This window comes from Atractosteus spatula, chromosome 17, assembly GCF_055471065.1.
Source record: "Atractosteus spatula isolate fAtrSpa1 chromosome 17, fAtrSpa1.hap1, whole genome shotgun sequence".
Lineage (NCBI taxonomy): Eukaryota > Metazoa > Chordata > Actinopteri > Semionotiformes > Lepisosteidae > Atractosteus > Atractosteus spatula.
This window is the reverse complement of record NC_142722.1, coordinates 19063836-19267500: the sequence shown is the minus strand read 5'-3', so window position 1 is coordinate 19267500 and position 203665 is coordinate 19063836. Positions and strand designations below refer to the sequence as shown.

The 203665-nt window shown below is 50.6% G+C and overlaps 16 protein-coding genes across 29 annotated transcripts; 6 read left to right on the top strand and 10 right to left on the bottom strand.

The window, feature by feature from the left end:
• The first annotated feature begins 38621 nt into the window (after positions 1-38621).
• LOC148819330 (dynein light chain 1, cytoplasmic) lies at positions 38622-43258 on the top strand. The gene is made up of 3 exons (XM_088935744.1): positions 38622-38700; positions 39928-40065; positions 42871-43258. Exons 2-3 carry the CDS (start codon positions 39934-39936, stop codon positions 43006-43008), a joined length of 270 nt encoding a protein of 89 aa, XP_088791870.1. The 5' UTR covers positions 38622-38700; positions 39928-39933; the 3' UTR covers positions 43009-43258.
• Positions 43259-44480: 1222 nt separating this feature from the next.
• Positions 44481-48981, bottom strand: coq5 (coenzyme Q5, methyltransferase). The gene is made up of 7 exons (XM_088935919.1): positions 48765-48981; positions 48102-48251; positions 47483-47707; positions 46789-46895; positions 46245-46333; positions 45837-45948; positions 44481-44923 (listed from the first exon to the last, which is right to left on the bottom strand). Exons 1-7 carry the CDS (start codon positions 48973-48975, stop codon positions 44822-44824), a joined length of 996 nt encoding a protein of 331 aa, XP_088792045.1. The 5' UTR covers positions 48976-48981; the 3' UTR covers positions 44481-44821.
• A 567-nt stretch (positions 48982-49548) lies between these two features.
• Positions 49549-56249, bottom strand: tfip11 (tuftelin interacting protein 11). The gene is made up of 14 exons (XM_088935747.1): positions 56086-56249; positions 55518-55757; positions 54947-55103; positions 54503-54659; positions 54245-54372; positions 53675-53830; positions 53217-53408; positions 52754-53065; positions 52132-52238; positions 51861-52029; positions 51431-51674; positions 51011-51153; positions 50349-50514; positions 49549-50020 (listed from the first exon to the last, which is right to left on the bottom strand). The coding sequence occupies exons 2-14, from the start codon at positions 55721-55723 to the stop codon at positions 49671-49673; spliced, it is 2487 nt and encodes an 828-aa protein (XP_088791873.1). The 5' UTR covers positions 55724-55757; positions 56086-56249; the 3' UTR covers positions 49549-49670.
• A 274-nt stretch (positions 56250-56523) lies between these two features.
• srrd (SRR1 domain containing) lies at positions 56524-62360 on the top strand. 3 transcript variants are annotated; one of them, XM_088935794.1, is made up of 8 exons: positions 56524-56619; positions 57031-57203; positions 57478-57518; positions 58226-58449; positions 59298-59396; positions 60074-60225; positions 60688-60733; positions 61294-62360. In XM_088935794.1, the coding sequence occupies exons 2-8, from the start codon at positions 57052-57054 to the stop codon at positions 61591-61593; spliced, it is 1014 nt and encodes a 337-aa protein (XP_088791920.1). In that variant the 5' UTR covers positions 56524-56619; positions 57031-57051; the 3' UTR covers positions 61594-62360. The 3 variants fall into 3 exon arrangements, with proteins under 3 accessions (XP_088791920.1, XP_088791922.1, XP_088791921.1); XM_088935796.1 differs by lacking the exon at positions 61294-62360 and adding an exon at positions 61149-61263 and having other exon boundaries at positions 60688-60916; XM_088935795.1 differs by lacking the exon at positions 59298-59396 and having other exon boundaries at positions 61294-62141.
• LOC148819326 (clustered mitochondria protein homolog) lies at positions 61761-74982 on the bottom strand. The gene is made up of 24 exons (XM_088935793.1): positions 74825-74982; positions 73506-73636; positions 72425-72596; positions 71827-71964; positions 71574-71740; positions 71098-71252; positions 70794-70916; positions 70330-70465; positions 70030-70122; positions 69209-69936; positions 69042-69100; positions 68847-68951; positions 68544-68644; positions 67985-68137; positions 67701-67763; positions 67346-67581; positions 66887-66971; positions 66467-66760; positions 65978-66184; positions 65448-65557; positions 64914-65007; positions 64624-64749; positions 62974-63047; positions 61761-62895 (listed from the first exon to the last, which is right to left on the bottom strand). The coding sequence occupies exons 1-24, from the start codon at positions 74856-74858 to the stop codon at positions 62508-62510; spliced, it is 3972 nt and encodes a 1323-aa protein (XP_088791919.1). The 5' UTR covers positions 74859-74982; the 3' UTR covers positions 61761-62507.
• A 1062-nt stretch (positions 74983-76044) lies between these two features.
• On the bottom strand, positions 76045-84468 carry tpst2 (tyrosylprotein sulfotransferase 2). 2 transcript variants are annotated; one of them, XM_088935833.1, is made up of 7 exons: positions 84294-84468; positions 78497-79078; positions 77920-78237; positions 77619-77817; positions 77022-77072; positions 76868-76915; positions 76045-76787 (listed from the first exon to the last, which is right to left on the bottom strand). In XM_088935833.1, exons 2-6 carry the CDS (start codon positions 79003-79005, stop codon positions 76883-76885), a joined length of 1110 nt encoding a protein of 369 aa, XP_088791959.1. In that variant the 5' UTR covers positions 79006-79078; positions 84294-84468; the 3' UTR covers positions 76045-76787; positions 76868-76882. The 2 variants fall into 2 exon arrangements, with proteins under 2 accessions (XP_088791959.1, XP_088791960.1); XM_088935834.1 differs by having other exon boundaries at positions 76045-76783.
• A 1636-nt stretch (positions 84469-86104) lies between these two features.
• Positions 86105-87730, bottom strand: crybb1 (crystallin, beta B1). Its single transcript, XM_088935775.1, has 5 exons — positions 87608-87730; positions 87370-87488; positions 86873-87005; positions 86544-86686; positions 86105-86282 (listed from the first exon to the last, which is right to left on the bottom strand). The coding sequence occupies exons 1-5, from the start codon at positions 87728-87730 to the stop codon at positions 86105-86107; spliced, it is 696 nt and encodes a 231-aa protein (XP_088791901.1).
• Positions 87731-91464: 3734 nt separating this feature from the next.
• cryba4 (crystallin, beta A4) lies at positions 91465-94086 on the top strand. The gene is made up of 6 exons (XM_088935828.1): positions 91465-91578; positions 92329-92372; positions 92555-92673; positions 92907-93048; positions 93137-93279; positions 93939-94086. The coding sequence occupies exons 2-6, from the start codon at positions 92334-92336 to the stop codon at positions 94084-94086; spliced, it is 591 nt and encodes a 196-aa protein (XP_088791954.1). The 5' UTR covers positions 91465-91578; positions 92329-92333.
• Positions 94087-94834: 748 nt separating this feature from the next.
• Positions 94835-98995, top strand: asgrl1 (asialoglycoprotein receptor like 1). 5 transcript variants are annotated; one of them, XM_088935823.1, is made up of 8 exons: positions 94835-94992; positions 96080-96166; positions 96251-96328; positions 96434-96532; positions 96811-96837; positions 97007-97146; positions 98153-98274; positions 98624-98995. In XM_088935823.1, the coding sequence occupies exons 2-8, from the start codon at positions 96082-96084 to the stop codon at positions 98775-98777; spliced, it is 705 nt and encodes a 234-aa protein (XP_088791949.1). In that variant the 5' UTR covers positions 94835-94992; positions 96080-96081; the 3' UTR covers positions 98778-98995. The 5 variants fall into 5 exon arrangements, with proteins under 5 accessions (XP_088791949.1, XP_088791948.1, XP_088791946.1 ...); XM_088935822.1 differs by having other exon boundaries at positions 96808-96837; XM_088935820.1 differs by having other exon boundaries at positions 96712-96837.
• A 101-nt stretch (positions 98996-99096) lies between these two features.
• Positions 99097-101244, bottom strand: pla2g1b (phospholipase A2, group IB (pancreas)). The gene is made up of 4 exons (XM_088935825.1): positions 101205-101244; positions 100667-100817; positions 100016-100149; positions 99097-99296 (listed from the first exon to the last, which is right to left on the bottom strand). Exons 1-4 carry the CDS (start codon positions 101242-101244, stop codon positions 99178-99180), a joined length of 444 nt encoding a protein of 147 aa, XP_088791951.1. The 3' UTR covers positions 99097-99177.
• Positions 101245-103839: 2595 nt separating this feature from the next.
• Positions 103840-108624, bottom strand: LOC148819320 (phospholipase A2, minor isoenzyme-like). The gene is made up of 3 exons (XM_088935896.1): positions 108570-108624; positions 106359-106515; positions 103840-105815 (listed from the first exon to the last, which is right to left on the bottom strand). The coding sequence occupies exons 1-3, from the start codon at positions 108601-108603 to the stop codon at positions 105554-105556; spliced, it is 453 nt and encodes a 150-aa protein (XP_088792022.1). The 5' UTR covers positions 108604-108624; the 3' UTR covers positions 103840-105553.
• Positions 108625-109719: 1095 nt separating this feature from the next.
• Positions 109720-133622, bottom strand: msi1b (musashi RNA binding protein 1b). Of its 4 annotated transcripts, none has more exons than XM_088935260.1 (15): positions 133451-133618; positions 133030-133070; positions 132271-132352; positions 131822-131906; positions 122866-122907; positions 122264-122356; positions 117014-117062; positions 116291-116373; positions 115683-115800; positions 114252-114332; positions 113287-113343; positions 112673-112741; positions 112281-112432; positions 111655-111701; positions 109720-111456 (listed from the first exon to the last, which is right to left on the bottom strand). In XM_088935260.1, the coding sequence occupies exons 1-14, from the start codon at positions 133507-133509 to the stop codon at positions 111660-111662; spliced, it is 1053 nt and encodes a 350-aa protein (XP_088791386.1). In that variant the 5' UTR covers positions 133510-133618; the 3' UTR covers positions 109720-111456; positions 111655-111659. The 4 variants fall into 4 exon arrangements, with proteins under 4 accessions (XP_088791386.1, XP_088791387.1, XP_088791388.1 ...); XM_088935261.1 differs by having other exon boundaries at positions 112679-112741; XM_088935262.1 differs by lacking the exon at positions 113287-113343 and having other exon boundaries at positions 133451-133622.
• A 17349-nt stretch (positions 133623-150971) lies between these two features.
• On the top strand, positions 150972-153237 carry cox6a1 (cytochrome c oxidase subunit 6A1). The gene is made up of 3 exons (XM_088935259.1): positions 150972-151115; positions 152695-152837; positions 152963-153237. The coding sequence occupies exons 1-3, from the start codon at positions 151016-151018 to the stop codon at positions 153050-153052; spliced, it is 333 nt and encodes a 110-aa protein (XP_088791385.1). The 5' UTR covers positions 150972-151015; the 3' UTR covers positions 153053-153237.
• A 622-nt stretch (positions 153238-153859) lies between these two features.
• On the top strand, positions 153860-164216 carry hps4 (HPS4 biogenesis of lysosomal organelles complex 3 subunit 2). 4 transcript variants are annotated; one of them, XM_088935299.1, is made up of 14 exons: positions 153886-154215; positions 154386-154452; positions 158281-158507; positions 158698-158788; positions 158876-159019; positions 159148-159447; positions 159525-159641; positions 159773-159867; positions 160525-160597; positions 160682-160800; positions 160915-161368; positions 161797-161923; positions 162002-162101; positions 163388-164216. In XM_088935299.1, exons 3-14 carry the CDS (start codon positions 158476-158478, stop codon positions 163557-163559), a joined length of 1824 nt encoding a protein of 607 aa, XP_088791425.1. In that variant the 5' UTR covers positions 153886-154215; positions 154386-154452; positions 158281-158475; the 3' UTR covers positions 163560-164216. The 4 variants fall into 4 exon arrangements, with proteins under 4 accessions (XP_088791427.1, XP_088791424.1, XP_088791425.1 ...); XM_088935301.1 differs by lacking the exon at positions 154386-154452 and having other exon boundaries at positions 153860-154215; positions 159340-159447; XM_088935298.1 differs by lacking the exon at positions 154386-154452 and having other exon boundaries at positions 153860-154215.
• Positions 164217-165585: 1369 nt separating this feature from the next.
• On the bottom strand, positions 165586-170479 carry asphd2 (aspartate beta-hydroxylase domain containing 2). The gene is made up of 4 exons (XM_088936083.1): positions 170277-170479; positions 168617-169604; positions 167948-168061; positions 165586-167846 (listed from the first exon to the last, which is right to left on the bottom strand). The coding sequence occupies exons 2-4, from the start codon at positions 169449-169451 to the stop codon at positions 167737-167739; spliced, it is 1059 nt and encodes a 352-aa protein (XP_088792209.1). The 5' UTR covers positions 169452-169604; positions 170277-170479; the 3' UTR covers positions 165586-167736.
• Positions 170480-172519: 2040 nt separating this feature from the next.
• Positions 172520-202833, bottom strand: sez6l (seizure related 6 homolog (mouse)-like). The gene is made up of 17 exons (XM_088935498.1): positions 202547-202833; positions 183994-184527; positions 182020-182156; positions 181468-181663; positions 181194-181379; positions 180898-181069; positions 178680-178846; positions 178324-178518; positions 178010-178148; positions 176765-176961; positions 176246-176440; positions 175121-175312; positions 174581-174775; positions 174406-174441; positions 174165-174279; positions 173685-173790; positions 172520-173523 (listed from the first exon to the last, which is right to left on the bottom strand). The coding sequence occupies exons 1-17, from the start codon at positions 202752-202754 to the stop codon at positions 173494-173496; spliced, it is 3000 nt and encodes a 999-aa protein (XP_088791624.1). The 5' UTR covers positions 202755-202833; the 3' UTR covers positions 172520-173493.
• Between the last annotated feature and the right edge of the window lie 832 nt (positions 202834-203665).

The following is a 203665-nucleotide window of genomic DNA, read 5'->3' as shown; positions in this document are numbered from 1 at the left end:
AACCCTAACCCTAACCCTAACCCTAACCCTAACCCTAACCCTAACCCTAACCCTAACCCTAACCCTAACCCTAACCCTAACCCTAACCCTAACCCTAACCCTAACCCTAACCCTAACCCTAACCCTAACCCTAACCCTAACCCTAACCCTAACCCTAACCCTAACCCTAACCCTAACCCTAACCCTAACCCTAACCCTAACCCTAACCCTAACCCTAACCCTAACCCTAACCCTAACCCTAACCCTAACCCTAACCCTAACCCTAACCCTAACCCTAACCCTAACCCTAACCCTAACCCTAACCCTAACCCTAACCCTAACCCTAACCCTAACCCTAACCCTAACCCTAACCCTAACCCTAACCCTAACCCTAACCCTAACCCTAACCCTAACCCTAACCCTAACCCTAACCCTAACCCTAACCCTAACCCTAACCCTAACCCTAACCCTAACCCTAACCCTAACCCTAACCCTAACCCTAACCCTAACCCTAACCCTAACCCTAACCCTAACCCTAACCCTAACCCTAACCCTAACCCTAACCCTAACCCTAACCCTAACCCTAACCCTAACCCTAACCCTAACCCTAACCCTAACCCTAACCCTAACCCTAACCCTAACCCTAACCCTAACCCTAACCCTAACCCTAACCCTAACCCTAACCCTAACCCTAACCCTAACCCTAACCCTAACCCTAACCCTAACCCTAACCCTAACCCTAACCCTAACCCTAACCCTAACCCTAACCCTAACCCTAACCCTAACCCTAACCCTAACCCTAACCCTAACCCTAACCCTAACCCTAACCCTAACCCTAACCCTAACCCTAACCCTAACCCTAACCCTAACCCTAACCCTAACCCTAACCCTAACCCTAACCCTAACCCTAACCCTAACCCTAACCCTAACCCTAACCCTAACCCTAACCCTAACCCTAACCCTAACCCTAACCCTAACCCTAACCCTAACCCTAACCCTAACCCTAACCCTAACCCTAACCCTAACCCTAACCCTAACCCTAACCCTAACCCTAACCCTAACCCTAACCCTAACCCTAACCCTAACCCTAACCCTAACCCTAACCCTAACCCTAACCCTAACCCTAACCCTAACCCTAACCCTAACCCTAACCCTAACCCTAACCCTAACCCTAACCCTAACCCTAACCCTAACCCTAACCCTAACCCTAACCCTAACCCTAACCCTAACCCTAACCCTAACCCTAACCCTAACCCTAACCCTAACCCTAACCCTAACCCTAACCCTAACCCTAACCCTAACCCTAACCCTAACCCTAACCCTAACCCTAACCCTAACCCTAACCCTAACCCTAACCCTAACCCTAACCCTAACCCTAACCCTAACCCTAACCCTAACCCTAACCCTAACCCTAACCCTAACCCTAACCCTAACCCTAACCCTAACCCTAACCCTAACCCTAACCCTAACCCTAACCCTAACCCTAACCCTAACCCTAACCCTAACCCTAACCCTAACCCTAACCCTAACCCTAACCCTAACCCTAACCCTAACCCTAACCCTAACCCTAACCCTAACCCTAACCCTAACCCTAACCCTAACCCTAACCCTAACCCTAACCCTAACCCTAACCCTAACCCTAACCCTAACCCTAACCCTAACCCTAACCCTAACCCTAACCCTAACCCTAACCCTAACCCTAACCCTAACCCTAACCCTAACCCTAACCCTAACCCTAACCCTAACCCTAACCCTAACCCTAACCCTAACCCTAACCCTAACCCTAACCCTAACCCTAACCCTAACCCTAACCCTAACCCTAACCCTAACCCTAACCCTAACCCTAACCCTAACCCTAACCCTAACCCTAACCCTAACCCTAACCCTAACCCTAACCCTAACCCTAACCCTAACCCTAACCCTAACCCTAACCCTAACCCTAACCCTAACCCTAACCCTAACCCTAACCCTAACCCTAACCCTAACCCTAACCCTAACCCTAACCCTAACCCTAACCCTAACCCTAACCCTAACCCTAACCCTAACCCTAACCCTAACCCTAACCCTAACCCTAACCCTAACCCTAACCCTAACCCTAACCCTAACCCTAACCCTAACCCTAACCCTAACCCTAACCCTAACCCTAACCCTAACCCTAACCCTAACCCTAACCCTAACCCTAACCCTAACCCTAACCCTAACCCTAACCCTAACCCTAACCCTAACCCTAACCCTAACCCTAACCCTAACCCTAACCCTAACCCTAACCCTAACCCTAACCCTAACCCTAACCCTAACCCTAACCCTAACCCTAACCCTAACCCTAACCCTAACCCTAACCCTAACCCTAACCCTAACCCTAACCCTAACCCTAACCCTAACCCTAACCCTAACCCTAACCCTAACCCTAACCCTAACCCTAACCCTAACCCTAACCCTAACCCTAACCCTAACCCTAACCCTAACCCTAACCCTAACCCTAACCCTAACCCTAACCCTAACCCTAACCCTAACCCTAACCCTAACCCTAACCCTAACCCTAACCCTAACCCTAACCCTAACCCTAACCCTAACCCTAACCCTAACCCTAACCCTAACCCTAACCCTAACCCTAACCCTAACCCTAACCCTAACCCTAACCCTAACCCTAACCCTAACCCTAACCCTAACCCTAACCCTAACCCTAACCCTAACCCTAACCCTAACCCTAACCCTAACCCTAACCCTAACCCTAACCCTAACCCTAACCCTAACCCTAACCCTAACCCTAACCCTAACCCTAACCCTAACCCTAACCCTAACCCTAACCCTAACCCTAACCCTAACCCTAACCCTAACCCTAACCCTAACCCTAACCCTAACCCTAACCCTAACCCTAACCCTAACCCTAACCCTAACCCTAACCCTAACCCTAACCCTAACCCTAACCCTAACCCTAACCCTAACCCTAACCCTAACCCTAACCCTAACCCTAACCCTAACCCTAACCCTAACCCTAACCCTAACCCTAACCCTAACCCTAACCCTAACCCTAACCCTAACCCTAACCCTAACCCTAACCCTAACCCTAACCCTAACCCTAACCCTAACCCTAACCCTAACCCTAACCCTAACCCTAACCCTAACCCTAACCCTAACCCTAACCCTAACCCTAACCCTAACCCTAACCCTAACTTAACTTAACTTAACTTAACTTAACTTAACTTAACTTAACTTAACTTAACTTAACTTAACTTAACTTAACTTAACTTAACTTAACTTAACTTAACTTAACTTAACTTAACTTAACTTAACTTAACTTAACTTAACTTAACTTAACTTAACTTAACTTAACTTAACTTAACTTAACTTAACTTAACTTAACTTAACTTAACTTAACTTAACTTAACTTAACTTAACTTAACTTAACTTAACTTAACTTAACTTAACCCTAGGGTGCAGAGAAAGCAAAGCTACAATAACATCCTCTGATCACTGCAGGTAAAGGCTGAAACCCAAACCACCACAAATGTGTACTTAGCACCTGCCTTCTCAACTCAGGAAGGTATTGATCATACCTGTTTACAAAACATTTTGAAGTTAAAAGTATGAATTACATTACAATTCATTTTGCAAACAACTCAAATCACTGAAAATACAGTTCAAATAACATTATACAAAAATATTCCAAAGCTTTCCAATCATTAATATACCCTAACAGAGCACACCCAAAACTTTATTGTGCTCAAATTACAATACTAAACACAAATATTTGCAACATAAAAATCAATGGAAATTAAACCACTTCAAACACATTGCATTACAAATCACATTTTGCAATTCAGATTTTTCACACTAGCTTATTTAAAAAAATCACACAAGACAAAGTCTCACATCACTAAATTACAGTACAGCTTAAAACATTGACATTGTATAGCAAACATACCCATATTTTTTCTCTCATCAATACAAATCCTCAAAGAGCACTCCCAGAAACTTTATTGTGCTCAAATTACAACACTACATCATGAAGATTGGCACATAACATTCAGTGAGCATTAAACTATTTCAAGTACATTGCACTACAAACATTAAAAACACTTTACAATTACAGAGATTGTACTTAACAGAAAACAATTTACAAACCATTTTCCCCCATCATAAAGTTCTTTACAATCCAAGAAAACACCACATTGCATGCTACAATGATCCCACATTCACTTACTCAGAACAATGCACAGAACATGGTGGTATGGCTCTAGGGTTAGAAGCAAACTTAACCCATAACAAGCTAACAACAGCAAGCTAGAACTACTGAGCTAAAAGCTATCCCTAACCCCACACAAATAAATAGGTACTTACCACCTGCCTCTTCAAGCTATGAAAGGGTGTTAAACATTACAATTTACATCATTTCAACAAAACCTAAACAATCAAACACTTCTTTAAAAAAAAAGAACTTGCCTTCTAGCTCATTTGGAAAAAACAAAGACACAAAGGATGATTTCTCAAATCACTAAAAATACAGTACAGCTTAAAACAATGACATTGTATTACAAACACCCACATTTTTTTTCTGTCATCAATATAAATCCTCAAAGAGCACACCCAGAAACTTTATTGTGCTCAAATTACAATACTACATCATGAAGTTTGGCAACATAACATCCAGTGAGCATTAAACTATTTCAAGTACATTGCATTACAAACATTAAAAACACAGTTTACAGTTAGGGAGATTGTCCTTAACAAGACAAAACAATTTACAAACCATTTTTCCCCATCATAATCAAGTTCTTTACAATCCACAAAAACACCACATTACATGCTACAATAATCCCACATTCACTTACTCAAAACAATTCACAGAACATATTTACTTAACATACCACAACTATTTACTTCTTTTAAAAGTCCATTACTACTTCAAACAGACTCCTCAACTCCATCCAGACACATGACTTGGTTGTAGAAAAAGTCTAAAGTTGAAACACTGGCAGAGGAAAAAGGTCCACTCAAAAGCTGCTCCTGATGAGGCCTCTTCAAGATGCACACCATTTTCACCTTGTGTTCCAATTATGGTCAGGAAATAAAAATACAAAAAAATTATCAAAAAACTATCAATAAAAAATTAAAAAAATTATGATCATTATCATCATCAATTACATTCATCATCATCCAGGAAGCTCAGTGCAGCCAACCTGAAGCAGCTCCTCCCTCTCAAACTGATCATGTTCACGCTATCCTTTCAAGTTGCCCATGTAGAGCCATGTTCATCCTTAAGTTTGCTGCCTCATGGGTAACACAAAGTTCACATTGGCACCCAGATTCTTTCAGTCACCATTCCAAAAGCCACAATGTCAAATTCGGCTCTCATTCAGTATTCCAGTCACTTAAAAAGGATTAGACCTACAGAAAAAAAAACATACCAACAACATACTTTACCTCCAGTACAATATTCACAATTCAACAAGCTTTAAATGCCAGACATAACACCAAATATTTGACCAAATTAGTCCCTAACCCTTTAACTCCTCATTCTTCTCCTGTCTGAAAGAAAAACCCATCATGTAATTATTCCAAATGTCAACTTGCCATCAAAAATTACTTTAGATATACAACAAAAATCAGTTACACACCCCAAACATACATCTCAATTTCTCCAACTCAAATCTTCCCAGAACACTGACCCTGATCTAAAAATACTACCTTCTTGTCAACTCCTAAAATGTGTATTCTCTTACCTGCCATCTTTGTGAAAGCACTCATCCAGGATTGTATTGTCTTATTTCTTTGAATGCTTACAAAAAGCAAGGAAAATTAACAAATTCAGGTCCTGAGAGATTTAAATCCTCATCTACCAGCCTTTCGAAAGCCATTTACAAAGGTCATCTTATTGAAGATAACCCATGGGTGAAAACATTTCACTTTAAAGAAAAAACCTTACATGCAAAAAAATTCCAGATTTCAGTAGACATGTTTCTTCAGAGTCTTTCAAAGAAAGTCTAGTTTCAACTGAATATGCTACCTTTCCACCTAACACGTACCAAAAATCTTCCCAAACTCACATTAAATATTCTAAACACCTTCAAATTATTTTTCAAATTACAACCCAAAGCCAACAAACACATCAAAACCACCCACCTTCCACAGCAGCCTTCAGGACATCACAGCTGCAAGCCAAGAGCTCCTACCCTTACAGGAGCCGGAAACAGAATGACTACCAGCCCCCAGGCTGTGTCTTTAAAGCCCTCATGGTTAACTCAGAGGTGTGGCTAATTCAGCAAGAACCTATCCCAACATCTCCTTGAAATGGTCAATTTGCAAAGCCCTATTGTTTATAATGCAACACACACCTGTTTCCAATGACTAAACAAGTATTAGCCATCCCATCTACAGATCCAGCCATTCAGAATGCACAGGTGATAATGCTGGGGGTTACTTAGAGGATCAGGATCTGCTGGGTACCACAAGTTTTTACAAATACTCAGTTGTGGGACTACACTACTTTGTGGAACATTTGGACAGTCTTTAGAAGAAAGTTAAGTTTCAACTGAATATGCCACCTTTCCACCTAACACACCAAAAATCTTCTCAAACTCACAGTGAACAAATATTCTAAACACCTTCAACCTTCAAACTTTTTCAAATTACTACCCAAACACATCAAAACCACTCACCTTTCTCAGCAGTCTTCGGGCCACCATAGCTGCAAGCCAAGAGCTCCTACCCTTACAGGAGCCAGAAACAGAATGACTACTGGTCCCAATGCTGTGTCTTTAAACCCCTCATGATTAACTCAGAGGTGTGGCTAATTAACCAAGAACCTATCCCAACATCTCCTTGAAATGGTCTATTAGCAAAGCCATATTGTTTATAATGCGACACACCAGTTTCCAATGACTAAACAAATATTAGCCAGCCCATCTACAGATCCAGCCATTCAGAATGCATGGGTGACAATGCAAGTGTACTTAAGAGGTTCAGGATCTGCTGGGTACCAAAACTTTTTAAAAATACTCAGTTGTGGGACTCCACTACTTTGTGGAACATTTGGACAGTCACCAGAAAATGCCTGATTTTGAATCCCATTCAAAGGGGAATGTTCAATCTTTTTTCAGTAATAGAAATCAAATTGTATACTGTGTATGACAGCATGTTAAATATTAAAGTACTTAAAAAGTAGGTAGATTTAATTAAAACAAGATTGCTCAGTCGGAAATATAAAAAGGTTTAATATTATACTGTAAATTAAAAACAGAAGCATAACGTAATATATTAACAATGTACACACAGTAGATGGTAGTGGTAGCTAAATAATAAAATATATACAGCAGTATTCCACCTTCTTCATACATATTTTTATGCATCAAAATCTTTAACTTGGTGACTTACAGTGGATTATGGAAAAGTTTAAACATGTTGCTTCTAACATTATAAAGTTTATATACTGTACTTCATAAAAAGTCATAATGTTTTATCATTTTCTAAGAATGTATAGTGAAAACACAACTTCCTGTTATTATAAAAAAGTGGTACTGAATTAATACAACTTGATAATAATATTAATATGGAACTGTGATGTTTTGGAAACAATTTGACATTTAATTATTAACACTGTCCCTATCGAGGTAATGGAAAATAGATAAGATCACTGCATTGGCCATATATGATTTTTTGATATTAGGAATTTGTCTTTTCACAGACCCCAACTTGCTCTCCATGAGACACACAGACAGGGAGAGAAGCTGGGGGTCAGAGTACAGGGTCGGGCATTTTTACGGTGTCCCCAGAGCAGTTGGGGTTAAGGGCCTCACTCAGGAGCCCGATGTTATAGGATTCCTCTGCCAGCCACAGATCCTCAGCCGCAGAGCTACTGCACTGCCCCAAGGAAAAGGGGATTTCCTGGCCCATATGGGGATCGAACCCACAACCTTGCTGGTATCAGCACCACATGCTTACCAATTGAGCTAACCAGCTCCCGATAAAATGTTCATGGACTGTAATGTAGCATGCTCTACCCTTTTTCATGCATTAAGATTTTTTACTATCTAAACCCATTTTTAATATGCTTGTGGTTTGAATGCTGTGTATCTTTTTTTTTGCAAAGTTATATAAAAATGTTAATATAGTGTACCTACTATTCACTTTTTTTTTATGAGGCTGTTTATTAGAAAAAAAAACTTGTGTCCTAAGCAGGAACTGAACCCAGATCTCCCAGAGAGGAACCCACCCCCCAAACCCACTACACCAACAGAGCACTTGCAACCATCACTGCAACAGACAGGTCAAAATGTACCAAAAGGAATCTAGCGTGAATGAATCACAGAAAAAATAAAAAAAATTACAAAGAAAGTGGACTACGGTAATACTATCAGTTATATAAATATATCATATTTTGATCTATTAATATCATTACTAATTTATTTTACCACATGATTCCATATTATATTACCTACTAGGCACATTCTAAAAAGTACACTTTTTTACTGGAATAAAAACAGCAAGAATTCATAGAAAATATATATACTTATATACTAAAATAGTATTATAAACTACAAATATAGTCAGAAAGAGCACATCAAAACTTTTCCAAAATAACCACAGTAAGTGACATAGTTAAAGACTTTGATGCATAAAATGTTTGTAAACTGGAAAATTGTTGTATACTGTTTATTTAAGCTAACACTATCAGCCATGTACATTAAATATAATGTTTATATTCCTATATTAATATCTTTTATGATAATATGATCTTGAAGGACATTATGCTCCTGTTATTTTTATGCTTAGCTACCAAAATTTCCCTTTAGTTGTAAAATTCCATATTAATATTTAAACATGCACTTTGAATGCTTACTTCTGTATAAATCTCTTAATCACCAAACACAGAGAAGCTCAAAAGTGAAAACAGGAAGAATCAATAAATAGCATCCCACTCATAAGATTCAATCAGTTGCACTTTAACCCAAAAAATGAGAAATTTAGAATCCATCTTCAAATGAATAGACCTGTTATATTGAGTTTGAATATGTTGATTTAATCTTGTTTTCAGCCATCCACTATAGCTGTCAGTTATGAAGGTTTCACCCCTCACTGGACTTGGTACATTCTGAGGGGGAGGAGCCAGCCCAGCTCAGAGGATAAAAGAGCAGACTCCCTGTGCCTCTGTTTTCATTCAAGAGTCCAGGAGCTGAGGAGAGTGGTGAGTACTGTTTCTTTACTGGTTTTAGGACAAATCTTTCATTTGCTGGTTAGTCCCATGCTTTTTCTTACAAACTTTATTTTAGAGAAGGAGTGCTTAGATTAAATTCACTTGGCTGCTACTACAAAACTTTTGTTGAGAAAAGTACTTTCTCAACTTGGCTTGATATTTAATAACCCAAACTACTACCTTTTTTGTAATAGCCTACTCAGACTTGTTAAAGTTTCTACTGACTTTATAATTTGTGGAAACTTCCAAACAGCTCCATATTAATTAAGAGGACCTATTTCATTATCTTGCCAGCAGCCATATCACCCTGCAGCTCCCAGATTGTATCTCACTAAAGCTAAGCAGATGTGAGCCTGGTCAATACCTGAATTGGACACCTCCTGGGAAAAACTAAGGTTGCTGCTGGAAGAACTGTTATTTGGGCTTGCAGGGGGTGCTCACCTTTCAGTCTATGTGGGTTCTAATGCCCCAGTATAGTGATGGGGACACTACACTGTAAAAAGGCACTGTCCTTCAGATGAAAAGTAAAACTGAGATCCTGTGGTCATAAAAAAAACAGGGCATTTCTCAAAAAGAGTAGGGGTATTACCCTGGTGTCCTGGTCTATTTTCCCATTGGCCCTTACTGATCGTGGACTCCTAATAACCCCCATCTCTGAGCTGGCTTCATCACTCTGTTCTCTTCCACAGTGAGAGCTGGTGTGTGGGGAGAGTTCTGACAGACTATGGCTGTTTGCATCATGCAGGTGAGGCTGCACATTGGTGGTGATGGAGGGGATCCCCATTGCCTGTAAAGCACTTTGAGTGGAGTGTCCAGGAAAGCACTAAGTGTAAGCAATTATTATTATTATGTAATTCACTTTAAAAGGTTATAAGAAAAACAAGATAGATACTTGAAAAACTGGAATTGAACTAATGAAATGGACTAAACTATAATTTTAAAGGTCCTTAAATTCTGTGCTGGACTGAACCAATACACACTTTAACCTCTGGGATTGGAGAAGAAGACCCCTAAGCCCTAATAGTTTGAATAAACTGAACAGTTTAGGTACCATACCAAAAACAGAAGAGTAATAAATCAACAAAACCCTGATAACTACAATAACTACTAATCTCCTATGGCACATATGAGTATCACACAACTAGAGTGACTTTTAAAATCTTTCAGAACATAGTATGTCACCGTTTCCTTCAATTGAATTACTTCTAAAAACAGTTGAACTTTAAGCTGGGTCAGGATCTGACCTTCTCATTTCCTCTCACCCCCTTCAAAATAAGATTCACATACCTATTGTTTGTTAATCTGGAGGACTTTGGAGGCAAGAATGGGAGACATGTCACAACTGCCATGATGGTCTGGAAAACACTACATGGCAAATCCTTGAGCTGAACACCCTGGGTTCTTTTAAAAATGATGAATAAAAGGCTGCTGTGAAACAGCTAGCAGCCCAACAGTTTGACATGATAATTACTCATGTTAAACCAGACTATTTTTATGTACCCTATGAATGATATGACATTGCTAAAGTCAATGTGCACAATTTGACTTCTCTCCAGGACATCATTGTGGTTTCCAAGGACTCGTCCACCCAGTGCTCATAAAAATAAACACTCCATAGACATGGTACTTGTGTCACCAGTTTATTTTTCTACACATTACATTTTATTTATAAAAACTAGTTCAGAACCAGTTTTGGAGTGCTCATATAATTTTCTCTCCAGTTGGTTGTGGGTTTCCTCCAAGTAATGAGGTTTTCTGCCACAGTCCAGGTGCATGGAGGTGGGTTAATTGCATTTTGGCATGATGAGACCTGAGGAATGGACTGGCATCCCACCCAGTCTTCATCACTGCAGTGAGCTGTATGGTTAAACCATTGTAAATGGATTTATACCTCCTAGCTGGCAGTTATCACTCATTTAAACCAGACCTCACTACCCAAACAATCTAATTACAGTCTAAAACTGTATAACACTTACATTTTCTAGACCATTAACCTCATTTGAATTTAACCCATTGTACTGCCAGCATGGCTATCAGTTGTCTCTACCCCAAACTGCAACCTCTACACAGCTCCATACAATTCTGATAACTCCCTTTTTTCCATAAATAAACTATTATATTCCTGCTGTTGGTCTACTCTGTAATCTTAAACTGCTGCAGCTATAACAATTTCACATTAATTACATAAATATTTCACAAACAAGGCGTTACAAAAATAGCACTTTCCTTTGCAATGCAGTCTCAATCCATACAGTATGAAATGGCTTCATCTGTAGCAGTACTTGTACTAACTCAGTCCCACACTTTTGTACCCCTTTAAAAGACATCAACTGTTACATTAAGAGAAATTTATTAATGCCAGCAGCCCAATTCACTGCAAATACAATAAACCTGGTATACTACACGACATATTTAAGTAAACTGCTTTTCAGACATTTTCACTCGAAATGGAATGGAAAACTGAAAGTATACAGCAATTACTCTTAAGTGAAAGTGTATAGTGGGAGGCACCACCAGTAAAAGTCAACACCCCAGCTGAGGAGACTGAAGCACCAGTGTGAGGTTAGCTGGGAACAAAAACAATACAAAAAGTGAAAAAATAAAGCAAGCGACTGCCATGTTACCTCCAAGCTGGACTTAACCTACCTAATGGGGTCCAGTTTGGGGGAAAAACTGCTAGCACAGCAGTGACCAGACTGGACATTTGCTATTCAGTGGGGTCCAGTCTGTGCATAAAAAGATGCATGAGTTTGCCTGCCGCTATGAAAGGACATAAAGGGACAGGCAAAACAGAAGATAAAAACCTAAGACAGGTGCAATCCCCAGCAGGACTGATGGTGTAAAAACACCATCATACAGGGGTGGCTCTGCTCCTCTCAGAGAGTGTCCAGTGTGCCTTTATAGGACCCGCCCAGCTGGGGCTCATGAGCTGAAAGCCAAGACGGCTGAGACTACAAAGGCAAGGGGTCACCCTTCTACCAGGGCTCCACCTCCACACTGGGCACACCCCTGCATAATGCCACACCAGCATATAAACAAATCAGGAATAAATGTGCATTTTCATTTCTACACTTTTTCACTATGCACAAACCACCCAGTGGCAAATTTAAAAAACTTTCATAAACCCAAAACGGCATTTCAATTCTGTGTTTTACACCATCAATGTCTAAAATATATACCTTAAAGCTCACCTACTTTCTCCACAAACACCACAGGTTTTCATAATACAGGAATGTATACAAATGCTTAGATCACTAAAAATAAAATTATAACTGCTTATAAACATCCTCTACGCTGACCAATGTACCCAAATAAATGTAAAATAAATGTACCCAAAGAGTGTGACCTAAACCCCCAGTAGTAAAAATTGATTGTAAAACCAAAGAAACAATTTAGGGAGCAAGATGTCTAAATAAAAATGTAGGGAAAAGCAGGTCCAGTGCCAGTATATACTCAATATAGCACCTTGTACAACTACAATCAGCATACAAGAAACTCAGTACATTTAGCCATTTTTAATCATCCCACACCAACAAAACAAATATAGATTTTCAATACATGAGGACATTTTCTGGCAAAGAATTTACAAAGCCGCATAACTACATATCCCTTCTCACAAAACGGAGCAACCCCCATCTTTCTCCTACCTCCTTCTGTAGGAAATCCCCTCCCATGACAAAGGGCTTTCTGTGCAGGTACAAAAAGAGCAACACTCAGCTAAACCAATCCCTCTTTTCCAAGTGAGTTGATGGCATCATTTTCCTTTTATTCATTTCTACCTTATGTGCTCAATTCAGTTTTACTCTACAGCCAATGCAAGATTTACATACATGTGTGCACCCATGCAAATAAATCATTGCATGACCTTTGAGTCTCTCAAACTCTGCTTCTCAAATGGCCTAGAATGTGCAAAACAGCTACAAAGTTACCAACTGCCAACTCTTTCTCCGTTCCTGCACCAGAAGTCACTTTGTCTCCTCCCTGCCAGGGGGCTCAGGTGCTGAAGTTACAAGCCATGGTCCTAACAGCCATTGCAAGGCTGGTGTGCAGAGATTCACTTAGAGCTTCATGCAGCTCTTGTTGTACCATGAATAACACCTGAACCTCTTTCCTGCCCACAAGTAACCCACCAAAGACCTCCCTCCCTTTCTCTGCCTGTGTTGTTAAGAACTTCTAAAGCAGCTTTGATGGTCCTCTGATGAGTCCATTGGCTCCTGGAATTGGAACAGGCACATGATTCCTCAAGCAGATCTTCACAGACATAACCCATAAACTGGGCTCCAGTCCTGGTGTAGGTCCTCCCTCGGCAGCAAAGGACTGGTCATCCCCCAGACAGCAGAGATCCTCAAGAAAAAATAAGAAACTGGACTGAGCCCTCTGCACTAGTCAGAAATGGTCCAGCCAACATTCCCACTCCCAACACCAGATTTGACCTAAACCAACATAATGTTCAGTGCTACACCTTTTCAAGACAAACCAACAGAAAACCACCCTGAAGAGTGCATAAGCAAAAACCCACAGTGCAGGGCTCCTACCACAGGGGAGAACTTCAGTTCTAATATCTTGTTTAAAACACTATTTCAACATAACATCTCCTCCCCACTGAGAGCTGGTGTGTGGAGAGCATTCTGGCACACTATGGCTGCCGTCACATCATCCAGGTGGATGCTGCACATTGGTGGTGGTGGAGGGGAGTCCCCATTACCTGTAAAGCGCTTTGAGTGGAGTGTCCAGAAAAGTGCTATATAAGTGTAAGCAATTATTATTATAAGTACACAAGTTACAAATTACAGGTTCATCCTTCTCAAAACAGCTAGCTAACCAACTTATCCATTTCCTCAACCCCAACAAACCCTAACAAAATAATCCAAAATGTTCTTGCCTGCTTACCCAGGACATAGATCCACTTGCTTCTCTTCCAAGGCCTTATAAGCTTGAACACAGAGAAGAAATTAGAACTGTTAAAATTATAAAATCAAAGATTCTCAAATATTCAATTGTCTGTGAAATGAACTAAAGATAATGCAAGGCTTTCAGATTGTCCCACATTCCTCTGACAGCAGGGTCTTTCAAGTCCATTTTAAGTGTAAAAAATGATAAGTCAAAAGTAATATATTGAGTTTTTAGATGTACTACACTGTATGCTACAACTCCCATGCACACGCCAAAAGCTGCTTGCCCAATATACTCGATGTACCCCGTGTAACATGATATGCAGTCTACACAAATGTACCTGAATGTACCCAAATAAACCAACATATACCCGTAGTACCCAATTAAAACCCCATGTACTCAGTGTGCTCATTATGCTCAAAATGCCCCATCTCTCTTCCTGGATGGAAAGGGACACACCTGACCCACTCACCTGACTAGATCCTTTGATGTTCCAAGACAAAGTCAACAGTAACAAGCACCCCACTCCTCCAACAGATCTTCATGGAAAGGTCCCGAAGACCAGCACCATCTGTTCTCCAATCCTGGTGATAAAAGATCCTCCCTCTGGAGCAAAGGCCTGGTCAACCCTTCTGGCAGCAGAGAGCCTGAAAAGGAGAGAAATTTAGACCAAGTCCTCTGCACTTGTTAGAAACAGACAAGCCAGTATATCTACTTCCAACATGGACACAGTGCAGCATCTGTCCAACACAAACCAACTGTAAAACACCCTGCAGAGAGCAAAGAGAAAATCCCCAGTCCAGAGCTTGTGCCACAGGGGATGAGATCCATTGCAGTTCCTCCCCTGTGAGGAAATCAGTTCCTGTGCCAACACCCATCAAGAGAACCTGGCTGACATGCTGTCTCCTCAAAGACATAACCAGCAAGGAGTCTGCAGTGGAAGAGGCTGCTGGTGCGCCACGTCACTGTTGTACTGCAGTGTATCCAAAGTGATTTATTTACATGTGTGCACCCATGAAATAAATCAGATACAAAACGAATTCAGTCTTTGAGCCAGAATGACAGCCAGTCAAGTGCACGTCAGTGTGGGAGTGCTTCACCCAAGCAGGAAACAAAACCCAGAAGAAAGCCAAAAAAGAAAAAAAAACATTTAGCACATTAAAGCATGACCTTATCCATCTGAAGATGTCCAAGAGCTTAACACAGCCTTCTCCAAAAGCACCTTTTCATGATGGGAAAACAGTGAAACCCACCTCTGGTCCAGGGACCGTGTCAAAAGACACTACCTTTGTACCTGCTCCAAGATCCATGGGCATCCAGGAATTTCAAGAAGGACATCTTGCAGTATCTCTTCGCTTTCCACTCTTCAAAGTGAAAGACTTCAATTCTCACAGATGGACATCAACAGGTCACACAGCTGGTATCCTTTCAGCCAGCCAGTGAGCTTCCTCTGAACAGGATTCTCCATGCCTGTCACTCCACACTGTGCTTTCAGATGGCCAGGGACTGGGAAGCACCGATCATTGCACTAGTCTCATTAACAAACAATCAACACCACTACTGACCAGCCTCACAAAAAGAGTTTGAGTTGTACCTCCCCTCTACTTACCTTCAAACTCACCTTTACCTTGGCCAAGAAGTTGCACTGATTGGGTTAAGAGGAATAAGCAGATCAGCATTAAAGATGCAGGCTATGGTCCAAGAACTTCAGGCAGTGGGATAATTGGATTATCGACCACCAGTATTCCCACCTCAAGCAGAGGTTTGACAGTTGTGGCTGATGAGAACTTTGAGCAGGTGGATCACTGCCTTTCTCAGGACAGAACTAGCCTCCTTTACTCAGAGCTGGGCCATGGTGCAGAATGGCATCATGGACTCCTGCAGTGGATAGACACTCCTCCAAACTGTCCATCACAGAGCAGCCAAGGTCAGTCAATAGCTGAAAAATAGGCACAGCCTTCCGCTTCCTTATAGTTCCATTGACACAGCAGATTTCCAGGGAACCTCTGGATCCTGTTGCAATATTCTATTATGACATTTGTCACCAACTTTCTGGACTTCACATGCAGTGCAAAACAAAAGGGAATTAAGTTCAGATTCAAATTCAGTGCATCCATCTCAAAACATACAGATCAACTCAACCCCACCACAAATCCTGAGTGATCACTGATCCTAACCTTAAACACTGGCCTCTTACTGGCCCAAATAGACAAACAAACAATAACCCAAGTCCTTGCCCTGCTCACCCAGGACATAGATGCTCTTGCTTCTCTTCTTGACATCAGCTTGGAAGCTTCGTAAGGCAAGACATTAGAATTCTTCAACTTTGCTTCCCCCTCCCCACAAATACTCAGATCTTTAGGTCAATTTACAGAAGTTTAACATTCTCCACATTCCTAAAACCAAGGAAATATATGTTTCTTAATTCCATTTACAGTATTCCACGTGGACCTAGGGTACATACAAGCTCAATTAATGTACACCTAAGAACTACCAGTACTTCTACAAAAAAAGTAGTAACAGGTTTACAGTACAGTGAATTGACATTAGAATTTTGTAAAGTTGTATATCCCATCAAATAGTGATGGACATTCAGACTTTTTAAAAAAAAAAGTCAGCACACCTAAGGCTCCAGTAAGTTTACAGTCTGTTTTACATAAAGAACATTTCAAGTCCCCCCCCCCAAATTTGGGTTCCACAGCAGTACAAGACCAAAAACACCAACCATCTTCATTACTTAACAACTGCAGCCTTGACTGGAACACCGTGAGGGGGAAAGGTTTTAGAGCTTCAACATTTTAAACAATTGAAATACAAAAGCACAAACAGCACTAAAACCCTATTGCTGGGCCACTGTATATACTGTAGATTTAATCCTTCCAGCCACATCATGTTTTCTACCATCAGGGAGATTACAGCTTGTACATATACAAACTTTTGGTAAAACTAAGCTTCACATTCACTACTCAGCTCCTTCAAATGGGTTCTAAAAATTGAACCAAATAGAAATGGTTTACTTCCACAGTATCCTATACAGTCACAGTCCTACACAGAAGCCAAGGGCAAAGTATGTAGGACTAAACAAAGCCCAATTACACATCCAGAACAAGGAAGTCCTCCAGAAAAAGCACAAGTTTTCATACTGATCTCTCCCTTCTCACAAGGCACAGTACACAACCACTTCCAGTCAGCATTGCTTTTAGTGGAGAAAATTAGAAAAACACTGCCTCGCTGGGTAAAATCGGGAAGTCTGCCTTACACTAGACAGGTGCATAGTTTCCCCCATTTTACAATTTACTTAATTCACTTCTAAATTTCAGTCAATGTAAGATTTAGTTACATGTGTGCACCCATGAAATAAATCTTACATACTGCTGATTCTTTTCCAGTGGTACCATAAAACAATTTAGCCAATTTTTCCCCAGTGCTTGCACAACACTTTCAGTATTTGGCACTCATTCCCTGATTAACCAGTGCTTCTTCTGGGGGGAATACTGCCATTAAGGCTAGAAAACCTACAAAGAACTCCAGCAAATGCAGACTAAACAGTCTTTAGAAATCAGGGCCCCTCCTACCTGGAACAGTCAGCTTTGGCTCAACCAGCCAGGTGGCTCAGGCGCTCCTGGAAACAGTCATCACAACACTGGTGTAAAGACCGTCAGTCAGAACAGGAAGCTCTTCCTACCTTTGAAAGAGGCTCAAGTGATGTCAAGCCCAGTGCTGCCCCACACATGATCTCCCCTGGTCCCTTTTCCTGGTTGGTAGAGAACTTGCTCAACAACTGACTGGGTGCCCTGGCTGTTGTATTGGTTTAGAAACACTTAACTCCTCAAGCAGATCTTCACAGAAGAGAAAGCACCCAGTCTACAGTGTGCCACATCTGCACATTCCTGGCAAATAAAGGTCATCCCTCTGGGAGCAAAGGCCAAAAGCAGAGAACCTGAAGTGGAGAAAGATTTAGATTTGAGCCTCTGCACTTAGAAACAGTAAGAAATGATTTACTTCCAGCTCCAGTTTTGTACTAAACTGCAAAAATGTTCACAGTGCAGCACCTATCCAGGTCAAACCAACAGGAAAAAATCCTGCAGAGAGCAAAGAGAAAACCCCCACTCCATGGTTGTTGCCACAGGGGAGGGATCCAGTGCAGTTCCTCTCGTGAAGAAAGCAGTTCCTGTGCCAACACCCATCAAGAGGACCTGGCTGTCATGCTGTCTCCACAGAGCCTTAACCAGCAAGGAGTCTGCAGTGTGCCAATTCACTGTTGTACTGCAGTGTATCAAAAGTGATTTACTTACATGTGTGCACCCATGAAATAAATCAGATACAAAGCAGTAATTCACTTTTTCAGAGCCAGAATAACAGCCAGTCAAGTGCATGTCAGTGTAGAAGTGCAGCACCAAGAAGAGAGTCAGGAGAAAAAAAAAAACACAAAGGCCTACACTTCAAATTTAACACTCAAACATGATAGAAAATCACTAAAAGCTTGCAAAACCTAACACGACGCCTATTCTAAAGGGTAAAAAAAGCACTTAATAATGTACTGGTTATTAAAAGCCATGTATATGGAAAATTAATTAACCTACTCCAAGTAAAAAACGTGATACAAGAGTGAAATTCACCTCTTCTCCAGGGACAGTGTCCTTCTAGACATTGCCTTTGCAGCTGCTCCAAGAACCATGGGCATCCAGGAAATTCAAGGACTGCTTGCAGCACCTCTTCACTTTCAACTGTTGAAACCACAAGACTTCAATACTTACAGGTTGGCATCAACAGATCACACAGTCAGTATCCTTTTAGCCAGCCAGTGAACTTCCTCTGAACAATTCTCCAAGCCTGTCACTCCACACTGTGCTTTCAGATTGCCAGGGGCTGGGGAGCTCTGATCATTGCAATGTAGTTTAACTCACAACAATCAGCACTACTGCTGACCGGCCTTATAAAAAGAAGTAGTTCTGTGCACAGAAGCCCAAGGTTTCCACAAACTGTTCTGACGATCTCAGCAGGCACCTCCACCAGCATCCTCTCTCCAACGACTGTGCTCATTGTCACTATCTGCCTCTCAGAACAGCACCTGAAGGAGACAATGTTAGCAAAACAGTAATGACCACCCAACTCCCACAGAGAGGGGACCAGAACAAGTGCTGTGCAGACTGTTCCCAGCCTTAAAAGCCTCACACTGACCCTGACCTGTATCACCCCTCTACTTACCTTCAGCTCACCTTGTTCACTGAGGGAAGCCCAAGAACACAAGCAGCAGCACAGCTTTCTATAGTCCAGAAGAGACAGAAGCACCAGAATGTTGGACAGAGTAGGAGAGGGAGTAGGGTCTTCCCTGTCATCCTGGTGAAACTGCTCAGTCAGGATATAAAGCCTCTTTCTTGTTGCTGGTTTGAGCCCTAGAGAAAAAAATTACAGTATTTAGTAACAAGAGTTTCAGACACTAAAATCAGACCCCGCTGTCACAGCTGTGATCATTTGTTTCACAACGATTCAGAATCCTACAAGTAGAGGAAGAGACTCGTTTCTATAGATGTTGGAACATTTAAAATTGTCTCAACCAAAAGCAAATAGGAATTCACAATAACCTTAACTTCACCCTATGCTTTCAAGAACTTAAATTATTTTAACTTAAGTTATTTTAAAAAAATATGAAAACCTTTCCAAACGTCTCTTGATTAAAAAAATACATAGCAAAACCACTCACCTTGCACAGTAACACCAAAAACTAACAACCACCAGCCCAATAACACAAAGCCTCAAGAGCTCTTTCTCTTGCTATAGACAGAAACAAACAGAGACCAGCTTCCCAGGCTGCCTTGTTATAAGCCTCACGATGACCTCAGGGGAATAGCTAATTCACCAGGAGCCAATCCTAACATCTCCTCAAAGTGCAAGCACCAAACCCCCACCGCTTCTAATACAACACACACCTGCTTCCTATGACCAAACAAGTGTTAGCCAGCTAACCTATTGATCTCTCATCCCAAAGCCAAATTAAGTTCAAAATTACTAACAAGAACACTTATTAAATAGCAATCTGCTCCAATTATTCAATTAGTTGTAATTTCTTAGTGATTAAACCAACTTTTTAGCCCTTCATCATTACCCATAAATGGTGAAAAGTGACTTTGAAGTCAAACTTCAAATTATTCAGGATCTTTAAATTGTCCTTTACATAACTCCAAATTTTCAAAGTGTACGTATCCATACTGTATATCACATATATAAAGTCAACACAATAAAAAAAAGGCACTTCACTGATTACATGTTGTACAACCAAACATAACAGCAACCTTGACAGTAGCTCTGTTTTATTTGGTCAAAATAATCACAAATCACAAGAAAAAAATAAACTACACTCCTGAAAAAAATAAAAACTTAATGTTTTGTACTCTGAGGGAAAAGGTAGGGAAAAGACCCTGTGCGGAGTGTGAGAGAGAAAACTGAATTGCTAGGCGAACGTAATCGAAGTCATGAGGCTGGAGCGAGGTGGGAGATCAGAAGCGGTAGGTCAGAAACCCAAGGGGTCACAAGAACAAACGATGTCAGATAAATTGCTAACTAGATACGTAGCTCAGGCCGAGGAAACCTTAGTAGTGGTAGAGTAAAACCTAGAGCAGATAATACTTCCATGGGATCTAGACTGATACAGTAAAACCCGGAGCGGATCAGACTTCCACTGACTCCGGACTAGTAGAGTAAATCCTGGAACGGATCAGACTTCCATGGGATCCGAACTCATAGCTAGATTAAACCTGGAGCAGATCTGACCCGCATGGGATCTGGAATGATAGAGTAAATCCCGGGCCAGATCAGACTTCCATGGGATCCAGACTGGAAATATAAAACCCGGAGCGGATCAGACTTCTAAGGGATCCAGACTGCTAGGTTAAAACTTAAAGCAAAACCCGACCAGATTCGACTCGCATGGGATCGGGAATTGTAAAGTAAATCCCAGGACAGACCAGACTTCCATGTGATCCTGACTGCTAGAGTAAAACCAGGAGCGGATCAGACTTCCATGGGTCCGGATTGGTAGAGTAAATCCCGGAGTGGACCAGACTTCTAAGGGATCCGGACTGCTACAGTAAAACTCAAAGCGGATCAGATTTCCATGGGATCTGGACTGGAGGAGTAAAACCCGTATCGGATCATACTTCCATGGGATCCGGAATGTAAGAGTAAAACCCAGTGTGGCTCAGACTTCCAAGCACTCAGGTCTGGAAGAGTAAATCCTGGAACGGATCACACTTTGAAGGAATCTGAACTCGCAGCTACAGTAAAACCCAGAGCAGGTCAGATCCCCATCGGATCCAGAATGCAGGGGCGGATCAGACATCCATGGGATCCAGACTACTAGATTAAAACCCGGAGTGGATCAAACTTCCATGGGATCCAGAATGCTAGCGTAACACCCAGAGCGGATCAGACTTCTATGGAATCAGGACTACTAGATTAAAACCCAGAGCGGATCAGACTTCCATGGAATCAGGACTGGTAGAGTAAAACCCAGAGCAGATCAGATTTCATTGGGGTCCGGACTGGAGAGGATCAGACTTATCAGACCAGATCTGGATTACTAGAGTGAAACCTGGACCGGGTCTGACACCCATGGGATGGGGATTGGAAGAGTAAAACTCGGAGTGGATCAGACTTCCATAGGATCCGGACTAGTAGAGTAAATCCTAGAGCGGATCAGACTTCCATTGGATGCGGATAGGAAGAGTAAAACTCGGAGTGGATCAGATTTCCATAGGATCCGGACTAGTAGAGTAAATCCTAGAGCGGATCAGACTTCCATGGGATGTGGACTGGTAGAATAAAAGCTGGAGCAGATCAGACTTCAAAGGAATTCAGACCAGTAGATTAAAACTCGGAATGGATCAGACTTCAATGAAATCCGGACTGGTAGAGAAAAATGCGGAGCAGATCAGACTTCCACTGGATCCGGACTGGCAGAATAAAATTCGAAGTGGATCAGACCTCCATGGGATCCGGACTGGTAGAGTAAAACCTGGAGCAGATCATAACTCCATGGGATCCGGACTGCTAGAGCAAAACCCCGAGCGGATCAGAATTCCAAAAGATCTGGACTTGTAGAGTAAAATGTGGACTGGATCAGATTTCCATTGGATCCAGACTGGTAGAGTAAAGCCCGGAACGGATCAAACCTCCATGTGATCGGGAATGGTAGAGAAAAACCCAGAGTGGATCATACTTCCATGGGATCCAAGCTGGTAGAGTAAAACCTGGAGCAGATCCAACTTCCATGGGTTCAGGTGTGGTAGAGAAAAACCGGGATCGGATCAGAATTCCATGGGATCCAGACTGTTAGATGAAAACCCGAAGCAGATAAGATGCCCATGGGATCAGGTCTGGCAGAGTAAAACCCGGAGCAGATCAGACTTCCATGTGATCAGAAATGGGAGAGTAAAATCCGGAATCGATCAGACTTCCATGGGATCCGGATTGGAAGAGTAAAACCTGGAGCAGATCATAACTCCATGGGATCCGGACTGCTAGAGCAAAACCCCGAGCGGATTAGAATTCCAAAAGATCTGGACTTGTAGAGTAAAATGTGGACTGGATCAGATTTCCATGGGATCCAGACTGGTAGAGTAAAACTCGGCTCAGATCAGTCTTCCATGGGATTCTGTCTGCTAGAGTAAAACCCAGAGCGGATCAGACTTCCAAGGAATCAGGACTGATAGAGTAAAACACAGAGTGGATCAGACTTCCATGGGACCCAAACTGGAGGAGTAAAACCTGGACCGGATCAGACTTCCATGGGACCCAAACTGGAAGAATAAAACCCGGAGCGGATCAGACTTCTAAGGGATCCAGACTGCTAGGTTAAAACTTAAAGCAAAACCCGAGCAGATCCAACTCATATGGGATCGGGAATTGTAAATTCCCAGTAAATCCCAGGACAGACCAGACTTCCATGTGATCCAGACTGCTAGAGTAAAACCAGGAGCAGATCAGACTTCCATGGGTCCGGATTGGTAGAGTAAAACCCGGAGCGGACCAGACTTCTAAGGGATCCGGACTGCTAGAGTAAAACTCAAAACGGATCAGATTTCCATGGGATCTGGACTGGAGGAGCAAAACCCGTATCGGAGAGGATCCGACTCCCATGGGATCCGGAAGGGTAGAGTAAATATCGGAGCGGTTCAATCTTCCATGGGATCTAGACTGATAGAGTAAAACCCGGAGTGGATCAGACTTCCACTGACTCCGGACTAGTAGAGTAAATCCTGGAACGGTTCAGACTTCCATGGGATCCGAACTCCTAGCTAGATTAAACCCGGAGCAGATCTGACCCGCATGGGATCTGGAATGGTAGGGTAAATCCCGGGCCAGATCAGACTTCCATGGGATCCAGACTGGTAGACTAAAGCCCGGAAGGGAACCAACTTCCATGGGATCCGTACTGGAAGAGTAAAACCAGGAGTGGACCAGACTTCTAAGGGATCCGGACTGCTACAGTAAAACTCAAAGCGGATCAGATTTCCATGGGATCTGGACTGGAGGAGTAAAACCCGTATCGGATTATACTTCCATGGGATCCGGAATGTAAGAGTAAAACCCAGTGTGGATCAGACTTCCAAGCAATCAGGTCTGGAAGAGTAAATCCTGGAACGGATCACACTTCAAAGGAATCTGAACTCGCAGCTACAGTAAAACCCAGAGCAGGTCAGATCCCCATCGGATCCGGAATGCAGGGGCGGATCAGACATCCATGGGATCCAGACTACTAGATTAAAACCTGGAGAGGATCAGTCTTCCATAGGATCTGGACTGCTACTTTAAAACCCGGAGTGGATCAGACTTTCATGGGATCCGGAATGCTAGCGTAAAACCCAGAGCGGATCAGACTTCCAAGTAATCCGGACTTCTGGAGTTAAACCTGGAGCAGCTCAGACTTCCATGGAATCCAGACTGGTAGAGTAAAACCTGGAGCAGATCATAACTCCATGGGATCCGGACTGCTAGAGCAAAACCCCGAGAGGATCAGAATTCCAAAAGATCTGGACTTGTAGAGTAAAATGTGGACTGGATCAGATTTCCATGGGATCCAGACTGGTAGAGTAAAACTCGGCTCAGATCAGTCTTCCATGGGATTCTGTCTGCTAGAGTAAAACCCAGAGCGGATCAGACTTCCAAGGAATCAGGACTGATAGAGTAAAACACAGAGTGGATCAGACTTCCATGGGACCCAAACTGGAGGAGTAAAACCTGGACCGGATCAGACTTCCATGGGACCCAAACTGGAAGAATAAAACCCGGAGCGGATCAGACTTCTAAGGGATCCAGACTGCTAGGTTAAAACTTAAAGCAAAACCCGAGCAGATCCAACTCATATGGGATCGGGAATTGTAAATTCCCAGTAAATCCCAGGACAGACCAGACTTCCATGTGATCCAGACTGCTAGAGTAAAACCAGGAGCAGATCAGACTTCCATGGGTCCGGATTGGTAGAGTAAAACCCGGAGCGGACCAGACTTCTAAGGGATCCGGACTGCTAGAGTAAAACTCAAAACGGATCAGATTTCCATGGGATCTGGACTGGAGGAGCAAAACCCGTATCGGAGAGGATCCGACTCCCATGGGATCCGGAAGGGTAGAGTAAATATCGGAGCGGTTCAATCTTCCATGGGATCTAGACTGATAGAGTAAAACCTGGAGCGGATCAGACTTCCACTGACTCCGGACTAGTAGAGTAAATCCTGGAACGGTTCAGACTTCCATGGGATCCGAACTCCTAGCTAGATTAAACCCGGAGCAGATCTGACCCGCATGGGATCTGGAATGGTAGAGTAAATCCCGGGCCAGATCAGACTTCCATGGGATCCAGACTGGTAGACTAAAGCCCGGAAGGGAACCAACTTCCATGGGATCCGTACTGGAAGAGTAAAACCAGGAGTGGACCAGACTTCTAAGGGATCCGGACTGCTACAGTAAAACTCAAAGCGGATCAGATTTCCATGGGATCTGGACTGGAGGAGTAAAACCCGTATCGGATTATACTTCCATGGGATCCGGAATGTAAGAGTAAAACCCAGTGTGGATCAGACTTCCAAGCAATCAGGTCTGGAAGAGTAAATCCTGGAACGGATCACACTTCAAAGGAATCTGAACTCGCAGCTACAGTAAAACCCAGAGCAGGTCAGATCCCCATCGGATCCGGAATGCAGGGGCGGATCAGACGTCCATGGGATCCAGACTACTAGATTAAAACCTGGAGAGGATCAGTCTTCCATAGGATCTGGACTGCTACTTTAAAACCCGGAGTGGATCAGACTTTCATGGGATCCGGAATGCTAGCGTAAAACCCAGAGCGGATCAGACTTCCAAGTAATCCGGACTTCTGGAGTTAAACCTGGAGCAGCTCAGACTTCCATGGAATCCAGACTGGTAGAGTAAAACCTGGAGCAGATCATAACTCCATGGGATCCGGACTGCTAGAGCAAAACCCCGAGAGGATCAGAATTCCAAAAGATCTGGACTTGTAGAGTAAAATGTGGACTGGATCAGATTTCCATGGGATCCAGACTGGTAGAGTAAAACTCGGCTCAGATCAGTCTTCCATGGGATCCTGTCTGCTAGAGTAAAACCCAAAGCAGATCAGACTTCCATTGGATCCAGACTGGTAGAGTAAAGCCCGGAACGGATCAGACCTCCATGTGATCGGGAATGGTAGAGGAAAACCCCGAGTGGATCATACTTCCATGGGATCCAAGCTGGAAGAGTAAAACCTGGAGCAGATCCAACTTGCATGAGTTCAGGTCTGGTAGAGAAAAACCGGGATCGGATCAGGCTTCCATGGGATCCAGACTGTAAGATGAAAACCCGAAGCAGATAAGATATCCATGGGATCAGGTCTGGTAGAGTAAAACCCGGATCGGATCAGACTTCCATGTGAACGGAAATCATAGAGTAAAACACGGATCTGATCAGACTTCCATGGGATCCGGACTGCTTTAGTAAAACATGGTGCGGATCAGTCTTCCATGGGATCTAGACTGGACGAGTAAAACACAGACCGGATCAGACATCCAAGCAATCCGGACTGGGAGAGTAAAACCCTGAGAGGATCAGACTTCCATGGGATCCTGAAGGGTAGAGTAAATATCGGAGCGGTTCAATCTTCCATGGGATCTGGACTGGAAGAGAAAAACCTGGACCGGATCAGACTTCCATGGGATACGGACTAGAAGAATAAAACCCCGAGCGGATCAGACTTCTAAGGGATCCGGACTGCTACAGTAAAACTCAAAGCGGATCAGATTTCCATGGGATCTGGACTGGAGGAGTAAAACCCGTATCGGATCATACTTCCATGGGATCCGGAATGTAAGAGTAAAACCCAGTGTGGATCAGACTTCCAAGCACTCAGGTCTGGAAGAGTAAATCCTGGAACGGATCACACTTCAAAGGAATCTGAACTCGCAGCTACAGTAAAACCCAGAGCAGGTCAGATCCCCATCGGATCCGGAATGCAGGGGCGGATCAGACGTCCATGGGATCCAGACTACTAGATTAACACATGGAGAGGATCAGTCTTCCATAGGATTTGGACTGCTACTTTAAAACCTGGAGTGGATCAGACTTTCATGGGATCCGGAATGCTAGCGTAAAACCCAGAGTGGATCAGACTTCCAAGGAATCAGAACTGGAAGAGTAAAACACGGACGGGATCAGACTTCCCTGGGATCCAGAATGGTAGAGTAAAACCTGGAGCGGATCAGACTTCCATGGGATCCGGACTGGAAGAATAAAAGCTGGAGCGGATCGGACTTCAAAGGAATTCGGACCAGTAGATTAAAACTCAGAGTGGATCAGACTTCCACTGGATCCGGACTGGCAGAATAAAATCTGAAGTGGATCAGACTTCCATGGGATCCAGACTGGTAGAGTAAAACCTGGAGCAGATCATAACTCCATGGGATCCGGACTGCTAGAGCAAAACCCCGAGCGGATCAGAATTCCAAAAGATCTGGACTTGTAGAGTAAAATGTGGACTGGATCAGATTTCCATTGGATCCAGACTGGTAGAGTAAAGCCCGGAACGGATCAGACCTCCATGTGATCGGGAATGGTAGAGAAAAACCCAGAGTGGATCATACTTCCATGGGATCCAAGCTGGAAGAGTAAAACCTGGAGCAGATCCAACTTCCATGGTTTCAGGTGTGGTAGAGAAAAACCGGGATCGGATCAGACTTCCATGGGATCCGGATTGGAAGAATAAAACCCGGAGCGGATCAGACTTCTATGGGATCCAGACTGCTAGGTTAAAACTTAAAGCAAAACCCGAGCAGATCCGACTTCCATGGGATCCAAACTACTAGAGTAAAACCCAGAGCAGATCAGACTTCATTGGGGTCCAGACTGGTAGATAAAACCCGGAGAGGATCAGACTTATCAGACCAGATCTGGATTACTAGAGTGAAACCTGGACCGGGTCTGACACCCATGGGATCTGAACTGGAAGAGTAAAACCCGGTCCGGATCAGACCTCCATGCAATCCGGACTGGAAGAGTGAAACCCTGAAAGGATCAGACTTCCAATGGACCTGGATTGCTAGAGAAAAACCAGGAGCGAATCAGACTTCTATAGGATCCAGACTGGAAGAGTAAAACCCGGACCGAATCAGACTTTTATGGGATCCAGATTGGTAGCTTTAGACCCGGAGCGGATCAGACTTCCATGGGATGCGAATTGGAAGAGTAAAACTCGGAGTGGATCAGACTTCCATAGGATCCGGACCAGTAGTGTAAATCCTAGAGCGGATCAGACTTCCATGGGATGTGGACTGGTAGAATAAAAGCTGGAGCGGATCAGACTTCAAAGGAATTCGGACCAGTAGGTTAAAACTCGGAGTGGATCAGACTTCAATGAAATCTGGACTGGTAGAGTAAAATGTGGAGCAGATCAGCCTTCCACTGGATCTGGACTGGTAGAATAAAATCCAAACTGGATCAGACTTCCATGGGATCCGGACTGGTAGAGTAAAACCTGGAGCAGATCATAACTGCATGGGATCCGGACTGGTAGAGTAAAACCCAATGCAGATCAGACTTCCACTGGATCTGGACTGGTAGAATAAATTCTGAACTTGATCAGATTTCCATGGGATTCGGACTGGTAGAGTAAAATCTGGAGCAGATCGTAACTCCATGGGATCCGGACTGGTAGGGTAAAACCTGGAGCGGATCAGACTTCAATGGGATCCATATTTTTAGAGTAAAACCCGTAGCGGATCAGATTTCCATGGGATCCGGACAGGTAGTGTAAAACCCGAACTGGATCAGACTTCCATGGGATATGGATCTTTAGAGTAAAACCAGTAGCGGATCAGATTTCCATGGGATCTGGACTGGTAGAATAAATCCCGGAGCGTAACAGACTTCCATGGGATCCAGACAGGTAGAGTAAAACCCAGAGTGGATCAGACTTCCATGGAATCCAGACAGGTAGAGTAAAACCCAGAGCGAAGGATGTCTTTCTGCAATAGGATTTAAGAAACCTGTGAGAACGCAGGCGGAGTGATCAGTATGATCACTGCCATTAGAGGAGAAAAGGTTTTTACAGACTCAGGACAGACCTGCCCCGCCACTCTCCGCATCATCTCAGTTCCTGCGAGACCAAGAGATGGGCCGTGAGAGAGAGGTGGGAGCTCTGCAGATTTCACAACCCCCTGTACTCAAGGACCTGTGCATTTTGCATCCCTCACCAGCGAACCTCAAACTGTGCTTTTCTTTTGCACACCCACTTGCTAGCACAGAATAGTATCATATACAATTTGTTAATTCTGTACAATGACTATATGCTGTGAGTAGACTTTAGAGTTCATGAACAGAGAACTTCAGAGATCTAAATGCCTCTCAGAGTCTTTAGAGAGGACTTACACTGCACTGTTCACAGGTAAGGAACGAGAGCACGAGCAACCCTTTTCCTGGATCAGTAATTCACCATCCCCAGAACGCCAGCATTGCTGCTTTTACCCCAGGGTGGACTTACGTACTGGGCTCCAGTCAGAGCTATTCTCAGCTCTCAATGTCCTTTAAATCCTGCTACTGAGTGATTTGCTCTTTTATTATGAGGTGTGTTTATGTTTGAGTGTTGTGTGCAAGTTCACGAACAAGGAAAAAACATCCAACAGTGTACATATATTATCTACTTCCCACCTCTTCCCTTTTAAAAGGAAACTACTCTGTGCACAATTAGGGCACAACTCAGTTCCGAACAGTGTTGTTAGGAATCCCTGGTGGGAAGATACAAGGATCCTGTGCAGACGCAGGCATGGGTAATAGATGAGGCAGGCGAACAATCCAAAAACGAGAGGCAAGGTCGTGGTCAAAAGGCGAAAGGCAAATCGTAATCCAAGGAGATCTCCGGTAGCAAACAGTCCGACGCGAGAGGCGAGGTGCAAAGTCGAAAAGGCTGAAGGGGAGTCCAATATCCAGAAAACACGAGGTACGGGAAAAAACGCCAGGTAGAGCTCTCAAGGAGTAGACTCAATACCGAGCAGCGGGAAGCAGGTGAAGATGGTATAAGTAGCACTGCGCACCACATGGTGGAATGTGAGCAGGTGGTTTAACTCGTGCGGCAGCGTTTGTTAATAATCACCCACTGCTGGGACTGATTAGCTCGCTTACGAGTAGGTCTTGACAGCCTGGTGGTCGTGACAGTACCCCCCCCTTCACGGGCGGCTCCCGACGCCGCCCGCGGGGGTGGCAGGCGACGTTGGGGAGCCACAAGAGGTGAGCGGTAAAGGGGTTTCAGGAGGGAAACGTGGAAAGACGGGTGGATTTTAAGGGTGGGGGGAAGTGCAAGATGGAAGGTAACTGGGGTGATCCGGGAGAGTATCCTGAAGGGGCCGATATACCTAGACCCGAGCTTCTTGGAAGGCAGGTGTAGAGGTAGGTTCCTTGTTAATAGCCAAACAAACTGTCCTCTGCGAAAACGGGGGGCTGGTCTGCGGTGTCGGTTTGCGAATTTAGTCTGGCACTGGGTTGACTTGGTGAGAGCTGTCCTCGCCATTCTCCAGGTCCTCCGCAGCTTGGAAATATATTGACGCACCGACGGCACAGCCGTGTCCAGAGGGGTGACAGGAATGAGAGTGGGATCGGAAGAGGGTGAAGGAGACCGGTCTTCTTGGCACGCGGAGTCTTGATCCTGGCACAGACCGGGCAAGCTCGGATGTACTCTGCAGCATCTGATCGCATGGAAGGCCACCAGAAATCTCTGGTGAGTAGGTCCAGAGTGCGTCTGCACCCGGGATGGCCAGCAAACCGGGAGTCATGCCCCCATTGCAGGACAGCAGAACGCAAGTTGTCAGGTACAAAAAGCTTATCCGGGGGGCAGCACAAAGGAACTATAGCTCCTTTGAGGGCACGTCTGATCTGATCCTCAATAGAGCAGTGGATCGCCCCGAGGATTCTGTTAGATGAAATGATTGGTTCCAGTGTGTAGTCCAGATCCGGGGGATCGTGGAGCCGAGAGAGATCATCAGCCCTCCCATTCTTAGAGCCAGGCGTATAGGTGATAACAAAATTAAAGCGAGAAAAGAAAAGAGACCAACGGGCCTGACGGGAATTGAGGCATTTGGCCTGAATGTAGGCCAGGGTCTTATGGTCCGTGATAATGACAAAGGGGTGATGAGCCCCCTCCAACCAGTGTCTCCATTCCTCCTGGGCCAGCTTGATAGCGATTACCTCATAATTCATAATTAACCTCGGCAGGGGAGAGCTTCCTCGAAAAGAAGGCACAGGGATGTGGAATGTGCTTATCCCCGTGGCGCTGGGAGAGGACTGCCCCAACCCCATAGGCTGAGGCGTCAACCTCCACAATGAATGGCTGAGAGGGATCCAGGTGTCGTAGAAGTGGTGCCGAACTGAATAGTTGTTTTAAGCGTAAAAAAGCCTGGTTAGCCTCCGGGTTCCATTTACCCAAACCTGGTCGATTGCGGGTTAGTGCTGTGATAGGCGCCACGACGGAGCTAAAGTTCCGGATGAAACGTCTATAGAAATTGGCAAAACCTAGAAAACGTTGAATTTGCTTTAAGTTACGAGGGGCTGGCCAGTCATTGATGGCTGCCACCTTAGCAGAGTCAATCTCTACACCAAGGGGGGAAATGATGAAACCCAGAAAGTGAATTTTAGAGGCGTGAAAAACGCACTTCTCAAGCTTGGCTTAGAGTTTGTTGTTAATGAGTCTAGTCAGGACCTCCTGGACATGGTGAACATGATCCCTAGGGTTGGCAGAAAAGATGAGGATATCATCCAGGTAAACCAAAACAAAATTCCCAATAATGTCCCTAAAAATGTCATTCATGAATGACTGGAAGACCGCCGGGGCATTAAACAGACCAAAAGGCATCACCTGATATTCATAATGTCCATGGGTGGTCATAAAGGCCGTCTTCCACTCATCCCCTTCACGTATCCTGATTAGGTTGTAAGCCCCCCGTAGATCTAACTTCGAGAAGATGGAGGCTCCCCGTACGGACTCCAAAGCGGCTGGAATTAAAGGCAGGGGGTAACGATGTTTGACCGTAATGGAGTTCAGTCCTCTGTAATCAATACACGGCCGCAAGGAGCCGTCCTTCTTCCCAATAAAGAAAAAACCCGCACAGGCTGGAGAAGAGGAGGGACAAATGAATCCTGACTCCAGAGCCTCCTCAATATAATCTTGCAAAGCCTGATTCTCTGCCTGAGTGAGAGGGTAGATCCGTCCTTTGGGTGGAAGGGTTCCAGGGAGCAACTCTATAGCACAGTCACAGGTACGGTGAGGTGGAAGCGAAAGAGCCTTCTGCTTATCAAAGGCTTGTTTCAGATGCCTGTATTGGGGCGGGATGGTAGAGTGCTCCTCCATCGAGGTTACTGCAGCAGCAACCTTAACCGGCTGACGACAATAGTTGACATGACAGGAGTGGCTCCAGGCAATGAGCTCGTTCTTGTCCCAGGAGATGTGGGGATCGTGCTTCTTGACCCAGGGAAGACCCAGGATTACCGGGTAGGCAGGCGAGTCCAGGAGAAGGAGTGAAATTTCCTCAACATGAGTAGCACCAACTGTTAGAGAGAGAGGGACGGTCTGCCAGGTAATCCGTCCAGGTGCAATCGGGGATCCATCCAGAGCTTGAATACAGATCGGGGGCGAGACCGGCGCCAGGGGAATATCCCACTTCTTAGCAAAAGTGGCGTCTATAAAGTTCCCCACTGCCCCCGAGTCAACAAAAACCAAAAGGGGAAGGTGTAAGTCAGTCCAAGAAATTTCAGCTGGGAATAAAGGGCCAGACGAGGTTTGAGAAAAAACGGTACTACTGACTCTAACAGTAGGCTGCGGAAGGGTTCAAGAGGGATACGGGGGTCTCAAGGGACAAGCAGAGAGAAGGTGATCAGGTGCAGAGCAATAGAGACACAGTCCCTCCCGACGGCGCCTTTCCTTTTCCTCCGAGGAAAGGGGTGCATGATGCAGAGTGGGCACCGTGGGGGTGGTACCTTCAGGACGGCCAGGACTGCTTCCATCATGAGTCTCTGCTCTCCGCAGCCGAATGCAGGTGTCCAGTTCAACCACCTGAGCGATTGCTGATTTGAGAGAGCGGTTGTGAAGTGGCGAGAGCACCAGGTGGTCCTTTAGATCTTCAGAGAGACCCTTAGAAAAAAAGCAAATCAGGGCTTCAGGGTTCCAGTCAGACTCCGTGGCGAGGGCTTGGAATTCAGTCACATAATCATTCAGAGATCCATCACCCTGACGAAGCGAGGCGAGCCGGAGATGAGTCAGGTCCGGGTTGACTGGAGAAAAACGTGCCTGGAGCCGGTCAGCAAAAAGCTGGAAATCAGCAAACTGAAAATCTCCCCTAGCAAGCAACACAGCTGCCCAGTCCAGAGCCTTGCCAGTGAGCAAGGAAAGGGTGAAACCGATCTGCTCCCGGGGAGAAAAAAAATGCTCAGGAGGCAACTGGAAAGCCAAGGAGCATTGTGCAATAAAACCCCTACAGCCCGCGGTGTTGCCGTCATATCTTTCCGGGAGAACAAACGGTGAGGCTACGGGAGAGGTGGGCGGGGTTACAGGGATTGGAGCAGTGGTCTGTGCTGGAGGCGAAGGGACAGGGGAGGGCGGAAGGCTAGCGACGTGATTGGAGAGAATGTGGAGTGAAGATTGAAGCTGGGTGAGAGCTTGGGAATGGCGATTGAAAAGTGAGTGAAAGGCTTGTGCGTCCGCGGGATCCATCTTTTGGGCTCGGTATTCTGTTAGGAATCCCTGGTGGGAAGATACAAGGATCCTGTGCAGACGCAGGCATGGGTAATAGATGAGGCAGGCGAACAATCCAAAAACGAGAGGCAAGGTCGTGGTCAAAAGGCAAAAGGCAAATCGTAATCCAAGGAGATCTCCGGTAGCAAACAGTCCGACACGAGAGGCGAGGTGCAAAGTCGAAAAGGCTGAAGGGGAGTTCAATAACCAGAAAACACGAGGTACGGGAAAAAACGCCAGGTAGAGCTCTCAAGGAGTAGACTCAATACCGAGCAGCGGGAAGCAGGTGAAGATGGTATAAGTAGCACTGCGCACCGCATGGTGGAATGTGAGCAGGTGGTTTAACTCGTGCGGCGGCGTTTGTTAATAATCACCCACTGCTGGGACTGATTAGCTCGCTTACGAGTAGGTCTTGACAGCCTGGTGGTCGTGACAAGTGTGCAATACCACGGTTTGGTGCCTGCCAGACTATATACTGGGCTTACAGCCAACCACCCATTACATACACCGGTGTCTTCCCCGGGCCAGGGGAATACCAGAAACTCACATTCACTCCATCGTCTCGGGCGATCCTCACAGGGAGCAGAGACTTCCCAATCGGTCAGACAAGAGAGTCGAGACTTTTAATAAAAGGTGTCCTCACCTCTTTGTAGTGTGCACACTGACCATCTCTCCTGCCGATGGGGAAGCCCCACACTTTCTGGAGGACCCTGCTCGCAGCGCCGAAGTTGTTGTAACAGACAAATAAGTTCTGGATCCTGCGATGACGTTTAAACAACAGAGTTTATTGCATGCAAGGAAGCTTAACAAAACCTGATGACGAACTTCAGCAAACTCCTAAACTGCATCGATACGTAACCAATAAGCCAGAAAAACATGACCGCAAAACGAAAAACAAAGAAAAATAAAGAACATATCCCGACGTTACCAGTAATACAATACACCTGCGAGAGGCCAACCTTACCTGTCTGCCGCGCCTGGAAACAAACAGAGTTTCGCTCGCGGGGTTAGCTTTTAAAGCTAAGACCTGAAAAATTCCTGGTCTGAATGGTGGAAATCTCTGTCATTCGTTGTATCTTCAGGCATTCAGAGCCACTTCCGATGCTGTGATTCAGCCCTCTGCAAGTGCCGTGGTTTTTCCACACACGGGCGGTGACTGGATGGCAGCTACATCACTCTCACCCCAGAGAATCAATGAGAGGTTTGACCGCACCAACATGGCAGCCCCACAATGTCACAGAGAGGCAGAAGTCTGGAAGTGCTGTCTGTGGCCTGTGCATTTGCGGTTCACTTGCATTTCAGGACGCCAGTTGGAAGGTGTTTTTTGATCTCTCAGTGCCTCCTGAAGAAAAATAATCCCTAAGTCTTGTATCTCTACAGGCAGTGACCATAGAAATCACACGAGCACGCCAGGGTGAGCACAGAGTAAGAAGGAACCTCCCCTTTCTTAGTGCTACATGGGATCTTTTAGATGTAAAGAAGTTCCACCCAGCCTGAGGAACAATAAATTACCATAACTGCTCCTAATTCACAATTAAGCAATATATCTACTCTATCCTTTAGATCACTAATCTGTGCGTTTTAACAGAAAACAGATACATAGCGTACATTAAGTAGTTGTGGTGACAAACAATTTTCACACTTTCTTATAGAACGCCAGAGAATACACAAGACAGATGCATAGAGTTATATCAGTTAATCATTGTACACAGAGTGGAGCACATGAGAAAGGAAAGCAGTGACTTCCACAGAGTCAAGACAACTTGAGCAGCAGCCAACTCACTATTATCCTTCTTCCACATCCTGCCACCTGACCCAATCTGCATTCCTCTCAACTGTCTATAAGGCTGAATTTCTTATTGTTATATGTTATATGTATTATATGTTGTATAAACTGATGCACACAAGAAACCCTTCCATATATTTCTTTAAAAGTTGTTAAAAAGTTAAAAAGACATAAAATTACCATTACTGTCAATAAGATCTTCTATAAAAAATAATACCTTTTTGATTCATTAGATTCCATGCAAAGGGTCTCCCAGTTATTTGGATATTTGAGTTAAACCGAAGGATTTGTTGCTGTACATCAGTCAGAATTTCTGGGGATTTAAATTGAAACTCTGACCACCTTTGCATCGCCTCTTCTAGGAATCATAACATACTTAGTAACAGTTCTTTTCTTATCTTTTTTAAATGAACTGGCTGTAATTACAAAAAGGCAAATAACCCTTTTTTGAAAACTGTATGATAAGATCTTGGTAACGTACTAGAAAACCATAGTTTATTCAAATACAGTTTTGGACTCAAGTCAGCTTTAAGTACATTATTCAAGGCCCTTATGTTAAATCATTTTGGCCCCCCTTGATTGTACTCATTGTATAACTGAGTTCATTTTATCTTGTCTGGCTTATTGTTCCAGATCAAATTAAATATCTTTTGCTCCTGCAAGTTTAAAAAAAGGCCTTCAGGTGGAGATGGGAGACACCTTAAAAGATATGTAAACTGGGGAATTATTAGTGAATTAATTAAAATTTTTGTACCGTAAAGTGTTAATTTAAAACATTTCCATGGTTTTAATATTTTGTCAGTTTTACTTGATTTAAAATCAATTTAAATATTTAAAATTGTTTATTTCTTGCATATTTTCCGGAATAGAAATACCAAAAATGTCCACTGGACCATTTGACCATTTTATTGGCAGATTGCACTGTAGTGAGAATGACGATTTTGCTAAGGGACCAATTCGCAAAATAGTACATTTCTCATAATTTAGGTTTGAGACCTGACAAATCTGAGAAGCTGTTTAGGTCCACAGTTAAAGCTAATAGTGAGGACAACTTAGGTTTAAGAAGAAAATTTGTATTGTCAGCTTACATAGCTACTGTTAAGTTAAGACTGTTTATTCCAAGACCTGTTTGCTCATTAAGTGTAATTTTTATTGCCCAGCACCCAGAGGAAATCCACGTCAACACCGGGAGAATGAACAAGCTCCACAAAGACAGCCCCCCGGAAATCAAGCCCAGGACTCCAGCACTGCCAGGCAGCAATGCTCACCCCTGCACCGCTGTGACAAGCGTAATTCTGAAAATGTAAATCATTTAATCCAGAAGTCACACTAGCCTCCCTGGTTGTGAGTCCTCAATTTCATAGGATTGAAATGGGGATTGTTAACTTTCTATTAAGGTTTTGATTAAGGTTGCAGCTACTTTATATTGGGATTAACTCTAGAACAGTAGTAGTAGGGGATTTCTGTTGGTGTTAAACAAAGGGCAGAAATCAATATCTGGCTCACCCAAAATGTCCAAGATAAAAAATAAAATAGTGTAGCAACAAAAAGTGCTTAAGCACAGTGTCAGGTTTTCTTCAGACATCTTTTAAATGGTTCTTAATGTACTCTTAAAAAAGAGTAGTTTTTGCACAGCATTTATCAAAGTAACTTCCGAAAAAAGCAGTCGTGGCATAATGTGAGTATAACAGAAGAAGTGGACTTTTGGTTGCTTCCAGAATACTGCTTTAGTCCCATTGGCAGAACAGCAGGTCCACTGCTGTAACGTGGGTGGTCTGTGCAAAGGAATGTGATCTACAGGCACAATTTAGTCATTTTGCTTGCAAAAAGTGGTCTTAGCCAATTGTCTACACATACAAGTGCTGCACATGTCGAATCGTGTGGGCCAAACTTGAAAAAATATTTCTAGCAACCAAGATCAAATTTTATAGATAAAAAAAAATTTGTACAAGCAGTATTAATAAATGAACACAAGGTGTCAGTATATGATTAGGAATTAGTAGATTTCCATTAAACTCAGACTTTCAGTAATTTTTACAGCTATGACATGATAAATTAAAAATAAATGGTGTTTTGGACTTTTTTTGCAGACAGGAGCAAGGGATTGTGTTTGTTAGAACGAATCAAAGGAAGAAGTCAAGAGCCAGCTCACAGTTTTTAAATTCAAGCTAAATGTTAGCTTGCACTGAGTTAGGTCATGTGGCACTGACTCTAACTCTATTTCTGAACAGAGTTCCTGCCACAAACCTGAAAAACAGTAGGTGTCAGTGTCAAGAAACCGCTCTCTGCACCAAAGCTGATCATCACACTGTTTCCCAGTACACCCACTCACCACAACAACTCAGACAGGACAAGCTTTGAAGGGGATTGCAAGTTTTGTAAGAAGACAATTCTTCTCAACATAGTGATGAAAATCAAAGACACATATGAGTACTACTGCATGACCTGTTTTGAATTTATCTAGAAATTAGTGCTGTTGGAGTAGTCTTGCGACCATAAGAGTAGTTAAAGTGAAAGGTTGATGGTGTTTCTGCCAGTAGGGAGCAGAGGGGCGGGATGGGCGTCGGTGACCACAGTCACAAAGGAGGGCGCGCACTGCATCAGCATATCTGTTCAAGTGGCTTAGCACCAAAAACGATTAATCATGAGGACAAAAATGTAAAACAAGTTGTAATTTGTGAGTTGTGTAGCTGTGCTCCTAAAAGTATAATAAGGAACATCCAAACTAGAGCCACAGTAAGGGATGATTCTGGAGCCATGCCAGGGCAATAGAACCTGGTGAGACACCACCCCTCATCTGCGCAGAGGCACTTCTGCCTCAACAGGCTGTCTGCGGGAGGAGGCCTTTGCCCCAGCTGTCAGGGCAGAACTTGGGGTGTGAACCCTTTCCCCAGATTCGAGGAACTGGTGTCCTGCATGTTCTAAGTGCGAGATTACTGATATAAATGGTGTTGTCTCAAACAGAAATACATAGTGAAGTAATGACTATATAAAAAACGTATTGAAGACGTTTGAGTAGGGAGCTGGCTGCAAAGGAACGGGTAAAGATCCATTCCCTGGTAAAAGGTAAAGGAAGGAAAAGAAACACTACGTTTTGGCTCTCTACAACTGAAACGTAGTGTTTCTTTTCTTTAGCGTTTAGCAGGGAATGAACCATTATCTGTTCCAATAAAAAATGTATTGTTTTGATCACCAGTATTCTTAATACAGCATGATTCATCATTTATATATTTGTATGAGGGAATGTATGTATCTGGACAATCAGTACGGTTGCTGTATTTATACGTTAAAATTAAAATCTTTCTTCTGACCATTCTGAGTCTTGCGGTGGACAGGATGATGTGTCACCATGGAAACTCACGTGGCGTCTAACGCAGAGGATGCTGGTCTGAAATAAAATGCAGAGATAAAAACCTTTGGAAAGTAACCAATCACTTGCAAGGGCTGTGGCTGTGAGCCAATCGGAAGCTGGAGGGTGGGGTTCCCCGCGCACTGGGATTCGCAGCGCGCAGAGGCAGCGGGAGAGCAGAAAGGAGCTTCGCCGGAGACGGGCGGAACAGAGCGCCGAGCAGCAGCCAGAGACCCCGGGTGAGTGCGACCTGGCCGGTAGGACTGAGCTGTGGGCAGAGGGGAAGGGGCTGCTGTAAAGGCAGAACAAATGTATGTAGGAAACGTGAAGAGGGTCGCTTGAACCATCTCCTACACTTTAACTGTAGTGTTCAGAGAATCGATTCGGGAGAAAAACTCTTTTATTAGAGCGAAGTTCAAAAACTCTGATTAAATTGGAACAATTAATTCGGTAGTACTTGTTTCCTCTGAAGTACTGTTTCTGAGAAACTATTCTGTATAACATCTGAGATTTAGTAATGCGCGTAAACAATCCTTAAACTAAGTTTCACCCCGCCATTACTTAGCTCCGGACTTCAGGTAAGAAATCCTGCTTTAATTAGACGCTGCATGGCGAAGCAGTAAATGTGTTGGTTGGCGATAACCACAGAGAGCTGATGTCCTCCAGTGTTTGAAGGAGCTCCGGTTTCCAGAAAGTTCGGACGTCCAGGTCTTCTGGCTGTGCTTGTCGTCTTATTGACGTGTTGTAATAGAGGCCGTTGATTGCAATATAAAGAGCTTAACATTAGACTACGGTAAGAAGAGGTACAGTCTCAGCCATTTTAAGCCATAATAAAGCTGTGTGACGACTTCATTTAGTAACATTAACGAACATGGTGAGTTCCCATAGAGACCAGGCCAGCCTGTACACGCACATCTGGATACACTGTTCCCATAGAGACCAGGCCAGCCTGTACACGCACATCTGGATACACTGTTCCCATAGAGACCACGCCAGCCTGTACACGCACATCTGGATGCGCTGTTCCCGGGAGACCAGGCCAGCCTGTGTAGACAGCTTGCAGAGACACATGAGCTCAACCATACGTTTGAACTATATTAGAGTAGTCTAAAGAGCTAGGACTGTCATAATCTGTCATTCAAGCTAGTTTAATGCAAGGTAATCGCGTGCATGAGCATTCTGGTTAAATATCAGCCTGAGAGCTGCTTCACCCCCAGGCTAACAGCAGTTTGAATCCATTTCCATGGAGTCTCTGTCTCACCGACAGGTGAACACATACTACCTGTCCTGGTTCATATTTGCTATTAGATTACAACTGTTAGCCAACATACCTTTCATTTACTGACACTATATCCTAAAATAAGGCCTATTTCAACACAATAATCTTGAAAGGAGCATGATACTGTACTTCCGATCATGTGAGCTTTTGTGCTGCGAGAGTGAGAAATCTTTTCTTATTGCAACAGGGCACCATGTCTGACAGGAAGGCCGTCATTAAAAATGCTGACATGTCTGAGGAGATGCAGCAGGATGCAGTGGAATGTGCCACTCAGGCCCTGGAGAAGTACAACATTGAGAAAGACATTGCTGCCTACATCAAAAAGGTGTGTGAATAAGAATGCAAAGCTTTCAGATGGGAGGAGCCCTTCTGTCCATGTAACCTGTTCAGTTATTATCTAACTGATCAACTGTTTCTTGAAAGAGGCCAGGGATTGGGCTTCAAAGCATGGCTGGGAAAATTTTCACACCCCCACAACCCTATTGTTAAACGAAATGCCTCCAGTACTTGGTATTTAAATGCACTTCCAGGGTTTATACCTGGGCCTATCAGCTCAGTTTTTCGCGCTTCATTCTGAAGAAATCGCTGTATTGACTGTCAATGACATAATTTTGAATACTTGTATCGGAATCCCTGGTAGTCTTCTGTTCTTCTTCTTCGCATTTTCCCACTTATGTGGGGTCTGCTTGTTTGCACCGATTTTTCCACTTCGTACGGTCTGCGGCGTCTCGGCGGGTGACTTTTGCGAGGCGCGTGTCGTCTTTCAGCTGATCCAGCCAGCGCGTAAATGGTCATCCACGGGGCCGGCGGCCTTCCACATTCAATTCGAGGGCGGTCTTTGCCATTGATGTGTCATTGCTGCGGAGCACGTGTACATACCATCGCAGGCGCGGTTCCCTCATTTTCTCAGTGATTGGGGCGGCTCTGAGTGTTTTTCACACCCCTTCATTCATGACATGGTCTAGTCTTGTCAAGCCGAGGGTCCATCGCAGCATCTTCATTTCCATCGTATGGAGTGCCTGTTCATGTTTCTTTGTCGTTGGCCAGCATTCAGTTCCGTATAGGGCCACTGGTCTGACCACTGAGCAGTAGACTTTGGATTTTAGGCATAAAGGGATCTTCTTGTCGCATAGTACTCCAGTGACCTGCCGCCATTTCATCCAAGCGGCGCTGACTCGCGTCTTGGCGTCTTGGAGGGTGGTGCAGTCGGAGTTGACACATGAGCCTAGGTAGTTGAACTGTGTCACTTTGTTCAGTTGGACCCCACCAGCTGCGATTGTGCCATTGGTTTGATGACCGCATTCCAGGTACTCTGTCTTCTTGATGTTCAGTTTCATCCCGAATCGTTCAAGGCGCGTCTTCCACTCCTGTACTTGTTGTTCGAGGCCGTGTCGCGTTTCACTTGCTATCATAACATCGTCAGCATACAATATCGTCCATGGATGCCTCGTTTGGATATCTTTGGTATCTTTGATATCCCTGGTAGTCTTCTGTTAACTTCCCATTAATCCTGCTCTGGACTGATTCCAGAGCATCAGTGACTATAATTGTGTACTTACTAATACATTGTACAGTTAACATCCCTTGGTTTAAATGTTATTCTTTTAACTGTATATCCCTGCATTTTGTTTGTTTGTACCACATTGTTGGTAGGTGTCAATATAAACACTTGTCTTTCCTTAGAATGACAAAGACATGGTTGTCGGAATCTCATTTTCAGAAGAAGAAAGGTAGGAGCTACTCAGAGCTGCGTCCCAGGCTAATGCGTGGTGCTGTGGACGCTGCTGAAGACATACTGATTTAGTTTAAAACCTGCTTTGATTGTTACACTGGGGTTCTCCACGATACTTAGTGCAATCCTTGTGATCTTCCGTCATGTACTGGAAAAATAACTTGTTATTAAGTTGTTGAATGAGAAGTAAACGTTTTAGCCTTTCCACACTTCCTGCATTAATGTGCATGTCATGGTGATCTAAAAATAGTCTATAATTTTATTTAGTTTAATCAGTAACCACTGCCCTTTCATTTGTTGACTTTATGCATAAAATAGTACAAATGTTTTAATTTAATTAATTGATATAGTCACTTGCTTTGTTAAGCGCCTTGGGGCAACCTTGTTGTGAATGGTGCCATATAAAAATAAATTGAATTGAACTGAAATTTATCAAAGAAAAATTTGCAGTTGTAATAATTTTAGAAGAAAGAATGTGCCATGAAACAAACTGGTGAGTACAAAGTATAGCTGAACAGTGAAAAACGATGTACAATTTTCAGTACTTTAAACTTTACAGGTACAATAAAACTTAAACTTAAAACTCCTCCTTTCCCACAAATCCAATTATTTTCTGTTTTTATTTTTAAGTAAAATGTCTGGATTTTTTTTCACTTTGACATTATAGTGTACTTTGTGTTGATGAGTGGCAAATATACTCAGTTAAATCATGGTTCCATGCTGTAATCCTATAAAATGCGAAAAAGTCCAATGGGGGTGAAGACCTTTCATAGGCACTGTATTTGGTTTATCTTTTTTATCCAAAACAACTTTATCTGTACCTTGTATAACTTATGTAGCTTATATAACAAGGTATTTTACCATTACAATGTCTGTAAAATACCTTGCTCAAGGCTACAATAGCATTTCTCCACCTGGGTTTTGAACCTACCACCTTCCAGTTCCAAGTACAGAGCCCTAATCACTCTTCCACATCACTGCTATCATATAAGCTATTTATTTGCCTTATTGCCTCAGTTGATATTTCATGTGCTCGTAGTATGATACAGCAGCCATATTTCCTGGGATCATAAAGATTTTCTAGACAATTAAACTTTGACAGCCTGTGGATCACATTGACAACCCTCACATGCAGCCAGCAGTGACACTTCCCTAGTACTTTCATGCTGTGTTTTTCAAAAATCGCTTTCAAGCAATCATGTTCCTGATGTTCAAGCTTCTTAGTCTGGTGCAATTATATAAGCAGGCTGCGGTCACCTTACAGCTGGACACGATAAAACAGCCCCAGATTGTTGGGATGTTGTCTGTACATCTCCTCACGAAGTCAGTTTTAATTTTAACACTACTCCTTCCTTTTTAGACTTCATCCAGTCTCTATTTTTGCTTCTGTTTTTTCAGGAATTTGACAAAAAGTACAACCCTACTTGGCACTGTATCGTGGGAAGAAATTTTGGCAGTTACGTCACTCATGAGACCAAGCATTTTATCTACTTCTACTTGGGACAAGTGGCTATTCTTCTCTTCAAGTCTGGATAAGAAGACCAGCTCACATTCACACATGATTCCAAAGTCAATCAATTCCATTCATCAGACAACAGACTGATCTGTGGAGCTCAAGCTCTACAGGAATTCATTGTCCTTACTGCAAGTACCTGGAATTCCTGTGCTGCTTTACTTGTTTCTTTACTGGTAGAAATGTTCATGTATCAAATACTTGTATTTATTTTTGTTCATTTTCTATACAGCAAAGAAAACAGGCAACTCTAAATAAAAGTTTTTTTAGAAAGTCATGTCTGTATGTGCATTAGTGTTTACCGAGTACATCCAGGACAGCTCAGCTGGAACTGACACACTCACACCCTAGATATGTAGATATGTATGCCCTGACCAGTTCTGAGTATTTAGTGGTTCAGCCTGGTATTGTGAAACAAGTGGTTGTATTTGTGAATTAAATTACACTAAGTAATTGCTACTGAACAAACTCCAAAAAAATATATTTAATATACAAGTTCAGTTTAATCTTTTGCAGCTTGTTGTTAGAATGCTAGTATTCGTACATTCCCATCTGAGGTTTACTTCCCTTTCTCAACAACTGAAACCTCAGATACGTTATCTTGAAACCAAACCCTTGTCATGGATGCAGGCATCTGTAGTGGGAACAGAATGCACATCCAAAAAACAAGCCCTTTGTTATAAAGAGCTGGTTGACGTTTCCCTTTAGAAATGTCTGTCACTTCAACTGGGACTGGAAACCTGATGCTGCCTCATGAGAGATTTCATTGTGTGTAGTAGCTATAGTAACCTTTGGCAGCTACATTTAAACAGGTTTATAAAAGTAATTTTTTTAAACTTTATGCACATGAAATTGTAGTTATAAAGTTGCCTGCTAATTACCCTAGTGTGCTTAAAATACCAATTTATATATTCTGAATAGATCTTCTCTGACATTTCACAAATATTAGCAAAATCTATCCATTTTCTAATCACTTCATCCAGTACAGGGTCACGGAGGCTTTGGAACCTAGTGCAATCAAGCAACATCCTGAACAAGCAGCCGTCTACAACCTGGGCAGGACACTTAAGTTGAACCTATCTAGTTTTGAAATGTTATTCATTACTAACGTCCCCATTTAATAATGTTGGTTATTTCAAAGTGGCCATACGAGCAGGTGGACAGGTAGAGTGGTGGCACTGTGGCTAAGGATCTGTGCCCGTGGCTGGAAGGTTGCTGGTTCAAATCCCGCGGCTGGCAGAGGAATCCTACTCTGTTGGGCCCCTGAGCAAGGCCCTTAACCCCAGCTACCCCAGGGGTGCTGTATAAATGTTGACCCTGTGTTCTGACCCCAAGCTTCTTTCCCTGTCTGTATGCCTGTGTCTCATGGAGAGCAAGCTGGGGTATGCAAAAAGACAGATTCTTAATGCAAGAAATTGTATATGACCAATAAAGTGATCTCATCGTACTTATACAGTATTATACCACAATAGATGCATTAGCCCTTACAAAGAGAATCTTTCAGAAAACTTTATTAAAACGTGTTTACATTTTTTATACATTCATCAAATACACAGGAGTGTTAATATTAACATTGAACCCTACAAAGATACAGTGGGAAGACACAATCTGATTTAACATATAAATTAAGTATCACATCAAACTCAAAACAACATTTTATCAAACCCAAGTGTGAAAAAACAAGGTAGTTTTTAACTAGTTCACACCCTGGCCACAGTTTTGGTCAGTCTGTGCCAAGAGCCTGATTTCTGCTGAGGGCAGGAGAGTCAACTGTCTCTCACACTAATACTAGGTTGAGGCACTGTGGAAAGTTAAGACTCGCTTAGAGTCTCTACCTTATAGTTTGAACCCAGAGTGAATGGCTACCACTCCAGCCGTCAAGTTGTGAAACTGGACCTTGTAGAAGCCAGCATCTTCAATCAGGGCCTTGAATTCCTCCTGGAAAATGAAAGCCTGAGATCACCCACAGGCCAGCATCACAATGCACCAGAGAAAGACAAGTGTACACAAGAAGAGTCTACTGATGTACTGTATTTTTAAAACTTAACTGTATTGTATTGCATCCAATACAATATAGTTCTGTGGTTAACTGACACATCAATCAAATAAATCAATAAACTAAACAAATATTTTAATTGAGTGACAGGTCCATTAAAAGGATTTTTTGTTCCTTAGAACATTACATCTTGCAAGCATTTAGGTGGGAAGCTGAAAAGTAAAAAGCAAATTCAATTACACACTAAAAAATAGTGAAGAATGTCTGTGTAGCCTTCAGGCATGACAAGAGAAAAATGCAGGGGTAGGAAGGAGCCATCAGGTGTCACTGAAATACACCTGCAGCAGCTATATTACCCTGCAACTCACAAGTGCCAACTCATGAAGTGAGCCTGGTCAGTACCTGGATGGGAGACCCCTGGGAAAACTAAGGTTGCTGCTGGAAGAGGTGTTAGTGGGGCCATTAAAGAGTGCTCACCCTGCAGTCTCTGGGTCCTAATGTCCCACTATAATGATGGGGACACTATATTGCAAAAAAAAGCACCATCTTTCAGATGCAGCATAAAACTGCGGTCCTGACTCTGCGTGGTCATTAAAAATCCCAGGATGTTTCTTGAAGAGTAGTGGTGTTATCCTGAGTGTTCTGGCCACTTTTCCCCCTGGTCTTTATCAACCATGGCCTCCTCAAAATCACCATCTCCAATTTGCCTTCATGCTTCTTCACTCTGCTCCTCCCCACTGATAGCTCATGTGTGGCGAGTATACTGGCGCATCATCCAGGTGGGGCTGCACACTGGTGAAGGAGGTAGTGTTTCATTACTCGGACACGTATAACTTGAATAAAATGAAACTGCACCTGGTCTGGGAATCGTCGGATGCTCTCCACCAGGTACTGATATGACTTCCAGTCCCCGGCAATCACCTCTCCCAGCACTGGGATCAGCTGGAAGCTGTAGGCATCATAGAGTCTGCAGAGATTTGATCAGAGGGTTTGGACTGTTACTACAAAGCATGTAGCATAGGCACACCACGCAACATAAAATAATTAGAAAAAATTATACAGGTTTTTAGCACTAAAGCTAATTAACTTGTGTCTACACAATGACAGGAAGTGCAAAAAGCTGATCTTTCTGATGTTGCATAACCATTGGAATGAAACTGCACATACTTTGTAAACCACTGCTGTGCAATATCACTCATTCCTCTCATCACTGTCAGTTACCGTCACCTTTTTAATCTTTTTTATCTAATCCCACTCTCTCACCTGGACAGCAAAGGGTTGGAGACTCGACTGAACTCCAGACACAGGAAACGCCCCCCTGGCTTCAGGACCCGGTGTGCCTCTTGGAGCGCCTGCCAGAAAAGAACAACAGACATCAGGCACAGCAGAGGCTACTGTAGGACAACAGGAAAGTTGCAAATGATAGGAGGTCATTTGGGATCCTCACCACTCAAACAAAACATCCCAATAAAATACAGCACTTACAATCTCACTACACAATTATGAAACACACGACAAACAGAAAATTCCCTGCAGCTTGTCAGGTGCTGTTGACTGCTCTGGTTACACAACACATCACTATTAAAATACCATTAAATCACACAAGGTTTTATAAGCTTCCAGTTATGGCACAGCTGTTAGTTCAATTCCTTATTTTAAATGAGTGGACTATTACTGTAACTGTGATCACTTTTCCTTCCAGTTAGAAGCCTTACTTTAGTGCTCAGGTTAATCAGAGGGGTGGCCATCTACTAGAGAATGGCAGTGAAGTGGTACAGAGACAAATGCTCTTCCCTTGGGATTTCACCTGCTCGATGTGCGTGACGTTGCGAATCCCGAAAGCAATGGAGTAAATGTCAAAACTGTCATCGTCAAACGGCAGTTCCTCTGCATTGCCTACCACCCAGGACAGGCCTGCATACAGACAAAAGACTCGCTCAGCTCTGGTTCAGTTCCGTCTGGCCCAGTCTGGTCAGAAGCAAGAACCGACCCAAGCGCTCACTGTGCGCTGCTGTCGCCTCCTCATGTACACCAGGGATTTTCAACCATTTCTGACTGGTGAAAAGAAAAGAACCCCCCATTCAAATATAAAATCAAAATGAAGTCTACTATAAGTAAAGCCATTTTTGTAAAATGAATTATATGAAAAGAAGACTTACATATCAACAGACCACGTGTGCTGTACTATGAAACAGTTTTGATTATGCACACTACAGGAACAAATGGACAGTCAGTGAGGACCTTCAACAGCTACTGGACTCCATGTTCAAAATCTTCTCCTCTGCATAACAGAAACCAACTGCTTCACTGAGGAATCTGCCACTTTTGTTCTCCCTTGTTAAATATAAAACTTTAAGCAATGACCTTCAAATACAATATGTAATGCCTGTTCTTTCAGTGTAGTGCTTTGCGTTTCTAGAAAGGTGCTCTTAAATAAAATTCCATTATAATAATCTTTTGCCCAACGAGAGAGCACTGTGCCCATACAAGGAGAGCTTTACCTGTGTTGAACCCCAGATCAACTGCACGCTGTCTCCCCACTTTAAGCATCTGCTTATTGATGTCACACACTACTGCCAAAGCACCATCACCGGTCCCTAATCGGCCAGTCTGATAGCTAGCGGAGATTTGTTGCCAGGAGGGAGTTTGGTGAGAAGGAGCTGCACGCCAGGCTCGCCGCGCCTCTTGAGAGCGCACATACTCCAGGAACCGGAATGAGATGTCACCTGAAGAGAGGCCAAGTACAAGCAGGTCAAGACCCTGTGAGACTGACAGTGAGCAAGCTGACGTCTCAGTCCAGCCAATATGCGTGTACAATTGTCTACATCTACCTTTCTGTGTGTATACCTGTCTCTGTGCCTCCATGCCTGTGCCGTGAGCTTTTAGGGGGATTCTAATTAAGAGCTGTTCAGCTTCTCCATCAGAAAAGCTCTGGCCCTGCAGTTGCTCTCATACTGAGCAGGATCTCTCTTGCAACAACACATCATCAGCAGGTAAAACATACCAGCTCACCTTCCCACTTAGTGGGGAAACAATCCTGCAATTGAATTCCACTTCACGAGTGACCCCCCCATGATCCCTGGGCATCTGCCTGTGTCTCAGCACACCTGTGAGGCTCACCTGTGCCACCAGCAGTGTCCAGCAGCCGTGTCCTAGGACTGGGGTTCATCACATGAAGAAGGGCATCCTTCCAGAGCCGGTGAACCCCCAGGCTCATCGCATCATTCATCACATCATACTTCTGCGCCACACTTTCGAACACCTGGTACACTAGGAGATGGACAACGACAGCATTAACCAACCCCACAGATATCTTCCAAGTGCTAAATGCGGCTACATTATGAAGGACCTCTTTCAAATCCGTTTGTTTACCTGGACCCTGTAAAAACAACGACAGGCAGCGCTGGGATGATCAAAACGTATCACAGATTCTCCCTCCTCAGCTGAATGATACAGTCGGAGGCAGCCCGTTTTTGTGATAGTATGGAAATTGCAAAATAAATCCTAAGCCTAGGAATTAATTTTAGAACTCCATAAATATAAAGAAGAAGCACAGTACTTTAAAGGTTTAAAGCAACATCTAACTCAACTATTGAATATTCTGAAACCTAAGGTGGGTAGCTGCGTCAGGATGCGTAGGCTGCAAAGGAACAAATAATAGGTTTATTCCGTGCTGAAAAGAGAAGAAAGGAAACACAACGTTTCGGCTGTGGATCCCAAACGTTGTTTTCTTTCTTCTCTTTTCATTACGAAATAAACATATTACTTATTCTGAAACCTCACCTCTCTCAGCTTTCTCCTCCTCTGACACCGTCTCGAACCCAAAGTGTGTGCTTCTCTCTTCCGATCCGGAACTGTAGCGCCTCCAGGACACGGCGGACCAGGCTGATTCCCTTACATCCACTACAGGGATCCGACACTTGGACCCAGAAAAGAAAAAACGCCAAAAACCGCAGAAACCCCGAGAGCAACTGCTTCTGATGGAAGCGGCCATCTTACTATGTCCGCTAAACTTCCTTGTCACATGACAAGGGCCAGTTCTGGCTTCATAAAACTGCGACACGCCCACAATGCCATCTTCTGCAGTTTTTTCCCCCACTTCTCTCTCACGGCACGTATGGCCATTTTAATTTCAAATTGGATAGGAACGCACAAGTCACAGCAGCGCGTACAAATCGTATCTGTTTGATAGAGGGATGTCCGGATACTTTGCTTTTTACAAAAATTCCTTTCTGTAGCAGAGCTGATAAGATTGTAACACAAGCATTTACATTCTATATAAATGTTTCATTTTCTGTTTAAAACTGTTTTACAGAAATGTCCCATGCACTGCTCAAAGACAATACTTTCATATGGGGATTGTGTGCTCCCTATACTGCACAGGAGGCTCTCATCCAAAGGACTGCGGGAGTCTGGTGTCTGCTTCCCAGCCACCCCAGCAGCCACTAAAACACACTGGCCTTCTCTTGCTTTGGGCCTGATGATTCACTGATACTTGACTGGATGTGATCAAGGTGGTTCTCTGGACTCTGCACAGGTAAAGAGTTATGACTCGCAACACATTAGAGGTGAGAAAATATTACAATTTTATTTGAACAAAACTCTTACAGTGGTGCGTCCTTCTCCTCCCACCCCACCTGCCCGCTTGCCCCCGTGCTGGCTGATGCAGGAACGGGCCGTGGCCCCCCTTCACCTGGCCATGTCGATAAGGCTCTGCAGGGAGGTGGGCACCCAGGTCTTCTCCCCCTGCACGAACACCACGCCACGGTCGATGTAGATGACGATGCGCCCGAAAGTGTACAGCTGCTTGCCCTCGTGGCGCTTCCCCACCAGGGGCATGAAGACGATGTTGTGCTCCTCGGCTTTGGCCTGGATTAGATCCTTAAAGTTGGTTGGCACGGCCGCGGCCCCAATGCCCCTCTGCGCCACGCTCTCCGCCTCCCGGCGCTCCTGCAGCGCCTCGTACTGGAAGTCCTTGCGGCGCTCAGTGTGCGTCAGGTACGCGATGTTCTCCCTGGCCCCAGGTTGCTGGTACACACCTGGAGAGAGAGGGGCCGTGAGGTACAGAGATGAGCAGGAGCGGTTCGAGGACTATCCAGTTTGTACTCTCGAATGGAAGCTCATATAAGGATATTACACAACTTACAAACTGAAAACTTGAAGGAAAAAATAAACAATGAACTTCTATAAACAACACTTTTGCTAAAGGCAGTCTATACAAGAGAGCCACACGTTCTAAAATCTCTTATGTTAACCTTTCGAAGAGGCAGTTAATAAAACTACAGATCCTGCAGTCTATATCTGAAGAGGCTCCTATATGGATGTTCTGTCTCTACTGTTATAAAATTCTGGCAAGTCGACGCTTACCAATGCCAGAGGAAACTGCACGGTTCATGATGTCCAGCGCCTCGTTGAACTTCTCCTTGATGACTGGTTGTGCAAGAACAGCATCGGAGAAGACAGACTTCCAGCCCAGGTACCAGCGTGTGATCTCCTCGTAGTTCGGACTGTTACTGAGCCAGGAGCACAGCACCTGCCAACACAGACTCGGTCTACTGCTCTGTCTCTGCAAAGGCCCTGCGGAGCATCACAGACCGTCTACAGCCAAGCTACCGAACCCTCACTGGACACCCACCAAAAATATGAAAAATAAACCAACCATTCGTAATGTGCCATTATTTAGACTTTTACGCAGCAGGGAAACTATAAAAAGGCAATCAGGATTGTAAGATATACATTTAAAGGTACAGGATTTAAATGAAGGGATGTGGTGCTGAAATAATACAGTGCACTGGTAAAAACTCATTCAGAATATTGTGACAATCTTGGTCTCCACAATTCCTGCTCTAGAATCAGTCTAAAGAAGAGCATCCAGATATGCTTTCATGTTTGAGAAAGGACTGTCCTACACTAGCAGGCTGAAGAAACTGAATCTCTGTTGAGTCCACCCACTGAGTCAACCCAGTAATGATCTTCAGGAACAAGAGTGAGACACGAACCCAGGGCTGCAAGTGGAAACCCACACTGACCTGTAGCCACTTGGGGAAGAAGTGCTTGTCCAGCAGGCTGACCAGGCAGGACAGCGACAGCATTCCCTCCCAGTCCAGCACCCAGTACAGGGGGTCCATGAGCTGCTGGTGGGGGTTCACGACCAGTTCGCTGAGACAGAGTGCTGAGATAGCAGAGGGCAGGGGGCAGGGGGCAGGGTAAAAATGGAGAGGACGAGAATGGGGGAAAGAGAGGAGAATAAAGAGAGAGACACAAAAACCAATGCAAACTCCACGAGACAGATACCAGAGTGGAGCGGCGAGTGCGAGAGGGACAACTGGAGAGACAGAAAGCAGGAAGGGAAAAATGGTAAGAGAATCAAAACTAAAGCAATGAAGAGGGCAGGGAGGAGCTCTGGGGCAGGGACAGGCGGAATAAGAGAAGAGGGACGGGGGACTCACCCAGTTTGGGGACGATGTTCTTCACCATGAAGGCCTCCCAGGCGCCTGGCGTGAAGACGTCCTTCCAGGGCTGCAGGATGAGGCGGGCAGATCCGTCGCTGGGGTGCCAGCGCTGCAGGGCGCTCGCCAGCTTGCTGCGGATCGGGGGGTACAGAGGCTCCAAGCGCCCCTGCAGGAGGGGCAGCCAGGGGTGCAGCCAGGAGTGGATGGGTACCGTGTCTGTCAGAGGGTTCCAGCTCTCCACCTAGAGACAGAGCCCATGGTGGCAGCTGAGTTTCAAACCACTGTGCTTGTGCCAACGCAGCCAGTGTCAAAGACAGGCAGTGTCATCGGCCTCAAGGCAAAACGGCCGGTGTGTCAGTGTTAATGGACTGCTGCCAGCATCGGTACGTCAATGTATCACTGTGCTGGTGTCAGGGAGCTGCCTCACCTCCCTCTGCAGCTTGGGGAAGATGAGCGTCTCCAGGATGTTGTCCAGGATCCAGATGGGCAGTAGAGGTGCCCAGCTATCCAAAAAGTCCACCATGGGGCCGACGTTACGTGGCTGCCACTGTGACACAGCACTGCGCACCAGGGGCACCCACACCTCCCACAGCAACCTGCAGACACAGAATCCAGGATGTAGTACACACACACACTGACCAGAATCTCAATTATTGCACCCTATCCCCAAGACTGCTGCCCACCGCCAGAGTTCTCACCTGTGGTAGGGGTCCATGAGCTGGTTATCTGCTCGGCTGTGGGGCAGCTGTCCTGACTCCAACACTGCCCTCCAGCGGCCAACCTCCTCCAGCCCCCGTGTCCCATCCTACAGGGACAAAAAGGGTTAACAGCATGTGTGTGTGAAATAAGTCCATCAGAGCACAGCACTCGGGTGTGTCACTGTCAGAGGGCACAGTGCAGAGGTGTGTCACTGTCAGAGGGCACAGTGCAGAGGTGTGTCACTGTCAGAGGGTACAGAGCTCAGGTGTGTCAGTGTCAGAGGGCACAGAGCTCAGGTGTGTCAGAGGAAACAGAGCTCAGGTGCGTCACTGTCAGAGGGCACAGTGCATAGGTGTGTCAGTGTCAGAGGGCACAGAGCTCAGGTGTGTCAGGGCACAGAGCTCAGGTGTGTCAGTGTCAGAGGGCACAGAGCTCAGGTGTGTCAGAGGAAAGACAGCACAGGTGTGTCACTGTCAGAGGGCACAGCGCTCAGGTGTGTCACTGTCAGAGGGCACAGAGCTCAGCTGTGTCTGAGTCAGAGGGCACAGAGCTCAGCTGTGTCTGAGTCAGAGGGCACAGCGCTCAGGTGTGTCTGAGTCAGAGGGCACAGCACTGAGGTACCTTGAGGGGGTCCCAGCCACGTAATTCCTCCCTGAGCAGGGGATGGACCACAGCAGCAGCGAGGTCAGCGAGGCCGAGCATCTTGTACTCCTGATAGTAGTCGGCCTGCAGCTTCTCGAAGATCTGCGCACACTCCTCCAGCGTGAGCGGCCCATCCTGGCCCTGGCCCTCCTCGCTTTTCTCAACCAGCTCGAGCACGTGCTCCAGCCGCCCCAGGGCAACACGCTCCTGCTTCAGCGTCTCCTCCAGGGCGGCGCTCTCATGAGACAGAGACACCACCATGTCCCGCTCGTGCTGAAGCCTTCGTGCACTCTGAGAGAGAGTGAGAACTTCAACACAGCTGTCTGCTGCCTGTGCGCAGTCCTCCTCAGCCACTACCATTACACTGCATGGTACAGCAGGAGAAGAGCTGGGTAGTTGCAGTGAAAGGCATGAAGAAAGAGGGCGTTACAGACGGACTGACCTGTAGAATATCCTGCTCCGTGAGGTCAATCAGCAGCTGCAAGTTGTGCTCCAGCTCAGGAAGTGCGAAGCCAGGACTCCGCTGGTCCTTGGGGGCAGCGCCAAGGGACGGCTCCTCTGGAACACTGTGCTTCTGGCTCATCTGACTGTAGCTGTAATAGACCTTCTGCTCACGGCCTGTCATATCAATCACCTGCAACACAGCCCAGGGGACAGACTGATACACTTGCAAGACACCGCAGAAAACTGTAAAGAATCCTCTAATTTATTTTAGATAATTTGTCATAGACCTATGCTATAACTTACTTCAAAACTAGACTAGATAACTATGACTAGATAACTCAGCATAATGGTGATAATTCTAGAACACTAGCAAAGAATACTGCTGTTGTATCTGGTGTGATAAAACACGCAATCGAAACACTAGATTAAACGCAGTGTCTACGTCTCCCTGCACACCTTGACCTGGGCCAGCTCCGCAGGGGGCGCAGTCATGCTCTTGCCCACCGCCTGCCCCCGGGCCTTCAGCTCGTCCACCGTTCGGTACGAGTATTTGGGCTTCTTCTTCCCAGCCCCTGGGTCTCTACGCCACTGGCCCAGCTCCCGCTGGAAGTCCTGCGGGAAGAGAGGAGATTCTGAACGGGCAGCTGGGCTCCCTGCCTGGCCAGCGGGGGAGAAGTGAGAGGCAGCAGCTCTCGGGCGAATGTGAGACTGGAGTTTCACTCGTGACTCAGAAGGGCAGACAGCAATGGGAATTTATTCCATACCTCAGTTAAAGCAGCTGCACAATTGTAAAGATGCAAACCAGCAAGACACAACACATGCATGAATAAATGTGCTGTGGCTTTGTACATTTGTATGAATGTGTTTCAGCAGAACCAAAAGTGCAGCAAACTGCTTTAAAAAAGGACCCGAGTGCTGGCTGCCTTTTACCAGAAAGGAGTAAAAGCTTCACAGGGGTAATCACAAGGCACACAACCAGAGACTGTGGGGTGCATATTAACAGGCCAGATGCGGAGCCCCACTCACCTTTTCCTCCTCTTCCTCAGAATCCACAATGGGGAAGTCCTGCAGGGACTGCTGGGTCCTCTCTGTGCCATAAGCTCCCACTGCCCCCTTGCCCTTGCGCACCTTGGCTTCAATGGGGTTCACAATACCTGGGCACAGACAAAGCATCTGGCACTGAGGAGCAGCACTGGCAAAACAACTCAGTAATGACAGACAGCAATGGGCACACAGTCACACAGTCAGGACACTGAAACAAGCACACAGATCTCTCATCATTACCCTGTGCATTCTTGCCCAGCCCTTTGCCTGGCACGTAGCCCATCTTCTGCAGCAGTTTCTGCCCAATGCCACGGGTGTGTTTCTCCCAGGTGCCCAGGTCCTGCCCACCACGAGTGCCGCTGCCAAATGCCCTCTGGGAGCTCTTAAAGTTCCCCCCCTTGTGTGCAAACAGAGAGAAGGCAGACACACAGGGGAAACAGAACCACGTCAATGTGCTGTATTACCCCGGTGGCCACAGCCTGCTCTGTACGAATAGCTGTACCTGCAGCAGGTGCAAAGAATGAGTAAGGGAGAGAGAAAAGAAAACTCCAGCCGCCGGAGGACAAGCAGCTGAACTGAAGGCCATATTGTGAAGAGAGAACACTGCAGCAAGCCGTCAAGCAGGATTTACAGAAGAAACGGGAGGTTCTTTCCCCCCAACCCCTGACCTCAACCCTTTCTCACCGTCTGCAGCCTTTTGGGCGCTGACTCCCGGGGGGGCGCCTGGGGAGGGTCTGCCTCTGGTTCCGAGTCGTCAGACCCCTCCTGGGCTCTCTCCTCGGCCGCGCTCTTCCGGAGACCTGCGCTCACGAAGCTGACAGGTGCAGTGTAGTCCCTGGACCTGGACACAGAGCAAACCATGTAGGAAACTGCCCCAGATATAAAACATAATACCCACTTTAATAAGGGTGTGAGATTTTCCTGAAGCAATAATCCCCATCTCTGAACTGGCTTCATCACGCTGCTCTCCTCCCCACTGAGAGCTGCTGTGTGGTGAGCAGACTGGCGCAGCCTCCAGGCAGGGCTGCACACTGCTGGTGGTGGAGGGGGTCAAGAGCTTTGAGTGTAGTGTCCAGAAAAGGACTATATAAGAGTGAGAATTATTATTACTCTACAATACAGAGGATACTTAAGGTTTTATATTTTTTAGGATCTGAATGCACTACAGCCCCCGGGTTTGCACTAATTCACTAACTCCACTCTCTTACACTGACACCCAGATTCAAGCAAACTGGCAGACAGGGGCACGGCGCACCTCTTCCCACCAAAGCTGGGTCGCTCGTCATCGGAGTCGCGCTCGGCCCACACGCCGTATGTCGCCTCCTCCTTGGTCTGGCGGTGCCGGCGCCGGTCGGGATTGAACTCGTTCTCTAAGTCCCAGTCCGTCACCTCGAAGCGCTCGACCTCCACACCCTCCTCCTCCTCCTCGCCCCCCCTCCCGTACAGGTGGGACAGAGACATCGTCTGGGCGGCGCTGGGACTGGCACACCGCGGTCTGCAAGGGAAGGCAGGACCGTGAATGTATTTTTGCTGTTGATAGAAAGATGTCTTCACCGTGATAGGAGATCGTTAAAGGACAACCTGTCAGATATTCTGCGATTTAACAGGCACCGAGAATCCAGATCGGGCAAAAAAAATCGTGTAGTTTTTCAGGTTCTGCTCGGTCGGGTTCCGTTCTGTGGCCCAACGTCCAGCACCAGAGTACGGTCCCGACCAGAGGCGCCCAGCGCATCCGGCACGTCACAGCTCATTTTCAAAATAAATTAACCAGGCAGCAAGTGAGGCGTTTCCCGATTAGGAGACAGAAAACTGGACTCGTTTACCTCGATGGATGACGATTAAACACTCAGCAAAATCCAACCTGCTTCTCTGCCGAGTATTTTCGTGGGGGCAATTGCCGGGCTTTGCTCGAAAACTAAGTTTCGCCTTAACCCGAGAAGCGTAAACAGAGCGACTTCCCTCCACTTCCTGAGAGCGCACAGTCTACACCTGTCCCTTGGAAACGTAGACTAAAATTGTCTAGAAAAATAGTCGCCGAATCTGTGCATATACAAAATAATCAGAGTGGAATGTTTTAAATAAATAATGTGCATGGTGATATTTGCAAGCTTTGTGACTTCTTGTTTTCTTCTGTTCGAATGATCTGACTCCTACCGGACCCCTCACAGTCGGAACTTATGTCAGACGTCAGTAGTTTCCGCCAGGGTCCTTGTAAGGCCGTACGCGCAGTCAGAAGTGCGAGGTGGTGTGTGTTTGGGTAAGGGGTGGGATCAGTCCAGCTCTGTGTTGGGCCGGGAGGACCGGTTTCATCTGGCAGCTCTGAGGTTCTCTGGTAGCTGAGGGACGCTAAGCACAGAGTGAGCACTGGGGGGGTGGTGGCTGCATTTTACTACTGTTTTTGACACGTTGCATTTATTCTTTATAGAAGAGTGAAGAAGAGCGTACGGCTCTTCGTGAGTAAGGTTTGTTCTGTCCGGAGCGAGGAGGGACTCTTTGAGTCAGCGCTCCACACAGACGGTACCGGGGACTGTCCTGAGCTCACGGTTAGGATTATGTACATCTATACCGTCTCCGTTACGTTAATGCGCTGTGGAGGATCTTGACAATATTTTCAGAGTGGTGCAACAGGGAAAACGTGAAATTACGTCAATTAACGGAGCGCTTAAGTTGGACAAAAGCCAGCGCAGGTTCGACCCTAGTCTTCCCTCTCGGCAAGGTCACAGGGCCGTGATCGCAACCGGTGCTGACACTGTGTCCTGGTCTCCTAGGGTCCCAGCTTTCCCAGAGGGATGGCTGGCGGCAGCGGGGAATGGCGGGAGGTGCAGCGGAAGAAGGGGAGAAGCCGGCCCAGGCGGTGGGGAGGACAGGGACAGCAGGGTAACTGTGTCCTGGACGATGCACCGGACACTGGGAAGCTCCTAGAGAGGATCACCGCAGCCATGTGAGTCTCTCACCGCGCCGGGCTGTTCTAGGAGGTTCGGCTTAGGCCATCCGAGAGCGTTCCTGCATGTCGGACAGGCGCCTGCAGGAGAGGCTGAGCTGAGCGCCGTGTTGCCTGTGCTGACCCACATGACACGAGCACCTCCGATGTGGTAGCGTCGCCTTGTGCATCTTATAACACTGTACCCGACAGCAGTGATGCCAAAGTCCTCAGTAGACACAGCAGTACTTCCCATGTAAACATCAAAGGCTAAATCTTTCTCTGTGTATTTCAGGAAAGAGCTGAGGATTGAGGATTTCTGGCAGGTGTGGAGAGGTGAGCTAGTCTTCAGGAATGGACTCCCAGCCAGCTGTGTGCTGGATAATCCTCTTGTTGGCATGTACCCGTACAAAACAAACCAGAGGGCACAAGTGTAAACTACGTAGAACTGCATTTGAAATCAAGACCAGACAGCACACCCTCACCTAAAAGGTTATGAGAGTCTGGAACAAGCTGCCCAAATCAATATCTTGGCTTCCACCAAGAACTGTCTAGAGATCCTTGGATCAATAAAGCTACTATCCACCAACCAGGCCAGATGGGCCACGTGGCCTCATTTTGTTTGTAATCATTCTTACATTCTTATGTCCCACAGTCACAGCTGTTCAGATTAATCAGCCATTAGGTTATGCAGGTGAAGTCATCTCTTCTAAAATTGATCACCTTCCTGTTTTTCATCCTAATGTGAACAGAAGTGCAACATGGTGAAGTTGGTCATTACAGAATACTAGTTTAAGAAATGCTTTACGCTGTTTAAATGTTTCAGTTTGTTTTTTTGTCAAATCTGCAAGTTGTTTTCTGCCTTTGTGTAAAAGTGCAGGAACTCAGTGTGGTGGAGTGTGCTTTCTGATTGTGCAGTAGAGTAGAACCCTGATGAATAATTTCCTGTGTCACTCGCCAGGAATCGGTGCTTATTCATTCAGAGGCATCTTTTCTCACAGGCCTGGTGTTAGGCTCAGCTGGGTTCTGCCTTCTTTCCTCAGAGCTGCTTGTAAACAGCCTGGCCAGTGATCCCCGAGCTGAGTCGGGCAGCGGCTCCCCTTCCCAGGACAAGGAGAGTGCGTGCTCTTCACGCCCAGAGCGCGAGGGCGCCGTCTGTGCCGCGTCGGAGCTGGACTGCGTGTGTTACGGACTAGGCAACTTCTCCTCCTGCGTCTCCTCCCGCTACCAGCTGGCTCTGTTGCTGCTGCTCCTGGAGAGCCTGCAGGTACCTGCAGCTCCGTGTGCGTCACTGCGTCTCCTGAGGTGCTGGATGATGGGCGCGATCTGTAACAGGAGGTTAAAGAATTTAAGATGTTAAGGAAATGATCATGTCCTGACACCAGCTTGCCCAGCAGGCAAATTTCTAAGATACCTGTAGTGAGAATGACAGGGGGCCACGTGGTATCTTTCTTACTAGCACAGTTTAATGGAAGCAAAATAATCAAAAGTCTTAAATGAGAAACACTTATTAACGACATTGAATTACAAGCTGTTATATAAAGTTTTTACAGAGCCTGCGAATCCCTGAGTCCAGGCTGTCTCACTTCCTCAGGGAGGTGGGTGTGTCCTAATGCAGAGCCAGGAGACAGTGCAGACAGTCTGCTTCGGGAGGGCATTAAACTGCCCAGCAGGCAGCTGCTGCAGGTCAGGAGAGGAGAGAAAGCTGTGATGGGCAAACCTCTCAGCCATTGAGCTGGTCGTTCCAGCTGGGCACTCTGCTCTTCGCGCACATCTTGCACAGAGGTCTCGGCCTTTTCCTGCCTCCCCGCCTAGGAGGAGTTTTGGGTTGGTGTGCGAGTCTGAACCGGACCAGGAACAGGCTCAGCAGCTCTGCTAAACCCGTATCGGTGAAATGGTAACTCCTCACTTGCATGTTACTGTACCCAGGGACAGGAGCTGGCTGGTGGAAATTGGCCTTCCAGATTATCCTTAACTGGGCATTGCATTTGTTGGTTATTAAAACCCAGTATACGTTTTGAAATGAAATCTGAAGACAGGGCAGTGGTTTGCAGAACACATGAATGTTTGGGGGAGACACCATCTTGCCCCAGTATTGACACCATCTTGCCCCAGGTGTCGCCCCAGCGCTGCTGTGTGTATGACCCGGTGTTCTCGGCGGCAGAGACCAAAGTTCTGCAGGCCCTGGGGCTCACTGTGCTCACGGAGAACGAGGTGAGAGGAATGGCAGTGAGAAGACGGCTGCTGCAGCCTGCGGGCTGAGTGCTGAAGCGGATATTAGTGTAGAGGACTTGCAGCCAGGATGTCCTCTTTTCAGGCCCCTGACTCTATCGCTGTTTCATGGGAGCTGGTGAACATCTATGTGCTTTTAATTTCAGATAAGATGTTATATTTAGGGGCAGTATGGTGGCACAGTGGTCAGCATTGCGGCACTGGGTTCAGTTCTGGACCTGAGGTGCTGTCTGTGTGGAGTTTGTATGTTCTCCCCATGTTTGCGTGGGTTTCCCCCAGGTGCTCCCACAGTCCAAAGACATGCTGGTGGGTTAATTGTCTTCTGGGAAAACTGGCCGTGGTGTGAGTGCCTGCAGTGGACTGGTGTCCCATCCAGGGTGTATCCTGCCTTATGCCCGTTGCTTGTCGGGATAGGCTCCGGTGCCCCGCAACCCTGAATTGGATAAAGCGGTTATTGAACGCGAGTGAGCATTAGTGACTGCAGCAGGAGCAATCATTCACTTGCTTAGTCTCTCTGCCTCAGAGAGCCTGTAAACAACATCATCAGCTGAACCCCGGTTCTTCTGTACAGTAATTGTCTGCAGGCAGAATTGCTTTGTGTTGTTTTCCTGGGTGCTGTTCTGAATCGTCATCTGTTGTGCTTTGTTGCTGCTGCTCAGGAGGGGAAGCGGCTTGTGTGCAGACCCACCCTCTTCTACCTGATTCACTGTGGAAAGGCACTGTATAACAACCTGCTGTGGAGAAACTGGAGCACTGACAGCCTGCCCCTGCTTACCATAGTCGGAAACAGTTTCTGTGGCATTCAGGAGAGGTGAGGCAGTTCCATGACCATCATGGTGTTGTTCTTTTCTTTACACAAAGGATTGTGGGAGTATGGAACAAGCCATATCACCTTGACATATTGGTGTTGGTGGAGGGGTCCCCATTACCATTACGCTTTGAGTTCAGTGTCCAGAAAAGTGCTGTAGAAGGATTATTTATTATTGTTTATATTTATATTGTTTATGTATGTGCCCAAACATGTTCTGAAGCAGAAACCCCTGGTTCTACCAGGAAACACCTGGATGAGATCTGATAAATCAACTACCAGTTACCAAAGGGGCTAGATGGGCCAAGTGGCCTCATATCATTTGTAAGTCTTCCTTATATTCTTTCCTCTCTTTTGAATTTTAGTTCCATGAAGCACCCTGATAGATCTGTAGCCTGAGAGTGTGGAGAGATTAGAGCAAGCAACTCATGGCATTAAGAGTTGGTATCAATGTTTGTTTTGCAGCACGCTGGAAAGAGTCCTCCAGAGAGATTATACCTACATCCGGGACGTATCCTTTCCGGTGTCCTCACCTCTGGACACCCGTCCTGCCCTCACTGTTATGGACAAGAGCCGAAAACTGGGGCTGCCAGTATTACCAGTGAAATTTAGAATCAGTTCTAAAACAGCATGGCTTGCATATGATGACTTGATGATGTGATCTGTCTCTGAGAGTGCTGGACATTCTGCTGAGGTCAGTGGGGCAGTTGGGCCTGCCCAGTGTGCTTTGGCATGAGGCTGTTTCTGGGCCTTCTGCTTCTATTTTGTTAAAAAGAATGTAAAAATATTCTGCTTTTGTTCAGTTTTATTTCCTAAATGTTTTAATTCCTGATTGAATGGTGAATGAAACCTGGTTACAATTTCAAGTTCCTTTTCACTGATTTCTTTCCTCTCTGTTTTTTTGCTGTGTTGCTGTTTCTGTCAAGGCTGAGGCAGTGTCCACCAGTGGACATTGTCCGTCAGTGTTTCTGGAAACCTGTGCATTGAAAGTGAAGCACGGGCCCCAGCCCTGGGTGCTGTATCTGCTGAGTGTCGTGTCACGGCTGTGCTTTTCCTTCATGGCGGTGGCAGATTGTGAGAGCATGTGAGGAGACGCCACTACCCTGCCCCCCCCGATTTCTGGACGTCTTCAACAACACCGTTCTCTTGCGTTTCCCTCCGGAGCCCCTGGGAGCCCTGCCCTCTGACACCTGGGCTGACCCCCCCGAGCCGGACTACCAGCACTGCCCGGACCTAGAGATCATACAGGCTGCAGGGGCGCACTGCAGGGGGCAGGAGGGGGCGGTGGGCATCCCAGCTTTGGCCTCGGGGGAGCCCCAGCACCAGCGCCGGCTTCAGGGGCGCCCCAGCACCAGCCATGCTGCGCTGTAGGATACAGTGTGCCTCTGTCTCGAGGCTACACAAGCGTCGGCACTTGGCATGGCAACCAAGTCTGAATCCCACAACGTTTCCAGGGAATTCTCCCTCTTTCTGCCGGGTAACTTACAAGGAGCTAGCAGAACCTATTATAGCTGAGACTGAGCTGCAGGGAGACAGGCCGGTTTTAAGTAATTATTTATTGAAAACTTGCACCCAAAAAGTATCAGATAGAAAAGGACATTCACCCCTCTCAGCACATCTCCTTGAAAAGACCTCCCAAGCAGGACAGGCGGCAGGCCGGGCAGCGGAGAGGCAATCCAGGAGCACAGCTGGGGTCTGGGTGGTTGACTGCACACCTGCGGTGCCCATTCAGGCTGGCACTGCCCACTGGTGGGTTAAATAACTGCAGTCCCAAGATGCAAGGTCAGTCAGATTTGTACAATGTACGTCAGTTTTGCACAAGCAATAAGCACTAGAGAGCACAGGGTAAATTAGATGAGAAGAGCTATATTAGTTTTGTCTGAAAGCTTGTATTACTGTGAATAAAGGAAAAGTACATCTGATACTACTGTGTCTGTACCGGGCTGATAGTGAGCACTGAGACCCGAGGTGCCAGTATTAACGGCCGGCCGGCTCTCTGGTCAGACACGTTTTACAGATGAGGTGGGGGAGGACATTGCGACAGTCTTTGTCTCTCTCGTGTGGGAAAGAGCTAGTCACTGCATTTTTGCTCTGTTTTCAGTGTCCTTCATTCACCAGAATAAACTGAGAAAACACACGGTTTCATAAAATCACAGTGCCATTTTTACAATATTAAAAATTAATTGATTTTGCAGACTATTAAAAACTGCCTTTTTTTGAAGACGGTAAGTTTGTGGACGGATGGCAGCTGTAGGGGCTGGTCGTTGCTCAGAGTGGGTTTGCTGTTAAATGGCTGCTGTCTCTTCTCTGGCCATTTTTGGAGGACCTGAACGGTCATGAGCTGGTTCCTGTAGTGTCATCTTCTCCCTGGGTATAGTCTTCTCCTGATGTGAGCCAGGTAGTTCTTTATCTGTACCTGTATTTTCATTAATCATGATTTCCTGCCCTGCTTCCTCTTTACCTGTCTCTTCCTCTGTAGCGTTTTCCCCATTGGCCGGTGACTCTGCAGTCCCACCGTTTGACAACAGTTCAGGTCCCTCAGGCCCTGCCAGTTCATTGGTCAGATCTGCTGCTACTTTTTTCTCATTCTCATTTCTTATGTCATTCTGGTCTAGGACATGTGGAGCATTGTCACTCTCTCCTGCTTGATTGTCCTGTTTATGGGGCTTGTTACTGCAGGGGGAAAATGATATAATCAGAAAAAATCAACTTATTCTGGTACTGTGGGGCATGCAGCTGGAGATTACCTACCCTGGTGTGACTTTGAGGATCCCATTGACCAAGGCCAGCTGCTCCAGTCTGGTCTCCAGAGAGGGAGTTAAAATCTGTTAGAAAAACACGGTAAATATCATTCGACCAGGTACTTAGATCCCTCCAGTAAAAGCCCTGCAGTATGAACAAGTCTCCAGGTCAGCATTGTAAATGAGAACTATGTATTTAGAATACAGCAAAACTAGTGCAGGATCTGGCTTTTCCCTTCTGTTTCTCTCCTTGCTTTTCTGCAACCCGAATACCTGTGGACGCTGTGCATCTTCACTCTTACACATGGACACTGTCCCACGTCTCTGTCCACTGCCACTCTTTCCACTGGACAGTGTCTCACAGACATCATCTCCCTGACTAAGTCATTCTCCTTTGTGATGAAGTTTATATTAGGTTCCTTTTGCTTTGGTTCTAAACCTGATAAGTCCAAGATGTGATGGTTACCCAGGAAGAACTCTTCAAGAATCTCAATAGACTCTCCTTATTAAAAAGCCTGTTTTTGTAAAAGTTGGTTATTCTGTGCAGCCTGGTATGTGATCTCCTGTGGAACACAGTATGAGCCTCAAATAATAGCAATAATAATGTCATTGTTGTAAATGTTCTGCTGGTGGTTATTGGCAACAGTAATTAATCAGTAATGACAATAAAACTCTTTGAATCTGGATGTATTAAAAGTTCACATTGCTATGTGAAATGCAAGGCTGCCACAAGATCAAGTTCAGGCTTTGGTAAAGTTGTGTACAATACAGTATTTCACTGCACCTAAAATGTGTAGACTTGTGAAACGTGCCGAGGAAGTAGCAACATAATTCCAAGTATCCCTCATTGTTCAAAGAAGCTGACTGGGTTAAGTAGTTTGGCACCTATCCCCTTTTTATTTTCTTCACAAATGCAGGGCCAATTTCACTGAAATTCAAAATCTGGAGTTGATTCCATAAACCTAGGTGGGCACCATCAACCGATCATACTTTTTTAAAAAGATGGATACGTCTAAAAATGATTAAACAGTAAATTATTAATTATTTATTTCTAACCAGTTTCCAATAAAAAGAACATAATGATTACAAATCAGAGGCCACCATTAGGACCATCATGCCCATTTTGTGGTTGGTAAGCTAAGGCCACTCAACACTGGACAGCTAACACTCATCTCAGGTCCCATATACATAATGGCTGAAATATAAACGTATTCGCTAGTGAAAGGTCCTGGGGTTGATTTGCCCCAGTAGAATATTCTGGGAGTTACGAGATGCTGCTTCAGCTTTAACAAAGTGTAAATCTCATAGATTCTCATGGATTTAAGTACATTTCAAATGCTCTATTTGATTAGTTAATTCCATCTTCTCTGGGATCTAGGATATTGTGGAATTTTGACTGTCATAGTCTTCATGGCCTGCCAGTGTTCTTCCTCACCTGAGGAGCAGTGGCCTGCCAGTGTCTGCCTGTGTTCTTCCTCACCTGAGGAGCAGTGGCCTGCCAGTGTCTGCCTGTGTTCTTCCTCACCTGAGGAGCAGTGGCCTGCCAGTGTCTGCCAGTGTTCTTCCTCACCTGAGGAGCAGTGGCCTGCCAGTGTCTGCCTGTGTTCTTCCTCACCTGAGGAGCAGTGGCCTGCCAGTGTCTGCCTGTGTTCTTCCTCACCTGAGGGGGTGCTGCCTCAACAGGGTCGACGCCTTGCCTCAGGGTTCGCTCCACACGTACAGCTTGCTGGGTAATGGCTTGCAGGAAATTCAAGCTTGCTTTTGTCTGTTGGTGATCCTCTCCAAACTGCAGACAAACAAACAGTCATGTTGCTTACAGGCACTTACAGACAGGCAGTCACACTGTACTGTGTGTCACCATGATGCGTCCTGTGTCCAGGCCGGGCCCGTGTCTCTACTGTCTCGTGCTTGTGTGACATCTCTGCGCTGACAGTCGTGCCGTGTGCTCACCTGAGCCTGGTACACTGCCAGTGCTGCTTTCTCCTGGCTCATTGCACTGCGATACTCCCCCACGCTGCACAGCGCCTGGGCCAGAAGGTGATGACTGCAGAGACGGAGGGAGCAGGAGCAGGAGATGAGTCTATAAATCCACTGAAAACTGTGGAACACAGCTGTCTGGAAAAGTGCATTTAAAACTAAGAGCAGGAGGCACTTCTTTATACTAAGGGTGTCGGGAGTGTGGAACATGCTGCCCAGCCATGTTGTTGTAGCCAGTACCCTGGCTTCTTTCAGAAGATGTCTGGATGAGATTCTGGGATCAGTTTGTTTCTAACTAGGAATATAACAGGCTAGATGGGCAGAATGGCTGCTCCTGGTCGTCAATGTTCTTATGTTCTTCACAAGGGACAGTTCAAAGACATACTGGCAGGTTAATTGGCTTCTGTAAATTGGCCCTGTGAGTGTGCCCAGGATAGACTCTGGCTCCGGCTCTCCTGCTACTCGAATTGGATGAAGCAGTTAGAAAATGGCTGACTGGATGGTTACCTGAGAGCAGTCTGCGGGTCGTCACTGCCACAGAACTTGGTGTTGATTCTGAGCGCGCTCTGCAGGAACTGTACAGACTGCTCACCCTGCAGCAGCAGCCCAATAGAGCTCTGAGGGAGAGAGAGGGGTGATTAATGATGCACTAATGTTTACTGTATCTGCAAGCAGAGGACACACGAGATCATAGGACCTAAACTAGTGTAATCTTTTTTCAAGAACTACTTCAGTTAGGCTTTTGATCTCTCTATACATACAGTGTCTTGCACCAAAGCAAAAGAGGCTAAATATTCCTTTACTATAAATTTTCAACAGTGCTTTGTGTGTCTTCTTGAGCCTCCAAACTAGCTCACATGCTCCTCTGGAGCTTCTCTTCTACACTCGCAGAAAGAAACAGCTGCGCAGGATTAGTCTGCATGAATATATGCATGAAGTGTTGAGTATGTAAATCACTGCCACTGAGCCCATGTCTGCTACGGCAGTGCCTTGCTGGCTCGTGTGCAGTGTGCAGGGCATGTCGAGCGGTCACTCACGTCCAGGGTGGCCATGTAGGGATGATCCTCTCCGTGCACCAGCAGCAGCAGCAGCCGCGCCCGGTACAGCAGCCGCCGCGCAAGTGGCAGCTCTCCTCCCACGCACACGTACACCGCCAGCAGGGCATACTCCTGGACTGTGTTGGGGTGGTCGAACCCCAGCACTCTCTCACTGACCACCACTGCTCTCAGCTGGACACTGCGGGCCTGGGGAGAGAGGGGGTGGCAGTGTGTCAGGGGTTCTGGAGCTGGACAAGGTTGCACACACTGACTGACCGACCTGCAGGCCCCATGGTACCCCACACCCTGCCTGAACGTCCAGAACGAGCCGTTAGGAAATCACGGCGTTCTCTGATGTCTGCACAAGGCGCACACTGACAAAAATCAAACATCTGAGAATTCTGACCATCAGGGTCTGTCAACAGAAAGACCCCCCTTTAAAGAGCAGAAGAGCTATCCCGTAACCCTGCCCCGCCCGACGGAGTTTACCTCTGAGCTGCGCCCCAGGACGTGGGCGACCCGCGCCAGGGCGCTCAGGCAGGCACACGCGTCGGGGTGCAGCTCGTCGCAGGTGCGGCTGAAGAGATACACGGCCTCCTTCAGCTGCTCGTACCCCTCCAGCAGCTGGCCCTTCTGCACACTGGCCTGCGCCCCAAAGAACACGCGGGTGGCGTCCCTGGAGCCCATGGTGAGGTGCTTGACCACAGGGAAGATGCCCAGGATGTCCTCCGGGGAGAAGGGTGGCCTGTGGCGACTGTCCAGGCTGTACTCCTTCAGCTGCACCTGAGGCGGATGGACACAGGAGGGGCCGATTCAGTCAGGCTGGCAGGTGGCCACCAGCGTCCGAGTGACTATCGGTCAGTCAGGATGACAGGCAGTGAGCCCCAGTCCCCCTGTCCCCCTTCTCACCTGTATCCCCATCTTCAGACACAGCTCCCTCAGCACCGATACCTTCTGCAGCCCATACAGCTCCACCACATGGTCAATGCTGGAACTGCACACCAGAGTCAGGCCAACAGCACAAAGACAGAAACGGTACGGGAAACGGTCACTTCCGAAGCACACGTCAACCTTTAACACCAAATACACTGAACTTTCTTACTAATAATTACTGTATCATACATAACACTTGTCAGAGTTTCATATTTCATTCACTAAGAGGAACATAAGAACTTAACAAAGTTTTTAAAATTCTTTATGTGACGTTTCTTTTTCTTATTTTATTTCAGTTGCCTATTAGTTTTAACTGTAACATAGGCATTAACTAATTACCCTTAAATAAAATAGCAATTATCAAGTTCCACTCTAACTTATTGATACTGATTAACAAAAGATATATAAGCTGTTTTAGAAACTGTTTCAACTGACCCCAAGTCAGTTTTGAGGTCATAGGTCTCCTGCACATCCAGACTAATGAGATTCCAGAGCTCTGCAGCACTGAGTATGCTCCAGCCAGTATTGTCGGAAACCCCGCCCCCACCACGGCCACGCCTCCGAGACCGCCGTTTTGGCTCCTCCCCTACGGGGGCGGGATTGCAGTGCGGTCCCAACAGGCCACACAGGAAGTGACTGACAGCTGCAGCCAAACTGGACGTTTCCACCCCCTAAGAACAGACAGGCAAGCAGACTCTCAGACACTGATGTACAGAGATACGCAACGCCAGGGTGAGAGTAATGCTGGCGCGACACAGGAGAGAAAGTCGATCAGATAGTGCTACGTCACCTGCAGAGAGTTGTTGAGGACCCGTCTAGCTGACCGGACAATCATCTCTCCATAGAGCAGCCTCTGCGAAACAGCAAAGTTGCACAGGAGTGAGAAATTGTGTTGCAAAAGCTCTTAAAATCACATTTTTCTAACAGTGACTAGGACAGGGGGAGTCCGAGTGGAGGGGTGAGAGAGAGGGTGGAGGGGTGAGAGAGAGGGTGGAGGAGTGAAAGAGAGTGTGGAGGAGTGAGCAGAGGAATGAGAGTCTCTTTGGAAGCTGCTGTTGTCAAACTGATACTCACCTTGACATGAGTCAGTTGCTCGGTGTGCTGTGATTGGTCAATGGCGCGAACAACCTGTCCCATGTAGCGCAGGTTGATGCCCCTCTGGTGTAGTGCCTGGGCCAAAGTTGCACCATCTGCTGGGATAACATGGCGGTGCCGGCAGTCTGACACCTGGGGACACAAAGTGAGGTAAGTGTGGGGAGAAAGGGGGTGGAATAGGAGGTCCTGGGATGCACTCGAGTAACAGCCTCTGCCCAAAATGTAGGATATGCCCTATAGGATGGCTGGGAGCTCCTAGTGGATGCTGCACCATCAGCTGAAAGTGCCTTGAAGTCACAGACGCCTGTGTCTCCTGGGTAGAGGCAGGCTTGGGGTGTTAATGGCATCGCTTCCTCCAGCCAGAGTGACAGCTGAGCTGTGGACATTCTGGGATGAACAGTGTGTGAATTCATGGATTAATAGGGGTGCGGATGGGGTTGACAGTGTGTGTTCACAGGACACAGACTTCTCTCATCCTTCCTTGAAGAAACAGGGACAGGGCTAGGGGCCGTGCCGCACCAGAGCAGGCGAAACTCACAAAGGCCAGGATCTGCTCTGTCACCAGGAATGCTGCAGCCTCCCTCAGGAGCCTCTCCTGCAGCTGCACGGCTCCCTGGTCTTCCTCCGGGAATCGCACACCTGGACACAGGGAAGAGCAACAGCTCAGTGTGGCTCCCTGACTTCGTCCTCCTGTGAGCAACTTCCAGGTCCTCAAGCGGACTGACTGCAGCCATGTGCACAGGTGCGCTTCTTAACCTGTATAGTTATTTATTCTTTTTGAGATTTATATGAGGCGTTAATCCCAGGCCTGTAAGCAGACTGTGGCAGAAATAGACTTTACCTGGTGAGTAGAGGTCAGGGTTGAAGCGAATCTCAAAGATGATGTCACTGACTGAGCCCAGCTCCTTACAGGCCGCTCTGACGGCGTCAACACCCTGTCCGCTGCCTGCAGACAGACAGACAGGGACATGCTTTCATATGCTTAGTAAGTGGACACTTCCGTTCCTGGCCCCCATCTCCCTCTATCCCTCCTCACCATGGTCAGGCCCACTCTGCGCCATCGTCTCTTTCATACGCTGCTTAAACTGAGAGGACCTGCGAGGACGAGAGGGAGGGACACAGCTTTCAGTCGCAGGCTCGGTGGAAACGGGAGCTGGTGCACAGACAGACAGATATGCCACACGGGTTCCGGGAGACACTTACTTGTGCTGTATGAAGGCGCTGACCAGCTCGGGCCGCAGGCGGCACAGCTGGTGAGGGAAGACCCTGGGCAGGCCGAGCGTTGAGTACCCTGAGGGCCACCCATCTTCCGCTTTCCTCTCCTGAGGCAGGAAATTGACATCCGGAGGCAGGGTGCGGAACAGATCCGTCACGTAGTACCTGCCGTCTGCGCCCAGCACACCCCTGCAGTCCGCGGAGGAGAAGAGTGGGGCTGGGTGGTCGCGCGGCGTCAACACGCCGTGCTTCTGAATCGCCAGGCTCTTGGCAGCCTGGGCCAGCAGCTCCAGCAGCCTCCTGCGGGGGCCGCCCTCCTGGGGGGGCACGGAGAGGCCATACAGGAGCCGCGTGCTGCCCGTTGCCCCCTGGCCCTCCTGCTCTGGCTGCAGCCAACCCGGGGCCAGGCCCTGCGCAGCCAGACGCACCCCCCTGTAGTCCACCACGGCTGCAGGCAGAGTGTGCAGGGCGCCCTGCCCCACTAGCCCCTTGCCCAGCTGGCTGTAGGCCTGCACACCTGCCAGCTCCAGCCTGGGCGCTGCGCGGGCCCCTCGCTTCCCGCCCAGCACGCCTCCCTCAACGCCCTGGCTGAAGAACACCCCCCCACACAGGAAGGCCTGCAGCTGAGGCTCCTCGCTCGGGTTGATGGGCACAGCACTCCCGTCAATCACAGCCTCTGCCCCCTGGGTCACAGCCCACACAAAGCCACTGTTCACCTGGGACAGACAGGGAGACAGGAAGAGACCGGCTGGTGAGTCTGTAGCTGTGGACTCATACAGCTCCTGCAAGGGTTATGACAGTGCTGTCACCTGCAGCAGAGCCCGGCTCCTCAGCAGCCTCTCCTCCAGAGTGCTCTGGGGAAGATCACGTGCTGCCTGCAGCTCCTCATTCCAGTCTGGGGCCTGACGAGGGGGAGAAGCACAGATGAACACAGCAACACACTGACACAGTGACACAGCAACACTCTGACACAGAAACAGACTGACACAGTAATACACTGACACAGAAACACACTGACACACTAAAACAGAAACATACTGACATAGAAACACACTGACACAGAAGAGCAGACAGTAACACAGAGGTGCACACACTGACTGCATCCTCACCTGGCCAGAGCTGTGCTCCTCCAGCCCCAGGCGCCAGCTGTAGGGGTCACAAGAGGGACGGTGCTGCAGGAGTGGGGCCACCCAAGCTAGGGTGCGATACGGCGTGGCCATTGTCTCTAACAGGGGTCGCTGTGATCTGAATGAGAGAGATAATGCTGATACAAGCCAGTGGGCTCATTTCAATCATGCTGTAAAACATCAGTAATCTCTATAATACCTTTACAGCAATTCTTACAATTACAGAATGCACATGACATCTTTATAACAGCTCTTTAAAAAGATAATTACTCCATAGCCAAGAACTTACTTCTTCCTGCTCAAATCGGTTGGGAGGTCTCGAGCTGCATGTGCTCCTGTACTTACAGTAATTGATTTCCTGCTGTACCTTGCTGTCACATGGCCCTGCAGAGCTCTATTTGCCCCAGCCCCCAGCCACCAGCTGTATTTGCCCCAGTGTGTGGTACCTGCTCCTCACTGCAGTAAGTCCCTTCTTGAACCTGGGACTGAGCTGAGCCAGCAAGTCAGCCAAAGAGTGGGAGAGCAGGGAGGGCGTGGCTGGTCGCGGGTCAAACTGCGCTTCTGTGGATCTGACACAGACAGAGACAAAGAGGTCCAGAGAGAGGAGTGAGCTCACTGCCGCCAAATAGTCCAAAAACTTGACTTCCCCCACAACCAAAACCACAATGCAAACCCAATTCAAACTTAGGTCCAAGCCCTTGTGTGTGATGCCTGACAAACAGGGTTCTTGAGCTGCAAAATTATGCTTACTGGTTGAGGTAGAATCCCTTCGGACAGGATGTGATGTCACACCTCTTCCCCTCCAGGGTGCAGACAGTCAGGTACAGCAAGTCGCCCTGCAGCTTCCTGTTTCCAGGGGGAGGGCTCCACCGGCTGAGGGACAGGTCGGAAAGGCAGGCTGAATTCTGGCAGGAAAAGAGCGACAATTGTGATGTCAGAAAACATATTTCTCCACCAGCCTACCTCGCACAGCAGCCTCAGATTGCACAGAAAATGTAAAAGCCAGTGCAGGCATTCCTCAGAGTAATGAGATCCAGGCTTTGGACTCATGTCTGCATGGCTGTGGGTTCAAATCCCACACAGGACAGTGCCGTTGCACCCTTGAGTGAGGTAGGTCGGTTTGCATCAGAGTCAGACACACTAGGGAACAGGTGGGATTTGATCAGGGTATGTGACATAGGAAGTGGGTTTACCAGGATATGGCATCTGTGTTCGAGTCCGATTACCTCAGAGTGTGTGCTGGTGGGCAGAGCAGGAATGAGGGACAGAAGGGGGCGCTCTCGGCAGCCTGGGAGGATGAAGTCTGGAGGGGGGCAGTCGGCAGGGGGGTCGACCCGGGCATCACTGGCAGAGCGTCGGGACCCTCGTCCATTGTGGCTTCCGGGGGACACCTCTGGGACAGCGATCAGTTAGCCTGAGAGCGAGCTTGGAGTCTGACAGACGGAGACAGAGGCAGGCACCACAAGCACAGACTCCCACCTGGGACAGTCCCCTGTGAGGCAGCGTCCAGGTAGGTGGGCGATTGTCCCTGTCTCAGTGCGTCCTGGGGCCCAGGGCTCTGCAGCAGCTCCTGCAGCCGGGCAAGGTGCACACGCACAGCCTGGGGTGAGTACGGCTCTGTGGAACAGAGCGAAAACCAGGTTAGTGGCTCCTCTCCTCCAGAAATACAGGCAGCTGTACAGTATCCTGCATGTGTGCAGTGTGGATCCTCGTGCGTGCTCAGACGCACAGAGCAATACGTGCCAAACATTATGCAAACCTACTACAATATGATCAAGTACGTGAGGCTGTGACATCACTCATCTCTCAGCCTGGCATGCGGCAGGGAAACCAGACTGACTTATAGCACGTCTACTATTGTTTCACCTCTCTCTCTTAACATGTAAAACATTGAAATGAGAGCAGAACATCTGCATACTAGAAATACTAGTATATAAGGACCTGAGCACCTACATGGAGCTGCAGCTTGAGCAGAAACAACAGAGCGCGTGAAAGCACAGCCCTGACTCTCAGTCCTCCTGCTGTGATAATCAGGTGTGCCAAGGGAGCAGAGCAGTGGAGATACAGACACTCTTACCTTCAATCAGTTTGATCGTGGCTCCATGTCCGAAGCCCTTGGCAGCCCCCAGCTCTGACAGCGGTTCCAGAGTCACCCCGTGGAGGGACAGTGCCAGGCAGGTCCGTGGAACCACCTCCTCCCGGGCAAGAACCGCTTGAGCCAGATCCTGGACCAGCCAGCACTGGCCCACCTGTGCCCAACACAGAGGAGCTGTCAGTGAGACTCAGCCAGCGCCGCCTCCCAGGCCTCCGGGCCGACAGGGACCTCCCCCACTGCAGCTCAACCTGCGGCTCCAGCTACCCTCTACCTGACAGTCTCAATAATCCTTCCACACACATACTGTAGCTCTACCCCAGTGCAGCCCCACCTGGGTGCTGTGCCAGTCTGCTCCCCACACACCAGCTCTCAGTGGGGAGGAGAGCAGAGTGAAGAAGCCAGTTCAGAGAAGGGGGTTATTAGGAGGCCATGATGGGTAAAGGCCAGGGAGATATTTGGCCAGGACACAGGGGGTATCAACCCTACTCTTTACATGAAATACCTTGGGATTTTTAATGACCACAGAGAGTCAGGACTACGGTCTTATGTCTCATCCGAAGGACGGCGCCTGTTTACAGTATAGTGTCCCCGTCACTATACTGGGGCATTAGGACCCACACATACTGCAGGGTGAGTGCCCCCTGCTGGCCCCACTAGCACCTCTTCCAGCAGCAGCCTCAGCTTTCCTAGGAGTTCTCCCATTCAGTTACTGGGGCCAGCTGAGCTGCTCACACCCGCTGAGTTTCAGGGGGCTGCCAGTGAGTTGCAGGTAGCTGCTGACCTGACAGTCATATTGCAAACACATTCTACATTTTGGCTTTGTCAATCAGAAGGATAGATATGTACAGAAGTTAAGGAGCTGTCTCTAACGAATACTGAAGCACAGAAGACTAGAAGAGCTCCTACTGCAGGGCTATTCCCCTTAGGGAGCAATATCAAGGGATAATCACGTGGTTGTGGAAAAGGAGCATTCATGGAGTCCGGAATAGGGAACCGGCATGCAGCAGCTGCGAGAGGAAGACAGACTAGAGGAAAGGGCTCGATTGTCGACAGCCACACTCACCTGAAGCTCAAACGGTTCGATTCCTGCCCCCTGGATCTTCACGGTAAATGGCGCATCTTCTAGCCCCGCCTCTCCTGCGTTTCGTCCAGTGGTGTGCAGAGCTGGGCTCCCGTTGCTCTGCACTGGGACACCTGCCATGGGGGCACAGGCAACAGAAAGCAGGAAGCAGGGCGGGCAGGAGGCAGAGAGGAGAAGAGAAGGGTGAGGAACTGAGCTGGGAAAAGAGATAAATGTCTAGCAACCAGGAACCAGAGGGAAGGGAGGGGAAACGTGTGGGGAATAGGGTTCAAGGAAAGTTGTGGGGTTCAGGCTGGATTGCTGACCTTCTGGAGACAGCTGGGAAAGTGAGAGGGAGGTCTGGGAGGAGGTTACAGGTCTGGGGACCAGCGGGACAGAGATACAAGTCGCTGTGTCACTCAGGGCTGCTGGCCCCCTGCTCCACAGCAGCCGCTCAGGGTGAGAATCTCTCCTCCCTCAGGCACACAGTCCTGGGGTCAGGAAGGGCCAGGCGTCGGTGCCCGCCGCGTCTGTGGGCAAGACCGAGCCTGCCCTCCCTGCGCCAGGGAGCCGTTTCAACTTGACTCGACGCTCAGCACAAAAATTTGCCTATAAGCACCCAGCTCCCCCAGGAGCCAAACATCCCCTCCCCCAGTCCTGGCAGGTTTCGACGCCAGGTGAGAAACAAGGCTGAGCTCAACGCTTTAACCCCATCGTGGCCTGAAGCTGCTGGGACTGGAACTGTCTTCTCAGTTCTTTACTCACAGGTCCTGAGATCAGCTCCACGCTCACTCTGCAACGTTGCTTTAGCAGAGTGAGCTTTCCCCATTTTCCTTCTTTAGAAAATAGTGGAAAATGTTATTAAATATCTATCTGGTGTGATTCCAAAACTGCTTTGAATGTGTTATTGACGTGTTTGTAATTAATACACCATTGCTTTCTTCCTATTCAAAGCGGGCTCCCTTCCCCAAATAGACATATCTGTGGAGGTGCAGTATGAGCACTAAGGCCTGACTCACACACCTTCCCCCACAAAGACCCCCCCGGGCCATACACCCACCTGCTCAGCACTAAATGCATTACACCATATTGTCTGCAGTGTGATAAAATGCTGAAAACTGTATATCAACATCTACATTGTACTGTTCATGTAACTCAGCAGTCCCCTGTAATGAATTCTAGGACATAGTCTGTACGCTACAGTGACTATGCTAGAACCGTGCTGTGCTGCACTGTACAGTATTGTCCTACTCTGATCCTCTAAGCTCTTTATACTGTGCTGCGCTGTAGTTTACTGCCCTGGTCTGGTCCCCAGGCCTTACCCAGCACTGTGTCCCTGGCTGCTGTCTCCTTCATCACTCCGTGCCTCTGCACTCCAGAAGAACCGGACCTGTCTTCTTGCTTCTTTTCTCCTGTCGGTCTGTTGTCCTCTGTCACTGCTGCTCCCAACCAGACGTGTGACTGAGAGACACTCCTCCCCAGTTACCTGTTACCACCAGTACTCCCTCTCTCTCAGTGCTCCTCCCCTTCCCAAGTGTCTGTAATCTCTCTCTCTCTCACACTGAACACTCCCTCTCTCAACACATTCCTTCTGTCTACACAAACACACTTCCTCTCTTTCTCTCAGGACCCTGCCGAAGTACTGACTGTCCCTCTGTGCCGCAGTGTCTGAAAAACACTCTAAATCTCTCTGACCCTCTCTGTGCAGCAGAGAACGTGTCCTGTTTCTCTCTCTCTCTGCACGGCAGGGTGCGTCTCCAGTTCCTCTCTCTCTGCGAGGCAGGGTGTGTCTCCTGTTTCTCTCTCTCTCTGCACGGCAGGGTGTGTCTCCAGCTCCTCTCTCCCCCAGGCTGAGCGGCAGTCCTGGATCCCTGCAGAGAGGGATTGTTCTCATGCTGATGTTGAGGCAGGTGTGCCAGCCAGCACCCCCCTCGACTGCAGGGCTGCAGACAGGAGCAATGTGCTCAGAGGCAGGGTGTGGCCTGAGCACTTCATCAACCAGAAAAGTTCGTGAGAGAAGACAACCCTCCTGACTCAGTCCAGCCCCAGGCTGAGCCATCAGCCTCTCTGTCGTGGGGATCAACGACAATTCTATTCAGCAAATTTCTCATCCTCTGCTTCTCTCCCCTCCTGCTTTTGTCCAAGTACGACTGACTGGACTTCCTTAGGGCAGGGACTTGTATGAACACACCCCCAGGAGGCAGTACACCTCTCCCATCCCCCAAAAAAGAAATTTTAAGGCATGGAATCTAGAAGCAAACAAGGAAACTGACTCCTCTTTCAGGGGCTGAGGCTCTAGTACTGACACATCGGGAAACAATATTCCACTAATGCTACCACCCACTGAGGCCACTAGAGGGCAGTGGAGATTTGGTCTGATCACAGACACTGCTTCTGCAGCTCAACACTCTCTCCAACCCTCTCTGGCCTTCCATGACCCAGAGTCAGAGGCTCAGACACTGGGGCAATGCATGAGGGGCAGAGAGAATACGGACAAGTCTCCAATGGGCCTCTTGACTTTAGTAGCGGCTCACAACAAAGGTTCAGAAGGAAGAATTTTATCTTTTTTATTCTTTTGTTATTATCACAATACAACTTGTAAAAAACTCAGAGAACAACAGCTCTTTGAGAGCATACAAACACTATGAAACACAAAACCCAACCGCGCAATAACCCACTTCTCCCGGGCTCCTTCCTAACTGCCCCTTCCGATCTTCCCATTTAATGGAAAGTAGACAAGTGAAGGACCAGCCTCTATGAATCGTGTACTCAATCATTCAGAAAAATGTGGGGTGTCGTTCCACAGCACCCCTGAAGTGATGTGAAGCTTCTCCAGCGTCCAGACACACAGCCCAGCTCCAGCTCTGCCCCCACTGCTGGTCCAGCCCCCTCCTGCCCCAAGACAGGGGCCAAGGCCCGACTGGCTGTCCAGCTGACCGGCTGACCGCTTGTCCGTTTGGTATGGCTGAGACGCTCAGAGCAGTCTGACACTGGATGTGAAGACAGCAGGGGACACTGCGGAGCTGCGAGGAGGAGAGGGGAGGGGAAAGTGGGAAAAGACAGTGGGAGGGGGGTGGAGGAGACGGGGGCAGAGCAGGAAGTACAGAAAGTGAGAGCCGCAGACGGGGGGACATTCCTCCCTGCTCATGGGGCAGGGGGAGTCCGATGCATGAGGCGTCACTAGCAGTCCACTGCAGGTCCAGGTGTTGGACACCCCTCTGTTTTGGGCCGGCTCGAGCTGCGCAGGGTCTTTGTGTCCACCTGCGTGTTTGGCTGTGTGTCTGTCTGAAAGAGAGGCAGCTGCTTGAGGGGGAGTGTGGGTCGCGGGGAGAGAGAAATGGACAGTAGGAGGAAGATGTACTGACCTGCTGCTTCCTCTCTCACCTCTCTGTGTCCGACACATTCAGAAGCACCTGGGCGGGATTGAACACAGTCAGAGTGGCACACTGGAGAAAACTGACTCACTGACCCACTCCCTGGCACACAAGCCACATCAGCTCACAGCGGACGTTCTCTTACCGGCAGCTGCCCTTTCAGTTTGGAGGGTGTCTTATAATCCCCCTTCAAGACCTGCAGGAGGAAGACAGTGAAAGAGTGAGAGTCTCCGAGGACGAAGAGAATAAAAGAGTGAGTGACTGGCTGTATGAGTGAGATGTATCGCAGAGCAGAAAGGCAGGACTAGAACCTCAACCTCCTGTCTCCTGGAATTGTGGGCTACGAGACACCCAGACATCTGAGCACAAAAACCCCCTAACTGACTGCTTTGTAAGTCTCCACCATCAAAAGTCAACCCAACAGTTCAGTACCCCTGACAGTATAGAGGCACCCTGCTGGCATCTGTGACTCAAACCTGGCCATCTATCTGCCATTCGGAACAGACAGTTAACTGATAGTAACATAAGAGTGGGGATTAACAGTAACTGACCATAATTTTGGAGTCAGGTTCAACAGTAAGAGGTGACAGTTAACCATTCAAGCCCGTACCTAAACACACACTAAAATACTTTAAGGAGCAGTTCAATTTTGTAGCAAACGCTGGACTGCAATTTCCTTATTGCTTTCCGGGACCAGTGTGTCTGGAGTCAAGGCGCAGGCGGCGGCGAGAAGCCCACCTACCCTCTCCGTGTTGTTGAGGACAGCGGGCTCAGCCTCTCCGTAGCGGGGTGGGTTGGCGTGAGGGTCGTACCCCAGCCGGCTCAGCATGGGCGCGATGTCGGCCATGTCGGCCAGCACGTCCTCGGGGATGTGGCCCACCCAGCGGGACAGCGCCTCCAGGTTGACGGGCTTGATCACCTGGTCGGTGGAGCGCTCGATCCTGCAGAGGGAGGGCAGCAGGGACAAGCTTAGCCCCGCGGTGCACAGACAGCGCAGAGGCCAGCGGGTGGAGAGACATGCCGGCACGAGACCGAGCCCTTGCCTGGACAGAGACACGCCCCCGGGCTGCCCGATGGCGTCCTCGTGGTGCAGCACAGCCTCGTCCCAGGCGACGTCCAGGAAGCGCAGGATGGAGCGCAGGGTCTGGCGCGGCTGCAGCACCAGCGTCTCGTAGCGCACCGTCATGCAGCGCAACGGCCCCACCTGCTGGCACTGCAGCAGCATGGCCTCCATAGCGCGGCTCCACTTGGACAGGCAGTCGCGGTAGCTGGACAGGTCGAAGCCGGCGATCGTCACCTTCCGCGTGATCATGGAGTGCACCGCTGCCCGGCCGTCCCGGAACATCAGCAGGAATTTCGACCTGCCGGAAGGGACAAGTGAGAGGCAGTGGGAACTGGGCTCGCAGACGGGCAAGGTCAGGAGAACACAGCCGCTGACGTGAGGGGGAGGGCAAGAGGAAGACAAGGTGACGGAGTGCAAAGGGACTGAAGAAGGGGGGGGAGTGAGGATCCTGTCTCCTGTATCTCCTCTCCCATCTCCTGTCATCTGAATCTTCTCTCCTGTGATTCCTGTCCTCTCCTGGCACCTCCTAGCGTGAAGGAGGGGTGTGGGAGTCTCACCTGGGGAAGATGCGTGACAGGTAGAGGGCGCTCTTCAGGGTAAAGGGGTCTTTGTTGCAGAGCACGGGTGCCGGCTCCCCGTGCCGCGCGATGACCTCCAGGATGAAGGAGGAAATGGCCGAGTCGAGCACGTGGTCCGTGACCCCCGCCTCGTCCAGCCGCTGCTTCTCGCGCGAAGAGCGCGCCCAGGCCTGCCGCATGGCCAGCAGGCGCGGGATGACGCGTGTCTCCTCTCCACAGCGGATCAGGGGGTGGGCGTCCAGCATGGCTCTCATCAGCGTGGTGCCGCTGCGGGGGACGCCGCCCACGAACACCAGGGGCGTGGCCTTGCTGTAGCGGTACTCCACGCGCCGCCAGTCACGCACGGACACGCCCTCGCGCTCCGGCACCATGCTGCCCCAGCCTCCCGCCCGCTGGCACAGCAGGACGCGCTGGCACACGAGCACCAGCGCCAGCGTCGCCCCGGCACAGCACACTGCCATGGCAACGCGCCGCAGAGACAGGCGCATGCCGACCGTCGTGCAGAGAGCCCCTGTCCGGCCTCAAAGCCTGGCCGTGTGAGGCTCCTCCCTCATGGCAAACCTGCAGGGACAGAGAGAGGTCACCTGCACACACCGTGGAGTGGAGAGAGTCAACCCCCCAACAAGAATCTGCCTCCAAATATTTGAAAGTGTGATCCAACCCATTGCCGTAAACAGCAGTGAAGTGTGGGGCCCCCTCACAGACCAGGAGTACACTCAATGGGACAAACACCCCACTGAAACTCTGCACATGGAGATCTGTAGAAACATCCTCCGTGTGCAGAGAAAAACTCCTAACAATGCGTGCAGGGCCAAATTAGGCCAGTACCCACTATTGATAAACATACAGAAAAGAGTATTTAAGTATTGGCTACACCTAAAAAACAGCAATGAAAACTACCAACACAAAGCCCTGCTGAGCCAAGAGCTGAGCCCAACAAAGAGCCCCCTGAGCCAGCTGGTCCTGAGGCTGACTGGCCCGAACACACCGACACCAGCCAGCCTCAGGACAGCACTGCTAGAGCACCACAACCCAGACTCAACCACATCACAGCACAACACACACAACACACAACCAGCCTCAGGACAGCACTGCTAGAGCACCACAACCCAGACTCCACCACATCACAGCACAGATCACACAGCAATATCTCACACGCTGGGACACACACACACAAACACAACATAAACTGGAATGCTACAGAACCCTAAACAGACAATACACACTAGCTGAATATTTGACCAAGATAAGAAACAGCAAAAAGAAACAGACCCTGACAAGTACAGGCTCAGTGACCACAGCCTGGCCAGAGAAACTGGACACAGGCAGACCTGGCTGCCCAGAGAGGACAGGCTGTGCTCCCACTGCAAGCGGGGAGAAACAGAGACAGAGGTGCACTTCCTACTGTACTGTGACACATATTCTGGGATTAGAGAAACATTCTTCCCTAAATTCAGAAATCTAATCCTAGAGTTCCCACACCTGCCAGAATCACAATGGGTCCCAATCCTGCTGGGAAAGGGAGGAGGGAACTCAGTTGAACTGGCAGCCCAGTGTGTGATCTTCTGTCACAGCCTGAGGAACAGTGAGCTTTTCTCCCAATAATGCTCCATCTGTATCTTATGATGTGTCTGTATTGCAAATGTAGATTTTTTTAATGTCAATTGTATGTGTTTTGCTTTGGCAACACTGATTTTACTCACTGGTCATGCCAATAAAGCTCCTGGAATTGAACTGTGTTGGGAGAGTGGAGCCGACAGACCCAGTTCTCACTCCGGTGGGCCAGCGGTGTCCCGATTAGCTCGCCCCCGGCCTCCAGGTACAACTGCTCTGACAGTAACCAGAGACCGCGGGGACTGCAGCACCACGGCCCCACCAGTGCTCAACTCCCAGCCCACTCACACTCGCCAGTGCACGGGCAGGGGCTACGCAGGACTCTGCGCAGAGACGAGACACAGCACGAGCCAGGTCTCCCGGCTGCGAGCTGTGAGAAGGCAGGACAGAGAATCGGAGAGCAAGACGAGCCGAGAGAGGCAGGGAGTGTCGATTCCCGGGGGGGCTCTTAAGCCTGGCGCGCAGCAAGATCCTCTGGGACAGGGTTCGATCCCTCAGCCACCGCAAACACTAAATTACAGGCTGGAGAGAGAAGCTCAGCTTTCACACAACTGCATTAGGCTGGATGAACATCAATAACGACAGAGAGAGGGGGAGAAAGAGCCCTGGGCTGGCTGTCCCTACTGCTCTCTGTGTGCATGCTGTTGTATACAGAGCCTGTACAGCAGATCACTGTACTGTGCACACTGTACAGGGGTACAGTGTGACTGCGAATTATATTCTGCAAGTTTCAAAACAGACAAGAGGCAAATACCACAACTTTACAAGGCCATTTCCACAGAATTAATAAACATAAAAATGTGCAATGTGTGTGTTAAAATAGTTTGTTTCCCCTTAAGAGGAAGGAAAACCTCAGCACTAAGACATAACCTCGGAAGGCCTCATTTAGAGACAGCAGCTGTGCACTGTGAGTATAGTCCGTACAATGTTCAGTCAGTAGGTGCAGCATGTTCAGTAGCTCTGGCCAGCGTTCAGGCTACTGGGTTTCACACTCTGAGTCACAGATCACAAGCACAGTGCTGAAACTGCACTGCAACAGGAAGAGAAGACTTCCTGCCCAGTGTGGGTTAATTAGTGACACAGCACGCATTTGACTGGATTCTTCAGCCCAGGCCCATCCACACCGGCGATGGCTCTCACAGTCTCCCGGTCTCCGTCTCCGCCTCTCCACCTCTCTGCCTCCACCCTCAGCCCTCCGCCTCTCTGCCTCCCCTCTGGCCTCTGCCTCTGTCTCAGACTGCAATCTGCCAGTGATCGCTCTGTTTGCAGGCCCCTCTGGCTTCTTGTTTTCTGCAGTTTCCTCTTTCTGCACAGAAAGGTGAAGCTTGGCAGCCACAGTGCCGGCTCTGAGTCTGTGGGGTCGGTGTGCGTGTATGCGTCAGCCTGCCCCGGCTCTCTTCCCGGCCCCCTCTGCACGGTCTGGACACTCTCAGCCACCCCTTCCTGCCCCCAGCAGCACACAGCTACAGGAAACAGGCCAGAAAACACTGATGGCGAGAGATAAAGGCTACACTGATTGTACCCATCGGTCATGCTAATAAAGCACCTTGAATTGAGTTGAATTAAAGGCTCCTATCTGCTCATTCACGGGTGGAGGCAGAGATACAGAAAGTGGAGATAAAAAGAGTGAGGGAGAGGGAGCAACATCAGGCAACGAGGGCTGGGGAGAGACATACACACATCTTCACTGTCTTTAGCTGATCGTTGTGCATGTCTTTGTTCTCTTAAATTTGTTCTGTGTTATTTGCCCACTGTACTGTTCTGTGTCCTGGTCCCCATTGTAAACATCTTGGTAAAATCCTGTGGCCTTGTGACAAATTGCTCTTCTGACCTTAAACCAACAGAGTAGGTGGTGGAGAACAAGTTGCCTTGTAATATTCCCTGCTCAAGAACGGAATAACTGACTCTCTTTAGCCTTGAACAGATAAAACTACAGGGGAACTGATTCAAGTACTTTGACCTTCAAATTCATTGACAAAGTAACCTCAGAACATTTCATCAGAACCAACAATGAAATAGACCATACATGTGGAAACTACAGGGAAGTGCACTGACTTTTCATGAAGGGTTGTGGGAGTCTGGAACAAGCTGTCCTGGCCTGTTGGTGAAGCTGATACAATTAGCAACTACCTCCCAAACAAGCCAGATGTTTGCTTGTATCCCCTCTTATCTCTCGCGCTCTTACTAGAGAGAGGTAGAGAGCAGAAGTGTAAGAGAGCAGCCCTCGACTCACACCTGCACAGGAAGCGAAGCCGTGTAGAGGAAGGGCAGGTGTGAACAGCCGGCTGCCGAGTTGAGTACTGCGACTCTGACACTGAGCACCCAGAGGAGGAGCCCCTGGAGCTGGCACAGCACTCACAGCTGCCGGCTCCAGTACTAAATGTGCCCCACTCTTACTACATTGATAATCAGCCTCTGATTAATTACTATGGAAAATAAAGCCCAGATGGAAAAACATTCATTTACAGCCTCTTGCCTCTTGATAGATTTTCACCTTCATATCTGGACATCTGGGCAGACAGAACTGACTCTGGAGCACAAGGCTGTGAAAATTCCCATCAGCAGAAACAAAAACCCTGGACTCTGACGGACTGATGGCTCTGCTCTCCTGCAGCCTGTGTGTCACTGGCCCACGAGGAGCAGCCTTCCACCCAGTCCTAGTCCTCCCACAAGCCGGGTCGCGCCAACCCGGCCTGCTGTACACCAGTGCACTGTGGGCCGCCAACACTAGGACACCATCCACCTGGATACGCATACCTTTGGATGGTGGCAACCCACACAAACATTGTGCATTTCTTGTGTATTTTCTATTGTTGTTGTTCTGTAAAGCACTTTGAGAAGCCACCTGTAAAGACGCTGTTATAAACACAGGATGGAGACAGCCCACACAGACCCAGGAAGAACATACACACTCTACACAGAAGGCACAGGCACTCAAACCCAGGACCCTGAAGCTGAAAAAGCAGCCATGCCTCCTCGTCACTCCCCTTTAGAATCAACATGTTCTTGAATGTTGTGTATATTCATGTACAACCTTCCCTCCAGCTTCAACTCAGCCTCTTGCAACCATGTGAAACTGAAGCCTCTGCTGAATTTCAAACAGCAGCAGGAGCAATGGGGCTACCTTATCAATACAATCTGCTACACACCAATATCGATCAATATGGGCGGTGATACAGAGGTCAGTTAAGCTTCTGCTCCTGTGCGTGAGGAGTCTGACCTGTTGGCGACACCTCCCCAATCCTTATTTCAACTGATTGGACTGCACAGCTAATTGAACTAATCACTCCACTATATTAAAAATATTTTTGCATGGAGACTATAAGTCACACACACACACACAGGTCAGCGGGCTCTGGACAGCACGCACACACACAGAGGTCAGCGGGCTCTGGACAGCACACACGCACGCACACAGGTCAGCGGACTCTGGACAGCACAGAGTCCAGGACACAGACTCAGTCAGAACCTCAGCATGTATGGTGTGTCCATTCTACCCAGATGCCACAACACCCGGCACAAAACAGAGCCAGCACAAACACAGAACGACATGTTGCATGGATATTTTGAGATTACTCGAACAATAACTGAATACTTTATGAACCGTGGTGGGGGGGGCGCGAGATTGGTGCTTATTTTAACACAGCAGCACACGTCGTGTGCCAGCAGAACGACGCACAATCACCCCTGCAGCCCGGCGCTCCCCTGACTGCGACCAACACGAACACGCCGTTCCCCAGCCCGGCAGCTGCGGGGGCCCTGCTCATCCGGCCGCAGAAGAGAAAGAGAGGCTCCGCTACCGTCACCGCACAGCCGACGCCTGAGCCGCGCATCCCCGCACGGAAGCACACAGCGCGCCCGCCACGATTGCGCTTTTTCCCGCAGAGCTCCCCGACTTCACAGGCCCGCCGGCGTGCACGCTGTCACGGCACGGGTCCGAGCCTGCCCCGCTGGGGAGGCGGGGGCACAGGGCGCACGGAGCCCCGAGACGCTCTAGGCGGCCAGCCTGCAGCCCAGCCTGTCAGGAAGCACCGATCTCTAACTGGGCTGGAGGCACGGCTGTGACAAAAACTTTCCGCTACTCTGCTGCTCCCCTGGCCGGGGCAGACCGGCCCGCAGACGGCAGCCGCGGCGTCGGGAAAGAAGAAGGGCGCAAGTTTACCTTCGGCTCCGATCCTCTTTGCGCTGCTGCGGCTTCCTTCCTCCTCACACTCCCGATGCCAACTCGCCGACCTCCGTGAGCGCAGACCGAGGGTACCTAGTGTTTTGAAACACAACACCCGTAAGTCTCCGAGCAGACCGGGGGCAGGACCGGCGGAGCAGCGCGTCACGCCAGTGACGTCAGACCCACACTTCCAGAGGGGGGCTCAGCTCCCAGCGCCGCAGTCAGCGTCTGTAAAAATCGCTACATCTGGGGTTCCGTGATGTGCACTTGACCTCCGACAGCGCACAAGTGTTTTGTGGTTTGTTTTTGTTCACTTGATTTTTTTGGATACCCTTTTCTCTTTCCTAGTTTTATTTAATGTCGTTTAAAAGTTTGAAAAATAATCAGTCTTTCAGCTCAAAGTGCAACATCGATGAGACGCATAATAATGATTATTATAATATTCACAGCACAGTCACTGCCGCCCACTCGGGGTTCCGGCTCTTATCTAGTAAACCCGTCTGTCCCCCGGTGTTGTCACACCGCCTGGGCACAATTACTGCGCTCAAATTCCATAAAGGGCATTTCACACTGAAACTGCGCTGGACACATTGAAGCTCAAAAGCGCTTGATCTGAAATACCTTGGACTACACTTAAGCTTGCTGCATTGCTCCAAAATGCAGTTTCTCACAGCAAAGTGCCGGTCTGGCCTGAGACGAGCTGTGCTGCAGTGAAGCTGTTTCCTCCTGCCCCTCTGCTGAGCTCCGTGTCTCACCCTACTGCCACAACGGACTACGTGCGTGTGCAGGGATACAGCGGCCCCTTGCGGTGACTTTGTGGAACTGCCCTTGATCGAGCAACCCGCCGGTCCTTGCCGGGAGCTCTTCCCAGTCTTCCTGTGGGACTGGACCCTGCTGGACAGCGGAGCTGCTGTGTGGGACTGGACCCTGCTGGACCCTGCTGGAGAGCAGACCTGCTGTGTGCGACTGGACCCTGCTGGACCCTGCTGGACAGCAGAGCTGCTGTGTGGGACTGGACCCTGCTGGAGAGCAGAGCTGCTGTGTGCGACTGGACCCTGCTGGACAGCAGAGCTGCTGTGTGCGACTGGACCCTGCTGGACCCTGCTGGACAGCAGAGCTGCTGTGTGCGACTGGACCCTGCTGGACCCTGCTGGACAGCAGAGCTGCTGTGTGGGACTGGACCCTGCTGGACCCTGGTCTTGCTGTGTGTGACTGGACCCTGCTGGACAGCAGAGCTGCTGTGTGGGACTGGACCCTTCTGGACAGCAGACCTGCTGTGTGGGACTGGACCCTGCTGGACCCTGCTGGACAGCAGAGCTGCTGTGTGGGACTGGACCCTGCTGGACCCTGCTGGACAGCAGAGCTGCTGTGTGGGACTGGACTGTTGCGGACCCTGGTCTTGCTGTGAGGGACTGTCTGACTCAGGTCTGGACATGAGAACTCAATGTGCAGCAGAAATGGACAGAGAAGCGAGTGAATAAGAGAGGCGAGAGCATGGAGAGCAAGGACGGGCAGAACAGAGAAAGAGTGAGAAAGAAGAAACAGGAACACACAATCAACAAAAAACAAGAGAAACCCACAGATCTGTCTTCCAAAACCTTTATTTGGCTTCACAAAGTCAGTCACGTCCCAGTGGACACGCTCTGTTATGGTTCTCGTTGATGGAAGGGAGGGAAGGGGTTCCAGGTCAAGTTTCAAGGCTTTCTTTTTTAAAAAAGATTAAATATTATTTTAAAATGGGGTCTCAGAATGGGATAAAAATGGCCGTGGGTCACGGCGTGATGCAGGCTGCAGCCTGTGGGGGGCGCTCACTTGCTGGCCATGGTGAAGTTGAAGCAGCCCTGCTGGTGCCACTGCATGTCGCGAATCCGGCGCATGGACTGGATCTGTGGCTGGAAGGCACACCACTCGTTCCAGTGCCTGTAATCCCCACACTCAAACAGGTACTGGTAGCCCCTGTACCCAGGATACTGGTACCCCACCCAGCTGCAAAGAGAGAGAGAGATTTATTCATTTCACCTCTGTTTTCAGCTCAGGTCTACATGTGCACCTCAGTATTGCCAGCAGTCCCCTCTAGGAAATACTGAGTACGTCTTGTTCTGCAAAACATTAACCCACCTGCACCACCACAGTCTAATTCTTCATCTCTCCCCCAGTCCCTTTCCCACTCCCACTCCCTTTCCCTCTCCCTTTCCCTTTCCCTTTCCCTCTCCCACTCCCTGTCCCTCTCCCACTCCCAGTACTCACGCTCCCCCAGGCACCCTCACGCTGCCCACACGGTCACAGAAGCCGTACGCCCACAGACTGGGCACATCGTCCTCCTGGATTTCCATCTTGTTGCCCTTGAAGTCAGCGCACTCGAACAGACAGATCTTGTGCTCCTGGTTGTCCTGGAGGGGAAGTGTTATTGTTGGGACTGATATTAGTAGTGATGCAAACCTGTTCATCTTAAACTAGAATGAGTTCTAAGACTGCACTTCAGTGTGCCCATCAGTGTGACAATAAGTGCGTCAGCGAGTGTGGCAGTGAACGTATCAGTATGTCAGAGAGGATGTCAGCATGCCAGCGGGCCTCACCATGCGGACGGGCCTGAAGGACATGAAGCAGTCGCTGCGATAGCTGTTGGACCAGGTGTCCCAGCGAGGATACTCTCCCTTCTCCAGGATGAACATCTCCCCACGGAAATTGTTCTGCTCATAGGCAACCCAGCTGGAGACAGAATAGAGGGGAGAGAGGGAAGGAGAAGAGCCAGAGAGAAAGGAGGAGGGAGAGACAGAAAGAGAGAGGGAGGGAGGTTGGGGAGGAGAGCAAGAGATAAAGAGAGGAAGGTCAAGACAGAGGAAGAGCAGGATGAGAAAAAAAACGTCAGATGACTCGCCAAGGGAGGTAGAGACTGAAGACATAACCAGTGCTAATTTCTGTGGCTGGTGAGTGTGAATGTTCAGAATTTCAGCACTGTGTAGCAGCAGTGGTCCTTCAGAGTGTGCGCTGTTGCAGGGTGTGGTGTAGTCTACCGCACTGCGCGGGTCATGGCAACATGAGCAATGGTGGCGTGCAGGAGGGCAGGACTCACGGGCCACACTCGATGCGCACACTGCGCACCCTGTCGAAGCCGCGGTCACACAGGTTCACACACTCGTTCTGGAACTCCATGTAGCGGCCCTGGAAGTTCTCCTGCTCGTACACGATCATCTGCAGAGGAAGCACAGAGGCCCATACAGTGCCTGTTCCCAGTACAGTGCTGAGTGCCAGAAGGGATAGGACAGAATAGTACAGGGCAGTGCGGGGTGTTCCTGCCCCGTTTCACTCACTCTGTAGGAGCCCGTGCTGGGTTCCCCTGTCTTGGTGGCCTTGCTGGTGGGCGCAGGCGCAGGGGTGCCTTTGTCCTTGGCATCGGTGCCCTGGCTGGTGGCAGACTTGGCGGTTTGAGACATGATGAGGGTTCAGGAGAGTCTGAGAGCTCAAAGAAGATGCAGAAAGGAGAGAAAGAGCAGGTTTATATCTGAAGAGCATCACCCACAACACAGTCACCCCAACGGTATGGAACCCAGTCAGACAGTCTCCATTACTACAGCACTATCAGTGTGCCAGTGCTGTAGCACAGTGACAGAGTGTCTGGCGGCTGCCCTAACACAGCTCCCTGCTCTCCTGCTGCCCTGCCAGAGGTGGGCAGCCAGGTGTCACAGCTGAGCCATGGCGACTGCTGAGGAATCACAGCACAGGCAGGGGCCTGGCCTGTGAAACGGCAGGAGCTCCTGAGACACCAAATAGTAGCTTGGTTTCAGTGCACAGGATCTTGCAGATTGCTGGACTTGTTCAAGATCCCTGCAGATCCCAGTATATCCAATAGAGATTCCTAGAGATCCTACCAGAACCTCCACAGCCACACCATTCCAGGCTGCACTTCCAGGCTCGTTATACACCAAAGCCCAGTGTGGCCTCTAGGCTGCCCCAAAACTCATCCCGGGACAAAAAAAAAGAGTTTCCTCCAAATAGCAGTGAGTCACCAGGAGAGCATCAGACAGCATCCCTGTGCACCAAGGCTGAGAGCCACGGACCCTCACTGATGGCCTGCTGTTCTCAGCAGCTCCATCTGCCTCATGTCCGGCTCTCCGGCAGCTGGGCACTCACAGAGGGCCGCGGCTGAGCTTGTCTGCTCCAGCTCATTGCCACAAGAGCCAGCCGTGTGCTGGGCTGGAGGTTTGTCTCGACTTGCTTGGCAGGTGGCTGGTTGCTGCTGCTGCGGTTCTCTGCGTCTTACCTGCTTGCAGAGCTGCAGTGCAGTGCGGTCAGCTGGTGCTTGCTGGCCTCTCTGCCCTGCAAAGCCTTTTTATACCCTGGCAAGAGGAGCGCTGCCGGCTCTCTGCACAAAGGAAGTGCACGTGTCATCAGAGCCCCCCCACCGCCGGCCAAACCCGCCTGTCATCACATCTGCCAAAGCCCCCGGCTGCCCAGAACAATCGCTGTGGCCGTAAGCAGTTTGTATTGTGAGCAGGGCAGAAAGGAAAGCACTGACTGTGGGGATTTGAGACTGTGGCTAGATGGGCTGCACTGGGACGTATAGAGTGGAGGTCAGAGCTGCACCCCCACCCCCACCCCTGCCCCCTGCTTTCATTCAAACCCTCAGGCTACATGGGAGAGAAGCACAGGAGATGTGTTTAATTTCTTGTTTGCCTTCTCTTTCTTTCTCTGTGTGGTCTCCTGTGTGACATGCATTGTGAACCTTCGGCCATCATCATGATCAGCAGCAGAACCTGTCCTCAGTAGACTTACCTGGTGAAATGAGGGATCAATATTATCATGCGGTCTTAATTTAATGCACACAGGCTCAGGCCACACACTTGGGTCCTCCACGGTCCCCTGCAGTCGGAACAAGGCGTTCAGGGTCAGGGGTAGCGTTAGGGGTATGGCTGGCTTTGTGCATGGAGCTCATGGATGCTCCTGAAGAGTTTTAAGGTACAGGAGCAAAGACAGTGCCACACACACAGAGAGATGATTTTACAGAAGAGGTTGTCAGTGACTGATGACTAATACTGTACACCTACAGCTGCAGTAAGATATCAGCTGCGCAAGTCAGCACAGTTCCTGTCTGTTACCCAACAATCTGATGTGTTGAACACTGCACACCACTTCTCTGCACTCTCACAATTTCGTGCTGAGCATCTTTATGGTCTTTTTCCTAAATTTAATTATATACCCACCCAATTTGGAAATGTCAGTTGTTTTTACATGTCAGCCCACAACAGGGATGGGGCCACGGTACTCAGTCTAGGGGAATAAGGACATGCAAACTCCTCTATCACAGTCCACCCACCAATCGCAACCAGTCATCTTCTGACACATCACAGACTCCTCTGACCCGCCCACCAATCACAACCAGTAATCTTCTGACACATCACAGACTCCTCTGACCCGCCCACCAATCACAACCAGTAATCTTCTGACACATCGCAGACTCTGCTCAGATGCTTCAATGCTGATTGGAAGTTAAAGATTTGATTACATCTGAGACAGCCCTGGTCAACAAATCCCTTATATTCTTATATTTCTTTAAATAAAGTAAATTAAGTAATGGCAGAAAAATTAAAAGGAAACGATTGCAGATGTGACTGTGCAAACAGTAGAGAAATTTAGTTATACTGTGTGCAGTGCCTTGCAAAAGAAATGGGACAACGGAGGTTGTTTTACAGTCAAATAAATTGCTGTCTCAGTTCTTGTGCAGGGCACTGTGTGTTCACTGTGCACAGCAGGGTGAGGGAACTGCTCCTGCAGTGCTAGGTGTGTCAGACAGCCGGCCAGTGGCTGGAGTGTTTGCTATTCTGCAGTGAGAATGGTGAGAGTACCAGTCACCCTGTTGCCATGGTGATTTAGTATTCTGAACACAGCCCGTTTCCCACCAGTGTCTGCAGGACAGGAGCTCCAGAATACCAATCACCTGGAGCACACTCAGCCTGGACCCTTCGCACAGACAGGCTCTGTAGGAAACCACACAGCTGCTCTGACCATTACTGTCTTTCATAAATAGGGTGTATTATAAATCTGAACACAAATGCCTTCTTGAGAGGAAGTTTACAATAAATTATCCTAATGAACCAGAAGTAAACGAATAATCCAGTTAAACTATTCCTGTTCGTGCATACATTGATAATCACCCCCATGTTTTCCACAATGGTCTCATCTGCTACTGTACTGTATATCAAGCTGTTAAAGGGCTTTCAGGTCTGGTCCTGACTGCCAATGGGAGCGCTGGGTGGGAGCTGTGCTGTGGCCCGTGTCTTGGCTTGTGCACGTTCCTCACAGTGAGCAGCGGCTGAAGACACAGCAGGGCTCCCTTGCAATTCTCTCCTCCGCTGTCGGACAGTTCTGACCCGGCTCTGGGTCCCCATCACAGCACCGGCACCATGGAAGCACTTGTCCAGAGGGCTGTGTCCTGACAGTGTGCTCAGAGCTCACCTGCCCTGAGCCAGGGGCTTCCGCGGGACTCAGGTCTCTCAGCTCAGTGAGAGTCCTCCTGACTCTAAATCACATGGTTGCACAAGTGGGGCACAAACTGAAGGAATAGTCAAAATAATAAAACAGCCCAACTCTCTGGACGGAAGCACACTGACGTTTTGAAAATACCTGGGACTTTCCAATGATTCTTATTGAAGCAATTTTCCATTTGAATCCAACAGAAATCCCAATCAGGGCAATTTCGGCTGGAGAACTGAGGAGTCATGGAAACACACCAATCACCTTTCCTTTGTCGAGCGAAGTCTAGATGAGCCGAAGCTACAGGAAAGAGAGAGAGTTTGGTTTTCTCCCAGTGTGGTGCTTTGTGACAGTCTATCAGTTACACTGTTCATTCTTCCTCTCTTTTCTCCTCATCCCTTTTTTCCCGCTCTCCCTATCTCCCCTCGGCACTCTTCCTCTGTCTAACCCCGCTCTCCCATGCTGACCTCTCACCTCTCTCTGTGCTCCCATCTGTAGCACCCCTGTCCCCCATCCCCTCACTGTCCTTGAGGTCCTGATCATCCCTCCTGCTGTCTCCTTGCCCGGAGCCCAGGGTCTCCAGGTGCCCCTGCCCCCGGCCCCTCTGAAGGCTGCTGAGGTGATAGTGTGGCGTCTGCAGTTCCTGTGCATCTCTATAGATTAAGCCCTTTGTTGTCGAACAATGTTGCGCCCCTCCCTCGTGCTGAGCTGGGGCTTTGCACTGGGCTGGATGCCACAGGAGGCTTTAAAAGTGAGCAGAGAGTTCCAGCCCTCACTCTCAGAGCAGGACACCCGCAGGCATCACAGCAAGGTGAGTCTCCCTCCCTGCCTCTCACTCTCTGTCAGCATCTGTCCACACACGAGGATGCTGGGGTTACCAGTGTGAAGACGAACAGTAACAGGCCACTCCCTGGCTTGTAAAAGTGGTGTGAGGAAGGTCTTTTATGAGCAAACTAGTCTTTAAAGCATGTGGTGAGATGTTTGGTTTCTCTAGTCTACTGTACTGTAGGTTCACTGTGTGCTTTTGTCACAGTCTCTATCTCTGTCTGTTTCTACACTGCTGTGGGTTTTATAATTCCCCATTCAGTTGCATGAGCCTCTGTGTCTGGGCAGAGTGAATCTGCACCATATGCTGTGTGTGTGCAGAGGGAAAACTATCAACAGTAACAGGTTGTCCTGTGAAGGGAGAAAGACACTCTTAATATAATTATAACGGCAAATTTATAACAAAAAGAAATAACAAAATTGTAACAAAAAGACAAATTTAACCTTTTTAACTCTGAAAAGTTCAAGTTCAAGTTTCAAGTTTATTGTCATTATACTCATATACAGGTATATGGTATAACAAAATGCTATTTAGCTAGCTCTCAGTCGGAAAGAAGTAAAAAAAAAACAACAACAATACAATTGTATAAGAAAAGAAAGAGATAATTGAGTGAAATATGGAAAGATTGCAATTTAATAATAATCTTATAATCCAGATCATCATCCTTGCCTTATATAGGTTAAAGACTCAGACATTGAGCTTCTCACTCATCCACCTGTGTTTTTTCTGTTGCAGATAAAATGACTCACCACTGTACCAAATTCTCTGGCCACTGGAAGGTAAGTTTGCTGCATCTCAGCGTGCACTGCCATGTTTTCACCACAGGGTTTCCCCGTGGCACTGGGACTTGTCTTGGCACGCGACGGTCAGCGTGTGCCAGGCCTGCAGAAAGACCCAGGGAGTGTTAAAAAGTGCTCCCCCCAGTGGCTGACAGTGGCACTGCTGTCTCTGCCCTGCCCAGATCATAGTGTGGGACGAGGAATGCTTCCAGGGCCGCCGGCATGAGTTCACCTCCGAGTGCTACAATGTGATGGAATTCGGCTTCGAGACGGTGCGCTCCTTCCGGGTCGAGAGCGGGGCGTGAGTATGGGGGACAGGGGGCCTGAAGGCCAAGAGGTGGGGTATCTTGGAAAAGGGGAGGCAAAGAAAGGAGACAAGAGGGGGAGTAAAAGGGGAAAAGGAGAGTGTGGGCACAGAGCGGGTGTGTGGGTGCTGCAGGAAGAGTGGGGATCTTGAGCCATCTGTGGGGGGAGACTCCTCACGAGGGGTCACTGCGGTCAGCTCACCCTCTCCTCTCCCCCTGCCCGTCCCAGCTGGGTGGGGTACGAGCATTCGGCCTACCAGGGGCAGCAGTTCGTGCTGGAGCGTGGCGAGTACCCACGCTGGGACGCCTGGAGCGGCAGCAACGCCTACCACATCGAGAGGATGACCTCTTTCCGGCCCATCGCCTGCGCGGTGAGTATCGCAGCAGCACACCGCCTGAGCCCAGGCCTGCTGGCTGGCGTCTGCGGCCCTGTCTTCTAACGGCACCCCCTCTTGACAGAACCACCGGGAGTGCAGGATGACTATCTATGAGCGCGAGAACTTCCTGGGTCGCAAGGGCGAGCTGAGTGACGACTATCCATCGCTGCAGGCCATGGGCTGGTGCAACAACGAAGTGGGCTCTTTCCGTGTGCAGTCTGGGGCGTGAGTATCTCTCTGTGCGCCTGTCCGTGCCTGTCAGCACCTGTCCTCACCTGACTGCATCCGACTGCGTCTCTCTGAATCTGTCTGCGTCTGACTACCTTTCTCTTCGTCTGTCTGCGTCTCTCTGTATCTGCATCTCTCTCTGTCTGTCAGCAGCTGAGCAAGTGCAAAGGAGCCTAGCTGACATTACGCACATGAGAGGCCTTGCCACAGGAGTTAATTTACCTCAATGAAATGAGATAAGACAACACCAAAAAGGGTAAAAAGCCACAGCACAGCATCTGAAAATGGACAGAGGTTCAGAAGGAACTCTGATCTCATCCACCTTCACTCTCCTACTTACCAACATCCCTGTTCCTGAGCTCCTCCTTGCACCCCATCTTCACCCTCACAGCAGCTCCCTGGCTCATTCCTTGCCATGTTGAGTGTCCTGTTAGCCTCATGCTTACAGTCAAGATGTTCAAGTCCTTGGCTCTTTCAATTGCTATCCCAATCAGCTTTGTTGCTGCATCACAGTTTTTAGCAAACTACAGATAACTAAATTCATGTTTAAATCTCAAAATCCCACTTCATCACTATGTCACTCTTCTCTCTGTGGCTCCTGCAGTGCAGGGAGAAAGGCTCTAATCCCACTGCCTGTGTGTCTGTTTCCCTCCCAGCTGGGTGTGCTACCAGTATCCTGGTTACCGTGGCTACCAGTACATAATGGAGTGTGACCGTCACTGTGGGGAGTATAAGCACTGGAGGGAGTGGGGATCTCACGCCCAGACCTTCCAGATCCAATCCATCCGCCGCATCCAGCAGTGACCCTGAGTCCAGCCTTCAATAAACTGTCTTTCTTAAACTATACCTGCTGTCACTGGCTCTCTGTTCAGAATAATATTCTAGACCTGTTGTGACCAGTCACTATGCTGTGTCCATATCAACACACTGTACTGTACAGATCAATCACTGTACAGATTAATACACTGCACTCTGTTCAAATCAATCACTGTACTGTTCAGAGCAAATCACTGTACTGTGCATACCATTCATTGTACTGCACAGATCAATACATTACTCTGTGTCAGGATCAATACACTACATTCTGTTCAAACAGATCAATCACTGTACTGTAGGGATTAATACATTGCACTGTGTTGATCAATTGCTGCACATTGTCCAGATCAATACACTGTATCTCTATGATCTTTGGCATAAATATCAGTACCCAGGCTTGCCAAGTATTGTGCAGAATGTGAGCTGCATTGCTCTGTCTGCTCTGTAGACTGTTTTAAACACTGCTAGGGTGAAGCAGAGCTCTGAGTGTCCTAAGAATCTCAGCTGTCATAAAGATATAATAAATATTCATCAATATGGAAATACTGTATCTCTGCCTGCAGCAGCCTCTCCTCCTGCTGTCTGAGGAAGTTTCCCAGCCAGTTGGAGATATTACTTCTGCGAAGACACACCCAGCTGAGCCTTCCTGACCAATGAGGGTTCGGGGGTGTTCCTGAGGGCTGAGCTCTGCAGCCAAGGTGGGAACAGGCAGCACAGGAGACAGACAGGAGAACCAGTGGCAACAGGAGACAAGAGGACAGTGCCTGGACACTCGCAGTGCAGCTGCTATTCTGTTGGTGAGGAAGAGGAGGGACATCCCATACAGTGGAGACAGAGACTCACCCAGCTCTGGGCACCACAGTCCTCTCCACGAAGCGCTGGACACTGACCACGGTGAAGAGTCTGACCTCTTTCCCTCCAGCAGCACTTGTCTCCCTTCTGCTTTCTTCCTATCTGTCGATTCACCTCCTGCATGTGCTGCTCTGTTCTGTGGAATGAATTCAAGTGTAAAACCTGTGGTGTTGGAAGAAAGGCTGTAAGATATTTGGCTTGGCTGTATGAAGTAGGCGAGAATTTCAATTCCAGACCTGGGGTGCTATCTGGGTGGAGTTTTCATGTTCTCCCCGTATTCATGGGGGTTTCCTCCCACAGTCCAAAAAATACACTGGTAGATTAATGGGCTTCTGGGAAAATTGACCCTGGTGCAAGTGTGTGTGTGCCTGCCTGTGATGAACTGGTGTCCTGTCCAAGGTGTATCCTGCCTTGTGCCTGTTGCCTTCCAGGACAGATTCCCCGGGATCCTGATGTGGAATAAGTGGTTAGAAAGTGGACAGATGTTCACTTTCCTTTGTCTCGCAGTTTATTGGTGTCACACAAAAAGAGTGAGAAAAATACTGATGAGACCTGCTTCTACTCGCTGCAGAGTTTCGGTATTCTCTGGCTGTGATTGTGCTGCAACATGTTTCTCAGTGAAGCCAGCACACATAGATGTTATTGATCTCTGCATTAATGATCAACAGGAGCACACAGTGCCCTTGATACTCACAGGCCTGGATCATCTGTTTATTCTGTGCTCTTGTGAGCAGGACCCTTTCTGAGCCCCCACATGTGTATTGACCAGTCCTACTCTGCCAAACATTTGCCAGTAACAGCACAGCCGGTCACCCTGGTCAGCTGTGCATAAAATTTAGTAAAAACAGACACTGTACAGAAACATCTGTGGTGTTAGGTCTAGTATTAGGATTAGAGCTGACATAACCAAATTTACTCCAGCTACACACTGCTGGTGTGGTTGGCTTCAAACATTTGAATTGTGATTTCACTGTAAAGTCTGAGCCTGATGTTGTTCCTCCTGCTGTCTCTCTCTCTCTTGACCTTGCCATCTTTCTCGGACACTGGACGTCCCATCTCCTCCTCCTCTCCCTGTCTGTCCCACTCTTTACCCATTTCCCTCTGCACCTCATGTTTCCTCTCAGAACAGCAATGGACCATGACGATGGCTATAACAAATTCCATAACACGGAGCTGGAGACCAGTTACCATGGTAACAGCCTCTTCTCGCATGCAGGTAAGGCTGGCCCACACCTGGCACAAGGTGACACCCATGTGCCAGAGCTGTGCACGGAGTACTGTAACTCTCTGTGTCTCTCAGGGAAACGCTGGTCCTGCCTGCTGCATACAACTCTCCTTATGCTGCTGATGGTCCTACTGCTTCTCACGGGACTGAAGTGTGAGCATCTTCTCCCTCGATTTTGACTGGACACACACTGGCACTGCAGCACTGACACTTACACAGACTCCTTCCTTCCTGCTCACTTCCTCTTCTCTGCCTCAGTCTCTGTTGTCCAGCAGGAGGTCACAGAGGTCAAGCTCCTCCTCCTGGGCATGAACTCCTCAAAGGCAGAGCCTCAGGGTGCCACCCTCAAGCAAACAGGTGAGCTCTGAGACTGGCAGGACAGATACCGAACTCCTGCACCACTGAAGTAACCCACAACACTAGCAAATATTAAAACATTAACAGCGACACATCAAGAAACAAAATGTAGCCCTGCACAGATAGGAAAACCTTTTCAAATCCTTCCCTGTCCACAATGAACCATTGCAATATTCCAGTGCTCCCTGGACAACCCTGTCTGTGCCCTGCAGCAGTAACCCTGCCCCTCAGGTACACTGCACAGCTAGCTCCATTCTTTGCTCTTCCTCTCCCAGCAGGACTGGCAGTTTCCTACACTGAGGGAGGTGAGTACATTTGCTTTTTCATATCCGGGCCAGAGTGACACGAAGAGAGCTTCTCACTGTAGCTCCCTGACACACTGATGGTCAGACCCAGGGAACTGCAGCTGCAGGTGCACACTCACCTGGGACTGTACATTGTCCAGATATCCCTCTGTCCCCATGTGCTGAGCAGGGGACTGTGGTGAGGGCTGGATCCAGTTCCAGATGAGCTGCTACTTGATGGCCACTCAAAAGAATAGCTGGCACGATGCGCAGACTGCATGTGTACAAGAGAGAGCGCACCTGCTGGTCATCAACACTGCAGAGGAGCAGGTGAGAGAGGGGAGCTAAGCAAAAACACTGAATAGATGAGTGAGCAGTGTGATGAGGCTGTGTAGGTGAGTGAGCAGTGAGCAGTGTGATGAGGCTGTGTAGGTGAGTGAGCAGTGAGCAGTGTGATGAGGCTGTGTAGGTGAGTGAGCAGTGAGCAGTGTGATCAGGCTGTGTAGGTGAGTGAGCAGTGAGCAGTGTGGTCAGGCTGTGTACATGTAGGTGAGTGAGCAGTGAGCAGTGTGATCAGGCTGTGTAGATGAGTGAGCAGGGAGCAGTGTGATCAGGCTGTGTAGGTGAGTGAGCAGTGAGCAGTGTGATCAGGCTGTGTAGATGAGTGAGCAGTAAGCAGTGTGATCGGGCCGTGTAGGTGAGTGAGCAGTGAGCAGTGTGATCGGGCTGTGTAGGTGAGTGAGCAGTGAGCACTGTGATCAGGCTGTGTAGGTGAGTGAGCAGTGAGCAGTATGATCAGGCTGTGTAGATGAGTGAGCAGTGTGCAGTGTGATCAGGCTGTGTAGGTGAGTGAGCAGTGAGCAGTGTGATCAGGCTGTGTAGATGAGTGAGCAGTGAGCAGTATGATCAGGCTGTGTAGGTAAGTGAGCAGTGAGCAGTATGATCAGGCTGTGTAGATGAGTGAGCAGTGAGCAGTATGATCAGGCTGTGTAGGTGAGTGAGCAGTGAGCAGTGTGATCGGGCTGTGTAGGTGAGTGAGCAGTGAGCAGTGTGATCGGGCTGTGTATGTGAGTGAGCAGTGAGCAGTGTGATCAGGCTGTGTATGTGAGTGAGCAGTGAGCAGTGTGACCAGGCTGTGTAGGTGAGTGAGCAGTGAGCAGTATGATCAGGCTGTGTAGATGAGTGAGCAGTGAGCAGTGTGACCAGGCTGTGTAGGTGAGTGAGCAGTGAGCAGTGTGATCAGTTCTGTGTAGATGAGTGAGCAGTGAGCACTTGTATGTGTACAGAGAAGGGATGTTCAGGCGTATAATGGCCTCCTTGTCCTTCTCTCTGGTAGGATTTCTTCTCTGAGCAAGTGGACACTGCAGTGAGGCAGGCCTTCTGGATTGGGCTACACGACAGGAGTGAGGAATCCAAGTGGGAGTGGGTAGACGGCACAGACTTCAGCTCCACTCCACAGTAAGCAGCCCCCTGGGCTGTTAAAGGGGTTTGTGGAGGAGTAGGAGGAACACACTCCAAACAGTCCCCCTACAATCTGTTGTTGACTATATTGATATATTCATATTGAATCAGGGAATGAGGTTGTCTCAGCATGGAATTTGTCCTGCTTGCGTAACTGAGTTCATGGGCACTTCAGCAACAACTCAAGCAGAAAATATGAGCTACATCATTACATCATACTGAGTTAAAACTGATCCTGACGTAGTTAGGATGTTGGTGGACTTGGTCAGGTGGTACATTATTCAGGTCTCTGCCCCTCTCTCTCCCTGTCACCTTTCCCTCTCCCCCTCTCTGTCTGTCTCTGCAGTTTCTGGGACCTTGGCCAGCCTGACAACTGGCAGTACTCTAATCTCGGGGAAGACTGCGTGCAGTTGCATCGCTATGCCATGGAGCCAGGGCGCTGGAATGATGCAAACTGTGACCTTCGCTTCCGCTACATCTGCGAGAGGGAGAGGAAATAAAGAACAGTGCCCCCTATCACCCAGCACAGGAACAACAAACAACAGGAACTAGTGTCATAAAACCCCAATCGATTTTTAAATCAGTTTTACTCTTATATACCGCCAAAGAAACACATCTGCTTCCTTAGTAGAATCAATAAAAAACACGACTGAGCTGCGTGAAGTTCTGCTCTTTTATTGTGAAATCCTCGACAATTATAAATAAAGACAGGGAAGCAAATTAATCAGGTGTTTGGCTGTAATCTAAATGCTGCACTGATCTGTACAATGCAAACCTAGGTGGGGCACCTGGGGAGAGGGATCACGGTCAGGACAGAAATAGAGTGCTGGTGCAGGGAGGGTGGATTGCAGACCAGAGGGCAGAGGAGGGTCACTGGCAGCGGTCAGAGGGCAGAGGGGATCACTGACAACGGTCAGAGGGCAGCCTCTTGTTCTCCTCGTTATAGCCTGCGGTGCTGAAGCACATGGCTGCCTGGCGGTCACACTCACAGATGAACCTCTCACAATCGTCATTGTTTTCTGAGAGAAGGAGGGTGGAGAAGGAGGTAGTTAGCAGAGCATTCCAGAGACACACAGCACCTCCCTGCAGCAGAGACACAACTCTTCCCCACAGCAGAGACACACAGCACCTCCCTGCAGCAGAGACACACAGTACCTCCCAGCACGCCTCTCCACACCTGGTTTGATGCTGGCTCAGAAGTCCAGGTCTATAATGAACCTGCCCAGGAAGTGACTGTCTCCTGTGAGCTCAGTCACACAGCTGGATCTGCATTCAGAGCTACAGTGCAAAACCAGTTTATCTGCATATCTGTGCCACAGATTCCCAAACTCACCCCACATTCGGAATGTGAAATGAACAATAAAATCTAACCTTATATCATTAATTCATCAAGCCTTGATATGTTGGGTCATCCAGTTCAAGCTATTGGGAGCTTTCCAATCAATTACAAAGTACAGCAGCTCAGGAATTGACTGGTTCTAACCATCTGATTTTTCAGATTGAGAAAGTGTGACACGTGCATCAGCAAACTTCACCATTGTTCCCTAAAGCTTTGCCATACGTTTAAAAATAATTGAACTGGAGCAAAACAATCCCAATTTGAGAAGGCAGTTTTATCCAGATGTGTCACCTGTTCTATATCGCAGCTCTGCCAGGGTAATGTCTGAGATTCCAGCTCCCTGCCACTGCACATGGCCAGGACAGCGGGTCACTGGGACAGCGGGACAGCATCACTCACCTTTGCAGGTGATGGTCTTGGTTGTCTTGTCACAGGTGTAGGAGTAGATCTCAGTGTAAGGGTTGTCCATGATGGGGAAACAGGCGTCATGTTTCATGGCAGCTTCATAGCAGTGATCATGCACCTCACAGCACCTGTCACACACACAGGCACACATGCTGGGTCACTGCAGCCAGCGGGAGAGTCCGGGTACAGTCAAGCCCAGAGCGTCTCACTCGGGGTGAAGACATTAGCAGGAAGGCACATTGCAGCTGCCTTTGCCCATCTGTCCTCTCTGTCTCTCTCTTCCCTCTGTCCCCTCTTATTATTATTAGGGAAGCACCCTGTGAGTTTCCTCCCCCAGTAGGATTGGGCGTTGTTTTTATTTGGGCAGGTATGGGAATTCTGGGATTAAGTCTGTTAAATTGGGGGAGAATGTTTGTCTAATCCCAGAATATTTGTCACAGTGCAGTAAGAAGTGCATCTCTATTCTGTTTCTCCCTGCTGGCAGTGGGAGCACAGCCTGTCCTCTCTGGGCAGCCAGGTCTGTCTGTGTCCAGTTTCTATGGCCAGTCTGCGGTCCTCTCTCTCCAGATGTGTGAGTCTCTTTCTCCCCTGTCCTCTCTCTCTCTCCAGCCCCCCTCCACTGCTGGGGAGTTTGAGAAAGCTCACCTGTCAAGTTCATCCACAGGGGTCCCAGAGCCCCCATAACCACAGTAGCAGCCATAATCAGAATAGTCCAGAGCTGGCCAGGTCTCTGGCATCACACAGACAATCATGTTCCTGAACTGCCAGAGAGCACGGGGATGGAAATCAGCCAGCACTGAGAGAAAGGGAGAGACAAAGTGGGAGTTATCAGCGTCTAACCTGCAGAAAGCGTCTGTAAATCAATTTCAGATTCAAAGGGCTTTATCAGCATTACCCAAAAAAGTACAGTGTTGCCAAAGCAATCCTAGTCTGTCTGACTCCCAGTTTGCTGGGGCCCTCTGCTGGTGTTTATGAGTCACTACAACACCAGTGCAAATAGTACGTCCCTCAGCTTTTCCCAGTGACACACTCTCCTGTCCCAAACCCAACAGAACAGTATAGCCATGAGGCCTCACTGAAATACTGAAATCTTGTTGAAATGCTTCTTTTCTCCTAAGATAATTATTTTCTCTCATGTTCTAGCAGTTTTTGTTTTCTTTTTCAAAGCCTCAGTGGGACTCACCTGCACACAGCACAGTGCTCAGGATCAGCAGAGTCTTCATGACGCCGTGCAGAGAGCAGCCACAGGTCCTGCACTCTGCAGCCAGTCACACCTGTATTTATACTTCACCCTGGCCTTGAGGGGGGCATGATAATCACCCACAGGCACACAGCCACCCTGCCCATCACTAACACACACAGACACACAGACACACAGCCACCCTGCCCATCACTAACACACACAGACACACAGACACCCTGCCCGTCACTAACACACACAGACACACAGCTACCCTGCCCGTCACTAACACACACAGACACACAGCCACCCTGCCCATCACTAACACACACACAGACACCCTGCCCATCACTATCACACACACAGACACACAGCCACCTGCCTATCACTAACACACAGCCACCCTGCCCATCACTAACACACACACAGACACCCTGACCATCACTATCACACACACAGTCACACAGCCACCTGCCTATCACTAACACACACAGACACACAGCCATCCTGCCCGTCACAAACACACACAGACACACAGACACACAGCCACCCTGCCCATCACTAACACGCACAGACACACAGTCACCCTGCCCATCACTAACACACACACAGACACACAGACACCCTGCCCATCACTAACACACACAGACATACAGACACACAGCCACGCTGCCCATCACTAACACACACAGACACCCTGCCCATCACTAACACACACAGACACACAGTCACCCTGCCCATCACTAACACACACAGACACACAGTCACCCTGCCCATTACTAACACACACAGACACACAGACACACAGCCACCCTGCCCATCACTAACACACACAGACACACAGCCACCCTGCCCATCACTAACACACACACAGACACACATACACCCTGCCCATCACTAACACACACACAGACACACAGCCACCTGCCCATCACTAACACACACACAGACACCCTGCCCATCACTAACACACACAGACACACAGACACACAGCCACCCTGCCCATCACTAACACACACAGACACACAGTCACCCTGCCCATCACTAACACATATAGACACACATACACCCTGCCCATCACTAACACACACACAGACACCCTGCCCATCACTATCACACACACAGACACACAGCCACCTGCCTATCACTAACACACAGCCACCCTGCCCATCACTAACACACACAGACACACAGACACACAGCCACCCTGCCCATCACTAACACACACAGACACACAGACACACAGCCACCCTGCCCATCACTAACACACACAGACACACAGCCGCCCTGCCCATCACTAACACATATAGACACACAGACACACAACCCATCACTAACACACACAGACACACAATCACGCTCCCAGTCACTGCCCTACAGTAACCAATTAAAATCTATTGATTAATGCTCCATCTAGGACTCCTTTTTTGTGGAGGTTTTCTTACATTTTTAATGCTCTTTGGCAGCAATACCTAACGTTGACAAACACACACAAACATGCACATATACAACCACTGACACACAAGAACAGGGTCAGAGTCACGTTCTCAAGTCAAATCCCACTTTTGAGATAGCTCAGTTATCACTCTTAGCAATAGGGAAAAACTGGATTCGTAGAATTAAGATAAAGGGCTGAAGGCCCTGATACTGTATGTCAGAACGGGGAATGAGTAACTAATAAACCCGAAGAAGGCCAGGAGAGCTCGGAATGCCTCCAAGGCTGATCTGTAGGACAGCAGTCACGTGCGCCGGCACAACATGATGGAAAGCTGGAGTTTCCATTCTGTTCCCATAAGCACTGGAGACCCTGTGTCTCAACACTGTTTCTCAGCCTGTTTACAGAACAAAAGCGCTGTGTTCTAGTTTTCATTCTCTTTCAGCTCCGAGTTATAGAATCAAGTCTCCAATTAAAAACCTTGACTGGAAAACAATTAGAAAGGTCTTGTTAGGCAGATCTAGCCCACTGTTTCCTCTCATAACTGGGACACAGTGCTGTCCACCAGACTAGTTCCCGCACTGGTCTTCAGGGCTGGCATCACTTAAGGCAGGAGGTTGGCAATGGGAATATTGCAATTCCCCAAAACGCATTAGTGTCTTAAACTTTTTATCTGCACTGCTTCTGATTTATCAGTACAAGGACATAAAGGACTAACTTTAGCCCTTCATCTAAAGTCAGCGCATATTCTATTTAAACAGATGTTAGTGTTGCTGCCTTGTGGCCCTGGGCTCAGTTGTGTGGAGTTGTCTGCGTGGAGTTTGTATGTTCCCCCTGTGTTCAGGTGGGTTTCCTCTGAGAGCTTCACCCACAGTCCAAAGACATACTGGCATGTTAATTGGCCACTGGAAAAATTGGCCATGTTGAGTGTCCATGTTTGTTTCTGTGGGCTCTGCAATGGACTGGTGGCCTGCCCAAGGTGTATCCTGCCTTTTACCCATTGCTTGCTGGGATGGGCTCTGGCTCCCCTGCGACCCTCTGGATAAAGAGGTTAGAAAATGAATGGATTCCTAAGTGAATCTCTATACCTAAAATCTATAATGCAAAAATAATGCCTAAAGATCTATATCCTTATATTCTAACACTAACACAGTCATACCTTAATCCTGTATCCTGACCTAAAGACACTGATCATACTGATCACTAACTCAAACAATGATTATACTGATTACCAACCATTATTAATTAAAACACTTCCATCAAGTAACAATAATTTTATTTGCAACTAAATGTTTTGAATGGTTTTGTTCCATCTTTATTCGGCAACCAGTGCACTCAAGGACCTCTATCAGTTTGCTACAGGGCAAACGAGTAGATGAAGATGCAACTGTGACTTTGTTAAATCAAGTGTACAACCACTTAGAAACTCCAACATCCTATGAGCGCATACTTTTACCTGAATTTTCATCAACATTTAACACTATTCAGGCAAACAGGTTGGTAGGGAAGCTTTTGGTATGTATCATACACTTACTCAGTGGACATAGAATTTTGAGACTTGTTTAGAAGAATTTGATTCAGGACATTCTAACCTATGGTGATATGCCAGCAACCTGCAACTCACAACTGGTAATCCACTGAAGATCAGCAGGTGTGAGCACCTGGATGGGAGACTCCTAAGCCTGCTGCTGGAAGAGGTGCCAGTGGGGCCAGTAGGGAGTGCTCATCCTGCCTTTGTGTAGTGACGGGGACACTGTACTGTAAAAAGGTGCCGTCCTTCTGAAGAGACGGAAAACTGAGGTCCTGACTCTCTGTAGTCATTAATAATCCCAGGGTTTCTCGAAAAGAGAAGAAGTGTTACCCCATTATCCTGGCCAATTTTCCCATTGGCCCTTACCAATCATGGCCTCCTAATAGTCCCCATCTGTGAACTGGCTGCATCACTCTGTTCTCCTCCGCATTGAGAGCTGGTGTGTGGTGAGAGTACTGGTGCACTATGGCTGCCGTCACATCATAGAGTGAAGTGTCCAGAAAAGTGCTATATTAGTGTAAGCATGTATTATTATTTATTAAGGGGAGGTACCTTATCCATGCAGAACAAAAACAAGACACAGAAACTGAACTCAGTGATTAGTACAGGTGGCAGGATTACTGTTGTATCCTTAGAATAACTAACCCACCTAACGGAGTGATGTCTCAAATCTTAGATGACCCTTCTAATCCTCTCTTTTCAGAATATACTCTCCTGCTCTCTGAGAGGAGGTACCACATCCCCCATATAAAGAACAAGAGAGAGCATTTACTCCTACTTTATACCTAGAAGCATTCAATTATTGAACAATGAAAAGATTGTTTGCAGGTAGGGATCTTATTCTTGTTGTTGCTGTTTTAGACACTTTACCAGCTATCTGTCTTTTTTAAACTTGTGGTACTGGAAGAAGTCTGATTAAGCGATATTGTTAAATGTTTTTTGTATCTTTGGATCGTACTGTCTTTATTTTGTGTTATATGTGTATGTGTTCTTGATGTGAAAGACAAACTCCATTGGGGGCAATAAAGATTAATTCAATTCAACCCAAACACTGATCATACTGATCACTGACTCAAATGCTCATCACAATGATCATAAACCCAAATGCTGATCATATTGATCAATACCTAAATTATGTATCTGCTTAAGAGCAGACAACCACTATCCCTGACAATAAGACAGCCAGTTTATGTTTCTGCTGGACTGGAGTATTAGTAACAGATGAAAGGGGCACATGTGGATTTTGAAGCTTTTATTTGCTCAGAGAACCACAGGTGTGAGTGCAAGGTCAGAACACAGTGCTGCACTGCTGCTCCGAGGGGGATGAGGAAAGGGCCAGCGGTGCAGGTGGGTTTAGGGTGGGCAGTGCTGCAGTGTGTTCCTGCCTCAGGGGCTCAGGGAGGCACAGTACAGGTCCTTGTCCAGGTCCTTGTACTGTGGGTTATAGCCTGCCTGGGCAAAGCAGTGAGCAGCCGCACGGTCGCACTCACAGACGAAGGCCTGGCACGGGTCGTTGGAGCTGCCGCAGGACACCTGTGCCCCAGAGCACGAGAAGTTGTACTGTTTAATGTAGGGCAGGTCCACCAGGGGGCGACAGGCGGGCAGTTTGCGGCTGGCCTTGTAGCAGTAGTCATGGGTGTAGCAGCAGCTGGAACACATGGAGAATTGCAGTCAGACATCTGAGAACGACCACCTCAGCGCTACTCCATGTCCTCCAGGTCCGCCATCACCAATGCTTTTCAACAGAGGCCTTCTACGTTTCTATTCTCCAGCACAGAGAAAAAAGAACCATCATGTTTCAGACCTTCAGCCTGTCATCTCTGCCCAGTAAATAACTAACGAGTTCAAACGCACCTGTTTCTTCCTGGAGAGGAGAGTCTGGGTCAGACCTGTCCCACTCTGACAGAATAACACTGGATTTAGATCTGTGCTTCCTGGTGTCACACTCCAGCACTGAAAGCGCTGAAACATGTAAACATGACCGGCACCCCAACAAGTCCGTCAGCCCACCAGCACCCTAGTTTACTGCCCAACCCAATTCCACTTCCCATAGAATAATCCTACAAGAAGCCAACAACCCACAGGTTTTCTGCACAACTCCTGCTGAATTGTTTCTGTCTTTCCCAGGAGAGCCAGGTGTGAGCAGGCTTCTTCCTCTTCATCAGTCTTTCTTCCTCTCCCCCCACCTCACCTGTCGACCTGGTCAAGGGGTGTCCCTGTGCCACCAAAGCCACACCAACAGCCGTACTGATTGTAGTCCAGGGGGTTCCTCCCGGGCTGGGTACACTTAATCATCTCCCCAAACTGCCAGAGAGCAAGAGGCAGCAGCGCACCCTGAGCACAGCACCCTGAGAGAGAGGAGAGAGGCAGGCAGAGTGAGGGTACAGGCAGTGTGGGGGTACAGTCTGAGGGTACTGAGAGTGGGGGGGGTACAGGCAGAGTGAGGATACTGACAGTGTGAGGGTACAGGCAGGGTGAGGATTCTGATAGTGTGGGGGTACAGACAGTGTGAGGATACTAACAGTGTGGGGGTACAGGCAGAGTGAGGGTACAGACAGTGTGGAGGTAAAGACAGTGTGGGGGTACAGGCAGAGTGAGGGTACAGACAGTGTGGGGGTACAGGCAGTGTGGGGGCACAGACAGAGTGGGGGTACAGACAGTGTGGGGGCACAGACAGAGTGGGGGTACAGACAGTGTGGGGGTACAGGCAGAGTGAGGGTACAGGCAGTGTGGGGGCACAGGCAGAGTGAGGGTACAGACAGAGTGGGGGTACAGGCAGTGTGGGGGCACAGGCAGAGTGAGGGTACAGGCAGTGTGAGGGTACAGACAGTGTGGGGGCACAGACAGAGTGGGGGTACAGACAGTGTGGGGGCACAGACAGAGTGGGGGTACAGACAGTGTGGGGGTACAGGCAGAGTGGGGGTACAGGCAGTGTGGGGGCACAGGCAGAGTGAGGGTACAGACAGAGTGGGGGTACAGGCAGTGTGGGGGCACAGGCAGAGTGAGGGTACAGGCAGTGTGGGGGCACAGGCAGAGTGGAAGGGTGATAGAGGAGTAAGCAGAGGGGGGGTGAGAGAGACAGGAAAGGGTGAGAGAGGAGGAAGAGGAGGGGGTGAAGCAGCAGAGAGTGTATTAACGTACACGGAGAGCAAGTGCACAGTTAAAATCAGAAAAGAAAGTACAGAATTCTTCACTCAGGGTTGTGGGGTGAGACAGGTCTGTAGCCTGAGCCTGAAACTGTTCAATATCTAGATCAATGAGTTAGCAGAGATGTTGGAACAGTCTGCAGAGCCTGGTCTCACACTACATGACATAGAGATCAGGTTTCTGCTCTACACTGATGTCCTGGGCCTGTTGTTGACCACAGAACAGAGGCTGCAGCAGTCTGGCACTGCTGGAGCAGTACTGTAGGACCTGGGCACTGAAAGCCCAACTGGACAAGACAAGATGACATGGTTTTCCAGAAGAAAACCAAATCTCGTGGAAGCAGGCACCACTTCACACTGAACAGAAACACATTGGAACACAAGCAGCTACACATGCCTTGGACTGACAATGAGCACATCTGGGAGTTTCGACCTGGCAGGCTAGGCCCTGAAGGAGAAAAGCAGGGCTTTCTATGCAATAAGAAGGAGGCTGTTCAACATCAACCCACCAACAAGAATCTGGCTCCAAATATTTGAAAGTGTGATCCAACCCATTGCCCTATATGGCAGTGAAGTGTGGGGTCCCCTCACAGACCAGGATTACACTAAAAATGGGACAAACACTTTGTAGAAACTCTGCATACAGAGTTCTGTAAAACATCCTCCAAGTGTATAGAAAAACACCTAACAACACATGCAGGACCGAATTAGGCCAATACCCATCACAAATCAATAAACAGAAGAGAGCAATCAAATACTGGTTACATCTGAGAAACAGTGACCAACATTCCTACCAGCCAGAGCCCAGAGCTGATCCCAGAGAAGAGCCCCTCAGCCAGCTGGTCCTGAAGCTCACTGACACCGACCAGCACAGCTACAGCAACACAAATCACAATCAACCGCAGCACAAGATAAACAACACTACCTCACCCGCTGGGACACACACACAAACTGGAATACTACAGAACACTAAACAGACAATACACACTAGCTGATTATCTGACCAGGGTAAGAAACAGCAAGAACAAACAGAGCCTGACAAAGCACAGTGACCACAGCCTGTGTTGCATGTTGTATGGAAGTGTCCTGTGATGTATTTGCATTCTATTATGTTATTCTATTATGCATTCAAGTTATGTAGATGCTGAATTGACCATATATGCTTTGCAACACTGTAATTTACTGGCCAAGCCACTAAAGCTGTTTGAATCTGAACTTGTGTGAGCTGGTGTCCAGAGGTGTTAGCAGAGTCTTACCACAGAGGAGAAGCAGCAGCAGAGAAGAGTCCATAGTGACAGGATGTCTGGGTGACTGATTCTGTCTGCCTCTGGAACTGGTTATATACAGGGGAACAGAGAGAGGGGAGAGGGGCAGACAGGGCAGAGCCAGGGAGAAGCAGAGAAATGAGATCTGCATTTGCATTGGCAACCTTTGTCATCCTGTCACGCCAATAAAGCTCGAGTCCTGAGTCTGACAGGCGGAGAGGTGGGGTCTGTGCGCTGTCTGGCCATGTATGGAAACCGGATCACCAGCTCTGTCCCTCTGCCCCCTTCTGCTCCCCTCACTGTCTGTCTCTGTCTAATTAGACAATAGACTGTCCTTCTCATACTCGCGCGTGCTCAGGCTGTGAGAGCACACGTGCTGTGTGCCTGCGGACAGGAGCTCTTTCACTGCAGAATCGGACATTAACACTGTTTCTGCTGCATCTGTCCCAGTGACGTGATCTGTTGATGCATTTTTTCCGCTTTTTGGAATTTGTTACAGCAATTTTCAATGGCATTAATTGAACTGTTAGAAGACCAGTCAAAAGCCTCCCAGCTCTCCTGGCCTGTCCTTGCGTCTGTGGGGCCCTGGCCTTCCTCTGGTCAACTCTCATCTTGTCTTCATCCACAGGACCAACTTTACAGGCTCACTCCTGCCTGTGATCATTATCAGTAACACCAGTGGGGAAGGATTAATGTTTAATACTGAGGACAAAGTCGAAGGCAGAGGTTCCAGCTGGAAACAGAAGGTGTGACTGATCCTGAACAGCTGTGCAGTTTCCAGACAGCTGCTCTCTTCTCACAGCCTCAGCACCTCACTGTGCTTCCCCAGAGTACCAGCCCAGCCTCAGGGACTGGGACCTGACCCCACTCAGGGACTCTCTCCATTCCCCACCCCCACTCAGGAACTCTCCCCACTTTCCATCCCCACTCAAGAACTCTCCCCACTTTCCATCCCCACTCAAGAACTCTCCCCACTCAGAGACTCTCCCCATTCCCTTCCACACTCACGACTCTCCCCACTTGCAGATGCCAGCCCCCATCCACTCAGCCTGAATCTCCCCACTCTGAGCCCACTCCACGCGCACCGCATGCTTGCTCTCACTCTATCTGTCTCTCCAGCCACCAGCAGAGGAATCTGGGCAATGTTTTAAAATAATTTATTAGGAATTTTAAAGGGATCTCCAGAGTGGAATAAAGAGAAAAGAACAGAGAGAGAGTGAATTCTCAGGGTTACAGTGTCGTTGAGGACCTTGGTCAGAGTGTAAAAATAACTGACTGGCTGAAAAGCAGACAGGTCTGTATCTTTACAGCCACCACCCCCCTCCCCCCTCCCCCCTCCCCAGTGCTGCCGCGCACCCCAGGAGCGACAGGTACCCCACAAATTAAAATTAAAAACAACAATAAAATTAACAAAATAAACCGGTCAGGAAGAAAAAATACAGCTTTGTTTATTAAATAAAATCGTAAAACGCTTTCCTGAATGCCACTGTATTACCATTATTATTATTATTTTAGATAAAATAATTTATTGCTCTTTAAGTCTGTTAAATAACTACAGTATTGGTGTCACCAGTAGTCGTGTGATGCTCTCTCTGTGCCCAGTGTCTCGCGCGCTGGGGGGGTCGGGGGGGTCAGAAATCCTTCACGATCCCACCAGCCGGTCAGGAGTCTCTCTCTGTGCTCCTTGATGTTCCGATGCGGGATAGCGAGGTGATCCCACAGCTCTCTGCCTGACTGGGAAACAGAGAGCCCCCCTCCCTGCCCTGCAGCGCACCGACACACTGGAGGAGCCGAGACTGTCTGTGTGGACAAGCTGAGATGCTGGCGGTTTCTATAGCAACCTCGACACCCCCCCCCCACCAAACAGACCCACGCTCCTGTACCCCCAACAGCCTGCGCCAGGCCCGGGCCCCAGAGAGGTGCCCCCATCTCTCCTCAGTTTGTCCTTCATTTTAGTCAGAGGTCACAAACGAGCGGAACAGCAGAGAAACGACAACAGAGCAGCACAGCCACGTCTCGAGAAGCAAAGCAAAATAGAAACTCGGGGGGTGCTGGTGGCAGGCCGCCACTCCTGTACCCCCAAACCCCCAAACCCCGGGCAACGCACACTGCTGTCTGACCATCCCGCAGACTCAGCTCCTCTATTTACAATATCTTACAGGAAAAAAACAAAACAGCTTTTAAAACCAATTCTGGAAAAATACTTTTTTGAATATTACAAAGGTTTTTTTTTTCAAACTAGCAAAATATACATTTTTGTTTCCTGTTTTTCGCATTTGTTCAAAAAGCATTTTTTTCGGCGTTTTGCTTATTGGTGCTCTGTGCTGTGTTGTAAGACGCGGAGGTTAAACACAATCAGACGCACAGTCTCGTGCAGGACGAGCCCCTCTGCCCCCCCGGGCTCAGGGACCACGTTACTGCCGACAATACAATATTCAGCCCACAAGAACACGAAAGTCCAAATAATATTCCTCCAAAATAAAGTAAGAATAAATGGAAGCAAAAATAAAACAAAATAAAAGAGGGATGTTCAGCACATTTTCTAACACAATCACAAACCATTTTTCCGCTCAATTTAAAGAAGCTCTATAGACCTCCTGGCGCAACAGGAAGATGCCAACAAACAAACAGCTTTGAAAACTACAAAAAACCTACAGGTTTACAGGAAGGAAGACAGGAAGCGGAGTCTGAGAGGAAGTGATGTTAGTACAGGAACAGGAAGAGAATGATCTTCAGTCGGTGGGTGGAGTCCAAAGGCAGGGTCATTTAGGGCCACCACAGCCAATCCATGTGCAGTTTATAAGAATGCAGCAGTTAAAAGAAAACTGATTGGACCACAGCAGCTTTAACCCCATCTTCTTACTGGCAGACAGAAAGCCTGAGGGACACAGAGACAGAGAGGTCAAGGGAGGTCAGGTGATATCACCACATCACTGAAATGGACGTGGTCTCAGGCGTGAGAACAGAAGGTATGTTTTTGTAGAGACAGCAGTGAGTATGCCTCTGTTTCTCAGATTCTCAGTGGCTCCAAGTGGCTCAGATTCTCAGTGTCTGGCAGTGTCCTTCCAGAACTCACCTGTCTCAGTGGTAGCCATTAGTGAACGCTGTAGCGATCAGAGGACCCTAAGGTGAAGGACAACAGAGTTAGAGACATGGCAGCAAAATTCTGTCAAACCCTCCCAATGAATGTCTCTGTGTCACATATACTCTGCGCATGTCAGTCAGTGTGAGGCTGTGGGAACGGGAGCTCGGAAGAGAAGTCTATATTTCCACAATGTCACCAGAATACTTCTCAAAGCAGCCAGTGCAACACAGGACACCTCAAGCCAGTGGTGAGGTGTCTTCTGACGTCATGTTTTTGGGTGTTATGTAACAGACAGCTGTAGTGCTGCTCTTCAGTTTGACAAAGAAGCTGAACATCTTGCTTTTCCACTGAGTCAACCCAGAGGACTTCTTCAACAGTGAAATACAAACCATGAGACACAACAGGAAACTATGTGTAAGTGCATTTAAAACCAACAACAGGAGGCGAGTCTTTACACACAGGGTTGTGGGAGTCTGGAACAAGCTGCCCAGCTATGTTATTGAAGCTGATACCCTGGCTTCTCTCGAGAGATGTCTGGACGAGACCCTTGGGCCAATGAGCTGCTCACGGGCCTGGGGGGTTCCAGCCTCCAGCTGCATGCCGTGTGATAGACTCACCCCCAGGCTGTGTCCGAACCCCGTGCTGGGGGCGGGGCTGGCAGCGCTGATGTAACTGCTGACTCCTGAGTCCTGGTTGGCTCCATACAGGTCTGCCATTGGCCCAGGGCTGCTGGCCCCCAGGAAGCCCCCGGAGCGGGAGGCGGTGGAGCCTGAGAGAGAGGGCTGGTGTCAGTTTCCTTCATGCTCGCCCTTCGCCTGCGTTCACGGGCCACATCAATGCTCTAACAGCTCAGAGGGAATGCTCGATTTTACTTTGATATCAAGCTGCGTTACAAACTGAATTTAGAGAGGAGAAGAAGGGACAGAGAGGGGGGTGGGAGTAGAGAGGGAGAGGGGAGAATGCAAACACGGCACAGATACAGAATGTAATGTGGAGCAGCGCCCCCTACCTGTACCTCTCACCACTGCAGCAGCTGCGGCGGCGGCCGCCATTGGTCCATACGCTGTGAGAGGAATGGCTGAGAGAGAGAGAGGGGAGAGGAGTCAGTACGACAGCATCTCACCCATGGCACCGAGATCAGGGACAGGAGGCAGGGAGGAGGGACTCATGCAAAGGATGAATAACCACTATGCACAATCATGTGATCGACTGCATCAAGCCCGGACCACCCCTGAGACTGGAATTGGAAAAAAGGGCAATCGGCAAGAACGAACCAAGAAACCAGAAGAAACCAAGCGTGTTCAAGCCAGAGCAAAGAGCCTGAGCTGCACTGACTGGGCAGGACAGGTGTTCACAAACACTGTGGCACACTCTCATTCTCTCTCTCACAGTGTCACACACTCACAGTCTCACACTCATACTCTCACTCTCTCTCACACACTGTCTCACAGTCACTCACACTCTCACACACTCGTTCACACTCGTTCACACATACACTCACTAACATTCTCACTATATCACACTCACAGACTCGTACGCTCTCACACACGGAGAGGAAGACAGGAGGACAGGAGGACAGGACAGGTAGCATGCTGCTTGTAAACTTCAGGAGCGTGAACTGACCTGTGATCTCGGGGGGGTGGGGTGAAGTCAGGAGGGGGGTCCTCTCTAAATGGAATTCTAGAATAGAAATTCAGAGAATCCTTTAACAGCACAGCAGGGCAGCTCATGGAGAGAGGGAGGAGAGGAGGCAGGGAGGCAGGGAGACATGAGGGACCCAGAGAGGGGTGAGAGACAGGCGAGAGGTGGTCAGGCTCACAGTCCACAGTGTGAAAGAACAAGAGTGAGCAGAGACCTGGCGCTCGAGGGAGACCTGAACCTGACCTGCAGCTACGCATCCCCCAAAACAATTCCCCCTTTCCAGCATTTCTCTGGGAAGGGGGGAGGGACAGACATGACGCCCAACTCCCTGAAATTTACAAGCAGCCAGTGAAAGAGCCAGAGAAACAAACAGACAGTCCCCTGTACATGTGAGTGTGCATATGTGTGAGTGTGCATGTGCACGAGTGAGCGTGCATGTGTGTAAGCATGCACGTGTGTGACACCCTCCTTTCCAGTCACTCCCACACTCTGCTCCCTCAGCTGGCAGCATGAGGAGCTGCAGTGCCCCCTGTGCACTTGCCTGCTGGCTATCACAGGGCAAGTGCACAGGGGTACCATATATGCTCACTGCTCAGCATCATCAGGACCTACTTCAGCAAGCTGCTCTGACGAGACTGACAGGCAAAGGTACTCTGAGGAACAGGAGTTCGGCACCGCGCTGACTGAATATATGGTAACAAGCATGAAATCCAGTGCCGACTCTGGCACAGGGGCACCTGGTAAAACCTGGAATGGATCAGAGTGACGTGTAACTGGAGTCTGTCTACCATCTCTGAAATTCTTGTTCCATTTCTCTGAACATTTCTCCTGCCCTTCACATCTGCTGGCCTCCTTCTCGTCTCACTACTTTAATCACATTAATTACTGCCAGCCCCCACCCCAATCAGCCAATCATGGAACGGAGCAAGGTGGGAGGGCGGTCTCACCTGGGAACTGGTAGGTGTAGCCAGGAGTGATGCCAGTGTAGCCGCGGCTGGCGTAGGTCGCTGCCTGGAATCCTGGGTAACCTGCGCAGGAGAGAGCATTCAGGTGAGGATGGGGCAGAGGGTCATCTCCATGGAAACAGGACCAGGGAGCACAGAGATATGCATCACTTGTTAAACACCGCTTAAATCCATGAACAAGGATTTTTGTGCATTAACACAATTAATACCACTGAAAACAATGTGAATCTGACATAGCAGACCGTATGAATTGTCTTCTCAATAACCCCTGTTCATTTGAAGGTTAGAATTGTCAGCTGTGCCCTATGACAGCTAACTCTACATAGGATATATACTTATCAGTAATTCTGTCTTCAGGTGGAGGTGTGATACGAACTGATAAAGATCATCTAAAATCAGAAGAGAAAAGTACAGCACATCGCTTTGCGGAGCGAGGTCAGTGTAGCTGCACACTCACACCACCAGAGGGAGCCTGGGCGCCAAACGTGAGTCAGTCGGAGCTCCAAAGCCCCGCGCTGGGGTCTGGTGTGTCTGTCCTCTTGCGGGTCTGTTGTTCATAGTGTTCCAGTTTGGGTTTTTATTAAAACAAAATCAATAAACCTTTGCTGATTTTGTTTCCCTTCTAAATACAAAATGTGAGTTGAAATTGGTGTAAAATGAATAAAAGCAGTTTTAATTGGAGAAAATGATCAATGCTAACATATATACTTTTTGACAATGTCTACACGTGTTTGACCGGTTTCTGTTTTTGTACACGTTTGGTTTTTGACTTCTGAGAAGCACCATCATCCTAACTATCATCATTTCACCCTGGCCTTTACCCAGCATGGCCTCCTAATAACCCCCCTCTCTGAACTGGCTTCTTCACTCTGCTCTCCTCCCCACTGAGAGCTGGTGTGTGTGAGAGGACTGGCGCAGCACCCAGGTGGTGCTGCACACTGCTGGTGGAGGTCCCCAGTACCTGTATAGCACTTTGCAGAAAAGTGATATATTATTATTATTATTATTATTATTATTAATTATCCTGCTGCCTAAATCACTGTGGTATCCAGGCAGCCATAAACAAGGGTCACAACAAGCCCCACTGTGTGAGTGGCTCTCCATTGAGTGTGTGGAGGGTGTTTTACATTTAACAACTGGTTCAGCTTCCAAACTGAGATATAAAACTATCCTTCAACCCAATATTTCAATTTCATAAAAATGAGTAAAATGAGTGAAACAGAGACTCAGAATTAATCCCAGTGAATCAGTAAAATATCAGGTAATTTGTAGCAGAAAAAGTGGAACCCTAGTTAATTAGTGGAGGCAAAGAGAGACAATTTTGCCCAATCAGTGGCCAGATGCCCGTCCCAGCCGATCACAAGCCAATCAGATGTCCTGGGGTTGACGCTGAATAAGGCAAAGGTTTCCTACCCAGCATGCCGATTCCTAGCATGAAGGCGTCCATCCCATAGGGCATCACTCGGGAACGCCCCCGCGCAGAGCCTGTCGGTGACATCACTTCCTTTGGCTGAGCTTTCTTACACTCCACCTGCAAGACAGAGTCATGTCTCACTGTCACCCCCACAGACCCACCCCGCCACTCCCACAGACCCTCCCCCCTGTCACCCCCACAGACCCACCCCCCCACTCCCACAGACCCACCCCGTCACCCCCACAGACCCTCCCCCCTGTCACCCCCACAGACCCCCCCCGCCACTCCCACAGACCATCCCCCCTGTCACCCCCACAGACCCCCCCGCCACTCCCACAGACCCTCCCCCCTGTCACCCCCACAGACCCCCCCGCCACTCCCACAGACCCACCCCCCTGTCACCCCCACAGACCCAACCCCCACTCCCACAGACCCCCCCCGTCACCCCCACAGACCCACCCCCCGTCACCCCCACAGACCCCCTGCCACCCCCACAGACAAGAGTTTCTAGACACACACTATACACGCCCATTGTAACTGACAGACACACCCACTATGAGACACCGCTGGTCCCACAGACACAGAGCCTTTCCCTTTTCCTCCTCACCATTTTGTTGTTGATTTCATGGAAGTGAATTTCGCACACTTTCTCCACAACATCTTCATTCTCGAACGTCACAAATCCGAAACCTGCAGTGCAGACACAGACACCTCTCAGTGTGAGCAGCTCCTCTCTCCCAGTAGCAGCCCCGATCTTCACATTGCCTTCCTCAGTCCCTCCTCCCTCCACATCTCTGCACATGCCAGGTCCACAATGTCCTGACTCAGCCCCCTGCCTCCCTCTGTTTCTCCCTCTCTCGCTGGAGGATTTAGCGCTGAGCTTCTCCCCGTCACAATCAATCAGTCAGCAGGCTGGGAAAGAGGTTTACCCTGAGCTCTGATTAACCAGAAGGCTAATTAGACCAGCCCCGTTCCGTTTGGTCACCTCAGCAACTCTCCCTGATCCCAGTCCAGCCCCAGCGAAGGTTGACCCTGCTGAATGAGCAGTGGGAAATGTGCTCTTTCCTCGCTGATCCCTGTGCATCCCTGTGGCTCTGTCTCGCCCTGAAGGACGACAGCGCTGAGGGACGCTCAGGCAGTGAGCAGAGGCTGCGAACACCACACCACCAGGCTCACCAGCAGGCCCGGGCTCCTCAGACTCCTGAGACTCCCCCTCAATACCTCACTGGTGCCCTCTGACCTCACGAGATAATGGTAAGGTTTCCTCTCCCTGGCGGCCAGCGTGGAACCCACAGCCCCTTCTGATTGGCTGACAGCTGCAGGGACTAACCTCTGTGCCGATTGGTCGTCTTGTCGAACATGAGCATGGCGTCGTCGACCTGCAAGGCAGACAGACGGTCAGGCACCCTGCACAGCGAGTGGAGCAGAGCGCCCCCAGCAGGATACAGGGGGGCCGGTGCACACTTTCCAAACAGGGGTTTAGCAGGGTGTCACATACATGCATATAAAAGAACAGGCCACTGGAAAGTCAATAATTCCAGTGTATAATAATGATCAGGCCCAACTTGGTGTTACTTTACATTTCACATCCTCATCCAGGTTCTTTGTTTTCTCACTGCAGCCTGAGGAGCACGTGTGAGGCACAGCGCCCCCCAGTGGTGTGAAGCACCAGGCCACCTGGTCCGCACCAGGAGAGGGAAGGGTGTCTGCCTGCTGGCTAGAGCTTCCTCTCAAGGAGCAGGAGCCAAGGAGAGCGGGTGAGCGTGCAGGCCGGGCTGCGGGGCGCTCTGGGATCGGGGGGGGACCCCGTCCTCCCTCCACCCCAAGTTACAGCCGAGTCTCAGCTCGCAGCTCGCTCTCTCAATAGAGCTCTCGCGGGGGGGCTTTGAGAAACTGTGTGCCATTCTCTGGCCTCCCTTTCACTTCCCGCAAAGTTTTGCATTGTCATGGAGACGCGGAAAAGAATTTCTATAAGGAGGCTTAACCTCCCCCTCCACCCCGAGAGAGGGGGGCAGGAGAAGAGAGCGCGGGGGGAAAGAGAGCAGGGCAGAGAGAGAGGGAGGGAGGGAGAGAGAGAATGAGAAAGAGGGCGCGAACAAAAGACTTCTGGCTCTTTGTTGTTTGTTGGCACAGACTGCTGTCTGTCCGCTTCCTTACAAACAGCTCCCCTCCCCCTCTCACACACACCTCAGAGAGAAACTTCGAGGGGCTGTAAAAGCTCTCTGTGCTGCACCTGAGCCTGCTCTCGCTCTTGGGTGTCTGTTCGTGCTCTGCGCTCAGTCCCCCTCTGCCTGCGAAAGGTCACAGGGTCAGGGCGTCCTGCCAGCCTGCCTCTCACACTCTGACATTTACACTCCCTGTCTCTGCCCATCTCTCCCTCCGCCGTCTGCCGCTGCTTTCTCTCGAACCCTGGACCAGGACCCAGAGAAGCCGTTGCCCCTACCCTCCCTGCCCCTCTGCCGACGGGGCTGTGCCTCTGCTCTCTCCCCCTGTGTCCCTCTTTCTATCACAATGCATCCAGTCAGGCGCTGTAATCGGGAACCATATGGCTGACTGGAGCCCAGCGCCCTCGTTCTCTGTCTCTCTTTCCCACATTCTCCCTTAGTTAGTCTTTAGTTCTCCAAATGACTGACTCCTCTTTCTCTCACTCTCACCCCGATGCTTCACACATCTCTGCCTGTCTCACCACACTTCCTGGAGAAACCTGCCCCTACACATGTGCCTGTCTCACTGCACTGGAGACCTGCCCCCTCAACCTGTACCTGTTTCACTGCCCTAGAGACCTGCCCCTTCCACGTGTACCTGTCTCATTGCATCGTCTGTTCCAGGTGCAGCTGGGAATCTCATTGCTTTAGGGAACAGCATCAATTCTGCTACAACTGGAATCCAGTTCCAACCTTAATAGCCACGTCCTGGACTCAGCCAGTCTCTCTGTGGAAAAATCCTGGCATTTCTAATTAGGCTCTGGGCACAGCCAGGAATGGTGGTCTCTGGCTGGCAGAGGTGTGGAGTCTGGCTCAGTAATTCAGACCTCACAGGACACAGACAGGCAAGAGACGGGAGGCAGGTCCTGTTCTCAGTGATACTAGCATGCAGTCCTGATGCAGAGAGACACCTTTGTTACATATTCCCCACTGCCTCCCTGCTCCCTCTCCCTGTCTTCTTGCACTGCGAACAACATGACTCCGGCACTACACCGAGAGGAGCACAAACAACTAAACTCCGGCACAACGCAGACAGGAGCACAAACAACTCAACTCCAGCACAACACCGAGAGGAGCACAAACAACTCAACTCCGGCACAACGCTGACAGGAGCACAAACAACTCAACTCCAGCACAACGCTGACAGGAGCACAAACAACTCAACTCCGGCACAACGCTGACAGGAGCAGTACCCACACACAGCTGTCAGACAGCTCTAACTGGTTCATAGCCCACAGAACTCTGCCCTCGGTCTCCAGAGGTGGAGAGTCCCTCCTTCACAGCAGCCTGGACTGCTGACCACGAAACACTGCAGCCTGGAAGAGCACCGAGCTGACAGAGACCCCCAGCACACAGACCCTCGCTGACACAGACAGGATCTTCTTCCCACAAGGTCCCCAGTCACCGTGCTGTGAGATAGTGTGTCAGACTGTTTAAGGGTGTGTGTGTATAAAACTGTGTGTGTAAGAGTGTGTCTGACCTGATGAGAGTGTGTCAAATTGTGTATCTGTGTACGTGTCTCAGACTGTGTGTAAGAGTGTGTGTGTCAAACTGGCAGAGTGTGTGTGTAAGTGTGTGTCAGACTAGAGGAGGAAGTGTTAGATTGTATGTGGGTATGTATCAGACTGCATATAACAGTGTGTGTCAGGCTGTGTCGATGTGTGTGTGTACTTTTAGCTCTTCAGTGTTATTACTGTGGAGTGCTCCCCCCCAGGCCACTGAATTGGGACGAACAATAGCTCTGCCCGGGACGGCCTGCACTGGCCAGGTCTCCATGGCAACCAGGACTCCGAGGAGGGGCCCTGCTGCAGCTGCTACATGAGATTAGTTCAGGCCCCGTTAATCCCCCCACACCCACCTCACCGCACCTCCTCTCCTTCTCCCTCTGCCTCTTTCCCTGTCCCTCTCCCTCCACTGGCTCTGTCCTCTCCACTCCTGTCCACACATGCACCGCAGGCTAGCCTCTGTGCACTCCCTGCACTCTCACCACCCTCCCACTGTGCTCCCACTGAGCTCACTGCACTCCCACTGAGCTCACCGCACTCCCACTGAGCTCCCACTGAGCTCACCGCCCTCCCACTGAGCTCACCACACTCCCACTGCACCCCCACTGAGCTCACTGCACTCCCACTGAGCTCACCGCACTCCCACTGCACCCCCACTGAGCTCACTGCACTCCCACTGAGCTCACTGCACTCCCACTGCACCCCCACTGAGCTCACTGCACTCCCACTGAGCTCACTGCACTCCCACTGAGCTCCCACTGAGCTCACCGTGCTCCCACTGCACTCCCACTGAGCTCACCGCGCTCCCACTGCACCCCCACTGAGCTCACCGCCCTCCCACTGAGCTCACCACACTCTCACCGCCCTCCCACTGTGCTCCCACTGACCTCACTGTACTCCCACTGAGCTCACCGCCCTCCCACTGAGCTCACCGCCCTCCCACTGCACCCCCACTGAGCTCACTGCACTCCCACTGAGCTCACTGCACTCCCACTGAGCTCACCGCACTCCCACTGCACCCCCACTGAGCTCACTGCACTCCCACTGAGCTCCCACTGAGCTCACCGTGCTCCCACTGCACTCCCACTGAGCTCACCGCGCTCCCACTGCACCCCCACTGAGCTCACCGCCCTCCCACTGAGCTCACCACACTCTCACCGCCCTCCCACTGTGCTCCCACTGACCTCACTGTACTCCCACTGAGCTCACCGCCCTCCCACTGCACTCCCACTGAGCTCACCGCACTCCCACTGCACCCCCACTGAGCTCACCGCACTCCCACTGAGCTCACCGCACTCCCACTGAGCTCCCACTGAGCTCACCGCACTCACTACACTCCCACTGAGCTCACTGCACTCCCACTGAGCTCACCACACTCCCACTGCACTCCCACTGAGCTCACCGCACTCCCACTGAGCTCCCACTGAGCTCACTGCACTCATTACACTCCCACTGAGCTCAACGCACTCCCACTGAGCTCAACGCACTCCCACTGAGCTCACACTGAGCTCACTGCACTCCCACTAAGCTCCCACTGAGCTCACTGTACTCCCACTGAGCTCACCGCACTCCCACTGAGCTCCCACTGAGCTCACCGCACTCCCGCTGCACTCCCACTGAGCTCACTGTACTCCCACTGAGCTCACCACACTCTCACTGAGCTCACCGCACTCCCACTGCACTTCCACAGAGCACATTCAATCCAACCTTCAGTTTTAAACCTCTGAAGCAAACAGAGGGGCAGAGGGGAGACCGGGGCAGACTGGAGGAGAGGCAGAGGGGGGAGACTGGGACAGACTGGAGGAGAGGCAGAGGGGGGAGACTGGGGCAGACTGGAGGAGAGGCAGAGGGGGGAGACTGGGACAGACTGGAGGAGAGGCAGAGGGGGGAGACTGGGGCAGACTGGAGGAGAGGCAGAGGGGGGAGACTGGGACAGACTGGAGGAAAGGCAGAGGGGGGAGACTGGGGCAGACTGGAGGAGAGCCAGGGAGGGGAGACTGGGGCAGACTGGAGGAGAGGCAGAGGGGGGAGACTGGGGCAGACTGGAGGAGAGGCAGAGGGGGGAGACTGGGCAGACTGGAGGGGAGACAGAGGGGGGAGACTGGGCAGACTGGAGGAGAGGCAGAGGGGGGAGACTGGGGCAGACTGGAGGAGAGGCAGAGGGGGGAGACTGGGCAGACTGGAGGAGAGGCAGAGGGGGGAGACTGGGGCAGATTGGAGGAGAGGCAGAGGGGGGAGACTGGGGCAGACTGGAGGAGAGGCAGAGGGGGGAGACTGGGGCAGACTGGAGGAGAGGCAGAGGGGGGAGACTGGGCAGACTGGAGGGGAGACAGAGGGGGGAGACTGGGCAGACTGGAGGAGAGGCAGAGGGGGGAGACTGGGGCAGACTGGAGGAGAGGCAGAGGGGGGAGACTGGGCAGACTGGAGGAGAGGCAGAGGGGGGAGACTGGGGCAGATTGGAGGAGAGGCAGAGGGGGGAGACTGGGCAGACTGGAGGGGAGACAGAGGGGGGAGACTGGGCAGACTGGAGGGGAGACAGAGGGGGGAGACTGGGGCAGACTGGAGGAGAGGCAGAGGGGGGAGACTGGGGCAGACTGGAGGAGAGGCAGAGGGGGGAGACTGGGGCAGATTGGAGGAGAGGCAGAGGGGGGAGACTGGGCAGACTGGAGGAGAGGCAGAGGGGGGAGACAGGGGCAGACTAGAGGAGAGGCATAGGAAGGGAGACTGGGCAGACTGGAGGAGAGGCAGAGGGGGGAGACTGGGCAGACTGGAGGGGAGACAGAGGGGGAGAGTTATGTCAGTTCCATCATGTGTTTATGTGCAGCCTGGCACTTTGGGGGAACACAGACTCAATTACAGAGAGATAAACACCTTTCCAAACTGGTCAAAATACTGCTTGACGTCCTCAATCGTAGTGTTCACTGATAAGCCGCCTACGAAGATCTTCTTTGTCCGAGTCACCATCTGAGCATGAGAGAGAAAGAGTGTCCATGAGGCAGATGCAGACACACACACAGTTTCCTTTGTGCCTCTCCGGAGGCCAGGCTGTTGTGCTGAGAACCTGGTCAACACCTTGCACAGGTGACCAGGTGAGCATTAGTAATGGAAGGAGGCTATTGATAGCAGACTGTGACTGTAGCTATAGGGTAACCAGGATACCCATTTAAATTATATATACAGCCATAAAACAGCAAATATAATATTACTAGCTGTGAAACGTCTGATTATATTTAAAAACAATCATAGGGTAAGCACCTGCACAGGAAACAGGACAGTCCCTTAAAATCCAGCAAGGGGATCAGGGACCTGAATTCTGAACAGTCTTACGACACTCTGTACTCTCAGTGGAGGGACTTCATCCTTTAAGTGAGCTACACTGTGAATGTCATCTTACACTTTCACACACTGTCCTTCTCCCAGGTGAGACCCAGGCCAGAGAGAGGAGAGAGAGGCAGGAGTGACAATTGACCTACCTTGGGCTGCGCTCTGCGGGGGAATGCAACTTTTGGGTCGATCTGTAAGAGACAGAGGCGAGAGACTGAGAAATAGAGAGAGCAGCTCTGGATAAAGTCAGGCTCTGACTCACTCAGACACTTAAACTCCTGCTAAACTCTATTTTATCAGGTCTTCTGAGGAAGACCTACATCCCTGCATCAGAGCTGCATCTCCAGGCCGGAGCTAGAGGCGTTTCCACAGACATTGTCACACCAGGACAAGGGGTACGACAGTAGGAATGCGGGTCAGTCCAGCCCACATGTCCTCAGCTCCGACTAACCCAGCCTGGAGTATCCTACTCCACACCAGTCGCACCAGTCACGCTCAGCCTGGGCGTCACAAGAATACTTCCACTGGTCACAATGCACTTGGAAGGACTTCGTGTTGCCAGCCATACAATGCTCACTGTGGTAAACACTGCTCCTCCGTGATCGTAGCCTAGTGTTTAGGAGTGCATTAATTTCACAAGTTGACACACTGAACAGCAGGGCACACTGCTTGAACAGCGCTACCAGGAGGAGACGACAGTTCAGTGTCACACTGCGGCGAAGCACGGAGCTGCGAGGTCATGAGGGGGTTAAAGGCGGCCGAGGCTGCTCCAGCAGCAGACCTGCATCTCCAGGGAGATGAGGTTCGGAGGAGCTGTCAGGCCCATCTGCGACAGCCACGCGGGTGGCTGGGGGGCAGGCAGAGTTACACACACAGCCCCCAGGGCCCGGACACCCACCTCCTGGGGTACTACCAGCCGTCTGGGCAGGGAGCACACTGGAGCTCCTCACTGCCAGTGCCCCAGCCCACCTGCCTCTCTCCCAGCTCATACACACACTCCTGCCTCTGTCCCAGCTCACACTGACACACTCCTCTCTCTGTCCCAGCTCACACACTCACACACACACACACACCCCTTCCTCTGTCCCAGCTCACACACTCACACACTCCTCCCTCTGTCCCAGCTCACACTCTCACACACACACCCCTTCCTCTGTCCCAGCTCACACACTCACACACTCCTGCCTCTGTCACAGCTCACACACTCACATACTCCTCCCTCTGTCCCAGCTCACACACTCACACACACTCCTCCCTCTGTCCCAGCTCACACACTCACACACACTCCTGCCTCTGTCCCAGCTCACACTGACACACTCCTCCCTCTGTCCCAGCTCACACTGACACACTCCTCCCTCTGTCCCAGCTCACACACACACACACTCCTGCCTCTGTCCCAGCTCACACTGACACACTCCTCCCTCTGTCCCAGCTCACACACACACACACACACTCCTGCCTCTGTCCCAGCTCACACACACACACACTCCTGCCTCTGTCCCAGCTCACAAACACACACACTCACACACTCCTGCCTCTGTCCCAGCTCACACACACACACTCCTGCCTCTGTCCCAGCTCACAAACACACACTCCTGCCTCTATCCCAGCTCACAAACACACACTCACACACTCCTGCCTCTGTCCCAGCTCACACACACACACTCACACACACTCCTGCCTCTGTCCCAGCTCACACACACACCCCTGCCTCTATCCCAGCTCACACACACACACTCACACACTCCTGCCTCTGTCCCAGCTCACACACACACACTCCTGCCTCTGTCCCAGCTCACACTGACACACTCCTCCCTCTGTCCCAGCTCACACACACACACTCACACACTCCTGCCTCTGTCCCAGCTCACACACTCACACACACTCCTGCCTCTGTCCCAGCACTGCTCTGCTACAACTCTGGAATCCCACACATGGAACCAAATTACACCCAGACACACGCACTGACAGCCACACAGTCTCTCAGACACAAACACAGTCATACTCTCCCACACTCACAGACTGCCACACTCTGTCTCACACACACAGCTTGGTCCTGTAAAGGCACAATAGTAGACACTGGCACATTGACTGAGGCACACTCACACTACTGGACACTGACAAACTATCTCACAATGCAATGTGCGTCAATCAGTATCAATTCTCAAATAATTCTCTAATGAATTCTCTTTAATACAATTCTCAGTTACATATAGAAACACTATATTATGCTTTAAATAGATCACCCAATTTAAAAATAACTTATTTTTAGTGGACAGTTCCAGTATGCATTATTTATTTTTAAAAAACAAACAATTAAGACATTTCCAGGACAACAGTCTCGGAAAACCCCACTGCTCCACAACCAGCAATCAATCTGTAAGTCAATATCGGGAAGCCCGTGGGGTGGCTCTCCAGCAGCACTATGGTGAGGTTACAGGCAGGTCTGGGGGACTACCAGGGGCCCAGCTGAGGCCCCCTGACTGCTGACGAGACTGAGGAGCTGTGTCCATCTATGGGGTCACTTCACAAGTTCAGAGGTCGGGCTCATTGCCACTGGTTGTGAGGGACAACCTGGGCACCAAGCCACCACCCAGAACAGGTCTTGCCACCCCTGGCTCATTCAGGAGTCCCGGCACCTTCTCCCAGGTCCCTCAGCTGCGGCCAGAAGACCACATGGCTTCCTCTGAGGTCCATAGCACCTGGATTACTGTCCCACAGAGCTCCCGCGCATTACACACGCAGCTCCTGCCAGCCCTGCAGTCCGTGTGGGAAGTTCAAGCCAGGCTGGTTTCCTTAAGATGGATTATTGGCTCCTGAGATCCACACTATAAACAGCCAGGGTGAGCCCTCTCCCCCACCCCCACCCCCGGTCAGCTGATCCAAGCTAATCTCACCCCAGCCCCCCAGAGCACATGGTGGCAGCTGGCTAGCCAGTCCAGGGACACAGGGATACAGGGATACAGCACACAGCAGCCTGATCCACATCAACCTGTTCCAACCAGGGCTCTTGTCTTAAGTGCTCTGCATTAGAATGTTAAAGTATACACATGTGATATTTCAACTACAAAAATGTACTCAAAACCAGAAACCATGCTTGGGCTTTCTAGTCAGCTGGACAATTCTTCCTGGAAGCTCTCTGTTGAACCTGGAGTGGATCAATCCTCACTCCAATGGGAGTGTGCTTCAGTGCAGGTGAAAAAAATATGTTTTTTTCCATTTGACTCTTCACTGCTGTTTTTAACAGCTAATTATAATCTTTAACACTACAAATCCAAAATCATCCAGTACACAATTCTGCTTTAACTGCTGTTACCAACACAGAAATAAAAATACTCTTCACTCAAACTACAACCTGCATTTATAACATAAATCTCTAAATCTTTTTCACTGTTTAAAACTTTCTTATTCCCCTCCTACTGACTCAGGTAAGGTGTAAGGAATTGCCCCCCACCCCCTCTGACCCAGGACCCCTCTTCTCCAGCGGGGTGCACTGTTCCTTGGGACACCCCCCCACACACACACCCCACTGGGACACCCCCCCACACACACTCCACTGGGACACCCCCCCACACACACACACCCCATTGGGACACCCCCACACCTCCATACCCCACTGGGACACCCCCCCACACACATTCCATTGGGACACCCCCACACACACACTCCACAGGGACACCCGCACACACACACACACTCCACTAGGACACCCCCACACACACACACACACACTCCACAAGGGCACCCCCCAACACACACACTCCACAAGGACACCCCCCCACACACACTCCACTGGGACACCCCCACACTGGAGAGCAGAACTGGGGTAGGAAGTCAAAGCTGAGCCACTCACTCTCATCCTCTCTCTCTGTGATGAACTGCTTGTTTTCTTTCTTCTCGTCAGCGTGACTCTTGCAGTTCGCTGCCTGTTCAGAGCCCCAGTGGGGACATTCCTGATGTTGCCCAAGGAGAAGGAGGCCAGGATGACATCCACTCAGAGAGAGAGAGGAGACAGACAGGAGAACCTTCATTCACGCAGAGAGAGAGGAGACACAGAGAGGAGAACTCTCATTCACACTGGGAGAAGGAGATACAGACAGGAACATCTTCACTCAGAGAGAGGAAAGACAGGAGGACATCCACTCACAGACAGAGAAACAGTTCCCACAGTATGGCTGTTTGCATTATATAAAGAATAGCCTCCTGCACTAGACTGAGCTGTGTTGGTGTCTGCTCAGGACTGTGCTGGGTGTTTACTGTCTGAGCCAGAGCTGTCTGGTAATCATGGCAGCCTTCTGTGTGGGTAAGCAGCAGGTAAAGTGTTGTGGTGGGGCTCAGGAAGGTGTGCAGGGAGGGGACGAGGGGTTGCTATAGAAACAGTCTCCCCATAGCGAGCCAGATGTACAGTGACATCACTATAGCGATTCCCACAGTAACAGACTGACTTAGCCACTCCGCTGGGAACATTCCACCATGACTCTCCCTGTTTTCTCTACACGTCTACCTCTTATATGCCACTGACTCCCTCTCTCCCTCTGCTTCCTCCCCTACCCCCTCACTCACAGTCGAGAAAAGTAAGACTCAATGGCTGAGGAGGTATGCAGCTACAAACACAATGACACAGGACTATGGAGAATCTGAATAAGCCCCCCCACACACACACACTTTACCCCCTGGGGGTTCGTCAGTCATCCCCATAGCGACAGGCAGCTTGCATTGTCACTGGGCCCGCCCACAGCTGCCTACTTCTTCACTGATCAAAGACAAAGACAGACACACAGCACAGACAGAGCTCTGTGAAGGACAGACACACAGCACAGGAAAGACAGACACAGCTCTGTGAATAACAGACACACAGCACAGACAGAGCTCTGTGAAGGACAGACACACAGCACAGGAAAGACAGACACAGCTCTGTGAAGGACAGACACACAGCACAGACAGAGCTCTGTGAAGGACAGACACACAGCACAGGAAAGACAGACACAGCTCTGTGAAGGACAGACACACAGCACAGACAGAGCTCTGTGAAGGACAGACACACAGCACAGGAAAGACAGACACAGCTCTGTGAATAACAGACACACAGCACAGACAGAGCTCTGTGAAGGACAGACACACAGCACAGGAAAGACAGACACAGCTCTGTGAAGGACAGACACACAGCACAGACAGAGCTCTGTGAAGGACAGACACACAGCACAGGAAAGACAGACACAGCTCTGTGAATAACAGACACACAGCACAGACAGAGCTCTGTGAAGGACAGACACACAGCACAGGAAAGACAGACACAGCTCTGTGAATAACAGACACACAGCACAGACAGAGCTCTGTGAAGGACAGACACACAGCACAGGAAAGACAGACACAGCTCTGTGAAGGACAGACACACAGCACAGACAGAGCTCTGTGAAGGACAGACACACAGCACAGGAAAGACAGACACAGCTCTGTGAATAACAGACACACAGCACAGGAAAGACAGACACAGCTCTGTGAATAACAGACACACAGCACAGACAGAGCTCTGTGAAGGACAGACACAGCACAGGAAAGACACAGGACACACAGACAGCCCTGTACAGACCAGAAAGATAGACTCAGGCAGCTACACGACAGACAGGTCTGTATAGAAAGAAAAATAAGGACCTACAAGACAAATGCACAAAACTGTACCTGACAGACTCACAAGGTGCTGTTCATTCATGCCCTGTGAGCCAATGTTTTTGACAATTATTCATAAAGCACTTTTCCTTATTCTGCATCTTTCACAGAGCTGTGTCAGTCCTACTGTCCCGAAGACAAGAAAGCACACTGTCTGCAATACAGAACCTCCTCACTTAGACTGGCCATTCAGAGGGACTGATGCCACACAGTGCAGTTCAGGCAAGGTACAGTGTGTCTGAGAATACAGTTTACTGTACAGTGCAGCAGGGCCATAACCAGACTCCCACTGCACAGCAGTCTGGTCCATTCCAGGTGTTACTAGGATCTGCAGGCTTCTCGCAGAGCGTCATCACTTGGGAATACAGATTTCACACTTGTGATGTGATTTGCGGAAAAAAGAGCTCAGACAGGTGTGGTTAGTAGACTACAAAATACTGTATATTTTCAGTGGTGCAATTAGTACAAAAACCTGCAGCTTAGAACACCTGAAATGGGTCAAACTGGTGTGTAATACGAATGTGATTGCTTTTCATGCTACAGTGAAAGTGGGTTTTCACTGTCGTATAGTACAATGTCTACATCTAAATTATAAAAGTGCACAGTGTCTAATGCATGTAAACACTGTTACACTGTCTGCAGTACAGTATGACAGAGTCTATAGTATACTATCTACCATACAGTGTCTACAGTACAGTGTAACAACATCTATAGTATAGTATCTACAATATACTATTTACAATGCAGTAAGACAGTGCCTATCGTATACTATCTACAATATAGTGACCACACTACAGTATGACAGTGTCTACAGTATGTTATCTATAATATAGTGACTACAATACAGCACAGTATAACAGTGACTATACTATATTATCTAAGATGTAGTGACAATGGTAAAGTAAGAGTGTCTATACTATAGCGTCTACAACATTGTGACTACATTACAATATGACAGTGTCTACAGTATCTATAATATAGTGACTACAGTATATCACAGTATGAGTGTCTATAGTATAGTATCTAAAATATAGTGACATTGATGAAGTAATACACAGAGTCTATACTATAGTGTCTACAACGTAGTGTCTACAGTACAGCATGACAGTGTCTATATTCTAGTGTCTACAGTACAGTATGACAGTGTCTATGTTAAATTAACTACAAAGTATTATCTACGGTATTAAGTGTCTTTAGTATAGTGTCTGCAATATACAGTAAGACAGTGTCTACAATACAGTGTAACATTGTAGTGTCTTTAGTATCTAAAACATAATGGCTACAGTACAGTTAGACACTGTGTCTATAGTATAGTATCTACAATACAGTGTAACACAGTGGCTATAGTATAGTGTCACAGTATCTACAATACAGTGTCTACAGTTCATTACTGTCTACAGTAAAGGTACTGTAAGTGTATGAAACAATGTCTATAGAAAAGTAAAAAGGTCTAAAAATAGTGTTATATATAAAGGGAGAACACAGTGTCTGTCGGTGTACCAGTCAGTAGAAAAAGACAAGTGTTCTGCCTGTGCAATAAGTCAAAGTAGTCACAGTGTATGCAGTGTCTATATTACAGTGTGTACTACACAGTGAACCAGTCACCGCAGTATTTACAGTAAAGATCAGTGTTTTCTGTGCAGTGTCTACAGTACAGTTCAGAGTGCACTGTGCAGTGTCTACAGTACAGTTTGGTGTACACTGTGCAGTGTCTACAGTACAGTCCGGTGTGCACTGTGCCGTGTCTACAGTTCAGTTCAGTACAGTGTGCACAGGGCAGTGTCTACAGTACAGTCCGGTGTGCACTGTGCAGTGTCTACAGTACAGTACAGTGTGCACAGGACAGTGTCTACAGTACAGTGTGCACTGTGCAGTGTCTACAGTACAGTACAGCTCAGTGTTTTCTGTACAGTGTCTACAGTACAGTTTGGTGTGCACTGTGCAGTGTCTACAGTACAGTTCAGTGTGCAATGTGCAGTGTCTACAGTACAGTTTGGTGTGCACTGTGCAGTGTCTACAGTACAGTTCAGTGTGCAATGTGCAGTGTCTACAGTACAGTACAGTGTGCACAGGACAGTGTCTACAGTACAGTTTGGTGTGCACTGTGCAGTGTCTACAGTACAGTGTGCACTGTGCAGTGTCTACAGTACAGTTTGGTGTGCACTGTGCAGTGTCTACAGTACAGTACAGTGTGCACAGGACAGTGTCTACAGTACAGTTTGGTGTGCACTGTGCAGTGTCTACAGTACAGTACAGTGTGCAATGTGCTGTGTCTACAGTACAGTACAGTGTGCACTGTGCAGTGTCTACAGTACAGTTTGGTGTGCAATGTGCAGTGTCTACAGTACAGTACAGCTCAGTGTTTTCTGTGCAGTGTCTACAGTACAGTTTGGTGTGCAATGTGCAGTGTCTACAGTACAGTACAGCTCAGTGTTTTCTGTGCAGTGTCTACAGTACAGTTTGGTGTGCACTGTGCAGTGTCTACAGTACAGTACAGTGTGCACTGTGCAGTGTCTACAGTACAGTACAGTACAGTGTGCAATGTGCAGTGTCTACAGTACAGTTTGGTGTGCACTGTGCAGTGTCTACAGTACAGTACAGTGTGCACTGTGCAGTGTCTACAGTACAGTACAGCTCAGTGTTTTCTGTGCAGTGTCTACAGTACAGTACAGTGTGCACTGTGCAGTGTCTACAGTACAGTACAGTGTGCACTGTGCAGTGTCTACAGTACAGTACAGCTCAGTGTTTTCTGTGCAGTGTCTACAGTACAGTACAGTGTGCACTGTGCAGTGTCTACAGTACAGTACAGTACAGTGTGCACTGTGCAGTGTCTACAGTACAGTACAGTGTGCACTGTGCAGTGTCTACAGTACAGTACAGCTCAGTGTTTTCTGTGCAGTGTCTACAGTACAGTACAGTGTGCACTGTGCAGTGTCTACAGTACAGTACAGTGTGCGCAGTGGAGTCTGCAAGTCAGCGCTCTCCCGCCCCATCCTGTCCCGGTAGCGCCTCCTCTCCCCGCTGCCTCTTTAAGAGCCGCCCCGCGCGGGTCCCCTGGTCGCCATGGTGACGAACACCGAGCGAGAACGCTTCTCTGTCGGCCTCCTGACAGGCTGCGGGCGGGGGGGTTCGCCTTTCTTCTCTCTGCGCGTCTCTCTCCCTTTTTTTCAAATTTTAAGCAGCTGGGAAGTGGAGCCGCGGAAAGCACAACAAAGAAAAAGACCCAAGTCGAGCTGCTACCTGCGGAGCGCGGCCTTCCAGGCGCGGACACGCGTGGGTTTCAAGATCCCTGCTTTGCGAGTTGCACGAAACATTTACCGACTGCACATACATAGATGTTAAAAAGCATCTCCTTCTGTCGGATTATGCCCTCCGTCACCCCTCCCTGGACACGGGACCGCCGCGGCCCATTTTAGAGAAGAAACTGGGTCAACTCACGGTCTTGGAGTCCAGCTCGTGTCTGGGCTGCGCCAGGACTTTGTCGACACCCGCCTGATCTACATAGGTGACGAATCCGAACCCCCTGCGAAAGAGAAGACGCGCTTAGCTCAGATGCGAGAAGGGGGTGGTCTGGTTGTCGCCCTTTAATGCTTGTGTTACAATCAAACGCCTTTATGTTGCTGCTGGGAATCTGCAGGAGCTGATGAAGCACATTCTCCTCCGACAGAGCGGATAAGAAAACGTGTTAAACTCCCGGGCCGCTGTGTTGTGGAAAGTTTGTACTGTCTTCTGTCTGGAGCCCGTTATGCCTCGAAATCGCACGGTTTTACAGAGTCGTTAGTCACAGCAGGATGCGCGGAGGGTGGGTTAGTGTTTGGGCCGGGGTCTGGCGCCCGCAGGCCGGGCCTGTGATAGGGCGGCTGGCCCGCTCACGCCCCCTCGCTCACCTCGATCGCTTTGTAACTGGATCTCGCATCACCATGCACTCCTTCAAGTCGCCGAACTTACTGAAGTATTCCTTCAGGCCCTCTGCAACACAGGCACAGACACAGAGTTAGTTCGCCGACAGAGGCGGCTCACGCACGCACCTGGACTTGTCCCAGTAACAACAGAAATACCCCGAGCGCCTCCCCTGTGCCCCGTCCCTCGGCCCCGAGCCTTGTCCGGGGGGGGTCTCTCTGAAAACCAGAGAGAGACGCTACACTGTAAGCAACACCCCCACAGGCTCGGGGAGCCGGGCTCGCACCCCCAGACTGCTGCCCTGAGAGAGGGGGACCCGACCGCTCGCAGCGTCCCGCGCTGAGCAGCCCCCCAGGCGTGACACGGATCCGGGGGGCTCTTTCCCTCCTGCCCCGAGCAGGGGCGACAGACCCGGGGGTGCCTGTTTTTCAACTCTTTCTGCCCGGTTACCGGCGCCCGGCACGGCGGGGGGATCGAGGACTGAGCCATTAATCCGCGCTTCCAGCTCTGTTTGCTTAAACTACCCCAGACTGCGACCCGGCTCAAAGGGAGCTTTGATTCGGTCGCTGCGTGCTCGCCGGTCTCCACTCTCCGCACAATAAGCGCCTTCTGGCAGAGCCCGGAGGGGTGAGTTGGTGCGCTCCGTGTGCCCCCGACCTGCGCGGACCGGCGAGAGGAGCAGTCACCCCTGCGAGCTGCCCTCAATCTCAGTCTCTCTCTGCCGCCGCTCGCTGCAGACGCCTCACCTTGTGTTGTCTGCCAGCTCAGACCCCCGATGAACATTTTGCTGTGCAAGAGAAGAAAAAACAAAACAAAACAAAACAGGGTGAGAAACTGGATCGGATAATAACTGTAACAATAACAAATAATATCGCGCACGGAGAGCAAGTTTAAACATCGGCCATGTTGGCCGCACAGGTCGACTTTGTTGAAACTCGCTCGGGCCGCCGGACCGCTCTGAGTGGGTCCTGCCCTCGGCTGAGCAGCGTGGAAAGTTGCGAGAGCGGCGGTCCCCGCGGCGGAGCGGAGCCACGGCGGCGGCGCAGCGCAGCTCCAGTACAGTAGGAGTACAGCACCGGAGCAGCGCGCCAGTCTTTGTGTGCGAGCGGCTGCCCTGTGCTGCCGGCCCGCAGCCCGCGGAGCGAGCAGGGAGCGCTGGGCTGTTACCAGGGGTCGTGGGGGGAGTCGGTGGACGACAGGCTGCTCTGGCTCCCTTCCGTGTCCATTCCTGCCTCCGTTCCCGTGCCGAGGGCCCGTAGAGTGTGCGGTGGGAGTGAGAGGAGAGCGAGCGGAGTGAGGGAGGAGGAGGAGGGGGGGCCGGGCCAGAAGGGCCTGTGTCTCTGGGAGGGACGAGCTGGGTTCACACACACAAACCAGCCAGGAGACTCCACCTCCCTCTCCACCTCTCCATCTCTGCCGCCCCTCTCTGACCCCTCTGCCTCTCCGGCCTCTCGCTGCGCCGGACCGCCCAGATGGGCCAGAGGGAGATAGGCAGGAGCAGCTCACTGGGCTGCTGGAGCCGAGCCCACGGGCCCGGCCGAGTCCAGCCTCTGACCCGCTGAGGTCAAGCGTGACTGACAAAGAGAGGAGAGAGACAGGAGAGAGACTGGAGAATGACTGGAGACAGGAGAGAGACTGGAGACAGGAGAGAGACTGGAGAGACAGAAGAGACTAGAGAGAGACAGGAGAGATGAGAGAGGGAGGAGAGAGACTGGAGAGACAGGAGACAGGAGTCTCTCAGGCAGAGTTACCACACCTGCCAGAATCACAGAGGGATTCTCTACTGTGATTAATCCTACTGGGAGCTGTTGAACTGGCAGCCCAGTGTGTGATCTCCTGTCACAGCCTGAGGAACAGTGAGTCTGTCTCCCAATAATGCTCAATATATTTACAGTATATGTAAATATTTTGTGATATGTATTTGTTGTAAATGTCTGTAATATGTAGATTTTATTTTTGTTTTGTTTCATGTTAATTCTATTTTATTTGCTTTGGCAACACTGATTGTACCTATCGGTCATGCTAATAAAGCACCTTGAATTGAAACAACAAAACTGAATTGACTGGAGAGAGACAGGAGACTGGAGAGAGAATGAATGACTGACAGAGTGGTGGAGTGACTGATTGACAGTGAGTGTCAAAGTGACTGCTGAGTGACTGATTGACAAAGAGACTGACTGAGAGAGTGACCAACTGAATTAGTGACTGTGACTGAATGGCTGATTGACAAAGTAACAGAGTGACTGACTAAGAGAGTGGCAGAGGAAGGTCACTCCTCCAGAGGAGGAGCCAAGAAAGGGGGTGGGCTTGTACAAGACACGCCTCCATCCAGGAACACCCGGACACTGTTCAGCCCTGCCCACTCCTCACCCCCCACCCAAACTACAGTTGTGCTTCACCTATATTACATAGTTGTGTCCCCTGAAAAAAACACTGCTGGTCTTCTACTTCCACGCAGGTGCCACCCACACACCAGTCACACCCCTGCCCTGCCCCTGCTCCAGCAGGACTACACCACCCTCCGTGTGGCCCAGCACCCTCCTCACAGTCCTGCCCGCACAAGGGTAAGTACTTGCTCTGTCTGGTCCAGCCCTGCTTGAAACCCACCCCAGGCTCGTCCCTCTCTCCGGGCTCCGCCAGGCAGAAGGAAGGCATCTGCAGCACCGTCGGTGCGTATTCAACCCACGCTGTTCTGTGGGAGAGTCACAGCTTGAGAGTGGTGTGGCCACTTCATCAACACATGATGCCAGCAAACATCACGTATGTGTAGAATTTACCATGCAGGTTTATGATCTCTGTTTGTCATGCTAGGTCGCAGCTAGCTGTTGGGACTTGCCATCCTTTCAACAGAACGAAATGGTCAGAACTGAAGGCCGACCCTGTGAAGGCAGCGCTCCCTTCCTGTCCCCAGCGCTGGTGAGTGAGAGACTGGAAGAGCTCTAAGCACCCCAAGCCCTGGGAGTGTGAGGACACTGGGAGAGAGTGGCTCCAGTGCATCAGAATAAACTTGACAGGATGCAGAAGTTGCCATTTGGAGACGCACTCTGGCATTCCTCCAGTAGTGTTGGTACATTGATGGAGCAACTAATAAACACAGTGATGGAAAAGACAACACGTGTTTTCAGCAGTGTAGAGTTGCACCACAGAGGGTAAAGAAAGAGAAATCAATTTGTCGACCACTTACTGAGCGTTTATTTAAAAGAGACACTGCCCATCTCATGATGATGCAATACAGGGGCTGTAGTGCAAGTTGTGTGAAAGAAGAGAAGAGGACAAACTTGTGTAGTGCTGGAAAGACAGGAGCCAAGCTGTGTCCACCCAGACGAGCCGTTAGCTGCGGGTCATTAAGGAGCTGGGCCGCTAGGAAGAGCGGATTAGTGGGATAATAGGATTGTGGGAGACTGTGCTGCTCCTGGGGCTGCCCACAGCGGACACAGAGACCCCCACCACGCCACACCGCATCTGCCTCCTTCATGAAGGAATAAATCGACCTGCTAATGAAACAAAACTAATTATAAAGGAAAAATGGAACCATATGGTGCACAACTCCCTCCTTCGACTAATCTGCCTGATTCTGTCTCCACCAGAGAAACGGCACAGCACTCTTCCTCTAGTGACTGTTTGTCTCTCTCTTTCTCTGTCATTATTTATCTTTATGGCAACAAACTTTACTGACACTTTCTCTGTCTTAGACACTGAGCTCTGCTGTCTCCATCTTAGACACTGAGCTCTGGTGTCTCTGTCTTAGACACTGAGCTCTGGTCTCTCTATCCTAGACACTGAGCTCTGGTGTCTCTCTCTTAGACACTGAGCTCTGGTGTCTCTGTCTTAGACACTGAGCTCTGGTCTCTCTATCTTAGACACTGAGCTCTGCGGTTTCTCTGTCTTAGACACTGAGCTCTGGTCTCTCTATCTTAGACACTGAGCTCTGCGGTCTCTCTGTTTTAGACACTGAGCTCTGGTCTCTCTGTCTTAGACACTGAGCTCTGGTCTCTCTCTTAGACACTGATCTCTGCGGTCTCTCTATCTTAGACACTGAGCTCTGGTCTCTCTGTCTTAGACACTGAGCTCTGGTCTCTCTGTCTTAGACACTGAGCTCTGCTGTCTCTCTCTTAGACACTGAGCTCGCGGTCTCTCTATCTTAGACACTGAGCTCTGGTCTCTCTATCTTAGACACTGAGCTCTGGTCTCTCCGTCTTAGACACTGAGCTCTGGTCTCTCTATCTTAGACACTGAGCTCTGGTCTCTCTGTCTTAGACACTGAGCTCTGCTGTCTCTCTCTTAGACACTGAGCTCTGCGGTCTCTCTCTCTTAGACACTGAGCTCTGCGGTCTCTCTCTCTTAGACACTGAGCTCTGCGGTCTCTCTATCTCAGACACTGACCTCTGGTCTCTCCGTCTTAGACACTGACCTCTGGTCTCTCTGTCTTAGACACTGAGCTCTGCTGTCTCTCTCTTAGACACTGAGCTCTGCGGTCTCTCTATCTTAGACACTGAGCTCTGCGGTCTCTCTATCTTAGACACTGAGCTCTGCTGTCTCTGTCTTAGACACTGAGCTCTGCTGTCTCTGTCTTGGACACTGAGCTCTGGTCTCTCCGTCTTAGACACTGCACACAGCTTTGCTGTTTTCACTCACTGTCTTTACTTCTTTGTGCCAACAAACAATTCTGAAGCAATCTTCAGTTGAAATTGTAGCCATCTTGTTTTTAACACTGAATCCTCATGGATCTGCACTGTTATTCGCAGATGTGTGGAGAAAAAAACAATGTGAATGACAAGGAGCCCTTGACAAGGGGTCAGTAAGACTTGATTGGGAAATATGTGGGATAAGCTGCTACAACACTTCATATTGGCTGTCTGAGGGCTGAGATCAGTGTGAACTGCAGTTGCTAAATGACAAGCTGGGTCTCCTGTCACCCAGACCGAGCTGTGTTCATAACAGTCACAGTTGCTCTAATAGTGGGAAACACCTAATTGCTCTTTCTCCTGACATACATGTAGCTGTCTGTGGTTTTGCACCAAAGGTTTTTTATAAAATGGTAATAACAGCACAGTATTAGAAAATGTCGTGATCTCGCGGTGTGAGAGAGGACAGAGGTCAGGACAGCCTCGCGGTGTGAGAGAGGACAGAGGTCAGGACAGCCTCGCGGTGTGAGAGAGGACAGAGGCCAGGGCAGTCTCGCGGTGTGAGAGAGGACAGAGGCCAGGGCAGTCTCGCGGTGTGAGAGAGGAAAGAGGTCAGGACAGCCTCGCGGTGTGAGAGAGGACAGAGGTCAGGGCAGCCTCGCGGTGTGAGAGAGGACAGAGGCCAGGACAGCCTCGCGGTTTGAGAGAGGACAGAGGTCAGGGCAGTCTCGTGGTGTGAGAGAGGACTAGGTCAGGGCAGTCTCGCGGTGTGAGAGAGGACAGAGGCCAGGGCAGTCTCGCGGTGTGAGAGAGGACAGAGGCCAGGGCAGCCTCGCGGTGTGAGAGAGGACAGAGGCCAGGGCAGTCTCGCGGTGTGAGAGAGGACAGAGGCCAGGGCAGCCTCGCGGTGTGAGAGAGGACAGAGGCCAGGGCAGTCTCGCGGTGTGAGAGAGGACAGAGGCCAGGGCAGTCTCGCGGTGTGAGAGAGGACAGAGGTCAGGACAGCCTCGCGGTGTGAGAGAGGACAGAGGTCAGGACAGCCTCGCGGTGTGAGAGAGGACAGAGGCCAGGGCAGTCTCGCGGTGTGAGAGAGGACAGAGGTCAGGGCAGTCTCGCGGTGTGAGAGAGGACAGAGGTCAGGGCAGTCTCGCGGTGTGAGAGAGGACAGAGGCCAGGGCAGTCTCGCGGTGTGAGAGAGGACAGAGGCCAGGGCAGCCTCGCGGTGTGAGAGAGGACAGAGGCCAGGGCAGTCTCGCGGTGTGAGAGAGGACAGAGGCCAGGGCAGTCTCGCGGTGTGAGAGTGGACAGAGGCCAGGACAGCCTCGCGGTGTGAGAGAGGACAGAGGTCAGGGCAGCCTCGCGGTGTGAGAGAGGACAGAGGTCAGGGCAGTCTCGCGGTGTGAGAGAGGACAGAGGTCAGGGCAGCCTCGCGGTGTGAGAGAGGACAGAGGTCAGGGCAGCCTCGCGGTGTGAGAGAGGACAGAGGTCAGGGCAGCCTCGCGGTGTGAGAGTGGACAGAGGTCAGGGCAGTCTCGCGGTGTGAGAGAGGACAGAGGTCAGGGCAGCCTCGCGGTGTGAGAGAGGACAGAGGTCAGGACAGCCTCGCGGTGTGAGAGAGGACAGAGGCCAGGACAGCCTCGCGGTGTGAGAGAGGACAGAGGTCAGGACAGCCTCGCGGTGTGAGAGAGGACAGAGGCCAGGGCAGTCTCATGGTGTGAGAGAGGACAGAGGCCAGGGCAGTCTCGCGGTGTGAGAGAGGAAAGAGGTCAGGACAGCCTCGGGGTGTGAGAGAGGACAGAGGCCAGGGCAGTCTCGCGGTGTGAGAGAGGACAGAGGCCAGGGCAGTCTCGCGGTGTGAGAGAGGACAGAGGTCAGGACAGCCTCGCGGTGTGAGAGAGGACAGAGGTCAGGGCAGTCTCGCGGTGTGAGAGAGGACAGAGGCCAGGGCAGTCTCGCGGTGTGAGAGAGGACAGAGGTCAGGACAGCCTCGCGGTGTGAGAGAGGACAGAGGCCAGGGCAGTCTCGCGGTGTGAGAGAGGACAGAGGTCAGGACAGTCTCATGGTGTGAGAGTGGACAGAGGCCAGGGCAGTCTCGCGGTGTGAGAGTGGACAGAGGCCAGGGCAGTCTCGCGGTGTGAGAGAGGACAGAGGTCAGGGCAGTCTCGCGGTGTGAGAGAGGACAGAGGTCAGGACAGCCTTGCGGTGTGAGAGAGGACAGAGGTCAGGACAGCCTCGCGGTGTGAGAGTGGACAGAGGCCAGGGCAGTCTCGCGGTGTGAGAGAGGACAGAGGCCAGGACAGCCTCGGGGTGTGAGAGAGGACAGAGGTCAGGGCAGTCTCGCGGTGTGAGAGAGGACAGAGGTCAGGACAGCCTCGCGGTGTGAGAGAGGACAGAGGTCAGGGCAGTCTCGCGGTGTGAGAGAGGACAGAGGTCAGGGCAGTCTCGCGGTGTGAGAGAGGACAGAGGCCAGGGCAGTCTCGCGGTGTGAGAGAGGACAGAGGTCAGGGCAGTCTCGAGGTGTGAGAGAGGACAGAGGTCAGGGCAGCCTCGCTGTGTGAGAGAGGACAGAGGCCAGGGCAGTCTCGCGGTGTGAGAGAGGACAGAGGTCAGGACAGCCTCGCGGTGTGAACGCTGCCCAGGCCTAGGCCGGAGCAGAGCGCCCGTGCTAATCCACAGACGACTCCGGCAGGCAGCAGGTTGCAGGAGTGCGTGTATTGCTGGGTCTTAAATCTTTAATTAGTGGTGAGTTATCTCATGCCAAATACCCCCCTCCCCCTGCATCTCCACACCGCACTGCCCCCTCACTGCTCCACTGGGCTAAAGCCCAGTGACAGGGGGAGATTACTGGCCTTTTTATAGCCTACCCTGTCCACACCACGGCCGGCCTGTCTCCCTGGCCGAGCCCCTCCTTCCACCTGCTCCGCTCGCCCCACGGGCCAGCCGTTCGGATCCCCAAGAGCTGGCCAGGCGAGAGCACAGAACCACAGCGACAGGTGGGGCGATCTGCCATGTCACCAGCAGAGGGCGCTCCAGCTGGCTGCCTCCAGTGGCTGCAGTTTTCAGAGACAGTGGCCGCAGCCAGTAAAATAGTCAGAAAGAGGGAGGTTCAAGACAGGGGTGGTTGAGAGAGAGGTGGAAAGACTCCACAGACATCAGTCGGCGGTCTCACCGTGAATTCTGCAGCTAAAGGCGGCGGACAGTGTCTACAGTCCTGTGGCGTCTCTGCCTGGTGAGCGCCGGGCGCTGCACTTCGGCCAGAGAGGCCTGGGAGGCGGCGTCTCCCAGATGGGGTGGTGGGGCGGGGGGGTCAGGACAGGACACGAGGGGCAGGAGGGGGCAGTTGGCCGCTTGTTGCAGAGGCAGTGGGCGTCATCGGTTTCCACATGCATGATCAATGAGGTTGAACAGAAGAGAGTGAGGGGGGAGGGGTGCAGGAGAGGGAAGAGCCTGGAGCCGCTGGAGGGCGGGGGGGAGGGGGGGGGGGTGAGGGAGAACCAGAGGAAAGGAGCAGAGGAGTGACAGGGAGAGGAGCAGGGAATCGGCAACAGGAGGTAAAGAACAGGAGACGGGTGTGGGGTCAGAGCCAGAGAGGGTAAACAGAAGAGAGGATGGGAGCCCAGTTCTCTTCAGGTGGCTCCCAGTCCGTCTGCAATCAGCTAGTTTTCACACAGCCAGTGTGAGAGTCAGTGTGTCAGTGTGTCAGTGTGAGAGTTTGAGAGTCAGTGTGTAAATCAGTGTGTCAGTGTGAGAGTCAGTGTGTAAATCAGTGTGTCAGTGTGAGAGTCAGTGTGAGAGTTTGAGAGTCAGTGTGTAAATCAGTGTCAGTGTGAGAGTCAGTGTGTCAGTGTGAGAGTCAGTGTGTCAGTGTGTAAATCAGTGTCAGTGTGAGAGTCAGTGTGTCAGTGTGAGAGTCAGTGTGAGAGTTTGAGAGTCAGTGTGTAAATCAGTGTGTCAGTGTGAGAGTCAGTGTGTAAATCAGTGTCAGTGTGAGAGTCAGTGTGAGAGTCAGTGTGTCAGTGTGAGAGTCAGTGTGAGAGTTTGAGAGTCAGTGTGTAAATCAGTGTGTCAGTGTGAGAGTCAGTGTGTAAATCAGTGTGTCAGGGTGAGAGTCAGTGTGTCAGTCACAGTGTTTATCAATGAGTGTCAGTTTGTCAGTATGTTGATAAGTGTGTGAGTCAGTGTGTCAGAGTGTCAGTCAGTGTGTGAGTTTGTCAGTTGTGTTCAGCAGAGTGGTCAACAGTGGTTCCTGCTTCAGTTGTGTTCAAGCAGGACAGAGAAGCTCTCTTTCTCTCTCCCCCTCTCTCCCCTCGTCTCTCTCCTCTATCCCTCTCTCCCTCTCTCTGTTCTCCTCTCTCTCAGTTGCCAGGCGACCTGTGCTGTCTCAGGCCATTTCCTTTCAATGAAATAGAGCAGCAAAGGAGCACAAGGGAATCAAGAAAAAAAGACAAAACACCTAAAGAGCCAGAGCTCTCCCTGCACCCCCTTCTCCCTGCTGAGCACAGGTCCCAGGGCCCGGAGGTCAAAGGTCATGGGGAGCAGAATAGGGCTGTGTCTCAGGGATCACACAGTCTGTGGCAATCTCAGTATGACAAAAGGCCGGCGCCTCTGATTGGACAGGCTGCTGCCTTCGTTAGGGCAACAGAAGACTAAAGAATCCAGGATAACGGAGCTGGGTGATTAAACAAGAAAGTAACAGAACTTCCTAACGAATGTTCCCATTCTTTCTCCCTCACCCAACCCCATCTCCACGAGGCTCCCTCTTTGCCTCTCTCTCTAAGATTCAAATTCAAATTCAAAGAGCTTTATTGGCATGATTGATGTAGCAAACAGTTGCTTCTCTGACAAGTTCACAATCATGTGAACATTAGAACAATGGGCAACCTGCTATAAGGTTGGGAGAAGAAAAGAAAAAATGTTTTTTAAATGAGTTATAAGAATATAAAAGCACTACATAGTAAAACTAATTTACCTGATATATAGTCACATGAACAGGCTTATAAACAATAAGTAAATCAATAGAAAATAATTTAAAGCTTTAAATTTGAATTAATAACATACAGAATATCATACATTTTTGAGAAACTCACTATGTGTTTCTCAGGCTGTGACAGGAGATCACATATTGTGCTGCAGCTCTATTGAGTTTCCTCTCCCAGTAGGATTGGGAGCTGTGGTGATTCTGGTAGGTGTGGGAATTCTGGGATTAGATTTGTTATTGTGGGGAAGAATGTTTGTCTAATCCCTGAGTATTTATCACAGTGCAGTAGGAAGTGCATCTCTGTCTCTGTTTCTCCCTACCGGCAGTGGGAGCACAGCCTGTCCTCTCTGGGTAGCCAGGTCTGTCTGTGTCCAGTTTCTCTGGCCAGGCTGTGGTCACTGAGCCTGTCCTCTCTGGACAGCCAGGTCTACCTGTGTCCAGTTTCTCTTTTCTTTTGTCAGGCTCTGTTTGTTCTTGCTGTTTCTTTCCAGGTCAGATAATCAGCTAGTGTGTATTGTCTGTTTAGTGTTCTGTAGTATTCCAGTTTGTGTTGTGTTTGTGTGTGTGTTCCAGCGGGTGAGGTAATGTTGTTTATCTTGTGCTGTGGTTGGGTTGATTGAGATTTGTGTTGCTGTAGCTGTGCTGGTTGGTGTCAGTGAGCTTCAGGACCAGCTGGCTGAGGGGCTCTTCTCTGGGCTCAGCTCTGGGCTCTGGCTGGTAGGGATTCTGGTTGCTGTTTCGCAGGTGTAACCAATATTTGATTGCTCTCTTTTGTATATTAATTAATAATGGATATTGGCCTAATTCACCTCTGAATTGTTTGGTGTTTCTCCACAATTACAGACCAGGACTTGTGTTATATGGTCAGTGACTGGACCCCACACTTCACTGCAATATAATGCAATGGCTTAGTTGACACATTCAAATATCCAGAGCCAGGTGCATGTGGGGGGGTTGATATAATAGAGCTTCCTTCTTACAGCCCCTCAGTGCCCTCCCGCCGATCTGATCTTCAGAGCAGGGTAGGTGCAGATGGTTGTGCTTGGAAGTGTAGCCCTTAACTGAGCTCTGCCCTCTCTCCCTGCCAGCCGGCCTGCCTGTGTTTCTATGGCTGGGTGTTTCCCTGCTCTCTTCCCCAGAGGAAGGTGCAGCAGCTGAACAGCAGGAAGAGAAGGAGAGGGGCGAGGCGGAGAGCAGCCAGCAGAGGAAGAGGAGCAGGGAGCCGGTGTCCAGGAGGGGCCGAAAGTGGAAGAGGAGCAGGGTGCCGGTGTCCAGCTGGGTTTGTCTTCTCGTTTGTCATCAAGCTCTCGTTTCTCTTCTGGTGTTTGTCTGTGAAGAACAGAGTTTAACTTCAGCAGAAATCAACAGCTCCACAGTCCTATTGCCTCGCTGCCTCCTCTTCTCTCTAATCCTTTTTCCAGCCCCTCCAGGAGCTGTCATCGCGATTCCTCCCTCCCTCTATTAATAGGGCCTGGCTGTCCTCCCTCTCACACCCCACCTGGCAGGAAGGAGGAGCGGAGCAGGAGAGAGGGGCAGGGAAGGGGGGTGAGCTGGCTTCCCGAATAGCAGTGTTTTCACTGGCTGTTAGTGCTCTGGAAACACTGTAATTCATGCCAACAAAGCTCTTTGAATTTGAATTCGGGAGAGGGGGGCAGAAGGAGCACAGAAGGATTGGGGGGAGTGTAGGTCACCCCACCAAGACTTACAGGGATTGCCCTGCTGCCCTAGTCAAATTTGGCACTATCTCTGCAAGGGCTCTGATCAGTCATGTGCTCATCAGTACAGCTGGTCAGCTGGGATAGGTGGGCAGGGAGGCATGCCCCAGAGAGATGGGCCTGAGGCAGAAGGTTCAGATTTCACTTCCTCCAATCACACGTCCAGGCGAATCGCTCCCGACACGCCCACATACCTGGTCACCATGGAAACAGCCTCACCTGAACTCAGACGAGCCTGCAGGGAGCAGAGATTGGCTGGCAGAGTGTGTCAGTGTGTGTGCATTTGTGTGTGCACGCCTGTGTATGTGCCAGTGCAACACAAGTGTCAAAAGACATCACAGTTCACACTTCTTCATCCCTGTGTTTCTGACATGTGTAATTCCAGTAGTTCTTCCACAGGTGGCCCTGACTCTCATGTCTAGGCAGCATCGTGCAGCAGAGCTCTGTGAAGGATCTCCAGGATAAGGAACAACATCAGCTGAGCTGGACTGGCTCTGCTCTCTGTACAGCTGCATGTGAATCTCACACTTACACATTTACCCAGGCCTGCTTCCTGGCAGGTAGAGGAACAGCCGCCCAGCCAATACCCTGTCTTCCTTCAAGAACCAGCTGGACAAGATCCTCTGATCAATAGCTACTGAAACACCAAATGAGCTAGGCGTGAATAATGCCCTTATGTCTGTAAGCTTTCTTATGCTCTCACATTTTACCCCAAAATGAGAAAACTGGGCTTTTTAAAATTCTATAACAGTCACTCTGCCAGGAAATATGCACTGCAGGAGGGAGCACAGAGCCTTTGGCACTCACTGACAGCCTCGTCACTCCCTGATCCCGGATATCTTCAACTCAGAGTTCTGAGCTCCAAGACCTGATCGCAGACAGACACAGAAACAGGCACATGACCACATTGCTGAGTTCTTGCCCCACAGGACACAATAGCTGACCTCAAACCCCACACAACACCTAGAGGTCACCGGCACTGACCCAATAATAATAATAATAATTTCTTACACTTATATAGCGCTTTTCTGGACACTCCACTCAAAGAGCTTTACAGGTAATAAGACCTCCACCCCACCACCACCAGGGTGAAGTGCCACTACACAGCACTACTATGACAGCAGCCATAGTGCGCCAGTCTGCTCCCCATACACCAGCTCTCAGTGGGGAGGAGAGCAGAGTGATGAAGCCAGTTCAGAGAGGGGGGTTATTAGGAGGCCATGATGGGTAAAGGCCAGGGGGATATTTGGCCAGGACGCTGGGGTTACACCCCTACTCTTTTCAAGAGACGCCCTGGGATTTTTAATGACCACAGAGAGTCAGGACCTCGGTTTTACGTCTCATCTGAAGGACGGCGCCTGTTTACAGTATAGTGTCCCCGTCACTATACTAGGGCATTAGGACCCACATGGGCCACAGGGTGAGTGCCCCCTGCTGGCCCCACTAACACCTCTTCCAGCAGCAGCCTCAGCTTTCCCAGGAGTCTCCCCTCCAGGTACTGTCCAGGCTCACACCTGCTGAGTTTCAGTGGGCTGCCAGCTGTGAGCTGCAGGGTGATATGGCTGCTGGCTGACCTAAGTTTTCAGAGGTCACTATCACTGACCTCAGACCCCAGAAGACACCACAGCTGACCTCAGACCCGACAGGACACAAGAGGACACCAGCACTGACCTCAGTCTGCACAAGACACCAGCACTGACCTCAGACCCAAGAGGTCACTATCCCTGACTTCAAGCCCCAGAGGAAACCTATGAGACACTAGCACTGACCACAGACCCCGCAGGACACACAGAGGACATCAGACCCCAGAAGACACCAGCACTGACCTCAGACCCCAGAGAACAACCAGAGGACACCAGCACTGACCTCAGACCTCACAGGACACATGCACTGACCTCAGACCCCTCAGGACACCCAGAGGACACCAGCACTGACCTCCGATCCCGCAGGACACCAGCACTGACCTCAGACCCCAGAGGACACCCAGAGGACAGCAGCACTGACCTCAGACCTCACAGGACACCAGCACTGACCTCAGACCCCGCAGGACACCCAGAGGACACCCAGAGGACAGCAGCACTGACCTCAGACCCCAGAGAACAGCAGTGCTGGCTGGGAGCAGAGAGGAAGAGGGCGAGGTGGGAGAGGAGGCTGGCGCAGAATCGAGAGAAAAGAGGGGGCAGGAGAGGATGAGAACGGGGTTCTGAGAGACAGGAAGAGAGAGGGAGAGAGAGAGAGGGAGAGGGTCAGGAAGAGAGACAGGGAGAGAGAGGGAGAGAGAGAGATGGAGAGGGACAGGGAGAGGGACAGAGAGAGGGACAGGGAGATGGATAGGGAGATGGATAGGGAGACGGATAGGGAGAGAGTGCTCCTACTGCCAGCGGGGAGAAATAGAGACAGAGGTGCACTTCCTACTGCACTGTGACAGATACTCTGGGATTAGAGAAACATTCTTCCCTAAATTCAGAAATCTAACCCCCGAATTCCCACACCTGCCAGAATCACAACGGGTACCAATCCTACTGGGAGAGGGAGGAGGGAACTCAGTTGAACTGGCAGCCCAGTATGTGATCTCCTGTCACAGTCTGAGGAACAGTGAGTCTGTCTCCCAATAATGCTCCATCTGTTTACAGTATATGTCGATATTTTATGATATGTCTTTGTTGTAAATGTCTGTAGATTTTATTTTACTTTTATTTTTGTTTTGTTTCATGTTAATTTTATTAATTTTATTTGCTTTGGCAACACTGACTGTACCCATCGGTCATGCTAATAAAGCACCTTGAATTGAATTGACAGGGAGAGAGAGGGAGACAGACAGGGAGAGGGACAGGGAGAGTTGGACACAGAGCAAGAAAGGGAGGGAGGGGTCCTTTGTTCAGATTTCTAAGCACAAATTGTGCTTCTGTCTGGGAAAGAAGAAACTCTATCAGCTGTGTGCTTCTGAGCAGCCCAACAGAGAGAGATCGGCTTACCAGGTGTGTGAGAGCTAGGAGAAGAGAGAAAGGAGGAGAACAACACTGTTTCTGACGACGACGACGACAACAACACCACCACCAACAACAACAACAACAATAATAATAACAACAACAACAACAACCAATCCTCTTGTACACTCATGAGTGCAGAGTCTGGCCGCTCATGACCGCTTTAGGAGCTCCCATAGAAGCGCTTCCACTGCCACCTGTTGGTTATCATCGGGAACAGCGACCCAGCCTGAGCATCGTTCTACAATTTAATAAACCTAAAAATTGGAGCTCCGTGAAGTTGGCCCCCCGACAGACAGCACAAACGATTAAACCTACCTCATTCATTAGTGCTGCGTTTGTTCCGGTTTGTGCCATTGAAAGTCGCGTTTGTGCTGCTTTCGTTTCCGAGATACAGCGTTTAGTTTTTTCAGGGTCGTGACGTCACTCAGCCCCCCTACAATGTCGTAGGGAAACCGGACCGGTCTCATTCGTTATTGCTGCGTTTGTGTCGATTTGTGCCATTGAAAGTAACTTCCCAGCTGCTTCCGTTCCTTAGATATAACGTCTTCTTTTTCAAGGGGTGACTTTGCCCAGCCCCCCCACAACGTCGTAGGGGAACACGACCGGTCTCAATCGTTAGCGCTACATTTGTGCCGGTGTGTGCCGTTGAAAGTAGCGTTTGTGCTGCTCTCGTTCCCGAGATATAGCACCTTGTTATTCTGGTGATCACGTGACAATGCACGGCGACCTTGACCTCCAGTGACCCCGTCTGCCGAGTTCAGGCGCACTGTTACGGTTTAGCTCGTACCCTTAACATTTTAGAGACAGTCAATATCCATAAACATATAAGCCTCCATAGATGACGCATACCAACAAGTTAACCATCTATGACATAAACCTGTGGCTGTAATGTTTGTAAAATCACCATGATTGTAAGATCTATGGTTTTTATTTTCTATGGCACGTTTTCCTTTTCTTTCCCTACCGTGACAGGCTGTTTTTAAAGGTGGAGCAGTGGCACTGTGGCTAAGGCTGTGCCTGTGGCTGGAAAGGTTGCTGGTTCAAATCCTACTCTGTTGGGCCCCTGAGCAAGGCCCTTAACCCCCAACTGCTCCAGAGATGCTGTACAATGGCTGACTCTTTGCTCTGACCCCAAGCTTCTCTGCCTGTCTGTGTGTGTGTCTCATGGAGAACAAGCTGGGGTAGGCGAAAAAGACAAATTCCTAATGCAAGAAATTGTATATGGCCAATAAAGTTATCTGTTGCCAAACGCATAACTGTGGCATACCATCGCAACAAGACCTCCACAGCACGTCATAGAGACTGCATGTATATCGTGGCAGTGTATATCACGACTGGCGCCTTGCTTCCATGCCACCCTGGCACGGCTGTTGCAACAGAGTCTCATATCAGGACATGATATACCCAGATAGGACGTGTCGAGATATATGGACTCCATGTCGCAACATGGGGGGTGGGATTTTGTCGGGGTATGTAATATCGCGATATATGGGACTTAATGTTGACGGATAGATGCAAGTGTGCATTTTACAGATAACTATTCAGATCGCCTCTAAATGCCCTGCGGTATTTTTAAGTGAAGATATATGGACATAATGTCGCGACAGCGATGCGCCAGTCGCCATGGGTATCGCGATTTGATCGTGATGCGCACACTCCTATTGTGATGCTATCGGAGTCGTAAACGCGCTGTGGATGCCATGACGTTGTCTGCTATTCAGTTTTGATCTCAGTGCGACTTAGATTGATTAGTAGTTGGAAACCAATGGATGTGTTACTGTATATCCAGCGTGCTCATACAGCACACACGGTTAACCGGGGCTACAGTATCTGGACCAAGAAGAACATCCGTCACCTGTGTGTCTACATGCTCTCGGAACTTCCGCTGTGGCGCTCTGCCCAATCAGAGTGTCGATTCTCACTCTTCACCCAATCAGAGTGTCGATTCTCACTCTTCACCCAATCAGAGTGTCGATTCTCACTCTTCCCAATCGCGGCCCGAGCTGTTCGGGGGTTTAGCCAATCACGGCTCTGAGAGCTGTTCAAGCCAGCAGCGCCAGGTGGATCGGCTTGTTTACTGTCAATGAGAATCTAGTTTTGAAATACTTTACTTATTTGCAAAATAACCGCTGCTTTCTGTATTGAATACATGGTATTTGAACAAATTTAATCGTATATTTAAGGTAGGGAAAACACCTTCTGCTTTGTACTTCAAAAATGAATAGAAATGTAAAGTCTATGATCATTATATTATTTTGCTCGTGATTTCAATTTTGTTTTTTATTGTTAAATTATATCGATCTTGAAACTAATACCTAAAAATGTGAATATGGGCTCTCGTGTTGTACCAGTGGTAATTTGGAAACTGGTGTCTCTTCACCAATGAAAGGAGTACACAAGCAATACATTTTCGAGAACATGGTTAAAAATCAAAAGAAAACACCTTACTCCTCCCTAAATATAAGACTGCTTATTCGCGTAAAGACTGCAAAGTCAACTGAAACATCCACCCCACCCGACCAGACAGACTCGGAAAACAAATTGCCACCACCGTTTTCATTACAATCAGGTGGTCAAGCACCGAGTTTGTTGGTACCTGTAAACGTCCTTGTAGATAGTCACGTGATCCCCCGAAAACCGGCGCTATATCTCGGAAACGAAAGCAGTACAAACGCTACTTACAGTGACACAAACCGGCACAAACGCAGCACTGTCGACTGCTGCGAGTTTCGTCGTTTGTGCTGTTCGACTGGCGGGTGGGCAACTTCATGGAGCAGGACAAGCAGACATGTCTGGGTCATTACATTGCAGACTGCAGAAGACTCGACTTCACCTGAGGATCTAACACAGGCGCACATATTTGTCTTGTTGTTCGTAAAGTTGCAGATTCAAGCCTTTTTAAACACGTGGCTGGACTGACGGGTCGAATCTTTACACTTCGCTTGGTGCGCGTGTTTATTGAAGGAGACAGTGGGAAACTGATCACTTCTTCAGATTTTAAAAAAGCACACCCGCTACGAAGTATTAAGACGTGTTTGTTAAAGCCTCTTGGTAAGAACATGCAATTGTTTGCTAGTGTTCGCATTTTGAGACTACACCCGCAACTTTTCTGATTAGGGTATGTGATATTCGTGAAAAATTTAATCTTCCTGCTCACACAGACGTTCAGAAGACACTGATATTTAATGCAAAATCCACCGCCGCCGCCCTCCGCCCGAGCAAAGGACGAACACAATTGCAGAGCCGTTCCTCTCGCACCCGTAACAGCACTTGAACTCGGCAGACGGGGTCACCGGAAAAACAAGGCGCTATATCTCGGGGACGAAAGCAGCACAAACGCTACTTTCAACGGCACAAACGCAGCACTAATGAATGAGGTGGGTTTAATCGTTTGTGCTGTTTAAAGGGGTCCAAAAAAGCGATGTTTTCATTGCACTGGTATAAGGAGAGTGCTATTTCGAAAACTTGGTCTTTGTTTAAAGACACTTTGATCAGTGTCAATATTATCCTGTCATTTTTTTTCAGAAGGGAGAAAGATCGCACTTTGAATTTTAAAAGCATCTTGATCAAGTAAAGTAATTTGTTGTTGGATATTATTTGTTGACTTTTCTTCTGCTTTTAACACAATACAACCATTGTTGCTTGCACAGAAACTCTGAAAGAACTCAACAGCTCAACAGTAACTTGAAAAGATGGGTCCAAAACTTTTTGACAAATAAGATATAAGATGTAAGATCACTTTATTGGCCATATACAATTTCTTGTATTAGGAATTTGTCTTTTCGCATACCCCAGCTTGCTCTCCAAATAGGACTCAGCAGATCAAATTGAGAAACTGGTTGTCAGACATTTATTGCACTTCCACTGAATTACCACAGGACTGTGTTTTGTCCCCCTTACTGTACCTATTGTACACTAAAGATTGTAAAAGCACACACACAAATAGGCATCTCATTAAGTCTGCTGATGACTCAGCTTTTTAAGGGACCCAGAAAACCATCATGAACCCATTCTAAACAACTTCACTAAATGGTGTGACGAGTCCTCTTTGCAGTTAAATGTTTTTAAAACAAAGCTGGTTACAGTTTGAAGGGAAAGCGGCACAGCCCGTGCCTTTTGCTCTGTGACTCAATAAAGATGGCTACACATTGTCCCTCCAGCCTGGCCCCTCGCACTGTGGAAACGGTCTATGTTCTCATGCAAGGAAGGGAACTTTTTTCTTTGTACTCTTTTCAAAAACATTCATTCATTTAACTTTTTAAACATATCTAGTTATAATCGGGTCAAATCTATCCAAAAATACAAACGCAACATGTAATGCATGAATAAAATGCAAAGACAAATCTATAAATAACAAAAGTCTTGCTACGGAATTATGGGCCATTTCCGTTTCCGGCTCCTCTGTCGCTCAGACTGTGCTGAACATGGCGGCGCTTGGACGTGTTTCCCAGTCGCTCCTCCGCTCGGCAGCCGGCCCGGCTCGCCAGCTCTCCGCCGCGGCTCACGCTGAGCAACACCAGGGAGGTAAGAGTCCAGCGCCGGAGCACGGCCGCACTGGGCAACTGGGCCCGGCCGTGAGCTTGAAGACGGCCTGGTGACCTTGGGCTGGTCAGAATCGGCTGGCGAGAGGGGGGGTTCGGAGCCGGGGGGCTGGACTGGGTCAGGGAGAGGACGGAGTGACCAGTACGCGTTGATCCGAGAGGCGCTTGGTCACCGGGACCCCCATCTCGCTGGCCGGAGTCGTGCGGTCCACACAACACAGGCGGGAGCTGCTGTCGGCAGTAATCGGTACACCGGCCTCCTGGTCTCCTGGTGCTGCCGCGTCGGGCTGTAGGAGCTCCGGGACCGTAAACAAAGCTTGTTGTCGGAGCAGCAGGAGAGAAACTGAAGTACAGTTTCCGTGCAGAATACTCAAGACGTTTGGATATCCGGGCAGGCGCTGGTAAAACCTGGGGTGGAACAGACAGCCCGCCTGTGCCTGTACATTCTCGTCCTGTGCCAGGCTGGTCTCCCAGTGACCCGCCAGTAACCCCGGGGGGAGGCCCGTCTGCCTGTCCAGATCGTTTGTGGGTTATTGATCTCGGGGTCTTGTGCAGATGTGTGTGTACACAGCCTTGATAGACCCTCCCTGACACAGACTCTCCCAGCTGACCTTCCTGACAGGGCGCTGGTCTGCATGAGGAGGGCGATAGTGGGGACTGAAGCTGAGGGACCCCGTCAGTGAAACCCAGGAGGAAGCTGAGCAGGAAGCAGTTACTTTATACAGAGAGCTGTGGGAGTGGGGACTAAGCTGCCCTGCCATGTTGAAATCAATACCCTGCCTTCCTTTCTGATTCTGGGAGCGATGGCTAGTTGGGCCGAATGGCTCTGCTCGTGGTCTTATGCTTTTGCTTCTCTGTTACAGGTTGAGAGGTTGTGTGAAGTTCGCGATGTGCCATTAAGTGCTGGCATTGCAGAAGTGCTGACTGTATAAGGATTAAGAGAACCCTGCTGGAATTTGCTGGAGCAGTTATTCTACATACTGTGGGATATTGAAGAAAAGCGTACTTGCATTTTCAGAGTTAAGATAATGCAGAGATGAGAGGAAGTCCACTAAAAGCTCCCAATTAAGAGTTGTCTTCAATTGACAGTCATTTACCAGTCATCAAGTACTCAGCTGGTATCTCTTTATACACTTTGTAATGTTCTCAATTTTTGCTCAACAGTCATATGTGTATCCGTCCTGCTGCAGAAATACAAACAAGGGCTTCTCCTTGACAGTGTGTGAAGTTATAACGTGTTGACCAGGTTATCTAAGAAGGCTTTGCATTGTAGTACTTGAGGTTAGTGATGACAGGTTGGTCATCTTTAGGTTGTGGTGAATGTGTGCAGCGGTCAGCTGAACCTGTGTATTGCTGATGGTGAGTTTTGGCTAAAATATTTGCTTGAGCTTCACTGCTCTTGACCTGCAGTGATGGCACCAGGAGCAGAGGGCAGTGTGAGCTCTGTGGTGGAGTGTGGTTGTCCAGGGGGTGATGTGCGATGTGAGAGATCCAGGAGCGAGCTGGGCTGAGTAGAAAGTGTGCAGATGAAGTGACGGTGAGTCTCTGCTCCTGCCCTGCAGGCCGGATGTGGAAGGTCCTGACGTTCGTGGTGGCTCTCCCTGGTGTGGGCGTCTGCATGCTCAACACCTACCTGAAGGCCCAGCACCACAGCCACGAGCAGCCCGAGTTCATCCCCTACACACATCTGCGCGTGCGCAGCAAGGTGAGGCCCGCCTCGCCGCCGCCCTGTCCTCTGCCTCGCCAGCGCGCCCCAGGGCGTCTCCCTGCGTGTGGTGCCGCAGTCCTCTCAGCGCAGGGGAGACTGACAGCTGCTCTCTCTCCCTCCAGCCGTTCCCCTGGGGCGATGGGAACCACAGCCTGTTCCACAACCCACACGTCAACCCCCTGCCCACTGGCTACGAGGAGTCGGACCACTGATAGCGCACCGCGGACCACATCTGCCCTGGGACCAGAACTCCTGACCCGGCTGGACCACTTCTCCTCTGTTTACTCTAACCTTACTCACAGCGAGCCCATGTGCCCTTCGGCATCTTACAGCTGTGTTCTGGACGCGCACGCGTGTGTGTGTTTTCATTAATTAAGAAATAAAGACTCCTAATTAAGACCTGTGTGATTGCTTTGGGCTGTGTCGGGGAGTGCGGGCCTATTCCAGCACCTCTGCAGGTGAGGGGGGGCGCCTGGTCATCGGGGGGATCATGTCGCTGATCGGGTTGTCTCCTGGTTTCCCAAAACATCCCCGGAAATCTGCTTCTGTTGGCACGTCTTCACAAGAAAGCTGGTAAACACGCATAAATTCCTTTCACAGAGCTTGTTCAGGGTAGTGCACTACACTGGGGTCTGTGTGTGGGTTAGTGGGCCACGTGTCCTCTCTGAGGTGGAGTTGCAGTGTGTCCTGCCCAGTGCTGATTAATGTGGAGCCATAGAGCTCCTCCTGTCGGGTCTCTGTTCGCCAGTGAGGGCAGATCAGTCTGTTCTCAGTCCACATCTGCCTGGTGGCCTGTTGCAGCCTTCAGCCTCCCGATGTTTTCAAAGTTAAAATAAGGCAGAGCTTAGAAGTAGTCCATTAAGAGGCTCCCAATTAAGAGCTGTCTTGGAAAAGTCTACAATGGTGTGGGCTGGTTTGAATTAATGCAAAGGTAAGGGAAGAGGCTGGGAGAGTGACAGGCTGAAATAGCTTCTCGCTGTACGGATTGAGACGCCAACGGGCGCGGTGTGTCCCTGCAGGCTGGCCGTAGCTCATGGGCGTCCTCACATGACTGCGGGCTTGTGATCCGCATTAGTCCTCCACACTGCTCAGCTGACGCCTTCGGGAGCGGCGCGAGGGTTGTAGGCGAGGGGAGAGCGAGACCTGCTGCTGCGCCCGTGCCTGGAGCCGCCGGGACCGCGAGGTGACCCGAAGAGAGCGCAGTCTCTCCCGCCCAGCGAACCAGGAAGAGCTCGGGGAGGTTGGCCTGCTGCGCCGCTGCACTGTATCGGTCTCTGCGTCTCGGTGTCACACCCCTTCCTTGAATGCTAGGCGCACTGTGAGCAGTACTTTACCGTGCCGAGCCGTGCCGTGCCTTGCGGCGGGGTGCTTAGAGGTAAGTCTGTCTTTTTCACGCTGCTGGTGGTTAGGATGCTCTCTTTTGGCTCCAGGAGATAATGATGCTTCCTGACGAATATAACCTACCCTTGTAGTATCCCGGAATGTACTGAACTTTCAAGGCTGGCTAAGGACCGTTGTTTAAGACTTTTTTTTGCTGACCTGCAGTTCAGCGCAGTAGCCTGAGCTTCTGCCACCTCATTGCTACCAGCTCAGCCGTACCGAGCTGTGCCAGGTAAGAGTGCGGGGCTCTGTGAGCCGAGCTGTGCCAGGTGAGAGTGCGGGGCTGTGAGCCGAGCTGTGCCCGGTGAGAGTGCGGGGCTGTGAGCCGAGCTGTGCCAGGTGAGAGTGCGGGGCTGTGAGCCGAGCTGTGCCAGGTGAGAGTGCGGGGCTGTGAACCGAGCTGTGGCAGGTGAGAGTGCGGGGCTCTGTGTGAGCCGAGCTGTGCCCGGTGAGAGTGCGGGGCTCTGTGTGAGCCGAGCTGTGCCAGGTGAGAGTGCGGGGCTCTGTGTGAGCCGAGCTGTGCCAGGTGAGAGTGCGGGGCTGTGAGCCGAGCTGTGCCAGGTGAGAGTGCGGGGCTCTGTGTGAGCCGAGCTGTGCCAGGTGAGAGTGCGGGGCTCTGTGTGAACCGAGCTGTGCCCGGTGAGAGTGCGGGGCTGTGAGCCGAGCTGTGCCAGGTGAGAGTGCGGGGCTCTGTGTGAGCCGAGCTGTGCCAGGTGAGAGTGCGGGGCTCTGTGTGAACCGAGCTGTGCCCGGTGAGAGTGCGGGGCTGTGAGCCGAGCTGTGCCCGGTGAGAGTGCAGGGCTGTGAGCCGAGCTGTGCCCGGTGAGAGTGCAGGGCTGTGAGCCGAGCTGTGCCCGGTGAGAGTGCGGGGCTCTGTGTGAGCCGAGCTGTGCCCGGTGAGAGTGCGGGGCTCTGTGTGAGCCGAGCTGTGCCCGGTGAGAGTGCGGGGCTCTGTGTGAGCCGAGCTGTGCCCGGTGAGAGTGCGGGGCTCTGTGTGAGCCGAGCTGTGCCAGGTGAGAGTGCGGGGCTGTGAGCCGAGCTGTGGCAGGTGAGAGTGCGGGGCTCTGTGTGAGCCGAGCTGTGCCAGGTGAGAGTGCGGGGCTGTGAGCCGAGCTGTGCCAGGTGAGAGTGCGGGGCTCTGTGTGAGCCGAGCTGTGCCAGGTGAGAGTGCGGGGCTGTGAGCCGAGCTGTGCCAGGTGAGAGTGCGGGGCTCTGTGTGAGCCGAGCTGTGCCAGGTGAGAGTGCGGGGCTGTGAGCCGAGCTGTGCCAGGTGAGAGTGCGGGGCTCTGTGTGAGCTGAGCTGTGCCAGGTGAGAGTGCGGGGCTCTGTGTGAGCTGAGCTGTGCCAGGTGAGAGTGCGGGGCTGTGAGCCGAGCTGTGCCAGGTGAGAGTGCGGGGCTGTGAGCTGAGCTGTGCCAGGTGAGAGTGTGGGGTTCTGTGTGAGCCGAGCTGTGCCCGGTGAGAGTGCGGGGCTCTGTGTGAGCTGAGCTGTGCCAGGTGAGAGTGCGGGGCTGTGAGCTGAGCTGTGCCAGGTGAGAGTGCGGGGCTCTGTGTGAGCCGAGCTGTGCCCGGTGAGAGTGCGGGGCTCTGTGTGAACTGAGCTGTGCCCGGTGAGAGTGCGGGGCTCTGTGTGAGCCGAGCTGTGCCCGGTGAGAGTGCGGGGCTCTGTGTGAGCCGAGCTGTGCCCGGTGAGAGTGCGGGGCTCTGTGTGAGCCGAGCTGTGCCCGGTGAGAGTGCGGGGCTCTGTGTGAGCCGAGCTGTGCCAGGTGAGAGTGCGGGGCTCTGTGTGAGCTGAGCTGTGCCAGGTGAGAGTGCGGGGCTGTGAGCCGAGCTGTGCCAGGTGAGAGTGCGGGGCTCTGTGTGAGCCGAGCTGTGCCAGGTGAGAGTGCGGGGCTCTGTGTGAGCCGAGCTGTGCCAGGTGAGAGTGCGGGGCTGTGAGCCGAGCTGTGGCAGGTGAGAGTGCGGGGCTCTGTGTGAGCCGAGCTGTGCCAGGTGAGAGTGCGGGGCTCTGTGTGAGCCGAGCTGTGCCAGGTGAGAGTGCGGGGCTGTGAGCCGAGCTGTGCCCGGTGAGAGTGCGGGGCTCTGTGTGAGCCGAGCTGTGCCCGGTGAGAGTGCGGGGCTCTGTGTGAACCGAGCTGTGCCAGGTGAGAGTGCGGGGCTCTGTGTGAGCCGAGCTGTGCCCGGTGAGAGTGCGGGGCTCTGTGTGAGCCGAGCTGTGCCCGGTGAGAGTGCGGGGCTGTGAGCCGAGCTGTGCCAGGTGAGAGTGCGGGGCTCTGTGTGAGCCGAGCTGTGGCAGGTGAGAGTGCGGGGCTCTGTGTGAGCCGAGCTGTGCCAGGTGAGAGTGCGGGGCTCTGTGAGCCGAGCTGTGCCAGGTGAGAGTGCGGGGCTGTGAACCGAGCTGTGCCCGGTGAGAGTGCGGGGCTCTGTGTGAGCCGAGCTGTGCCAGGTGAGAGTGCGGGGCTCTGTGTGAGCCGAGCTGTGCCCGGTGAGAGTGCGGGGCTGTGAGCCGAGCTGTGCCAGGTGAGAGTGCGGGGCTGTGAGCCGAGCTGTGCCCGGTGAGAGTGCGGGGCTCTGTGTGAGCCGAGCTGTGCCAGGTGAGAGTGCGGGGCTGTGAGCTGAGCTGTGCCAGGTGAGAGTGCGGGGCTCTGTGTGAGCCGAGCTGTGCCAGGTGAGAGTGCGGGGCTCTGTGTGAGCCGAGCTGTGCCCGGTGAGAGTGCGGGGCTCTGTGTGAGCCGAGCTGTGCCAGGTGAGAGTGCGGGGCTGTGAGCCGAGCTGTGCCAGGTGAGAGTGCGGGGCTCTGTGTGAGCCGAGCTGTGCCAGGTGAGAGTGCGGGGCTCTGTGTGAGCCGAGCTGTGCCCGGTGAGAGTGCGGGGCTGTGAGCCGAGCTGTGCCCGGTGAGAGTGCGGGGCTGTGAGCCGAGCTGTGCCAGGTGAGAGTGCGGGGCTGTGAGCCGAGCTGTGGCAGGTGAGAGTGTGGGGTTCTGTGTGAGCCGAGCTGTGCCCGGTGAGAGTGTGGGGCTGTGAGCCGAGCTGTGCCCGGTGAGAGTGCGGGGCTGTGAGCCGAGCTGTGCCCGGTGAGAGTGCGGGGCTGTGAGCCGAGCTGTGCCAGGTGAGAGTGCGGGGCTGTGAGCCGAGCTGTGCCAGGTGAGAGTGCGGGGCTCTGTGTGAACCGAGCTGTGCCAGGTGAGAGTGCGGGGCTCTGTGTGAGCCGAGCTGTGCCCGGTGAGAGTGCGGGGCTCTGTGTGAGCCGAGCTGTGCCAGGTGAGAGTGCGGGGCTCTGTGTGAGCCGAGCTGTGCCAGGTGAGAGTGCGGGGCTGTGAACCGAGCTGTGCCCGGTGAGAGTGCGGGGCTGTGAGCTGAGCTGTGCCAGGTGAGAGTGCGGGGCTCTGTGTGAGCTGAGCTGTGCCAGGTGAGAGTGCGGGGCTGTGAGCCGAGCTGTGGCAGGTGAGAGTGCGGGGCTCTGTGTGAGCCGAGCTGTGCCAGGTGAGAGTGCGGGGCTCTGTGTGAGCCGAGCTGTGCCCGGTGAGAGTGCGGGGCTCTGTGTGAGCCGAGCTGTGCCCGGTGAGAGTGCGGGGCTCTGTGTGAGCCGAGCTGTGCCCGGTGAGAGTGCGGGGCTCTGTGTGAGCCGAGCTGTGCCCGGTGAGAGTGCGGGGCTCTGTGTGAGCCGAGCTGTGCCCGGTGAGAGTGCGGGGCTGTGAGCCGAGCTGTGCCCGGTGAGAGTGCGGGGCTCTGTGTGAGCTGAGCTGTGCCAGGTGAGAGTGCGGGGCTCTGTGTGAGCTGAGCTGTGCCAGGTGAGAGTGCGGGGCTGTGAGCCGAGCTGTGGCAGGTGAGAGTGCGGGGCTCTGTGTGAGCCGAGCTGTGCCCGGTGAGAGTGCGGGGCTCTGTGTGAGCCGAGCTGTGCCCGGTGAGAGTGCGGGGCTCTGTGTGAGCCGAGCTGTGCCCGGTGAGAGTGCGGGGCTCTGTGTGAGCCGAGCTGTGCCCGGTGAGAGTGCGGGGCTGTGAGCCGAGCTGTGCCAGGTGAGAGTGCGGGGCTGTCTGAGCTGATCCTCAGTGTGTTTCTAGGGGCAGTGTGGAGAGCAGGAGAGAGGAGGAAGACTGGTGTCCAGATGGTGGATGAGCCCCAGGCCTTCGCTTGTATAGCGCCTTTTGTCATCGCCTACGAGGAGCGACCGGTGCCAGAGATCGCTGACAGATGGGGAAGCAGGAGGGAGCTCGGTGAAAGCAGGAGGGAGACAGTACCACGCTCAAGCCCTGGCGATGGCCGATACAGCTGCTGAACAGTCCCAGTGGTAAGAGGATTATGTTATCAAGCAAGCGCTTGATTGCCAGTTCTTTGCTGGTATGTGCTGAATTGTACTTTCCTCCGGAGCATAAACAGACAGAGGTGTTTCTTTAGAGAGACTGACTGTCAGCAGGGCTTGAAACTGCTGAATTCATATTCTGACAAAAAATGCTGAAGGTCTGACCTCTGACCTTTAGGTGCAGTGTCTTCTTCCTGTATGATGGGTCAAAGGTCAAGGAGGAGGGAGACCCCACAAGAGCTGGGATCTGCTACTTCTACCCTGAGGAGGTAGGTGGCACTGTAACAGAGCAAGACAGAGGGGAGGGGGGGTAGGAGGCCCTGAGTGACCCCTGCTGTGTCTTCCTTGCTGCACAGACGGAGTTAGACCAGCAGGAGGTGCTGTGCGGTCAGATCGCAGGGGTGTGTCGCTGCCTGTCGGACATCTCGCATGCCCCCCCACGCCTGCTTCGACTGCGCAGGCGGAAATTCGCGGTCTGTCTGCTTGGGGACTTCTTGTGGGTGAGTGTTGAGGAGAGATGGGTTTAAACTTCCCTGATTCCACCAGAGAGGAATTTAAAATGAACTAACGTTCATCTATCTCCCTTTCTCTATCTTTATTTCCCTCTCTCTTTCACTCTCTCCCTCAGTCTCTCTCACCCCCGGTCACTCTCTCCTGGTCTCTCACCCCCGGTCACTCTCTCCTGGTCTCTCACCCCCGGTCACTCTCTCTCCTGGTCTCTCTCGCCCTGGGTCACTCTCTCCTGGTCTCTCACCCCCGGTCACTCTCTCTCCTGGTCTCTCTCGCCCTGGGTCACTCTCCCCTGGTCTCTCTCTCCCAGGCTCTGGGCTGTGCAGGGGAGATTCCGGATGTGAGTCTATGTCAGTTCCTGGACCAGCTGATCGGACAGTTCTGCTTCTACAATGGCCCAGTGAGGCAGAGCTACCAGGTATTGGAATGGGCCAGCCGGTCACAGTATGCCTGGAGACTGTAAGAACAGGTCCCTTACCCCTCTCCCCTCCTCAGGAGCGCCCCCGCGAGGAGCTGGCAGTGCAGTGGGCACAGTACCTTGCTCAACTTCAGGGCGGCAGCACTGAGCTCCAGCAGGTCTTCACCTCCCTGCACACCATCGACTGCACCCAGGTACTGAGGAGGGGGTGGGTAAAAAGACAGGGACTGGATAGTGTCAGAGGGGAGGTTGGGGTATTTAATAGCAGCAGGACTTGTCTGTGAGGCAGATGATTTGTGAGTGAAGCCTCTCTCCTCTCGAGCAGATTGACCCCCTGCTGCTCCTGAAGGCAGCTCTGATTCTGCAGGCGTGTCAGCGCTGCCCCTTGGTGTTGGCTGGCTGCATTCTCTACAGAGGCAGGTGAGTTGGCCTGCGGGTGAGACAGAGTGAGCACACACTGGGACACACACACACATCATAAACTGGAATGCTGCAGAACCCAGAACAGACAATACACACTAGCTGAATATCTGACCAGAGTAAGAAACAGCCTGATGAAGTACAGGCTCAGTGACCACAGCCTGGACACACACACTGGACACAGGCAGACCTGGCTGCCCAGAGAGGACAGGCTGTGCTCCCACTGCCAGCGGGGAGAAATAGAGACAGAGGTGCACTTCCTACTGTACTGTGACAAATACTCTGGGATCAGAGAAACATTCTTCCCCAAATTTACAAATCTAATCCCAGAGTTCCCACATCTGCCAGAATCACCACAGCTGCCAGTCCTACTGGGAGAGGTTAAACTGCCAGCCCAGTATGAGACCTGCTGTCACTGCCTGAGGAGCAGTAAGCCTGTCTCACAATAATGCTCCATATGTTTGTATGTAAATGTATTAATGATGTGTCTGTATTGTAAATGTCTGTAGATGTTGTGTTAATTGTGTGTGCTTTGGCAATACTTTAATGGTCATGCCGATAAAGCTGCTTGAATTGAATTGTGAGCTGGCAGGGAAGTCAGTTACACTCTCAGCCTTCTCTCTCTGGCACCTAACCTCCTCCTTCTCGTCTCTCCAGAGTGGTCAGCACACAGATGCCCCCTGAGCTCACGGCGAAGGTGATGGTCCAAGAGTCCTCCTCAGAGGCCCAGGTAGATGAGCGATCTGTACCCCGTCTGATCACGCTGAGCCCCACGTTCTCTGCTGTCTCTCAGTCTGTGCCGTTGTCTCGTTAGGACTCACCTCTGCCGGCTGACGGAGACCTGCTGCAGCGCCGCGTCTCCACGGTGCCGGTGTTCCTGACCGCTGACGAGCTGGCTCTGCTGAGACACCCCCCAGTGGACTGGGTCTGCAGGTGTGACGCTGTGTAAAAAAGGCCTGCCATTCCTTGTGTCGTGCGAGATGAATGACAAACCCCGATCGTTTTTTGGTTTCAAACATCTGCCCCGTCTTTCCCTTCCTCTGTCAGGTCTCACCCCACTCCACAGCTGGCCAGCCACGGCAGGAAGTCCCGCCTCCTGTCCCGCACGCTGTCCGACACCCTAGAGCCGGAGCTTGACCTCTGCCCCTCCCAGCCCTGTGGCCACGCTGACCACACCCCCACCTCTGACTCCGCCCCATCCAGTGGGGGAACCTCCAGTCCCTCCCACACTGGCACCACCCATCCCTCTCTGTCCAGGTCCTTCCTCTCCGCAGGCAGAAGGGAGGACAGCCCAGACAGAGAGGGGGCCAGCAGACACAGCCCTGACCCACAGAGCAGGGTCGCAGAGGTAGAGGGCAACAGACGAGGCAGCAGGGCTGAGCCTGAGGAGGAGCACCACCTGGTGCCCATGAGGCTGTACCTGCACAGGGTGCGGGGCCTGGCTCTGGCACTGCTGGTGGAGCTGCAGTTCGACACCGACGCTGCGGCAACCGAGGATGTGGTGAGACTGAGGGTGGGGGGGCGTCGCTCCTTTATCACTCATCTCTTGTCTGTGTGACGTCAAACTCTGGTTGGCATCAGATCCCCTGGAGCTAAATAGTGACAAAACAGGACTTTTACTGGTGGCGGCAGGGGTCAGTGTCACTCCTGCTTCCCCATTCACGCATCATCCCCAGTCAGGAATCTGGGAGTCACGCTTAATCCTCTCCTGCCTTTTGAGCCCCACAGAAATAGAAATATTGCCCGCATTTGGCTATTTCAATCAGCGTCCGATGCACAGTGTCTGATTTATGCATTTGTAACACTAAGCCTTGATTCTCCAGCTCTGTGCTGTATGGGCTCCCCAACACTCTTCCCAACCAGGTGCAGTTCCAGGGTGTCTGTGGACTTGCCCGTGAGCTGACGGTTGTCATTTCTGTGTGTCCGCAGTACTGCAGTAGCCTGGCGTCCCTGAACGGGCTGGAGGCTCACCTGAGAGAGATGGGAGGCGCGGCACCAGGCCCTCAGGGGCCCTACTGCTTCGCCCACTATGACCGTGTGCAGAACACCCTCAGCAGTAAGGGCCCGGCCCACTCCCTGCCCGTGCCCGCGGTCCTGGCTCCCTGCTGACCTCTGCTCCTCTCTGTGTCCCCAGCGAATGCTGCCGGGCCACAGGACTGCTCCTTCGTCCGCGCCGCCGCCCTGCTGCACGCCCACTTCTCCCAGACGCCCACGCTGCAGGAGGCCATCGTCAGGTGAGCAAGGAGCGGAGCGAGTGGGGCACCCAGTGTGCAGCAGTGTGATCCGGTCCGGGCTTTACCCTGAGCTGCAGTGTGGAGAGGGCTGGACAGTGAGGCTGTGTGTGTGGACAGTGTGGAGAGGGCTGGACAGTAACTCTGTGTGTGTGGACAGTGTGGAGAGGGCTGGACAGTAACTCTGTGTGTGTGGAGAGGGCTGGACAGTGAGGCTGTGTGTGTGGACAGTGTGGAGAGGGCTGGACAGTAACTCTGTGTGTGTGGACAGTGTGGAGAGGGCTGGACAGTAACTCTGTGTGTGTGGACAGTGTGGAGAGGGCTGGACAGTGAGGTTGTGTGTGTGGACAGTGTGGAGAGGGCTGGACAGTAACTCTGTGTGTGTGGACAGTGTGGAGAGGGCTGGACAGTGAGGCTGTGTGTGTGGACAGTGTGGAGAGGGCTGGACAGTGAGGCTGTGTGTGTGGACAGTGTGGAGAGGGCTGGACAGTGAGGCTGTGTGTGTGGACAGCGTGGAGAGGGCTGGACAGTAACTCTGTGTGTGTGGACAGTGTGGAGAGGGCTGGACAGTGAGGCTGTGTGTGTGGACAGTGTGGAGAGGGCTGGACAGTAACTCTGTGTGTGTGGACAGTGTGGAGAGGGCTGGACAGTAACTCTTGTGTGTGTGGACAGTGTGGAGAGGGCTGGACAGTGAGGCTGTGTGTGTGGACAGTGTGGAGAGGGCTGGACAGTAACTCTGTGTGTGTGGGCAGTGTGGAGAGGGCTGGACAGTAACTCTGTGTGTGTGGAGAGGGCTGGACAGTAACTCTGTGTGTGTGGACAGTGTGGAGAGGGCTGGACAGTAACTCTTGTGTGTGTGGACAGTGTGGAGAGGGCTGGACAGTGAGGCTGTGTGTGTGGACAGTGTGGAGAGGGCTGGACAGTAACTCTGTGTGTGTGGGCAGTGTGGAGAGGGCTGGACAGTAACTCTGTGTGTGTGGAGAGGGCTGGACAGTGAGGCTGTGTGTGTGGACAGTGTGGAGAGGGCTGGACAGTAACTCTGTGTGTGTGGGCAGTGTGGAGAGGGCTGGACAGTGAGGCTGTGTGTGTGGACAGTGTGGAGAGGGCTGGACAGTAACTCTGTGTGTGTGGACAGTGTGGAGACGGCTGGACAGTGAGGCTGTGTGTGTGGGCAGTGTGGAGAGGGCTGGACAGTAACTCTGTGTGTGTGGAGAGGGCTGGACAGTGAGGCTGTGTGTGTGGACAGTGTGGAGAGGGCTGGACAGTGACCCTGTGTGTGTCGTTGTCAGGAGTGCGGGGACTGCAGTGTACGGGACACGCAGTGCAGCGCAGGAGACACTCTTCCAGCAGCAGGGAGTGGCAGTGAGGAACTCTGGGATCCCCAACCCCCAGGACAGCGCCTTCACCCTGCCCAGCAAGGCTCGGCACAGACTGCTGAAGCATGGGGTCAACCTGCTGTAGGACAGACTGACCACTGAGGCACGGGGTCAACCTGCTGTAGGACAGACTGACCACTGAGGTACAGGGTCAGTCTGCTGTAGGACAGACTGACCACTGAGGCACGGGGTCAACCTGCTGTAGGACAGACTGACCACTGAGGTACAGGGTCAGTCTGCTGTAGGACAGACCACCGAGGAATGGGGTCAACCTGCTGTAGGACAGACTGACCACTCAGGCACAGGGTCAGTCTGCTGTAGGACAGTGACTGGACAGACTGACCACTCAGGCACAGGGTCAGTCTGCTGTAGGACAGACTGACCACTGAGGCATGGGGTCAACCTGCTGTAGGACAATGACTGGACAGACTGACCACTGGGATATGATGGGGTCAGTCTGCTGTAGGACAGTGACTGGACAGACTGACCACTGAGGCATGGGGTCAGCCTGCTGTAGGACAGACTGACCAGTGGGGCACGGGGTCAGCCTGCTGTAGGACAGTGACTGGACAGACTGTTAGGCTCCTGGGACAGATAGGCTGCCCAGCCTGCTGCCCTAACAGTAACTTGGAGGACACGCGCATCACCAGGAGTGCTGTCTGAGACAGCAGGAAGCACAGAGGCAGCGCTCTGCAGCCTGGGACAAAGACAGGTCCTTCACAAATAAAGCCATCAGTGCTGATGCATGGGTCTGTCTGTCTGCTTGCACTGGTCCGACTTCCCACTGTGGAAGAGAGACACCACTATACAGATGCTTAAGAAAGGTTACAAACAAGAGGCTGTTATTTTCACTCCTTTAAATTTTTTAGTAGCTAATTAATCAGAGGATCTCAGCCAGGGTTTCAACAGCATGGCTGGGCAGCTTGTTCCTCTACCTGCAACTAAACAGGCTTGGAGGAAATGTTGCATTTATAAGCCTTAGTGTAAAGACCCGTCTCCTGTTCACCTGTGTCCTGTGTGGTGTTCCTGGGACGTGCACTGGGTTGGATTTCCCAGTCCTTTTGAGGAGTTCTGAGTCTTCAGGACAGACCATCAGGGGGAGACAGCACTCAGGACAGACCTGCAGGGGGAGTCAGTGCTCAGAGTCAGTGCTCAGGACAGACCAGCAGGGGGAGTCAGCGCTCAGAGTCAGTGCTCAGGACAGACCAGCAGGGGGAGTCAGCGCTCAGAGTCAGTGCTCAGGACAGACCAGCAGGAGGAGTCAGCGGTCAGAGTCAGTGCTCAGGACAGACCAGCAGGGGGAGTCAGTGGTCAGAGTCAGTGCTCAGAACAGACCAGTAGGGGGAGTCAGCGCTCAGAGTCAGTGCTCAGGACAGACCTGCAGGGGGAGTCAGTGCTCAGGACAGACCTGCAGGGGGAGTCAGTGCTCAGAGTCAGTACTCAGGACAGACCTGCAGGGGGAGTCAGTGCTCAGGGTCAGTACTCAGGACAGACAAGCAGGGGGAGACAGCACTCAGGACAGACCTGCAGGGGGAGTCAGCACTCAGGGTCAATGCTCAGGACAGACCAGCAGGGGGAGTCAGCGCTTAGGACAAACCAGTAGGGGGAGTCAGTGCTCAGGGCAGACAGTACAGAGTCCCAGGGATCAGTAGGTCGGGGCGCAGGGCAGCGTGCTGCTCCAGGGGGCACAGAGTGCTCTGATAGTAGTCAGGCAGGGGGCTTCACCAGGGGTCAGACCCAGCTGTACCGCCTCAATGTGCTCTCCCTGTTGGCAGAGCGTCTCCGGACATCGGCACTACACCACCGTGCGGCCCCAGTCCATCTGGGCCGTGTGGGACGGGGGTGATCGGACACTGCCCCAGGGCCACCACCGCTCTCGGGAGCCCAAAGTGCAAATACAGCACAAAGCAACATGGGTACGGCGGAGAAAACCATCTGTGTAAGACATTCACATACAGCACGTTTATCTGCGTTACTGACAGCTCAGTCCAGGGGGGAACACTCATCACATCAGAACGGAAATAATATCGGGACCACGTAATCAATTCATGCATCAGTCACTTGGAAAGTCATTGCCATATTTAACTAAAAGCACAAGTGCCAATTATTAATAATGAAGGTTAATGTTTATTTTTATTAATAGCTGTTTTACAATACTTATGTCGTTTTATACCTTCATTTGGTATATTTTCACATAAATGCATTTCTTAAAAATGAACATTAAACTCTTGGGGACATTCAGTTCCATATAAACACATTAACAGTAATTCTGCTCTGCTGTGTCTCCCGCACACACACGCACACACGCGCAGGTGTCCCAGTACCGCCTGCGCTCTCCAGCCCTTTGATCCCTTGCAGCTGTTACCGTAGCAACTGGGGAGATGTGACAGGGGCCGAGCAGGCCGCTGGCTCACCCTCCCCTTTCACCCCAAGAGAAGAAGAGCATCCAGCCGCTGAGCCCCATCACGGCAGATTGGTCACGTACAGCAGGCAGTACTGGCGAGCTTGACGGGCGGCACTGTGGCCCTGGGTTCACTTCCTGGGGTGCTGTCTGTGTTGAGCTTGGATGTTCTCCGTGGGTTTCCTCCCACAGTCCAGGTCAACTGGTGTCTGGGAAAACTGGGCCTGGTGTGTGTGCGTGTATATATATATATCTCGTGTCTGGGATGCACTGGTGTCCTGTCCTCTCTCTTGCCAGAACAGGCTCCAGCTCCCCCTTGACCCTGAATTGGAACTGTACAGAAAGTTTATGGGTGAAGCTTTAGAAGTGCACAGCTGCAAGTACATGAAGGGCTCTACACCAAGAGTAGTGGGTGTCAGCAGCAAACTCCACAGCTGTGTAGCAGACCCACTACATGATCATTCAAGAAGCACCTGGCTCAGACTCCGGCTGGTGATCTGAGAAACTCAAAGACGAGACAGGAATGTGAGCTTCCTGCAGCTCCAATCAGACAAGTGAAACAAAATAAACAGCCCACACATGCATCGTTTTTGGACTGAAACACTTTTACTGTTTTTTTTGTGCAAACACCAAAGCAAAGAAACTAAGAAAAAGGAATGTTAATTTCCAAAAATCCACAATGGAATATCTCCCTGCGACCAGGGTCTCCAGTACAGAGAATCGCAAGCGTTTCATAACGGGGGAGAGAGGTCAGAGGTCACAGGTCAGACTCACCCACACACACGAGTTAGAGAGCCCTGGCCAGAGCTGACCACACAGGGCCCGGGCACAGCCGCTCCGGACGCTCCGGACCCGTGAACCCACCCCGCTGCTGCCCGGTGCCAACGAGCCCTGGTTCTGTGCAGCAGCACGGTTGTTCAGTCACCTGACCACACAGCAGGACTGGTACCGAGCCCAGTGTCGGGGGCAGGACAGCTCTTCAGAGGAACCAGCTCACAGTCCACTGGAGACGCTGTCCACAGAGAGGAGCAGAAGCCATACACTCACCGTGAAGAGCCCACAGCAAGGTAGGAATCCCGAATTCCGGGAACAGACCCAAGACTTCCCGAATTTGGGATTCTGCCACAGTTTTCAGCGTGGTGTCAGGACAGAGCTGTGCGCCCACTGAAGAGTGATCCAGAAATACAGGGAACTGCGCAGGGGCTGGGGGCCTGGGGTGCCGGGGGGTTCAGCTAGAGGTTATTGATGAGAGAGTTCACAGGTGTTCCCATGGCAACGGCATTCACGAGTGTTGTCAACATGGTCTGAAATAAAGAGGCGTCCACAAAATAGTCCAATTCACGGCAGGGCTGTAAATGTTACTGTGCGGAGAATTTCCCGATTGTGCTTTTTAATTCTGTAACCGATGCTGACTGACAGGGCAGCACCCTGCAGGGGCAAACCCTCCCCCAGCAGTTCTCTGCTGGGGCCGGACACTTTGGGACAAGCTGCTCCAACAACACGTCCTCTTTGGATCTGCAAAGCCCTGTCGAACCCACAGGCAGCGGCTCTCAGTCCACACTGCTGGAGAGGCAGAGCTCTGTCCCAGCTGCTCCATCACTGGTCAGAAATGCCGAATGAAAACGCAGTGATGAGCTCAGCGCAGTCCCGACGCCCAGTCCGCTCGCCTCTCTCTCGGCACCACGCGGAGCTCCTGCCTCTCTCTGCGCAGGTCACAGGCTCAGCGCGGTCCCGACGCCCAGACGGCCGGTCCGCTCGCCTCTCTCTCGGCACCACGCGGAGCTCCTGCCTCTCTCTGCGCAGGTCACAGGCTCAGGTGTAGCCAGCCCTCCGCCCGGCTCTCCCCACCCCCTCCTCGCTCTCACCGCCCCGGGCTGAAGATGTAGTCCAGCGCCTGCCTCTCGGCCGCTGCCACATTGGGGTGCCAGAGATCCACCATGAAGACCACGCGGGGGCCGTCCTCCGCGCTGCCTGAACACAAACACAGACACGAGTCAGGCGACGGGAGGGACACCTGAAACGCAGAAGAGCGTGCGTGGCGGCCAGGGCCAGCGACCCCGCCCCTCCCTCACCCTCGTGGAAGGCCGTGTGCAGGAAGGAGTCGTCGAACAGCAGGCAGCTGCCCTCTGCCCAGCACTGGGGCTCCCCACCCACCACCAGCTCACAGCCAGGGGGCACGCGGAGGCCTGGCAAAGGAGGAGCGAGAGGTCAGCACAGCGTGGACACACGCACACGCACACACATGTGCACTGTGGACGCACACGCTCACACACACACGCACACCGGACACTGCAGACACACGCACACACACCGGACACTGCAGACACACGCACACGCTCACACACACAGACACACGCACACCGGACACTGCAGACACACGCACACCGGACACTGCAGACACACGCACACGCTCACACACACAGACACACGCACACCGGACACTGCAGACACACGCACACGCTCACACACACCGGACACTGCAGACACACGCACACGCTCACACACACAGACACACGCATACTGCAGACACGCTCACACACACCGGACACTGCAGACACACGCACACGCTCACACACACAGACACTGCACACACACACGCATACTGCAGACACGCTCACACACACCGGACACTGCAGACACACGCACACGCTCACACACACCAGACACTGCACACACACACGCATACTGCAGACACACTGCAGACGCTCACACATGCCGGACGCGGCGGCCCGCTCCCTCACCCAGGTGGCAGCGCAGCCGGACGTTGGTGGGGCCATAGTGCTCGGCGATGAGGGCGCCGGGCGTGAGCACCGAGAAGCAGGCGTTCCCGAACACGTTGTTGCCGACGAAGGTGCGCAGCGAGCCCAGCACGCGGTACGCCCGCGGGCAGCGCCGGCAGTTCTGCGGCACGCTCACGCCCTGGTTGACCAGGTAGAAAGTCAACCACTGGCCCTGGGGGGCGCTGTTGGCCTTCCAGCCGGGTGGCGGGGGCAGCGGGCCCAGCGGGCCGGGCCGGTACACGCTCTCGAACTCGGCCAGCAGCGCGCCGAAGCTGCGCTCCAGGAGCTCCACGTCGTGCTTCTGCGCCTCGCGGGAGAAGTAGGGCGCGCTGGGCAGCTCGGGCAGCAGGAAGACCTCGGGCTTCTGGATGGAGGCAGGCCGGCGGGCCAGGTAGCGGCCCTGCTCGCGCACGCCCTTGTGCACGCGGCCCATGCCCGCCCAGGTGTAGCGCTTGGCGTAGTCCTGCAGGCTGTGGTACAGCCGCTGGTTCAGCCCCTCCGCCGGCGCCGCGCACCGGAAGCACTCGGGCGACTGGCAGTAGGCGAAGCCGTTCTGCGCCTGCAGCGCCCGGCCCCGCCGGCCCCCCGACTCGCCCGCCCCCCCGCCGGCGCCCGCCGCACGCTCAGGGCCGTAGTTCCGCGGGGGGGCGCCCTGCTCCCGGCCCACGCGGTAGCAGTACCACACGAACAGCAGCAGGAGGCAGCCCACCGTCGCCAGGGCGCTGGGCTCGCAGTCCCTCAGCGACTGCATCCCCCCGGCAACCAGCTCCCTCAGCCCGTCCAGGGACCACTCCATCGCAGCGGAGACCGGCTGTCACGGCGTCTCTACGCCCTCCCGCCTCTCCGAGCCTGTCGCAAGTGCGACCCTGTGAGGTGAGCACCCCATCGCTGCATCGCACCGCCTTCTACCGCAGACAGGGGGCGCCCCGCCGCACACACAGGGGAGGAGCTGGAAGAGAGCAGAAAGCGTTAATGAGGGCGAGAGAGCCCTGCTCCTGCGCTCATCCCACCTGCTGTAACTCACGGCCTCCGCTTTTCTTTGTACATGATGCACAGCGTCCTGGGGTTTGGAAAGGCGCTGTACAAGTGAATGTATTGTTACCGCTTGATCTTGACTGTCAGCCGAGAGACAGGGCCAGATGGGCCGCGACTCCCGAGCTGCAGTCTCCTGTCACTCCGCCTCGCATCAGCCGGCAGTGACACCCACACACGCAGACAGCTCCGGCTGCCCCCCCGGCAGCACTCTGCCCGCCCACGCCAAGCACCGGCATGACTCACAGACTGACAAAGCACACGCACACGGACACGGGCGGACAGATCCACAGACAGAGGCGGAGAGCAGACGAACCCGCCGTGAATCCGGGGCAAATCGCTGCGCGGCGGAGTGGGTCGCAACCGTCGAACTCGATCCGGTTCGGTTGTGTGCCGAGGCCGGTCTGCTCCCGTCTCTGTTCGGCTGGCCCGGTCGCCTGCCCACGCTGCGCCACACGGACGGTCCCCCCACTCTTCCCCGCACACCAGGACACGCGCTGTTGTCACCCCCGAGTCACCCCTCCCGCAGGCCACGCGCGACACGCAGCCCCGTGGGAACCCCACGGCGCCTGCCGAGACTATACTGTACCTTTCTGAGCAGGAACACCGCGCTAATCACAGCCGACAGCCGCTCGCCAGTGAACACGCACTCCGAGCCTTCCCGGTACCAGAGCGCAGATCTCCAGTCACACGCACTCGGCGCCAGAGCGAGCCGTGACTGCAACACGCCCGCACGCACCGCCTCCACGGACTAATCCACGCAGCCTTCCTCTCTCACTCCTCCTCCTCCTCTTCTAGCCCGCCTCCGTTACCGGCGCGCCCAGCGTGACGAGCGCAGGGGTACGTCGTGCGCAGCCCGTCGGCGGAGAAGCAGGAGACATATGTACCTCACAGCAGATCAGAATGGCGTCATGTACCCTATCAGGTATATATTAAGACCGTGCACATTCCCCGCTAATATCACAGCTCCTCTCCGGGATGGCGGACAGTTAGAAACGCAGCGAGAGGCGGGAGGCGAGCGGTTTCCGTTCGAAACTAAACACAGTCAATAAACAGTAACAGCAAACACACATACAGACATCTCATTAAGTTTGCTGATGACTCGGCCCTGGTCAGCTAATTAAAGGACCCGGAAACCATCATGGACCCATTCTGATCGACTTGAATTTAAAAATAAAGGGGCTGGTCGTTGATTTAAGGATAAAATGCAACATCCCTCCAACCTGCTGTGATTAATGGTCAGACTAGAAACTGTCAACGACTGCAAGTACTTGGGACTGGTCATAGACAAAACCCTGAGTTTGGACAAGTACTCTGACACCATTTATAAAAAAAAAAACACAACAGAGACTATTTTTTCTAATGAAACTGAACTATTTCAAGGTAGATAGAACCATGCCAACACTTTTTTGCAAATCTTTTACTGAAAGTGTCTTAACATACTGTCTCACTGCTGGTTTGGTAGCATTGGTAACCATTGATTGTAATTGGCTGGGAAAACTAGTCAAAATATGTAGCAAATTAATTAGGGCAAATTGAATCACCTTAAAGATCCTCTACAAACAAATTGTAGCAAAGAATCCACTGAAACTCAGCAGGTGTGAGCCTGGTCAGTACCTGGAGGGGAGACTCCTGGGAAAGCTGAGGCTGCTGCTGGAAGAGGTGTTAGTGGGGCCAGCAGGGGGCACTCATCCTGCAGTCTCTGTGGGTCCTATTGCCCCAGTATAGTGACAGGGACACTATACTGTAAACAGGCGCAGTCCTTCGGATGAGAGGTAAGACCGAGGTCCTGACTCTGTGGTCATTAAAAATCCCAGGGCGTTTCTTGAAAAGAGTAGGGGTGTTACTCCAGCATCCTGGCCAAATTTCCCCCTGGCCTTTACCCATCATGGCCTCCTAATAACCCCCCTCTCTGAACTGGCTTCATCACTCTGCTCTCCTCCCCACTGAGAGCTGGTGTGTGGGGAGCGTACTGGTGCACTATGGCTGCTATTGCATCATCCAGGTGGGGCTGCACACTGGTGATGGAGGGGATCCCCATTAGCTGTAAAGCTCTTTGAGTGGAGTGTCCAGAAAAGTGCTACATAAATGTAAGGAATTATTAAAGAAAGCAAAGTGTATTATGGATTGTATCTCACCCACTGTGAGTTCACACGTCTCCTGTCTGGGAGATGCCTCTCTGTCCCCAGGTGTGATACTAACAGACACAGGAAATCTTTCAGCCCCACTGGAATATCTCTTTCAAACAGTGTATCAGAACTATCTTCTCCCTCATCTTGCTGTAACACTCTGACTTCTTGGTTCTTGAATCCCCTGGCTCTGTGACCTCTTGGTTGGTAAATTTGATCTGTCTTGTGTTGTTACGTTGGGAGCGCACTGTAAAATGAACTTCTCCAAATGGGATGATCAAGTTTGAATTGAATGGCTGCAACCTGCTGCTACAACAAGTGACAACACTGCCGCCGAGTGGCGAAGAGGGTGAACAGCACATTCCTAAACTGGAGCAGCAGTAAGAGATGAGATAAGATGAAATCACTTTATTATTATCATCACTTTATCCATTAACCATATACAGTTTCTTGTATTAGAAATGTGTCTTTTCGCATACCCCAACTTGCTCTCCGTGAGACACACAGACAGGGAGAGAAGTTTGGGGTCAGAGCGCAGGGTCAGCCATTGGGGTTGGGGTTAAGGGCCTTGCTCAGGGGCCCAACAGAGTAGGATTCCTCTGCCAGCCGCAGGATACAAACCGGCAACCTTCCAGCCACAGGCGAAGATCCTGAGCCACAGAGCCACCGCAGCGCACATAAACATATAAAGAGTACACACACATTTTTAAAAGATTGTACTGTCATTTTTATTTTATTTTACCATTTATTTAGGGAAATCTGTTGCGTTCATTTTATGAAAATTTACAATACTCAGCATAAAACATCACATGTACATTAAAATAAATATTTTAAATTTATTTGTTTAATAGACATATGGGATCAGAAACTACAACATAACCTTTTGCTAAAAACAGCTGCAGTACAAACCTGTACAAATGAGGCAGAGCAGTAGGATTAGAAAGGACAGACTAACTGGGAGACTTAAGATGGACACACTGACCCTTTCTGTCCCAGACTGACAGGCTGGACACACAGAGTCTCTGTGAGTGAGCTGAGCTGTGTGTCACAGGGTCTCAGTGGGAACTGTGTATCAGTGTTTCTCTGAACTGTGTTTATGTCACTTTCTCTGTCAGTGTGTGTCAGAGGGGACAGTCTATCTCTGTCACTGTGTCTCAGAGGGGACAGTCTATCTCTGTCACTGTGTCTCAGCGTGGATAGTTCTAAAGTTCAGGGCATCTTCTCAGTCTCCAAGTACAGCATCAGTGCTCATTCAAGGGGTGAGGAATCATGAGATTTCTAATGCCGGGTCCTCATAATTTAGCAGTGACTTTTAATTCAGAATCTTTTCCAAAAGAACTAACTCTCACTCCAGCCAGCCTCTGTTTTTAAAGAGCTGTGAGTCAGGTAATGCAAAGGGAACCTCTCTCCCTCTCTTACTCTCTCTTTAATTTTCTCTAACTCTCTTACTCCCTCTCTCTCACTCTCATCTTCTCTCCCACTCGTTTCTCTCCCTTCAACCTTCCTCTCTCATTCTCTCTCTCTCCCTCTCGCTCTCTCTCTCTCTCCCTGTGCGTCAGTGTGCTGTTCCTTTCACAGAGAGCGAGTCCGGACTCACAGGCTCTGGGTTGGGGGGGTATTTACATTTGGGATGGGGGGGTGGGGACAGGCTCGAGGGGTTGGACGTATAGGGGTTCCTCATATTGACACCTCATACTCCCTTGTGTCCTGCAAATGAGAGAAAGAAGGATTACAGACATATTACTTCCAAGTCTCAAGTTTAGAAGTTGTCATATGTGAGGTCAGTGTTGTACAGGTTTCTAATTCTTTACTAGACTGAAGTTTATTTTATGGTCTTAGAGTCACACCTCCTCCCCACCCTTACTTACCCCCCCTGTCTCATAGATGGGGTTGTCAAACTCTGTTTCTACGGTGATCTGGCTGTAGGGATGGGTGTACATCAGGGGCAGCCTCAGGTGTGAGTGGTACCGGCACCTAGGAATCACAAGATTACATGGTGAGGATTCATCAAGAGATCATGTCTTTGTAAGTCAGGTCACAACTCAGTGTGCCTCTGCAGTCTGTGTGCAGATACAGAGCTCTGTGGTACACAGCTCAGTGTGCCTCTGCAGTCTGTGTGCAGATACAGAGCTCTGTGGTACACAGCTCAGTGTGCCTCTGCAGTCTGTGTGCAGATACAGAGCTCTGTGGTACACAGCTCAGTGTGCCTGTGCAGATACAGAGCTCTGTGGTACACAGCTCAGTGTGCCTCTGCAGTCTGTGTGCAGATACAGAGCTCTGTGGTACACAGCTCAGTGTGCCTCTGCAGTCTGTGTGCAGATACAGAGCTCTCAGAACGGGGTACTGACCTTGTGACGTAGACGTATGCTCCCCCCAGGAGGACAGAAAGCAGAAGGACCAAGATGAAGATGGCCAGAGCCATGTTCCCACCGTCCAGAGAGGAGTCTGCAGCTGCCTCTGCCACTAGAGAAGAAGAGGGAGATGGAGAGGGAGGCAGGAGCAGAGCGAGAGAATTAGCAGGACAGACTAAGCAAGACTCACAGACAGACACTGCGACGGGGAGTCAGGCACAGACGCAGGCGGACTCACCTTCCAGCGCATGGTTGTCAAAGCAGTCCTGGCTGGCTGTGAGACAACAATGTCCAGTTAGTCAACATCTCAACGGGCACCTTTCTCCTTCTCCTGCTAACAGTAATGTGTGCTCCTCATGGCCTGTGTGTGTACAGTACGTGCGCTAACAGCCCCTGCCTCCCTGCAGCCTCACCCCTGCAGAGCGGCAGTGGCCCGCTCCAGTAGGAGGGGTTTCCCAGGATGCACTTGATGGCGATCTCTCCAATCAGCTCGTAGCCCTGGTAGCACATGAAGGTGAGCGACTCTCCGGGCAGATAGAGCCGCTTGTACAGTATCTGGTATCCATTTTCCGGGAGCCCTGGATTCTCACAGGACACGGACTCCTCCGCTGGGAGAGAGAGAGAGAGGAGATGATGGACAGGGTTCAGAAAGACAGAGGAGAGGAGAAAGAGAATTAAAATCTAATAATACAGCTTCTTGAAGTGAATTGAATTGTTGGGAAAGAAACGGGCGAGAGTAGGGGAGAAGTGACAGGCAGAGGAGGCCGAGAGATCAGGAGGAGAGGCAGAGGAGATGACGGTGGACAGATGTTGACATTACTGCAAAGTGTCACAGGAAATGGCCCTGAATGCCCAAAAAACATTGAGAAAAGTGTTTCATTTCGGAGGTGTATGGATTCAGAAGATGACAGTGTGTCTGACCGACTGCCCGCCTGACCATCTTGGAGACTCACAGACGCAGCGTGGCAGCCGTGACGTCCACACTGGGGTGCCAGGCTCGCGGCCGTAGCAGGTGAGAATAGCCCCGCCCTGCAGGACGTGTCCAGGGTTGCAGGTGTACTGGATCGTGGTGCCAACCAGGAGCTTGGGGTCAGAGAGTGTGCGTGTGGCGTGTTCCACGTGGCCAGGGTCTGAACAGTACATGACTGGGAGAGACAGCACGGGAGAAAGCGAGTCAGGAGTTAATTGATCCCAGGGTTAATCCTGCCGTTTCGCACCAGAAGCCAGGGTCTCGGCAGGTCAAACCACATGGCTGAGCAACCTGTTCCAGACTCCAAGACCGTTCTGGGTCTCAGCTGTAATCACGGTGGAGAATAGCTCAGTGTGCTGAGAAGGACAACCCGCCCGAGGACTGGGCCGTTTGATTAGGGCTGAGCTAGGGGACTGCCACTGTGGCGAAGATGGACATGAGTGGACAAGTGAGCTGAAACATGCCAGTGAGTCAGCAGGAAGCATGACGCTATCACGCAGGGGGTAGACATGGGCCAGATTAGGGTTTGACCTCCTGCTGACCTTTTGTCAGGGCTGTGACCCTCAGCTGGACCTGTCCAGGAGAGGTGTTCTCATTCACTCAGTAAGGCATTTATTCATATTGCGCAATAGGGAAAGACAGCAACCACTAGTCTGTGCAGCAAGTGGGAGCTGATTTCCAAAGTAAAATAGGGAAAGGTCCCTTAGTTTATACATTTAGCTGATGCAACACCTCAACTTGTTTACTTCTTTATGGTTGGTTAGTAATACAAAGACAGGCGAGACAGTAATTTTCCAGTCCTTATACTGTAGAGCTTAGCCTTGAAGGACAGAGAAGACAGCTACGTGCAGTTTTGCATCTGCCTTTTTTGCTGGGGCAGAGATAAACATATTCTTAGAACATCCCACATCCCATGCCCATGACTCGCTGGGTACAATCACACTTTGTTCATAGAATCCAGCTGCTTTTACAACACAGCTCTGCCCATAAACAACGTTTTTAGGATAAAACACTTTTCTTCAGTAACTTTCCATTACAGACCCACCCTTTACAGGTCCCGGATCTCTCCCTCAATCTTACTCTGCCTCTTTCTCTCATTCGCACTCACTCTTCTCGCAGAAGGGGGGCTGGCTGCTCCAGCTCAGATCCCACTGGCAGGTCAGGGTCTCCCGGCCCACCAGGTCGTAGCCCGGGTCACACTGGTATGTGATCCGGGCCCCTCGGACCAGCGCCGCGTGGGATGTCGTCTTCCAGCCATTCTGGATCTCCGGCAGGTCTGAGCACGAGTCGTTTCGGGACACTTCTGTAACCGGGACAAGACAACAGAGACCCTGGGCTGAGACACACACGGGCCCAGGCCCAGCTCACAGTGGATGGATACAGGCTCCCAGAACACCGGGACACGCTGAGCCAGTCTGCACCAGTACTGCATGGTGTGTACCCCCAAAGCAGCAAAGTCATAGTGCGTGAGTTCAGTACTTCTGCTTATATAATACAGAAGACACAGAGTGACTGCTGTACGGTGAGAGTGTATCTAACACATTTTAGATACAGTCTTTCCTCTCACTTTTCGTACTTCTATCTCAGCCTCTCCTGCCACTGTCTTCCTCCCCGGGCTCCATCTCACCCATGTAGTTGATGATGAACCCCTCCCCCTTCCCAAACAGCAGCCCTGCGGGGTCGGAGTGGAACTGGATGGTGAGGTCAGGGGTCGAGGACGACAACTTGAAGGGGCTGGTTCCCCCGATGTACTGCCCCAGGATGCGGGTTGTGACCTCGTCACCATCCAGAATCGTCACAATATCACTGTCGCTGAGGTTCAGACTGAGAGAGATAGAAAGAGGAGAGTGAGGAGTGTGAGGAGATTCAGGAGAGTGAGGAAGCTGAGGAGATTCAGGAGAGTGAGGAAGGTGAGGAGATTCAGGAGTGTGAGGAGATTCAGGAGAGTGAGGAGGGTGTGGAGATTCAGGAATCTGAGGAGGAGAGTGAGTAGGGTGAGGAGATTTAGGATGAGAGAAGAGATTCAGGAGAGTGAGGAGTAGAGTGAGGAGATTCAGGAGAGTCAAGAGATTTAGTAGGAGTCTGAGGAGATTCAGGAGAGTGAGTAGGGTGAGGAGATTCAGGAGTGTGAGGAGATTCAGGAAAGTGAGGAGGGTGAGGAGATTCAGGAGTGTGAGGAGATTCAGGAAAGTGAAGAGGATGAGGAGATTCAGGAGTGTGAGGAGATTCAGGAGAGTGGGGAGGGTGAGGAGATTCAGGAGAGTCAAGAGATTTAGTAGGAGTCTGAGGAGATTCAGGAGAGTGAGTAGGGTGAGGAGATTCAGGAGTGTGAGGAGATTCAGGAAAGTGAGGAGGGTGAGGAGATTCAGGAGTGTGAGGAGATTCAGGAAAGTGAAGAGGATGAGGAGATTCAGGAGTGTGAGGAGATTCAGGAGAGTGGGGAGGGTGAGGAGATTCAGGAGTGTGAGGAAATTCAGGAGAGTGAGGAGGAGATTCAGGAGAGTGAGTAGGGTGAGGAGATTTAGGAGGGGAGTGAGAAGATTTCTGAGAGTGAGTAGCGTGAAGAAGAGAGTGAGGAGATTCAGGTGAGGAGGGTGAGAAGGAGGAGAGTGAGGAGGAAGAGTGAGGAAGAGAGTCAGGAGAGTGAAGAGGGTGAGGAGGAGAGTGTGGAGGGTGTGAGGAAGGGAAGGAGGAAACTTTGAGGCAGGGACAGGAGTTTAGTTCAAGATGAGTTAGTGAGACACAACAGCTCCCTCCTGGACTGCTGGACAGTCCAGTGGGTTAGCGATCAAGGCACAAGGAAGCCTGCCACCCTGGCAGTGGCAGTGAGAGCCGGGTGTGTGGTGGGCAGCGGGCACCGTGCGGCACTCACAGCTGGACATCCAGCAGGATGCGTCTTTCTTCACCCACGTGGATCCGCCAGCTGCAGTCCTCACCCTCCCCATATGCGTCTGGCCAGTTTGGGGACAGGATCACCCCACTGGGGCCAGATAGGTCCCCTCCACATAGCGCTGAGGGAGCAAGGAGACAGACACTTAATACACAAAGAAGAGCCAGTCAGCCAGTGTCTCAGTCAGTGTGTCAGTGTGTCGGTGTCTCATTGTGTCAGTATGAGTCAGTGTGACAGTGTCTCAGAGTATCTCGGTCAGTGTGACAGTGTCACTCAGTCAGAACGTCAGCCTGTACCCTTGCAGAGCGGCTCGGTGTCATTCCAGTAGGGGTCACGATCATTGACACACTCGATGACGGGGGGACCCTGCTCCAGAGAGTGACCCGGGGCGCAACTAAACTGCACCACTGCCCCCACCCCATACCCTGGGTCAGAGGTCGTGAAGTTCCCATTCTGTAAGTAGGGCTCATAGCAGTGCCCACGTTCAAACGCTGAGAGAAAGAGCAGAAAGAGGAGAGACAGAGATTAGGATGTGAATCTAGGACACCTGGAGCACCTTCATTGCACACTTTGAGACCGAGACACACAGACAGAGAGACTGATGGGGAGAGGAGAAGGCAGAGAGTGAGGAAGAACAGGACAGAGGGATCACCTTCATAGCGGATGTTGAAGCCACCGGGGGGCTGTTGGAGGTCAGAAGTGAACTGGACACGGACAGCTGGGCCCTCGCTGATCACCCCCTCAAATGGTATTGGTCCACCTCTGCCTGAGTCGAACAGGACCACTGACCCTGCGTCCAGACCGCTCCACAACACCAGCCTGAGAGAGGGAGAGAGCACTGACAGACTAACACACTGCCAGGCTGGCCTTCGGACTCACTGAGACACAACAACAGACTGACACTCTCTCTCTATCACACAGACTGACACTCTCTCTATCACACAGACTGACACTCTCTCTCTTTCACACAGACTGACAATCTCTTTCACACAGACTGACACTCTCTCTCTTTCACACAGACTGACACTATCACACAGACTGACACTCTCTCTGTTTCACACAGACTGAAACTCTCTCTATCACACAGGCTGACACTCTTTCACACAGACTGACACTCTCTCTATCACACAGACTGACACTCTCTTTCACACAGACTGACACTCTCTCTATCACACAGACTGACACTCTCTTTCACACAGACTGACACTCTCTCTTTCACACAGACTGACACTCTCTTTCACACAGACTGACACTCTCTTTCACACAGACTGACTCTCTATCACACAGACTGACCCTCTATCACACAGACTGACACTCTCTCTCTTTCACACAGACTGACACTCTCTTTCACACAGACTGACCCTCTATCACACAGACTGACACTCTCTCTTTCACACAGACTGACACTCTCTCTTTCACACAGACTGACCCTCTCTCTATCACACAGACTGACACTCTCTCTCTTTCACACAGACTGACACTCTCTTTCACACAGACTGACATTCTCTCTGTTTCACATAGACTGACACTCTCTTTCACACAGACTGACACTCTCTCTGTTTCACACAGACTGACACTCTCTCTATCACACAGACTGACACTCTCTCTATCACACAGACTGACACTCTCTCTGTTTCACACAGACTGACACTCTCTCTATCACACAGACTGACACTCTCTCTCTTTCAGACAGACTGACACTCTCTCTTTCACACAGACTGACATTCTCTCTATTCAATTCAATTCAATTCAAGGTGCTTTATTAGAATGACCGATGGGTACAATCAGTGTTGCCAAAGCAAATAAAAATAAAATTAACATGGAACAAAACAAAAAATAGAAGTAAAATAAAATCTACAGACATGTTACAGACATTTACAACAAAGACATATTATAAAATATTGACATATACTGTAGGCGGCTGGAGCATTATTGGGAGACAGACTCACTGTTCCTCAGGCTGTGACAGGAGATCACATACTGGGCTGCCAGATCAACTGAGTTCCCTCCTCCCTCTCCCAGTAGGATTGGGACCTGTTGTGGTTTTGGCAGGTGTGGGAACTCTGGGATTAGACTTCTGAATTTCGGGAAGAATGTTTCTCTAATCCCAGAGTATCTGTCACAGTGTAGTAGGAAGTGCACCTCTGTCTCTATTTCTCCCCGCTGGCAGTGGGAGCACAGCCTGTCCTCTCTGGGCAGCCAGGTCTGCCTGTGTCGCCCAGTTTCTATGGCCAGGCTGTGGTCACTGAGCCTGTACTTCGTCAGGGTCTGTTTCTGTTTGTTATTTTTTATTTTGGTCAAATATTCAGCTACTGTGTATTGTCTGTTTAGGGTTCTGTAGCATTCCAGTTTATGTTGTGTTTGTGTCCCAGTGTGTGAGATATTGCTGTTTGATCTGTGCTGTGATGTGGTTGAGTCTGGGTTGTGGTGCTCTAGCAGTGCTGTCCTGATGCTGGTTAGTGTCGGTGTGGCTCAGGTCAGTGAGCCTCAGGACCAGCTGGCTCAGGGGGCTCTGTTTTGGGCTCAGCTCTTGGCTCAGCAGGGCTTTGTGGTGGTAGGAATTTTGGTCGCTGTTTTTTAGGTGTAGCCAATACTTTAATATTCTTTTCTGTATGTTTATCAATAGTGGGTACTGGCCTAATTCGGCCCTGCACCCGTTGTTAGGAGTTTTTCTCTGTACACGGAGGATGTTTCTACAGATCTCTCTATCACACAGACTGACACTCTCTTTCACACAGACTGATACTCTCTCTATCACACAGACTGACACTCTCTCTCTTTCACACAGACTGACTCTCTCTTTCACACAGACTGACACTCTCTCTCTTTCACACAGACGGACACTCTCTCTCTGGTACAGACTGGCACACCTGTCTGTGGGCCCCAGGGCCAGCCTCTCCAGGTGCAGGTGCAGTCTCTGTCCAGCAGGGGCCTCCAGTGTCCACGAGCAGCTAATGGCAGCGCTGTCGTTCGTGCTGGTGGAGGGCGAGGGGGACAGAACCCTACCCACTGTAGCGTTCTGCACTGCCCCTCCGCAGAGCGCTGCCGGAGGGAGAGGAGCAGAGAGAGAAAACAGTTTCTAAAGGCTTGTGTTTGCACTGCAGGGCCAGTCTTCACTGGAATGAACAATATCTACCCATCCTCTAGGGGACGCTATGCACCTCACCCCGGCAGGTCGGCTCGTGGGAACTCCAGTGTGGCCGCGAGGCGTTGAGACAGGTGAGCTGGGGCTCCCCCTGCAGGTGGTATCCCAGGTGACAGCGGAACTTCGCCATGCCGCCTGCGTGCAGGTCCAGCACTGACACATCGCCATGGTGAGGACGCCGTGGCAACGCACAGCTCAGCCTGAAGACTAACACACAAACACCGTCACACATGGACAGACAAACACTTCTGTAGCATTTTAAAGGAAGAGTTAGGGCAGGAAGGCCCAGACTCACTCTGATAGTGCAGCTGGAAGGTTCCCACCCCCCCCTCAGGAAATGTTCGGAAGAAGACCGAGATGGTATTGGTTGGACTGCGGATCACCTGACCCTCCACCAGCAGTGTTTCATTGGCCAGGACAAGCAGGGCCCCGCCCTCATCTACGCCCCTGATTGACAGCTGCTCTCCCTCGGACAGATTTACACTTTTCACCTGTAGGGGGCAACAGAGACACATATGACCTGAATTTCCCACAGACACTTGGACAATAACATACAGTACATACTAGTTTACCGATTGACCTCATCCTCAGAAGAACAGCTCTGACTTTTTAATCAGCTTCTTTTTTACAGATACAAGAGGGGCTACAGTCACAGTCCAGTAGAACAGTTTTGTTACAATAGGAGCTACAGTCCCAGTAGAGTAGGACAGTCCTGTTACACATCTGGTACAATGTGGTGGGGTACAGAGTGCAGTGTGGGGTACAGTGTGGGATACAGTGTGCAGTGCTGGGGTACAGTGTGCAGTATGTTAGTGTGCAGTGCTGGGGTACAGTGTGCAGAATGTACCTGCAGCTCCACTCCATAGCCAGTGTACACAGTGACAGTGTAAGTACACTCCAGCAAGCTCCCAGAGGGTAGAGGGGGGTCATCCGAGGAGTCAATATAGCCTTCAGGGTCTGAGAAACCCACACTGCACCTGGACACTGCGTTCCAAGAGAGACAAACAGGAGAGAGTACGGTACAAAAACTCACTGTCACAGGACCCACACACAGGCAGCCCTAAACCAGTCTGAGTACAACTCTCATGTAGAGACCACACAGGGAGCTACACAGATACACAGAGGCTTGACAGATACACAGGCAGTCTGCTAGACGCACAATCAGGTGGGAGGTCTGCTAGACTGACAGACACACAATCAGACAGGCAGCCTGCTGGACTGACAGACAGACAATCAGACAGACAGCCTGCTGGACTGACAGACACACAATCAGACAGACAGCCTGCTGGACTGACAGACACACAATCAGACAGGCAGCCTGCTAGACTGACAGACAGACAATCAGACAGGCAGCCTGCTGGACTGACAGACAGACAATCAGACAGGCAGCCTGCTGGACTGACAGACAGACAATCAGAGAGGCAGCCTGCTGGACTGACAGACACACAATCAGACAGGCAGCCTGCTAGACTGACAGACACACAATCAGACAGACAGCCTGCTGGACTGACAGACAGACAATCAGAGAGGCAGCCTGCTGGACTGACAGACCCACAATCAGACAGGCAGCCTGCTAGACTGACAGACAGACAATCAGACAGACAGCCTGCTGGACTGACAGACCCACAATCAGACAGGCAGCCTGCTGGACTGGCAGACACACAATCAGACAGGCAGCCTGCTGGACTGACAGACACACAATCAGACAGGCAGCCTGCTAGACTGGCAGACACACAATCAGACAGACAGCCTGCTGGACTGACAGACAGACAATCAGAGAGGCAGCCTGCTGGACTGACAGACCCACAATCAGACAGGCAGCCTGCTAGACTGACAGACAGACAATCAGACAGACAGCCTGCTGGACTGACAGACAGACAATCAGACAGGCAGCCTGCTGGACTGACAGACAGACAATCAGACAGACACCCTGCTAGACTGACAGACACACAATCAGACAGGCAGCCTGCTGGACTGACAGACAGACAATCAGACAGACAGCCTGCTAGACTGACAGACACACAATCAGACAGACACCCTGCTAGACTGACAGACAGACAATCAGACAGACAGCCTGCTGGACTGACAGACAGACAATCAGACAGGCAGCCTGCTGGACTGACAGACAGACAATCAGACAGGCAGCCTGCTGGACTGACAGACACACAATCAGACAGGCAGCCTGCTAGACTGACAGACACACAATCAGACAGACACCCTGCTAGACTGACAGACAGACGATCAGACAGACAGCCTGCTGGACTGACAGACAGACAATCAGACAGGCAGCCTGCTGGACTGACAGACAGACAATCAGACAGGCAGCCTGCTGGACTGACAGACACACAATCAGACAGGCAGCCTGCTGGACTGACAGACCCACAATCAGACAGGCAGCCTGCTGGACTGGCAGACACACAATCAGACAGACAGCCTGCTGGACTGACAGACAGACAATCAGAGAGGCAGCCTGCTGGACTGACAAACCCACAATCAGACAGGCAGCCTGCTGGACTGGCAGACACACAATCAGACAGACAGCCTGCTGGACTGACAGACAGACAATCAGACAGGCAGCCTGCTGGACTGACAGACACACAATCAGACAGGCAGCCTGCTGGACTGACAGACCCACAATCAGACAGGCAGCCTGCTGGACTGGCAGACACACAATCAGACAGACAGCCTGCTGGACTGACAGACACACAATCAGACAGGCAGCCTGCTGGACTGACAGACACACAATCAGACAGGCAGCCTGCTGGACTGACAGACACACAATCAGACAGGCAGCCTGCTGGACAGTCAAACAGGCTCTTACCTGTAGCCTGCGTGGTTTCAGAGCTAGCGACAGTTGTCATGCTGTCGATAGTGGAGGCGGAGGCATTTGGTCTTTCTTCATTCCCAGGGGTCAGTGTGGGGGGCATGTCTGCAGTGAGCAGTGAGGGGACGCTGGGCGTCGGGGTTCCAGTCGTAAAGTGCCACTGGGAAACTGAGGCTCTTGTTGGCTCGCTGTCTGTGGGTCCTGGGGTGAGCAGCTGGGGAGCTGCAGACGTCTCGTGGAGTCTCAGTCTCTTGCGGGCGGCGCTCATCTGTTTCGAAGAAAGGATCCCCCCTCGGCGCCCCACCTCAGCCAGGATGCGTTTGGGGTTTAAGTCTCCTGGCAGAGCTGTAGGAAATGCGGCCCCCTTTTTGCTGAGCAGGAAATCCCTCTCTGCCAGGACGGACTCCAGCAGCTCCTGAGCATCTCCTGCAACCTCCCCACCGCTGAGAGGCGGCTGCCCTTGCCCCAGAGCCCCCAGCAGGGAGCCCTGAGGGCTGGCCTGTGACGAGGGAGGAGTCTGAGGAGCTTCACCTGGAAGAACATCAAGACTTTCAAATTCCCTCCATTCAAACTCCAGGGATGAGTCATAGCCAACATGTGTCAGCAATGTGAGGAATCTTTGGAGAAGTGCAACTGGCTCTCTAACATACACACACAGGACACAGACTCTCTCACACACACAGGACACAGGACACAGGCTCTCTCTCACACACACACACACACAGGACACAGGCTCTCTCTCTCACACACACACAGGACACAGGCTCTCTCACACACACACACAGGACACAGGCTCTCTCTCTCACACACAGACAGGACACAGGCTCTCTCTCTCACACACACACAGGACACAGGCTCTCTCTCACACACACACACAGGACACAGGCTCTCTCTCTCACACACACACAGGACACAGGCTCTCTCTCACACACACACAGGACACAGGCTCTCTCTCTCACACACACACACAGGACACAGGCTCTCTCACACACACACACACACAGGACACAGGCTCTCTCTCTCACACACACAGGACACAGGCTCTCTCTCTCACACACACACAGGACACAGGCTCTCTCTCACACACACACACAGGACACAGACTCTCTCTCACACACACACACACAGGACACAGGCTCTCTCTCTCACACACACAGGACACAGGCTCTCTCTCACACACACACACAGGACACAGGCTCTCTCTCTCACACACACAGGACACAGGCTCTCTCACACACACACACAGGACACAGGCTCTCTCTCACACACACACACAGGACACAGACTCTCTCTCTCACACACACACACACAGGACACAGGCTCTCTCTCTCTCACACACACACACACAGGACACAGGCTCTCTCTCACACACACACACAGGACACAGGCTCTCTCTCTCACACACACAGGACACAGGCTCTCTCTCTCACACACACACACAGGAAACAGACTCTCTCTCTCACACACACACAGGACACAGGCTCTCTCACACACACACACAGGACACAGGCTCTCTCTCTCTCACACACACAGGACACAGGCTCTCTCTCTCTCACACACACACAGGACACAGGCTCTCTCTCACACACACACACACAGGACACAGACTCTCTCTCATACACACACACACAGGACACAGGCTCTCTCTCTCACACACACAGGACACAGGCTCTCTCTCACACACACACACAGGACACAGGCTCTCTCACACACACACACAGGACACAGGCTCTCTCTCTCTCACACACACACACACAGGACACAGACTCTCTCTCTCACACACACACAGGACACAGGCTCTCTCACACACACACACAGGACACAGGCTCTCTCTCACACACACACACAGGACACAGGCTCTCTCTCTCACACACACAGGACACAGGCTCTCTCTCACACACACAGGACACAGGCTCTCTCTCACACACACACAGGACACAGACTCTCTCACACACACACACACACAGGACACAGGCTCTCTCTCTCACACACACACAGGACACAGGCTCTCTCTCTCACACACACACACACAGGACACAGGCTCTCTCACACACACACACACAGGACACAGACTCTCTCTCACACACACACAGGACACAGGCTCTCTCTCACACACACACACACAGGACACAGGCTCTCTCACACACACACACAGGACACAGGCTCTCTCTCTCACACACACACAGGACACATGCTCTCTCTCTCACACACACACACACAGGACACAGGCTCTCTCTCTCACACACACACAGGACACAGGCTCTCTCACACACACACACAGGACACAGGCTCTCTCTCACACACACACACAGGACACAGGCTCTCTCTCTCACACACACACAGGACACAGGCTCTCTCAATTCAATTCAATTCAATTCAAGGTGCTTTATTAGCATGACCGATGGGTACAATCAGTGTTGCCAAAGCAAATGAAAGTAATGATATTTACATGAAACAAAACAAAAATAGAAGTAAAATAAAATCTACAGACATATTACAGACATTTACAACAAAGACATATTATAAAATATTGACATATTCTGTAGGCGGCTGGAGCATTATTGGGAGACAGACTCACTGTTCCTCAGGCTGTGACAGGAGATCACATACTGGGCTGCCAGTTCAACTGAGTTCCCTCCTCTCTCTCCCAGTAGGATTGGGACCCGTTGTGATTCTGGCAGGTGTGGGAACTCTGGGATTAGATTTCTGAATTTCGGGAAGAATGTTTCTCTAATCCCAGAGTATCTGTCACAGTGCAGTAGGAAGTGCACCTCTGTCTCTATTTCTCCCCGCTGGCAGTGGGAGCACAGCCTGTCCTCTCTGGGCAGCCAGGTCTGCCTGTGTCGCCCAGTTTCTATGGCCAGGTTGTGGTCACTGAGCCTGTACTTCGTCAGGGTCTGTTTCTGTTTGTTATTTTTTATTTTGGTCAAATATTCAGCTAGTGTGTATTGTCTGTTTAAGGTTCTGTAACATTCCAGTTTATGTTGTGTTTGTGTGTGTGTGTCCCAGTGTGTGAGATATTGCTGTTTGATCTGTGCTGTGATGTGGTTGAGTCTGGGTTGTGGTGCTCTAGCAGTGCTGTCCTGGGGCTGGTTAGTGTCGGTGTGGCTCAGGTCGGTGAGCCTCAGGACCAGCTGGCTCAGGGGGCTCTGTTTTGGGCTCAGCTCTTGGCTCAGCAGGGCTTTGTGGTGGTAGGAATTTTGGTCACTGTTTTTTAGGTGTAGCCAATACTTTAATATTCTTTTCTGTATGTTTATCAATAGTGGGTACTGGCCTAATTCGGCCCTGCACCCGTTGTTAGGAGTTTTTCTCTGCACACGGAGGATGTTTCTACAGATCTCTCTCTCACACACACACACACAGGACACAGGCTCTCTCTCTCACACACACACAGGACACAGGCTCTCTCTCACACACACACAGGACACAGGCTCTCTCTCACACACACACAGGACACAGGCTCTCTCTCTCACACACACACACAGGACACAGGCTCTCTCTCTCTCTCACACACACAGGACACAGGCTCTCTCACACACACACACACAGGACACAGACTCTCTCTCACACACACACAGGACACAGACTCTCTCTCTCTCACACACACACAGGACACAGGCTCTCTCTCTCACACACACACACAGGACACAGGCTCTCTCTCACACACACACACACAGGACACAGGCTCTCTCTCTCACACACACACAGGACACAGGCTCTCTCTCACACACACACACAGGACACAGGCTCTCTCTCTCTCACACACACACAGGACACAGGCTCTCTCTCTCACACACACAGGACACAGGCTCTCTCTCACACACACACACAGGACACAGGCTCTCTCACACACACACACACAGGACACAGGCTCTCTCTCTCACACACACAGGACACAGGCTCTCTCTCTCACACACACACAGGACACAGGCTCTCTCTCTCACACACACACACAGGACACAGGCTCTCTCTCACACACACACACAGGACACAGGCTCTCTCTCTCACACACACAGGACACAGGCTCTCTCTCACACACACAGGACACAGACTCTCTCTCTCACACACACACAGGACACAGGCTCTCTCTCTCACACACACACACACAGGACACAGGCTCTCTCTCACACACACACAGGACACAGGCTCTCTCTCTCACACACACAGGACACAGGCTCTCTCTCACACACACACACACAGGACACAGACTCTCTCTCTCACACACACACAGGACACAGGCTCTCTCTCTCACACACACAGGACACAGGCTCTCTCTCACACACACACACACAGGACACAGACTCTCTCTCACACACACACAGGACACAGGCTCTCTCTCTCACACACACACACAGGACACAGGCTCTCTCACACACACACACAGGACACAGGCTCTCTCTCTCACACACACACAGGACACAGGCTCTCTCTCTCTCACACACACACAGGACACAGGCTCTCTCTCTCACACACACAGGACACAGACTCTCTCACACACACACACAGGACACAGGCTCTCTCTCACACACACACACACAGGACACAGGCTCTCTCTCACACACACACACAGGACACAGGCTCTCTCTCACACACACACACAGGACACAGGCTCTCTCTCACACACACACACACAGGACACAGGCTCTCTCACACACACACACAGGACACAGACTCTCTCTCACACACACACACACAGGACACAGACTCTCTCTCACACACACACACAGGACACAGGCTCTCTCTCACACACACACACAGGACACAGGCTCTCTCTCACACACACACACAGGACACAGGCTCTCTCTCTCTCTCACACACACAGGACACAGGCTCTCTCACACACACACACACAGGACACAGACTCTCTCTCACACACACACAGGACACAGACTCTCTCTCTCTCACACACACACAGGACACAGGCTCTCTCTCACACACACACACACAGGACACAGGCTCTCTCTCACACACACACACACAGGACACAGGCTCTCTCACACACACACACACAGGACACAGACTCTCTCTCACACACACACACACAGGACACAGGTTCTCTCTCTCTCTCACACACAGGACACAGGCTCTCTCTCTCTCACACACACACACAGGACACAGGCTCTCTCTCACACACACACACAGGACACAGGCTCTCTCTCTCTCACACACACAGGACACAGGCTCTCTCTCACACACACACACACAGGACACAGGCTCTCTCTCTCTCACACACACACAGGACACAGGCTCTCTCTCTCACACACACACAGGACACAGGCTCTCTCTCACACACACACACAGGACAGGCTCTCTCTCACACACACACACAGGACACAGGCTCTCTCTCACACACACACAGGACACTGGCTCTCTCTCACACACACACAGGACACAGGCTCTCTCTCTCACACACACACAGGACACAGGCTCTCTCACACACACACAGGACACAGGCTCTCTCTCTCACACACACACAGGACAGGCTCTCTCTCACACACACACACAGGACACAGGCTCTCACACACACACACAGGACACAGGCTCTCTCTCTCTCACACACACACAGGACACAGACTCTCTCTCTCTCTCACACACACACAGGACACAGGCTCTCTCTCTCACACACACACAGGACACAGGCTCTCTCTCTCTCACACACACACAGGACACAGGCTCTCTCTCTCACACACACACAGGACACAGGCTCTCTCACACACACACAGGACACAGGCTCTCTCTCTCACACACACACAGGACACAGGCTCTCTCTCTCTCACACACACACAGGACACAGGCTCTCTCTCTCACACACACACACAGGACACAGGCTCTCTCTCACACACACACACAGGACACAGGCTCCCTCTCACACACACACACAGGACACAGACTTTCTCTCACACACACACACAGGACACAGGCTCTCTCTCACACACACACAGGACACAGGCTCTCTCTCTCACACACACACACAGGACACAGACTCTCTCTCTCACACACACACAGGACACAGGCTCTCTCTCTCACACACACACACAGGACACAGGCTCTCTCTCTCACACACACACAGGACACAGGCTCTCTCTCTCTCACACAGACAGGACACAGGCCACACACACGCTGACGTTTTTGGTTCACCCTTCTGCCAGGGGCATCTGATGTGTTCAGAAATGTATTTTTAAATTTAAAACTCAGCATGATAGCACTGTGCTGAACAGCCTGTCTGACAGTGAGCCAACTTGACTGCTGAGAGAGAGGATCAATACACTGGGCTGACAACAGGGCTGGATAAATGACACACAAAGAAAGGCAGCTCTCCGAACACACCACTGCAACCCCCTGAGCCACTGAGTACATTGCAGCCCAGGCCTGTAACACCAAGCCACAGAACACACTGCAGTCCAGCACTGTAACACTGAGCTACTGAGCACACTGCAGCCCAGCACACCGACACTGAGCTACTGAGCACACTGCAGCCCAGCACTGTAACACCGAGCTACTGAGCACACTGCAGCCCAGCACACCGACACTGAGCTACTGAACACACTGCAGCCCAGCACTGTAACACCGAGCTACTGAGCACACTGCAGCCCAGCACACCGACACTGAGCTACTGAGCACACTGCAGACCCGGCTTCTAACACTGAGCCATTGAATTCACTGCAGTCCAGTACACTGAAATTGAAGCTACTGAACACACTGCCTTCCAGGCCTGTAACCCTGTGCTACTGCACGACTGAACACAGTGCAGCAATTTCTCAGCACAAACTTGATGAGTCCCTCACAACAATGTTTCTGGTGAAGCTAGGACTATATTTTCCCGGGACGTGAAGTCAGGGTGTGTGAGTCAAGCAGGGAATGACCAGCAAGATCTCAAATGGGATTTTAAAGTACCATAATATTTGCTCCTACAGAGTGTAGTTGTACTATTTTTCTGCTGGTTCACCCTGTGTGGACTGTGGTCAGCGCTGTCGCAGTGGTACAGAAGTGAACTCTCACTGCACTGTTACGTCAGCAACACTCACTATCCAACATGCAGGGCGACAGCAGTGCAGCAGGACGTGAGCACAGCAGCTCGCTGTCTGCAGACTCAACATGCCCACTTGATAATTGTGTCCATTCTTATGTCAACAAAAAAAAACATTCCTTCAGAAACTGAAAAGCCAAGAGAGATTTTATTCTGCAGTTCTGCAAAACACTGACAAACAGATTTAATCTACAAATAACATCAGTAATATTTTTTGTGGTGAATATAACACAGCATGTTAATGTTATTAGTTTGATTCAGGGAAAATACATTAACCAGATATTCCCACATGACTTAGCTGAAAATGCACCACATGCCATTTAATAACACAATGTTCAGCATTGTACATCTACACTGAATTAAGATTTCATGTTGCATTACATTTCCATTAGTGTCCTATTAATTAATTGATTAAAAATGTGTGAAGGTTTCCTTCTTATCCACTGTCTGACCTTTACTGGTGACGGTTAATTACACTAATTGATGAACATGAGTCCACGCCAGGGGAGAGTGGTCTGGTCAGTTACAAGCCTCAATGATGATGCCAGGCCAGGTCTCCTCAGCCCAGAAAGCACAGAAGATCCCTGCTAGTGCGACAGTGTTTCAGACAGTTCCCTGTCCACAGCACCTGCGAACAGTGATCTTGATTACACACAGCTGAGCTTAATTAGCTGTGTGCCACACATTACGGCTGAGGTGGAAGAAAATTCAGTAACTGAACTGTGTCTCCTCACCCTGAGCCCGATAGTGAAACCGTGTCTCCTCACCCCGAGCCCGATGGTGAAACCGTGTCTCCTCACCCTGAGCCTGTAGGACTCTGTCCTGGGATCAGGCAGGAGGTCTGTGGTGGGTCGCACTGTGTGTGAGAACTTCCTCGCTGTGAAGGCTGTGAATGGGATGGGGGTGTGTGAGTGCCTGCTCGTCTCTGAGTGTCCCTGTATGACTCCACCACTGTCTGTGTCTCCTCCGCGCTGCCACTGATCAGACACTGCGAGAGGCTCTGTACCCTGCAGGGGAGAGACTCTAATTACTGACACCCTGAGGTGGGACAGGAATGAGCTGCAGGAGACTCTCTCACAGGACAGTTTTAATTACCAGATACTGGTTGCTGTAACGTTTATCATAATTGTTAGCTATTAATTTGCAGCAATTGTTCTAATGTAACATTCATCAGCGCATAGCTGGTAAAACTGCTCCAGTGATCTCAGAGAAATGACAGATTTCTCTCTTTCCATTTTGCCTCCAGTGACAGTGGTTGTAAATAAGATGATGAGAACATTCAAAGGGTCACGAGTGAGAGGAGAGTAGCCCACCATGCTAATTCGGGTGCTCCTAACTGATCCTCAGTGCTGGGCGCTTGTTCTACTCACCTGACAAAGCAACACTGACCATGTGGACTCCCCCAGAACTGGTAGGTGACACCTGCTAACTTGGCCTTTCACTGTCTCCAGGTCCCAACCCTCCACCACAGACCACGCCTGGGATACGTCTCCCATCTCCCTCCTCCTGCCCTCTGGAGATTTCCGGGCTCCAGAGCGGGATCAGTATTAACATGAAAAGCTGAAGACGTCTGCCGGACAGACACAGAGCAGGCCAGGTGTCTGAGCCCTGCAGCGACGTGGACATACCGCAGCTCCTGTGCAGATTGAGGAGGAGTGTGGATGCAGGGTGACAGATTGTGTTTGTCGCTTTTGCTCCGTGCCCACACCCCTCCATGTCTTTCCTCCCTCTCTCTGTCTCTTCCCTCCATCCGTGTCCCTGTGTGTGTGTGTGTGTGTGTGTGTGTGTGTGTGTGTGTGTGTGTGCGTGCGCGCGTGTGTGATGGATGCTGTGTCACGCTGACCCAGTTGCTATAAATAAGCGGTCCGAGCAGCAGTGGAGCGGCGCGCCCAGAGGAGACAGCCGCTGCGTGCGGCTGGGGTTCGAAGACACACTGAGCGCGTGGGCGCTGCCGGGCACAGCTCACATGGAATTCTGGTGCCAGTGGAACGCTTCACCTGGGAACGTGTCTGACCTCCCCACAGACCCTGGAAAGTCCTATAAGTCTCAGCCCGGGATCAGGGACAACAATCAAGCCTTCAATCTCAAGAAGTGTGAGAAAAGCAGGCCTGCATCAGAGCTGAGAGGCCGCAGGGCAGGGTGGCATGCTGCTGTTTAACAATGCTGTGTGATCCCCCCAGCCTGCCAGCCTGCAGGAGATGAAGGGCTGTCAGACACAGAAACTGTCTCTCCCTCCGCAGTCTCTCCCCAGAATCTCACTTTGAATTATTGATGGGCTTATCTGAAGTCTGACATGGGGAGAGGGCTCTGTTTCCCCTCTGGAGAGGAAGAAGCAACTGCTAAGCAAACATCTACACACTACTCACATTACACACACTGTATGCACACACTACTCACACACGCACACTACTCACATTACACACACTGTACTCACACACACTCACACACACACACTACTCACAGCACACACACTGTACTCACACACTACTCACATTACACACACTGTACGCACACACTACTCACACACACTCACACACTACTCACACCACACACACTGTACTCACATACTACTCACATTACACACACTGTACGCACCCACTACTCACACACACTCACACACACACACACACACACTACTTACAGCACACACTGTACTCACACACTACTCACATTACACACACTGTACTCACACACTACTCACACACACTTACACACTACTCATATTACACACTATACTCTCACACTACTCACAGCACACACACACTATTCACATTACACACACTGTACTCACAGTACACACTCACACTAGTCACATTACACACACTACTCACATTACACACACTACTCACAGCATACTTACACTACTGACATTACACACACTATACACAAACTACTCAAAGCATACTCACACTGCACACAGTACATTCACACTATACACACAAAACAGATTATTTACACTACACACAGAAAACTCCGATAGAATGTACTGTATAATACTTGTAAACTACACATAAAATCTTCATTGCACATGTACACAGGTACCAAAAGCACATTTTAACAAAGACACACATTTGTGTGTATTTCCAGAGTGTGAATAGAATTAATGCAGTGTCTGAAAAAGGCATCAATCCTTTTGCAGCCTGGAGAACACAGGGGATCACACAACAGCCCTCACCCAAAACACACATTATCATCAAAACCAATTAATCTCAATTAACACAGTTAGCACTAGAGAGAGAGTCATTAGCACTTTTAAGAATCAAGCAGTCAGTCTGGATGAGAGAGAACAGGAGATCAGAAGAGACGGAGCAGAGACAGAGTGGAATTGGTCCCCCTCGCACTGTCTGCTCTCGCCAGACACACACACAACCAGGAGCACAACGTGATGACCACAGGCTGGCCATAGAAAGAGGATACAGACAGACCTATCAGCCCAGAGATCACAGCTATATAACCAGAGAGATGCCAGGAGAGAGAGGTTGAGAGAGCTCTGCTTTCTGCTACACAGGTATACAGACATGTGGGAACTGTTTTTCCCCAGAATGAAAACCTGTCTTATCTCTTACCACTGTCTACCAGACTCCGGACTGATCAGGGTCACTCTGGGAGAGGAGACACAGCCTGAGGGTCAGAGACAGAGCTACTGCTGGACACACACAGGCCAGTCCAGGAACATTCCTGACCTGGCTTTCCTTTTTCTTTCAGTGTAAAAGGTTATTATGCTTGTTAATTATTTTGTACCCAATTCTGGATCAAGGAAGAGAGAAAACAGAGAGTGTGAGGGACAAACTGAGGGAGCACACAGAGTGAGAGAGACACAGGGAGTGAGAGAGACGGACACAGGGAGTGAGAGAGACACAGAGTGAGATGGACACAGGGAGTGAGAGAGACATAGACAGACCGGCTGGATTACTGTATCAAACATCCAGGCACTTACAGCTCACTAAGCTTCTCTGTTTCCATTGTTTTCTGGTCTGTTTACTTTCAGCTGAAGCTGTCATCCTCTTAGCTCCGTGTGATGCTCCTATGCCAGCCCTGAACCTGCCCAGCACTAATCCTGCTGCACTGTGCTCAGGGAAACACTGATCCTCCTGTCATCACTCCTCCAGCCTCGACACACAGCAGCACGGTCCTTCTGCTCACCTCATCTCAAACACAAGGGGAAAAGACACAAAGCTGGAGATTCTTACAGGACTCTTTAAGATTTCAGTCCTGTGTCTGCTGTGCAGATGGATTCAAAATCACATCTTGAGAGCCTCATGTTGCTTTAACTACAGAACTGCATGATGAGCCTAAACCTAACCTGTGCCAGGTCTCAGTGCGCTGTGAACTGGGGTCTCAGTGTCCTGTGAACTGGGGTCTCAGTGTCCTGTGAACTGGGGTCTCAGTGCGCTGTGAACTGGGGTCTCAGTGTCCTGTGAACTGGGGTCTCAGTGTCCTGTGAACTGGGGTCTCAGTGCGCTTTGAACTGGGGTCTCAGTACCCTGTAACACTCATCCTCAGTCTCCTCGGTAAGCGCAGGCTGGAGATCCCTGGAGAAATGGACTGTTTGTTTGCTTACAAGATCTTTAATTGCAAAGGACAGAGCAGCAAAGCGCTCAAAGAGGCAGACACTGGCTCTGCCGCCCTCTCCCTCTCTCTGCTGTTCCTGCTGACCTGATCTCCGCCTCACTCACTCTCCTCGGCTGAAGGGATGAGCTGCACTCTGCACTCTGAATACAAGGCAGGAGAGGCGTGTGTGAATGACTGAAGGCCACAAGCACGGAGGCGATTTTGTTCTGCTGTGCCTAAGTCATTTGGCATTGTTGAAGGTAGAGTGAAGGGAAAGAAGAATGATACACACCACAGACAGACAGAGATGGGGACAGAGGGGAGCATAACCAGAAATCCTCTGTGCTCGACAGCAGACTAGATTAAATGTGTAATTGTCTCGCACTCTGTATCAGACAACATTACAAGACTCTTGATCCTGAGAACATTAAAAGCTCCCCTGTCACCTGGAGAGAGAGGCACTTTCTCTGCAGGAAATGAGGCATCTTGCAGAGCTGCGCCTGGCTCTCTCACAGAATACCCACATGCTCTCTGCCAGATTACCCCCTGGGGCAGCTTTCTTTCAGAACCTGTCACTGAGAGAGCATGACAACCCCGCTGATGGCCAGGCTTGAACAGCCCCGCTTGTCATTAGCACAGGCAGGCAGCCAGAGCCCCACACAACAGGATAGACAGGGGGAGAGAGGTGGAGACAGAGAGAGAAGGAGAGGGAAAGAGAGAGAGGGAGAGAGAGAGAGGTAAACAGGGAGAGGGAAAGAGAGTGTGTCCCAGTGGGACAAGCACCACACAAACTGGAATGCTACAGAATCCTAAACAGACAATACACACTAGCTGAATATCTGATCAGGGTAAGAGACAGCAGAAGAAACAAAGAGACAGCAAAAAGAAACAGACCCTGTTAAAGTACAGGCTCAGTGACCACTATCTGGCCATAGAAACTGGACACAGGCAGACCTGGCTGCCCAGAGAGGACAGGCTGTGCTCCCACTGCCAGCGGGGAGAAGCAGAGGCAGAGAGAGGAAAGGAAAGAGAGAGTGGGATAGATGATAGATAAGACATACCCTGCTACTGAGGAATAAATAGATCATAAATTCTTCTTGATATTGAACATGTTGTGCTCATTCCTCCACAAGCCTGTTTTACAGGTTGTCTATAATATGGCGATCTGGCCAGCAGTGCTGGAGCTGGAGGGAACTGTCCACAGAGCCGTGGTTCTGAAATGCGCTCCGGATTCCGAGCCGTGCTCACAAAGCGTCAGTGTTCAGGCTGGGCGATTAGTGGGATGAGGCTCCTTTTGTTCAGCAGCTCTGCGGCATTCCAACTCCAGCAATGGAGCCAGCAGAAACTTATTAACACGTTAACTGCTTGCCTGCCAGTCAGCTATTCCTCACGTCTTTTAACAAAATTCTCATGGATAACTTAATAACACAACCTCTCCAGACCATCTCCACTTCACCACGATAAGAACGAGCTATTTCAAGATCATAATCCAAGAAAAGGATTTTTACCATGTGCTCCTGCCTCCTCTCTCTCCCCATATTGTTATTTCCACTGTAGTTTCCTCTAATAACTGTCGATTGAATTATGGGATAAATTATACCTTCCCTTGAACCTTTGTCTAAACCCTAACTGCTCACACAGGGAAGCACTTTGAGTTTGAGAGGAAGCGAGAGACACAGAGCAATACTAGAGAAACGCACCAATCTGGCCACACTGGTCCTGTGAGGCTGACATTGTGCACTGTGTTTCAACCAAGCTCTTGGCTGAAGCCTGTCCAGTCTATCCTGGTCAGTGCACTGTCTACTGGGCACACAGTTTGTCCAGTCTCTCCCCTCGTCAGTGTGCAGGTAACCTGTCCAGTCTCTCCTGGTCAGTGGTCAATCAGAGGAGCCTGTCCAGTCTGTCCTGGTCAGTGGTCAGTCTGAGAGGAGCTTGTTCAGTCTCTCCTGATCAGTGGTCAGACTGAGGAGCCTGTCCAGTCTCTCCTGCTCAGTGGTCAGTCAGAGGAGCCTGTCCAGTCTCTCCTGGTCAGGGTGCGGGCTGCCTATCTCAGCAGCAGGCTGCCTGTGAACACATCTCGCCTGCTGTCTCACTGCCTCACTAACCCCCAGGGCTCAGAGCCAGAGGACGTCATTACAGCAATTAGGTGAGAGAAGGGAGAAGTGGGAAATGAATAAAGATATGAGACTAATTTGCCTCAGGGAGACCAAAGCACTTTTCATCTGTGAGAGAGGCAGGGAAGTGCAGAAGGACAGTGGGGTACAGCACCATCAGCAGCCCTCTCTCTGGCCAGCTGCCCTTTGTGTGAGCCTGTGGAAACGAGCCCTGCGAGCTCCACCACTCCTAAGAGCTCAACAAGGAGCAGACAGCAGCACCAGCGCAGACGAGGCAGAGATGAGCCGGTGCTACAGGCAGGTAAGAGAAACATGTTTCCAGGCCTGATGGCTTCTACCAGTGTTCTTTACAGGACACTAACACACTCCCCCCCACCTCTGGCAAGACAGGGGCAACTCCCACAGAACGGTGTCACTGGGGCCACTGACCCCAGTCACTCCACACCAGTGAGACTGACAGCTGCTACTCACAGACTGGACACCTGGGGCCACTGACCCCAGTCACTCCACACCAGTGAGACTGACAGCTGCTACTCACAGACTGGACACCTGGGGCCACTGACCCCAGTCACTCCACACCAGTGAGACTGACAGCTGCTACTCACAGACTGGACACCTGGGGCCACTGACCCCAGTCACTCCACACCAGTGAGACTGTAGGCTGTTACTCAGACAGCAATGGAATCAATAATTAGAACAAATAAAAATAAAAAAGCAAACAGAATGGTAGGATATAGAGTAAAAAATGAAGAATTTATATCAGGAGAAATTGTCTTATAATTGTACAATGTACCAGTAAGATCTCATTTACAGTGCTGTGTAAAATGTCGGCTCTCTGTCCAGGGCCTGTCCTTGTTCTGTGTCGGTCTGCATCACTTCAACTTTACAGAGACCAAAATAACCCCAAGACAAAGCTCAGCAGAGTCTGATCGAGTCAGGAAGGAAAGGCGCCTGCCCAGCCGAGCAGTTCATGCAACGAGAGAAGTCAGTTGTGCAGCTGTGCAGCCTAAACGTGACCTCTGGTCTCGCTGTCTGTCCCACCCATCTCTTTGAGGCCCAGGACAGCTGGACAGAGCCCAGGGAATCCACACAACCCTCCAGAACAGCACAGCCAAGTCACAGAGTCGGCCATTGGACTTCCAGATCACACAGAGGCACACAGGCACGCGATCTGATCACAGATCCACAGGCACACAATCTGATCACAGATCACACAGAGGCACACAGGCTCGCGATCTGATCACAGATCCACAGGCACACAATCTGATCACAGATCACACAGAGGCACACAGGCTCGCGATCTGATCACAGATCACACAGAGGCACACAGGCACGCGATCTGATCACAGATCACACAAAGGCACACAATCTGATCACAGATCACACAGAGGCACACAGGGATGCAATCTGATCACAGATCACACAGAGGCACACAGGCACGCGATCTGATCACAGATCCACAGGCACACAATCTGATCACAGATCACACAGAGGCACACAGGCTCGCGATCCGATCACAGATCACACAGAGGCACACAGGCACGCGATCTGATCACAGATCACACAGAGGCACACAATCTGATCACAGATCACACAGAGGCACACAGGCACGCGATCTGATCACAGATCACACAGAGGCACACAGGCACGCGATCTGATCACAGATCACACAGAGGCACACAGGCACGCGATCTGATCACAGATCACACAGAGGCACACAGGGATGCAATCTGATCACAGATCACACAGAGGCACACAGGCACGCGATCTGATCACAGATCCCACAGAGGCACACAGGGATGCGATCTGATCACAGATCACACAGGCACGTAATCTGATCACAAATCACACAGAGGCACACAGAGGCACGATCTGATCACAAATGAGGCGCACAGATACGCGATCCAATCACAGGTCACAGGTCCACTCAGCTTGTCTCTGCTCTCCTGCTGTCGGACCTGCTGCCCCCGGCCAGCGATATTATGCTGTTGTTGTTCTGGGCAGCCAGGTGTGTGCTCTGTCCTGGTCCTCGTGTGCGTTCACAGCTCGAGGAGCAGACAGTGAGCCTCTCAGACAACAGCACTCTGTCACTGTTGTGATTGGAAATGTTCTGCTAATTGATATTTCTTGGGCAACACAGTAATTTATTGGCCATGCCAATCAAGTTCGTTGAAAATCAATTTGAAACAGCAGCCGAAGGAACCAGATGTGTGAATCCCAGTGTGTTGACCCCTCGTTATCTCCCTGTGATAAAGGGGGAGCTGCCTGTTAGCAGCACACAGTGTCTGCTGACCTGATGACAACTGCGGCCATCGCTTAATGACCTAATTATTCAGCTGTGCGAGCAGGAGCTGATCGAGGGCCGTGTGGGAGCAGCAGGAGAGACTGTAGGATCAGAGCACAGAGCACAGCTGGAGATACAGGCTGTTAACAATCTGAAGTCTGCAGGGAGGAGCTTCAAGTCATTAATTTTCCCTACAGTTCAGGCAGTCCATAATGTAAATGAATTCATCGTCTGCCACATTTAGAAAGACAAAGCATATTTAAGAAACAAAGCCAATCTCATGTTCTATGGATTGTGTATGTTTATTCCACATGGCCTGTAAGAGTCTAGAGCCCTGTGACTGGGCTGTGTCAGTGTGCTGGACTCCACAGGGACTAGAAGAGTCTAGAGCCCTGTGACTGGACTGTGTCAGTGTACTGGACTCCACAGGGACTAGAGGAGTCTAGAGCCTGTGACTGGGCTGTGTCGGTGTCCCGGACTCCAGTGTAAGAGTCTAGAGCTGTATCTGTGTCGGTGTACTGGACTCCAGTGTAAGAGTCTAGAGCTGTATCTGTGTGGGTGTACTGGACTCCAGTGTAAGAGTCTAGAGCTGTATCTGTGTCGGTGTACTGGACTCCAGTGTAAGAGTCTAGAGCTGTATCTGTGTCGGTGTACTGGACTCCAGTGTAAGAGTCTAGAGCTGTATCTGTGTCGGTGTACTGGACTCCAGTGTAAGAGTCTAGAGCTGTATCTGTGTCGGTGTCCCGGACTCCAGTGTAAGAGTCTAGAGCTGTATCTGTGTCGGTGTACTGGACTCCAGTGTAAGAGTCTAGAGCTGTATCTGTGTGGGTGTACTGGACTCCAGTGTAAGAGTCTAGAGCTGTATCTGTGTGGGTGTACTGGACTCCAGTGTAAGAGTCTAGAGCTGTATCTGTGTCGGTGTCCCGGACTCCAGTGTAAGAGTCTAGAGCTGTATCTGTGTCGGTGTACTGGACTCCAGTGTAAGAGTCTAGAGCTGTATCTGTGTCGGTGTACTGGACTCCAGTGTAAGAGTCTAGAGCTGTATCTGTGTCGGTGTCCCGGACTCCAGTGTAAGAGTCTAGAGCTGTATCTGTGTCGGTGTACTGGACTCCAGTGTAAGAGTCTAGAGCTGTATCTGTGTGGGTGTACTGGACTCCAGTGTAAGAGTCTAGAGCTGTATCTGTGTCGGTGTACTGGACTCCAGTGTAAGAGTCTAGAGCTGTATCTGTGTCGGTGTCCCGGACTCCAGTGTAAGAGTCTAGAGCTGTATCTGTGTCGGTGTACTGGACTCCAGTGTAAGAGTCTAGAGCTGTATCTGTGTCGGTGTACTGGACTCCAGTGTAAGAGTCTAGAGCTGTATCTGTGTCGGTGTACTGGACTCCAGTGTAAGAGTCTAGAGCTGTATCTGTGTCGGTGTCCCGGACTCCAGTGTAAGAGTCTAGAGCTGTATCTGTGTCGGTGTCCCGGACTCCAGTGTAAGAGTCTAGAGCTGTATCTGTGTCGGTGTACTGGACTCCAGTGTAAGAGTCTAGAGCTGTATCTGTGTCGGTGTACTGGACTCCAGTGTAAGAGTCTAGAGCTGTATCTGTGTCGGTGTCCCGGACTCCAGTGTAAGAGTCTAGAGCTGTATCTGTGTCGGTGTACTGGACTCCAGTGTAAGAGTCTAGAGCTGTATCTGTGTCGGTGTACTGGACTCCAGTGTAAGAGTCTAGAGCTGTATCTGTGTCGGTGTACTGGACTCCAGTGTAAGAGTCTAGAGCTGTATCTGTGTCGGTGTCCCGGACTCCAGTGTAAGAGTCTAGAGCTGTATCTGTGTCGGTGTCCCGGACTCCAGTGTAAGAGTCTAGAGCTGTATCTGTGTCGGTGTACTGGACTCCAGTGTAAGAGTCTAGAGCTGTATCTGTGTCGGAGCACTCCACTCGTGCTGTAAGCTACTGCAATGTTTTTTTTCTATTATTTGCCTTGGAGGTTTTAGAATACCGATCGTTTTACACAGGTAGTGTAGATAAGAAGAATAAACGTTGCAAATTGAGTTTCAAGAACATCGACGCCTCTAACAGAAGCGCGCGTCACTTCATGCACGTTGTGCAGCTCGTGTTAGACATCTCCCCGCGTGCCGCCGAGCGCCGGCTCGCGCCGCAGTCACAGCGGTCCGTGAAGACCGCAGGCCCGCGCGTGCACATGGACACGGGGCTCCACGCGCTTGCCCTGGCTCGGGGGGACACGCGCGGCGAGGAGGATCCCGGACTGCACGTCGCGCTCAGCCCCGGCCCCCGCGATCAGTCAGAGCGGATCAATAGCTCGGTCCCTCGGGGTGCAGGGGTCCGGGCGCTGTGAGTCAGCGGGGTCTCCGCGCAGCCCCGCCTCTCCCAGCCCGCGGGAGCGGGTCTCCCGGGAGTCGGGGGTTTCTGGCCACTCGCGCACTTCCAGATCGCACAGTCTGGTCACGGAGAGCGGCGCAACTTCGAGTAAACAGGCCCGCGACCCGGCAGAGTGAAGGTGACTCCCCGCCCGTCCGACCCGCCTCTCCCCGCCACAGGCACGCCGGACCAGAACCAGAACCGAGCCGCTTACCTTGGGCCAGCCCGAGTCCCCACAGCAGCCCCAGCCAGAAGACGGCTCTCCGGACCCCGCGCCCGAGCCGACACGGAGCGCGCATGTTCCGGGCCGGGCCGGAGCAGCCCGGTGCCGCCCGAGCCCCTTGGCCGCTGTCTGACGCTGCGGATGCGGGCGACGGGACAGCCGCTCGCCGGGTCGGGTCGCTGCGCTGCGTTTCTTCCATCGCTCGGCTGGACTGAGCGCTGCAGTGCGCGGCTGCCTGCTCCTGCCTCTCTCTCCCTCTCCCTCTCCCTCTCTCTCTCTCCCTCTCTCTCTCTCTCCCTCTCCCTCTCTCTCCCTCTCCCTCTCTCTCCCACACAGACACGCACACCCCCCTCCCTCTCGCTCGCGGAAGCTGAAGCTTTTAAATCTCCACGGCTCGAGGGCCGGTGGGCTGCGTGCTGGTGGGGAGGGAGACCCGCACCGTGTCCACAGAGCTGACCACAGCGGTCAGCCCAGCTGCCCCACTGGCCTGTCCACTGCAGGCCAGTGGTCAGCCCAGTGCAATAGCCGCCCCCTTCCCACCGCTGTCCGGCAGGCAGGTGATCACCCCGGGACCCGATCGGGGTGCTCTTGATAACAGCGCGAGCTGGTCCCCCCAGCTCTCCACGGGCCTGAGATCAGGCGACGATGTGCTCAGCAGTCAGAGTCACTCCAGTGAGTCACTGTCAGGAATGATCACACCAGGAATGCGTCGCCAGTATCCGCAGTCCGGATGTTGTTTTCCAAGAGGACACCTGCGGGAAGAGAGGGAGAAGAGGCTCCCCAGAATGCCCACACACTAGCACAGCCCTGTGCCCTTCTCCCCTCCTCTTCCTCACCCTGCGCCCACAGGGAGCCTGGGGCTCTTTCCCAGGACACAGAGGCTGGACAGGGGATAGTGGACAGCGGACAGCAGACAGGGGATAGTGAACAGCAGACAGTGGATATTGGACAGCAGACAGCAGACAGGGGATAGTGGACAGCGGACAGCAGACAGGGGATAGCGGACAGCAGACAGTGAATATTGGACAGCAGACAGCAAACAGGGGATAGTGGACAGCGGACAGCAGACAGTGGATATTGGACAGCGGACAGCAGACAGTGGATATTGGA

Bases quoted from the DNA above. Each gene is read 5' to 3' on its own strand.
- LOC148819320 (XM_088935896.1), bottom strand. From the start codon at position 108,603: ATGGACTCTTCTCTGCTGCTGCTTCTCCTCTGTG. The intron at 106,516-108,569 runs GTAAGACTCTGC...CCTCTCTCTCAG, and splicing joins GCTGCTGCTTCTCCTCTGTG to GGTGCTGTGCTCAGGGTGCG. The intron at 105,816-106,358 runs GTGAGGTGGGGG...CATGTGTTCCAG, and splicing joins CCCCTTGACCAGGTCGACAG to CTGCTGCTACACCCATGACT.
- crybb1 (XM_088935775.1), bottom strand. From the start codon at position 87,730: ATGTCTCAAACCGCCAAGTCTGCCACCAGCCAGGGCACCGATGCCAAG. The intron at 87,489-87,607 runs GTGAGTGAAACG...CTTCCTCTGCAG, and splicing joins CCAGCACGGGCTCCTACAGA to ATGATCGTGTACGAGCAGGA. The intron at 87,006-87,369 runs GTGAGTCCTGCC...TTCTGTCTCCAG, and splicing joins GTGCGCATCGAGTGTGGCCC to CTGGGTTGCCTATGAGCAGA.
- cryba4 (XM_088935828.1), top strand. From the start codon at position 92,334: ATGACTCACCACTGTACCAAATTCTCTGGCCACTGGAAG. The intron at 92,373-92,554 runs GTAAGTTTGCTG...TGCCCTGCCCAG, and splicing joins AATTCTCTGGCCACTGGAAG to ATCATAGTGTGGGACGAGGA. The intron at 93,280-93,938 runs GTGAGTATCTCT...TTTCCCTCCCAG, and splicing joins TTCCGTGTGCAGTCTGGGGC to CTGGGTGTGCTACCAGTATC.
- asphd2 (XM_088936083.1), bottom strand. From the start codon at position 169,451: ATGGAGTGGTCCCTGGACGGGCTGAGGGAGCTGGTTGCCGGGGGGATG. The intron at 168,062-168,616 runs GTGAGGGAGCGG...CTCCTTTGCCAG, and splicing joins CCGGCTGCGCTGCCACCTGG to GCCTCCGCGTGCCCCCTGGC. The intron at 167,847-167,947 runs GTGAGGGAGGGG...GTTTGTGTTCAG, and splicing joins GCACACGGCCTTCCACGAGG to GCAGCGCGGAGGACGGCCCC.
- tpst2 (XM_088935833.1), bottom strand. From the start codon at position 79,005: ATGCGCCTGTCTCTGCGGCGCGTTGCCATGGCAGTGTGCTGTGCCGGG. The intron at 77,073-77,618 runs GTAGGTGGGCTT...TTCCTCCTGCAG, and splicing joins TCCTCAACAACACGGAGAGG to GTCTTGAAGGGGGATTATAA. The intron at 76,916-77,021 runs GTAAGAGAACGT...AATCCCGCCCAG, and splicing joins AACTGAAAGGGCAGCTGCCG to GTGCTTCTGAATGTGTCGGA.
- pla2g1b (XM_088935825.1), bottom strand. From the start codon at position 101,244: ATGAAGACTCTGCTGATCCTGAGCACTGTGCTGTGTGCAG. The intron at 100,818-101,204 runs GTGAGTCCCACT...CCTTTCTCTCAG, and splicing joins GAGCACTGTGCTGTGTGCAG to TGCTGGCTGATTTCCATCCC. The intron at 99,297-100,015 runs GTGAGTGATGCT...TCCTTCTCTCAG, and splicing joins CAAGACCATCACCTGCAAAG to AAAACAATGACGATTGTGAG.
- cox6a1 (XM_088935259.1), top strand. From the start codon at position 151,016: ATGGCGGCGCTTGGACGTGTTTCCCAGTCGCTCCTCCGCTCGGCAGCC. The intron at 151,116-152,694 runs GTAAGAGTCCAG...CCTGCCCTGCAG, and splicing joins CGCTGAGCAACACCAGGGAG to GCCGGATGTGGAAGGTCCTG. The intron at 152,838-152,962 runs GTGAGGCCCGCC...CTCTCCCTCCAG, and splicing joins ATCTGCGCGTGCGCAGCAAG to CCGTTCCCCTGGGGCGATGG.
- LOC148819330 (XM_088935744.1), top strand. From the start codon at position 39,934: ATGTCTGACAGGAAGGCCGTCATTAAAAATGCTGACATGTCTGAGGAG. The intron at 40,066-42,870 runs GTGTGTGAATAA...CTGTTTTTTCAG, and splicing joins TTGCTGCCTACATCAAAAAG to GAATTTGACAAAAAGTACAA.
- LOC148819326 (XM_088935793.1), bottom strand. From the start codon at position 74,858: ATGAAGGAGACAGCAGCCAGGGACACAGTGCTGG. The intron at 71,965-72,424 runs GTAAGAGTGTCT...TCTGTTCCACAG, and splicing joins CACGATCAAACTGATTGAAG to AGCCGTACTCACCCCAGGCT. The intron at 65,008-65,447 runs GTAACCATCCAG...CCGTCTCTGCAG, and splicing joins GACCCGCAGACTGCTCTCAG to TCATCACCTTCTGGCCCAGG.
- sez6l (XM_088935498.1), bottom strand. From the start codon at position 202,754: ATGGAAGAAACGCAGCGCAGCGACCCGACCCGGCGAGCGGCTGTCCCG. The intron at 173,791-174,164 runs GTCAGTACCCCG...TGTGATTCCTAG, and splicing joins GCATACGTCTACGTCACAAG to GTGCCGGTACCACTCACACC. The intron at 173,524-173,684 runs GTAAGTAAGGGT...TCTCATTTGCAG, and splicing joins CCATCTATGAGACAGGGGGG to GACACAAGGGAGTATGAGGT.
- tfip11 (XM_088935747.1), bottom strand. From the start codon at position 55,723: ATGTCTCTGTCCCACCTGTACGGGAGGGGGGGCGAGGAGGAGGAGGAG. The intron at 53,831-54,244 runs GTGAGTGGGGCT...CTCTTCCCGCAG, and splicing joins CTGAGGAAGAGGAGGAAAAG to GACTTCCAGCGGGAGCTGGG. The intron at 53,409-53,674 runs GTGTGCAGGGAG...GCTGTGTTGCAG, and splicing joins CGGAGCTGGCCCAGGTCAAG to GTGATTGATATGACAGGCCG.
- msi1b (XM_088935260.1), bottom strand. From the start codon at position 133,509: ATGGACACGGAAGGGAGCCAGAGCAGCCTGTCGTCCACCGACTCCCCC. The intron at 132,353-133,029 runs GTGAGGCGTCTG...CCTGTGTTGCAG, and splicing joins GAGCTGGCAGACAACACAAG to AGGGCCTGAAGGAATACTTC. The intron at 122,357-122,865 runs GTAGGTCAATTG...TCTCATGCTCAG, and splicing joins CCCGCAGAGCGCAGCCCAAG to ATGGTGACTCGGACAAAGAA.
- coq5 (XM_088935919.1), bottom strand. From the start codon at position 48,975: ATGGCCGCTTCCATCAGAAGCAGTTGCTCTCGGGGTTTCTGCGGTTTT. The intron at 46,896-47,482 runs GTAAAGCTCTCC...GTCTGTATGCAG, and splicing joins TGATCTGGGGTTCAACACAG to GCCTGTCCTGGGTGGTAGGC. The intron at 44,924-45,836 runs GTGCAGTTTCAT...TTCATTTTCCAG, and splicing joins TCCGACGATTCCCAGACCAG to GAGGAATTCAAGGCCCTGAT.
- asgrl1 (XM_088935820.1), top strand. From the start codon at position 96,082: ATGGACCATGACGATGGCTATAACAAATTCCATAACACGGAGCTGGAG. The intron at 96,329-96,433 runs GTGAGCATCTTC...TCTCTGCCTCAG, and splicing joins GCTTCTCACGGGACTGAAGT to TCTCTGTTGTCCAGCAGGAG. The intron at 97,147-98,152 runs GTGAGAGAGGGG...TCTCTCTGGTAG, and splicing joins TCAACACTGCAGAGGAGCAG to GATTTCTTCTCTGAGCAAGT.
- srrd (XM_088935794.1), top strand. From the start codon at position 57,052: ATGGCTGGCGGCAGCGGGGAATGGCGGGAGGTGCAGCGGAAGAAGGGG. The intron at 57,204-57,477 runs GTGAGTCTCTCA...TGTGTATTTCAG, and splicing joins GAGAGGATCACCGCAGCCAT to GAAAGAGCTGAGGATTGAGG. The intron at 60,734-61,293 runs GTATCCTTTCCG...TGGCGGTGGCAG, and splicing joins ATTATACCTACATCCGGGAC to ATTGTGAGAGCATGTGAGGA.
- hps4 (XM_088935298.1), top strand. From the start codon at position 158,476: ATGGCCGATACAGCTGCTGAACAGTCCCAGTG. The intron at 161,369-161,796 runs GTGAGACTGAGG...GTGTGTCCGCAG, and splicing joins CTGCGGCAACCGAGGATGTG to TACTGCAGTAGCCTGGCGTC. The intron at 162,102-163,387 runs GTGAGCAAGGAG...TGTCGTTGTCAG, and splicing joins CTGCAGGAGGCCATCGTCAG to GAGTGCGGGGACTGCAGTGT.